General features: G+C 37.9%; 5 protein-coding genes across 14 annotated transcripts; 2 read left to right on the top strand and 3 right to left on the bottom strand.

Moving 5' to 3' along the window:
* Positions 1-531: 531 nt before the first annotated feature.
* On the bottom strand, positions 532-13,003 carry ahcyl2a (adenosylhomocysteinase like 2a). 2 transcript variants are annotated; one of them, XM_026946466.3, is made up of 17 exons: positions 12,643-13,002; positions 9,878-9,974; positions 9,563-9,691; positions 8,616-8,716; positions 8,205-8,307; positions 5,791-5,885; positions 5,189-5,295; positions 4,975-5,091; positions 4,648-4,711; positions 4,460-4,548; positions 3,610-3,680; positions 3,381-3,475; positions 1,543-1,641; positions 1,339-1,407; positions 1,150-1,228; positions 950-1,070; positions 532-805 (listed from the first exon to the last, which is right to left on the bottom strand). In XM_026946466.3, the coding sequence occupies exons 1-17, from the start codon at positions 12,916-12,918 to the stop codon at positions 799-801; spliced, it is 1,719 nt and encodes a 572-aa protein (XP_026802267.3). In that variant the 5' UTR covers positions 12,919-13,002; the 3' UTR covers positions 532-798. The 2 variants fall into 2 exon arrangements, with proteins under 2 accessions (XP_026802267.3, XP_026802268.3); XM_026946467.3 differs by lacking the exon at positions 532-805 and having other exon boundaries at positions 946-1,070; positions 12,643-13,003.
* A 2,973-nt stretch (positions 13,004-15,976) lies between these two features.
* znf277 (zinc finger protein 277) lies at positions 15,977-26,201 on the bottom strand. Of its 3 annotated transcripts, none has more exons than XM_053235422.1 (12): positions 26,091-26,201; positions 24,075-24,285; positions 23,118-23,206; positions 22,394-22,476; positions 21,340-21,431; positions 20,732-20,842; positions 20,011-20,143; positions 19,761-19,837; positions 19,540-19,636; positions 18,650-18,692; positions 18,388-18,562; positions 15,977-16,677 (listed from the first exon to the last, which is right to left on the bottom strand). In XM_053235422.1, the coding sequence occupies exons 1-12, from the start codon at positions 26,122-26,124 to the stop codon at positions 16,491-16,493; spliced, it is 1,332 nt and encodes a 443-aa protein (XP_053091397.1). In that variant the 5' UTR covers positions 26,125-26,201; the 3' UTR covers positions 15,977-16,490. The 3 variants fall into 3 exon arrangements, with proteins under 3 accessions (XP_053091397.1, XP_026802269.3, XP_053091398.1); XM_026946468.3 differs by having other exon boundaries at positions 19,761-19,828; XM_053235423.1 differs by having other exon boundaries at positions 24,075-24,343; positions 26,091-26,146.
* Positions 26,202-26,255: 54 nt separating this feature from the next.
* dock4 (dedicator of cytokinesis 4) lies at positions 26,256-112,515 on the top strand. 5 transcript variants are annotated; one of them, XM_053235421.1, is made up of 52 exons: positions 26,256-26,437; positions 49,176-49,259; positions 49,839-49,879; positions 51,053-51,108; positions 52,389-52,485; positions 53,116-53,264; positions 54,288-54,372; positions 57,367-57,518; positions 59,707-59,788; positions 61,771-61,831; positions 62,477-62,609; positions 63,884-63,972; positions 66,328-66,453; positions 68,297-68,412; positions 68,728-68,890; positions 69,349-69,455; positions 70,179-70,335; positions 71,657-71,754; positions 72,373-72,456; positions 73,758-73,858; positions 80,342-80,423; positions 81,997-82,167; positions 84,171-84,363; positions 84,499-84,629; positions 85,164-85,298; positions 85,926-86,024; positions 86,281-86,375; positions 87,667-87,742; positions 88,008-88,108; positions 88,235-88,293; positions 89,851-89,999; positions 91,686-91,771; positions 91,865-91,891; positions 92,065-92,160; positions 92,361-92,421; positions 92,749-92,842; positions 94,215-94,363; positions 95,239-95,325; positions 95,735-95,839; positions 96,124-96,265; positions 96,863-97,029; positions 98,026-98,112; positions 99,067-99,243; positions 102,372-102,455; positions 102,564-102,683; positions 102,772-102,899; positions 104,167-104,287; positions 105,257-105,338; positions 105,645-105,769; positions 105,848-105,917; positions 107,034-107,092; positions 107,601-112,514. In XM_053235421.1, the coding sequence occupies exons 1-52, from the start codon at positions 26,401-26,403 to the stop codon at positions 108,000-108,002; spliced, it is 5,778 nt and encodes a 1,925-aa protein (XP_053091396.1). In that variant the 5' UTR covers positions 26,256-26,400; the 3' UTR covers positions 108,003-112,514. The 5 variants fall into 5 exon arrangements, with proteins under 5 accessions (XP_053091396.1, XP_026802253.2, XP_026802252.2 ...); XM_026946452.3 differs by having other exon boundaries at positions 107,031-107,092; XM_026946451.3 differs by having other exon boundaries at positions 68,297-68,421.
* Positions 112,516-112,741: 226 nt separating this feature from the next.
* On the top strand, positions 112,742-222,945 carry immp2l (inner mitochondrial membrane peptidase subunit 2). 3 transcript variants are annotated; one of them, XM_026946473.3, is made up of 6 exons: positions 112,743-112,849; positions 121,474-121,611; positions 123,053-123,156; positions 210,680-210,745; positions 216,745-216,847; positions 222,530-222,945. In XM_026946473.3, the coding sequence occupies exons 2-6, from the start codon at positions 121,477-121,479 to the stop codon at positions 222,686-222,688; spliced, it is 567 nt and encodes a 188-aa protein (XP_026802274.1). In that variant the 5' UTR covers positions 112,743-112,849; positions 121,474-121,476; the 3' UTR covers positions 222,689-222,945. The 3 variants fall into 3 exon arrangements, with proteins under 3 accessions (XP_026802276.1, XP_026802274.1, XP_026802275.1); XM_026946474.3 differs by lacking the exon at positions 216,745-216,847; XM_026946475.3 differs by lacking the exons at positions 210,680-210,745; positions 216,745-216,847; positions 222,530-222,945 and adding an exon at positions 146,820-155,862 and having other exon boundaries at positions 112,742-112,849.
* Positions 193,270-208,794, bottom strand: lrrn3a (leucine rich repeat neuronal 3a). Its single transcript, XM_026946465.3, has 2 exons — positions 208,244-208,794; positions 193,270-200,748 (listed from the first exon to the last, which is right to left on the bottom strand). The coding sequence occupies exon 2, from the start codon at positions 200,409-200,411 to the stop codon at positions 198,336-198,338; it is 2,076 nt and encodes a 691-aa protein (XP_026802266.1). The 5' UTR covers positions 200,412-200,748; positions 208,244-208,794; the 3' UTR covers positions 193,270-198,335.
* Positions 222,946-227,151: the final 4,206 nt, after the last annotated feature.

The raw sequence follows: 227,151 nt of genomic DNA, 5'->3' as shown, positions 1-227,151 counted from the left end.
CGCTGCATGATGAATAACATGAATAACATAACTTGTCATGTTACCTCCTATTTCAAGTTTCATGATGGCAGGGAAAGGGTTATTATCATGAGGGGAGGAGACAAAATGGCTTACTGATATAAAACCAGACCTTTGTAAGAAAACCAGAGCATTGTAATTTGCTCACTTTTGTGGTGTGATTGTTTGCACTGTGAGCATTGTGAAAAATATACATTCTGTCCCAGCTTACATGGCTAAAAATATGAGAACAGTTCCTCGTTTGGAGATATTCCTGTACAATGATGTGTCATGCTACCAAAAAGTGCTGTTCTTCACCATTTTTGTACCAAAAAAAAAACAATAAAAGGATAAACCTAGTGCTGACCATTTTGCAAACCTATTTGTACAAAAGTGATGTATGGAATTGATATGCTGTACAGAAGGAATTCTTCTGCATGAAAGCAACCTGCATGAAAACGAGCCCAGAATCGTTCTTGGGTGTGGCCTCAAGCATTCGCGCCAAGTGTTAGAAAGAAAAACAGTACACATGTCCACACTATTGAATGAGGTTTTATCGGAGACCCAGTTACAATTGATAAACACACAAGTATTTTGAACATTGAAGTGAGTTGCACTTTGAAATATTCAACCTTAGGCAAAAGTGATACCATTTCAGGATATTTATGGAAGAATACGTAGATATAAATGTGTTCAGAATGTACATCAGTTCCAGTATGAAGGTGCTAACAAAATGAATTATCCCCTGAGGCTTGTCTCCATTTTGGATCACTCGTGGTGTGTGCTTACCGTCTCTACAGCTTAATACCTGCGAAAATATTTTGCATCAGAGAATGATAACAGAAATGCAAAATACATATAATGTGTGTGATGGGGATTGTGTTTATGTTGTAGGTATGGTATATGATCCAACACAGTGATGTCAATTATTTCAATGTTATTTTATTCTTACCTGTAATAGCTTGGCTTAAAGGGGCCGTTCTTGTTCACACCTATGTACTTGGCCTGCTCATCTGTGAGTTCGGTTAGGTGTGTATCAAAGTTCTGGAGGTGCAGAAGTGCTGCATACTCATCTGAAAGTGCAGAGCACATCACTAAGATCTTTTGCATGGTAAAACAAGGAAGGATGTGACTATTAATTGCCTGTCTTACCCATTTTCTTAGGAAATGAGTAAATGTCTTGTTTGTAATGTCCCTCAGGTGCATTAAACAGCTCAATCAATGCCAAAACCTAAAGAGACAGCAATGATTTTTTACTCATTTTCTCTCAAATCTTCCAAAATCCCCTCAACATAAGGAACAAGACATTTAGGGAACAATATTCTCAACCTGTGCACACACCTGAGTTGTTTCTGTAACAGACAACACAAAAACAGGCACAGCAGAGCAGCTCAGGTTAACCAGCCGACCCTTGAATCAGATATAACCATATAGTCACACCAACATTTTCAGCCAGTTGTAAGCATAGAAAGTCCTGTTCATTTCCTAGAAACATCAAGTATTATTAGTAGTCATTCTGTTTATTTGTTGACAGTGTACTCTCACCTCTGCCAGAAGCACTATGGTTTTGCCGTCTGGCCAGACGATGTGATCCACATGCATTCTTACATTCTGCCAAGTCAGCTCTGGTGTCGTCAGACTGGCCTGAGAACAGAGCTCATATTCAGGCAATCACGCAGCTCATCTGTGATCAGCTCCATAAGCAGCATAACCTAATTTGGCACTGATGTCGCTAAATGCAAGGCTCAAAACAACCAAAAATGAAGGGTTTTTGACCAAAATTGAGTTTTTCTGCCTAGAATATATGTTGATCTCTTAAAGTAAAGAAAACAAATAAAATTTACCAAAATTTCATGCAAATGATTTTTATTTACAGTGGATATAAAAGACTACACAGCCTTGTATAAAATGTTGTAAATGTCAGACCTTTTTCCACCTTTAATGTGATATAGCAACCAATAAAATTTAAGTGAAAAACAAGTAGAAATGTTTTAGGGGGAAAAAAAGCCGAAAAATTTACAATAACCTGGTTCAAAAGTGTGCACACCCCTTAACTAATCTTTTGTTAAAGCACATTTTGATTGTAATACATCACTCATTCTTTTTGGGTAAGAGTCTGCCAACTTAGCACATCTGGTTTTGGCAATTTTATAGAGGCCCAGTCCCAGTTAAAAAGAAGCAGCCCCATAGGATCATGCTGCCACCACCATGCTTCACTGTGGGTATGGTGTTCTTTGGGTGATAAGCTGTCAAGTTCTTTTGCCAAAAATATCTCTTAGAATCATGCCCAAAATGTTCGACCTTGGTCTCATCAGACAATAAAATATTTTGCCACATGGTTTGGGGTGATTTAGACGGACTTGAATGTTTTTTTTCCATGACAAAGGGCTTACCTCTAGCCACCCTACCCCGCAGCTCAGATATGTAAAGAATACAAGAGATTGTTGTCACATGCAGGGAATGACTAATACTTGCCAAATATTCCTGCAGCTCCTTTAATGTTAATTTAGGAAGGATGTCCTGTTTTTGGTACTCTCACTGTAGTGCCCCATTTTCTACAATTGTTGTTGATGGCCTTCACAGTGTCCCATGGTACATTTAATCTTTTGAAAATTATTTTGTACTCCTCTCCTAATCAATACCTTTCAACAAAGAGATCTCATCCATGCTTGTAAGCTTTTTACAGACCATGGATTCAGATAAACCAGAGAAGATATCATGAAAATCCTACAGAAACAGCTGATCTTTATTTAGGCTTAATAAGAATCACTTCATTGATGACAGCTGTATGATAATTACTTTTGAATATAAGTTTGAATGAGACTGGTTCATTCTGAGCACAGTCACATGCCCCATTATAAAAGGGTGTGTACACTTGTGCAACCAGGTTATTGTAAGTTTTTTCTTTTTCTTTTCCCCCCTAAATGTTTCTGTTTGTTTTTCACTTGAATGTTGCTAGTTGGTCTGTCACATTAAAGGTGGAAAAAGATCTGACATGATTTATCTTGGTTTAATTTTTTTTCCATCACAAAAACTTTTATATCCACTGTAGGATATAAAAATGATATTGTTTATGTCCACTGTATGATATAAAATATTTTTTTAACCTTGCCTGGGCATCTGCCTGCAAGTTGAGTGATGAGCTAGTTTAACAAATGCAGCAGTAAATTCAGTTCTTAAAGCTCTAAAACCTTTACGTATGTATCATTTCCTCACACAGAGTCAATGTCAAAATATGACCATGTGAATATTTCCCTGGCCGTCAAACATATATTAAGATCAGAAAAGGTCAAAACTGATGCTATGCCAGGACATGACAGAGTTTGTCATTGGAACAATTTCTCACTGAGCTCAAAGTGTGCAAGCTCCACCTCTGGTCTTACCACGTCAATCTCTGTATTGGAGTGGCCCATGTTGCACACAATACAGCCATTCTTCATCTGATCCATGTGCTCTCGTGTAACAACATTTTTATTTCCTGGCAACGCAAACATCACAATACAGCCTGTTCTCAGACAACATATTAGAAAAGGTACTACTGAATGAACCAGTGGATATTCACTATTTTAAAAAATACAGTCGTCAAAATGAATTCAAATTACAGAAAGTTACCGGTGCAGGTGATAACGATGTCCACCACTCTGATGACCTCGTTCAGTCTGACCAGCTGAAAACCATCCATGCTATTTAAGAAAAGCAGAGGTAGGATCAGTACAGACATGTACAATCAACTTGTTTGCACTCTTGACAAGAATGAGCTAAAGAAAATATTTAAACTAAATGCAAATAAACTGTAATCATTGAAAAATGTGTTTTTTTAAGTACTCGCAGTATCCAGAAATGATGTTGTTGAATAAATACGAAGTTGCACACATAAAATTCCTTAGTCATCCATCACCATGAGAAAAATCCTATTAAGAGACACTTTTAGAAATATGATTAAGTACAATCTGCATTTCAATAAATTTTTTTTAAAAAGTTTTTTAATCTTGTGCATCAGGTTTCATTTTCGGCATCACTACTTTTTTCTGTTGAAGTATTTCTGACCAATGAATGAAGAGGTTTTACGAGTAAGTTTGCAGTCCTACACACCCCTCAGCCAATAATTTTTTTTGCTTTGAGGTTTGTTTAATTATGCATAGTGTGAAACCAAATCAAACCAAATAGCAAATGAACCAAAAGTATCAACTTCAGACTCGGCAAACGGACTACTGGGTGTGAAATCAGCCTTAAAAACTGCAGTACTACGTAAAAAATGATGTTTAAAAAATGTGGTGTTAAATGAAAATCTATACAGCAACCTATATATACTTAAACTCATTGAGTATGTGATTCTATATATCAATTTCTCCTGTTTTTCATGAAGGGTGCCAAAAATTCTGGAGTTAAAGATAAGACATGACAGAGTGGCTACATATCAGTCCATCAGTCAATTCTGACATTATTAGTTGCTGTGTATTACCAGGCCTGTAGTGCACAAACAGGGTCGATCTCTGTCACATATACAACTGCTTTCATCCCTTTCAGAGCAGCACAGCAGCCTTTTCCCACCTACAAACACACACACACACATGGGGAATGAGTATCGAAGAAGAAATGCTCATCATTTTATTTAGGATGTGGAATGTAATGATGCTGTGGATACTTTACCTCTCCATATCCACAGATAACCACCTGCTTCCCACCAAAAGTAAGAGTAGTGGTCCTCTTCAAACTGAGAGACGTGCAGTGGAAAATATAATGTGATCAATTAAAATTAGATAATATTATGCATATGACGTGTGTGAAGTGAGAAGGCTCATGGACAACAGAATAAATAGAGGAAAATGGTTCTTGAAAATGGTTCCTGCATGCTCTGCATCCTTTCCAGTGTGAATTTCATGCTCTAGTCTCTCCAACAAGATTGAACTGAATACTAAGCCTTTCCACAGTGCAGGAGTTCACCAGGACTGCGAATGATTACCACTCGAATCTTACCCATGCAGTATCGACTCCTTGCAGCAATAAAAGTTGTCAAACTTTTGCTTTATCACTGACTCATTGGCGTTTATTGCCGGGCAACAAAGCTTCCCAGTCTTATACATTTTATATAATCTGAAAGAAAAAGAAAAGAAATTCTTGAGGCTGCATGAAAACTAAATCACAGCGAAGCTCTTCAGACCTTTGAAATGCAAATGTGTGTAGAAGATACCTGTGAACACCAGCGACACTTTCTTCAACAATCCCCTTGATGCTCTGGAAGAGCTGCGGGTATTTCTTATAGATCCAGTGCATCATGTCTCCTCCATCATCAAGAATCTGAAAGAGAATGAGAGCAACTTACAAAATCTTGAAAAAAAAAAAGGTTTAGCATTTAACTAGCTTTTATTATTTGCCTTATTTTTATTAGCACATTACTTTTACAATTCACATTATAATAATTTTAATTATTGTACAATTATATTATATAATTATTGTATAATTGTAATTATTTTATGTTATATAATATAATATAATATTTTATAGTATGTACTTATTTTATTTTTTTTCTGCCTTGAATTTATATCATTTGCCTATTTTAATATTTTAATTTATACTGTGTTTTTTCACACTGTAAAGCACTTCGAGCTGCTTATTAATTAATAATGATAATAAAATAATAATAATTACTTAATTATTTTTTAAATATTTTTTTGTCTGGTTTCTTTACAGTAACATTATATTATTAATATACAGTTTACTGGTTAAATGATTAATATAAGGAAATCAGTGAAACATCATCAAATTGGCATCAAATACAAATTAATTCTTTACCATGTTTGGCTCCCAGCCTTCCACATTAACACAACTGTCTATACACCAAAAGTAATCATCCTCAGACTCCCTTTTCCATGCGAACACAGGGATACCTGCCAAGCATGCACACACACACACACACACACACACACACACACACACATGCAAACATGGTACATGGTCTGGTATCTGGTAGAACAGTAAGGACGAGGGTGTTCTGTTAATGTCTGCATTATTAAAAGTAAATTTTTCAAAGCTTGTACCTAAATATAACCTCAAATTCTTATGGATCAAATAACAATTGAAGGTTGTGTAAAATTCTCAATGGATCAATAGAGAGCAACACAATGTTGCCCATATTTTCCCATATTTGTCATATTAGTGATGTGGGAAAAAGTCTTCTGTTAAAGTCAGGTTAGCACACAATACAACTGCCATTGGTACACCAGAACATGAATCATTTATGCACTGAAAGTACACGGTGTAAACATCCTACACACTGTATGTCTCTTACATATGGCTGAGTGTTCAGTTCCAGATCACCAGAGTCAGGAACAGTGTCTACCATTTCGCCACAAAGCTCCTGCTTCCTGTGTCTGAATTAAATATGTAACCAGTGTCATAGCACCACTAGTGCAAATGTTCTCTTTTTACTTAGTAATTTAACTGATACTAATATACTGATCTGTGAATTTCCACCAAATATATATTACTGTACTTTTCTCTCTTTGTTATGCTCAGATTCCTGGGATTGTAATATAATACTCTCAAAACTAAAGAATGTCTCACTGATCTTTGAGTAGGAGTGCATGTAAATGGAGTAAATGGAGTGCACCGCCTCCTGCTTCCTTTTAAAACCACTCCTCAATAGATTACTCCTCAGTAGTCTTTCCATAAACTTGCTGATTCCGAATACAAGCTTCAGAAATCATAATCTTGGCACTTTGTGGTTGGGTCTTGAACCTGGCCATCATCCCTACTGTATGGTGTGCTCATATATTTACCAAACTTCCCTCTTCATCCACTAACATTAGTCTGGGACACTGCATCATGCTGGCATGTGTTGCGGTGCCAAGAAAGTCCTGAGTGGCCTGGCCATTGGAATTTGTTGGAAATTGCCAAAGCTACTGAAGCCAAAGGCACAAGGACAGACATGAAGCAAGAACCTCAAAGTCCACAAGTAACCAAGATGTATTAGTAAAGGGACAGCATGGAGTGCAGTGTTCCACAATGGGGAGGATGACTAATCTATGAACATTGTCTAGCTTCTATAAATGACACCATTAATACAAATAGATCAAAGTGGATGATCTAGAAAAAATAATTAAAGGTATACTTCACTTTGTTCAATCTGATTTGCATTAATTAAACAATTTCATCTCATATCTTTAAATATGCTTTATTAATATCCTTATGTCTGCCTCTATACCTGTATATTTATATGTACTGTATGTCTGACGCACTATCTGGGTTCAGAGTCAACATTTTACTAACCTTTTCAGCTCAGCCTATGCAACATGAAGTATATACAGTATTTCTTAGTTTTTTAATCAGTTAGATGTTTCGATAAGTTACTGCACAGTCAGAACCTTTCTTTTACTAGTGTTCACTCAGCACCTGCTTGCTCTGTTTGCTGTTATTTCACTTCTATTTACAGTATTTATCTCTGTGTACATCTGACATCGGCAAGATTACAGCTTTTCCTTATATCCTGGGGCATGACTGATCATTCTGAAAAATGTATTTAACATTATTATTATTATTATTATTATTATTATTATTATTATTAAGGAGAGGTTTGTGCCACAGCTCATTATTCCTTTGTCTTTCATCAGGCAAAAATTTGTATAACGTTGCATCAGCCATTATGTAATGAATAAAACATGACCGTGTGTGCTGTTATAGGAAAATAATAAATGACAGGGTGGTGTGATGCCACCTCAAAGCTGCAATGGTGACATTTTTTTATTTATTAATGAATGACACATCATACATTTTACCCTTTTATAATTACATTTAATGTTGCAGAACATCTGTGGTGTAAGTTAGTTCATGTTATCACTTATGTTCTAATTTCTTTCTCTTGTTACTCTTTTTTCTCTTGTCATTTTCTTTCCACAAAAAAAGGCCCTGTGTAAGTTAGAAACGATGCAGTCGATAACATATTAGAACGAGTGATTAATATAAACCTTGCAGCTGGAACTACTCTCAGCGCTTTATTGATATAAAAAATTAACACCTTTTGACCAATCAGAATCAAGAATTCAACAAGTCCGTAAGAGAGTAAGAGAACTCCAGTTATTGATGTGGATATATGAATTTACATTCATGTCACTGTCTTGCTTGAGAACATTGAAAACTTTTAAAACTTAGCTGGTAACATATCTCATTTGAATTCGAAATCTAGTACAAATAAATGATTCGGTCCTTACCGGCTTCTGCAAGAGCTGCGGCTACTTGATTGTGGATAGAGTAGATATTACAAGAAGCCCATCGACACTCAGCACCCAGAGCACACAGCGTCTCTATCAGGACCTGGAGAATGACAGCATATTACCATTAAGAATATTTCTGTCTGAGAAAATCTATAATGGATTCAATTCATGAGTCTGAAATTATTTCCTAGTTGATATATCATGCATTTTAAGTGCAAGTTCCTAGCTTCATACTGTCTCTAGTGCAAAGTGTAGGGAGCAGGGAGTTGATTATGTATCAGTAATTTAATTCATGTTTCACAAACACTAAAGCAATCGACATTTTTGCGCTCTCTATCTGGGAAGTGAATCGGTGGTCATAATTGACGACTTGATAACTTTGGGATAAGTATGTGAATGAACACTCACAGCCATGTGCACTGTGATATGGACACAGCCCACTATTTTAGCTCCTGCTAGTGGCTTCTCTCCCTGGCCTGCCTTTCTCAGCATCATCAGCGCTGGCATGTCTACCAAAATAAAGCATAGGAATCAGCATTATTTATCAGCACATCCACATAGACATACACTCTCAAAATAGCTGGGCTAAAAATAACCCAATCTAGGTCAATTTGATAACCATGGAGATTAACCCAGCGTGGGTTGTTTTAACCCAGTGAGGCTGAGTTAGGATGCTGACGCGGGATGCTGTGAGTAAACTGGTGGGTAAAAATCTGTATATTGCTCAACCGTAGACACCCAAGTTGTTATAATTACAGTTTACATGTTATGTGAGGAACACAAAAAAGCTGCAAGTAGCACTTTTTCCTATTCAAAAAACACTGAGTGTTAAAACATAATAACTAAAACATAATAACTCCGTATCATTTCATATTCTGAAATCATGAGCAATGAAATTGAGTCTATAGTGCTAGCTGATAATCCAAGATAATCCAAGATTTTTTATCATTGGCTATAAAGCCATGTTTAAAAGGTTATTGCATAAATAATGTCTAGTTAATACAGAAATATAATGTCAAAAGGTGTAACAAAATTGTAAGTTATGTTAAATCTAAACCAAAGCTGATTTCTCTTATTTCAGACTTTTTCTGGTCGCCACTCTGTCTTGCCAGACGCAGTGGAAAATTCCAGAAAATGAATCTTGATGCAACGTGCCAAGGTCTGAATCCCAAACCCAGCATTTGCTCATTATAACCCCACTTTGGATCACGTCAACCCAACTACCTGACCCAACTATCTAAACCCAGCGACTCGAGCTGTAAAATCAACCCAGCATTTTTTAGAGTCTACAGCACGTGAGAATTTAGAGTGACTATGTAAAAAAAGTTATAGGTTTTTCTAGAACAACACAGTACCTTGCTCTGCTATTTCTATTTCTCTGCGACCATACGGAGCCTGATTGATGTCCTTAACACAGAAATCCTTACTTCCTTTAGAGTTCTTCTGCTCTTTGTCTCGAGGAGAAGTCTCATCTTCAGAGCTCGCTTGAGGTCAGATGGAATTGAAAGAGAATTAACAAGAGAATCTGAGGATTGATGATAATGAAATTTGGCTTATTGAATAAGCATGGACAAGAAGAGAACTGACCCTAGGTCCAACTAATCATGGTGTTCTAGCATGACTTGTGTGGAATGCGAATTTTTGATAATGTAACAGGTTTTGCTTGGTACCTGAGCTCCGGCCGTCAGCGGACATCAGTGAGTTGGATCCTGAGCAGCAGCTCATCTTAGTGAATCTCTTGCTGAACTGCTGAGGCTGCTCTGGGACCTGGATTGGTTAAGTGAGAAAACAGAGCTGTGTTGATTTAATGACACTTTATTATTCTATATTTGTTCTGATATGCTTAAAGAATTCAATTAAAAGTCATCTTGTATTTGTTTATAATAATAATAATAATAATAATAATAATAATAATAATAGGATGTCTCTTATATTTGTTATGATCTGACTGAGATAATTACATTAATTTAATAATTCCAGATTAATAATGGAAGTTTTTAGAATAGGATGTATCTTATATTTGTTCTAATATGCTTGAGATGATAAAATTAAGTGCCATTTTGGATTTTATTTTTATTTAATATTTTTTAAATAGGAAGTGTATTTTATGGTACTGAGCTGCAGGATAGGATTCATTAAACCTAATTTAGGTATTTTATTTAAGTGTAGTAAATGTCATGTATTTGTTCTGGTATACTTTAGAGGATTAAATTGAAGCTCAATTTTAAAATAAATAAATAAATAACTTTCCTTTTTTTGTAAAAAAAAAAATCTGTTTTTTTTAATAAAAGGAAATACTTTTTTATTCTTCAGAAGATGAAATGAAAAATATGTATATGGATTTTCCTATTTTAAAAAGATATTTTAAACAGATTTTTTTCTGATACATTTTTGATTTTTTTATTTTATAGTAGTATCTTAAGGAAGTATCTTGCAGTTGTTCTGATGTGCTTAAATTAGAGGTGATTTTTGAGTATTTATATATATATATATATATATATATATATATATATATATATATATATATATATATATATATATATATATGAATAATTTGTTGTTAAGCTAATATTTGTTTTGATATGTCTGAGGGTATTAAATTAACTTATTTTTAGAAATCAACTTTTCTTTCTTTTAATAATAGGAAGTATCATTTATATTCGAGCAACATATATATATATATATATATATATATGTATATATTTTTTTTTATGTGTTTTATATGTGGACATTATGAAGGTCCTATCCTCAGTACATTACACAATGTGTGTAGAGCTTCACTATTCACTAAAACGCTGCTCACTTATTTTTGTGTATACAGTAAAGATAACATTTCATGTGTGCCTCAGGAAATACCTGCATTTTTCATCCTGAATTAACTGGAATCTGTCGTGTATACACTTACAACAGTGTACTGTCTCCTGCAACATGTAACTGTGCAGCTCACAAACCAGTTTAACATGAAATATGATCCTGTTTTGAGTGAAATCCTTTTGAATCTACAATGCAGTTACACTTACAGTCACTTTCTCTGTATTTTTTATAGGATATGTTGCATTCAGAGACTTGAGGACATTTTCAAAATTAAACAATGCACCACTGTAGCAGCTCCTCATTCCTGATACATAATGAAAAAGATTACCATTTACAATGTTTTATTTTGTAAAAGATCATCTCAGTGACCTTGACGTCCTTGTTCTTCTTTGCAGGTCGGCCAGAATGTGGACGTAAATGAAATTTGGCTTATTGAAAGCACCACAGCAGTTTTTAACCTCCTACACTCAGAGGTCATGTTCAGATTTACGTTCCTCACTTTCATAACAAATAAAATATGTAAAATAAAAAAATGACAAACTTCAAATGTGACTATATTTAATCTTGTTACATGGTTACAAATTTATAATCTGTGCAGCGATCAGCCTCTGAAATATCTGTTCCTGCTCCTGCTCTCTGAGATCAATGGTACTTTTTTGTGGAGCACAAAAAAAAAATCATGTTTTTCGTTTAATTTAACAAACCTGTATTTACCTTTCTGAATTATACTGATAAAGAATACGGCTTTATGTCTTTTAGTATCTGGATTTTCATTCGATTTTTATTTCGATCTTGTATATGTCATTTGATCTGTTTTATTTAAGCGATAAATGTGGTACCTTTGCGAGATCAATGGTCCTTTTATGTCCAGTGCAGTAACTAGCACATAAAACCTGAGGTCCAAGGCATCTTATTTATGTCACTGGTCCACTAACTGGATGAACTAAACTCAGTTTAGGTAACGGACCACATTACACTTAGTCCAATGTTAAGTGGGTTGGACAAAAAAAGAAAAAAACCTTTGTTAATTCAGTTAACACTTAAATGTGGATATGTCCATTACCAAGAAAACATTATGGTTTTACAGTACAGTGCCTTGCATAAGTATTCACCCCCTTGAACTTTTCCACATTTTGTAGTGTTATAGCCTGAAACTGAAATGGACGTAATTAGGATTATATATGAAATGGATTTATTTGGAGTTATATATAAAAATGGATTAATTGGAATTATATGTCAATTTAGCTTGCTAATGAATAATTACATATCATGAGCACATTTTTATATATCATCACCACACTCAGTAGCTGAGTTTATTGCTCTGAGTGTATTCCTCTATCTCTGGGAAACTAGCTCTGTTCTTCCAATCTTTCAATTTAATTATGGTCCACAAGATGATTTTAATTTTGAGCATGGATTCTAAATTCAGTTGGTGTACCAGATTAGACCATTTATCAGTCTTTACACTGACCCATGGCCCATATGTTTGACACCCCTGAGCTACACATTGTAGGTGTTGAGAAATGTATCCTAAAATGAATTATTTTTGAAGTTAGACTACTTTCAGTCCAATCTCCAGTCTCCCTAAGTTTCTTTCCAGTCTAGCCCATCATCAACTCACTCTGTGTGTACTTGGATCCTCACTGACAGTCCTGTCACTCGATGGAGATGATTCTTCAGTGCTGTGCAAGTTTGCCGAGCGACGAGCCTTTGCTGCCTCCAGCATCCGTAACAACAAAGCAATGACGGAAGGTACAGAAGCTGAATCACCATTAGCAGTCCTCTGATTACTGACATCCCCACTGTCTATTTCATTATTGAGTGTGTTCGGTGGAGCTGATGGTCCAAGCTGTGAGCTGTTCTCAGGCATGTTGTCTGCTTTGCTGTCTTCAGACATGACTGTAAAGCACTTGCAGATGCTAACTGAACACTGGTGTACTGTCTTATTACTTTGTAGGACTATGGGATGTACATAAACGCTACCTTCATGGCAAATAAATGGAAAAACACAGGGCATGTGGGTAAGTAAAGGGTAAAGGGCAAATTTATCACTTACTCTGGTGGCTGTGTAGTGCATTGACAGTAAATAAAAGCAGTTCTGTTGTGTGTGTAAAGATAATGGAGATAATATTTTTTTTTAAACAGAGGTGAATGATGTGGTTAAAAATGTTGAAGCTAAAAATGTAATTAACTGGAGTTATTTGGAAGTTATTTGGTAGCATTAAATTGTCTTTATAGCAATATACTGAATTTACTTACTGACTTGTGATGAATCATAAAAGGTTTAGAGTAAAAATAGACATGGCTGTATGTGTCGATTCTTTCTTTAACATTATTCAAGCCAATTTTTGTGCATTAGGTAATATCTGGAATCTCTACAGGTTGTAGCCAAAATATTGACTATATTTAAAGGAAATATATTTAAAGCAAAATAGTACTAACCAGCATTGTGGAAACACTAAATGTGGTTTATGTAGCTCATTGCGTATACACTGAAGGGGAAACGTATACACATTTAAGGAAGTACTAAGAACTTACAACAATTTTGATTTCAATCCTGAGCTCAGTTCTGTGTGGAGTTTCATATGTTTTCCCAGAGACCATGTGGGTTTCTTCTGTGGGTTTTCCAGTTTCCTCCCACCTACCAAAAACATGCCAGTAGATGGTGTATGTACTGTAGTTGTAGACGTATGGTGCCCTATGATGGACTAGTGTTCCATTAAGTGTATATTCCCATCTCACTTCCAGCATTCCCAAGATTCACCATGACCTTGACCAGGATCAAGCACTGATGAACTAAATCCATTACTGAAGATGAAGTAAGTAAATCCATGTGTGATCTTTTGCCAAAGCTAAATCTGGCTTAAAAGGCCCCAAACCTTATATATATATATATATATATATATATATATATATATATATATATATATATATATATATATATATATATATATATATAAGAAGGTGTAAAAATAAAAAAAAACATAACCTCACATTCTGTTTGGGAGAGTTTGGTTTATACAAAAACGCTCCTGTGTTGTTGGCTATACAAACAAGACATCACTTGAGGTTAAGAGCAGTACTCATGCTTTTGTACATTTTTTGTCTCAAATATTGCTGATATAGTGTTGATATGTGAAATTGTTTAAGTTTTTATTTGTGTTATAGTCACAATTCTGGCCGCTCAATGTTGTCATTTGTGAAATATATAAGTAAAAATGTAAGTAAATCCCAGTTGTACTTGTGGTGCCTCCAAGTGCCTCCAGTTTAACATTAAATTATCTTGTATACTGAATTTACTTATTGACTTGTCACAAATCATAAAAGGTTTGGTGTAAAAATAGACGTGGTTCTATGTGTCGTTTCTTTCTTATAACATTATTCAAGCCAATTTTCGTGTGACTCAACTCACTACCTATTTTTTGTTTGCTTGTACACTAGATGTATAACACAATACCACTATCTGCATCTGTTGAGTGATCCAAATATCCATATCTGTGTTTGGATTTGAACTGGAGATGGGCGTGGCTTATCTGTCTAATTCTAGTTCTAATATAATGGAGCAAGAAAGCTAGCAACAATGTCTTTCCCAAATCAGGGAACTATTTATTACTTACTATTTATCCTAGTGAATCTTGACTTAGCTTGTATGATTAGCCATGTGTATGTAGAACTTATTTTTAATGATTACTGCACAACAAGCAGAAGAAAAGAAGTGTTTAACATTCTTTTATTAAAGGAATAGGTTTGATGATGCCTTGGTTGCAGCGAGCTTGAAGTAGACTCTGCTGAGGTTTTGCAGAATGCGTAGCAAAGTTGCAAGAGGAAACGTACTGTTATTCCTAATATGGAGTCTGTTACATTCGGTACTTTGCTCTTAATCCAGAGGCACATCCATTGATGAGTTCTTCCAGGACTTCTGAAAGCCTTGGGGAGAAGAGTCATAGTCCAGAGCCTGAGGAAGTATCTTCGATGCTCGAAAGTCCTTTCCTCTGTCTTCAGCAGCAGTAGAAGTATTTTCTTGCCTTTGGGATGGAGGCTTGGCTTTGCTCAACTTTTTGCACCGTGTTGAAGCCGCCCCTTTACAGATTGTGACTGAAGTTCTGGTCACAGGTGGTAAATGTGTGATGGAGGAGGTCCTGCTTGGGCCTTGATCAGTAACAGAGTGTCCACTGGTGCTGAGTGCAGGAAACCTGGTGTGTACAGATGCTCCTGAACAGTTCGGTTTCTTCCCATGCTCAGTTATTTTCTCCTCCAGTATTAGTGGTGGGAATGAGGTGGTGCCTCTCTGTTCATTAGAGCTCTGAAAGGTCCTTTTCCCATCACATGGCCTCAGTGTCTGGTTCACTGGAAGCAATGGAAGCTGCCAATCCTTCAGTTGTAGGGTGTTTTTTAGGTCGTGGTTATACCTCATGCTATAAATGTAAAGCTTTTCAGTAAAGAAAGATTTGTATAAAGCGAGAAAGTATTTAATGTAAAGCTTGTGTCATGGCTGAGTTTGGTGGTTCATCCTACTGTGAGGTATTCATTATGTCATAAAGGAACATGAACATGTCAAAAAACATGTCGCTAGGTGAACTGGCAAAACTAAATTACCCCTACGCGTGAATTAGTGTGTATATGTGTGAGTTCCATCCAGGATAAAGTGGTTTCTGAAGATGAATGAATGAATGAACGAATGAATGTTTTCTGGGTGGAAAAATAGGCACATAAAAGCTAGCTACTTGAGGATTAACTTGAGTGGAACATCCATTTTTCCTTGTTAAAACAACAACAAAAAGCAATAAACGAACTAAAATACAAACTACACCTCTTTAGGTCTTGCAAACAAAGCACGATTACTGAATGTTAAGTTTGGGATTTGCATTCAAGATATAAATATGTCAATATTTCTGCCCAAAGGTTACCTAATACAGCAATAATCGGTATGGCAAATGTAGAACACATACTTCAAATTCTGTTAAATTACCTTTATTTACACTTGCAACAAATATGAAATTAATTTCATTTTCAGTAGAAATGTAATAACTGAATACTGAGATCCAAACTTGAGGCAATGACTCAATCATGCGAAGGAAAATGCGCAGTATACTGTATAAAGTAATTTTCTTAGTGAAATTTATGCAACTCAGAGGCATTTTTAATCAAAGAGATGTAAAAATGAGTGTTTCTTTTGGAACCAGTCAAGTGTGTATGAGAAACTATATTAGCATGAATTTCTGCGATGCATTCTGATAACACAACAGTGCTCGTGTCCTTGAGGCATCCCTGCTAGAAGATTTTTTTGCTGTATGAAAAACCTGATAATTACATAAATATCGCTCTCTTATTCTCAGTTTACTGCAACAGAAACAGACCCTGCTATGTTTTTGTGCAGACGTTTGCTGCTGTGAAGGATGCACTGTACTCCTGACAGTGAGCATTTCCAGTGCAAAAGAACAGAAAAGTCTGTGTGTATTGGGGCGGATTTTAGTTGGCACTGCCTCCGTTCTTGAGGAGTTTGTTCAGCACACTGCTCTGCTTTAAGGCCTTCAGGTCGGAGATGTCCTCGGCGAACACAGGGACGTCTGAGCTCTGTTCTGCTCCTTCACACTCACTCTCGCTGTCGGACAGAGCCGTAAGGAGAGCGTCGTTTTCATATGTCGGGAAATAGTACCTACAGATAAAGGGAGGGACAGGAACTTAAATAAACTGTCAATCAAGAAAGCATGTTAATCTCAGAATCAGGCAAGTGTTAAATACATTGTTATATCATGACAATTGTCTAATCACAGTTTTCTATGTATCAAACTATTTGCAAACTATTTGTCCATTCAGGTTTGAGTGATGATGTGGTCTAGTTATCCAACTGTGTGTAGTTACTGTTGTGTGTATTTTTTATTGCACCTGATATTCTGAAATAATTGTAGTTTTGTACATTGCTCATCTTTCACCTGTCTCACTATTTTGCACTTTATGTATTTCTAGGCTTTGGTACCACTAACAACCAGCTGTTATTCGTTCACATCAGCAACAGACAAGCTGTTTGTGTCCCTTGTACTTTGTCTCTTGTGGGCATGTAGCAACTGCTACTGTTAACTGCTTCTGTTGTCGCTTGTGGGCGTGGAGCAATTTGGAGCAACTGTAGAGCAATTTGTTTTTTTCATTCTGACATGAAACGGTAGTAGCCAAAATATAACTCCTTCTAAAACTAACTATTTAAACACAATCTGAATAACGTTCTAATCAGGGTGAAAATCAGTTCATTTGATTTATATGTTATGTGTGAGACTAACTGCTAGCTTTGCTGGCAGATTAGCAAAGCAAGCTAACTGTACTCACTACATACACTCACCAGCGACACCAACAGTCTCTGCTACTTCCTTCCAAGCTTTATTTTTCTTCATAATGTCTCTATATTCATTTAATGAGAGGTCGTATGAAACCATGGTTATAAGTTTTTCTTCCATTTTTACATATAAACTGCTTGCAGGTACGAAGTAAAGTTGCAAGTTGGAAACTAAAGAAACATCAGACATCATGTCCATGCGAATCACTCGCTTGGATTTGCCACTTTACAGTGCCGTAAATAATTTGCATAGAATTGAGAAAATCTCAGTTGAAATGTTGGTTGCCATTATCTCCATTTTGAAATTGTGCCTCCATTTTGCAGATGGATATAGAAAATGAATAGATGATGTCACCTGTCACTCTGTCGCTTGTTAATGTGAACACAGGGTTGCCTTTCCTCTGCCCATTTTCACCTTAATAATGTAAATAATAAAGTTCTGGGACTCAGCTATCATCCGTGGTCAGTGTCGACATTAAGCCCTTGGATCATAACCAGGTAACAGTTTGTATGGTTGGAATGACTAAATAAATATCGTAAAACACGCAGCTTGTCATGTTACAGAGAAATCGGAGCAAGCATCCTCCTCTATCCTGAAGATTACAAAATCCTGACACTGGAGTCTCCTTCCATGAATGTTAAATAAACATCTCCTTAAAGGAAACTTCAACTTACATATGATTTTACGTTTTTAATCCTTTTATAATTAGTCTTAGATTGTGTAGAGGGTTGACTGTACAAGTCACTGTGAATGAGCTGTTGCTATAGAAACAATAAGGTATTAGAAAGAGTGCATTAATATGAACCTGTGATTTGAACTACTGTCAGAGCTGCTGTTATAGAAAATGAATCCACACCTTCTGATTGGAATCAGATTTGAAATTTCAACAGCTCTCTGGTATAATTCTGTACACCACACATAACCCTAGTGGTGAATGTCATGGTATGCTGAATAACTGATATTAAATACAATATATAAAATATAATACTGTATTAAATACAGTATAATAAGGTTTGTTCAGTGGATTCTTTACTCACTGTGGTTGGTCCCAGTGTGTGCTGTCTGGAAGCTGCATCACATGACTGGCCTCCTTCAGGTGCTGCAGCACTTCTTCTTTGGTTTCGAACTTCCTCTGGCAGCCATGACAGCGGAACTGGTGGAGCTCACGGCGGATGTAGTTCACGAGTTTGACTTGCTGGTAAAACTTCAAGTCTGGAAAGGAAACAGTATGAAATGAGGAGCTGCATTTCCTGTAGCAGCACTCCACTTTAAAGGTGGAAATGGCGAGACTGTACTTACTGAGATCTGTTTTTAATTTATGGAGGTCAAATTGATGAGTTTTCTGTAACAAGTAGAAAAAAAGTACATGCTGATATAAAATCATAATGAAACTCTAAATGTCACAAGAAATGTTAAAATCTTCATTTCTGAATGTTGAATGCATGTAGAGGCAAGAGTCCCATCAAAGCTTCACAACAAAAGATAGGTTTTTCTTTATATCACATTGTACCACAGCACAGTTGAGTTCTTGATTCTGATTGGTCAGAAGGTGTTGATTAATTTTCTATTACCAGCTGTGATGTTTAAATGATTGTGCTCATTCTAATACGTTATCATTTCAATAGTAACGAATTACACAGGAACATGTTGTTGGACGTGTAACCTTGAATATGGTAAAGCTTTCTGTGAGGAGATTTTTTTTTTTTTTATTTAAGAATTTATGTAAGGAGTCTTCAGGGTTAGCTCTTTGACACAGTCAAAGGAAAGCTGTAACATGTAAAAGTCTTTCATGATAAGCTGCATTTTTGCAAATTCAAGATGTAGATAAAGTTTAAAATAGAGCTGTCATATGTAAGTGAACAGGAATGAACTTCCACATCATGAAACATAACCATAAACAGGTTATTAAAAAAGTATTGCGAGTCATTCTTTAATTAATAAAAAAAAATGCAATTATTGGCAAATTGTTGTGGTATAGCAAGCATAAAACACTTCAGGGGCTGATGTTATAGAAAAAATCAACATCAGTGAGGTAATGGCCTGATGAGAACTGATTATTTACTTATATCAGTCACCCCTTTGTTTTATTTCTCACAAAGCATTCAGTATATTAACAGCACTTCATAAACATTCTCAAGCAATATCAAATTCATAATGCATGAACACTGAGTAGGAGTATTAATAATAACCTGCATGTGGGTGTAGATCTTGTCCATAGTCTCCTCCTGCTGCTCACAGAACAGACACACAGCACACACTGGGTGAGCCTGCCAATCGGACCAGTCACTGCACACAATACAACAACACAAATCTCACACATGTAGCAGCTGACCTTATGATGTACTGTATGTGCAGGGGATTCAAACATGGCCACGCCTTCTGTGGTAGAAAGTCTAAAAGAGGCTCTTACTCGTCTTCATCCTCCAGCAGCTCCCTGTCATCCTCAGACTGCACCTCCTCCCAGGTCTTCCCCAGCTCCTGCACACGTTACAAAAAACACGTCACTTTACACTTCAGCTTGCTCTCATAAAACTCTGTATCAGCAAAATCAGGTCTGGATGTACTTTAATATCTGTAGTTCAATATAAAAAAACAATTATTCTTCAAATGCATCCCCTAAGAGTGACTAGAATCTAAAATTCATGACCTGAAAAACATACCAAGTAATTGATGACATAGAAGCGATCATACTCGTGATTGCTGGCGTTGATGCGTCTGTGTTGCTTCTTTCTCATGTGATCTTTCAAGGTCGTCTTGTCTCGAAAGATTTTCTCACAGTACAGACACTGCATACTGTCAAAGCACAAAAAAAAAATATTAAAGATAAGAAATGTACTTTGTTTCATTATACAGGGTGTCCCAAAAGCCTCCATACATAGGGGACTGTGTATTCCAGCAGCATGCTGGTTGTGCCTTCGTCAGCGGATGTTCGTGGACGTCCACTTCTCGGTTATTCCGCAGCACTTCCAGTCTTTTTTAAATTTGTTAATAAATTTGGCAACAGTGTCGTATGTGATGTGCTCGCCATGTTTCCTGTTAAAGTCCATCGCAACCTTGAGACGGCTTCCTGATCCAGCCATGAGAATGACTTCAATACGTTCTTCTTTTCTCAAAGGCATTCCTAAAGGCTATCTGAAAAAAAATATATATATAATATAAACTAAGTATGAAAAATTTTGGAAGCCATTTTGCTAAAAAGTGGTCATTTCCCCTGTGTATGGCGAATTTTGGGACACCCTGAAGCTGCACTCTGAATGTGTTGCAACTCCATGCAGCCACCAAGAGAGGGCGCTCTACTCAAAGCTTCATGCTTTCTGTGGATAAGATCTCCTGTATCTTAGCAGTAATCTGTGGCTGTGTGTGCAGCAGCTGCAGGATTACTTGTCCAGTTTCCGCTCCAGCGTATCGAGGAACTGTGTGCAGTAGACGATGTTGTCGGGCAGGCCGATGCTGAACGAGTGCTCTCTGGCCATATGATTGAGCAGCACAGATCTAGGAAAAGATGAGGAGCACGATCAGAGCATGAGGAGAGGAGAAACCTACACCACGTCTATTAGTCAATGTTCAGTGATATATAAATTATTATGAAAAATTAACGATATGATAACACAATTATGGTTTTCAGAATATAATGATTTCCGCTTAAAATGTTTAATGAGGTGAATGTTAAATGATGTAATACTGCAGTGGGAGAGTAAATATTACATTCTAAATGATACGGTTAGAGAAACTAGATTTTTTTTTTTATATAACAAACTTATTTAGAGGATAGCTCTAGGCATCAGTCATTTATCAAAACTTTTTTTTTCTTAATTTTTTTACATGCTAGGTTTGTTCTTTAAAAAAAGTAGGCCAAATGCTTTTTAAAAACATAGCATATTGCTGATACACCTGGAAATGAGGACATTCTCAATGTGTTTGTTTGTCAGGAATAAGAAAACTGTGTGTGTGTGTGTGTGTGAGTGTGTGTGATTAGCAGCAGCTCTTACCGGTTTCTGGTAAATTCTTCATTACAGAACATGCAGCTCCGCTGAAAGCCGGTATCATCTCTTTCCTTCTGCTGCTGTTCGAGAACCTCCTCCTGCTCGACACACAGCAAAACTCCTCAATAATTAAAACACACTAACCCTTCACAAGCACACAATAGATTCAAAACGAAACAAGTTTTAATGCACTTTTTAAAGAAATAGTCGTTTCTTCATTTCTTTCATTTCTGAAATATAGATATATCATACAATATGTTCCATACAAAATCCAGTTCCATAAATCCATTCACACTGACCACCATTTTCGGCGTAATCAACACACGTCAGAATAAATCTGCATAATTAAGCACGAGTGTGTGAAGTTCTCTCTGTGTATTGCAGTGAACATCTGAGGAAGGTCGCAGCAGTTCGTTCAGTGGCGGCCTGCTACGATGCGGCACGGGCTGCGGTGGTGATGGCAATACAGGGTTGCCTAGCAACGGCGATCGCAGCTTTTTCCCAGAGATGTGTGTGCGAGATGATGATGTTGACTCATTATAACCCACAAAAACAATGCGGGTGGGAGCTCGGGCTTCTCACTATGCCTCTAATCACTTTCATATGATTTCCAAGAAATATCAGGTTTATGCAGTTCATAGGCACATAGCACACTGGAATTGTGTTTTCATCAGCTCAGTGTTTGCTTTTACTGGAATTGTTGTTATGTTGTACTAATTAATGCATAGAGACAAATATTTAGCTGTGTGTAGTTAAAATGCTTTTGAAGAACTATAGTAAGTGATCTATAATGTTTTATAGGAAAACCCCATTCACGCACGTTTGTACTCCGAGACAGTAATATCTCGCTTTGCCAATATGGCCTAAACATCACGTGAAAATAAACCCAAACCAGAATCCTTGAGCCCAAACCATAAATAAATGCCCCTACAAACAAAACAGAGACATGTTTGTTTTTTCCCCTTTCATCTGTATAATAAACTCTAGAGCAGTGAGATTTGTGAGCAGTGGTTTGTCTGATTTCTTAGGGCCACTGGGTGAAGGGTTAATAAATACACACCAGTCGTTTCTGCTGGAGCTCTTCTCGAAGGATGCGGTCCTCTGGCAGAACGTCGCACAGGAGGAAGTAGTACTCCTGCAGCTCTGAGAGACAAACAGTTACAGAACTGGTTATAAGTGTGCTGGTTAGAAACTTCCAACATGGATGTGCTAAGGTGGCTAAGGTGCTAAAATGATACATCTTATTTAACTTGCCTTCCAGAATTATCGGCACCTTTCATAACAAATGAGCAAAAATGACTGTGTTAAAAAAAAAACCACAATAATTTTCCACACTATAAAATATCTGGATAACATATTTGTCTTTGTTCTAACAACAAAAACCTCAATTTTTTTTAAATAATAGTGTTTTCTTACAAAAGTATATGTGCCAAAATTGGTGACACTCATTAGGAATATTTCAAATAAACACACTCCGTTTGTCATTCTTGGAAAACATAGATCATTTGCTCTCATTCTCCCTGAACTCAGTGACCTTTAACCATGTTCTTTTTCCCTGGGGTATAAATATGAGGTGGCACACATGAAAAATCCCTTTGTCTTCCACTATCATGGGAAAAACCAAGAAGATTCAACACAACAGAGATTAATGGAGGGGAGGGGGGGAGGAACTGCACAGTTTTTGAATCTCTGAGGTTGTCAAGTTTTTAAATCAACATTTAAATGCCACTTTCATAACACCAAGCTGTCTGGAATCTTTAAGAGAAAGAAGCCCTCTGGCTTACCGGCAGGTCCCTCAGAGTTGGTCTTGATGACGCTGCAAAAGTCTGTGATGGGCTGCTCTGTAAGCCTTTTCTTCCAGTAAAGCATGTACCTGCAAGAGAGCAGCAACATTTTTCATTATGGCTCTGAATCGAATGCTATATTTAGATTCTTAAACTCCCTGGAGCCATTTGTGGGCCCAGATTTACTTTATTCCTTACTCTCATATCTACATACATTTCCTACCAGCAATTATCAAATAACTCAAAATAGTTACTAAGAATACGAATGCTCTAATATGAAACTTATTCAAGTTAATGCGCAGCCTCAGCCACTAATAATACTATGAAGCTTAATGTACACTTCCACTGTCAAATGTTTGCACACACACCTGACTGAAGGCTTTTTTTCATGATCTAACTGTTAAGACTCCAGTCCTGGAGAGCTGCAGTACTACAGAGATTTGTGTTTTCCCTCTTCTAATGCATTTTTTTATTTTATTGGTATAGATCTGGATTAAAACCTGGCACGTTAATACAGAATTCAATCACAGATATGAATATATCAAGGATTTTACAATGGCTTCAAACATGGCTCAATAAAACTACAAAATGTGGAAAAGTTCAAGGGGGTGAATACTTATGCAAGACACTAAATATATGTAAGTAAGTTTTGGGTGATAAATCCATACGTGTCATTTCCTAGTTTTTTGATATGATTACCCTAAAATGTGAAAAAGATTAGTGTGTCCACACTTTTGAGTGGCACTGTAAAGCCTGTCATGTGATCACTGCCTTCATTATTCACTCACACACACTTACAAAATACACAGGTGTGAAAAGAAAGCTCCTCCTGGTCAACTTTCATAAAGCCAACTGAAATATTCATATCCATAACCTCGGACACTTTCGACTTTAATATTATGATTCATTTGGAAAACCTGACCAAAGACAGAATCACAGAATTGTTTATGGTCATACTTTGGGAAGTCAGCGATGAGTTTGATGTCAGCGATGACCAGCTTGTGCTCCAGCAGCAGGTGCTTCAGGAGCTGGTCTTTATCCGAGAGAGGAGCTGTGTGTGAGCACAAAACACAGCACACTGCGCAACTGTCGTCCGAGGAGGAGACGGTAATGCTAGCAGTCAGCTGCTCAGGAAAGCACAGCGGCTCCAGAATACAATCCTGCCCACCTGAAGAGAGGACACGGCAAGCCGGGTACATCAGCACAGGTTACACACTCTCGCAGTCCTTCAAATTTAAGAAGGTTTATTGTTAAATTCTGTACTGAAGAAAGAACGTGAATTTTAAAAAAATAGTCTTTTTTTTCCACCATTTTCTTCTCTAAAAATTGCCTCACAATTTGGACTGTGATAATTTTAGCCTCAAAACAATCATACAAATACAAATCACATACTATGACCTGCAGCCAATTTTATAATCATGTACACAGAAGACAAAATGAAAACTAAAGCCATGCATGGTGAGCGTGAGTCCGATGAAACAGATTAACGATATTCACTAATTGATCGAATTATTATAAAAAAACATTATTCAACCATATTTGAAAGGGCAAAGTTAAAGTTTAACAAGCATTTGTGAAAAAGGTTGTTATGTAGGCTAATTACAGAGTCTCATGCAGGAATCACTAGTTTGCTGTTGTTTTGTTATTTAAGCTGCATAATGATTCCACTAAACTTTCATCCTTGCTCTTAATGCCATGAAGTGTTCACTTGTAGGTCCGTAATCAAACTCATCTAGCTGAACTCTTGCTGAAGCAACTGTCATTAAATTCTGCATCTTTTTCTCAGTAAGACAACTTCTGAGCGGGGTTTTTGTGTTATTTTGTAGGCTATTTTGTGCAATGGGTCTAAAATCTGGGAAAGTTTCACTATGGACACTAATCAGGAGTCAACAAGAATCTTTGAGTCTTGGTTTTGCAGATTCCAAAAGCATGCTCTTTTGCACTAATGGCAAAACTGTGAAATTCAATAGACTATATAATTCTATGCAATTGTTCAATCATCAAATGATGGATATAATTAGACCACGAGAGAATGCTTACAACCCTATCAACCCATCAACATAACATATAGTGATTTACTGCAGAGCAACCTCTGCTGATGACGGATGTGTTATGGATGTGACAGCGAAGTGGGCTGACAAAAATGGAGTCTAAACAGAGGTCGAATCTGGGCACAACTGTCACACACAGGCTTCATGAATCTACAAACTGAGCTAGAAAGAATTCAGCCCCAGCCTTGTTTCCGCATACCATTCTGTGTATTTGTCTTATGAATATCAGTGGAGGCATTGCATGTGTTCCAGAAAAGTCCAAACTAATCCGCCTTGAGACATTTGTTGAGACATTTGTTAACAATAAATAATCCCAAAATTGATGTTTTTATCTTTGAAAGACAGGGGAGTTTAGCTGTACTGTCAGCGTACAGCTACATGTACAGCATGCAGTCTCCTGCATGCTACTCAACAATAAGAAGTCAAAATCAGTATCGCAACTAATGGTAAATACAGTATATATGAGTAGGAGCAAATATACATCTCTCTCTCTCTCTCTCTCTCTCCATACATACATACATACATATACATACATATACATACATATATATATATGTATATATGTGTGTGTATACACACACACACACACACACACACACACACACACACACACACAAACTACCTACCTACCTCTCTATCTATCTATCTATCTATCTATCTATCTATACAGTTTGTGAGTAGTAACTTATTGTCGTCCTATTTTAATACACAATTTAACACAGTAGTATGAAATTTGGGACATTAAGATGTAGGTAATATTAAGAACATATAAGTCATTTTCTTTACTCCTAAACAAAGCTAGACAATTAAACACAACCATTTCTACAAAACAATAGTCTAAAGAAGCGACAGAACATATATGAAGATACATTTTTTCACGACTGTCACTAATAAACACACAACACTAATAAACACTCTCTACCTGTTAGCTCAGCACTCGCCTTCACAGCCGCCATCTTTAAGCACCGCAGTCACGTGACGCACGCACGCGCTCCTTGACTCGTCAGGTTTATGGGACTTGTAGTCTTTTGTGTTCCTCTTGCGCTTCAGTGACTCAGTCTCCCATGATGCATTGCTGTCGGGAGACTGTGCTGTGGGAAGGATGCTGATCTGAGCGTCTGCCCTCGGAACAATACAGTGCCATCCAGCGTGCCAGCAATATGGACCGTATCGCTTTTAATTCCCCTGTTATATAGCTAACATGCGTTTTATGTGCTAGAGGAGAGAAAAAAATGTGGATACCGACCGAGCACGAAAAATATGGCGTGGGTAAGTTAGATTTTCATTGTTTGCTGCGTTTATAATTGAAATAATATCACTGGTGCATTAGTGCAGGTGGGAAAATACGATGGGCGCAGATCAGATCAGATCAGATTAGATCAGATCAGATCAGATGAAATCAGATGTGTGACAGCATGCACATGAAATAACAGCTTGTTTATTTATTTGTGTTTATCTGACATTGATGAGATCAGAATTTAAATATGTCAGGATATTTCAAGATTGATTTGATTGGAGTGTTAAATGCACTAGGAACTGCATGAGACATGTTTATTAGATTTCATTGAAACAGGATTTGCATCCTTCCCTCTTTGTTTTTGTCATCCCAGAGACAATGATGAGTTTGTTTGTTTGTTTGTTTAATAGCATTTTTTTTAAATAGCAGTTTACATTGGAGGAAATGCAAGATTTGTTGACTGAAAAATAGACATGTGACATTCAGACATTTGTGTTTTATATTTTTATTTATTTAAATCAGGAGTTTCAAATATATGGGATTAATAAAGATTCAAATGTGGCACAGGAAATGAATTTAGAATCCGTATTTGAAATTTAAATAGTCTTATGGACTGTGATTGAATTGAAAGATTGGGAAAAAAGAGCTACTCAGTTATTGCACTAGGCAGAAAAGCAGAACAATAAACTCATGGGCTGTAAACTCAACTACTGACTAAATGTGTTAATGATATATAAAATTCTTCATTAGCCAGGCAACTATCTGACAGATTTGGTATCACGTCTCTTTCCAGAAGAACCAGTTCAGGGGATTCACAGTGACGGGGGTGAATACTTATGCATCCACAACTTGTATGTTTTTTATTCAGATAAATACTGGAAAATGAACACATTAAAGGGAGTTGTTGATGTGTTATTGGTCACTAAGCTGATTTGTTTGGTCCAATCCACTTGACATTGGACGAAGTGTAATGTGGTCTGTTACCTCAAACGAGTTTCACACCCCTAAGATGCCTTTTTGATTACTGTAAGAAATGAACACACTGTGTGTTGACTAGCTGAATAAATGTCTGTTTACTGTAAGGTACAGAATACAGTCTCACCTTCATTATCTTTATGATGTTCTGTCTTTCGATATTCTCTGTATATCTTGTGTCCAGGGATAGTAAACTGTCTGGCACAATCTCACAAAATCAGCAGTCTAAAAACCACAGATAGGAACAGTTTTGTGTATGTGTCCAGTGTGCTTTTGTTGTAATGAAGCTGACAGGGTGAGGGATAAATCTTGTCAGATGGCTGTAGTAGGCCAGATCTGTCAAAATCTGGGCAGAATCTCCCAGAGGCTGGCGCCGAGTGGACAGCGTCGTCTCACTGCGTATAACAGGAAAAGACAGAGGACACAGCATCCGCTTAGCTAGAAGCTTGCCTGAACACCACATTAACACTGACATGCTCCTACTGCCCCATTTCCAGCCGTGTCATTCCTGAGAGACCTGTGAGCCTGTGAGGAATCATCTGCCCTCTTCCTCAATCTCTGAAGTCCTTTTCTTGAAGAATTAGGCATTGTAGGTCTTGGCTTTGTCTTTAGATAGTGTAGACAACATTCTGTATTGCATTTACAGTTTGTGATATTCCATTAGTGTGTGTTAAAAACAAAATGGTAAAGCTGAAGATTATCTTATATTATCAGGACCAAAGGCATTTACATTTACTCTGATTCATTTAAAGCCCCACAGCCGTCATGCAAAGGCCATATTACAATAATAATTAATAAAGAATATATTGTACAAGTCTACTAGAGACAGTAAACAATATCTCATTTCAGAAAGTGAAGAGAGAGAAAGAGGGGAATAAAACATTGTTGTCTTTCTCACGTGAGAAAGACAACAATGAGCAATAGAGACAGCCAGAAGACAGAATTCACTCGAAAAGAACTGTTTTTATATCCATTTCTACAATGAATTAAATATTTTACTTAGTAATAGTTAATAAAATGTCTTTTAAAATGGAAGACCAAATCATTTGGCATCATTTATCAATCTTTTGTTTGTAAAGTTATATGTAATTTTTTCATAGGCCAAACCAAATTAAAAATATCTGCCAGATTTACAGGTTCTCAGTAATGCTGATTCTTTTCATACTCAGCTGCGTATGTTGATAAATGCCAATCAACCGTAAATTACCATGTGTGTTCACAGCACAGCTGATTTACATTTAGTAACACCCATAAAACTCCTTAAAAGGCAAAGCTCACGGAGAGCTGAAAACAAGAAAATGATGACTAAGTGGTGAAAGAGCATTTCTTAAGTGCAGTGTGTGCTAAAAATCTTCCAGTAATGCAGTTCAGCCACTGCGGCGTGTCAGCTCCTATAAAACTCCTTGTATGGGGTGCCATTTCTTTTGTCCTAATTGAATGTCCAGTCCTATTTGCCTTAATTTTTTTATATTTGTTTTGGATTGCTTTGCAAGTCATTATTATGAAAGCACTGAATTCAACTACATTTTCATTACATCTGTTTATCAATTGAAATAAATAAGCAATTTCAACTTGCCAGAGGAATCTGTATATGAAGAGTTTTTGAGATGGGCACAGGAAGTGTGATAGAAGAACTGAGTATTTAGAAGACGTGACTTCCCTTGGCAGGGAGGGGCATCACTGTGACACAATCACACCCGAGTTCACTTGAAGCGAACCCCAGACTACTGTTTTCACGTAGAACAGAGATCACAGGACATCAAAAAACAGCTTCCACACATGACCACATGCACCAAACTCTCAGCACAGACAGCTTTGGAAGGAAAAGGAGAAGAGAATCAAGCAAGGCAAGAGAGACACAACAGCAACTAATACTGTCCTCTCTGTCTCTGCATAAAGCACGGAGTAAAACAGAAAAAAAAGAAAATACTTTCATGACAAGCTGGAGTAGGACTCCGAGCTCGTTCAAGTAGAACGTGGAGAAGTGCTTTTATATTAGTGCACACAGCTACTGAAACCTTTATCGTTCATGAAATATGGATGGAGTCCAGCAGGGATGTCTGCGCACACACACACACACACACACACACACACACACAGATACACACAGACACAAACACACACAAAAGCATGCATACTGTAATCTTGGCTGCTCCTTTCTCTTGGTTGATATAAGGATTGATGTGCCATCTGTGTTATACTGTAATCCTTCCATCACACAGGCCTCTACAGAGCGATGAGGACATTTCTCCACCAAGGGACATTTTCTCTTTCAGTCCAAAAAAGTTTTTGTTTGCAGCTGGTAGAGCCATATGTTGTAAAAGAAGTGCAGCGGGAGTGTTCTATTGATCAGCAGACAGCTCATTATTCTCATGATAAAAACTACTGAATTTAAGGGTGCGTTCACACCTATTAGTCCAAATCAGTGTGGTTTATTTGCTATTTGGTTTCTTTTAGTTTCACACTGCGAATAATTCAACAAAGCAAAAGCTAAAAAAAAGTGCTGACTGTTGGATGTGTAGGTCTGAAAACTCCTTCAGTCTTTGACCGGAAACAGCTTTACCAAGTATCGCATGCACTGTTAGTCTTCTCTTTTTGTCCATGACATTTCTGCAGTTCTACAGCTCTGTCCTTTGGTTCAGTTTTCACCTCACAGTTCAGCTGATCAGCTTTCTACAGAAAAATGCTGCAACACAAAACACACGGCATGTTGGGTTCACTTCCTGCACACGGCTCGAATCTGAGTCCGATCACTTTCTCACTGCAAACAAATCATGAGTTCAGTTGGAACTGGACCAAAACCACTTCACTCAGGGTACTTGCACAGAATCAGCGTTTAGTTCGTTTGAATCAAACCCAAACACTGGTGTGTTTCCCCCTTCAGTGCAGTGGGAACGCTGCAACCACACTCGGGTGTGGACCAAACCAACCTGTCAGAGCGTGTATGAGCGAGGAGGTCTTGGTCCATTTCCAAGTGAACTCGAGTGAGGTTTGATTGTAGCGAGGAGCAATAAGCCATAAGGTGCAAACTCAGCCAAAGGACAGAGCTGTAGCACTGCAGAAATGCCATGGGTATCTGGATATTTGTACAGCTGGACAAAAAGAGAACCAAAGAGCACCAGAGAGGCAAACACACCAGGGTTCAAATCAAACAGACTATATTCTGCATAGGTTAATGCACCCTAACGTTGTGTTGTTGTGTAATGTATGATTCAACACTCCATGTTTCCAGGCTCTGCAATCACACATCTTATGACATCTTCCCTCAAGGGAACTAGTTGAACGCGAACCGTTCACTCATGGCCCACTTCACTAGCCGTGTCCCTGAGGAGCATGTAGTCTACGTTTGCAGCTGAAGTGAGACCTATTGTAACATCCTGATCTCACACTCTTTGGCTTGTGAGAGTGTATTTATGACAGGAGTGTGTGTGGCATATAGATGAGCCTCTGCTCTTTGTCACATGCTGACTCTGCTTGGGTTCTGCCCTGGTTCATGGGCAGCCGGATAGGAGGAGGGAGCAAGGGACGTTAAAAGCGAGCGACACAAACACACACAGGCACTGTTAGAGCTCAGAATTGGGAAGTGTTAGTATACATCGGGGCTGGTGGGGCTAATGGCACTGTGTGAATACTAATTGAATTTTTGTATTATGTACATATTTTTTTAAATTAAAAACCCCATTTCAATGTTTAAGATCCCATTCCCTGAAACACATGTTTTCTAAAATATTTGGCTACATTACCCATGATGTCACTTGACGTAGGTAAAGAGCTCAGAATTAAAGCACATCATTATATCACACTTTATTTTCACTTAGTTTTCTAATTAACTATAAAAAACAAACAAGTCTATGTCCTAAAAGTGATATTACATGTATATTATGTATAGTTTATTACATATATTATACTATATATTATAGTATGTGTATTACATATAAGTAGTTAATGTCCAATAAGTGTTCTCGCTTTTTCTCAAATGTCGTTCTATTAATATTTAGTACACTTTGTACATTTACAGTGCCATTCATCTCTACCATATGTAGTGACCATATAGTGAATCAGAAATGATTTGGAATTAGACCTTATTGAGCAAAGCTGAAGATTTCCTGTAGACAGTATAGAATGTAAAATTAAGCTAGGTTTTAGTGAAAAAAAAGATTACTGTGAGTAAATAAATAAAAATGAATTTACAACTTTAAAGTCTGTGATCAAATTATGATATTTCCTCCTCATAATTTTCCTTAGAAAATGCATTTTTTATTTTTGTTTTAACTGTCACTCTATAATTATTGGTTAATTATTTTAAAATACATTTGAACATAAAATCTGGCATGATTCAAATTCAGATGACATTTTACAGATTTTTAAGGACAGCATTTGGTTTGTTCTGATAATTGCTTTGATTATATATTGTGAAATTCTGCATTCACATTATTATTATAGTTGATACTCCAGAATCGTCGCCCGTCACTGTCTTTGTATTCCACTTTTCTAAACTGAGACACAAGTCAGTGATTGTGATTGACACTACAGAAGTGCACTAATAATGACACTGAATCCTGAATGAAGTTAAAACACCACGCAGTGACAAGTACAGTTAAAAAATGAATTGTTTTTAAATGAAGTGTTGCGTCATAAGCTGAGAACAGGTTGAGCAATAGCCGAAGGCTTTTCAGTACTGCAATGCTGAAAACTTGCAGTCCAGAACATTTCAGCATCAGAGAGTTATGCGTGGTTAAGATCTGTGCATTGGCATGAAACAAGATGTTACTTTGCCAACTGCTCGTATCATGAGGAAAAGGTGTGAAAGTGCGTTCTGCAGGATATCAGTTAGTCTGTTAGTCTGATATATTATCTCTCACTATGCCTGCTTTGCTTCAGTGATACTCTTCCTGTTACAAAACAGCAGATAACACTGAGTTCTTAGTTACAAAAATAACTGTGTAGAGTACAAACAGGCCAGAATTGGAGTTTATTTGATGAAACTGATGCACTGGCTAAAGTTTGATTACATTCATTGAAAAAACTAACAAGAAATTAACAAGGAAATGTTGCTATGCCATTTTTGGTCAGAGTTTTATAGGCCTTTTCTTACCTCTTCCTCTCCGAGGAATGTCTTCAGAGTCTCAGCCTGTTGTTCATCAGCCTTTGGCTTGTAGCAGATGTGTGAACTTGCTCTGTTTCACTTCTGTATCTGTCTTCCTGGTCTTTCTCCTTTAGGCCAGTGAACATAATCTTCTCTTCCTCTGCCCACATTTTTACCCTCCCACTAGGGTATAAGAAGACAAGCTAATCATGGACTAACACAGAACAGGTGCACACATTCAGTGAACGAACCACAGGGCAGAGGTGGAGACAGGACCGAAACAGAAACAGAGGCACTTGGCACTGTTTGCTCTGAGATTTTTATGACAAATGCCTAGATCTTATCAAACTCAAACCTGGCCAATCACATAATAACGCATCTCTGCAGCCACTGTCTTTACGTGCATTGCTCATTTAATATTCAGGTTCTTACCCCAGATCCTTCCATGGATTGAAACTGATTATATTTGAATATTTGCATATATTCACAATATTTGAAAATGCCAGCTGCCCTTCATAGCAATGGTCCAATATTACTTGGACCAGAGTCTTGGGCTGTGAAATCTGTCACTTCTCTTACCTTCATGGATGATGCCCAGCTGACGAGTGCAGGAACCTTTTTTCTTAGCAAGTAATCACCATTTCACTTTGTTCCTATGAAGAGAAAAGAGAACCACCTACGGACCATCTGGACCAGAACTATCAGAATGTTGACAGTTACAGTCTCATCAGATAGCCACATCTCAGTGTGTACACACTCCTGTTTATGATTTATTAATCAGTTGGACGAGGAAATAAAATTGGTGGAAGTGGTGGCACAGTGGTTAAGGCTTTGAGATACTGATTTGAAGGTTATGAATTCCAATCCCAGAACCACCAAGCTTCCACGGGTGGGCCCTTGAGCAAGACTCTTAACTCTCACCTGCTTGGTTTTATCCTGTCCCAACTGTAAGTCACTTTGGATAAATGCAGCAGTCAAATGAGCAAATATCCACACAGATGTACATACCTATAAACACAGACTACAGGGAGCTTTTCAGAGCTGGATATATTTGCTAGATTGAAAAATGTTTGAGGTTTAGGTTATTCAGCAGTTTGAAGCAGTTGGTGCCAGTCAGTGTTTCAGGTTGTTGCACAGAACTGTATTGATTGTTTTCATAATCGCCTCCCCTTATACATCATGAAAAATGGTCTGAAACCGGGCTAGAGTTTATGTCTATCCATGTACATGACATGACATGAAAGTTATGTCTAGCCCCGTACATGACGTAACAGTTATGTCTAGCCCTGTATGTGATATGACAGCAGTTATGTCTAGCTCCCTACATGACATGACATAACAGTTATATCTAGCCCTGTGCATGACATGACATAACAGTTATGTTGAGGCCAGTACATGACATAACAGTTATATCTAGCCCCATACATGATATGACAACAGTTATGCTCTGTACATGACATGGCATAACAGTTATGTCTAGCTCTGTACATGACATGGCATAACAGTTATGTCTAGCTCTGTACATGACATGGCATAACAGTTATGTCTAGCTCCATACATGACATAACAGTTATATCTAGCCGCGTACATGATATGACAACAGTTATGTGCCATACATGACATGGCATAACAGTTATATCTAGCCCCGTACATGACATGGCATAACAGTTATATCTAGCCCCGTACATGATATGACAGCAGTTATGTCTAGCCCCGTACATGACATTACATAACAGTTTTGTCTAACTCCATACATGACATGACATAACAGTTATGTTGAGGCCAGTACATGACATAACAGTTATATCTATCCCCATACATGATATGACAACAATTATGCTCTGTACATGACATGACATAACAGTTATATCTAGCTCCATACATGACATAACAGTTATATCTAGCCCCGTACATGATATGACAACAGTTATGTGCCATACATGACATGGCGTAACAGTTATATCTAGCTCCGTGCATGGCATGACATAACAGTCATGTCTAGCTCCATACATGAGATGACAACAGTTATGTCTCACTCTGTACGTAACATGACATAACAGTTATGTCTGGCTCCATACATGACATGACATAACAGTTATATCTAGCCCCGTACATGACATGGCATAACAGTTATATCTAGCCCCGTACATGATATGACAGCAGTTATGTCTAGCTCCGTACATGACATTACATAACAGTTTTGTCTAACTCTGTACATGACATGACATAACAGTTATGTTGAGCCCTGTACATGACATGACATAACAGTTATGTCTATCCCCATGTGGGTTTCCTCTGGGCTCTCTGGTTTCCTCCCAGCTCCCATAGTCATGCTAGTCAGTACAGGGTATTCTAAATTGATCCTAGTCGTGAAACCGTGTGCATGGTGCCCTGTGATTGACTGACATCCCATCCATGGTGCGTTCCCGCCTCATGCCCAGTGTTCCACCATGACCTTGACCAGGATAAAGTGGTTACTGTATGGTGAAGAAAGTAATGAATGGTCGAAAAATCACTGTTTCACAACTCCTACAACATATGTCTCCTCTGAAGAGGAGAAAAACCTGTGCATTGTCATTAACTGTGCAATGATGCAGGACAGCCATTATTTTGCTGTCACTTTTTAAAGCAGTAAAAACACTGAATCAACAGTGGCACTCCTAAGTGACTCATAACCTTAACTTCCGCAGACAGAATGAGGAAAACACGGGCTTTGTGTAGTTATATTTTAAAGATATTGACCAGCCAGACAAAATTTATGACCGAAAGCCGGTTCCTGTTGAGAAGACGGCACTTTCTTTGTGTCTGGCTCAGCAGTCGAACTCAGCCTCCTCCACCTGCATATCCTCCTGGATCTATTCCTGCTCACACCTCTAAAAAGGAAAATGGGCTGTGACAGCCTGGTATTTGATTCACGTTGTGGGCCGTGTTGCCTGGCAGATATTGGTATGGGATATTGGTATGTCTCTGGAGAGCTCAAATTTCATCTCTATACAGAATCACCAGCAAAATTTTTCCCATAGGTTTCAATTAGAGTTCATTGTTTTGTTTTTTTGTCCAGAAGAGACAGCTGCATGCGGTTGGTTGGACTTTTATTGTGCAGAATCGTTTTCTGAACCATATGGCAGATTTTCTAACCTTTGTACCAATTTGAAGTTTAAATCTAGAAAATGGCACCAGCACAAAATTGACTAAAATAAAAAGGCGCTCAAATTCCATAGTGTTGTACAGTTTTGGTTTTTTTTTCATTTTTTATTTTTACCATATTTCAGCTTTTTAGCCTCTGTATTTCTCATGCCAGAAACTCCAGACTGAGGTTTGACCTTGTCTAGTCGTTTCCAACTTTTCCCAGCTGTCAGGTGTCATATAGAGTAATCATGTCAATGTGGAAGGCGTTTGAAAAGGGCTCCTGTTTGCTGGCTAAACAGCTCTGTTTTTGGCTTGTTGGCTGCTGTCAGGTCTTTTAGTCTGATGTTCACCATGAGTAATGCTGCTGGAGCTGACAGGTGAAGAGAATCACTTTTAACCATCACTTTATCAGTTCAATTTTATAAGAAAAACCTCTCCTTATAAGCTGGTATTACACTGACTTTTGAGTGGAAATGTTCCTTATGAAACTGGTAATGGGTTTATAACACTGTAATACAGATTTGCTTTAATTGTAACATGTACCATATACTACATAATACTAAAATTCACAGATTTGAGACAGTGCACCGACAAAAGTGTGGCCATTGTGCCTGTTACTCCCATTGAAGGAGGTGTGGCCTCTGTACCTATTAGTCCTAGTGAAGGAAGTGTGACCTCTGTGTCAGTCTCAGTGAAGGAGGTGTGGCCTCTGTGTCCGTCTCGTTGGAGGAGGTGTGGCCTCTGTGTCAGTCTCATTGAAGGAGGTGTGGCTTCTGTGTCAGTCTCAGTGAAGGAGGTGTGACCTCTGTGTCAGTCTCATTGAAGGAGGTGTGGCTTCTGTGTCAGTCTCAGTGAAGGAGGTGTGGCTTCTGTGTCAGTCTCAGTGAAGGAGGTGTTGTTGCTGTGCCTGTCAGTTCCAGTGAAGGAGGTGTGGCCTCTGTGTCAGTTCCAGTGAAGGAGGTGTGGCCTCTGTGTCAGTTCCAGTGAAGGAGATGTGGCCTCTGTGTCAGTCTCATTGAAGGAGGTGTGGACACTGTGCCTGTCAGTCTCAGTAATGGAGGTGTGGCCTCTGTACCTATTAGTCCTAGTAAAGGAGGTGTGACCTCTGTGTCAGTCTCATTGAAGGAGGTATGGTCACAGTGTCAGTCCCAGTGAAGGAGGTGTGGCCTCTGTGTCAGTCTCATTGAAGGAGGTATGGTCACAGTGTCAGTCCCAGTGAAGGAGGTGTAACCTCTGTGTCAGTCTCATTGAAGGAGGTATGGCCACAGTGTCAGTCCCAGTGAAGGAGGTGTGGCCTCTGTGCCTGTCAGTACTAGTAAAGTAGGCACAGTCCCTGTACATATCAGTCCTATGGAAGTTGACATGGCCTCCAGTGAAGGAGGTGCAGTCTCTGTATTTCTTAATTCCTCTTTATTTGTATTTTTTAAGGAAGCATGGTCTTTTTTCTGTTAGTCTCAGTAAAGTTGGTGTGGATTTCCACTTGTCAAAGCCTTTATTTAAAATCTAGATTAAAAACTAACTGTCTGCATTACACTGTATTGCATTATTAACAAAATATGCCCTAAATCATTTTCTATTGAATTGTTGACTTGCTACTTTAAATATCTCTTTCGTACATCAGATAATCACTTATCAAAATGCGCATTACATCGGCTCAGAAGGAGAGATGCAGGTGGGATGTGTTACTTCACTCTTATTGATTGATTTGGTCCTACTGACACTCAGTCAATAACAACTTAATCCAGCAAATGTTTTGCCAAAAAGTAATTGGAAACACTTAGCAAAAGCATTAGCAGTCCTGATTAATTAATGCAGTCGACTCATCTGCTGCTCACTGCTCTAATTTCTGTTCGCTGAACATGGAGAGATTGTTTCTCCTCTCAGAACGTGCATCATGTTGATAGATTTAGCAAATAACACACATAGCTGTTTTCAACACAGAGACAGACTCTTTAGGCTGGCAGGAGATGTTGTTTTCCCAGGCATCTGGCACAAAGCGTTCGAGAGAATGGCAGCAGATCCCGTAAGACAGAGTTCGGTACGTTCTCTCCTCCTCTCTCCTCCTGTCTTTCCCTCTGTCTGGATGTCTATCACGTACACACACACACACACACACACACAAACACAACGTGCCCGGTCACAGTTACACACCATTCTCTCCATCTTTTTCGTTCGTGTTGCCATGTTGCCTGGTGACACGCTCTTTATGCGCTTCTCCGTGGAGAATAACTACACGAGCTCACACACTCGTCAGTGTGAAAGAACGGAGCTCGACATTACTGACACACATACATCTGCACATCCATCAAATCCATGAAGCATAATTTATTGACACAGTCTGGAGTCTTATTACTTTTTTTTATGCAATAATTCCCTACTGTGAAATGCTACATGTCAGCAGTGACAGGTGTGGAGTATTGCTCCTGTTTGCATGTGTCTATGTTTGTGTGTGTGTGTGTGTGTGTGTGTGCGCGTATATGTCTTTCAAAGGCTCACTGCATAGCTGCAGTTAAGACACTGGTGACAAAAACTTTTTCCTCAATGTGATGGGTTTTAGGGAGTTGCAGCAATACTGTCTAGATCTAACTATTCTATTTAATCCACTTCGTAAGTTTTCAGAAGTCACATGTTTAATCGAAATATGATCAATTTGACCAGATTTGATTAAAGGTGGTATCAGTTATTTTTGACTCACAAAACGCATTTTCTTTCCTTCAGCAGCTGTCAGTAAAATATCTGCTGAGAGAATAAATATGTGAATTGTTGACAAAACAAAATATAGTGGACCACCGACATCCAATCAGTCAGGATTCTTGCCTGTCACTCATGTCACTCATGGACGGCCTGAAGATCATTGGGATTGCTGGTAATGGTGCTGCTTGGGGGCCGTGGAGATGGCTTGGGGATCTCATATGGGCAGTTGTTTTGTGATGGCTTGGGACTGCGATTGCTGTGGTGGCTTTGGGACTGCAGTTGCCATGAGCAGTTTTGCACTCAGGTCTCCATCAGTGGACAGTTGATAGGTTCAACAAACCAGACTTCATGTGAAAACTGTAATGAATTTACTGGTTGCACAATTGCACTATTTGTCCATGTAGTGCACAGTTACAAAAGGGATTTATTTATAATTGCACTATTGCACTGTGTCACCCAGTTGAGGATGGGTTCCCTTTTGAGTCTGGTTCCTCTCAAGGTTTCTTCCTCATGTTGTCTCAGGGAGTTTTTCCTTGTCACTGTTGCCTCTGGCTTGCTCATTAGGGATAAGTTCACACATTTATAATTTAATTTGATTTAATTTTGAATGTATTTATCTCTGTAAAGCTTTGTGAATTGAATTTTGTCTTGTCAATTCAGAAAGCTCCTTGTCTAGCATTCAGACATTCAAACCAAGGCAGCATGTCCACGATGTACAGCTGTGGCTTTGGAAGAACACAGAAGAAAAGGCTGTATTTGTTTAAATATTTTCAGTTTTAAATAAGTCTTCAGTGAATTTCTGGAGAAATCATGAGCTATACCTTTAAATATTCCTTCAAGTATACTTTAATACTGTAATAGTGTACAGTCCCTATGATTCTTGGATTAAAAAGCATAATGTACTGCTATTTTACATTTGCTTATTTGGCTGACAGGATTGAAGGTTATAGGTGAAGGTTATGGATCTTGCTCAGGGACCCAGATTGGCTTTTCTGGGATCTGAACTCCGATCAGTAGCCCAAAACCTTTAACCATTGAGCCGCCACTACTACTATTTTGTATTTTTCCAAATAAGCGCAATGTGAAATATGGGTGTATCCTGTAATTAGATAGTAATAACTAACCAATACAAGGTCAAAACCAATGGAAAAATAGTTTGGGAACCAAAGAGCACCAAACAAGTCGAATTTTACCTTTGAAGAAGGCAGTGTGTGAATACTGTTATTATTGGAGTTGCGAACATGTGGTGAATCTCGAATATAAAATCAGCTTTACTGCAGTTAATAATTATATAATAAGTCAGTGTTATAAGAAACGAATCATTTTTATATACTAAGGCATCATTTTGATAAACATTCTCATTATTAAGGCAGCTTTCTCATTTTTATGGCTACGTAAATCATTAACAGGCCGATAGAAGCCTATACCTTTTTAATACCTGCCGTTAGGTTGTAGTAATTTTGTGCATACAATTTCTGTTCTGTTCTGTGCAGTACATCACAGTATGGGTGCAAAATGAATAAATTTGCGTACACACCACCCTCTTTTTCGCACCTTTCGGTAGAAAAAGCCCAAGTTGCATATTCATTGAGGGAAACGTGCAAAACGGGCAAGACGTGCTGTTTCGCTCATGTCAAAGTCAACAAAGTCACCTGTAGACCCGTATTATCAAGTTTGCTTTTCTTCATTTTTGGGGTGTGCAAATTTTTGCACCCAACTATTTGTAACGTATTACAATCAACAGTCATAATTGCTGGTGGGCTAGCTTCTGCTACTTTCAGATTTATTCCATTATTTCTCCATAATTCCAGCTAACTAATACAAAGCAGTAAGGTGATAAAAATAATTCTTCTGAAACACTTGACTTGTTTAAGTCTTTTCCAACCTTTCAGAGAGGGAAATTATGCAACATTCTTAATCTATGAAAGAAGTTACACCAACGGATTTTAGCAACTGTAGCAGAAAACGTTATTATTTCTTATTACACGAGACTGTGACATGCATATTTTATTTTTTTGATTTATCACCTTCACAGCAAGCTTGTGGTTTTCAAATAATGGGTGTAATATAGAGCAATGATATTTTGCTTCGAAGACAAACACACAAGGACTGAGCCTTACAAATGAGCTCATTTATCCTGCTGTGCCTCTCGTTTATCTTCTCACTGTCAGTATTCATCACGGTTGCATTTTCGGGGCTTTACGGTGTGACCCATTTTAGCATGATACGTATGTGGGGTGCGTAGACCTCTCACCAGCTCATCCTCTCTTCTCTAGTGCTTTTTTACGAGCCTGCAATGAATAGGTCAGTGGAAACGCTGACCTATTTGCCTCAAAAAGCTTCAGTGATGCTTTCTCTGTCTTGGGTCATGGGTTGTGTTGTTGAGTTTTGCATTAAATGTTAAGTAAACCTTGCTCAGTGAGCTTGGTTTGCTCTTTCCGAGCTGGCACATTAGACGGAGAAATGAAAGTGAGAAGGCAAACATTTGCATTTGACAGTCCTAAGCTTGCAGTAAGCACATATTTAATGAACTGGGATCGTAGGAATGGTGTGAATTCTGCACGTGTGGCCTTGCACGTGGGAGTAGTGGAGGAGATGAGGTTTACGTAATGCATAGGTTAACGACCTACATGCCATGCTTTGAAATCAAGCGTTTCTCATATACTTAAATAACCATCAAGCTTTGACTAACACACTTAAGATCAGCCTGCTGGAGGAGGTTCTTTAATGACATGCATCAAAAAGCTTACTGGTTTCCTAGCCTGAAGCTCTGAGTTCTCAAGACTGCGAATGGACTTAATATAACTTGAAATGCAGCAGTAAGGAGATTGCTTTTGACATGTTCACACGTCAGTGAGATCTGATTGCTCTGGAATCTAGCCAAACACTGCTATCAGGATATTATCCTCTCTGGAAAAACTGTATTTATACTGAATTTTCAGAATGCAGAAGTTTTTCATGGGAAAATAATTATATGTGTCATACTTCACAAATTTCACTAGAAACACCTAAAAACTGTCAAATCTAGAAACAGCAATGTAGTAGGTAACATGGCCACCTCACAACTCTGCGATCTGGGATTCGATCCTGAGCTTGGAATACTGTCTTAATGGTTTTCTCCAGGTTCAATGAACATAATGGTGGGTGGATTGGCTACTCTAAATTGGTGTGAAAGAGTGTGAGTGTGCATGTGAGATGCCCTGCAAAAGGGAGGCATCCCATTCAGGGTGTATTTCTTGTGTCCAGTGTTCCTGGAATAATGAGTTTATTAGAGATGAGTGAGTGAATGAAAGAATGATAACACCCTATTACAGCTTGCTCGTTTCTAATCCGATATCTTTATACCTTCTAAGGAGTTTTCCTCTATGCTTTCTTCTCAACCAATTTTTTAGCATTTTGAGAATTATTTTGTACGACTGCTGTCATTTCATTCATTCATTCATTCATTCATTCATTCATTCGTTCTGTCAGTCAGTCAGTTAGCCATTAACGCACATTCACACACTCATTCACACCTACAGTCAGTTTAGCATAGCAAATCCACCTACTGGTATGTATTTGGGGAGGTGGAGTGAAACCAGAGAGCCCTGAGGAAACTCATATGGACATGCGGAGTGAGATGGCAATGCTACCTGCTTAAATTTAAATTTCACAATAGTAAGAAAACATGACAATTGTCCTGATGCCATAGATTGTTTTGACACCATTTGTTGGCTGGGTAGGGATTTAAGGCACAGGAGGCAGGCCTTTGAATTGCAGAGCTGTTCTGTCTTTTTATTTTTAAACTCAAAGGCTAAAAGGTGCTTTTCAGCACAATTCATGTAATAAAAAAATAAACAGTTTTGCTGCTTGGCTCGGTTCAGTATAGTTCAGCTCCGCATACTCAGCTTGTTGTTTATTTTGGCAAACCCAGTTATCATAATCAGTTATCAAGTCCATAGCCGGGTCAGAACACAGACAACTTCACACAAGGATAAACCATTTGAAAACAAAAACATGAGCATAGTCAAAAACGAAGAGACATGGAAACAAAGAATAAGGCTTGGACTTATGGACAAAAGGCAAGCTGAGACTTTGCAATGAAACAAAGTCACAAGAGAGTATAAATAGACAAACATAGATAAACACAAAACACCTGTGTTTAAAACACCTGACAGGGCAGGGGTGGAGACATGACTAGGATCAAAACGCACATTTCCAGACATAAGCGCATGAATTAAAACAAAACAAATCAGCTCTGGTGGTGCTGTAAAACGTGCCGCGCATTGAGAGGAAGAATTTGTGACATCTGCTGTAAACAATGCACAGGTGTAGACAATCACTCATTACCTGCTCGTTCTCGCTAAACCCTACCACTTTCCTCAGCCAATGTTTGATCAAACCTTCGCTGCAACAACTACTGTATATATGGAGGGATTTATTTATAATTGCACTATCCGTTGCGCCCAGATGAGGATGGGTTCAATTTTGAGCCTGGTTCCTCTCAAGGTTTCTTCCTCATATCATCTCAGGGAGATTTTCCTTGCCACCGTCGCCTTTGGCTTGCTCATCAGGGATAAATTCACATATTTACAATATATTTTTTGTGAATCCATTTCTGTAAAGCTGCTTTGTGACAATGTCCATTGTTAAAAGCACGATCCAAATAAAATTGAATTGAATTGAATATACCATATACAGTCTGTGACTGGCCTTTTTTTCAGGGTTTATTAGTTTAATGAAAATATCTTTTTAGTAATTTAAAGGAAGGGTTTTGTTATTTTTAAAGCCCTTTGCTGCATGCAGGGTAACTCTCAATAGCAATTAAAAGATTTTAAAAGATTGACAAGCCTTCCCCTTTCCATCAGCCAATGCCACACCCTCTGGTAAAACTAAAACATAAATTACCTTTTGAGGAAATGGGGCAGAGTTGATTTCAAGGGTGGAAAATGTAAACAGAAGGCAAATTTTTTAACAAACTGAACCCTTCAAATGTTAATATTGTAAATTACATTTTTAAGGAATCTTTGAAATTAAAGCTATGTTATTACTAATGATCTAAAAACAATTTTAAACTTTACAAACTGCATCTTTAACCCCTTTAACTGCCATCATCAGCTCTGAACCTGTATTCCTCACTCATGGGAGGTCCGTATCTGCATATAGTTTGTATTACTTTCATTGTAGTCACTGAATAAAATGCTTTATGATAAATAACTGAACAACAGTCTGGGACTTTAAGTTGGTTAAATATGCATTTGTGATCTACCGTTTCATAGTGTTTTATATATTGAACATACAGTACATTATTGGTCTGGATTCATAGAAGACATTTGTTTTCAACGAAGCAGTCGTTTCTTTATGTTTATTATAATCACCCTTTATTATTTGTGAATGCTGCATATGACTGTGTATGAGTTCCATCGTCATGCAGCAAAGTGCAGGGAAATAAGAAAGCCTTAGCAACAGGGAGGTGATGCAACTGCTGCTCAGGCTTTTCATACTCTGGGCTGTTTGCCATGCCAAATGGTAAATATTACACACACTCATCATACACACAGTCTCACAACAGGCCAATGCACGAGTTTTACTGATCCTAAGCTTTTGTGCTAAAAGTTTTATTGTGATGTTTTTAGAAATTCAGTCCAGAAAACCTTCAGGAATGAATTAATTGCATTATTCTGTTTGCTTAATAATATCAGCATGCAGAACTCATGACTGTGAAGGTTTTTGCACTTTGCTTACCTAATTAATGTCACCATAACCTTTCCAGGAGACTCTCGTATGTGAGATACTGTCAGCATTAGGAAATATTAGCTTTCCAAGTCAGACGGTGTGTCTGCTATGTGTCTGGGCTTACAGTAGTGTAATGTCGTCTCTGGAGCATTGAAGCGAGTGTTTTGAAGCTTAGCACCTGCTGGCATGTCTGAGATGAGCTGTGGGCCATCACACGTCTGTGCCAGGCAGTGGTGTGTGTCTGCAGTACAATCAGCAGGGCCGTGAAAAAGCGTTTCGCACTAATACACACCCCAGTGTGTCCATCACCACTCCATAGACCCTGTTTACAGGAATAGTTCTGAGAACTAAAATTAAATTTATACAATTACCCCAAATCATTCAGCCAAGACATGTTTGGGGTTGGATATTTGCTCCTTCTTTTGCACTGGAGCTATGAGTAATGTAGCTAGCTAATAAATAATGGAATTCTGTTTCACCCAAAAGTGGGACTTGCTGGTGTAGGACATAGTGTGGCTTGCTGTAATCTTCAGACATGATGAAAACTTCACCTTGTATGGAAGCAGCCATCTTGAACCATGAGAATCACTTTATTCTTCAGCGTGGTGCAATGACGGCTTTGTGATATTAAATGAAAGCTCTAAAATCTAATCTCAGCCTGAGTGAGTCTCAGTGTTTATGCTCTACTGCGTTCATGCCGTGTTTCCTCTGAATACTAGACATGCTATACAGAAAAGCTGTGATGTTTTCATTCAAAACAAAAAAACCCCACTAATCTGCTACTTCTGCTGTCTGTCCTATTGGGTAATTTGTACTTTGATTGGACTATATCTGCTTAGTCTATCTGCTTTTAGCTTCTCTTCTATAGGCGTTCTGGGAGGGCAAGGATGATGTAATAAATAATCCACCTTGTTCATGTTCATCACACCCCTGACTGCATTTCTCTTCTCAGTTCATGTTGATGATGTGTTATGGATATGTGAAAAATATAAGCTCAAAAGGAGCTCAGATCTAGGGGGCATTTCACTGTTCCTGAGACGTCACTGCATGAATCTACAGTCTGGGATAGAAAGAAATCAGACACAGCTTCACTTCTTCATACTACATGGTAAACCCTAATGTTGTCCTTACTTAAACAATCAAGTAATCATTGTACCCGTTAATTAAAAATCTAAGTTTGTTTGACTTATTTACGTATATAAACTTATAGTTAACTTAGTCTACTTACCTGTATAAACTTAAGATTTCAAGTGTTATGAACTCAAGATCATGATTCATGAAAATAGCTCACTCTGGTCTTTCTTTGATGTGATTGGCCGTGCAAGGAGTTCCGCCTAGCAACAAGGGAACTAATGCACTGATTGGTAGATAATTGCAAAAGACGGTCCTCTTCGTCTGGTCTGTAGCTGGTACCGGTGTAGTGAAGGTCTAGAGTTCATCATAAGTAGGAGAGGCGACTCTGTGTGTGTTTACAAAGGATTGGCATCATGTAGAGGATGTTTTGTAGATAAAGTTACATTTTGCTAAAAAGTGTAAATTTCCCCAATGTATGGAGACATTTGGGACACCCTGTATTTAAGTACACTTAAAATGAACACCAAGTTAAGTGAACATAAATATTTCCATACACTGGCTCTTTGGTGGACTGTGGCTAGCATGCAGTACTCTCACCGCCGTGGCCCGGGTTCGAATCACTGTCAGTAAACTATAAAGTACTCTATACGAACACCAAGTTAGGTGAACTTAATTATTTAAGTACAGTTTACATATACAGGTTTTGGGAGACCCCATTACATTACTATTAAATTGATGGAAAATGTTTACTCAATCAATTGAGTACAGTCAGCTTGTTAGGGTTTTCAGTGTATTCTGTGTATTTTTTGTTCAGTTATTGGTTTTTGCTGTAACGCTTGGCTCCAAATCATATCCAAAATAATCCGCTTTAAGACATTTGTTAACAGCAAACAATATGATGTGGATGCCAAAAATTAAACTTTAAATTGATGTATTTTTATCTTTGAAAGACGGGGGGCTTAGCCCTACTAATCCACAGGTCACACCTCCAAATGAGAAAATTGTACCCAAAGGCAGGATGTTTTGCATATTACAATATAATCTCACTTATTTAGGAACAAATTTATGAGATTTGACTTAGAGTATGGAAAAAATTTTGTTTGAGAGACATTATTTGTATATGCTATAATGCTGCATTCGACTAAAACTCTTAACTCGGCATGTCCGACCTCTGACTAGGAAAAAACAAAGAACTCCGAGTTCAGTAAGTGACATCGAATCAACATGGCTGCTCACAGCATCAATGGTAAATGAAGTAGCACTTCATACCATTAAATGAGTTCAACTATATGTACTAGTATTTGCTTTGGATCAATCAACATACAGACATATTCGCATGTTAAGTCTATAACACTGACTTTACAGTGTGCTGTTTCGAGGAGGAAATATACATCACTCATTGCAGTTAGATGGCTAGCTGGTTGCTAACAAAAGACGTACATGGAACCATGTTTTTTTTTTTTACCACACTTTGTAGCGTGGTGCGCAAACGCAGTACTTACCACTTCTGAGGTAAGTCGAATGAAGCATTAGCCTCGTGACTCCAGCTTATTTTGGGCACCAAACATTTCTTGGCAGACCAAACTACATTTAAATGGATAACTGCAAATGAATTTTTCTTTGTTAAACTGACACTAGGGGAAGTGTTTGGCTTTATGTATAATAGACTGAGCTGATGATGGCCACATAATTACATCGTTTCTTTGGTGAAGAAGTGTTCTAATGAAGTGGAAGGAAGTGCTTTTTGAGCAACTCTTAACAGCGACCGTCGAAAATTCGATGTAAATTTTTCATCCTGTAGCTTTACATATTTACAGACACAACTGAAGGCATGACACACTGTCTTTGGCGAGTAAACGGGCCTGTCTGTGCGTTACAGGCAGATCTAATACACCTCCTGTCTTGTGTGTGGTTTCTGTAGATGTAATGCTGCACATTTGTTCCTTTGCTTCAATATGTGAAAATGCTGACAGGCTGCGAGCACTGTGTAGCAGATTTGCGGGTTTTTTTTTTTTGTTTTTTAAATAAAAAAGCTGACGTTACTATATAATAGACGTTCTGCTTGCTGGCAGGTGGTGAATTTCTGCACCCTTTCCGGGGATGTTACATATGTATGGATTATGTTGTAGCTGCTCTTTAAAGCTGACCTTACCTGCTATGTGTGAAGAGAATGCATTGGATATGATTTTAAGATGATGATTATGTATGTAAGGAGGATTTTTCTGTATGTTTAAGCATTGCTGCCTCCACTGTCCTATACTGTGAGAAGCCTGCTTGTGAGTTACGTAAATCTGAGTGTGGGAAGGTGACTAAGTAAGGAGTTTTTTGACCACTCTAAAGTAGACACTTTTAGAGTGGTCAAAAAAATAAAAAAGGGTTTATGTTCTACTCTAATAGCTAGTTTACTACAGTGATATTAAACACTCGATGCTTAGTATATGCCCTGCATTAGGGCTGCACAATATATCGACATTGTTCAAATATCACAAATGTAGATATTGTGAAATGCATATTGCAAGGGCTTGTGATAACTGAATGATTTTAATACTTCAAAAAGTTATGACAAGTCAGCGTTTTACAGTGATGCAGATAGCAGAGAACATGAAGCATGTATGTTCCCCAAAAGAACATGAAACATGCATGTTGGTTATGTCATTTTGAGTTTTTAAATATCTATATACATATAATTTAAATTGAATTTATACACTTATAGAATTATCGTATCGCATTATTTAACAAGTTATCGCATATTGCATTTTTCTTCTATATTGTGCAGTCCTACCCTGCATAACTGCTTAGATTGCGTTCTAGCTCCTTAAGTTATGGTAACATTAGCATGCTGGCAATCATTAGCACCTAACAGCCAAACGCTGCATTCAACTTAACATGGAAGAGGGAAGTCGACAGATGATGTCATTTTCGACATCCATGTGTTCGAGCTACATACAGGGGAGAAAAAAACATGGACGCCTCCATGTTTGTCGTTTATTATCAACAAGCTAGCCAGATAACCGTGATGACTGACATGTATTTGCCTCCTCAAAAGTGTAAACTGTATAGTCACTGTTATTGATTTAACAAGCAAATATGTCTGTATGTTTATTAATCTAAAGCAAAATCTTGTATGTACAGCATAACCCATTAAAGGTTGTGCTAAGTGCTACTTTGTTTATTGTTGATGCTGAGTTGAGGGGACATTTGCTTTTTCCTGGTTGCACGTTGGAAATTATGAGTTACGACCTTTAGCTTAAAGCAGCAAAAGTTAGCTGCTTAATAGGAATTTAGCTATTTTAATAGAATATAAAAAACATTAGATGCATTTCTCTTTACTTGATTCGTGACAGAATACTGTGATTGGCAAATGATTAGTCCCACCACTCCGAAACACATAAAACCAGCCGCATCTTTTCGAACTGCTGCTCTTGCTGCATTACAGGGCAATGTAACATATGCACAGGAAAGTGCTGTCTGCCCTCTTCCACATACATGAGCTCACAGATGCCCATGATTGGCTAGTGTCACTGTGATTGACAATGAAGAGAGAGTATGAGGTCCCTCCCACCCAGAGAGCACGGCCAATTTTGTTCCCTTGGCTCTCCGTCACGAATGGGTGTGGCATTGTCGGGATTCGAATTTGTGATCTTCAGATGGTCCTAGAGCTGGGATTTGTATTTAGGGTCCTGATTTTTTTTTTTTTTTTTTTTTATCTCTAAACTATAACCTGTAACAAATCCTTACACCATTCAAGTTCGAAGGAAAAAAAAATACAGGGCAAAATATTAAATTATTAAATACATCACAGAAATAAAAATATTTTCTTTAATGTGACATATATACAGTAATTTCATATTTAAAAACATTTATCAGCTTTCAGGCTCCAGAAGTAAGGCCTCAAATCGAAACAAAACATTGGAAGAGAAACTCGAATACTGGTGGTGCATTCCATGTCATTTCAGGAGTTCAGGAACTGCAATGGTGAAATATACTTCTCGTTGCCTTGGAAGAGGTTTGGTCGAGTGTACTGTGCAACCTGTTTCCTTGCTGAAAAATCTCCGAAGACTGTGCGATTATTAATAAGCTCCCTGTTGCCATTTCAGTGCTGGCAAACTTTCGTGGAACGGTTCAGCATGGGCTGCCCCTGGAGATCGGAGACACGGTGCAGATTTTGGAGAAATGTGAAGGTAATTAGAAAATATTCTGTGAAAACCCAGGCAGTGCTTACTGAAGCAACATCCCACAGCTGTAATCTAACAAAGCTATGAGGTCACTAACAAGGCTCGGACTCTGGAGTGGATGAGTATAGTATGTTTAAATCATCTTTCATGACATTACTCATACTGATGATTACAGTAGCTCCTAGTTGGTCTATAAAATATAAATGCATATAGTTCTAATTATAATGAAGTATAATTGTCATTGTAATCAAATAAATCCATTATTAACAGTGTTTTTTTTTTTTTTTGGTCTGTAATTGCTGTTAAACTGAAGTACAACAGATTGGATTGGATGCCCACAGCCTTCTTATCAATAGCCAGTGCAATCCTTGTACAAATAATTTTTTCTTACTTCACAAGAACAGAACAGAACAGAACGTACTGCTTTCTTTGCTTTGCTGCTCTTGTGTTGCTCTTGTGCAGTAAAAAGCTTTTACCTTGAAAACCCCAATAACTAATGAACTGTTTTTAACTTCCCATAATGACTTCTGCCTTGTGATGAAACGGAGATGTGATTTTCTCAAATGTCACCATTTGTCCTTTTAGGATGGTACAGAGGATTCATTGTAAAGAATCCAAATGTCAAGGTAAGCTGCATCTGTTCTGAGAAACACGGCAGGTCACTGATTGATTGACTCAGAGTCTTCTCTCTGTATTGGTTATACATGCAAACTGTAATAGGAAGAATTCATTTGCAACAGACAATTCCATTACCTTTACTGTGGAAAAAGCTGTGAGCGATGTGGTGGTGGGATCCAGCCCAATGCCCGATATCACAGCAATTTTCCAGTTTTTATTTATTAAAGAGCATGTTGTACTGTTTATCAGTTTCTAGTTACGTTTAATATTGTGGAACGTCTGCGAAACAAGTTCGCTCCTGTTATCACTTATGTTCCTCTTCCCATAAATGTTAAATAAACGTCTCGTCAGAGAAAAAAGGTCACCATATCAACAATGTCCATGGTACAAGTCCCTATGAATGAGTCGTTACTATAGAAACGATAATGTTTCTATAGCAAATGAATGCATTAATATTAACATGTGATTTGCCTTGCAGCTGGTGCTACTATCAGAGCTGCTATTATAGAAAATTAATAGATTAATAGCTGCTATTATAGAAAATTAACACCTTCTGACCAATCAGAATTGATAATTCAACATTGCTGTAGTATAATTATTTTTAAATGGTTATTTAGGTATTTATAACGTTATTTGTTTCGTTTATCCTTATTTCCTTTTTGGTAAAATAACTGCACAACCATATGACATTTTGTGAATGGCTGTTTCACTCATCACATGACTTCTGTAACACTAAGGAAACAAATATTTTTTAAAAAATTATACTTTGTGTGTTCATTGTTATGTACAGCGTGTACCATGTTTTCTGTAGTTGTCTTAAGATTTACAGCCAATTCTGAAAACGTGTCACCCAGAAAAGCACTGTGTGTGTGATGTCACTGCCAGATATCTTACTTTTGAGCGTACTCTGTGTTCTCACTGAAAGGTCACTGATGCTAATCTGGTACAGGCGCTGAGACTGTTTGCAAGTCAATATGAGTTCAAATGTCACATCCATAATGCTGAAATTGTCCTCGTAAAAATGAACGATAGGGAAAGTAAAAATAAAATCTAAGAATGGTGACCACCAAAGAGCAATGTTCATCAACGTGTCAGGATTTTTATATCTTATGTATTATCTGTAGAATTAGATTTGTTCAGTTTACTCAGCTTTGTCTATGCTATGTATTTTTTTTTTTCAGGGAATATTCCCCAGCAGTTATATTCATCTGAAACATGCCCACATTAAGAACAAGGGGTAAGAGCATCTTCTCTTTCGCATAATGCTGAACACAGCAGGTGTGTTTATAGGAAGGCTTAAAATCCTACTGAATTAGGTCTTGCTGATTAGATCGTACTGAATCATATATCATCTCTCACACTACAAGATTTGATTCTCATGAACAAGCAAAGAGGCAATCTGTGACCGATTATGCATCTAAATTCATATTCTAAGCCTTATAGTTTAATCCAGATTTTTATGCGCAGGTTATTTTGCCTCAATGATTCATATTTTGCTTGTAACAGACGTGTACCTGCCATGAGATTAACACCCTGAAATGATTAATAACATCAGTTGCATTACTCCCATGTGGCAAAAACAGTAAAATTAATGATAAACTATCTAACAGTACATTTTTATAATGCATGTCAATGCTTTCATTATATGTATTTAAATCATGGTTTAGTTTTTTTTTTCATGAAAATGTTTAAATGATAGCCTTAATTAGAACTGTAACCAGGGACTATTTCCAGCTGTTCTCCATCCGATCACACTCGAGCGCCACGATATATTGTTGTTAGGAATTATTGCAGTAATGAAATGCCAGAAGCCTCCAAACTGCCAGTGAACCCTCTAACAAACAACATTGTTGTCTTATCGTGTGAGCATTTTGCCTATACTTAGAGCTTCCAGAAAGGTTTCCTCTATGTGTGTGTGTGTGTGTGTTTTAATAAATCATGGCATTAGCAAGATCCAATTAAAAAAAAAAGCATTATTTTCTTCAAATGAATACAGTCACATCTTTAACATTGACATCATGGGTTCCCCTATTTAACATATCACACTGTGTAGCGTTATAATCACAGTATGCTTTTTTGCCCACATTATGCAGCCCAAGTAGCCACTTTTTAGATACAGTTCTGATCTAGGATTACATATAACATTGGTTCCAATATGAGTTGAAATTATTGTCCTTTTGTGTAAAAAAAATCGAAACTATATCACATTTTGGCAATGGCTACAGAAAGCTTCTCCATATCAACAATTACAGATGTTATCATTTAATATTATTTTTTTATTTTTATTATTATTTTTTAATATTATTGTTTATTTTTTTAACGTTATTATTATTTATTTTTTTCACTATCTGCCATATAAGTCCGAACATCCACTAGAGCTGTGAAATAATAGCCTATAATAAGGCATATTTTCAGTGTAAACTGTGGCTTAGTAGAATCAATTGGTTGTGTGTGTATGTATGTGTGTGTGTGTGTGTGTGTGTGTGTGTGATATATTTTCGTGTGTGTCACCTACAGGCAGTTTGAGACTGTCATCCCGACAGAGGAATCGGTCATCACGGAGATGACGGTGACTTTGAGAGACTGGGGCACCATGTGGAAACAGCTCTATGTGGTAATGTAGAAGGCAGATTGAATAATGTCTACAAGCAGAATAGTCATATTCATGAAATATAGAAATTTTTTAATTAATTTAAATGAAAAATTTGCAGCTACAGAGTTCTGGGTGCTATTAGTGAATGCACTGAGCAATTAAGTTTGAATTAAATGAATTATGTTTGCTCGGGTGACATCTGAAATACACCATTGATGATTATTGTTTTTATTACTCCAAGTCTGGCTTTAAAGGAACAGTTCAGTGAAAAATCAATTTCTACCCGATTTTTTCCACATATGGAGCCAAGACATGTTTGCTGTCCAGCGTTTGCTTTTTACTTTTAATTAACAAGTAATAAAAGTCTGTCAATCAAAATTACTCCATGCCAAAATGATCTTTCTGGTGCTGTTCAAACTTTCGGAGGTGAAGCCAGGAGGATGGAGAGATACCAAACACACACTTTGTTGTAAAATATATTGGAAAATCTACATGATGCTACTAAACTGCATGTGGTTTGAGGCAGGAATATTTATGAAAAAGAAGATTTCCATTTGTTTTGTGTAAATTACATATCTAGCAGAACTATTCCTTTAACCCTTGCCTGGAAAATTAACTCATGCTGACTCTCTCTGTTCTTGTCACCCGCAGAAGAACGAGGCCGAGCTCTTTCACAGACTCTGGCATGTAATGACAGAGATCCTGGAGCTTAGACAGCAGGTCCTGCTCGGTCACCTGACCCACGAGCGCATGACTGACATCAAACAGCACATTGTAGCGAGGCTCGACTGGGGCAACGAGTGAGTGTCAAGAGATAAGCGCCTCAGAAAAAAAAGCGTACTGGTGTTACTTTAGTACTTTAGCAGTGATGATGATGACGATGAAGATGATGATGTAGTGAACTGCTATGTTTATGCGTTTGATATACTGTATACTGTGCTTTCCTGACAAACAAGGCTACAAATGCAGCAATACCTTTTTTTTTCAAGTACCAGTACATGATTTGTCAATACTGATAACGATATTGATACCAAAATGATTAACTTAGTTATAATGAAGCAATCAGGGATGTCCTGGCACATTTTATGTAGCTCTCTTTTTGTTCATGTTAAAACTAAGCACAAGGCTCAGGGAATTGCACCTTGACTCGCATGCAAAGCGTACACCCTGGTGATTGAGGGGAATCGAAGCGTGCATGTCTCAGTGCTCGGTGCTCTCGTGCCCGACAGTTTCTCTGCACGCACACTTCACAGGCACTTCCATGCTCATGAATACCTGTGTGTGTGTGTGATTCACAGCGCCTTGCATTCATCTTAACCACGCTCACTGATACTGCTCTATGCATTTAGTTCAGTCGCCCTCGTTGTCTCTATTAAAGACACTGTTTATGTGCCTGAAGGATGCTTTATCAGGTTACTTGTGTTATAGGAAGATGATGTTGTTTTAGTATTTTTCGCAAAGCACAGCTTTGCATTACTCACTAATCGTCAAGATTACTGGCGGTTTGTGTCGTCAGTTCATTAGCGCAACAAAGAACATTAAGCTTACATCACATGGTATCATGCAGTGTCAGATATCTGAGTGTTTTTTACGAATATGAGTAAATAAGCATGGTATCTGATGGATACCCTGGATACCGTTATCAGTACTGATGCATCCCTACACAAGGCATTTGTATATAGGGCATTATGCAGCTGTATGTTGTTGTTTTTAATTAGTTTAGACAGCTTTACTGTGTTATCATGCTGAACATTTCATTTATGTAAATTCATGCTATAAACTAGAATTCTGAGTGTGTGTGTGCGTGTGCGTGTGTTTTATAGGCAGCTGGGATTGGACCTGGTCCCCAGGCGGGACTTCAGTATGGTAGACCCAGATGAGATCAGCGTCACCGAGCTCTATCGCCTGGTTAGTTTTACACACACCCACACGCACATACACACACAATACTCATGAGTCACCCTTCCACTGTTGCCTGAGGTCTATGGTGCGTTACCACGGCAACTGCAACCTGGTCTGACGCCACAACCCCCAGTCCTGTTCCTCTACGTTCTTTGTTTAACACACACACACATGCACACACACACACACACAGAGCGAGTCATTCTTGCATAGGAAAATGATAGTAATTAAGTACATTAAGTGGCTGTTTGCAAACTTGCATTATTTCGGTCCTCCCATTGTGTTCATGTACAGAGCACACACTATACACACTCACAGTGTTGCTTTAGGCCTGTACAGGCTCATCAGAGTCAGACACAGAGACAGAAATGTGGAAAACCTACTGTATATCACTGTATAATACTGTACAAAGCGTAGGGTGCTTTCACACCTATTCGTCTATTTGCAGAATCAGAGTGAGATTGATACTATTGCTTTGTTTGTGGTTTAGTTTCGCACTGTGCATAATTAACCGAACCAAAAAGAAAAAACGCTGGATGAGGGGCATGTAGGGCTGAAAACATCTTCGTAAAACGAAATTTATTAGCCAGAAATAAGACAACTGATTTTATTATTTTTTTTAAATCTAAACAATTCTTTAAATATATATTTTTATGTATATAATTTTTACATCTTCTGCAATAACAAAAATTGGATTTTGTCAAAAAATCTTTTGATATTTTTATGATGGTAAAGATCGCTAAGATAAAATCATCATAAAGGCTGTCTGCAATAAAACTGTGACGAGTTCTCCAAAATGCAACCTACAAACCAATCTCCTATTAATCCTGCTCGATAGTGGAGCTATATATATAGTGGAGTGGAGCTATATATTGTCCGTTTCTTTTTTTTTTTTTTTTTTGCAATATTCTGAAAATGTCTCAGGTGTACTGGTAATTAATAATTATCAGTTTGGTCTGTATATGTTGCATTTTCATTTCAAAATGAGATTGGGAAAACAAACATGCACTAAAATAGGAAATAGATCTTTTCATGAAATTATTTTTCAAAACTAAAATATTTGACTCGTTTTTAATGGTTTTTATTTGCTTCTCCACACAAAGTCTATAAATCAAATATTCAAATATTCATGAATCCAAATATGGAAAAAAAAAAACCGCTCCTGCAGTACATTTCAGCGTAAGTAAGCTTGTATCTGTTCTCTGGTTACGATATTTACAATGTGTACACTGAGACATTGTTTTGTTTTCATAAAAGGTTATATTTTACTCACTCATAAATTTTAGCCCCAAAATGAATCTGAAATGATGAATGAAAAATATGAGAGCTTTTGTAGTAGTTTTTGTTTTAAAGCCAGAGACTGTTTTGAACTTCTCATTGGCTTAAATATTTTTTTTCCATTTTGAACAGAAAATGAATGAACGCATACACACACAGATCCAGTCCCTCCATTTCCTCAGAAGTATGACACCACAACCCATTCTCTTGCTTTCTTTTAGCTAACACTTTCATTGTTTAAATTAACCTAAATGAACTTTGAATGAAAGCGTCTTTTCCAAGTGAAGGGACTTTTTCACAAGACTCTTGTCACTATATTAACAACATTAGACCCATAATTATCACTGTGGCACTAATTCAAGACCTCAGATACAAACTACAGTCACATTCTTATAAGGATTCTTGGAGAATTAAAAACAAAAAACTTTTTAAAAATCTTGTCAGATTGATTCAAAGAATTGCTCCACCAAAGCTGTTTAATTTCACACTTCAGATTAGAAAAATGAGAATCATAAGGAAACATTATTAAAACTTCAGAGTCTCTTTTTCTCCTCTGAGAGACGTTAGGTGTCTGACCCTATCGCTCACCATGCAGTCAGTGGTAAACACCTCAGGCTGGTTTAATTTGCATCTCTAATGGAACAGGTTTGATGTAAAATTGTTGCCGTTCGGTTGGATAAAATGATGTGGCATGGTAAACCCTTGATCATTTTAAGAGCGTTCTCTGTTTAGGGGTGCCGAAGTCTTGCCATAATAATGACATTGCCATAAAAGACCTTTGTGACCGTTCCACTGAAAATGACTAAAATAAGATGCTAGTACTAGGAGGAAAAGGACATTTTATGTTATAAGAGCAGATCTACGCTTCTTTTTCTCCTCCTGTAGTACTTCATCAGCTGTTGCCGCGCTATCCCTGAGCTCAGAGTGTAGCTAACTGCCTAGTAGCTTTAAAACAGAAACAGAGAAAATGCTTGATCCTGATTGGTTCATCCTATTTGTCACCATAGCAGCTTGTAGCCAATAGAATTTGAGGGATGCTTTCATTCGACGTTTAGGATGGTTAAATATGGGATCATAATGCTAACTTTGTTATATATGACTTTGTGTAGCACAATTACTGCACAAAACAGGTATCAGACATGTATATAATCAGTGCACAGTATGTGCGTTATGCCAACCACCAATGAATAAGCATTTTGAGCTTTCATAAAATATTTAAGGTGGGGTTCAAACCCAAAATCCCCCCCAGCTACACATCTGTAATCATTGCTAATGACATAATGAAGAAGAAAAATGCAGAACTCACATTCTCACATTCTGTTTTTCTCATGCATCAGTCTGAACACAAAGAGAATCTGAGAATCAGGAAATCAAAGCTTCAGACTGTGAAAGTTTGCAAGGAGATTATTCATTCTTTTTCAAATCTAGCCACTGCTGGAACAGATCTGGGTCGCCTCTGCCAGCATCATAGTGACGTATTGTTATGCAACAGTTATTGAGCTATTGCGCACAACTCCTGCATAAATATCAAATATTTGTTTTTTAGTCAAACACTCTGCCAACTACTGTGTTGTTACTGTGTGTATTTTGTATATGTGTAATGTATTCAGTATGTATTACTGTGTGTGTGTGTGTGTGTGTGTGTGTGTGTTTCTTTAATCTAACTTTGTCATATAGTTTCCATGATATGTTTAGAAGCTAATAGTCATGTGTTTTGGTCAGATGGAGCGACGGCACCGTAAACGAGAGCTTCCGCTTCAGGCCAACATGCATCACCTGTTCCTGCAGACCAACAGCTTGCTGAACTGCAGCCTGGCCGAAGAGCTCGAGGTCTTCTTCTTCATCTACGACAGCAGGGAGATGCGACCAATCAGGTAGTGGCTGCGCAAAACTGACCAATCAGGACACAGTACTGCAGGGAAACTGAAAAACTTGAGCTCTTGTAGGTCACATGAAGAATTTTAGCTGCACAACCTTCCTGAAAATGGACTAACGGTAGCTCCACCATATTGAAGCGTTTTTTCGAAGGCTTTTTAGAGCACTTTTATTTTGCCTTTGTAGAGCTACTTTACATGAATATTTTATTAAAGATCATCAACTGCTGGTTAAAGGTCATCTTTATACATTCAATCTCAGCCACATCTCAGGAGAAATGCACATGTCTGGACAGAAAGTATAAATAATGAATGGAGTAGTTTTATGTCTGAGTCCCAGTTTTTCGTCTGAGTACAATGAACGATGGTTTGAAACCCTTTTTTGGGTTTGTGATTTCTAGATTTGGCCAGGGCTGCACATTATTTTAATCTTAATCATAATTTTTGGTTTTCTCAAACAGTTAAATATAATTGATTGCTAGTTTGGGTAAAGCTAGTGTATTTGCTGTCGTGGAGACATGTTGTTTGTTTATGTATTTAGTGCTTAATTGTGCAGCATTTCATTGCTGTGGCTGTGGAGCAGTTCTGTGCTAATTAAAGAATACATGAGGAATATGTAAGGAATCATGGGGCATGCAGGGAAAAATATTTAAAGAAACACGACTTTTTGTTTATTAAAGAAAATAATAAATATATTTTATCAGTATAAAATTATGAGGGTGAGTCAAGTGAATACCTTAAAAGTGTGATGTAAATTAGAAATGAATCAATTTTTTTTCTAGAGGAATTCAGGCACTTGTGCTGGAATGCTTCCAATGAACAAAATGGAGGTTATGTAGAAAGATGATACACTTTTGCGACACCTATTTGTAATAAACAATGCAAAATTTAAAAAAAAAAAAAAAAAAAAGGTTTTCATTTAACTCACCCTCATGCATTTGTATGTTGTGGAACATCTGCAAAACAAGTAGCTTAAAGTTACTTAAGACTTAAAGTTACGGCTTTAACTCTAATTGTTACAAAGTTCTGACACTGGAGACTCCTTCCAAAAATTTTTAACAAACATCACCTTGTAGAAAACTTCACCATATCAGTGATTACAAAAAAAGGACAAAAAATAAATAAAAAGACAAAAAATTCAGCTTGTGAAATTAGAGAAATCACAAAGCCTTCTGTCCTGAAAACATTCCCATATCAGAAAACCTAAAGTTACAGCTTTACCTCTGTCTGCTACAAAGCGCTAGCACTGGAGACTCCTTCCAAAAATGTTACATGAACGTCTCCTTGCAGAAAACATCGCCATATCAATGATTACAACCATTTTTAACATCAGCTCATGTGGAGTTTAAGTCCCTGTGTGAGTTGTTACTGCAGAAATACAGAAACGATAGCGTATTAGAAGGAGCGCATTAATCTAATTTAAACCTGTGATTTGAATTACAGCCTGCTCTACTGACACAGCTGCAGTTATAGAAAATTAATTAACACCTTCTGACCAATCAGAATCGAGAATTCAACAGCACTATTGTATAAAGGCATGTAACATACAAACCACTTCTGTGGTCATTTTTGATTAATTTGCTCCAAAATTGGCTGAATACTTGAATTGTAAACAATAATTCAATATGGAGAAACGTAATCTCATCAGTTTAGCCATGATTGTGATGCCGTTTTCAGCTGTGGGGTTGTTTTAAAGAAATGCAGCTGTTCATGTGTTCATGGTTTGATTGATTAATTCTCAATTGCAGTCTGTCTCTATCTGTCACTATCACACACACACACACACACACACACATTCTCACCCTGTATTGATGCCTGGATATGAGTGATACACAGCCGTACACTCCTCTTCATCTATTCTGGTGAATTATTCCATGTGAGTAAATGCCCAAGGGACTGCACAGATCTGCACAGAGACACATGGAGGTGGGAGAGGTGTGTGTGTGTGTGTGTGTGTGTTGGGAGGAGGATTTTGGACCATCAGGCCTCTCCTTGGAATTAACACACATCAGGCGTTCCAGGGGAAGCTGTTAATACATGCAGAGGCTAACACATTCGCCGTTCTCACACTGAGCCACTCTTCAGTGTGTCAAGCTCAACTGTAGCTCAAGGTGAATTTTTGAAAATCTGACTGTCTCTGTCCTTGTCTGTCTTTGTGGTTGTGCGTCTGTCTCTCTCTTTACTGCAGCGAGAGGTTTTTGGTGCGCCTCAATAAGCAAGGGGTTCCTAAGTCACCTGAGAAAACAGAAAGGCAGTGCACGCTCTTTGTTGTAAGTGCTCTGATGTTTTCTTTCCCCTTAGTGCTGTATCTCCTGTGCTCTGACTGCTTGACATTGAAAACATGTTTCCTCCTGTAGTCAAAAAGTGCTTAGAGAAAGCTCCTGCTTTGTACAATTCAAAGCCATGATTTAATTGATTTCGTTGAATGTAAGAGATGCAGCTTTGAGCGTAGGCCTGGTCTCTAAGGTCAGACCATATCTGTGGGATTTGATTTCATTTTCACTGTTTCTGAGCAGAACGAGATTCCCTGAAAGCAGAAGATTTTACAGGAAAAAATGGAGGACAAGACATTTTGGGGCTTTTTACCACTGCACAAAAATACCTGGAACTGAATCTGTTTTTAACATTGACCATCAATCCAGTACCATAGGTTCCAGGTGTATGAATTTTGGTACCTGCTCCAGAGGAGTTAGTGGTGTTTGGGGGGCGGAGCTAGCAGCACTGTTTGGCGCAGATTGGTTATGTATACCACATCGCACAAATTATGCAACACCATGCTCTGAAAAATAGATACTGAAACATTGTGCTGATTTACTGTGCAGCACGTTTCTGTGACACAAAACGCAGCATGAATGAATAGAAATACTTTTTGTTTTCTGATTATATGGTGTGCAAACATCAGTTTCATGATTTTATTGAAATTTGAATCATTTTCATTTCACCACAGAACAGATTTTTTCAGATATTGTCACTATGATAGATGGAATTGAAAAAAAAAGTAAACTATCTACAGCTTTTTTGTCATTAATTCTAAGATGGACCCAATCAATAAGAAATAACTGGGGGTATGCTGTTATAGGAAAATAATCAACTGTGAGGTGGTGATTATTTTTCCAATAGCAGCATGCTTTATTCCACTTATAACAGAGCGATTTGCCAGGATTACAATATTTTATTAATTAAAGAATGACACTTAGTTTTTATGTGTTTATAGTTACATTTAACACTATGGAACATTCTGGAAACAATTTAGTTCCTGTTATTACTTACATTATAATAGGAACTAACTTGTTTCCGGGACGTTCCACAATGTTAAATTATAGCTGTTATTACTTACATTATAACATTAACAGTTGTTCACTCACCTTCTATAGTTGTTACTATAGAAACGATAACGTATTAGAATATGCAAATTAATATTAACCTTGCAGCCAGAACTACTTGTAAAGCTGCTGATATGTAAAGAATAACGTACGACAGACCATGCGGTTATAAGAAAATAATGCCCAGCTGGGGTGTGACGAGGCATGACGCACAAGTGGATCATTTTTGTATAAGATCACAGTTATTCGGCTTATACCCCAGTGATTTGCCTACGATTGCAATGTTTAATTTAATAATGGATGAAACATTGCACATTTAAACGGCTAATAAATAGATCTAATGTTGTGGAACATCTGAGAGACAAGTTAGTTTCTGTTCTGACTTATGTTATAGTCAACAGTTATTCCCTCACCAGCCTCTTCTCTCTCTCTCTCTCTCTCTCTCTCTCTATGTCAGCTTGTCATTTTACCGAGAAACCAGGAAGCGTAATCTCCTCTGTCCCGAAGTCTTTCCTGAGCTGATAAACTTCGCAAAGCACCGTGACTGTTACAAAGCTAAAAACAATAGAATAGAAATTATGAGCATCTTCTGACCAATCAGATTCAAGAATTCAACCAAGCTGTGGTGTAAAGAAAATTAATCAACAGTTTCTGACCAAGCAAATTTGAGAATTCGGCAGTGCTGTGGTGAAAAACTGTAATGACCTTAAGACTGGCATGGTTGCGCACCATAATAATCACCTTTACTGTCATTAACGTTACATTTCAAATTGTCTCTTGGTGAAAAATAATGTGAAATGAAACACAGAGTTTTCGTGGTTCCTGGTTGGGCCGGTTCTTATTTTTCATTGTGCAGTGGAGAAAAAAACACAACAGACTTTGTGACATGTTTTGAACAGTGTTGAATAAAACATTTGTCTTTCTTTAAGGATTTGGGAAGTAGCGATCTCCGCAAAGATGTATATGTTGTAGCTCATATTTTTAGAATAGGTAAGAGCTGCTGTCTCCAACGAGTAATCTTTTCCTTAAAGTGACCTATCACAATGCCTTTTGAGTGACATGAAACCTCACATAATATGCTGTGACAGTCCAAACGAACATTTAAAAATCAGTATGATTCATTTGGACATGCATTCCAATGACTGTCAAGGTCTATAATGGCAGGTTTTATTAAGTGATACCATGTAGGCAAACTGATAAGCCACTTCAAGCTAAGTGTGACTGGTACACTGTCTTTTCTGTAAACGTTCCATCAGTGTGTGAGTAGCTAGCGTGTGATGACATGCATGACATGCATCGATTTGTAACCTCATATCACTCAGTGGTATTGGTGTCTATGTGGCGTCGCCGGTTTCCATTTGCATGTGTGTATCATTTCACTGTGGACTGGTAAGTGCTTGTGTGTATATGATACTGTTCATCTGGTAAATCTTCACACATTCAGTTCTGTCATGAATCAAGCAAACAGCTGACATGCGGTGTGATGTACCATGTCAGTCTGATGCTGAGATTTAGGACAGAACTATGACTACATCCCAGCATTTGTGATGCTTTTGTAGCCAGGTTCTGCTCTTCTGTGGTAGTTTGTTTTTTTGGTTGCGTTATTGTGATCCTGGCTGCTCGTGTGACCCTCAGGGCGAATGGTTGCTGGGGAGAAGAAGTCTGTGTGTAACACGCAGTACAGACGCCCGTTTGGCTGCGCTGTGATCAACGTGTGTGATCTGCTGACAGCCGACTGCAAGGACGAGCACCTGCTCAAAGTTTATTCGTGAGTCCAGCTTCTCTCTTTGGAATATAAGGACTATGATGTTTCCACGAACATATGAGTCTTTTAATGTAATTTACTTCAATTTGTATAGTGATTTTAACAATAGACGTTATCACAAAGCGGCTTTATAGAAATCTGGATGTCGATTTTGATCCATAATGAACAAGCTAGAGTTCACTGTGGCAAGGAAAAACTCCCTGAGACAACATGAGGGAGAAATCTTGAAGAAACCAGACTCAAAAAATCCTCTAATGGCTAACACTGGATGGTGGGATTATAAATCAGGTGTAGAAGGGTAAAGTCAATCATCACTAAATGTGTTCAAAGGATGTTCAATATGAGTAGATTGTGAATAAATGTCCTGGGATGAGCACAGATCAGTCTTTATGATTACAGCAGCAGTAACAGTATCAAGGTGAGATTATCCACTAAAGCCAGGGTAAGACTTGTCATAAACTGTTTCATCAGCGTAATGGATCAGCCAGTACATGCTTAGTGTCTGAAGTTTGCCTCTTTAGTTTTTCCATGGAGCTACAAGGCTGATGTAGCTAACAGGTAATGTACGTCTATCTCACCCATGATCAAATCTTGACGTTGCCAACCTATGTGATCTCATTTTTAAATAAACAATTTTGTAAGATTGTATCTAAATTTTAGTTCAGAGTGAAATTATATTGTCATCTTCATCACTTCCAGCTTTCTGGTACAATTCCACTTGTGAACTTTGGGACGTTGAGGATATGGAAGGTTAAAATACCAAATTGCGCTTAGAAAAAAAAAAAAAAGTTATTTTGAGTGTCCAGGATTGCTATCTCTAACGTTACAGCATTCAGTTACACTGTGAAGTTTTATATGTTTTTAAAATGACAGTTAATCATATCTCAAATGTTAAGCTTTGAAATAGAATTCCATTACGTACTGTATTATAAACCTTGTAACACCAGTGCCAAAAAAAAAACCCAAACAAGTGCAGCACAAAAAAAACATGTTAATGCCTAATCGACTATATTTGGGCTGCATTTGAATTTACGGTACGTGTGACTTTTCACTGAACCACTGGAACCACTTTAATTGCAATTGCTATTTTTTCTAGTTTGGGAAATGGAACCTGTTATTCCTTACATGAATGGGTAAATTTTCCAACTGTTAGTACATTCTCAGTACTTTTATTTGTTTGGTCAGTCAGAAGTATATCACCTAAGTTTGTGTTTCTGTGTGTGCATGTGAGTAATGACATTTTTATTAATATTAACATTAATATTACATTTTTGCAGATGCAATACTGAAAGCGAGTGGTATCAAATACATGACAACATTATTCGGAAAGTCAGCTCCCGATACAGCCAGGTCAGCTCCGGCACAGGTCAGTCCTGTCTACATCTTATTTCTATTACTGAATATGACACATTCTTATTTATACATTTATTTATTTTTTGCCAGTTTATGGTAAACCTATCAGAATTAAACCTAATGTGAAAGTTTGCACTTAACCAGCTGCAGAATGGAGCTGCTTCACTTGAACAAACATCCCCTGTAATGAGTAGGAATTCCAAGCAACACTTTGTTCTGTGTTTTCTCACTGTTTAGGCGCTTTACTGTACATTACTGTACTTTACATTAATGACTGTCACAATTTTAATGTAAACCAAGACCGACTTTTCAGCAGTGAGGAAATAAATGAGAAAAATAGGCGTATTGAACAAGGCTGCGTGGGAAGAGAGCTGTAATCCTTTCAGCTTATTCTGCCAGACTGGAGCTCAGTGACTCCACATCAGCTGATTAACGAGCAATTCATTCGCCCAAAAATTCAATTATGCTAAATGGAGCTTTTCTAACCGCCGTCCATTAAACGCCAATTATCGGTCCTGTGTATGTTAGCTATCAATAAACGCTAGAAGGGCCTATCGACCGGTGACAGTAAGCACATCAGTTGCTTAGGCTTTTCTTCTTTATCTTTCCTTTGGGGTAGCTTATCAAGAGAGGAACATCTGCTGTCATTTTGTTAATATTAGTACTGATCATTTTGACAACATTAAAAGTTCAATCTGATCGTAAGAACCCATTTTGTACAATATCCACGCCAAATGTTATTTGTCCTTTTGAGAATGTTTTTTGAGTGAATGTGTTGGCCTGCTCTCTTAAACAGGTTTAACATACTGTTTAGTACAATGGCTCTCGGATTGGCGTCTAGTCATGGGGTCCATGATTTTTTTTAAAAATTTGTTACAATCCACCTGTTCGAGGGGTTTAATCCAAACCTCACTAACTCAAAACCATGTGGCCTATAAATAATGTTAATGTTGGACTGAATTTTCAGGAATAAAAAGCTGTTTGGCCAAATTTTACTGTGCACGTTAGGAGCTTAATATTTAGACTGATGTATTCATTACAAAAATGTGTTAAGGGGTCAGTGGAGTTTATTTTACAATTAAAGAGTCCCTAGCCTCAAAATGTTTAAGTAACCCTGGTTTAGTTTATGGATTCAGCAAAATGATAGCTGAATTTTTCTATTTACTTCCATTCTTATACCCTCAGAAAAAAGTAAAACCTGAGATTTTACCTTATAAACAATACAAAACAAAACAATAACTAACAGCTAGTTAGCCAAATCAGAGCCTTGCGCTTGCACTATGCTTGGCTAAGCTACTTTTCTTATAGTTTGTCTGGATCACATTTTAACTAATAACAGCCGAGAAAAGTATGATGACACAGAAATCATCAAAACATCAACATTTTAATCAAAAATATATTAGAATTTATTTAACCCTTCTTAATTGCATCTCTTTTGTTGCTACGCTACTAGCTATCTTAGCAGAACTTGAATTAGCATCAAAGACATTATTTTCTATGGGAGCAGAAAACAACATGGTAATATATTTACCTGTGAATAATATAATTAGTCATTCAGTGAGTAAGATATAAGTGTGGTATCTTAGAAAGTCTGTTCAGAGGTTCATTGTAAGCCATATTGTCTGTGGTTGTGTTTTATGGAGGAGGCAGTGTAGTATCTTACATAAGAACATCTCACTGTACTGCTAATCTGACTAATATAATACATATGAATGGATTTGTGTTGCTGAGTGACCGTGTGTGGGAAGTGCTTTTGCAATGTTATGAAATAAAAGTGGCCGCAATCAGGCTTTGTGCTCGGAGGCGAAGATTTGTATCAGATAAACGTAGATAAGGTTTCTGCTCTATGTAATTTAGCAGTAGTTAGATGGGTGGCTATATCTTTATTGGAGAATGATGAAAGAGACAGAGACAGCAGCTAAATGGCTCCTATATAACTCATGCAAATAGGAAAAATGTTTAGCAGATAAAAGTCACACCAAATAGTAAAATGGCTGAAATAATTTTTTTGATGAAATTTTCATCTACATGAAATTGTTCTGTATTAAGCCTTACAATTTGATTAAAAACTACATTTTATTCATTGAGACTTCAGTGTCTAACTCTCATACATAAATGTCAAAATGATCATCATTCATAATGACTACAGACAAAAGATCATTCTGCTGCTGATTATTAATAATAGGAAATACTATATGTTTCTAGAAATTATTAGGCACTATGAAGATTAGCTGGTTCTTCCTGAACATGGTTTCCATTTGCTGTTTTAAACTGCCCGAGCTCCACACTCTGGTTTTGAGCATATCAGATTAGAGGTATTGCGTTTACAGTGATTATGTTATGCCTGTGGTTGTTCTTGTTCCTACAGGACTCGCTGTTTCACTGCAGTTGCTTCACGGAGACTTGGAGCAGATACAGAAGGAATACATGCGTCTCTTCACACGCAACGTCTCCATCACAAGGAGACTTGGCTTCTCCGATATCATCATGCCAGGTGAGATAAAAGCTTTTTGGAGGCATCATGTGAACAGCATTATGTTTTTTTTTTATTTTAATTTAACTTCATGTGTCGTTAAATATTATGCTGTAACTCAGTGCAGGGTCATATGCAGGACTCTGAGGTCTAATAAAATAAAAATAGGTTTACTCTGAGCAGATCCAGTATTTTAATGTTTTCCTTTGTGTCTGCTTCCATTCTGTTTTGTTTTTAATCAAGAAGTGGATTTATGAACAATTTGAAGGCACTAGACTGTAGTCAGGGAACAGTGACACTACGCTGTAACAGCAGGACAGCAGAGAATATGTGGTACACCAGTGCTAAATGAATTAGTTTTCCAAAAATTACATTTACAATTTTCCCTTTAATGTAGTTGATCTGCCAAGTTTGGTTTCAAGATTTAAGCTACAAGGCTCATATTGGTTATAAGTAATGAAAGCATAGTATGTCAGCTACATCATTTTGGTCTTGTGCAAAAAAAGGCACATAACAGACATGCCTTAACTAAGATTTAATTTTCATTTTAATGTAATTTCTTTAATGTAATATTCAGGTATTTTTGTAATTTGCTTTTGCAAATTCTTGTGCAAATGCAGACTTCTTATGAGGCTTCTCATGAGTCTCATGTATACAGTAGCAATGATAAAATACTATTGTCTATTGAATGTTGCCATTATATATATGCATTTTTAGAATTTTATTTTTTCATGTCTCATGAGATGTGTCTCTTAGCATGTCGTATATTCTGTCTATCCACACGTTTGTCCACAATTTACATGTCTTTATTGGTTTTCACACCCTCCGATGGCTCACACGGGACTTGCCTCAGCTTGTGTTGAGTGATTAGAGGTCATGCTCGGATTTGGTGTTAGACAGAGTGACTTTATTGGGGTGAAAGGTGCCAATAGTTATTATACATCATGAAAGACAGCTTTGAACTCACTTATAATCTGAGAGGAAAATAGTGAATTGTGATGTTTAAATGATATGAAACACTGTTGAATACAGCCTTGTGTATTTAATATGTTTAAATGAAGCATTGTGGAAAATGAGTGGCTTGTAATCTATTACAGATCAGGAATAGTATAATAAGCTTACTTAACGTACTTACACTTAGAGTGCAATATTTTAAATAATATATACAATATAATACAATTATTCTAGCTGTAATAATAAGTTACAGTGGTTATAGTTTGTAGTGTAATTTGCTTAACATTTATTTTATTGTTTCTATACTGCAAACGTAAATGCAAATGTTTCTAAGCAGATGAATAAAGCAATCTATTAAAGAGAAACGTAAAACAGTTTAGTTAACTTGGGCATTCAAAATGCATATAAGCATATTTACATCACTATAAACAAGCAAAATTCAGCTGGTATGAGAATGTTCAAGAGTGCCGTCGCTGTCCTGTTTTTCTTTGTAAAAAGGATTTAAGCTTTTACAGTAAGCTCTGGTATTAGCATTGTTATCATAATTATCATTTTAAGCCACATGATAGCTGCTTGAAATCCAAGTTATAACACTATAAACATTTTTAAAAAATTTTGTCTAATACTGATTAATGAGAATGGTCAAGGATGCCTTCGCTGTCCTGTTTGTCTTTGTAATGAAAATTGTATCGACTTGATATTGCAGTTTTGTACTGTATGATGGTACAGTACTTTACCAGCCGATATGCAGTTAGTTACTGTATAAAATATGCCATGATATCACAGTGTACTATTTTATTCTGCTTAATAAGTCACAGTTATAGATGTTAAGCTAGATTTATAAATGAATGAGGCAAATATAATCTCGTCTGAGCACTGTAAATATAAATGTTGTTGGTTTTGGCTGCAGGTGAGATCAGGAACGACCTCTACGTGACCCTGGAGAGAGGGGAGTTTGAGAAAGGAGGGAAGAGCGTGGCGAGGAACGTGGAGGTCACTGTGTATCTGCTGGGAGCTGATGGCCAGGTACTGAAGGTAAAACATACTACAGGAATATGCGCAGGAATCTGTCTATCTGAGAACACATTCAGGAAATTGACTAACATATTGATTGCTTCCTCTCACCCCTTCTTTCTGTTTCTGCATTTATTCACGTTTACATTTACAGCATTTAGCAGACGCCCTTATCCAGAGCAACTTACAGAAACGCTTTATAGTCTCTATCAAAAACACACCCTCATGCTACTTCACTAGGTCAGGGACTAAAAGTGCCATTAGTCTACAAACCCTGTTGGAGAGGTTAGTACAGTATATGTTTTGCTCTCTTTCTCTCTTTGGTAGGGTCTGGTGTTTTCAGGTTCAGGTGAGCCTGGGATGGATGAGTTCCACTCGTTTGTCCTGTATCACAGTAACAGTCCTCGCTGGTCAGAGCAGATCAAGCTGTGTGTTCCTCCAGAGCTGTTCAGACTCGCTCACCTGCGCTTCGAGTTCAGACACTGCTCCAGTAAGAGCTCACACTCCGTGACTTTACCAAAATTAATAATAAAGTCAGTGGATACAACATGAGGCAAACAAGAGTGAGAGTAAATAAAAACAGAATAATAAAATTTGATTTAAAAAACCAGAAGAATCACATAATCACATAATTTATCGATACACACAATTTATAGTTTGAAGAATTTATTGATTCATTACAGTACTACTGTTTCTAACTAGGAATTCTAGGTTTTAAAGTAATAGTAATCCTACTGAATGGTATGCATTAATCGCAGACTCAGTAACTATTCCCAATTTAGTATATACAAGGATGTATTTAATAGATACACCGATTCTTCAGTATGCTTGATTGAGTCTCTGCTTTACTTTGATATGCGCTGTTATGTTAGAAACTTTCATGTAATTACTGTTCTTAGTGTTCAGATAAAAAGGTGACACTAAAGGTCTTGCTTTCTGATCTTTCAGCGAAGGAGAAGGGAGAGAAGAAGCTGTTTGGTTTCTCATTTGTGCCGCTCATGCAGGAGGACGGAAGAACGCTGCCCGATGGCATGCATGAACTCATCGTTCACAAGGTATAGTGTGGATGTGGATGTGCATATTTGTATTAAAGGAATACTCCAGTCTTTTTCAAACTACTCTTTATCTACTGTAGTGTGTGTGTGATTAGTACAGACAAAAATTCTAACGTTTCCTTGCACTGGGAAAAGACTGAAAACACTGTTTACTGTGTATCATTTATAATGGAGGTCTAGGGGCAGTTGTTGGGATGCAAATAAATATTTGGGTATTATGTGTTTTTGTCAAGGATGCTTTCCTGAATTCCTAAGTCAAGGATATTTGTAAAAAATAATCTCAAAATCTGTATAAATCCCACTTTCAGAGATGGAACTACTGCTTCAGGAGGAAGAGTTTATGGTCGTATGTTTGCTTAATGTTACTTAATGTTAGTTCGATGTAGTTCAAAGTAAACAGGAAGTGCTTACTTTCCGGTTAGTCTGATGGTGGTGGAAACCTTCGTATGCAACTGGAATTATTTTTTACTTCAGTGCTGGAAAGTTGGATAAAACTCCTATTTCCGATAAGACTTTCTATTACACTTATCAACTGAGTTCAACAGGTGCCCTTAGACTTCTGTTATAAGTGAGTAAACAGTTTTTTTTTTTACTTTTCTCATTACAGGGAAATGATTAGAAATTCTTTATGGTGATTGCACATACAGTACAGATGTGGTGGATAGAAATTATGTTGAAAAACCTCTGGAGTATCCCTTTAATGCTCACCCTTTTTCCTGTTAGTGTGAAGAGACTGCAAACCTGCAGGACTTGTCTCGCTACCTCAAGCTGCCGTTCTCTAAAGCCAGTCTACAGCCTGGCACCAACCAGACCATGAAGAGCAGCAAAGAGTCCTTCTGGATCCTCTCGACACTTTGCTCCACCAAACTCACGCAGAACGGTACTGATCACGAACCTCCCTTTGGGTGGAATTAAGATCATTTGTTTGGACCAACAATGGCAGTAGCAGTGTTATCAATATCAGCAGAATAGATTATTGTTTATATAATTATATGTTTGAGTAAATTGCGTAGTATAGGCTTGTCTGAGAAAGGTGCAGAGTGCTTGAATTTGCTGTTCATAAGGTTTATGGAACATTACGTCATCTCTAATAAGCTTAACACCACTTCAATCTTGTGCAGTAATTGGACTCCATAATCACAAACCTTCTCTTGACCTTTAATTTCTGACCTTTGTGTTATTTATGGATCTGCTCTCTGTGTGAATGGTGCACATGAAAGAGTGTGTGTGATGGGGGGGTGGCTGCATGCTGATCGCACACCTGCATCTGTTGACCTTGGAGCTCAATCCAATAAGTCCAGCAGCTGGGCTCCGATCAGCACATAAACACTGCATACTGAAGCAAAAACACCCAGGCTTTGACAAAAACAGTGCAAAGCAGTGTGTGTGATGCAAAGAATAAAAAACAATGAGATGTGCTTTTATGGGAAAATAATCAATGATGTGGCCTGACACGATTATTTTCCTGTTACAGCACATCCTGCAGTGTTTTACTCCTCTTGTACGACAACAATTTACCAATGCTAACAATTACTCTTTAGTAAAGAATAGCATGCCATATTTTTTATCTGTTTATAGTTACATTTAATTTAAGATAATTATCTTATTACAGCTATAAACCGTCGTTCCTTCCGTTCCTCTCTTGAAGTTAATAAAACAAAAGCTAATCCATCCTGAAGAATTTCTTATGTCTGAAAAAATTTAAGAAACAAGTTTACCTCTGATTGTTACTAAGCACTGACACTGGAGACTCCTTACATAAATGCCAAATAAACATCTCACATTATACATCCACTATACAGTGTAAGTCCCTGCAAAGTCGTTGTTGGTACTATAGAATCAGTAACATATTAGGAGAAGTGCATTAATACATAAAACCTGTGATTTGCCTTGTAGTCGACAATACAGTCAGAGCTGCTGTTATAGAAAATTAATCAGCACCTTCTGACCAATCAGAATCGCTGTGACATAATGAATGATATTACAGTTCAGGGAATGTATGATCATGTGACATGGTTCAACGAGTGATCCATAGAAGTATTGTGGCAGATTTCAGTCCCGGAAGGCTGCAGCTGTGCAGGGTTTAGTGATTTCCCAGCTTTAAGCCTCCTGTGTGATATATGATCCATGGCTGAAGCTATGTTTTCATCACATTTATGGCATGATTTATATTTCAGATGTTGTTTTATATCAATCTGCAGGTGACATGTTGGATTTGCTGAAGTGGAGAACCCATCCGGACCGGATCATGGACGGCTTGACCAAACTGAAGGACATGGATGGCACAGAGATAGTTAAGGTAAAATGGTTTTTTATGACGTTGATCCTTCTGCAGATTCCTTCAAAACCTTCAAGATTTAATTGAACATGCAGTCAATCACAGTTTTACATCTATTATCAAATATTTATGTTGAATATGTTTGTTGGTACAACTTGAGTTGGCTCCATTGGGAAAACTGGCTCAGTGCTCTAGTGAAATTCGTCTGCTAGGATTTATAACATTAGCAGTCTAAGTGCCATTCATTAACCTTTTGTGCATCTTGTGGTCATTCAGCTGACAATTTCCTTATTATTAGCAGAGAGGACATCTGGAATTAGTAAAACTCAGAGCATCAGTAAGATCAGATGTTAACAGTTTACCAGCATTATTAGAAACGCTACATGTTGTATCTCTTTCTTTCCCTCTTGCTCTGTTTTTGCTCCAAAGGAAATATCAACTTTTTAGCCAAACACACGTTGACCGAAAACAGTATAAATCTCCAAAAGCGCAGAGTATTTGAATGGAATGCAGTCTGGTTCGCTTTTACGTTGCCTGTCATACAAACAAGCAAAGAAAAAAAAACCTCTTTACTTTCCATAAATTCTCCTTGTTGCGATGTTTATAAACCTCTTTTGTCTGTTTGTGTCTCTGTTTCAGTTTTTGCAGGACACCTTGGACACGCTGTTTGCCGTGTTAGACGAGAGCCCGCAGAGATACGGACTGAAAGTGTTTGACTGCCTGGTAAGACACATGTTTACAGCTACGCCGTCTCAGATCTCCTGTTTTCACAGGAATGTTTTGTGATTTGGATTTTAATGACCATTCTTTTTTTATTCTTCTCAACTGCTGTGTTGCTGTGGTTACCTGCTGAATACAAATGCCAACCAAATATATTTAATTGCATGGCACCATGGCAGGGGTTGCATTATAACTGTTTGAGCTTTGAAAGCTATTTCAGCTCACTCCTTGGTGTCATGATACACTGTACACTGTTTTTAGAGCCGCAGATGGAGCATTAGAGGCTAAGACTAAATGTAGGCTAATAGTCTAATTAACGCAACATATCGTAATTAAATATTAACGCACTCCCACAAGAGTAAAACTCCGATTAATTCTCGACATCTTTGACTGGTTAATGTGGGTTATCATGTTTGGAGAAAGAGTGTTCTTAGATCTTGTTATGACAGTGTATAGATCTCTTATAGATCTCAGAAGGATAAATTAAGGCACACTATATATATATATCCCTTAGTTACAGTTCATTATTTCTGTTGATACAACTGTTTCAAAAGAAATTTCATCTGTTATTTCACTACATTTAATTATACACACATCCCACATACATATGTAACAGACTATGCATTTACTCTTTGCATCAAAAAAATCTGAGATTTGGCTTATAAAATATTAATATATGTAAACTAATGTATGCAAACATCCAATCCACAACCCACGGAGTGTACTGAGTGGCTGAATTGTAAATAAATTTCGGAAATGTGGTGCGATGCACTTTTAACAATTCACTGGATGACTGGTAAAAAGTGTTCATTTCTACCCAAGTTGCCAGATTTGTACATTTTAATTCCACTGGTATGGAAACAAATATTGCTCTCAAATCTTCATTCATTTTCACTTGCTATAAAGGAGCAATTAAAGGAGTTAATGTGAGTTTTTTTTTTAAAACTAAATCTTTATATGCATCTGCAGCAAATCTTTTCAGTGAGTTTTTTTTTTTAAACTAAATCTTTATATGCATCTGCAGCAAATATGGAATCATCACATATTAAAAATATTGACATCTATTGAGAAAAGAGTGAAAATTTATATGAAATTTATGTAATACTCTCCTATAATGCCAGTCTAAGGGCAGTTGTTTGGTCATTTGTCCTTTCAGAGAAGGGGCTACGTTTTAAAGGGAGGACTATGTGGTTATACATTACTAAGAGAGTTGTGTGTGTCTGACGGAGCATCAGTGCTGGGGTACTCCTTTAAACACAGTGAACGTTTGGTGGAAAGCTGAACCATGTCGGTTTCCTCTGCAGGTGCACGTCATCAATTTGCTGCAGGACAGTAAATTCCAGCACTTCAAACCTGTCATGGACAACTACATTGAGAATCATTTTGCAGGCGCTTTGTCTTACAGGTGAGCACTTGGATGACTTGTGTTTTATTTATTTGGTTGAGGATAACTGGGGTTTATCTGAGAATTTCACAGGAAAGACCTATTTTTACATTTTGAAAAATATATTTTGTGTAATAGGTTCATATGTATGCCTTATTTAAAAATTATAACTAATCAGGTTGAATGGTGTTTATTTATTGATAACCAATTCTGGATCCTTTTGCTGCAGGCCAGCATTGTAAATTTAATAGCTATCTGTTTAAAGCTGTTTTTCTATGGAGGAATTCTGCCAAATATTGACATATATTGTGTTCCAGATTTTAAGAGCATAAAAAGGCAGCTTCCCCATTTTCCTTGCGTTTTACATTTTGGGAAGTGTTATTAGGCAGCACCTGATCTTAAGACTCTATTCAGAGCACTGTTATATATTCAGAGATGTAACCAGGTGATAAATCATTAAGGACTGAAATATCCAATAAAATAACTTTGAAATTAGTTAAAAATGAAATGGGCAACAAAGTGTAGTGATGTTTTGTTGGCTTGCTTTACTGGTGTGTAAAGTAAATGGCTGCAGCAATTTGAACAAGTTGTAGCCTGTCTACTCCAGTAAACAACGTGTTATGAAGTAAGATAGGATAACAGCAAAAAAAAAATAAAGTCATCAGACAACAGCGAAATAGAAATATCATTTTCACCCTCATCAAAAATAATCCGAAATCTATGAACATGCTCCCAACCCTTCACACCTCACCACCTTCTCAGTGTAAACTGCTATAGTGTGACCTACATTTGCATATTGAAACATGATTGACTCTTATATTTTATGACACAGTAACATGATTGATTTGATCCTGAGCTCAGGTTATTGTCTGTACTAAATCTTTTCTCCCTGGTTTCCTCCAGTTCTCCAGTTTCCTCCCACTTCCCATAAACTGTCCCAAATGCTCTTTACACACTTCTTTAAACTATTGATCTGATAATGGCATTATTATTATTGATTACTATTGCAATGTAGGTTACCCACAGCTACATGAGTGTGTGTGTGTGTGTGTGTGTGTGTTGTAGTCTTTCTGTCTATGTGTCTTTAGTATGTGTGTAAGCTGAGTGTGTTTGATTGCTTTTTGTCTCCTAATCTGTTTCAGTCTTCTCATAAGACATTATTTTTTAAAAGGAATACTCTGGTGTTTTTCAACCTAACCTCTATGTACAGAATCTGACGCATGTGTGTGAGGACTACAAACAGGATTTTCAACACGTTTCCTTGTAGCAAGAAAACAAAAACTTGAAATTCAGTTATAATGGATGGTCTGCTTAATTTTTCAAAATGTTTCCAATATGTGACTATATGCAAAACCACCCTAACAGTAAAGGTCTTACAATAGGAGACACATGAGAGAATGTCTTATCCAAGCTGTTCTTATGGAGCAATAGAGTCAAAAGTTATAGTACTAGTAGATTATTTATTTTTTTATTATTTATAGTCTAGTATTATAGTATAGTAGATTATTTATAGTACACTTTCCTGAAGCGTTCAAAACTAATTCTTACATCTTAGTCTGATTTCTGAGGGACAAATATTACGTGTGTAGAGCTTCATTTATAGCTTTGACTGAAGAAACCACGAATGTGCGCTAAAAAATATATATTTTTTTTTTATAAAACACATTGATGCACCAACAACTGCCCTTAGACTTCATTATAACTGAATCGTTGTCAGTTCTTTTCTCAATGCAGAGAAACGTCAGAATTCTTGTCTGTAGTAATCACACATACGCTACAGATGTGATAGATAGAAATGTGGTTGAAAAACGCTAGAGTATTGCTTTAATACTGCCTTATACTTGCCTTCTTCCTCCATTCTTTCCATTCTCTCTATCTTAATCATTCCATTCTGTAATAACTTTCATTCTTCATGTTCTTCTCTTTCTTCATTTCATCATTTTCATTCTTCACATGTTCCATGTTCCCTGTTCCCTGTTTCCGCACCTTCACCCTTCCAGCCGAGGCTTTATGTGCGTGTCAGCAGGGGAGCTTGTGGTGTGTGTTAGTGTGGGGGTGTGTGTTGGTGGTGTGTAGGATGAGACTTGGTAATGCAGTAGAAGCATCATGTTCTCACGTGTGTGTGTGTGTGTGTGTGTGTGTTTGTGTGTGGATGTGGGGGAGGTGTGATTTACTCCTTCATATGCTGCTACCTATCACCAGTCTGTCTTTCAACAGATAATTTTCTCACTCTCTCTTCCATCTCTCTTGAAATTCTCATCTCTGTTTCTCTCCTCTTTTTCACATTTGTTCTCCTCCTCTCTTTATCTTTTGCTCTCTTCTCTCTCTCTGCCTTATCAACACTAACTCTTTTCTTTCTCTGTTCCTCCCCGTCATTCCCTCCTTCTTGACTTCTCTATTTTCAATGTTTCTTTCTCCTCCCTTTCTCACTCTCCCTTTCCTTCCTTTTTTTAACCGTTCCTTTCTGTCTCTCTCCCTCTCTCTCTTTCTCCCACTCCTTCTCCATCACTCCAACTCTTTTCCTCTCATTCTACCTCCTTCCCTATTGCACACCTTCTCCCTCCTTCTTCCTCAATTTGGTCAATTTATCCCTTTTCTCTTGCTTATTAGATGCTCTCCTTCTTTCTCTCTTTTACTTTCCTTTTTTGTTCCTTTCTCTCTTTCTTGCTTGTTTCTTTCCTGCTCCCTTCTCTATCGCTCTACTCTGTTTTCACTCTTCTTGTCCTTCCTTCTCTCTCTTTCTCTAGCTAACTCAACTGCTCTCCTCGCTCTTTTTTCAATGCGCTGTTCCTCTCTTACCCTCTCTCTGTCTTTTTTTCCCCTTTTCTCTTTTTTCTCTCTCCTCAATCTTTCTTGCTCTCTCTCCTTGCCTATTGGTATATTTTCACTCTCCTTTCCTTCTCTAACTCTCAATTCCTCCTTTTCCCTTCTTTCTGTCTTACGTTTCTCTTTCTCTCTATTCTTGCTTTACTTTTGACTTTCCTCTTGTCTCTATTCTCCCCATACTTTCTGTCTCTTCTACCTTCCCAATTTCACTATCTCTCTATCTCTCTCTCCCCCCCCAGTCTTTTGAATTTCTTTTTTTTACTTGGTTGTTAGTTCAGACTGTAGCTGAGATAAACACAGGAATCATTTTCTTTAATCCTCTAATGAGGTAAAATAATGACTTTTAGTGGTACACTATGCTCCTTTCTTGCACTGGCCATACACACACACACACACACGCACACACACACACACTGTGAGCTCATGTATCTGGAAGAGGGTAGATATTGCCGTCCTCCGAGTGTGTTACGCTGCTCTGTGAGGTAGCATGAGCAGCAGTTTGAAAAGTTGCAGAAGTTGGCTTCACGTGTCTTGAAAGAAGAACGTGTTAGGTTCACCCTCCCTTCACCCATGTGGTAAGTTAGCTAGTGCATGGGAATTGGCAGGACCAAACTGGTTGAAAAAATGGAGAGAAAAAACAAAAACAATCTCAGTTTTCTAATTTATTTCTCATATTAATTTCTGCTTCCAATTTACTACATCAGCACACAAAAAATAAATTAAAGAATAACGATTATTATTGAATTATTTTTGTGACTGTTTCATTCACTTGTGTTTTTGCCCAGTAAAAAATATCATACTATTTCTAGTTCATCTTGCAAGAATACAGAGAACTTTCCCTGTGTAAATATAGACGCACCCTTTTAAATTAACTGTCTGATCCTGAATAACCCTGAACCCTTATAACCCCATTTTGAGAACCGTCATGGAAAAGTTCATTTAGAGAGTTTCTTTTTCCCAGACTGTAGGTGAGAGATTTCCATTATTACAGCTGAATTGCTGAAACAGTAGAAAACTTTGAAAATATGCAGTGACACACTTTCTCTAAGTGATCTGGTGCTTTGTGTTTAATTACAGACTAGTTTGAATTTGTATTTAATCAGAGGGGATAAAAAGTGGTGCTACCCCAGTCTTCAAATAAAAGCAAATCCCTCCTTTTTAGAAAAAGCCAGAATTCCCCGTAAGAAGAAAAGTGCTCTTCTGGGTCTCAGAATGAGCCTTCCTACTCACACAGACCCAGATTTTTATCTGATTACAAACTCCCAGATTCCCAAAAACAACACAGCGGTGGAATATTTCTTTTCTGTCAGATTATACCGTTATATTTTTAGCGCTCACCTTCTCTCAGGCACTCAGGCTGAAAATTGCACTCACTTTTTCTGACAAAGGCTCAAGCGGATAATTCCCCGGAGACACATTTGTATCGTCAAACAGTTCAAAGAGTTTGTCGGAGGGAGCGTTTCTGGGTGAATGACGCCATGCTGCAGAACAGTTTTGCTCACAGACTATTTCTGGGCTTCAACCTGGGATCCATGAGGCAGAAAGGAAATACGCATTGCTGCTGCTGCCACTAAAAATTACATCAACAGGGGCATGAGGTGTAATTTTTCCACTTTAAACTCCAAGCAGTTTTCTTCTTAATTCTGCACAAGTGCTGTATAATTTGGATATTATTCATAAATGCAGTCAAACTGTGCTCTAACATTTTGGATTCTGCTCAAGTTTTGCCTAAGCTTCACACGTTTCTGCTGTCGGTATGTAATATTAGACTCTTTCTAGTTTATCATGCAAAATGCTATATTAAGTGCTATTTCAAATGCTTGCAGGGAGTGGGTGGAACTCTTATAGTTGAATAGACAGAGTTAAGCACCTGCGTAAGTCAAGTCTGAGTACAGAGAACTTTTCTGTAGATGGTACAGAGAACTCTGAAGATGGTCCTTATAGCAAGAACATATGCACTATATTGTCAGTGGACACCTGACCAATCATCATATTATAGACATAGCCCCCCTTTGCTGTTATAATAACCTCCAATCCTCTAGGAAGGTTTTCCACTAGAATTTGGAGTGTGTCCATGGGGATTTGTGTTCATTCAGCCACAAGAGCATTAGTGAGGTCAGGCATTGATGTCGGGCGAGGATGTCTGGGGTGCAGTCAGTGTTCCAGTTCATCCCAAAGGTGTTCAGTGGGGTTGAAGTCAGGGCTCTGTGCAGAACACTTGAGTTCTTCCATGCCAACCTTAACACACCATGTCTTCATGGAGCTCGCTTTGTCCACAGAGACAGTATCATGCTGGAACATGTTTGTAATTCCAGTGAAGGGAAATCTTAATGCTACAGCATACAGAGACATTCTAATGTGCTTCAAACTTTGAGGCAACACCTTGGTTGAAGAACCACATATGAGTGTGATGGTCAGGTGTCCACATACTTTTGACCATATAGTGTATAAACTGCTTTACCTTCCAAACTTACCAGCATTTAATAAAGATTTTATGTAGGCCATGAGGATAAACATCTCGTTAGGATAATTGTGGAAAGGGGTGAAATATATGCAACACTTTGATGAACGATTGTTTAATATTTTTTTGTGTGTAGTTGCTATTTTGTCTCTTTTTGTTTTGTCTGTGGCGCTAATAGTCATCATATTATAGTACAACAGAACACAAACTTCAAATGTTCAAAAACTGTTTGTGTACTCAGATGAAATGTCACCGTGTTCTCTGTGGCACGTTCAGTGCTGTGATGCCGGATTTGTTTTGTGGACCGGAGATACTCCGGCACTGCCAGCAACACCTTAGCAAGCAAGTTTTGATATTTATAAAACACTGTAACTATCTTAAGACCTTTTTTATTTATCCAGCACTTTAGGAGGACTAGCCAGTTTCTTGAGCGGTCTTCTGCTCTTTTCCCTATGAAATTGCACAGCTTTGGCTTTCTCGTTACCTTCACGTCTGAGTCACTGCTGTAGTAAACAGTCTAAATCAGGTGTTCGCGAACCTTTTAAAGTCAGGAACCCCTTTAACTTAATAAAGGTTCCCGGCCCCCTCAGTACAAATTAGGCATTAATTAAATGTCTATAATGAAATGGAAAAGCTTTATTTTCTCTCATTTTTGGATTTTCCACCCACAGATCCCATTTTCATTAAATGTTAACTATTAGATTCTAGTTGACATTTTTATAGGCGTAATAATTTTCATAATGATGGGTTTCCACTAGTGTAACAAAATTAGAAAATCGCTTGGTAGACCCATGGGGGTTCTCTGGACCCCACTTTGAGAACCATGGATCTAAATAGTGTTTCTTTCTCTGATTTAATGGCAGTGAAACATGCAAAATCCCTGTTTTTGATGCAGCATCCATATTTCACATAGAACAAGTTGGTTATCAGTGTTATTATCTTATTGCATATTATGCGCAGTGCAACATTTCAGATTTTAATCAGATTTCAATCTGGCCAACCAGAAACGTGCTTAGCTACTAGTGTAAATGCATGTGGTTAATATCTTATCAGGATACAATGCAGATACAAGACGCCTGAAAAACAGGGTCAAGTGTAAATGGATTCAAAATTTGATGCTTTTTAAAATAAAATTCTGTTTAGAAATACACTGTTTATTATATGTGCTGTGCTACTCGTCATTTTCCAATGTTCTTATCTTGTCCTTATCTTTGTAGAGACCTGATCCGAGTTTTGAAGTGGCATGTGGACAGGATCATCGACGCTGAGCATCACGAGCAGATACAGCAGGTCCTGAAGGTAAAAGTAAAACATCCTTCACCTGCTCTGATGTGTATCACATGTCCTTCTGTATGTCAATTTAAAAAAAAATGAAAAATAATCTATGTAGAATAATTATTTATTTCATTTTTCATGCCTATGAAATGACTGAAAGTGGGTTGTGAATATCTGTAAACTTTGACTCTCATTAAATAATGCCAAGATCTTGGAATAAGCAATTTTGTAAACACCCCCACGTCATCCTGGGATTTCAGTATCTCAATTTGCAGCATTATGATATTCTCAGTGATTTATTTAACAGTTAGTCTCGACAAATTGTAATATGTTACCATAACAACCATAATTGTGTTCATCACATCAGGTTTCTACGTAATCCTTCAGTGAAAGATCACAAACTAAACTTGAAAACATTGCTTCCTAAAGTATATATTATATATACTTATCTATATATACATATAGATAGATAGATAGATAGATTTTTGAGAAACGCTGTTGTAAATTGAAAAACATAAAATTAGTAATTTGTTACCAAATTTTTACCCAAAATCCAGTCTAAACTGCGAGTCAAAAGTGTTTAAACACCTCATATTAACATGTTTTGGTTAAACTTCAAGAAATATACTGAAGTTAAGAATACTCTAGAATTAGAAAATCTGAGAAAGAAATATGTATGCGTTGTGAGAAATGTTTGGGACCTTATTTTATGTGCATTTTATTTTGTTCCTTATTTAATTGCCAATAGTGGGGAATCTGTTACACAACATAAAAAAAACTTTATGTATTCAAAACATTTTGATTGGCAGCATGTATAATCAGGATCAGAAATGTGAGATGAGTTCACCATTTAAAAGTTTCTGAGTTAAGACATGAATCTACGTATTGACACCATACAGCGTAAACTCCGCCCACTCAGTTGCCTTTGAATTAATTTAATATTCTTTCAGGCTCTGTCTCTGTTTCACACATTCATGTTCATACACATGCACAAACATACACAATTTTACATGTATTCACACACATGCAGTCATTCTCACCTCCTGCTGGGTGTGTGTCCTGTTTTTGTGGCTCCTGGCCACTTTTACTAGCCTCCAGTTGTAGCTTGTACCTGTTCCTGTCTACGTTAGTTCACACATCAAGCTCCAGGTTACACTTTTGTGTATTCAGTGAAACATTTATATTTATATTTACATTTGACATTTAATCCATAGTCATTTACAGTTGAGGTGCTCTTGTGGGTTTTGGATCATGCGTAAGGACCCAAGAGTGACAGCTTGGCAGTTTTGGGATTTGAACTCATATCCTTCTAATTAGTAACTGAGCCACTACTTCCAGCAAGTCTTATTTATTGGGCAAAATTACAAAAAAAAAAAATCATGATTTTAACCCTTTATCACGAATATAGTCAACCAACCAAGACATGTTTAATGTCAGACGCTAACGTTTTTTGTACTGGAGCTAAGAGGCTGATGTTGCTAAGAAGTAAAGGAAGATTATAGCTACCGGTTTAGCATTACATGTTTGCCTGAAAATGGGTTTTTCACAGTAATGCTATTTGTTTAAAGTGTGTGTGTGTGTATGTGTGTGTGTGTAGGCTGCGGAGTACCTGTTTAAATACATCGTGCAGTCTCGCAGGCTCTATGCGGCAGCGACTGCGGCACAGGGTGAGGACGAGTTCCGCTGCTCTGTCCACGAGCTCTTCAAATCCGTCCATCTGTTCCTTTCTCATGAGAGCAAAGGAATCAGCCCCGTCACACACACACAGGTAATACACACACACACACACACACCACAGGGTTGCTAGTTTGTCACACACACAGGCAACACACACACCACAGGGCCATCAGCCCTGTCTCTCACAAAAAAGACACACACACACACACACACACACACCAAAGGGGCTAATCACACATCATGGGGGCATTATCCCTGTCTCTCTCACACATACACACACACACCACAGGGGTCTCAGGCTAATCACAGCTCATGGGGGCATTAGCCCTGTCTTTCTCTCACACACATACAAACACACACACACACACACTGACAAACATGTATTACATGGACACAGAGCACAGGGGCATCAGGCCACACACACACACACATTCAGGTGAGCTATACATGCAATACATGCACATATGCTTTGTATACAGAAGGCTTGTTTACAGTTTTACACTCGCAGCACCCAAACTGCATACTATCACAGTAGTGGATATCAGAATGTTTTTGAGTGTGAGAGAGTGTGTGCCAGTGTGTGTGTTTGTGTGTTTGTTAGTGTGTGTGTGTGTGTTGTTTAGGTATGGCAGCTCTGCGTGCCATAGAAAACAATTCATTTCACACAGCCTGTGTATGTTAATAGCAGCAGAATGTGGCCATATCATCATACACACACACAAACACACACACACACGTTCATTGCTGTTGTAGCAGCGCAGCAGGAGAGCAGATTTCCATTAACACGCCTGAGTGAGTGAAGCATCGTTGGGAACGCAGAACGGATCAACAGCACATGGAGACCACAGGATCGGTGCCAACCCTGCCACCTCACACACTGTGTTTACACATAGGCTTTAGGCAGTATGTGTGCGTGTGCGTGTGTGTGCGTGTGTGTGTGTGTATGAGAAAGCATGCATGTGTTTACGTCTGTTGTTTGAATTTTCCTGCTGAGCACAGTGGGCTTTTTTGCGATTCAGCATCCTGTATGTGTCAGACCCTTGTACCTCCACCTGTAAAGAAATGAAGCGAATATGTTATAATCGAATATGTCTGTATGGTGATTGATCTAAAGCAAATACTTTTATACACAGTATAACTCGTTTAAAGATAAGAAGTGCTGCTTCATTTACTGTTCAGGATGTGAGCGGCCATGTTGATTCGACGTCACTTGCTGAACTCGGGGTTGAAGAGACCGTCCCAAATTCCAGAGTAGCAATTCTTTTTTTTTGTTTGTTTTGTTTTTTTTTTTTACTTTTGATCCACAGTGACACCACATCAACCTTTCTCGTACCTTTATTTTTGCATTTTTGCATTTTAGTATATTATTTTGACGTTATTGTCTCCCATTATTTCCGTATAACCACACGGTCTGGAGTGTCTTATTCCTTACATGTTATACTATCACCTACACAGGCTACCAGTTTCAGTCCTGGGATGCACACAGGACAGTCTTTATACTTACAGTCTTTAGACTTACTGTAACCCCTGACCTTATTTCCATCCACAAGTATAATTCATCCACTACAGTAGGCAGTTCATTTAGTGTCAGGGACTCTCCTTTTTCTCAACACTTTATTCTCCTACTTCATTATTCTTCCTATAATTCTTTTTTCTTTAAACATGCTGATATAATTATATCTTTTGTAATTAATATAGATATTACTGTGTAAGCCTATAATTACTATGTATAGTAAGTACAGGCTTATCAAATAAAAATGAGAGAACATAAGGGCGAGAATGTTAAATGCACAGTAATTATTTTCATTTATGATTTAGTGAAATATTGTTTTCAAAATAAATTGAAAATAATAAACATGCTGGGTTTTGAAAGAGCAAAGAAGCTCTGTTTTGTGTGTAATTATTATGACCTTTAATAAGTGCTTTATTACATCTGGATGCTGACCATACACACTCATCCTGTGAGAGGTATCGCCATAGTAACACATGTAGTGTACTCAGATACACATCTTATTGGTGTCTGATAAACAGTGCGCTTGACCTGTGGACGTGACCTGTGTGTGTGTGTGTGTGTGTGCGTGTATGTGTGTGTAGGCTGTGTTCCTGAGGTCGTTTCCCACTGTGTGCTGTGAGCTGCTGAAGGTCTTTGGTGTCCGTGAGGTGGCGAATCTGGCACGCGACACACTGAGCAGCCTGCCCGCTCTGACGCACACAGACTGCCCCCTGCAGGCCGTGAAGCTGCAGTGCGTGGCCAAGACAGTAGAGAGCCCACTTTATACCAACCCAGGTACACACACACTGATAAAGTGCTTAATATCAGGTTCCTGTGCACAGCAGCTCTGTGACTACTAAAGCACCAGATACAGTGTTCTGTGTTTATGTTTATGTGTGTGCGCGTGTGTGTGTGTGTGTGTCTTTGCAGAGTCGCGATGTGTTCTCCTACCCGTGGTCCTCCATCTCCTCCTCACTTACCTGAAGGAGCAGAAGGAGTTGGTTCTGTGTGCGAACATCCTCACCAGCATGCTGTCTCTCGTCCACAGAGACCCAAACACAGTACGTACAGCGACCAGCTTCACACACCACGTGTCCTCCTACCCAGAATGCACCTGTGTTAGGTGGAGAAGGACTGAGCTTCACCCATGAGCTTAATAGCAAAAAGGGCAAACATCAAAATCAATCGATGATAAATATCACTAAACATCTGTCTTGCTATAATAATAGTAATATATAGTAAATATTGCAATTATAATTATTTGTAATATTTATAATAATAAGAATGATAATCATTATTCATAAATGTATTCCATTAATATTCTCTTAATATTAAAATAAATAATAATATCTTAAACAACAATAACAATAGTAAGAATGACATTGTTTAAATTAATTATATTATTATTGATTAATAAATTATATTTTTTACTTTTATTATTAATGTTTTGCACTTATTATATTTTAATGATATTATTTATTGTTTGTCATGCATTCACTCAAATATTTATTAAGCTTGCTTAGAATTAACACTTTCTGGAAAGTATCAATTACCCAGATATACATTATCTTGTGTGTGTGTGTGTGTTTGTGTAGGAGTGTGTGGCACCTGAAGAGGTGAATGTAATAATGGACAGTCTGTCTGGAGTGTTATTGAGGACGATCCTGGAGGTAACTAACCGTCCCCAGCCAGCTGCCACCTCGATGCGTCTGCAATATCAGGACGTGACAGTGAGTGACACACACAAACACACACACAAACACACACAAACACATACACACCATAACTGTGTCTTACTATCCTTGTGAAGACCTTCCACTGACATAATTATTACTGTAGCTAATTGATTCTTTGCCTACACTTAAATCTCACCCTAACCTCGACCTCAGTAACCAAAAGGAAACCACTTGGTTCTTGCAGTTTTTATAAAAATGCAGTTTTACTCATGAGAACCAGCCAAATGTCCCCACAAGGTCAGTGCTGTCAGATATTTCTATCCGTGTGAGGACTTTTCATCACAAAGACACTCTAGTCACTGAAACACGTGGTGCCGCTTAAGCACATACCAAGACATGAGCAAAATCCAGCACAGAGAATTACTGCTTGTATAATCTGAGGTTAAGCATCGTGTCGGTTAGGCTTCAGCTGTGTCTGGGCATGTGAGGTGTAGCCCTTCACACTAAAAACAGATTCATTTGTCTTCCTTAATAACTCAGTGTGGAAAATATGTTCAGTAACTCACTGTTTCTGTTTCTCACTAAATATATGCTTTTATATCTAGATTAATAAGAAACTGTCAGTATTTTTACAGTAGGATTAGAGACTCTGTGTGTGTGTGTGTGTGTGTGTGTGTGTAGGGTGAGTTTGTGGCCTGTTTGCTGACTCTCCTAAGGCAGTTAAGTGATAAGGACTACCAGAAGCTCCTGAGCCGATTCCCTACAAAAGACGAGCTGGCGGTGAGTCGACTGACTCAATGAAATGATTATGAAAAATAATATATCAAATCATTTATTTTTATTCAGAATGATTATAGCACTGAACTGCTTAAAATGATGAGTAGAGGAAACTTTAATGTCCAATCAGCTTGCTGTCAGTCTGAATAAACTTTACCCACAATACTCTCTCGACTGAATTTTTTTACAATAATAAATTTGTCTTATTGTCATATATCACTCTCATGGGAAACTAAACCTTTTCTTCTTTTTTTTCCAGAATTTTCTTCTACAGCTGTTCACTGTCTTTAGAATACTGATTCGACCGGACATGTTTCCTAAAGACTGGACAGTCATGAGATTGGTCACCAACAAGTAAGCTCATAACACTTGTCTTGGATGGCTCATTCTGATTATATAGATTATATACAGTAGATAATAATATATATCTTGTGTGTGTGTGTGTATATATATATATACACACACACATATTTTGTTGCAGCACTGAATCTTTATGTTTAAAACAGATTTTTATCAGTACAATAATTAAAAAAAACAGATTCAGGGAACGTTATGTTGTGTATGAGCTGTGTTTTTGATGTCACTAGATAAACTTATCAGATATCTAAATGATTTGAGGACAGCATGGGAACATTCAGGTCCATAACCTCTAAGAATGTATTAATTCAGCTAATGTTAGGCAATGTGAACGCATCATGATTGTTATGGTATATTTTGACAGGTTTAGTGACTAATAATAAATTGCTGAGATTATGAAGATGTAATTCTCCACGCCAGTACTGAAATCTACATGAGCTGCCCAAACATGTGGACGTTTCTGCCCAAACATCTGCAATTTCAATACTCCACTTTAATACTATTTTAATTCCCTGATGTTGGTGAACAAATCAGTCACACGTACAGAGTCAGATTTCATCAATATATTTACTTTTCTATCTGAAACATTGGGAATTTAGATGAGGTTGATTCCAAATTGCATATTTATAGATTCTTGCATGTTATAAAGGCAGTTTTAGTGGTTTCCTAGCAATTAGTTTTTACCATTAATTTTAAATGGTTAAAAATTCATGTACTTCACAATCAACTTTAGGAAATTTTTTAATAGGAAAATAATCAACGATGGGCAGTAACCACCCTGAAGTTGTTTATTTTCCAATAACAGCATGTTCCAAAGTGTTTTATTCCTTTTATAACATAGCAATTTGGCATCTGTTACATTTTTTTATTAATCAAATACACGTCATAGTTTTTACCCGTTAATAGTTACATTTAATTTTGTGGAAAATCAATTATATTATATAGGCTATGTATATATACATTTATAATATGTTAAGTGAATAATAGTTAATAAAACAGAAAAAAGGCAGCTTCTTACTGAGAAAACACAAAGCCGTCCTTCTGGAAGACTTTCCCGTGTTGAAAAACTTAAAGCTACAGTTTTACCTCAGACTGTTACAAAGCGCTGATACTGGAGACTCCTTCCGTACATGCTAATTAACCATCTCCTGACAGAAAACTTCACCATATCAACAATTATTTGATTTTCTTTGTTTTGTAACGTCGTGTTTTTAAATGATTATGTCCACCTCTATTAAAATTTCAGAACATTATACACTTGCTGTTTTCTTTTTCATTTTGTTTCCAGTGTGATCATCACCACGGTCCTGTATCTCTCCGACACCCTCAGAAGCAACTTCCTTAATGAGAAATTTGACTTCAAGGTATGAGATAATTGGATTTGTGCGTGATGCATCTGTGCTTGTATGCCTTCGCAGCTTATTTGCAGCTCTTGCGTATTTATCACATCTTTCTTTTGAATGTTTCTTCCTTTCTTTTTTTCTTCCTTCTATTTCTGATGGCATCCGTCAGCGCTTTCTCTCAGACGAAGAGAAGTCACATGACCTTCAGTTACACTCTGAATATGTGTGTCTGCAATGTAATCAGTGATCAGCAGCTCTGTAAATAAGTCTGTCCTTTTTCCTTCAGGTATGGGAGTCCTATTTTTATCTCTCTATAATATTCGTCATCCAGCCGTGTCTTCAGCTCGAGACATTCCCTCCATCCAAAAGGAAGAAAGTTCTGGAAAAGTGAGCAGTTTGCTTTTTGTTGCTTCATCAGAAATACATTTTCATTCAATGATGTAATAATTTCTAAACAGGCACAGAATGTAACTCAGCTTCTTTCAGATCCTAACATTTCCCGTTGTTTTGAAGGTACGGAGACATGCGAGTGATGATCGGGTGTGAGATCTTCAGCATGTGGCAGAATCTGGGTGAGGAAAAAAAAAAACCGGCAGATTACCCACTAACACACCAAACCAGCTGTCAGCTGTAGTTTGTGTGACGCGTCCCATACCTTTGGTCCCAAATGGCCCTAGTTAGTGCCTGTCAGCATCCATTGCACTGACATGGCAGGCTGCAGAGAGAGTTCTCTGATTTGCTGATCAGCTGAGCGAATAAGTATAGCTGAAGAGAAACAGAACTAATGAATGATACACTTGAGGGTACATGTATGCTGTATCAGAATGTTCTTATTAACTTCTGATCATTTACCGTAACTATTTATATTTCTGCAAATGGCTGAGTAGAGCATTTAAACAGATCTGCAGTGCTGTGAAACTTGTTTCTAGGATTCAGGGGTGTCACCACGGCTGCCACTGTTGAAATAAAGCTTGCCAGTAGGGTTGTTACGGTGTCACAGTTTCACGGTTAGTCACGGTGCATGATTAGACTGTTACCTCACTGTTTTCAGACTTTTTCAAAATGCTGATTAAAATGCATTTCTATTTCCATTTCTCATGCCTTTGTGTCTGGCTGCAGCTCCCCAGAAAGTTTGCCCCCACACACACTCTGGACTCACCTTAATCGGACTACAGCAACTCCTAGCATGCTCGTAACATTATCATACACAGCAGCTATCAAAGAACGAAACAATCTCCCCACCAGCTTATAACAGCAACATGATAAATACTGAGAGATTTTATTGTAAAGTCTTTTTCAAAAATTAGAAAAGAGAGACACTTAGAGGATTGAAGCTTTTTGTTTCTTTTTGGGTTTTCGTTATATCTACAAGCATGTGCAAAGAGACTTTTGTACAAAGATTTTGTTATAAAGTTTTATACCGGCTCGTGTGTTTTTAAGGATTAACACCAAACCCTGATGTTTTAAGGCTAGGTTATCAAACAGTGAAAATTTAAAAATATAACACCGCTACTTACCACCCCTTACATAGGGAAACTCTGAAGGCCCTAAATGCAACCTTGTCCTGTACGTAAATAGGTGGTGCCACTGGCTAGCGTGCTTTTTCCTCATTGTCATGCCATGTCTAAAAACCAGGATACACCAAAGGGTTAATATTTTTTTTGGCTACCACTCAAAATGGCTACTACTGCACTTAATAATATGTCAAAATAGTACACCATTTACCAGTATCTATCCTGTTCTACTATTGTGCTATGCTATCTATTGTAGTAATACGTGATTTGGTACACTTATTGAGGGTATTCTACTAGGTTTTCTGTGTTTTTTCATTACAAATATGGACTACTGCTGCCTGATGGTATTGCAAAGTATTTTCCTAAATGCAGTCTGCAGAATGTACAGTATGTTGTAGTTGCTGTAGAGCGTTCACAGAAGACCTGAGGCAACAGGAAGGTGATTATTGGTTGGCATCAGTTGGCACTAGTACTTCCACATGGCCTGTCTTTAGTGTCTAATAGAGTGACACATGCAAACGGTATACTCTTTGTGTATACTGTATGCTGAAACTTCCTCATCTCTTCAGTACATGCAGAATAAAACCAAGGCTCTGTTCTCTTTTGGCTCTCTAGGAGACTATAAAGTGAATCTGATCCCTTCTCTGATTGGGCCGTTCCTGGAGGTGACCCTGGTGCCACAGCCTGACCTGAGAAACGTCCTCATCCCTGTCTTCCACGATATGATGGACAGCGAGGAACGCCGCAGTGGCAACTTCAAACAGGTGATGACCTCACTGTGACCTTGCACATGACATCACTGATCGAGCAAACGGACACGCTTCAGACTCATAAAACAGCCTTGCTAATGAAGAAATCATCTTTCCAAGTCAAGTAAATCGTTATATGAGCACGGGTTAGCCAGATATCACTTCAGACTAATCAAAATGCCAACAGTGGTGACTGTGTTTCAAAAATGAACGCAAACATTTGCTCAGTTTGTGGTTATTATTTAAGGATCCATTATTTAAAACTGACCCGAATCAAGTTTCTGAGCTATTTCAGAAAGCCTTGTCTGAAATTCTAATATGAATTTTCTGTTTACTCACCATTTGCTTCAGTTTTTAATTTTTAGTTATTTTGCAGTCACATATTTCGTTTAATTGGTAACATATATTTAAGAAAAATCTATTTCCTAATAACCACAGTCTAAACATTTTGAGTTGAGTTTAATACTGCAATGCTGCAACGCAGTAGAATTGTCCGGGTTCCTCTCTGCGCTGTCAATCAAAGCAATGCTAGGTGATTACAGATATCAATAATTAATAGCTCATCTATAATTGAGCACTCGGTTTCCTCCAAGCGACCTTGCATGAGCAGCGGTTTGAAAACATGCAGCTGATTTATGCACCTCTGAGGAAGCCGATGTTTTCCTTTTGGATTGGTATCTATCAAATTTGGTTAAAAAATTTAAAGCAGTTAATAAATCAATGCAATAAATGTTATTTCTTTCATCTGTTTAATTACTAATACCTCTTACTTAATCATAGCTAATATTTTACTTGTATTAACAAGGAAGGTTTTGTTCTAGTTGGCACAAAACCACGAGGCACGTTCAGTTGTGTAGCGCATTTCATACACAAAAGCCTTATTCAGATGGGATTAAATTGGCATGGTGTGTCATTCCACCATTTCCAGGCACTCGTTTGGGATTTTATTCCATCCGGATTGGCCATGCCAGCTTTTTTTCTCCCTCTGTCCTTGAGAAAATTACACACCAAATGAACTAGTGTTTTTATCTATCTCTGTGGCGGTCTCGTAACTGTAGTTCTCTGGCAAGCAGATACTGCCTCTTGCACTGGGAAAAAAGTTTTTTGTCTGGTGCTACTTCAAAATCTACTCCCAACAAAAACTTCCCACACTGAGAAATCAGAAGAGCATAATCTCTCAGGCTGATTAAAATGGCTATTACAATGATAAGTGAAGGTATAAAGCCAATTTATGTTCACATATTCCATAATATTATTAATTTTAGTGTAGTTAGTCAATCATTTTTTGTTTTCTAGACATAAATGAATGAGAGGTTTGTATTGCTGTCAGCTCCTGAAATTCTAACATTAGATGGTGTCAAATAAATAAATATAATCACAAATGAGCCAATCATTTTCTATTTTCAATCCATGAACGTACATAAAACAACATATGACCATATGTGATGCAGGTCACTCTTCTTGCGTTAGTTTATTCAAATGTGAGAGTTTTATTGTGTAAAAATATTAAATGTTGTGTAAGGATGTTTGACGTCACCCAGTGAAAGTAATCACATCCAAATAGGGCTAAAGCCAATTCAGTGTGACTTACACAGTCATTAATGCAAACATTCGTTACATAAAATATAAATAAAGAACAGAATATAGAAAGGTAAGAGTGCAATATATCTATTCATCGTAAACCCTTATCTCTGTCTGCAGGTGGAGGCGAAGCTGATAGACAAGTTGGAGAGTCTGATGTCAGAGGGTAAAGGAGACGAGACCTACAAGGAGCTCTTTAACAACATGTGAGAATCTGATTACTGCTGAAATTTCCTCACATACAGTCTTGTGAAAATCAATGCACTAAAACTAGTTTCCTGTTAATGTTTCTGGAGCAGAATACCGCTGTTTGGTCCGTATCCGAGGTAAGATACCCAACATACTGCCATATAGCATTTTAAACATAACGGATTACTGGTTACTTAAATAAATAATAACATATGATTCATTGCCGTATCATAGAACGTAAGTAATGGCCTGTTACTGTGAGATGCTTTAAATCGTGTCACACTGCTTTGTTTTGTGTTTTGTGCCGTAGCCTGCTGAAAAAGATCGAGAGAGAAACATGGAGAGAGAGCGGAGTGTCTCATATAGCCACAGTTACACGGCTTATGGAGAGATTACTCGATTACAGGCAATAACACATTGCTCACACACAGACACACACACGCATTTTAACACACAAGCTCATAAACCTAAAAAATGTTCTGTAAGAGCCTAATCTGTCACAGACTGTCAGAAAACTGGGTTTATGGAGCTGTTTTAGCAAATAACTCTTCCTCTCTCTCTCTCTCTCTCTCACACACACACACTCCCTCCATCTGTGTGTTTCAGGGACTGTATGAAGATCGGAGAGGTTGATGGGAAAAAGATTGGCTGTACTGTCAACCTGCTGGTAAATAAGACTGCTTTCCTGCTTATTAGTCTGTTTGCTCTGCCTGCTTCAGTGACATCACTGACACTTTTTTGGTTTCTTCAGTTTCATAAAACACTCATTAAGAGACTTAAACACACACATACAAACACACTATGTTACTATTTATTTTAAAAATGATGAATTATCCACATTTTATCAGCATACCAACTTCTGCAATATGCTGAAACTTGTTAAAAATATTAATTCTGGCAACGTTACATAAAATGATATGTTATGATTGAATGCTATTTTATGATTAATATTATTTCGTCATTTATTAAGAACTGGTTCCTTCTGCTCTATTAGAACTTCTACAAGACGGAGCTGAATAAAGAGGAGATGTACATCCGCTACATCCACAAGCTCTATGAGCTCCACCTTAAAGGCCAGAACTACACAGGTATCTCACGAAATTCACTGCCTGAGTGAAAAGGATTTGGGCTACTGGATCACTGGATACTGTTTTTTTTTTTACAGTTTTAATCAACTTATTATTTTTTATTGATAGGACAAATGTTAAAAAAGTATTAAAATAATGTTTAACATAAGCACACAGATCTGTGTGAAGTGTGTGGGGTTGGTTTCTTAATTTCTAGTTTATTAAGTCATTAAGCTTAACTTACTTTTTTAACGTTAATTTCACATGAAAACGGGGAGCAAAACCTCGCTATGAAAACTCATGTATTATGTTTATACAATACCTACATTATATTATATTTGTTATATGATATTGTTATATGATATATATATATTATGTTATATGATATTTCATGTTATGTTGTTATCTTATGTTACTTTATGTTGTTACATTATGTTATGTTATGTTGTTATCTTTTGTTATGTTGTTATGTCGTGTCATGTAAGGAATAACACAATACGGACCTGCTGTTATACAAAAATAATCATATAACATAAAGGTTTGAAGTGTGCAATACCGCTTATATCACAGCCAAAAGTTACAATCTTTAATTTATTAATGAACAATACGTCACTCTTTTTAACGGTTTATACTTAGATTTCATGTTCAGCAGGATGTTAGTTCCTGTTGTCACTTACAATAAATAAACAGTCATCCTCTCACCTAGATCATCTTCTCTCTCTCTCTCTCAGAAACATGTGTCTCTGTTTGTCATTTTATAGAAACCAGAAAGTCTTCCCTGTGCTGGGAAACTTTACAGAGCACTGTGACTGTTACATACACTGACACCCGAGATTCCTTCCATAAATGTTAAATAAATGTCTCCTAATAGAAACCATCACCACATCAACAATATACATTTTTCTTTGTAAACACATTTTTTTAAATGTGTTTATTATTAGTTTTAGATTATGTGCACTATCCACCATACATAAGCGCCTGTGAATGAGCTGTTACCATAGAAACAATAACATATTAGAACAAGCGTATTATTATAAAGCTTTCATTCATGCTAATGCCGGAACCACCATCCGAGCCGTGTCTAAAATAATGCGCACCTTCTGTGACCAATCAGATCACAGAACTACGCTGTGGTATAAAATTATAAATTATATATACTGTGTTCTGCTCTACTCTATTATATTCTGTTATATTATATTGTAGAATAGCATCTATTTCTGGATAGTGCGTCACACTTTTTTTCATTTTACCTTATTTGAGTGATTTTATTGTGCCTTTTATTCATACATCTGCTGTATTTTCCCCATAGTAAAGTTGCTTTGACAGAACTGTAATTGTAGAAAGGTTTAAATCTGTGTGTGTGTGTGTGTGTGTGTGCGTATGTGTGTTTCAGAGGCAGCCTACACTCTGCTGCTGTATGATGAGCTGTTGGAGTGGACAGAGAGGCCGCTGAGAGAGTTCCTCACCTACCCCATGCAGAGCGAGTGGCAGAGAAAAGAGTGTTTACATCTCACCATCATCCATAACTTCGACAGGGGGAAGGTCAGCCCTCTCTCTTGTCTCTGTCTCACTCTCTTTCATTCTTTGTCTCTCGCACTCTCAAAATTTGTTTTGGAAAACAGAACTTCCTCTGAGAAACATATAGCAAGCTGCCACATCTTTTCAAACTGCTGCTCATTCTTTGTCACAGGGTAGCGTAACACACTAGTAGGAAAGTGCTATCTTCTCTCTTCCTCATACATGAGCTTAGAGACACCCATGATAGGCTGGTGTTGCTGTGATTGACAGCAGAAAGCCATCCCTCCCACCCACAGAGCACTGCTAGTTTTGACTCCCAGCCATGGAGGGATGTGGCATCGTCAGGAATCAAACTCTGATCATAGGATGAACACCTTTCACTTGCATCAGTTTTAATTGACTCTTTGTCAGAGATCAGAGGAGGACACAAGTGCAGGTACTCAATGCTTTTAATAAACTTGACAAACAGAACAAAAATGTGATCCAAAAACAGTCAGAAAACAGGCAAGGGTCAGGCAATGAACAAACATCATCAACTAGGGCTGGCAAGATCAAAAATGTAAGTATCAGAACAAGGTCAAAACCAGAGAAAATGAATAATGTCACAAACAGCCTGACAACGACTGGCACTAAGAGACACAGAACGTATACTTTCGCAGTGAGTGTATGGTGTGAGAGATCTTTTAACTGTGAGTGTAGCTGTGATGGTAATTGAGTCCAGGTATGTGATCAGTAATCAGGTGAGAGAGTCTGGGTGTTGTAGTCCTCGGCGACCAGGATAAAGCGCTTACTGAATGAAAGAATGAATGTATAAAGTCATTATAAGTTAATATAATCATCTTATAATAATGCAGTATTGCCTTTATTACTCAACTAAACTGAGCTGTTATGACTTGCAGTGCTGGGAGAACTGTATCATCCTTTGCCGAGAGCTGGCCAATCAGTACGAAGCTTACTACGACTACAGGAACCTGAGCAAAATGAGGGTGAGTGAATCATTTTTCAGCTTTCCTGGAGTAGTGTGTCCTTTCCTTGAGGCAGATTTGTTCTCTTATATTTTTAACTGTACCTAATTGTGCAGTAGGGCTGCAATTTCAGAGTGATTCATTTTTTTAATGGAAATCACGCTTTCCTCATTATCCCTCTCTCCTTCTGCTAATTTGCATTATGAATTATTCCCCAAAAATTCTAACAAGACTGACCTGTTTCTGCAGACTCTAGGCTGTTTAATAATAAGGCACTATACTGAAAATCTAATTATTCAGGATTGATCAGTTTTTATGGTGTACTTATTAATTTCTTATTAATTAATTAAATCGTAATTCGTCATCTTTATGAGTTATTTATTTGTGCAGCTTTAAGTGTGAGTTTTTATTTGGGTGATTTTTTTTCCAGCTGATGGAGGCTTCTCTCTATGATAAGATAATGAATCAACAGAGGCTCGAACCGGAGTTCTTTAGAATTGGGTTCTATGGCAAGAAGTTCCCCTTCTTCTTACGGGTAAATATTACTAGATGATGTAAATATAGCTGTGTTATAAGTAGAAATGCTGGTTCGCCGTTTCATCCATGTGCATCTCTGCATGTGTGTATAACATGGTATAGTGGCCGTATACCGTTTTTGCAGTTTCACGTTTAACCCACTAGGTGGTGGGTTTCACCAAGCAGTGATCCTTGTGTCTTAACTTAGAGCTCGTGGAGAGGATGTATTAGTCATCGCTTCAGTGAGAACCTTAGTGACTCAGACCTCTCATTTTCACTTGTGTGTGTGTGTGTGTTGTGCAGAATAAGGAGTTTGTGTGTCGGGGGAACGATTACGAACGGTTGGAGGCGTTTCAGCAGAGGATGCTGAGTGAGTTTCCTCATGCCATCGCCATGCAGCACGCCAACCAGCCCGACCAGACCATACTGCAGGCCGAGGCGCAGTGTATCCTCTGCAAAATCGCACTCAAACGCTCACACGTACACATACAGTCAGCGGCCACTTTAATAGGAACACGTGTGCCCCTGCTCACTCATGCAATTATCCAATCAGCCAATCATGTGGCAGCAGCACAATGCATAAAATCATACAGAATTATGCGAGAAACTAGAAGCATCCCGTGAGCAGCAATCTGCAGGCAGAAATGGCTTAAATTAAGGGATAAATTCACATATTTACAATATATTTTTTGTGAATCCATTTATTTCTGTAAAGCTGCTTTGTGACAATGTCCATTGTTAAAAGCGCTATACAAATAAAATTGAATTGAATTGAATTGAAATGGCTTGTTAAACGAGAGAGGACAGAGGAGAATGGACAGACTGATTTGACCAAACTGACCAGTTGAAGATTGGAAAAAGGTCAGGTGATATTTTCCTAATCTTCAGCTGTCCACTTTTCCTGAGCCTGTGTCCACTGTAGCCTCAGCTTCCTGTTCTTGGCTGACAGGGGTGGAACCCGATGTGGTTCCAATCATGGCCTGAATGATTTTATTGATGGAGTGCGTGTGTGTATAATGTTCCTTAAGTGACTCTGGCTCAGACCTGCAGATCTACGCGGTCACTCCTGTCCCAGAGAATCAGGACGTGCTGCAGAGAGACGGAGTGCCCAGTAACATCAAGAGCTTCTACAAGGTCAACCATATCTGGAGGTTCCGCTATGACAGACCCTTCCACAAGGGTACTAAAGATAAAGAGAATGAGTTCAAGGTGGGGCACACACACATACACACACACGCACACAGGCACACACACACTCACATAAAAAACACATGCACATACACACACACACACACACACACAAGCACACACTCTCTCTTACACACGCACACAGACACAGTAACAAACAAACACACACACACACACACAAAAAACACGCATACACACATACGCGAATATGCAAACACAAGCACATACACACATACACACACACAAGCACACACTCTCACACACAAACACACAAACACACAGAAGCACAAACATGCATACAGACACATTCTCTTACTCTCTCTCTCTCACACACAAACACACACGCCACAGACATACATACACAAGCACAAACACGTACACAGACACAAGAAAACATGCATACACACAGGCACATGAATACACACACGCCCTTAACAAATAGTGTAGTTGTAAACACATACACACAACCACACACACACACACACAAACACATACACGTATACTCACACACACAAACGCACACACACTGTCTGTCTCATAAACACACACAGACACAGACACACAAACAAATATGCATATATACACACCTAGCCAAACTAACTGCAGTTGTAAACACTCACACAGACACACATTCATACACAGACAAACACACACAAACACACACACAACACACAGCGATGTAAGAATAAAGACTTGGTCTTCTTTGTTGTCTGGGTGTCACCTCAGATCTAGTGTCTACTTTCCTCTGCTTTTTTTGGGGTTTAATTAAACAGTGTGAGGTTTTTTGTCCAATCCATCACATCCACACACACACACACACACACACACACACTGCACTGGTCTCACGCTCAAACTCAAACACTCAGAGACATTTCCAGCACTTCCTGTTTCTAAGCACATGCTGGCCATCTTATGACACTGAAATATAGCACTGGAGTTAAAGGTCCTCCACTCTGTCTGCTCTATAAGTGATGACTGAGATTGTGTGTGTGTGTGTGTGTGTGTGTGTGTGTGCAGAGTCTATGGGTGGAGAGGACCACACTGAGTCTGGCACAGAGTCTCCCAGGCATATCTCGCTGGTTCGAGGTGGAGAAACGGGAGCTGGTGAGAGCCCAAAATCTCCTGAACTCTTCCTTTTTGCTTTTCATCTGCAAATCTGTGGAGAAATAAAAATACACAGACATTTTATGACATCATAAAGTCACATTTTTTTTGGGGCCACAGATTAAATAAAAACATTTTCGACATAATCTTTATCTGTTGCATCTGTAGCATACAAACACATTTCAGCATGTTTCCCTGAACTGGGAAAAAACAGAAATCCCACTCAGAATTCACTTTCAATGAAAATATAATAAGCATTTGTTGAATTCCATCAATAAATGTTTAAAATATGTATCTAAAAATCTACAGTGTCTTGCATAAGTATTCACACCCTAGAATGTTTACCCATTTTGAACTGGGACTGAAATGGATTTAATTGAGATTTTTACCATTTGATTCACACACTGTCTAAAATGTGTCAAACTTATTAATTAGACAGAAAAAAAGCAGACATTTGTAGGTTGCATAAGTATTCACCCCCTCTGTGTGTAGAGACATTCCAAAATAAATAAAGCTTGGAAAGAAGTAACAGAGATTGTTGTATAAAGCTAGTACAATGTATGTAGCTACTACAGATAGCTCGCATTGCTAATCTGCCAGTAAAACTAGTACGAAGCCTAGCATTTAAAAATAAAAACATCTTGTTACTTGCTAGTCGGAGTGTAGGGTCTGCCAATACAAGTTACAAGTAAACATGATTTCTGCTGTTTTCTCAGCACAGGCAAACATGTCAGTTCTTGTCATTGATATGCTACAGATATGTAGATAGAAATTAATTTGAAAAAAATGTATATATTATTTCTTCAGTTATTGCTGGAATATGGCCATCAAAGCAAAAGTCCAGTACCAGGCTCAGTCCATCATTAGCACAGTCACTCTGAACTCTCCTGAATGGATAATCATTAAAAATCCAGGATGTCCAAGGCCGGTGTGTGAGCTGTGTGTGCTCTGCAGGTGGAGATGAGTCCTCTGGAGAACGCCAGCGAGGTGATTGAGAATAAAACCCTGCAGCTGCGTACGCTGATCGCGCAGTGCCAGACGCGGCAGATGCAGAACATCAACCCGCTTACTATGTGTCTGAACGGGGTGATCGATGCCGCCGTGAACGGAGGACTCGCTCGCTACCAAGAGGTACCACCACCTCTCTCCATCTCACCCCACGCTTCCTGCATTCCTTTATTTATTTCTCCTTTATTCATCCGGTGAGTCCCGCTGAGACTCAGAATCTTTTCTGCACTAGAATCCTGGCCAAGCCTATTAATTAGCAACTGACTAAACACCAAAACACAATGAACACAGGCAGCGTTAAGATACTAATCAGAGCAACTGAACTTATAAACTTTGTATGATTCGAAGTTAATAAAATGCAGATGAAAAATTTTCTAAGCTTTTTAAAGAAAACCAGATAGAAAACATTTGATTTAAAATGCATGTGTAGAGCCATGGACAATAGTTTGGTTGACCATCAGATCTTCTTTGATGATAACTTTATTATAAACTTATATAGAGAATAAAACTTTTTGGCTGTTGGATTAGCAGCAGCTTTAAACATCAGGTCTTCACTTCGAGTACAGTTCTGCTTTTATTCATTCAGCACTCTGGTCTCTAGAGAGACTGTTAGTTTAAAGCAAATGAAGGCTTAACCTAGACTCTGAACCAGACAGGCTTCATATATATATATATAAAAAGATTAATAGACTGTTTGATTGAACTAAAAATTAAAATTTGGGATAATAATATGTGATTTCATTCAAGAGACCATCTTTATGGTTTTACAGAATAGCTGTATTCAGTGCTGTGTGACGTATTTACTGCTTTCTGATGTGCAGTGGTTACTCAGTGCTTGTGGCTCTGGGCTACTGATCAGAAGGTCATGAGTTCAAGCCCCAGCACCGCCAAGCTGCCACTGTTGGGCAATTGAGCAAGGCCGTTAACCCTCTCTGCTCCAGGGGCGCTGTATCATGGCTGACCCTGCGCTCTGACCCCAATTTCCTAACAAGAAAAGAATTTCACTATCGGGCAGTTGTGGCTGAGTGGTTAGGGCTCTGATTAGAAGGTCGTGAGTTCAAGCCCCAGCACCACCAAGCAGCCATTGCTGGGCCCTTAACTATTTCTGCTCCTGGGGCACCATATGGTCATGGCTGACCTTGCGCTTTGACTCCAACTTCCTGACAAGCTGGGATAAGTGAAGAAAAGAATGTCAGTGGAATGTATCTGTGACAAATGAAGGCTTTTTTCTTCTTCTTCTTTCATTCTTCCTCAGTCAGTTTCATTTCATTGTTTATCAAAAACGAATACTGTTCTGTTTCGACAACAGGATTGCATAATTATTCACTAATAAATGCAAATGAATCAAAGCATTAGTGATGCTAACGTATACACAGCGTGCGTAGTCAATATCATGTGTTTACATTGTGAATTTAACATTGTGTGATGAGTATATTATATTATATATGTTGCTCTTAAATCACCTAACTATATGCCATTACACTGATTTAAAAAAAAACTGCAGCAGATGGTGTATACATTCAAACATATTTTTTATTTCATACTGTAAAGGGCTAATTTGAGAAAATGTGTTCTTGAATAAGTATCAATTGAGTAAAATCTGCTGATGAAATAAGTACAGTTATTAATAAGGAGCTGAGCCTCTCATACTGAGGTTATATATACTCATTTGCACTTCAGCATATTTGACAAGAAGCCTTTGCAGGCCAAGTGAATGGAAGTGAAGATTGTGTTTGCTGCGTGTGGGTGAAACCTGTAAAAAGCCTGCCGTGGATATTTAATGACTATACTTTACCCTCTCACACTATAGAGTATTAGACAGTTGCCAGGCAACAGAGTGTTAGCCTATCATGTGCTTGCCTGGAGCAATTAAAAGGGAAGTGCTGTCGGAAGGACTCCCAGCATGCACCACAGAGGGTTGAGACATACAGATCTGCTGTATACACTGAGAGCGGATGCTTCTAGCTTTGCATCAGTGGCATTCTGGAGATCAGGCCTTAGAGGTGATAAAGCGTTAGCATTGTTGCACATGTTTATTACTGAACATAGTTATGAAACGTGGGTGTTTTAAGAGATGAGTTAAATGTGCACATTGGGGATTTAATAGTGAAATTGCACACATCAGATGTAACTACAGTCTTAAGTGCTATTCAGTTGACTAAAGCCCATTTTTCTTGCATGATATTGGATAGAGAAACTAAGTCCAGTGCCACTGTCTGAAAGTATGATGCAACCACAGTATGTCATATTGAAATTCATGTTTTGGGCTGTAAATGCACTGAAAATAGCTATGGAATGCCATTCAAGTCTGATAGTAAATACAAAAATATAGCACTGTTAATGAATTAATAGTATGATCCCTTTAAAATGAACAAATAATTTTCTTCCATGCACAAGAGACTAGAGGAGACAGCATCTTAACCTCTGACATTGCTTATTCCAATGATATTTTTTTTAGGGTTATGAATTAAATTAAAGTGAGCTGTAAGGGTAGCAGATGAGTGCTTGGTCAGCTTAAACTTCAAACCGTGGCCATGTTTTCTTTACAGGAGAGCTGGATTATCAGCAACATTGGCATTATTTTTATTAATTCAACAACTTAAAAGGGCTGCTGAACACAATATAAAATAATAAAATGTAAAACAATAGGATGTGCTGGATCAAGTGCTATTCTATTTTAATGTTAAATTAAACCAAATTTGCAGTGATTTATGTGATCATTTCAATTAAGACTATACAGGCAGCAATATATTTGTAATATACTAGAATCCTATTAGATTTACTTCAATGCTGGCCATCTTCTCATTCATATATATTTGCATTAGTCTTTTTATTTTTAAAATTGCTTCTATATCATATTATATTTCACATGCAAAGGAAAGAGCATTATTAACTTCTTCAGTTCACATTTTCTATCCCTGATCTTTTCAGCTGTAAAGGCAAGTTCTTACAGTTTTTAAAGGCTGTGGTGTAGATGTTATTGAAAAGCTCCGTCTCAGACACTCTGGCAACCTCAGAGGCATGAATTACACACAGGTGATTTGCATATGAATGGCACACTGAGAAAATTGACTCAAGCAGGTGCTTAGGCCATCACTGAATACGCGTAACTTTCCCCACGTAAATATTGACGTAACTTTTGGAGTCGCTGACTCTGCCCCACAGTGACTCTACTCTGGGTATTCGCTTTCCAGTCAAGGTTTTCTTTTCACTAAAGTGTATTTGCAGCATTTCACATATGTTGTTTTCAGGCGTTCTTTGCAAAAGATTACATTAACAATCACCCGGAGGATGGCGATAAGATCACCCGTCTCCGAGAGCTCATGTTTGAGCAGGTAATGTTAGCTACACAAAAGCAATTCCATGCACTTTGGTAGATAAAGTTGGTTAGCCGTGCATTTGATTTCATCTTGATTCTAACACATGTCTACTCCCTATCGCAGGCACATATTCTGGAGTATGGCTTGGCTGTACACGAGAAATTCGTTCCACAGGACATGCGTCCTCTGCACAAAAAACTCATCGACCAGTTCCATGTGATGCGATCCAGTCTGGGCATACAGGTCAGTCTGGACAGATATATAACGTCCACGTACAGTATATGCAAGAATTAGTGAAATAAGCAACATGGTTTCATTTTCCTCTCGGCAGCCGCAGGAGTTTCCTGCGTACGTGCGTGTCAGTCCTCTGCATTTTGCCAATGGCAGTCCTCGAAACTGCAGGACTCCTGTTCCTAATGCCATCAGTCCAGACGGAGGACGAATAGTGGCGCGGCGCAGGTGTGTGTTCATATCATGTCTGACAATGAAGCTCAAGCTTGACTAATATGTTAGCTTCATTAACAGCAGACATGTCTTGATCGAAAATATTATTCAGTCAACAGCAATTAAAAGGCAACTCAATTAAGACTAACAACACACACTTTTTTTTTTTTCAATTTTAAATGTAAAACAGTGCAGGCTAATGTACAGCCCGATTTCTTTACATTTCTTCGTTAACAAATCCTGTTTAACAAAACCATGAAACCATAACTAATGGTTCTTATAAAATCTTAGACTTTACCAGGCCATTAATGCAACAGAAAGAACAACAGAAAGATGGTGTCACACGGATTTGGTCTTTTTTTTCTAAAATATTACATTTTCTTGCCATTTTTAAAGCCTTAACAAACTAAATTCTTCAAATTCACCTGGAAGATTTTTTATTAATTTAATATTATTTTCTGTAATATATTTTTGGTCTGTAATAAAATATTTGAATATCATGACACATGATATTGATCGTTTTTTTTACCAATCACGTCACCTCCTGGTGCTGGCTGCATCCTAAACTGCCTACTAGTGCATTAAATAGTATATCAAACTGTTCTGCAGTTTGCAACATAGAATTTCCTAGAAAATAAATCTCTGCCATGTTACTGCTGGTTTGAGCAGGCAACGGACGGCTAAAATGGACACTGTAATGGGTAATTGCACTGCTTCTGAAATTTTCTCTAAAATATTGGTCATGCTCAAGCTCCAGAGTTTATGCCAATGAAATCTCATTCTGAAAATCATCTCTAAAACATAAATCTGGTTTTTAATCCTGATTTGTCTTGTTCATTATAAAATTCATGCAAGCTCAGAAAGTTTGAGGCTCAACTTTTATTAAAAAAAGTTATAATCTTAAAGTGAATCACGTCATAGAGATGGACAGATACACTCTGCGTAAACATGGTACTAAACTTCACCTTTACTTGTTGCTGGGGTGGTACCCTGAAGGGTAAATCTTTTGTTGCTTTAATATGTTTTTTTTAATCTGTAAATGTCTACTTTTAAAAATTATTTACTGTACATAAATAAACCATAATGAGTTTTTAGAGCAAAGCTTTAAAGGTAGACTACATGCACATTTCTAGGTAAAAGATAAATACTAAAGGTACAAAATATGCACCTTTAAGCGTACCACTCCAGCAACAAGGAATGGTACAGTTTAGTACCCTTTTTCTGAGAGTGTCCAGAAAAAAGGTCTATTAGCATTGGGTCTCATGTGTCTCTTCCGTTCCAGCCCCCTCAGTTACCCGGCTGTCAATCGCTACTCGTCATCCTCACTGTCATCACAGGCCTCCAACGACGTGAGCAACATCACAGGCCAGTCAGAGAGCTCGGATGAAGTCTTCAACATGCAGGTGTGTGTTGCAGGATTTCTGTCGTTATCAGGGATAAAAATTACTTGAGCTTCATTAGTCAGCAGTTAACTGGAGATGCTAAAAGGAAATCATAGAAAATGATATCAGTGTTTAATGGGAGCACGGTTTTATTGAATTGAAAAACTCCATAGGCTAACGTTAGACGATGTCATTAAAAAACTTCGAAACGCAAAATCAATTTGGTTTTATTTGTTCAACAGAGAACTGAAGAATATCAAAAATATTGATCTGTAAATACGGTTCTTGTGCAGTTAGAGGGGCATCACATTATCCTATGATATAAATTATGTAATATATTTATAATATATATAATATAAACTATAAGACCTACTACTAGGCATTTTTTTTCTTATAACCAGTGATGATAATAATAATAAAAAAAAAAATTAACATAAAGAAACAGTGGCTTACACATACTATTGCACCAGAATGTATACACCTGAAGTGTTCCTTACAACTATAATGAAAATGACATTAGACAGTTCAGATCTGAGTTGTTGTTTACTGGAAAGGCGTTCAGTCTATAGCAGCGATCAAACAATTAGCTTTCAACATCTTATGATAGTCTTAGTGATTTATAACATCCACAGTGGTTATGCCCAGTGTGTTCCCCTGGTAATCCCCTGGTTCCAGCCAGAGTATGCACCCCAAACCCCAATTAGTTACTGAGAACTGGGATAAGGACCAGTTCTCGGTGGAAGAGGACACCTAGTGTGACTTAAATCAGCTGCCTTGTTAGTGATCACATTGTGGTTTTCTTTTATTCAGCAAATCACCCAGAGAAGTTTCAGTATATAGCATGTGTGTATAGCATACCCACAGTCTTCTGCTGAATCTACCAGATCTTATAAAATAGTTGTGAAAACTAGAATTTGCTTTCAGAGACTTATGGATGAAGTTTCATAGTTGACATGTTGACCTGCTCGTTACCTGTTTTTCTTGCCACAGCCAAGTCCGTCTACCTCAAGCCTCAGCTCGAACCACTCCGGCTCTCATAATGTGAACAACTCAGCTCCCTCAAGCAATAGAGGTGAGTGTATGGATGCATGGAAACATCCCATACTGTGATTCATCAAGCTTCAGCATAGCAAACTATAGAGAAACTTCACTGTGCTAAATCTTTTATATGTCATCATCAGTTAGCATTCTGAGCTCCTAGAGTTAGCGTATTTTTACTGCATTTGTACTGCCCTCCTCTCTCTCAGACTACATTCCTCTTTGCGGTTGGCAGGTTTCTTTGTTTATCTTGTGTGATGAATGAACAGGATGCTGTTTTGTCACCTGGTCCTATTCTCCTGCCTTTTAAACACTCTTAGCACTCACCTCTTCTCTGTAGATTCTCTTCCATCAGCGTCTCCACTGCCGTTGGACAAACACAAGCATTCGAAAGAGAACGCATGTCTCTCACCCAGAGACCGACTGTGCAGTGGTGTTTTCTCCAACCCTCTGGACCCTACACAGGTGAGCCGAGTAGGAAAACTCTTTCAGGTAAGCAGCTGTGTGAGCTGTTTATGACCCGTTTCTGTGTCCCTCTTGCAGAGGATGATGCCATTCCAGATAGACGCAAGTCTGCCACGCTGTGAGGCCAGTTTCCCCACAGCAGAAACTGGTATGACTCCTGCTTTAACTCAGAACATATTAAATCCCATACACAGTACTGTGCAAAAGCCTTAGCCATGATAAAGCTTTTAGAAAATTTTTGCTTAGATGTTTATTTTAGGGCAGCACGGTGGCACAGCAGGTAGTGTTTCCACCTCACAGCTCCATCCAGGTTCTATCTTGAGCTCTGGTTACGTTCTGTGCAGAGTTTCTGTGCATGTTCTCCTCGTGTCCATGTGGATTTCCTCAGGGATCTCCAGGTTTCCTCCCAACTCCCAAAATGGCTTTGATAAATTGCCCCTAGGTGTGAATGAGTGTGTGAATCAAATTTTAGGTTTCCAAACACAGATTTTCTAGAAAAGTCCATTTTACAGAGAAAAATTTAACTTATTAAATAATAGAGCACTTTTAAAGCTAAAAAAAAATAATGGATGATTTGGAATGATCTGCAGAAACAAGAGAAGCGCTTGCAACAGCCAGAGTCTCTGGCCAGCCGATTTCTTTATAAAACTGCACAGCAGTGTATCTTAGAGAACTGATACAGGGGTAAAGGCAAAGACTGGTGATGCCTCATACTGATTTGATTTCATTTATTACTCTTTACTGCTATTTGCATTTTTATATTTAAAAACATTTTATATAATATTTTTGAATGCATATTTGGCAGCTGAAGCCCGTTGAAGCTGAACAACACCACTCCGTAGACTAGAGATTAGGATTAAATTATATATATTTTTATTTTCAAGAATTTTGAGAGGAAGAGAAGTGAGAGAAATGCAAAAAGAATGTATAATTAAAGCCAATATAGGAAAAAGACCTCAAGAAAAATGTCTTTTGGTGACCTATCTGTGGAGTTAAAGGAGAGAGAGACCGAGAAAAGTTTTCTGTAAAGTTAAGGGAGAGGGGGAGAGGGAGAGAGAGAGAGAGAGAGACAGGGAGAGAGAGAAAAGTTTAGCTGACTTCACTCTACCTCTGCACTGCTTTTTTTGAGCAGCCTCAACAGTTTGAGCCAGTTGTGTGTGATTATCCAAAAAAGACTTTACACAGTACTGTATATGCTATGAGCTGATGTGATGTGGGTGTTATATTGTTATATTGCTCTGTGTGTATTTTGTCTGAACAGCAGCTCAAGGCAAGAACATAAGGTCTCTGTCTCCTATGCCAACCTCAAAGTCTCCTCAAAAGGTAGGCATCATTCTGTGAGTTCTGATCCTCTGATAGTGACACATTATTTAACATATCGCCAATGGCTAATTGACCATAAAATCATGAAATAGTAAATAATTACTAATCAGAGATGGACAGGAAATGGAAAGCACACTAGGCAAGGACGGATTAACAAATCCTGGGCAGGAACCTATTCAGGGATCCCTGCCACCAAAGACATGCAAAGCAAAAACGCATACATTACATTATTACACATCCATTATAAGTGTTTGAGTGGTCTTTGTGATATGCAGAAGACAGCATATGGAGCAATTTTTAAAAAATGAAGCTGCAAGCTTGTAACATGTGTAATATACCAAAACAATAAAAAACATTATTATTCTGGTTTGTAGAATGATCATATAGTGAATTTTCCATCAAATATCAACATTATGAGTTAAATACGTATAACCATACAATAAAAACCTCAAATAATCCTTAACAGCATATTGCTCAGGGAGTCATGGCCATCTTGTCACTCTTACAGACCTCAGCTCCTCCCCTCACCCCCTCTCCTACTGACGGTTTGCCCACGGGCAGCTTAGCGTCTCACTCACCCGCCCGCTCGGGCAGCTACAGCAGTGGCATCTCCTCTCTCAGCCGCTGCAGTGTGTCAGAGACGTGTGGCATCGATGCAGCACCTGAGCCGTCCATGCCTGCGGTCCTGCCTGCCGACAACGCCATCCGCCGCGGCAGCAAGACGCCACCACCCTACAGCGTGTACGAGAGGAACAACCCGCGCCGCGCCACCCCACTGCCCCACAGCCTGTCAGTGCCACCTGCCACAGACAGCGCCAACCTGCCCGCCAAACCACCACTAAGCCGCACGCAGAGGATCAACTCGGAGCCACGGCACAGGATCACGCCACGGAAAGTCTCCCAGCTGTAGAGTTACAGATTTATCCATAGCACAGGAGTAGTACCTGGAACTGTCTATGCAGCTCATCCAGGTTATTGTAAAAGTCTAGTAGTAAGTACTAAGTCACAGTGACTGGACTTTGACGTGTAGTCTTGAAGATGTTTCATCATTGAAAACTAATACTCTTCACAATGATACCACAAATCCATTCACCTAGACTTCACCTACTAGACAAACCCAACTGATTATGTGAGGAATGCAGGAATATATTACAGATGCAGTTTTATTTTTTTGTATTAAGTAAAAGGAACATAATCGCTTGTTTTTTACTGCAGTAGCCCTCTTGCTTGCTTTAGCAGCGAATCCGATATTAGTGCGTTATTAATGGATAATCTGCGTAAGTGCAGTGTCCTGTGGGTTTTATGTTTATTTTTCGTGAATGATTTTTTTTTTTTTAAACTTTGATTCAATTCATACTCAGCATGGAGTTATTTCAGCTTCAAGTTATCATGACCAATTATTAAAGCTGAACTGGAATTGACTCAACATTATATATCGTACATATTTTCCATTAGTATACATTCATGGCTAGTGAGACTCGTGTACAAGTATAGCCGTTAAGAGATTAGAATTCTACTCTAAAAGGGCATATAGTTTACAGTTCAGTCTTTAGATCTGGCAGGTCCACATACCACTTTAGAGCAAAGGTCTGAAACATACCGGTATTTTTGATAGATGTACAAAAAGCTCATATCTGTACAGTATTCCGCTTATTCGACGGCATTGTTTTTAGGCCTTATACATGGACAAAGATGTGCAGCTAGTCCTGCATCTTGTTTTAACCGCTTTGTCCTTTCTGGAATGGCTGAAAGGTGCTACATATTTCTTAGTGTTTCTTTCTGACGTAGCCTTGTAGCTGCCGAACCTGCCTGACCGTTAATTGTGCAATGTAATGAAATCGTGTGGTCTCCAAGTATTGTGCCAAAGAAACAAAACAGTATTAACATTTCTGTCGGTGAGAGTAGCTAGGGCAGCTTAGAGCTCACATAGCCGCGTGAATGCTTGTGCTTGACAATGTGCTTTTTATGCAGTGCGCTGAGGCCTAGAGTACGATAGCATGAGGCATGTACAGCAACAAGCAATATAACCAGTGTAGTTTCCTCCAAAGTGTGACATTCAAAGCACAGAAAGCCCAGATTGGTTTTCAGCGATTTCAGAAAGTTTGCCAAGATGTTATCAGAATTTGGTAAACAAAATATTCTATGATCAAAATGGCTTTTTAAAGTGCCATTTTTTGGAGTGTAGGGGAGCTAAGAGGATCTTGATTTGTATTTTAGGTGGTCATGCACAAAAGTTCAACCAGTTTTTGACTGCCAAAAGCACAGCAAACATGGAATTAAAGGAACACTGTACTGATTTTTTTTATTAGATTTTTGTCCTTGTTTCAGCTTTCTTAAAAAATATAAAAATATTTTACATTATTAAGGATTTTTTTTTTAGTTTTTTTACATTAAATTTTTTTTATATCAGTCATAAATAGATTTTCATTTTAACGATTATGCAGGACAAATTCATACCACATTTAAGACTCCCCTTTCAAATTTTACTGAAGTTATGTTAACATTTATTGACTTTAAAATGTATTGAAGTGTTTTCAAGTGAATTTGAACAATTAACTAGGCATGTGCTGATAATCGGTTATAAAACAGATTGCAGTACTTAACAATCAGTATTATTATTGTGGACACTGTGTCTGTCCCATGTGGACAGCTGTCTCATAATGTTCCTTCATTTGGACAGAGTAGAAGGTCATGTGCGTCCTATTCAGAGAATGTATTTTTAAAAAGCTTAATGGTGATAATATTGTAAACTGGGATAATAGGTTAGGCAATCACCGTGATATGAAAATTTAATATCTGTACATGTGTACTGATGCCTGAAAAGTAACCTTTTCTGTAAAATATATTACCTTCTGTGTGCCACCGCAAATGCTACAACAAATGCAAAAAATCTTTAGTAAAAAAGCAACAAGAATGACAGAACATCTAATAGCTGTTCACTGCCGATCTGCAAACCTAAATCATTTCATGGGTTTAAATGTAATGATTAATATTGTTAGAGACCCCAACACGACCTTTTGACATTTTAATGCTTGTTTAATTTGTTTATAGTTGCTAATACTGCGACTCTATGTTTGTCAGCATATTGTTACTGTAATGTTTACATCTGTTAAGTAAAAAAAAAAAAAACTTTTCTGGAAAAAATGCCCTTTACATTGTCTGAATTTTATAATTACATATGCATAATGGAAGACAGAGTAATAATCATCCAGCTCAATTTCTTACAGGGTAATTTGAGTAATTCCAGCACTATAAAAAAGATTTCAAATCATTTTTCCACACTGAAACAGATAAATTATTAATCTGTGCCAAAAAATGATGAATTTGCAACTGAGCTATTACATCACTGACACTAATACTAACTACTAAATACTAATAATATGATTGAAGCTGCACAGCTTGAGCATTTGTTTGTTTGAACATCACTGTAATTTTACTGATCTTGTAAAGAAGCACAGTTTTAAGTCTTATATCGGTCATTGGTTTCTTAAGCAAACCCGAGTATTAGCAGCTAACGTGGATTCAGGCTTGGAAACGCATGACTCTGTAAATGGTGGCCATTAGTACATTGCTTGTGTGAATGACTTGATAACCAGTGTTGCAGTTGTGTTCACATATGCCTATGCTACTAAAGTTGCTCATTCTAGGCAATTTTGTAATTTTTAATGGATTGCCTAGTGACCACTTTTAGAAAAATGAACTAGTATTCTTGTATTATCTCTCTTTTTCTCTCACTTTGTCTCACCTTTTGTATGGATTAGGTTTTATCTTTTTTTGTTCAATTTTTTGAACCTGTAAAGTTGTACTTTATATCATATAATGGGATGAAAGTATTCCATATAGCCCGTGTTACAGATTTTGTACAAACTGTGTTTATATGAAAATGTAACCAGTTCATAGGCTTTGAATGTTGCAATGAAAATTTTTATTTGTAAATGTTGACTATTAGACATTAATGAATAAAGGTTGATTGATGTACAAATGGTTAAAAGAATAAAACCATATTAACATTCCACTATTAAAACGCTTATAACACATATTAGGTAATAGTGTGAATAATTAATTGTGTTATTTAATAATTTCGTGACATTGACATGAACATATGAACAGAATCTGGGAGCTGAACTGTAAAATAGTGCAATATAACAAAATAAGTGAACATATAAAGGAGGGTCCCGATTAGATCAGTACCCAGAACTGTTTTCATCATTAATCAACTAATATTATTCAGTTTATACATGAAGAATTGTGTAATGCCTTTAATGCATTTAAAACCGAGACCTGAATTCTGCTCATATCCTGAATATATTTCATTCCAATCGTAACACAAATCTATCGCCAGCAAACTTTGTTAATTGTTATCCTTTTACTTGAGATTGATTCAGTTTTAGTAGTTTTTTTTTTCTTTTAAAAAAATAAGGGTTGGTTTTTTCATATCATAGCACATAACACTAATATGACCATATAAATAAAAACCTTTTGGACATACATTAATTAAATATGATCACTGTTGCCATAGAAATAACTATAAATAAGTTTGGTGTCATCAAAGTTTGCGCCGTTTGTTCTAGAGAAACATGCATTAGCCAAAGTACCCTAAAAATGTTTTTTTTTTGTTTTGTTTTTTTGCTATTATTGAAGCCAAATAACACAAATTACTTTGACTGTGATTTCAAATCTGTGTTTGAAACGTCATATTATCTGGGTCGTGGGTCTCACCCCATTCGAGTAGATAGGAGTCTGGACTGACTGGAAATAATTGCCTGGGGGCTTTGCTAAAATAGCTGAAAAATGGACTGAGTTTACCATTAAGGATTTACCCTTGACATAAAAACCCTGGTGCAAGTTCACCATTATTTAACATTAGCCAGCTAACATTAACTAATGTTACTACATAAACATCTATACTTAGAATGGGGTTTGTCTTGGGCCAAAGTTTTTTTTCTGTAGATGACTCAATAAAATGGTCTTCCATAATATTCGCTCATAAAAATTGATGCCCAGGTATCAAACTTTAATCCCAGGTGTCAGACTTTCATCCACTTTTAACTCCACCTTGCCAACATTGGGCCAATTTGGGCCAATTTTTACAAAACATCGCTTTTCTTAGCAACCCTGACTAAGTTGACCCAGTTCTGGCAAACTTTCCTTTTAGCAGACGGTAGCTAATGCATGCTCAGAAAGTCTCTAAAAGGACCCAGATAACGTTCCATTCCACTGGGTGCCAACGTTGTCCATTGGACCAGTGGGCTACCAACAGACTTCACCCACATATAAATTTACTGAAATTAAGTTATGAAAAATGCTTCTCTGCCACCATTGTGCCAGTGTTGGTTCAAATTTGAAAGGGTTACTAGGAAATGTGCTGCTTTGCCAACACTGGCCAAACATTGTATACTGAGGCCCAACACAGCCTCCCAAACCTGACAGTTTACATACCATGAAGTAAAGCTATCTCACAATACCATGGTGTTGGAGGGTTATTCAAAATTCTAAATGTGTATTTAATTACCAAGACGTATAAATATTAATATATAAATATCATGATTAATATCTTTAATATTAATATTTCATTTCGTTTCCCTCACACATGACTTTTGGTCCCTACTGTACAGTATGTATGTGATGTGATTAGCCTTCAATGCTAATGTACGGCTTTGTGTATGGGATTAAACTTGTCGTACATTAGGACCGCGCGGACAAGTACGTCGAGGGGCCGTGACGTAGCACCGGAGCTGCACGCGGATCACAGTGTAGGTGAGTGAAAAGGGAGAGAAGCCGGACAGAGCTGAGCTTCCCTTCACACCTCACACCGACTTGTTCCACACTACACACTTTATCTTTTTTTCTCTGCAGTGAACCGTTTTTTAAACACAGCTATGTGAAGGTGTCCACGAATGAAGTACAGTAGTTAAATATAATGACACTTAGCTTAACATTAGCAAGGCACACTAGCATGGCTAGCTACCTTATACAGAGCGTAGGACGCTGGACTTTCGCACGTGCCATGAAAGACGAGGTTATACTCGCGCGCTTGAAAAGGATCATGTATGCATCATGCACAACTCTCTTAGCGATAGATGCATACATGCAGGAGTGATTTCTCACGTGATGTGTCTCTGTGCACCTGAGCACTGTTTTGACGTGCATATTAATACTACTACTATAATAATAATAATAATAATAATAATAATGCTGTTAATTCAATTCAGTGTGTGCTTTATTGGCATGACCAAATATTTTGGATTGCCCACGCAACATACAATAACAGAGCAAGACAAGTAGTGATTGAACAAAACACAAAGTGAAAAATAGTAATAGAAATATCAAAAATAATCAGATGCCAGATAAATATGTAGCAAAATTAATAACTATATGCAATCTCATATACATTAATGGTAGCACAGGAACACAGGAAGTGCTGAAGTAAGGTGTTGAAGTGTGGTTAGAGTGGGGGGTGTTTATGATTGTAGGCAGGGTTAGAGTGGATGGGTGTTTATGATTGTAGGCAGGGTTAGAGTGGATGGGTGTTTATGGTAGGTGGGGTTAGAGTGGATGGGTGTTTATGGTAGGCGGGGTTAGAGTGGATGGGTGTTTATGGTAGGTGGGGTTAGAGTGGATGAGTGTTTATGATTGTAGGCAGGGTTAGAGTGGATGGGTGTTTATGATGGTAGGCAGGGTTAGAGTGGATGGGTGTTTATGGTAGGCGGGGTTAGAGTGGATGGGTGTTTATGATGGTAAGCAGGGTTAGAGTGGATGGGTGTTTATGGTAGGCGGGGTTAGAGTGGATGGGTGTTTATGGTAGGTGGGGTTAGAGTGGATGGGTGTTTATGGTAGGTGGGGTTAGAGTGGATGAGTGTTTATGATTGTAGGCAGGGTTAGAGTGGATGGGTGTTTATGATGGTAGGCAGGGTTAGAGTGGATGGGTGTTTATGGTAGGCGGGGTTAGAGTGGATGGGTGTTTATGATGGTAAGCAGGGTTAGAGTGGATGGGTGTTTATGGTAGGCGGGGTTAGAGTGGATGGGTGTTTATGGTAGGTGGGGTTAGAGTGGATGAGTGTTTATGATGGTAGGCAGGGTTAGAGTGGATGGGTGTTTATGGTAGGTGGGGTTAGAGTGGATGGGTGTTTATGATGGTAGGCAGGGTTAGAGTGGATGGGTGTTTATGGTAGGTGGGGTTAGAGTGGGAGGGTGTAATGCTGTTATCTCCTAGTAGACACAAGTCCATCCTCCTTCAGCTTGTTGCAATGAAATAAGCATGACTATGCCACAGGTTCCAACCCTGTCCATTGGGTACCACCCTGTCCTGCACAGTTTAGTGTTTTCCCTGTTACTTAGCTTTTTAGTTTAATTAAAATAATTCATTTGTGTCAAAGCAGGGAAAACTCTAAAATGTGCAGGACAGGGTATTCCAGGACCAGGGTTCAGAAGCTGTGGACTAAGCAATTCCAGCATATTTTTAGATTTGAAGTTGAAGAAGAATGAATGAGTTTAGGGATTCTTCACTGAAGTGGGAAATATGGTTGACTTAACTGCCAATAGTTGTGATTATTAAGCAAAGCTACAGGCTGCAAGTGTTGGCTGGAAGAATCAGTTTGTAGGGGAGAGCTGGTGCAATTGAACTTTTTTAGTTAAATCACTCAACGTTGATTTAAATTACATACTTCCCAAGTAACATTATGTATACAGTGTTACAACATAGTAATATCGTGTGGATGAGATCTAACACCACATAAAAATGCTGTAAACTTACATCTACACCAGGAACAACAAAATTAAACCATCATACGTTCATTGGCTTGGAAAAAATTAAGTAATTACAATAGATTGTTGTGTTTATTTTTTTGTTATAGCATAGTAACCATGATTACTATGGTATGGCATATGGTTACTATGGTTTAACCATATTTCTATGATTATTTATTTATTTATTTATTTATTTATTATAAGTATAACATCTGTATAAGTGGCATTTTGATGGGTTGGGACCCCGTCCAGGATGTCCCCCGCCTTGTGCCCCGAGTCCAATGGAATAGGACCCAGGTTACCCCGCAAACCTGTGTAGGATACAAAGCATGGATGGGTGGATGGATGGATGGATCTGTAAAAGCTCTGCATCAACTGCAATTTATCCTTACAAGCATGGAAATTAGTACATCTTTTCTGTCTCTGTGCTGCTACGCTTTGCTGCTCTTAACAGTCTGGTACACTCTGAAACAAGAATCTGTACAATTATTACAGGTGTTACAATTGTGCCACAAGTTGCACCATGATTTCTCACAATCTTGCAAACAGAATTAGCATGAACAACCCCACAAAAATATACTAGCAGTTAGTGCAGAGGTAAGTGTACACGACTGCACAGTTTTCAGTTTGTGGACATGTAAAGAAATAGTAGAAAAACGTTTCTAATTTTTTTGTTTTTTTACTTACCTGGTGCAAAATGGATACCTTCAGCAAGAGTGGATGAACCTTACTGAACCCTACTGGCTTTTTCAAAAGGACATGGAGAAATTATATACATACATATATACTGTGTGTATATATGGACATAATGAAGTCATAGCTACATGCAGCTACTTCGAGAAAACAAACATATTACATATTGTGCTGGCTCTCCCCTAAGCTTATTTATTGGTAACGTACATTTTAAAAATGAAGCAAAATGCTGTACATTGTCAAAACAGTCAAGTGACAGTGAACAGACAAACAGTACCAATAGTCGTCGTTAAAGATGTAGTGCATAGTTAAATAATAGTGTGGGTCGACAAGCAAAACTAGTACACAGTAAGATTCATAGTTGAGGATTTTTTTATTAAAATCGCCGTTAATAAGGTGAATGAAGCTACGATGCTTGTCTAAAAGCCACCAATAGAATAGGATTACGTGAAACTCCCAGGACAGCAGTAGTGGTGTTGTTGAAAAGTAAACAAAACATGCTGAACAAAACACGGACAGAAAAAAATACCCTCAAGCTCACTACGAAGGATGTTTATATTTATGCAACTCCATTTTCAGCACAAACTCAATTGATGACGTAAAGCAGAATGTAGTCATTTCCTTTAATCACAGATCTAGCATTAGAGGATCTTCATCAGATAATCTTATCGCACAGTCTGTTCTAGTGTTTGGCCAAGATTTTATAATTTTAAGATCTCATGCAGTGTGCATACTTAAATAGTTATCTATCCAACATTGTAATTACAAATAAAACCATAGGGCTCTTAAAGTCTGGAAAATAAATGCGTAGTTGATTTCAGTGTTTAAACAGCATCTTGTTGCACCCTCTGCTGGGATGTCTCTAAGGTGAGAACGATGATTTTCAGAGGAATCCATGTGGCATGAGCCGAATTTATTGCAGATCAAATTATGTCACAGTGATGCTTCAATCTCAAGCTGGAATTCATGAAATTGCTTTTAATCAATGGTTGAGGAGCAGAAAATTGGAAGGATAAGGATAAACATGCATGTTTCTGCTGTATGTAATATCACTATGCACCATTTCATTTAATGTGATGTCATTGCAGATGTGTGCAGTGACGTGTTAGGTTTCAATCTGTCAGGCTCTCACTGATGTGTGCTGCTTGTGGCTTTAAGAAAATTGAGTTCTGTAGAATTTAATAAGTATTTCTGTGCATATATACAGTCAGGGATAGACAAATCAATTAATTAATCAAATAAACAAATCAATCAATTAATCAAATAAATTTATTAACTAGACCACCAGTGTTTGGTTGCCTGTAAACCTCCATGCTAAAAAATGTTAGCTAACATAATGCGTTAATGTATGGTGAGCTAGTTAGCAAGGTAAGTGCATTAATCCAGACTAAGACTTGATTATTATCCTCTTCTAACAATGTTTCTAATGTTACACATCATGGTTGCGCCCTCGACAACAAGTTAGCAAGTTGTTGGCCAAGGCTTTGGTTGTATGCTGTGCGTTGTACATAAAAAAATATTATTTGTTGTGCTAGAAGGAGTTATATGACAGCCTTGGTCTTGATTTTATTCTGCGCAGTTTTTGTCCATGTTTCCACATACCTGCGTAGTCCGATTCTAAAAAGATTGACTATCTTGATGCTAATAATTACACCTTGTAAAAACCGCTCTTCCATTGGTTAGATCACATTTCGGCAGATGTGTGTAGTGCAGCAGGTCGTGGGATTTGGAAGCATGCATTATAGTTACAGCACTGAGGTTTGTCTTATCAATGTGAAGCACATTACGTTTAAACATAGCTACATATCAAATGAAAAACATTTGTTTTTTGCATCAGGAGTAGTTTTGTTTCTTTTTTTGGTGGTTTATCCTACTTGTCTGCTGGGAAGCTACGAATAAAAACAAATGATCTGCTTTTTGGAAGCCAGAGCTACTGATTGGTCCTCCCTTGTCAGTACACCAACATTGTATCTATGCTCATTGGGCATTTTATCTTGTACACTTTGCATATAGATTGCTTTATAGGTATACGGTTACCAACTGTAGCAACAGATGGAGCGAGATACAAGACTAATGACAAACAAACTCCCAACTCAGTGTATACACCCTTAAATAACTACGAAATCTAACACTAATTATCAGTACTAAGTTAATATTTTTACAAGCTATGAATATAATGCTGGTCTGCAGTACTCAGTCCAGTCCACCTCTCAGCGTGTGGTCTCGTGGTGAGATTGCGGGTTGTCTGGTTACGGAGAGATTAACTAAAATAGCATCCTGGGAGATGGGAAAAAAAATGACTGTCATGTGTTGCTGTGAGGAAAGCAGAAATATTTCGCACCAGGCTCTGGAAAGCGATTACTGTTAGAATGGCTTGACAGATGGTACTTGGTAGGGTTCTCCATATATCAGCGCAGATAATTTAGCACTGCTTATTGCTAGTTCTTTCCCCTTCGCCTGGTTTTCACTCTTCTGCGATGAAAACTTCACAGTGAGTTGTTTATTAAAGAGAAATACAATTTCAGTTATCACCATAGAACTGTGTGAAGGGGAGAAAAAAGATAGTGTTTGTATTTTCCATGCCAAAGTTTGCCAGAGCCAAAGCACAGCCATGGTGGCGGCCCTTCTGTTGAGCTACTCGGTTCAGATTTTCCCAGCAGGACACTCTCAGATCTCAGAGATCTCCATCCTGGCAGTTGTTATTATCCTCTCAGCTCCTGCAGCCCTTCTGAAGCTGGTATCCTCAGACCCATCAGGCGGCTTAACACGAGCCTGCATGTGGGCTTTGCTGGAAAAAATTGGATTATTACCTTCATACAGTATTTATCTCGAAACAACCTTGATTAACGGATTTCACTGGAAAGTGGGTTTAAATTGCCAGCATGCACCTGACATCACAGATTTTTGTGCTTGAATGGGCTTACTGTGCTGCTTTGTTGTCCCAGGGTTTAGAGTGTGTCAGATCCTCTTCAAGATTAGAGTTTTGAATGACACCATCACAGCTCTCGAGGCTACATTCAGTTTTAATATTTACTAAGAGTCCGCTATTTACACAGTTAAGTTGAACATCTCCAAATCTGTTTCCTGGATGATCTACAACATTAAATGTAACTATAATCTGATAAAAAAAATTCATTCCTTAATTAATAAAAATGTAAGCATTGACAAATTGTTGTTGTATAAGAACAACAGTACACTTTGGGATGTGCTGTTATAAGAAGATAATCCACTTCAGGGTGGTAACAGTAACTCCGCTGCATGTTGGGCCGGATAACATCACCCCATCCTTGATTATTTTTCAATACTGCACACATCCAAGTGTATTTAAAATGTCTATATACGGTATTATCTAATGTCCAGTTGTGCCTTCATTATATTCAGATGTTCCCCATGACATGGTGTTGAGCCACAGTGATTTGACACGAAATGACCCTTTCCGAAAAGCCTCCGCTGTACCAGTACTGTCATTAAAATGAAGTAAACAGACATTTGTTGTTCCTTACTTAGCATTTAATTAGTTTATTTGAGCTGGCAGAACAGAGGACAGTTGTAATTGGCAAGTCTCTTCTACACCACAGTAAGTTACACAGCAATCACTATGTCCAGCTTGCAAACTAATTTTTTTAATGAATGTTAAAGGTCTGTTTGGGGATTTCATAATTACTATGTCCTCTGTTTAAGCAAAAGAATTCATAATTAGGCAAAAGCAGTGCGCTCTGAGAATACATGAAAGGCTGCAGTTCGCTTCCCTTTCAGGAATCATTAGTATTGTAATGAGGATTCAAACAACAAAGCCATAAGGCCACATTAAATCTTCTCTTACCTACTAATAATTCATCTCTCTATATGGCATGTTTATATCACAGTAATAACCTTTTATCATGGTTTATGATATTGTCACAGTGCTGGGTTTAAGTAGATTAAAGTGTAGAGATGAGCAAAATATACTCCTCTGAACTGATCATAATTTTTTTTAAAACACTCCAAAATGAACACATTAAAAAAAATAAATAAGTCAATGTAGTGCAAGTAGCTTCAATTCATTGAATAATTTTTTTTTTTTTGGAAAAAAGTACAAGCTGTTTGGCTGCGATATTATGGATGAAACTGTCGTATAACACTGAAATGAGCAGTGATGTGTGCCTCACTGATGAAAAACCTTATGAAACCATAGCCCGCCTAGCAGTCCCTTATTTACATATTGTTTATGTGAAAGACCTAATTTATGCAGGAATGGGGATACAGAGCCAATAGAACGACAGCGTTCAGTAGGCTACACTTATTCTGTTTTTATTATTAATATTATTGATGATACTGATAATGAGGAGCATGATTTTTCACAAATTATGGTCACTGGTCAGATTTAAATGTAACTGTATGGATACAGTGTAGATGAATTTGATGCTTTTGTTGACTGAAGCCAGCAGTCAAATTTGCATACAGCCATTTTATCTGCATGTTCAAGAAGGTTGAAGAATAAGAGTTGCTTTATCACAGAATTGAGAAAAATCTACAAATTAGTACACAACTATAGATACACAAACAGTATACAAATAAAAAGACTAATAAGGCTAATAATAAGACTCATCAGTATTTTTAAGTGTCCAAATAATATAATATTTAGTTTATTGTAGAATATCACAATATATCACATGACTAATATTCGTGTATAGACATGCCCTGCCATTTACAACTAAAGTAATAAAATGTTAAATTAGGAATAAAACATGACAGGATGTGGAGTTCTAGGAGGAAAAAAATCAATGAATAATCACAGGAAGTTGACTGTTTTCCTACAACTGAACAACCTGAAATAATTTATTCCTCTTATACGACTGCGTTTTGCCAACAATTAAAATTTTGCATTTCGTAATCAATGACGTGTAATACTTTTTATCCGTTTATAGTTGCATTTATTGTTTTGGAACATCTGCAAGACAAGTTAGTTCCTGTTATCACTTACACTATAGTAGCTATAATATATGTAGTATATATAGTAGCTGTTTCTCTCACCAGACTCTGTTTTTTTCTCTGTCCTGAATTTAGTAAGACAAAGTAAGACAAAAAATTTAGCTTGTTATGTTACAGAGAAATTAGAAAGCACAGAATCCTCACCTGTGGAAAATATACTGACGTTACGATGCACGGACACTGGAGACTCCTTTCATAAATAGAAACTGAACATCGCCTTACAGAAAACTTGAACCACTTAGCAACCCCTTAGCGACAGCGGGGATTTGCTAAAGCTGCACAATCTTTCTGCATGTTTTCCAGGAAATGCACTTTTCTAATTAATACTTTTGCTTTTTGGAATCGTTGCTTTTGGAAAATAACCAAATGACTAATTATAACTATTATTTTTGTCAAAAGACTGACACTAAAATTAATACTGTTATATAAATGAATGATTATCATCTATGCTGACTGGCCACTTTAATAGGAACATCTGTACCGCTGCTCATTCATGCAGTTAGGTGACAGTCTTCACCTGTCCAGTTTTGATGATTTTCTTCTCAACAGTAAGGTGTTTCCACCCACAGAACTCCTGTTCACTGGATGTTTTTTGTTTTTCGCACCATTCTGTGTAAACTCTAGTGTGTGAAAATTCCAGGAGGTCAGCAATTCCTGAACTACTCAAACCACACCATCTGGCACCAACCGAGATCACACTTTTCCTCATTCTGATGTTTGATATGAACATTAAATGAAGCTCTTGATGTGTATCTGTATGATTTTATGCACTGCGCTGCTGCCACAAGGTTGTCTTTGGCTGACAAAGGTGTAAAGGTATTCCTTTTAAAGTAGCTGGTGAGAGTATAATTATTTCAGTCAAAATTTTGTCATCACTGTAGGTATAATTTATTTATTAAAACTGCAGATGCTTTTATAGTGTAGGAACGTTATGTTGTGAGCAGCTGCAGTAAATGTCTCGGTCTTTGCAGGACATGGCTCAGACGGCGGGACTTGGACGGAAATATTTGAAAGCATTTGTGAGCGGATTCTTTGTAGCCGTTCCTGTCACAGTGACGGTGTTGGACCGGCTCGCTTACGTGGCGCGGGTGGAAGGTGCATCCATGCAGGTGAGCTGTCGAGCTACCTTCTCTACAGGAAGATTAATCCTCCACAATATTTTTCAGCAACAGGCATTAGAATTGTTTTTATTAATGAATTGACATATTAAAGCTGGAGCAGTACATACTTATTAACACAGTATCAAATTATCAATGACTGGTATATATTGATTCAGTCCATATAGATTAAAGCAAATAATTGGTCAGTAAGTAGACTTTAATTTGGTTGTTTGTTGAACAGATGAGCAATATGGCAAATGCTTTGCCCTCCACCTGTTTAATTCCCCGCTGCTTTTTCATCCGTGGCGTCACACGTCCATTTCTAACATTTTATTTATGAATGGCTCTTCCCTGCCTGTTCAGCCAGTAAGTAATTAAAAAAGTGAACTCTTTGGACGTTGCTGAAAGCTGACACTGGTTCAGAATAAGAGAGGATGTCTGAATAAAAATGATAGAGCAACCATCTGTGACAGAGATAAATTCCCCAGCCGCGAGCTCTCGTCAGGTTATTTATTTTGGAAAAAAAGAGCAGATAAGAGATATTCTGTCAATTACCCCGGCAAGCGTGAAATGACTCGCAGAGATCTGGCTTAATGATGCACCGGATGCCTGTGTGTCATATCAGTGCGCTCTCATGCTCAAGAGTCTGTCGTCACACCCAAGTTGTTTCATAAACTGTCACAAAGAGGAAAGCAAACTATTCTTCTTTAAGGGTTTCATTAGTATGCACCATGTGTGGGTTTGGACTGAGGTAAAACATCAAAGATTTAACACCACGGGAAGTTCCAGTTTTCAACTGGCACTCCTGGTTTTTTAAGTGCGAAAGCTTTCAAAGAACTGTGTAGCTATTTTTGCGCACCATTTATCGATAGTGTGGCTATACTTTGGCTTTAAAGCTGCAGTTAGTAATTTTAAAAGTTTGCCTCTAACGATATAATTTCAAAGATATGATAAACTGTGATTCACAATGTTTCCATGCCCTGGATCTACCTAGTTTTTTTTTTTTTTTTTTTTATTTCAGTCTACTTTTAAAATTTTTTCTGGCCCAGAAATTAGCTCCACCCCTATCCCAAATACAGCTGCTCAATTCTGCCACTGTTTCTTAAAATCCAGCTTATAAATGAGATATGGTTTGTAGAGAAGAGGCAGAAGATGGAAAGGAAATTATGGCAGCAAAGGAATTATGAAATTCTAAAATAATTATAAAATAATTACAAACTGTTTCTTTAAGTTTTGAAAATAAGTCATGCAGAATTTATTTAAAAAAAAAAAAAAGATCCAAACAGATGAGAGCTAAAAGTTTTCTGTAACCCTGTGTATGTGTTTGTATGCGTGTGTGTGTGTGAGAGAGAGAGAGAGAGAGAGAAAGAGAGAGAGTTCTGGGTCATGTCACTGCTGAAACGATGTGGCAATTGTGTGCTAAAAGCCGTGTTTTTAATCTTCCCATCAGCCCTCGCTGAACCCTGAGGGAGCCTTGTCGTCTGACGTCGTGCTTCTGAACCGCTGGAGTGTGAGGAACTATGAGGTGCGGCGTGGGGATATCGTATCAGTCGTGTGAGTAACTGGGATTTAATTGACTCAGAGGAAGTGTGGGAAGCAACCGAGTTACACCAAATGCACTTAATCTGAGAGACATTCCACAGATTTTTTTTTGCTTCATTTCTGATAATTAGTTCAATGTCAGGTGATCCAGACCAAAAAAAATCAGTTTCTCAGAATTACACATCAACTGCTCTTTTTATATTCATCATTTATCAACATTTAGCTTGAGCTATTTCCCCATTTTGAACTTTTCTACATTATGACAGGGATTATATTTCATGACTTTACACAAAACAGCCCATAATACTGAGGTGAGAGGAATCAATCTAGTTTGCAAAAAAAAGTCAAAGTTGTAATGGCGTAAGTATTCACCCCCGATGTTATGAAACCATTAAATTATGAAAACTTATGAAAAGATTCAAGGTTAACACATCAAATGTTTAGCTTGCTAATGAAGAATTCTGTATCGTTAGCACATTTTGTTTACGCCGTGAGCTTATTGCTCTCCAGTTTGCCCCCTAGTGGAGGAACAGAGAATAGCTCTCTTTATGCCTCCGCCACTCCGTGGTTGAGTCGTGGTTTCAGGTTATCCATCCATGCATCCATCTGAGATTCTCATTAGCATGGTATCTCAAAAATGAGTGGGTGAATGTTTGTAGGATTTATTTATTTGTTTGTTGGAATTATCACTGTAACCAGCAGATCAACTGATTAGATTTTGGAATTGATCCAAACAGGGTCAAGGTCACAGCAAGGTCGAATGTCTGAAATAGTTTTTCTTCAATAGCTTCCTTTCTGTTTGTCATACAGAGATGTTACTTACACCTTCATGTTCCAGACCTCAAGGCCCATTTTCTAGCTACAGTTTCTTTAATAGCTTCCTTCCTGTTTAAGGAATATTTGAAGGGTATTTGAGGCATACAAATTAGTAACAAGAAGGACTAGACTTGTTGCTGGTGGAGGCATCCATGTCGAAACCATTGGCTTCGAGTTCTAATTGTTGCAAATCTTTCAGTTCAATTACGGTCCAGAAAATGATTTTTAGTTTCAGATTCAGATTCTGAATTTATCTGGCGTGCCAGTTTAAAACCTTTAACAGGTTGGTTCCTGGCCTGTGGGACGTATGTTAGCCACCCCTCTTTTTCATTAACTGAGTTAAGAGTGAAATTAGAATGTCTCAGAGTGAAATAAATTCAGCAGACATACAGTAATTATTCACTGTAATTTTAAAAAGTGTCAAAATGAATCATATTACATTCCAGATTGTGATTTTAAATGTCAGATAATAGATGAGAACAAATGCAGTAGTTCGAGTTGTCTGTGCTGAGTAAGCCATTTCGCTCAGCTTCGTTTCTATTCTTGTGTGTGTGTGTGTGTGTGTGTGTATGAGAGAGAGAGAGAGAGAGAGGGCGATGCCAGCCATGCCAGTAGATGGTCCAAATTAGTGTCTCACATCCTACCCAATTTCCTGTTTTCTGCCTTAATTGTGAGGTGAGAACCGAGAATTCTGGCTGCAGGAGGATCCTTCAGAGACACTTTCACACCGAGTGGTCACCTCTGCGTGCAGGTTACACACACCTCTCGGAGCTGGGAGACAAGCTGCTCTGTGCTCTCCCTCATTTGCCTGTTCACATCCAACAGCCTGTCGACATAACTCTGCTGTGAGTCAGGCACTGCAGGCTATTAGCTCCACTCCAATTAGCCAAGTACGCTCTCGTCTAAACCACTGAGGGAGGCCACAAGTATTAGCTTTAAAAGTTCTCATTGATCAAGTACATGCCCAACTGTGCCCTGTTGTTTTCTGGCTTTTTGCTCTCGTTCATATGGCAGCACACAGCTAAAAGCACCTTCTGATGGATCTTGTTTGTTGTGAACACAGCGCTTTGCCCAAGTATGTGTGTATTAGTAGCATTGTCAGCATTGTATATTTTTAATTTATATGAACGCTTTTAAAATTAAATCTTGTAAGTGATTACAATATAAATTTAATATTTTAATTCAGTTGAATATTATACTATATTATACACCATTATAATACTATAGTGTTATAGTGTGACAGTAATAATAATAATAATAATAATAATAAGTATGCAAATATAGAATTAAATGAAATATAAAATACCTAGAATGCAATATAAAATATTACAAAGAATTTGAGTTATTTGAATAATAGAAAGAAAAAGAAACAAAAAGTAGAGCTACACAACGCATTCATATTGCACAAACCAGAAAAGGACACTGTTTACTCAAAGATGAGGCATAAGATTTATTGGCTAAAAATAACCCCAAAACAAAACAAAAACATTATGTCTGAGTCAGGGAATTAAAAAAAAAATCTTTCATGTAGTGTTTCTGAGCTGTTGTGTGTCACCCTGGCAATCCTGTAACACTAACTCACAGTTCGAGCCTTCACGAATAGCAGATTGAAATTTTAGCTGAAAGACAGCTCAGAGACCTCAAGACAGATCGCAAAACAAAATACCCAGATGAGTCGGAGAAATAGCACAGCTCAGGTAATAAATATACACACAGCAAAAGCATCCAGGTGTGGCATTTTTGTTGTCTGTATCGTTCTTTTAGCTAGACAGCTTAAGTTAAACAGCTAGATCACTAATAGATCAGCCTCAGAGCTGCATCGAACACCATCAGGAGAGTAAACTCACACCACAGCACTGAGATTATAACACTTCTGTACTACTGAGGAGACAACAATAACAGCAGATAATTGCGTCCTCAGAGTCTTTAATACTTGGGCTGGGTCTCAAACAACGTATTACTGACATGCTAATTAGTACACAAATGATTTCATTATTATATTGAAGTATTACTTAGTATGTAGCATGTTTTAGGACAATAATAATAATCATCATCATCATCATCATCGTCATGCTCCCCACTATATGCTCACTATTTAACATAACATGACATAATGCTGTTTTTATATTAGTTAGGTGAAGCAGAACATTTAATTTTCATATATTCTAATGTGTGTTATTTTTTTTCTTCTGAATATGTACGCATTATTAAACAGTGGGCTTGTGTGATATAACAGTGTAATCATCACTACATGATAGAACACTACCACAATATCCATCTGATTTTTTACTCTGATTATATTATATTACCAGACCTGCCAATCTTTGCACATTTGTGTAGGAGCTCCACTTCGGAGTAAGTTTGTATGATTTATCACTCATAAATATGCCGAAAGTGCAGGCCTTTTCTAACCAATAAAAAACAGGCGATTAACCAAACAACATATTAATCTGGAATAATTTGCTCAGGTGTTTTGAACTCTTCGATATTAACTGACACCACCTAGAAGCCCCGCCCCCTTCCTCCAATCTTCTGTCTGTCAAGGTAAATGGAGAATGTTTTGAGTTCATTAATGTGAATTAAAATCCATTTAGTGTATGTTTGACTTAGATGATGTCATACAGTATATGATTAACATCAGTGAACTATATTTATTAGGGATGGCACTGAAAAAGTTTGGCTGAAAATGGTTAAAAAAAATGGCGCTTTTGGTTTTCAGCCGAAAGAGACAAAAAGTATGAAGTTTGGCATAAGAAGAATAAATAGGCCTACAACGAAGTGTCAAATCTAACATTTAACAAGTAATATTAATGATGCACACATTCCTTTTCTTGCACCAGTCAGTGCTAGGGATACATTCAAACACTTTAATCAGCAGGAGAATAAAAATGTCAGAAAATGTCAGCCATGTGGACATTAGACAACCGATTTGGAAAAGAAATGATTATTTAGAAAACGTACTACCTTTTTTTTTTTTTAAATATATACTGTGCTCTGCTCATTACTGCAGAATCGCCTAAGAATCCACCATCCAGCTGATTGCCACTGCCAGGAAGCAGCTCCCGACTGCACAGCTGATAATATTATTACTCTCTCCTGCTCTCTTTAAACCTGAAATGGTGGAAATGCTCATCTTTTTTTAGGTTGTCAGTTCTAGATTATTGCAGTTTTTGTAAATGGCAAATTGTGAGCAGGGAAAAATTAATATTGCACAAGCCTATTAAACAATGAACTTCTTACAACATATTATTAAACACTGACAGCTCTAATTTTTAAGCTTTACCAGTCTGATCCAAAATTAGTTGCATAATCATGTGTCATTCGCTTACTCACTGAAGCTTGGAGACTGGAAGAGTGACCATCAGATAATCACTCCCAGTAGTGGTTTCCAAATATTTTCGTTCTGACTGATTCACATATTTTGGATTTGTATGTGAAGTGCTAGTCAGAAGGAGACTCCTTATCGTGTCTTGACCCAAAGATGGCAGTCTTCCCTTACAGGGAATTAGATGGAGCTATTTTTAGAAAGCTTGGGTGTAAATGGTAACGGACCTGGACAAGCATTTTCTTGTGAAGTGTTGGATGTAATAGGATCTGTCTAAAGCTGAGATTATTTTATTTTTTGCTTTGTTTCATGAAATGTAATATAGCTTAGTCTATAAATATTTGCACAGTGACGGTTGCTGTTGTTTTGTCTTTGTAGTCCACTGAATTTGAAAAGAAACCATGACATGAAGTTAAAGTGTAATATGTCAGATTTAATATGAGGCTATTTGGATGTATATTGGGGAACTATATAGGAATAACAGCTCCTTATGTATTTAAACAAAATAACATCATCTGAAATGGCATTAAATTAAATAATAAAGGAAAACAATCAAAAATATGTCAACTGTCTTGTTTAGTTTCATGTAAGAGATGAAAAATGTAAAATTGGTGACTTGTAAGTAATCACACAATCTTTGCAGAATGATTTAGATTTATTTAACAGCTTTTTTTAACAGCTTTTTAGATTTATTTAACAGTGACCAGGAAATGAATCCAATCTAAGCGTATAGCTGAGTAAATGAGGTTTAAGTGGCTCTCTGGAATTCCTGGGATCTGACCTCACAACCTCCCAATCATTATCTTGGAAGCACTTAGAACCATACCTACTGAGCTCTCACCACCTCAAGAGCATCAGGAATTTTTTTTAACACTTTATTTGCTGAATCCACATAAAGGAAAAAGAGAAGCTGTTGCTGTATGGAGAGCTCCTCATGTTGAATTTCTCATTTCCTCTAACTGTGATGACACCCGATCCATGTTCTCATAACTTCATTATCTCCGTATTAGCTCAGTTATCTCAGCTATTATCTTAGTATAAATTATAAGAAATAATTATAAGAAATACATATTATCTGATTAGGTGAAATTGTGAGTTAGCCTTATCAATGAAAAATACACACCACCACCTTGAGCAAAACTGGGGAATTTATACACAGTTAGTCTGCATCCATACAAATCCACTCTGGCACTGCTTTTACAATAACCGAGTCATAAGCCCATGAAAGTTTACATACACAGGTTTATCCTTGCTCAATCAGTCCTGTGATGACACTAAAACAAAAAGTCCTTTCGTCTTAGGTCATGTCTTCAATATCTTCAAGTGAAATACAGCTCGATGTGGTTCAGGTCTGTTGATTGATTCGACCAGTCAGGAACCTTTCGCTTCCTCTCCCTGAAAACCTTTATAGTTGTTTTGGCAATATGTCCAGCTGAAAGATGAATTGCTGTCCAGTGAATTTTGAGGCGTCTGAATGGATCTTAGTGGTTAAAATCCTTCTGTACACTTCAAAAATTCATCCTGCAGCTGTCATCCTCAGTCAACATCAATAAAGAGTCGAGCCTAACATGTGAACTACCATGTTTCCAAGATGAAATGGGGGAAATGGGATGTTTTGGATGTTTTGCACATTAACACTGTTGGAGAATTATGGGATTTAATTCTCATGTAATTCTCGTGTGTAATCTGTAACGCTTAAAACTTAAAGAATTCCATTTCTAGGAAGCTAGAACTGTTATCTACCATCTAACAAACCCTTGAGGATCCTGTAAAGCCAGGCACACAATATATAATTTAAGTCCATTTCCAAACACGATTTGGGTGTCGCCAATCAGTTCTCGCAATTAGGTGAATTTCAGCAGCGGCATTGGCAGGGGGTGGGAGTGGGAAGCTGAGTTTAGATTGGAGATGGGCTCGGTGTTGGTTAGCGATGTCTGATTAACTGTCCAAACATCTCCAAATGGAAAATCAAATGAATTTCTGACATGCCAGGAATTTAATTGCCTGGCGTGCAGTGTGAGGGTTTTTTTTTTTCCACAAACAGATTTGTGATCAGACTTGGCCCTCTGGTTTGACAACAATAATAACAGCATCAAAAGAATAGTGCAAATAAGAGCACATCATTTGGACAAAATGGTAAAGTTGTGGCAACAACCTGCTTCCCTGAGTGATCCCTCTTCATCGAGTTTTAGTAGGTGTTCTCACTCTGACACGTTCACCAAGGCTTTCCTGACTATTAACTATTGTTCATTTTCAATAGACGGAACTGTCTGTAGGCGTCATGTTTTACATTCAGCGTGAACATATAAATTGTAGACCTTGGCGAAGCAGTGTGTGTCAAAGAATAAGATGTACAGTGTCTTCCTGGCTTATTCTGGCCTTTATGTTCTTAATAAATGGCATACCAGCATCTTGTGGTAAACACTGTGAAGCCAAATGTGACACATTTACTCTTGCATAAAAGTGTTCTTATTCTTCGAAATCCTTGTTCATCCACTGCTAATACTTTATATATGACTTGATTACTCCTTGAATCCATCTCCCATCCATGCAAATGTACTCAAAACCCTACCTCCCAGAATCTACAGTATTTTATCCACGTTAGCACAGTAGTTATCTCGATAACTTGCCGTCATCTTATTTTACATGGCCATCTAGCTATAAACATGTGAAATACAGGCATGCCAGGTACTGTAACTCACTGAGGTGTTCCTGCAGTTGTTGGTACAAGCAATTTAGCAGGTAAAAATATTATTTTAATGATAATATTACTTGTCCAGGAGAAATGTTAATTTTGTGTCTAACTTCACCCTTCCCAAGGCTTGTCCATCTTGAAAAGGCAGTTCCCAGAGTTATTCTTGTTTAATTTGTTTCAGTGTAACTACCCTTTTTTATAGCACATTATTCAACATTATTATCTGGACATTTAACACTGAATTCCAGCATTTCTGACCAGTAAAAATAGAGGCGTGTGTCTAACATGGCTGACAGGCAGGATTAATAACTATAAGTCTTGCAGGATCAGACATGATGTCTAACAAGAATACACTTGTAAGAAAGAGTGAGTGGGAACATAGGGCACAACAAACATTTCTATGCCAATCCAATGCCTTGTGAAAGCAGACCTTAGAGTATGGCCAGCGAACGACAACAAGCACACGGTGCCATAGATGTAAGCCAAGATACCAAATAAGACTCCACTACTTTTGCCAGCTGTGACTTCTGTGAACCGGTTGGCACAACAGTCACTCCACTTTTTCTCTCCCAGCATTCCCCTCCATGGAAAGTTGAACATCAGGCCTTGTGGTTTCTTCTGATTTTCAAATCGCACCCTTCTTTACCTGTGTTTTGCCAGTTTTAGCCCGTCACGAACATGTCTGCCCAATGCCAAAAAAAAAAAGTCTGTTAGACAATTAGTCGAGACACTGTTGGGTTTCTGTACGTAGAGTATCGTGACTCTGTTTAGCTGCTTGGGAGCAGCATGATGGGAAAGTGGAGGGGTGTGAGTCCCCTGCTGGCCAAACAATTCACAACTCTCCACAGTAACATTGGTACAGAGATAAGACGGACAGCACAACTAAAGCTTTTTGATAGTAAAACACTGTATACAACTGCCACAATAAAATTATAACATTTACCTAATATGGTAGGGGAAAAAAAAGAATTATTTATGAAAAACTGAAAATTCTTAAAGCCCTGAGTGTCTGCTATCATATGAGCCATTAACCACTACTGTGGAGTGTGACATCACAAATAAAATCAGTGCCAAACATGGACACCATCATAATAAACGGAAATTCCATTTTTTGGCCTCCAGTTAAAAGAGTTGAACATCTTCCAAATAACAAGAATAAAAAACTTGTTGAAATAAAAGAAACTAGAGACAACTTGTTTAAACAACTTGTCTGAGATGAGAATAAATAGATTGTTTTAAAAAAAAACATATCTATGACTAAACAACCTGTTTAAACAGCTTCTCTAACATGAGACTAAAAACATATTTAAACCACTTTTCTAAAATTAGACTAAACAACTTGTCTAAGACGAGTCTAATTAAACTGTTTAAACAACATGTCTAAGATGAGACTAAACAACTTGTTTAAGATGATACAGCTTTTTAAACAATATTTCTAAGATGAGACTAAACAACTTGTTTAAGATGATACAGCTTTTTAAACAATATTTCTAAGATGAGACTAAACAACTTGTTTAGACAACAAGCACAATTGTTTCATCATGTTCTCTAGATATATCCACATTATTTGTAATCATGAGAATAATAAAAATGTTGATCTGTGTACCTTTACCAATAGACCAGTCGTTATGAGCATTGCGGGTTCTTCTGATTCTTCAGCCTCGTGCTGACCTGCTTTACCGCTTTGGCTCTTGTTTGTCCTCATGAGAAGAGGTGACAGTAACAGATTCTAAACGCAAGTGCCGTATCTGGATCTAAATCTTGCTACGTCTTTCATTAGCTCCCTTGTGCATGAATTAATGATGCAATAACAAACAGCTGGTGAAGAAACAACTGAGCAGCCAAATGCCCAATTAGTTCTAGTCATGAAAACTGGAAGCAATGTGTATGTTACTGCCAAAGGTTAGCCGTTTGCTGTTAATACACCACTGCACAAACAAGCAGAAGCCGTTCCTGAGTGTTTACAAAGCTGAATCAGTTCTCAGCATAATTAAAAAAAAAAAAAAAAAAAAAAAACATTCTCTTGTTTGCAACCAGAGGAATCCATGTACTCAAAATGAATTTTGTTGTCAGATATTAATGTTTTTCTTCATACTTAAGAATATAGACTAATATATTATAGGCATTCGTTTTAAATGCAGATCCTTCAGTCCACAGGGTAATCTTTTACTAGTTCATTAAACCCCACAGGGTCTGCGTGTTTTAGAGAATCTTATCCTCTCTGCTTTTGTTCATGTTTTCTTGCTTATGGCAAACAGAAAAACAAATTCAACACCACGCTGAGTTCTTTCCAAAGCACACACTTTGTGTCCTTGTCATCACAGATGTTGCAACACCAAGATTCTTTTTTCCCCCCCTCTCCCTGTAGTCACTCACGTTTTGTCAACATTTTATGCTTAACGAGATGTCACAGAGAAGAAACTTCAAGAACAAGCACTGTTCTGACTGTTAAAATGTCCCATCCTGTGGAGGAAAGCTGAATATTCATAAAAATCACAGTGCCAGTCTTTCTTCTTTCTTGCTTTTCAGCTGTGTTTGATGTGTACAGACCAGAATCTCATTTAGAGCTGGATCGAGTTGTGTGTGATTAGCCATCAGCCGCAGCTCACACTCCTTTTGAGAAGCTTTGTGGGACCAGATGAGGTCTTGCCAGAACCCAAGACTTCTGGGCTCCATATTGGGCTGTAATGAAGCGCTGAGCTTCTGAGGTGCTTTGAGGAATCTCACTTGAGTGTCTTATATTCACGGTGTGTGGTATTCGAGCTCTTTGTGGTATTTTATATTATACTTTGTGGTATTATTATATATATTATGTTGCTGATCTACAGTAAAGATGTAACTGAAGATGAATACATTATCCAGGTATAAAGATGAATAGGAGGTGCACTGTTCATTTATTTAGAAGGCTAGAAGTGTGCAACTAAAAAGACGTGCGAGCAGGAAGTATTTACCAAAGAAGTCCAATGTGAAGCTCACAGGACAAACAAAGAACAAACAAAGACCGCTTCATAGCGGTAGGGTTCATTTTAAATAAATAAAATACATTTAGGCCACGCCCACTTCCAGTTTAAATCTGGATACAGATACAGATATTTGAAGCACTAAGCAGATACAGATACAGATAGTAGCATTGTTTTGTTGTGTTGTGGGTGGTCTTATGATTTGTCAGTTTTGTTGTAATTTTTTTTTATCTTCCTTCAAGAGGAATGAAAAAAAACCCAAAATGATCTGTAATCTATCTATCCAGAATTGTATAGAAACCACCAGAAATGGAGCGATCATGGCAAAAGATATAAACAACTGCTTTTTTTTTGTGTTTGCCAGAATTTCACTCTCCAGTTGTATTCCACAACATGATCGCTTGTTTTGGGAATGACAAATTGCTCCATTTTATCTCGTCACTGTCTTTGATGCTTTGACTCCTCAGCCTGTGTAATCGTGCCATTAGTCGTTCTTTGTACACATGCAGCAGGATTTAATGGCTGCCAAATAGCGTTGAATGGTCCGTTTAAAACGCTCTGTTTCTCTGATGCTGCTTCATTGTGCCACTGGTGCCATCATTTGTTTCACTGAACAATTTTTAAGTTAAAATGAAGAAGATTTGTTTTTAGTCGAATTTAAAAGTAGGCTAATCAAAATAACACCAACACTGGCATTGTTCAGATGTGGCAGAAACTCTTTTTTTTTTTTTTTTTTTTTTAAACCTCTTTTGAAAGTTTGTTCCAATTAACAGAACAATAAATTTAATCATCCTTTTTTGTCAACAAAAAGATTTTCCTCCTCATTTCCATATTTGTAAAGCTTTATATAAATGCACATTTTTCCCCCCACATTTTTTTGTCTCAGGGTTGCACTGATTAAATTAGCTTGCAGAAGTCGTCCTTCTATTAGTTCTAAAAAAGAAAAAAACATCCATTCAGTGTCATATTTTTGCATGTCATATATTGGAATTATAATTACTACGCTTAACACCTATGAGGAGATTTTGAACCATTGTTTTATCAGTATTATGCTTTGTGTGGTTCATATTACAATAACGTGTCAAATGATTTGGGCTTAAATTAAATACTTAAATATCCAGGAAGTTACAAAAGGAAGCTTTCAGATTTTTTTATAGCACATAGGATGCTGTGATAGCTTTTCTTCCTTTCCAGAAACAGCAGAGAGAAATTCTTGAGGCGACGTGCGGGAGCGTATTTTTAGCAAGGAGTGCTGCCAACTAAAAGAGGACACATGCATGCACATGCAGGCGAGCGAGAAAAAAAAAACTTGAGAAAAATAAGGCCTTCACCAGCACACACTAAACCCATTTCCTGTCAGTAACCTAAAGCCTCTACAACACCATGAATTACGATTAGCTCTGAAATATCTGCAGGAGAGCTGAAATCCCCACACAATAGAAGAGGCTCTGTGCATGAGCTGAACGTTCTGACAGGACGGTCAGTGTTACACGTACATGCACACACACACAATACTTCTCTAAACTGCTCCAAATAAAAAACTTTTACATTATTCCCATGTTTTCATTTAAACTAGATTTAAACTAGATTTAAAGGCTGAATAAAAATGCATATACTTCGTATTAGTTCTTTTTTATGCTGTGTAGTGCGTGGGAATGTGTCCATCCATCTCACTCATAATTAACATGACAAGTTGTTAAATCTGTCTTATTTAAACGCTGTGCAGAATGTGCAGAAATGACTTTTTTTATGCGCATGTATTTCCTTCACATTCTGACCTGATCATATTTATTAAGCTACTTCACAGTGAGCAGAAATCTGAGTGTTAAAGCAAAACAGATACGTTCACATAACCTGCTGAAACACAGCAGCTGTGTACAAGTAATCATATTAATAACTGTTAAAGCAAAATATCCTCACAGCCGTTAGCTATTAATAACTAGTTATTAGCTCATTAACAGATTCACCGAGAAACCACAGTGATGTAGAAACACCAGAGCTATTCAACAATAGATCTTTTCTTTTCTTTCCTTTTCTTTTTCTTTATTTCCTTCCTTTGTTCATTCCTTCCTTCCTTCCTTCCCTTCTTCTGTCCTTCCTACTTTATTTCCTATTTTACTTCTTTTCTTGCATCTTTCCTTACTTTCTCACACCGTTCCTTCCTTCTCTTCTTACGTCCTTCCTTCTATCTTCCTCCCTTCTTTTCTTTTCCTTCCTTACACCATTCCTTCCTTCCTTCCTTCCTTCTTTCCTTCCTTCTGTCTTTATTTTCTTTCTTTCTTTGATCCTTCCTTCCTTCCTTCCTTATACCCTTTTTTATTCTTTCTTTCCTTCTACTTTTCTTTTCTTTCATTCCTTACTTTCTTCCCTTCTTCCTTCAGTCCTCTGTTCCTTCTTTCGTTCATTCATTCCTTTCTTTTTACAAGGCATTGTATACTACTACACACAGACTTAACACTATTTGAATTTGACAAAATAAATAAATATTTATCAGTCTATTATGGCTGTAATCGGCAGCTTTCTTTATAAGCCCTTTTTATTTTAAGACAGATGTAGCTTAGCGTAGCTAGCAATTTAAAGTAACAAGCTGTTCACTGTATTAATAACTCTGTCAGCCAAGTAAACATCCTCACAGGTAAGCCATGAATTACGTATGGTGATATCCCACATATGAACTACACGAATTATCATGAATATAAGTACAGTTCTTACATTAATTGGCGGCAGTGTGGCAGGATGACTTTAGCCCGCAGGCCATGTTGTATAGACCGGATTTACACAATCAATTAAATGCTCTCAGCCTTGGTCATTTTTGAAGGTGTGTGAATTTGAAACTTGGTTTTTGTGACAGAAGGTGAAGAAAACTGGGCGCTCACCCAGCGAACTGCATCAGTTCTACTCGTGGGAAATTCACTTTCATTTATACACAATGCATCATTCATGCTGGTGTATCATTCAAACCAACACAACACAAGGGTACAGATATCATGATGGCATTGTAGGACTCAGATCAGTACATTTCCATAAGCCTGTAAACTCCTGTTTTTTTTCAGCTATTATTCACGGTTTGCCTCATGAGACCTAGTGCTTGAGACACAAGTCACTCGGCCTTCCACAGAATGCACATCACATTTACATGCGTCTTTAGATTAACGCAGTGTGAGACGGGGATCAGAGGAGGCTGCTGCCGACTGCAGCATACAGACCCAGCAGTAAACACCAGGATTACGCTAGAGCCCGAGGCAATGACGAGGCCGCCCCCCCAGGTAGCTTTAGCCTATTTCTAAATGGAGCTGAGAAAAATGAGCTGCGAGGGTTTTATTTCCCTCAGATTCTGCAGAGGCATTAACTATCACGCTCGTTGTTTTCCAGTAACTTCAAGAAACAATAGATTACCAGTGATTACATAGGAAACTGTAGATCATGTTTGTATTAGTCATGTGATAGTATATTTTGCCAAGGAAGAACAAGAAAATCTGAAGTAAGAAAAAAACACAAGGGGCGTACTGTTATAGAAAAACAAACAATGACATGGTGGTGTGAATTCAATTATTTTGCAATAAAACCATGCCCTGTTATATTTTATTCCTTATAGGTATGATAAACTGTTGTTCCCTCACCAGCTTCCCCCCCCCCCCCCCCCCTTCTGTCTTGAAGGTAATAAAAAAAAGCATTGAAACTGGAGACTCCTTTCATAAACGTTAAATAAACGTCTCTTTACAGAACGCGTCAACATATCAACGATTATACGTTATTCTTTGTTAAAATCAGCACGTTTTTAATCCATGTATTAACCTCAGATTACGCAGATCTTGAATACCAGATATAAGCAAATATTTCATATACTCTTTAAGGCTATGGGGCTGTTTTAATAAATATTTTACTTAACAAAATAATTTATTACTTGAAATGTAATGTGGTTTAATGCTGCCCTGTTCATAATTATGATAAAAAAGTGACATTGTCGTACAGCACAGGGGTGTGGCCCGCATATCGCATATTGGTTTGTGAGAGCACAGAATATTTCATGCAGTTCCATTCATAATCTCAAGGCATATAGGGAGCGTAAAAGAATATAGTATAATACATTATTTTGTGGATCTGTGTGGCAGAGTGGAAGTTCACTGGAATGAACATATCAGGCAAATTGAAATCTCCTCGATGTGTAGTGCCTCTAATAAGTGGTGTGTGTGCTAAAGCTGTCTAACAGTGTTCCAGGCTCATAGCCTGCATTTGGTCATCACGCTGTTGCTAAGGTAACCTGTTGAGGCGAAGCGAGAACGTCCACCTCTTTACTGCAGGACTTCTGCAGCTTATTTACTTCATTCCTATTCTCTCTCTCTTCTCTCTCTCTCTCTATTTCTCTTTACTGATTTCTCTATCTGGTCACACTGGACACAGTTAATGCTATCTCTGTAAACTTGATTTCTCAATGCAGAATGAGCCTCTCTGATCAGCAGCAGTCATTCAGAGCAGCTCTTTCCGAAATGGAACATGAATATTACTCACACTAACAGCCAGTTTGGAAAATGCCGCATAATCTCTTAAGGACATGGAGGTGCACTTAATTACATTTTAGCTGAAATTGGGGTTAATTAGTGCCTCAGGTTTCTTTTTTTAACTGCATAAAGATAACACATGCATGCACTTTCTCTAAGCTCCATTATCTCACTTTTTCCCTTTTTATAATGGAACTGTTGCTAGTAGGAGCACGAAGCCAGAAAATTTTGTCTGCCAAGTAATCAGTGAGTCTTAATTCTGCATTCAAATGTTAGTCAGTGGCAGTGTCCAATCTGCACGTCCCTGCAGGATGATCTGGGGTTTTGCTAAATCACAAGTCAGCTTGTATAACATTGTTACTGTTAAATGCTACACTGTACAGCTTCACACACACCTGATGAAGCACTAGTGTATGAAACGTCTACTGTGTATTGCGTAGGTGTGTGATGATAATGGGTTACAGTGGATATAAAAAGTCTACACACCCTTGTTAAAATTGCAGGTTTTTGTGATCTCAAATAATGAAACCACGATAAGTCATGTCAGAAAGAAAAAGAGAAAAAAGCACGCAATAACCTAGTTGCATAACTGCGCACACCCCTTAACTAATGCTTTGTTAAAGAACCTTTTGCTTGCAATATAGCACTCGGTCTTTTTTTGGTAAGAGTCTACCGACTTAGCACATCTGGATTTGGCAATTTTATTCCACTCTTCCTTGCAAAAATGCTTCAGATCTGTCAGATTGCAAGAGGATCCCCTGTGCACAGCCCTCTTCAAGTTATTTCACAGGTTTACAATAGTATTTAGATCTGGGCTCTGACTGGGCCATTCCAAAATGTTGATCTTCTTCTGAAGCTATTCCTTTGTTGACTTGGATTTGTGCTTTGGGTCTTTATTGTGCTGGTAGGTGAAATCTTCAGCTGCCTAATAGAAGCCTGCAGGTTTTGTCCCAAAATAGATTGCTATTTGGAGCTACAGTGAATATAAAAAGACTACACACTCCTGTTAAAATGGCAGGTTTTTGCGATGTAAAAAAATGAAACCAAGACAAATCATGTCAGAACTTTTTCCACTCTCAATGTGAAATTATAGCATAAAAAAGTTGAGTGAAAAACAATCAGAAACACTTTAGGGAAAGATAGGAAAAATAAACAACCTGGTTGCATAAGTGTGCACACCTTTTTATAATGGGAGATGTGGCTGTATCCATGATACCCACTGTGTCCATGATAGCCCCGGTCTAGAGCCCCAGTCCCAGCTGAAAAGACGCAGCCCCATAGCATCATGCTGCCACCACCATGCTTCACTGTGGGTATGGTGTTCTTTGGGTGGTTTGGGTGCTGTCTTGTTTTTACACCAGATATATCTTTTAGAATTATGCCCAAAAAGTTTTACCTTGGCCTCATCAGACCACATGGTTTGGGGTGATTTAGTTGTTTTGTTTTTTTTTTTCTTTTCATGAGAAAGGGCTTACCTTTATCCACCCTACCCGTAGCCCAGACATGTGAAGAATACGAGAGATTGTTGTCACATGCAGGGAGTGACCAGTACTTGCCAGTAGATTTGATGATGATTAATCCTGGTTTCATTTTTTTTTCCACATAAAAAATATGCACTTTTAACATGAGTGTGTAGACTTTTTATGTCTGTTTATATGATTATATTGTAATATTTAACACATTTACATTGTGGACATGCATTTTGAAGTCTAGCCTTTTAATATTATGTTAAGAACAGGGGTTGTGCAAAGTACTGAGAATTTATAGTTATGTATAGATAATTGATCAAAATCTTACTCAATTAAAAGTGGAATTATCCAGCCAAAAAATGTACTCAAGTGATAGTAAAATGGTTGCTACTTTTGAATGTACTCAAATATTAAACAGTAAAAATTATATAATAATAATAATGTAAATTTTTTTTCTTGTGAAAAGTAACTTTTATTACTTCTAAATGTAAAACTGTTAGAAGACACGTTTTGTTTTTAAATCATCTACACTGTTTTGCATGAAAACATCATTCAGTCTCTGTAAGTTAGTAATATTTACCATTAGCTAGAGTTTTGACTTGCTGCCTAGCCAGATGTTAGGTACTCGAATCGAACTTTGTTAAATATAGCCATTTAATGTAAGCAAATTAGCTATACTTACTTCAACAGACTTTTTTAAATTAGATGGCATTCACGAGTTCTAGGCAGGTTAAAAGAGACACCTCATTTTATACAAGTCTTTGTTTACTCCAGCATTATGAAACCGAGCCAGGGCCAGGGGTGCTCATCCTCAAGATCCATACTCAGCACTCAGGTCTGGTGGCTGGTGGATATTCAGATGCACACTGATAGCTGTAGCATTAACTACATTGTGTAGCATGAGAAGGTCACTGCAGATGACGAACTCTTAATAGTGGTGAACTTGATTGGATGCTAAACTGAAATTATTACATACTAAACGGAGCCCATTCGATTCATTGATATATAGCATACAGTCGTTGGCTGAATGAGAGAAGAACAGACCTTTGAGATTTATAATGAATACTTTAAAGGTCTAAATAAAAAATGTAAGGAGTAAAACTTTTTTTTCTTGGAATTGCAGCCTAATTAAGAAAGAGTACAATTATATAATTTCAATAATACTCAAATAAAGTATAAATACACCAAAATAATACTTAAGTATGTTAATGAAGTACAATTACTCAAGTATTTTCCACTTCTGTTTAAGAGCATCAGTTGCTTATCGTTTTGGTCTTTCTTTCCAGTTGATTGCTGATATTCTTACAAGTATTTTCTGTATTGTTTTTTTTTTTTTTTGGAAGCAATACATTTATTAATGCAAATGGAGCTTCTTTGTATTATATGCATACTCGCATTATTAATCAAACCAAAAATCAATCTAGTCTTTGAATGATGTCAGAATTAACCTATTTATTTTTACTGTAAAGGCTTTTACAGATCAGTTTATGTATGAATATATATTTTATTGCTTAATCAAAAAAAATTCTGCATCACACTTTTTTCTCACTTGAAGTTAATAAGATTTAAAAAAAAAATGTTTAATGCAGCTTGTCAGTTACCGAGAAACAGCAAAGCCCTGTATGATGAAGACTTTATTTTGTCGGAAAACGTAGCTTTGCCGTTGATACTGGAGACTCCTTCCAAAATGCTAAACAAACGTTACCATATCACCAAGTAAGTTGTAAATTGTTACTGTAGGAACAGTAATGTATTAGAAGGAGTGCATTAGACAGAACTTCTGTCAGAGCTGCTGTTAGAGAAAATTCATAGCAAATTACATTAACATGACCGGAGATTTAACGTGTTTTAGGTTTCCTCCCCTATAACCTGTATTTATTCCGCGTGAAGCCGTCTGTTGCCTTCTGCCATGAAAATGAGGTGTTTATCTGGTTTCAGCTCAGGCTGTGCAATCCACACTGAATGGTAGAGTGTGTTCAGTCAGGACGCATGTCCACAGTTAATTATATGTTATTCCAAGCACAAGGTTTTATCTGTGTAATTTTTACTAAAATATCTAGGTAGAAACAGAAACATTTTTCAGTGATGAATATTATTTAGTGTTCGACTTGTTCTAAGATGTTCACACAGTGAAACACATTAATTACTGCTCCTGAAACATTAATTACTGTTACAGCAGATAATATTGCAAACATTATTCAAAATAATCACGGTTTACTCTTTTGGTCATTAACACAGAATCACAGGGAAGCCTCAGGGAGATTAAATGCTTGCGTGCACATTTTTTAAAAGTTGCAGGAATTCTCAGTGACTTGAAAGTAGAACTGACTACAGAGAGCGAAAGAAAAATCCGTGCAAACTTTTTTTTTTTTTTTTCGAGTTTTATCGCAGTTTATCGTGAATGTGAATACAACTCCAGTTTGGTACGCTGCACACCGCAACTATTTGTTCTCATGACTGATCCAGTTGTCACAGAGCAATTTGCAATGTGCTGGCTTTGCCCTTCTCAAAGCAAAACCGTTAGAAGCCGACAAATTAGCCTGTGTGCCTTCGATTGACGGCGTAAATGAAGATGGCTAGGGGAGCTCGAGTGACTCTGTGGATTTGTGCACGTCAGTTCTGCAATTTCAGCTGATTAGCAAACTGAAACCCTTACAAACTGTTGATCCTCTGTCAAGCCGACTGTTGTGAGAATGAGAGTGTACCAGAAGCGTCGATACAGCGTGCTAAGTGCTGATGGACAACACAAGACTATTGATACCAGCCTGTTTTATAGCCACTGAGCATTATTGGCTAAAGACCTTTAATGCATTTTGGTGTAATTAGAAATTGCAGTTTTTCTCAGAAATCAATATGAAGCACAGCTATTGAGAGGGACACAATCTGTCAAGGCATCCACACAAATTATTAGCTTCAAACTGAGGAAATTATGCAGCTCCGGGTGGGGAGCATGAACTCAATGCCCTAAAACACATCAAAATAAGTGCTTTTCTATAGCTGTATAGTGGCTAATGTTTTAATTAGCATGTTCTACAGAGTGTTAGTGATCATCTGGTGCTGAATGGTGTTTACTGGACTGGTATGTTTTTAGCTAGCTATGAAATTTGCAAATTAACTGCTTGAAAAGCTTGTTCCAGCAGTCATAAGTCAGTTCGGGGTATATGATTTACTTGCTTTCTTTCCTGTTTATGAGTGTGCCACAATCTGCAGTGTTATTTTCGTCTGTACTGAATCAAGTGCGGGTTAGTGGGTAGTTCAAGTTAAAGTTTTGCGCTAGTGACCGAAAAATGTTTGAATCGCCACATTGCTACAATAAGAGCAAGACCTTTAACCATCAAATGCATTATTCTTTGGAATTGCTTTGGAGAAAAGTGCCTGTAAATATGTAAGAGATAAAGCCCAAGAAGGCATTCTGATTCTGAACAATAACAGATGAGGTGGAGGCAGAGAACACACAACGTTTAACGTTTATTTTCCTGATATTAGTATACTTATATAGGTGATTTTTTTTCATATACCATGGCTACTTTCACTTGCAATGAAAACACTTACAAGCCTTTGCAACATTTGACCCCAGCCCCTCCTTTAAAACTACACACTCCTCATGAGCTACATTTTGAGAAAAAGCAGCTGCTGAGATGCTCCGTTGTGGCTGGGGCGGAGCTTATTTCTGGGCCAGAAAAATGCAATCCAAAGTCTAAAATGAAGATACCGGATTCCAGTACTGGTATCGATGCATCGCTAAACGGATCCCATAGTGACTCACATTAAGGTCTACTACAGATCCAACAGCACCACAACCTGATAATCACATCATTTTATAAACCACAGCAGTGAAACAATTGCTGTTGTCCTTCCTCATCTCTGTGTTTATATAATGAAAACTCATAAGCCCACACTGACTCCGTGTCAGTAATCATGAAGCATCAGAGCAGCACTAGAAGGTTATCACTCCATTAAAAACAAGCGTCATGCGTCTCCGACTCCACCAGCTGCTCATTCCAAATTTTGATAAATGGCATTCAAAGTGCACTTCATTGAGACAGAAAGGTTCTATGCAAGCGATTATACTTCCTCGCTCCAGCACACTGACTCCTGTTTAAGCACGTATCAAAGCGCTTTATTTTATAGGAACTTAATTTGTTGCACCACTGAGAACTCATCTGGGCCGAGCAGCAGGAGGCGTTGGGCAAAACTGTGCCAGATAGACTTGCGCAAGATTGCAGCTCTGACGTCTCTGCTGGATGCTGGATGTCACGTATGTTTTGGACGAAGTGATGGCGTCAATTTTTAGCCGCATTCGCACTCCTGCTGCTCCAGAAAGTAAAGACCACTTTGTAAGACACGCTACTTTTCATTTCTGTCACACATGTAAGAATTCCTAAAGAACATTTGTCAGCTGAATTCTTTTTTAAAGCAACTCTTCTGATCTGGCTTGTAAAAGTGTGTCTGTGTGTGTGTAGTGTAGTGTGTGTATATGTATGTATGTATGTGTATATATATATATATATATATATATATATATATATATACATACACACATATATATATATAAAATGCAAGGCGCTACATGATGCTACATTATAGAAGCAAAAGTTTGTAACTTTGGAGCTGCTGCTTGTGAGGTGAATCCCAGCTGTAGCAGAAGCATTGACACACCTTCGTCTTTCCCTTTCCTTAATGAAACCACCATCTTCCTTCCTTCCTTCCTTTCTTTCTTCATTCATTCATTCATTCATTTTCAGTGACTATTTTATGAGTGCTCAGAGTGGCGGTGGATCCACAGCCAATCCCAGAAACACTGGGCATGAGTTAGGAATACACCATGGGCGGGATGCCCAGGGGACCATGCATACCCATTGACACACTCATTCACATCTAGCGGCAATTTAATATATATATATATATATATATATATATATATATATATATATATATATATATATATATATATATATATATACAGTACTAGCATGTTCTTGGGATGGGAATGGAAACTGGAGAAACCTGAGGAAACTGGGGAACCTGGAGCTGTGAGGCAGCAATGCTACCCACTGCACCATCATACTGTCCAACCCCCTATCTACTGAAATGAAACCTGCCATGTAAATTATTTTATTAATTTAGGTCTAAAAATACTTTTAAACTGCACCTTCACTGTTTCCTGCCTATTCCTGGATTTACAAACAGTGGGGGCTGGAAGCAAAGGACGATATTCATAGCACTTTTGTCATGTTTTTGTGGTAATTAATTGCTTGTACCATCTGTTAGTGACTCATATTTCTCAGATCTTTGTTGTAATGTTTAGTTGATTTGTCTGGAGCAGGTATCTTGTGGTGAATAACTAGACATGACAGCAAACCGAAAAGCCTGCTCACGTGCATGTAGTCTTTTTTTTTTTTTTTGTCTGACTTTCTTCTGCAATTTCTTTTGCTTAATATGATTGGAATTCCCAGGCCACCATCAAAGGCAAGTCTGAAAGTGTTAAGTCTGAAAGTCTGTTAATACAATATAAATTGCAATTCTCAGATTTTCCAGTTATGTGGCTCATTGCAAAAACTCAGTCACATTTTTTTTTTAATTATTTGTTTTTATATTCTCTAAACATAGTGTTCTTTGTGCTATTTCATTTGAAGTACTCGTCTAGAGCTCATTTGACAGTGCTCTTTACCATCTCCAGAACATCAGGAAGTGCTAACGTACAAAAGACAACCATCTGTTCCAGTCAGCATGATGAAGCTCATGAGCACAGGCATCTCTCCCCCCGATAAGACAGCAGATGCTCGCTCTCCTCAGGAAAAAGTTTTCATCCAGCTAATGTTTCCATCACAGATCTGTGTTTTCCTGCTTAGTGCCGGATCTTTCCGTTCCTTCTGTGCATGCATCACTGGGCGGGTATTGCTCATCTGGCTGGTTTGATCACATCCGCTGCAAATCAGCGCTGAGAATGACATTAATTAAAATCAGGATTATATGCTATGTGCATCTCCAGCATTGATACAAATAACTCCATGAAACACACCATGTAAGTTTGTTACACTCACGCTCAGGTTTTTACTTCCTTTCTTTTACTTATGCTAATTGCTAGCATATTACTTCCAGAGAAATATGTTACTGCCTCTTCTATCACTGAGTTTTGTTTTTGCTTTGAGGAGTGGGAGGCCACACTTCATTCACTGGTACATGACTGGAGCAGTAGTGGGAAACATGAAGGGAAAAACAATGTGGGGCATGAGGGGGGTGTTGGGGGGTTGGTTTGACTTGGTGGGTCTGGGGTTGCTGATGCCCTTATGACAATAATGATGGACTCTCCTGCGAGCCCTGTAAATGAGTAATCTAAAAAAAGAGCCTAAATGCTTTTTGCAATTTCACAGCATTGTGTAACATAAAAATATAATAATATGTTTTACGTAGGGGCATCAGTGTGAGAAACCCCCAAACTATGTCAATTTGAGAAACCAAAAAGCTACAACATTTTAAGAAATGGCAGTCTGAGAACCCTATTCTGTGACAGTCTGAGAATCCTATGCTGTGAAAGTCTAAGAACCCTATGCTGTGACAGTCTGAGAACCCTACTTTGTGACAGTCTGAGAACCCTATTCTGTGACAGTCTGAGAACTCTATGCTGTGAAAGTCTGAGAAGCCTACTCTGTGACAGTCTGAGAACCGTACTCTGACAGTCTGAGAACCCTACTCTGACAGTCTGAGAACCCTACTCTGTGACAGTCTGAGAACCCTACTCTGTGGCAGTCTGAGAACCCTACTCTGACAGTCTGAGAACCCTACTCTGTGACAGTCTGAGAAGCCTACTCTGTGGCAGTCTGAGAACCCTACTCTGTGACAGTCTGAGAACCCTACTCTGTGACAGTCTGAGAACCCTACGCTGTGGCAGTCTGAGAACCCTACTCTGTGACAGTCTGAGAACCCTACTCTGTGACAGTCTGAGAACCCTACTCTGTGACAGTCTGAGAACCCTACGCTGTGGCAGCTGTGACAGTCTGAGAACCCTACTCTGTGACAGTCTGAGAACCCTACGCTGTGGCAGCTGTGACAGTCTGAGAAGCCTACTCTGTGGCAGGCTGCGAACCCTACGCTGTGACAGTCTAAGAACCCTACTCTGACAGTCTGAGAACCCTATGCTCTGAAGTGTGAGAACCCTACTCTTTGAAACTCTGAGAACCCTATGCTATGACAGTCTGAGAACTCTACACTGTGGCAGTCTGAGAACCCAATGATGTGACAGTCTGAGAAACCAAAAAGCTTCAGCAGACAGAAACTTCCCAGAGAAAATACCCAGAGTGTACAACAGTAAGAAACCCAAAAGCTATGAACATATGTACTTCAAATCATTTCAATTTAACATTTGCAGCATATGTAAGTGGGCAGCATTAATCTGTGAACTAGCTGAATCTGTGTGACCTCTGACAGTCTGACAAACCCAGAAGTCTGAAAGTCTGAAAAACCCAAAAGCTGCAACAGTCAAAACAATCCAGTTAAATAGCTTTCTTTCTGACTTGTTTTCCCTTTTTTTTTTTTTTTTTTTTTTTTTTTTTTGGTTCAGTGAAGCAAAGTATGGATTAAATGTTTTTTCTGACAAATCCTCAGGATCCAACTTGCCCGTCTGAGCTAGGATGGTCTAGAAGAACACACAATGTAGAAAAAATCTGATAATGTTTCTATATAATAGTGCACTTGTAATGAAACAAAAACTTGGTGAGTGGTGTGAGGCTTTACCGAAACAGAGAAGGCCATATTGTTTAAGTCATGACTGTGTTCCAACTTTTACCCAAATCACTCTACTTTTCTGTGTATAAATGATACCGGTTCACCAATTCAAATCTTCACTCTGAATCCTTCTTTTCCATTATCTCTCTCTCTCTCTCTCTCTCTCTCTCTCTCTCTCTCTCTCAGCCCTCTCTTTAGAACTTCGTCTGATCCTATCAGACATATCTCATCCCTCTGCTCTTCCAAGTGTGTCTTTAAGCCCCAAGATCGTGATGAACAGTGCAGGCAGTCCGAGCACCAGACGGAGTCAGAAGAAAGGCTTTGGTGGAATCAGAGTGCAGCTGCTTGATTGAAGACCTGCTTCCTTCCTACTTTTCTCAGAACAGCTTGTTGAATACATCCCTCAATCATGCTAGCATGGATAGCAAGTAGGAGTGTAACGATAGACTCCGGACATTATTCGATTCGATTCAATTCCCAGAATATTTTGAACAAAATTTGAATGAAGAGAAATTACTGACTGAAAAGACTGAATCATAAACAATCCAAAACAATGTGCAATTTTGTCTGTATAAAACTAAACAAATCTATAAATAAATACATAAGAATAAATACATCTATAAATTCTCGCAAAAATTTATATTCAATAAACAAACTGTCTGAACTGGGCAGTTTGTGACCTGAAAATGATTGACTGAAACATAATGAGCTTTGCAGAAGAAAAAAAGCTCTAAAGTCGGCTAAAACTGCCAGATTTCCACAGCCTCTGGTGTTGTTAAAAAGCTAATAAAGAGCTCTTTTTAACCTTTATAACATGGTTGCATAACCATATAAAGTATAATGTGTGTTGGTCATTGCAATCCGGAGCTATCGGGCTATCAGACTTCACAAGTGCAGATATCACAAAGCTCCCCACGAAAGAACATGATCATGTGACCAGTGTGTGCTCTCTATATTTTAACTCTATGGGTTGTGCAGATTGGGACCACTGCATGTTTGCCTTGCACTTCCAGGGTTGGGGGTTCGATTCCTGCCTCCGCACTGTGTGCATGGAGTTTGCATGTTCTCCCCATACTTCGGGGGTTTCCTCCAGGTACTCTAGTTTCCTCCCTCAGTCCAGAGACATGTATTGAAGGCCAATTGGCATTTCCAAATTGTCCGTAGGGTGTGTGAATGTGTGTGTGATTGTGCCCTGTGATGGGTTTGCACCCTGTACATGGTGTCCCCTGCCCTGTGCCCCGAGTTCCCTGGGATAGGCTCCAGGCTCCCCTGTGACCCTGTGTAGGATAAGCGGTACAGAAAATGGATGGATGGATGGTTTCTAGATGTGAATCGCACATTTCCATGAGGCACATGTCAATATGTATCGTTACACCCCTACTAGCAAGTAAAAGTAATGCGGTGTGATTAGCTCACTTATGCCACTATTTGGCTTTTGCAGGTTTTGGGAATTGTCTGTCTCTGGCCAAGAACCACCTACTTTCACAGGAAGAGTCATTTGACTGACATTATGAACAACCATTTACTTAACAGTCTTTTCAAGCTAGTGACTGTCTCTTCTACTGAAATATTTATAATTGTAATTGTTTCACAAATGCCTGTCTGTGTGTGTGTGTGTGTGTGTGTGTGTGTGTGTGTAATACTTTGCTCCACTTCATTCTTATTATGCTATCAGTGAGACCTCCTGGTATAAAGAATTCCTCAACTCTAAAATTTCATCTTCACACTATTGGTAGACATTAGATTTTAGCCTCCCATCTAATATCATGACCAGCCTTCCCTGGAAGTGAAGGGTTAATATACAGCATTGGATAATGGTTTATTATTATCCTATTCCAGCCGGGGCCAGGTGGGTGCTGCCTCATTTTTCAGAAGCATGCACTGCAAACTGCTTACTGGCACTTCCTTATTAGCGACATTAGCATTTCAGACTGCTGCATTCCTTTAAGGCTACATGTACAAGGAACTGTTCTTAGATCAGCGGCTAATGCAACTGACAGCAGAGAAATTGGATAGGGATCCATCGTTGCCTGGTTAAATCCCCGTTTATTAAACAGTGCTATGTGAGGCCCACGGGTCCCAGCCCGAGACGAGGCATGGAGGCAGGCAGATAACAAACAGCGCTGCTCTGCTGCCTTTACCCTCTACATTACTCCCACTCCATTGCTCTCTCGCTCCGAGGCAAACGCAGGAATGGAGGTGCGCACCAGAATACAGCGGGGGAGTCAAGGGATCTCGCACCCCATTTTTTAAATGTTCTAAACAGTGTCTTGAAATAACGGTTGGTTTGTGTAGGGGGATTATAGCTGTGCTTTTTTTTAAGGCCTTGTATGGCCTTGCGCTAATTAGCTGAGCTGTTCCAGCTTTACACCACTGCGTATACACACACACACACACACACACACACTCTTTGGCGCGCTGTTACTGCTTTCCTTAGGGGAAGGTCTTTCAGAGTCATGCCACAACTCTCAATCCTGCAGCCGCTTTCTCTGAACGTTCTTTTGGCTCTTATAGTGCCCCATTTCACTCACCACATCATCTTGTGACCTGTATTTTATTTGTTCTGGCTTGCTTCATAAAATAAAATATAAATTATTTTTTGTCTAGTCTTGATTTACATCTGCAGTCCTCCTGATCTAATTTAGTTTCTCAGTTGGTAGTGACTCAGTTGTAGAGAACATGGTTGAGTACAGCGCTGCCATATTCATGTCCTTTCATTTGTTGTTCACTTATTTGTCACACGCAGTTGTCTAAAAAGCTTTCCACTAGCGTCCAAATACGGCTTCTTATCTCATTCATTAACGTCATGCAGGGACGGTAAATGTCTAAATCAAGCAGAAAGCATTTCCTCCCCGTTTTGTAGACTTCTTGCCCTTCGGAACCGCTTTATTATGCCGTGCTGAATTATTTATGGACAAGAAAGACACCCAACCGACCAACTGACTGAGGTGATGATGATCCAATCATCCAAGTGTCTGCTATTAATGTGTTCTTTTCAGCTTTTCACTCAGGCTTTATTGTTCTTTTTTTCAGTTGCAGTAAAAGCACTGGGCTTTGGGGAGATGGGGGTCAATTTTCTCTCTGCATTTCCCCTGTATGGGTTGCACTTAAGAGGACTGATTAAATGGATTATAAGAAATGGATCATGAAGTGTTGCAGTAATGGGAGGTTCACATTCAGCAGTACAGTACAGATCAGCATGAAGAGTTCTCAGTGCAAGGCTGTTTCACTTCTAATTTATTTCCTGGTACATTTGAGAGTGTTGCTGTCAATGAGCTGAAACACACTGTGTATCTCTCAGTCTTCTCTTTGGTGGTTACACACCTACCTTGTTTGCTGTGGACTAGTCAAACTTTTTCTTTAGTAAGGTTTATTTTGCCAGATTGAAACACTCTGTGTGTACATGCTTGCTCATCACACTGAACCATGGTCCACCAAAAATCAGGGGTCTCGCTCCTCATCCAAGTGAACCATCCTGGTTGGAACTTCCACAGCTCCCGGGTTCCCGGTTCGATCCTGCACTCCTGAGGAGTTGCCCATCTTTTCTCCAGTTTCCTCCCAACAACCAAAAACACTGACCATGCAGGGGTTAAGTAGTTCCAAAAATGAATAAATTTTCAGTAGCTGCTTTATCCTGGTCAGAGTCGCAGTGGATCCAGAGCGCGAGGTGGGAATACACCCAGAAACCGCTGTACCCCAATCTAGTGTTTCACCAGAGAATGATGCACAACAACTGTTCTGCAGTCTTGGTGTAATCCATTGTGCCAATACCAAGAAATAAAGACCACCTCTCCCTGTGGAACAAAATGTATTGATGTCTAGAGCGCATGTAGATCAATGCTTTAAAAGGCTTAAATGCATTTTGAAGAAATATTCAATAACTTAAATGAGCAAGTGGTTATATAAGTGCTTATAATACAGTATGCTTACAATATATACAAAGTGCATGTATAGTACTGTGCAGAAGTCTTAGGCACATGCAAAGAAATGCTGTAGAGCCTTCAAAAATAATGAAATTAAATGTTTCTACATTTAAAAAAATACTATAAAGAGCAGTAAATAGTAAAAATTGAAACAAAATCAATATTTGATGTGACGACCTTTTGCCTTAAAAAAAGTAGTCTCAGGTACAATTAGTGCAGTTTTATAAGGAAATGAGCTGTAAGTGTTACTGAGCATCTTGCAGAAGCAGCCACAGTTCTTCTGGAGACTTCGACTGTCACACTCGCTCCTTATTTTTGCAGCAAAACCCAGCAGCCTTCATTATGTTTTTGTCTAAAAAAGTGGTCTCTTATGTAATGTGCCGCTTTCTTTACTGACATATAAATGTTCTTTTGTGTAACATTTAATTTTGTGCTGGAAAACTAATGTTTGGAAATCTAAAATGTTTTTGTAGTGACTAGATAATGTAAAAGTCATAAAATAAAAATCTATAACAAACTTTGTACTAAAAAAAAATAATAATAATAGGGTGCCTAAGACATTTGCACAGTACTTTACATGTGTGTGTGTGTGTGTGTGTGTGTGTGTGTGCATCAGAGAAATTGGTTTGTTGATTGAAGTGTAATTTTGGCACATGAGAGCTGGTAGGTGACAACTGTAAATAATTTTTTTATTCTCTAATAAAATGCACTTGCATGTGCTGTAGAGATAAAACAACTTTGAACACCAGAAAGCGGTGTCTCTTAGAAAAAACTTCATGACTTGTCAAAGAACACCCACACATGCAAATAATTCGCTGCACTTTAAACTCATTGCAGTGTGAAACCAGCCGAACCAAATGAAAGAAAAACAATGTCACAACCAGTCAAACTGTGGTGCGGGCTTTACCAAAAGCACTTGTGCAAACAGCTTGCACTGGAACTAATAATCAGGACTAAAAGGAACTGAACTTGTTGTTCAGGTTGTAATTAATATTGCGATATTCTGATCCTTGACATTTTCACCATAGTAGATATGTATCATGATATTTAGTTTTGGCTGAGGTTTGGACGAGAAGACTGAACAAGAAAGCCACATTATTAAAAACTAGATAACTCAAATGAGTTATTTAATTTATTGTTTATGCCATATGAATTTCTTTATTAAAAACAAGGAACAGATTACAAATATTACATTAACTAACTATTAACTACTTGTTTCTGTGCATAATTTTGGAAAATGTCAGTGTCATCAAAGTACTTACTGTATAATGCTAACAATACTCTCTGGAAAGATCATCACTGAATAATTTATTGCAGTATCCATGTATCCTATATGGCCAAAAGTAAGTGGAGTCCTGACCATCACACCTGTATGTGCTTGCTGAGCAACCCCTTGCTTTCTTTGGCTGTTATAACAGCATCCACTCCTCTGGGAAGGCTTCTCACTAGATTTTGGAGTGTGTCTGTGGGGATTAGTGTTCATTCAGCTACAAGAGCATTAGTGAGGTCAGGTACTGATGTCAGGTGAGGTGGCCTCGGGCGCAGGCAGTGTTCCAGTTCATCCCAAAGGTGTTCAGAGGGGTTGAGGTCAGGGCTCTGTGCAACACGCTTGAGTTCTTCCACTCCAACCGTGTCTTCATGGACCTCACTTTGTGCATTGGGGCATTGTCATGCTGGAACATGTGTGGGCCTCTTAGTTCCAGTGAAGGAAAATCCATAATTGTTAAAAAAAAAAAAAAAAAAAAAAAAAAAAAAAAAAAAAGAAAGTTTAAGGAGGCCCACATATGGAGGACATGGTCAGGTGTCCACATGCTGGTAGTTGTATTGTGTATCATTATATTATCTACCTATAATGTAATGTCAGACAAACGTTAGAAATTTTTACTAATAATAAGGTCTAGATGCCATAATCTTCATTTACTCAGCATGAGATGGTTACTAGAATGTTCTATAAGATGTATAAGAGCTCCCAGAAAAAAAATGAGTCACATCCAGCAAAAGAACTGCCTTATTGTGCAATTTCAATAGTTTGCACACCTGGACAAATGTTCACAACTTGGCAGTTTTTGGCCAGAAACTGAGGTTGCCTTTGTGCTGCAGTGTCAGAGTTGTCTCCAAGCAGAACACAGTAGACTCCAGGATGACACTGATGTCAACACTGATGTTCCAGGATGACAACTATAGGGTGCACAGGGCCACATATGTGTGTGACTTGTCTGACGAGCATGATGAAATAAGGAGACACTTTGACTGGCCTGCAAAATCGCCAGACCGCAGTCTGTTAGAAAACTTATTTGGAAGAGCAGGTGGAACACCAAAATAGTCCCACCAGACTGAATCTGAAAGACACCCAGGTGGTGGAAGAGTGGACTAAACTTGACAGGAAGACATTTTCAATGCACTGGTGGAATCCTAACCTGTCATGATTGGTGCTGTCATATTTTTTTTCAAAAAGCGTGTGACTAATGTATTGTCCAAAATTTTTTGCCTCTATTGTGTTTGACCCATTCCTCTTGTGTAGTTCAGAAGCAGAGGCGGTGATGTGGAAGGAACACTGCAGCTGAAATTCACAGCAGGATACTGAGCATCTCCATACCCGCTGCATTGCTTCGCTCTAAAAACCACACACACACACGCATACACACACCAGTTATGTTCCGTTTCTATATGGAATGGACTCCATGTGCCTTGCAGCAGTGTGTGCCATGCTGGGAAACTAGTGTACCACTCAAATGCTATTAGTGTGTTCAATCAAAGCAAATGTGCCTCTTAATCCACCACCATGTGATGCTGTTAGTCATGAGAGCAGCTTCAGCATCTTTCACATAGGTCCCCATTCCAAAAGCTTTGAAACTGAGCTTCATAATGTCTGCATGATAATACCAAGATCATAATGGAGGGTTTCTGCATTTGCCAAGAAACACTACAAAATGACAACAGAAAAGAAAATTATCACATCCCAAATCTGACAACACAAAATAGAGGGAAATTTTCTCACTGCAAAAACATTTTTGCTGTTTTCTCACAACACAAAAGTTTTCTCCTAACAAATGTTTTCTCACAACACAAAAGTTTTCTCCTAACAAATGTTTTCTCACAACACAAATGTTTTCTCTCAGTGGAAACGTTTTCTCTGGAAAATAGGAATTATAAAAAAAAATGGAACTGTTTTCTCACAAAAGAAATGTGAAAGTGTTTTCTAACAGCACAATTGTTTTCTCACAGAGGTAATGTTTTCTCACAAAACAAAAATATCATACATTTACTCAGAATTTCAAAAAGTTTTCTCACAACGAAACCGTTTTCTCACAACGAAACCGTTTTCTCACAACAAAATGAAAGCCTTTATTATCAATGTATATCTCTGTATACAACAAAATTAGGAACACAAACAAAACACCAAACAGAACAGCAAAGAGCCGCTGCGTCCATGCGCGCCGCCATCTTGCCATCAGACCGTTTTCTCACAACGAAACCGTTTTCTCACGATGGAAACTTTTTCTCACAACAAAACCGTTTTCTCACAATGGAAACTTTTTTTCACAATAGATCCATGTTCTCACAATGGAAATGGTTTCTTACAGTGAAAACATTTTTTTTTTCACAACGGAAAGTTTTCTCACAATGGAATTGCCTTCTCACAACACCTTGTCTCCCAAGGCAAATATTTTTAAATATAAAACAGAAGTGTTTTCTCACAGCATTTATAGAAGGTGGCCATCCTGTTTCTACTGCTGTAGAGCACAACTCCAAAGGCAACTGATGTATTTCTCTTAAAAACATAAACAAAGCAGCAAATCCAGATGTGAGATTAACAGGCAGTCAAGAGCTTTTTTTTTTTTTTTAATTCATACTGCATCAGAGAAGCACAGAGCCTAAATGATGAGCTTTATTCAGTAAACATATTGTGCAAATGTCCATATTGAGCCGCCAGGATATTGATAACATGCATTACCTTTGTACAAGATTAAATAAAGTTTGTGTAAGCTTATTGTGCGTGTGATCGCTTTCCGCGTGGATAGTTTGAAAGGCACCTTGATTAACAGCAGTGATGCATTAACAGCAAAACGCCCTGCATTTAAACACATTTAAAATAAATGATGACATTTCTAAAGCTCTAACTTATTTTTATGAATAATTAATGAACAAATTTTAATTAATCTTAAATGAACAATTTAAACAGAATAAAACATGAGTATTAAAACGTAGCTGTACACACACAAACCAAAGCCAATACAAATATACAAACTCACTCAGTAGAACAAGGTTGGAGGTGATGAGGTGAGATGATACAAGTCAGCTTCTTAGGTTTAAATAGTGACACAAACAGCACCGTATAGCGTAGAGTATAGAGCAGTGTATGGTGTATAGAGCAGCACCGAGAGAATAGCCTAGAGTATAGTGTATAGCACAGCACATAGAGAATAGCGTAGAGTATAGAGCAGTGTATGGTGTATAGAGCAGCACCGAGAGAATAGCGTAGAGTATAGTGTATAGCGCAGCACATAGAGAATAGCGTAGAGTATAGAGCAGTGTATGGTGTATAGAGCAGCACCGAGAGAATAGCCTAGAGTATAGAGCAGTATATGGTATATAGAGCAGCACCGAGAGAATAACGTAGAGTATAGTGTATAGCGCAGCACATAGAGAATAGCGTAGAGTAAAGAGCAGTGTATGGTATATAGAGCAGCACCGAGAGAATAGCGTAGAGAATAGCGTAGAGTATAGAGCAGTGTATGGTGTATAGAGCAGCACCGAGAGAATAGCGTAGAGTATAGAGCAGTGTATGGTATATAGAGCAGCACCGAGAGAATAGCGTAGAGTATAGTGTATAGCACAGCACATAGAGAATAGCGTAGAGTATAGAGCAGTGTATGGTGTATAGAGCAGCAGCGAGAGAATAGCGTAGAGTATAGTGTATAGCGCAGCACATAGAGAAAAGCGTAGAGTATAGAGCAGTGTATGGTGTATAGAGCAGCACCGAGAGAATAGCGTAGAGTATAGAGCAGTGTATGGTATATAGAGCAGCACCGAGAGAATAGCGTAGAGTATAGTGTATAGCGCAGCACATAGAGAATAGCGTAGAGTATAGAGCAGTGTATGGTGTATAGAGCAGCACCGAGAGAATAGCGTAGAGAATAGAGCAGTGTATGGTATATAGAGCCGCACCGAGAGAATAGCGTAGATTATAGTGTATAGCGCAGCACATAGAGAATAGCGTAGAGTATAGAGCAGTGTATGGTGTATAGAGCAGCACCGAGAGAATAGCGTAGAGTATAGAGCAGTGTATGGTATATAGAGCCGCACCGAGAGAATAGCGTAGATTATAGTGTATAGCGCAGCACATAGAGAATAGCGTAGAGTATAGAGCAGTGTATGGTGTATAGAGCAGCACCGAGAGAATAGCGTAGAGTATAGAGCAGTGTATGGTATATAGAGCCGCACCGAGAGAATAGCGTAGAGTATAGTGTATAGCACAGCACATAGAGAACAGCGTAGAGTATAGAGCAGTGTATGGTGTATAGAGCAGCACCGAGAGAATAGCGTAGAGTATAGAGCAGTGTATGGTATATAGAGCAGCACCGAGAGAATAGCGTATAGTGTATAGCGCAGCACATAGAGAATAGCGTAGAGTATAGAGCAGTGTATGGTGTATAGAGCAGCACCGAGAGAATAGCGTAGAATATAGAGCAGAGTACAGAGCAGCACAAAGAGAATAGCACACAGTATAGAACAGAGTATAGTGTATAGAGCAGCACAAAGAATAAAGCAGAGTATATAGAGCAGAGTATAGTATAAGTATAGTGTGAGACACTGAAAAGTAGCAGTTGAACAGTTCTGTCTACAGCAAGTCTTTCTTTTCTTTCTTTTTTTTGCAGCGTTACCATTTAGCACAGCTACTCCCTGATAAGGGAGCTGGGTAAGGGGCATGGCATTTTATTTCTGTTTCCTTTACTTGTTCCTTTTAACAGCTAACATCAGGACTTTGCTTTTATCATCAGCTCCATTATAGCCAAACTCCTGTGAGAAGGTTTTTGTCCAAAAGCAGAAAAAAAAGTGTTGTCTACAGTTTCTGCTCTGAAAGCGATCACACTTTCATGCTCAGCGTTTGAACCTCGTGTCCTTCACTGTAGAGTTTTTTTTTTTCTTTGCTTTCACTCTACCTGTGAAAACGCCATGGCTCAGTGTTGCAAGTCACAGAATAATGTGAGAAGCTCTACACACTGATGCTCTGTACTTTTATAAGTTTTCACACTTTGGAAATCTCCATAGAATTGGAATGACAGATCATATCTTTCTCTGTCTATTTTTTAACCACTGAATATTGTGCACCTAGATATTTTAATAGACAACATGCAGTCGTCAAGTAGCATCCCGTCCACTTTGTTCTGAAGATTAGCTTTCATAGGTTTGAAGCAAAGACATAATTATGCAAAGTGTTTTTCCATTTCTCTGCAAAATGCACTCACTTGGAAGAAAACATCACAAAAAATAGAACAAGTGAAGAAAAACAAGATGATTGATGTGTTGATGTGTCACCTGCTGTAAATAGCAGAATGGAGCGGCAAGTTTTATATGAATGTTGTTGGATTTGATGCTTCGGTCATACTGACGCTCAGCAGTGAATTCAAATAATCCTGCATTCGCATCAAGCATGCCTCGCTGTTGTCATTACCTTAACTTCCAGCAGCTGTTGAAATTTTGAACCAAAGAATAAGTGATGGAGAAAAATCTGAAAGATGATGTTATATTAAAAAAAAAATCAAATATAGAGGTTGAAGACAATTTCTTCACAGAATTTTCTTAAACACAGAAACTGGTGATTGACATCAGAACCTAAAACCTAAAACCTAAAACGAGCCTGAAATGATTGAAAGTGTGTAATTTTATTATTTTAGTACTGTTAATCCATTTCACAGATTTAAATAGATTTCCTATGAAGTTGTATCAGATAAATTTGATTTTTTTTAAATCACCTTGAGAATTATTGGCACTCTTTGGGAGAATAGATGTAGTTATGTAAAACAGGAAATATTACATACAACAATTATTCAAATAATTTCCATGCTGACATTTGGAGAACCTGGCATTCATTCAATGGGTTTTTTTTTTTTAAATCAGAATTTTTTTTTTTTTTTTTTTCAAATAACAGTATTTTCCTTCAAATAACGAATTCTTTTAAATTGACACCCTGAAGAACATTTAACTGCAAATAAATGGTCACCTTTGGGGGGGAAATATTATTTTTTAAAATTTCTTTCTCTCCAGAAACACTTTTGTTACCTTGTAGATATATAGTAGATACATAAAAGAATAAATAAGCAGATAGAAATGCCATTAAGCACAATCGGTGCCATGCTAAGGAAGTTTGGAAAAGGGGTGGCAATAATTTTGAAACTAAGAAAAAATCGATCATGGCATGGTGGCGCTGCATGATTGGTTGAATATTACGGGTCCGCCTTATTTGTTTTCTCTGTTTACAAAGTTTTTTTTCTCTCTGAGTAGATATTTTTAGTGAAGCTGCCAGATTGTATGAAGATCAAATATTACAAAAATTGTTTTGACTGACAAATCAAGCACCTGAAACCATGTTACACCCAAACCATTCTTGTGAAGTGAGTTTAAACACTTCTACTGAGCTAAAATAGATGGTTTCACTTCCACTGCTCACTTTTTAACTTGTTCTTCTTGCAGAGTTCAGCAGCACCGGCGTAGTGTGCGTCTCTCTTTGGGAGATATTATCCATCACGGTAATTTGTCTTGGTTTGAGGCAGTAGTGCTTGTTAATTAGCCCAGATCTCCCTTTAGCCTTTTAGCTGTCATACCATCATAGTTGTTGGCTTCTAGCTTTGTCCCAGAAATAGCATCTTCAGCATGGAGATTTCTTTAATTACAACACTTTAACCCCATATGTCACTCTGCAAGCACCTTCACTGGTGCTATCTAATTAATATCTGATGCATGTTATTGTGAAGGCTGTTTCTAGATGAGATAAACTGATTGGCAAACAATAAATATTTCTGGACAAATATGTAGAGGAAATAATCCTAATTGCTCTAATAATTTTGTGTCATGAATTAATTAGCATGTTTGTTTTGCAAATATTAGTGCTTTGAGTGTTGAAGAGATGCTCCAGCTGTAGCATCTGTGCCTGTCAGACTCAGGGAAGGAGGTATGGCCTTTCTGCTTTTGACTTTTAGTAAAGGAGGCGTATCCTCTGCCTTTCTGCACCTCTCAGTGCCAGTGAAGAAGGCGTAGCCTCTGTGCCTGTCAGTTTCAATGAAGAAAATGTAGCTGTTGTGCTTTTAGTTCATTTTAGTCAAGGATGTGTGGCTTCTGTGCCCACCAGTCACAGTGATGGAGGTGTGGTCTCTGTGCCTGTCAGTCCAACTAAGGAAGGCATGGCCTCTCTAGCTGTCAGTCCACAAGAAGGTGGTGGGGAATTTGTGCCTGTTGGTTCTATTGAAAAAGGTCTGGCCTTTGTGCATGTCAGTCTCAGTGAAGGAGGTGTGGTCTCTGTGCCTGTCAGTCTCAGTGAAGGAGGAGTGGCCTCTGTGCCTGTCAGTCTCAGTGAAGGAGGAGTAGTCTCTATGCCTGTCAGTCTCAGTGAAGGAGGAGTGGCCTTTGTGCCTGTCAGTCTCAGTGAAGGAGGAGTGGCCTTTGTGCCTGTCAGTCTCAGTGAAGGAGGAGTGGCCTTTGTGCCTGTCAGTCTCAGTGAAGGAGGAGTGGCCTTTGTGCCTGTCAGTCTCAGTGAAGGAGGAGTAGTCTCTATGCCTGTCAGTCTCAGTGAAGGAGGAGTGGCCTTTGTGCCTGTCAGTCTCAGTGAAGGAGGAGTGGCCTTTGTGCCTGTCAGTCTCAGTGAAGGAGGAGTGGCCTCTATGCCTGTCAGTCTCAGTGAAGGAGGAGTGGCCTTTGTGCCTGTCAGTCTCAGTGAAGGAGGAGTGGCCTCTGTGCCTGTCAGTCTCAGTGAAGGAGGAGTGGCCTCTATGCCTGTCAGTCTCAGTGAAGGAGGAGTGGCCTTTGTGCCTGTCAGTCTCAGTGAAGGAGGAGTGGCTTCTATGCCTGTCAGTCTCAGTGAAGGAGGAGTGGCCTCTGTGCCTGTCAGTCTCAGTGAAGGAGGAGTGGCCTCTGTGCCTGTCAGTCTCAGTGAAGGAGGAGTGGCCTCTGTGCCTGTCAGTCTCAGTAAATGAGGAGTGGCCTCTAAAACTTTAAAGTAAAAAACTTACTTTAAAACTTGAACTGTGAATTATTTTTTTGCTTTTTTGCTAAAATTTAATGAGCTATATAAATTATGGACTAGACATTGTTTTGTGTATAATTAATACATAAACCGACTTGTATTCATCAGTGCGTTTTTGTGTTTCTATTCCTGCAGTCATTGATTCTTCAGAGAAACTGTTGGCCTGCAATAAATGAGTGGATGTGGTGCACCACAGTGCTGCATACACATTGCATCTCATAAATTGTAATTTCATCACATTTGCTGAAATGTCAGATGGTAGAGAAGGCGTTCAGAAAGCTGCAGTATGTCAGAAAGAGCATGATTTCATAAGGCTGCACAAAAGCCTCAGCAGTCTACATGCACTTAGAGCCGGTGCAAGCTGTTAGCGAGCTGTGTGGTATCCTGACGTTCATAAAATATTAAATTAATTCACTTTATGATCACGCAAACTGCTCACATGTCAGCAGGAACAGGTAATGTTCAAGCAGTTTAGAGTCTGCACACACAGAGAGTGCGCTCTTGGGAAGCGACACTGCATAGTGAGGTAATAACATATGATATATGTGCTTTAATTAAGTTTTTATTTACCTTTCTGAATGGTTGTTTAATCTTCACTGTAATGGAAATCAGTTTGCTTCACACATAATATCTCTTATAAATTGCTCCCTAGGGAATATTCAGATAAAAGATAAAATTAGACTTTGGGTTTTTTTTAAGCTGTGTAAATCATTTTCATTGCTAATTTATTATTTAGCATTTTATTTTTTATTTTATTAGTATTTTATTGAATATGGTAAATGCGCACATATCTAATAACAGCCTTATCATTACCAACACACAGGTTGTTGATTTTAGCACAGAATAGCTCTCCTTCGACATTTAAAAAGCCTCAAAGGACGGCCTTCCCCTCAGCTCTTCACGCCGCATAAAGCTTACACACAAGCACACACACACACACACACACACACACACACACACACACACACTCTGGGCTCTGATTCAGGCCCTGCCTTTTCTATAGGCTCTCCACAGGTGTGCAGTTGCCAAGGAGACTTGTGTTCGAGGCTCGTCCTCCCACATGCGTACGCTCCTCGCACCATTATGAAACCCTCTTTCAGCTGTTTTGCTTTTAAACGCCAGAAAGGAAACCTCACTTTTTTTTCCAGTTGAGTGAACTGGCCTGGAATATTAGAATTTCACTTCATTATGTACAAGATTTTAATGCACCATGTGTTACATGTCAAATTTCAGACCAGAATTTTTAATGTTTGCCACATATTTTTTTCAAAAAGTATATTTAGTATATTTTTTCATTATACCAAAGCACTGATGAATACTCAGCAGTTGATTCAGAACATGTTGATTCATTTTCTATAACAGCAGCTGTGACAATATTTTAGCTGTAATGTTTATATTAATGTGCTCGTTCTAATATGTTATCATTTCTAAAATAACAACCTATGCATAATGCCTCATGTAAATGGATTAAAAATCATGCCTAATCATTAATATGGTGAATTTTTTTTGTAATGAGACGTTTATTTAGCATTTTTTGGAAGGAGTCTCCAGTGTCAGTCCTTTGTAACTATTAAAGGTATAGTTTTCTGGCATGTGAAGTAAAGCTGGACAATATGGCGATATAATATCAATATTGTGATAAATTATGTCACAGTACACTTTTCTGAGATTTGGTGGACATTGTGATATCTTTCTATGAATTTTTAAAAAATAATTGCAAACCTACTAGAAGTAGCAGTTTTGTTGTTACAATTTTATACTTCAATCTTTAAAATAGTAAAAAAAAATAGATATAAAAATGTTTTCTTCTTTTATTGTTATATATTTTTAAATTATTTTTAATCAATTAAATTTTTAGTTTATTTTTAAATATCAAAAATGAAAATAAATGTATTTTTGTAGAGGTAAAATAATGTATCAAATCTACGTATATCGTGATACATATCATGTGTCTCGATATAAGAAAAGTCTTCGAGATTCATGATATGATATTTTTGTCTTATTGCACACCCCTATGAGTTTGTGCTTTGTGGATTCTCAGAAACATCCCACGCTACATTTTTGTCTCACTGAGGGAGTGACTGGTTATAGCTGTTGTAACATAAGTGCAACAGGAGTTGTTCCACAACATTGAACATAACTGTAAATGGATAAAAAGTATGACCTGTCATTGTTTAATTAATAAAAATGTAATCATTGGTAAATCACTGTGATATAAGTAGAATGAGATACACATTGTTATTGGAAATTAATCAACTTCGGGTTGGTAATGGTAACTCTACTTTGCGTCTTGCCACATCACACAGCCCCTTCATTAATTATTTTCCTATAGCAGCACACCTCATTGTGTTCATTCCTTACATAACACAGTGTATCCAAAAGCAGTCTGTTTCCCCTGAAAGTTATTGTGTTAAAATTTGTCAAAAAAAAAAAAAAATCTAATTTACCTTATGTTTATGTTTAAACTGACACCAAGTGTAGTGAATCAGCCAAAATCTACAATGCTAATATTCTTCATGTTTGCGCACATCTTCATATACTTGCTTTAGACAATATCTCCAAGCTCTGTAATCTTATTTTTAAATAACAGTCTTATAAAATAACATGTATGGTGTGTTTTTACCAAAATAAAAGTGCAGAAATCAAAGTGCAACTATATTATCATCTGCTGTCTTCCATCTTTTGCTTATTGTTCCAGCAGGGCCTAGAGAGCAGAATAAAAATACAATGTGCTATTAAAAAAATGATTTTTGGTTTTCCAGATGCATCTTACACTGCAAGGTTTTGTTGATTTTTAGGAATTGCAGTAAATCATGTTGTGGCCAGATAAATAAGTGCATAAATGTTATGAAGGGTATACAGTGAATAGGCAAAACTTTTTGATCACTCACAAATGAAGCAAATAACTTTGATTATTTCATAGCAACTGTACATGTCGTGGTCTAGGATTTATTATATGGTAAGCAAACAGTCGGTTCTCGTAGTTGCCTTGTTCTTTTCGCAGCAGGGCTTGTGGGTTGCTTGCGGTCAGCAGTTGTGAGTACCCCCTGGCAGTGGTCCGAGGAGGGACAAACCACTAACCAGTGACAGGGTGTTGGGTGCCCAAGGCTCATTTATGCGTGAGGCCAACAAAGGTTATCCCGTCTGGTCCGAACTGATTACTGTGTTACTGTGGCACAAGTCACATAAAATTTTAATGATGGTTAGAGGAGGAATGTGTCACAAAACACAGTGCATCGCAGCTTGCTGTGTATGGGGCTGTGTAGCAGCCAACTGGACAGAGCGCCCATGCTAACCTCGGATCAACGTCGAAAACATCTACAATGGGCACACAAGCATCATGACTGGACCTTGAGCAATAGAAGAATGTTGCCTGGTCCCATTTTCATTTCATGTGCACCATTTACCTGGGGAAGTGATGACACCAAGATGCACCGTGGGAAGAAGACAAGATGGTGGAGGGAGTGTAAATTGGCGAGTGGTAAGTTTTCTGCTGGGAAACCCTGGGTCTGGGTGTTCATGTGGATGTCAATTTGACACGTGCCACCTACCTAAACATCATTGCTGACCAGGAACACCTCTTCATGGAACTGGTAGTCCCCAACGGTGGTGACCTCTTTCGGCAGGATAGTGTGCCATGCCACAGTGCACATGTTGTTTGGGAATGGTTTGAGGAACATGAGGGAGAGTTCAAGGTGTGACCCTGGCCTCCAAATTCCCCAGAAAGCAGTCTAATCAAGCTTCTCTGGGATGTGATGGAACAACAGTGGTTCCACCTTGCACCTTACAAGACTTAAAGGATATGCTGCTAATATTTTTTTGTTGCCAGATACCACAGGGCACCTTCAGAGGTCTTATGCATAATATGGCCAAAAGTATGGACACCTGACCATCACAGACATATGTGGTTCTTCCCCAAATTTTGCCACAAAGTTGGAAGCACACACTTGTCTAGGAATGTCTTTGTATGCTGTACCATTAAGATTTCCCTTCAATGGAACAAAGGGGCCCAAACCTGTTCCAGCATGACAATGGTCCTGTGCACAAAGCGAGGTCCATAAAGGCATGATAGGCCAAGGTTGATGTGAAAGAAATCGAGTGGCCTGCACAGAGCCCTGACCTCAACCCCGCTGAACACCTTTGGGATGAACTGGAACGCCGATTGCTCACCAGGTTTTCTTGTCCATCATCAGTGCCCAACCTCACTAATGCTCTTGTGGCTGAATGGGCAAATCCACACAGCCATGTTCCAAACTCTAGTGGAAAGACTTCCCAAAGGAGTGGAGCTGCAAAAGGGGGGCCAACTCCATATTAATGCCCATGGTTTGGAAAGGGATGTTCAGCATGCACATCTGGTTGTGATGGTCAGGTGTCCACATAATTTTGTCCATATAGTGTAATAATAGCACAAAAGGTTTGGGTGAGATAGGCCGCCATTATTTTTTAGCTGCATTAGCGTGTCCATTAGCTTCAACTAAAATTCAGACACCAGACATTTTGGAAATGGAAAATTTGCAAACAATACAATGAATCCCAGAGTGTTGAACAGATGACTTAAGTGGCAGTGACTCCATTCAGTGCAGAGACAGCCAGCCTGTCACACCGCCATCATCCTGTGCAGTTCACACGCAATTACACACTGTCACACTCCTGTCACTGTCGATGTGGTTTTATCCCAGAGTAAGACATCCTGGAGTGAGACACCTTTAGAGTAATGGTGATCTTGTTGTTTTACACCATCCTTATGTAATGTCACTGATCAGATAATTACATTGGCATGTCAGAAACACATTTGTATGTGTTGGGGTGGCATGGTGGGGGTACCAGGGCTTCTCTCTACTGAGGTTTCTCAGGTTCATTCGATTGAATTTGGACTGTGGAATAAATGAAATGCCTCAAGGACAGCTCACCATGGAATCGGCTTAAAATCACGGTCGCACTTTTAAATGCATAAAAAGTGCTGCTGCGTACACACACACTGAGGAGAGAGAGAGAGGGCGAAAGACAGAGTGAGATCCTCAGTGATGTTCCGACATCTAAGAAATGCTAAAGGAAATGTCACAGCTTTGGTATCAGAGTCATGAAATAAAATGAATTGCTATCCAGCTCATTTCATTACCGAAGAAGAAAGGACTGTGTGTGAGTGTGTAAAATGTACATGCTCCATATTTCATTTCAGATGGACTCCAGAGCCAAAAACCTATTTACTGTTCAATTATTTACAGACTGTACTGTAATTCAGTTTCTTATAGCATGCTAAAAAAGAAGCTTGTGTTCATATTCATCTCTGTTTAGCAGTGACATATTTATAAGTTCAGTGTGTGTGTGTTGAGTTTGTGAGGACCTGCTTTACACCTCAGATGATGTATTTACTTCAAGCCTGGACAGATTAGCTGGAGTCTATCAGACCTAAAGCTGTAATTAAACCCTGTGAGAAATCAGGGCAGACACTGCTGTTGCTGCCTCTGCTTCACGCAGCCAGGACGAAGCTACCGAGCAACATCAGGGCATGCAAGTTGCTCTGAGACACTATTAATCTCTACACAGCACACAGCCCAAAGTGTGTCCATGCTGCGCTTACTTTTGAAGTGTAAGGTGTGTTAAATGAGCAGTACACTTTTTTCCCCCAAAATGACCTACAAATGAGGTAGAGTACAGTCAGCGCACAAAGCACAACAGAACAAATAAAGAGCAGCTCTGGGAAAGTCCTGGGATTTGAGCTTGCAACTTTTTTGTCTGTAGGACAGAACCATCAACTACTGAGGCACCGACATTCTTTTTTTTAAAATTTGTTTTGCATTTATTATGTCTAAAAACATTTAGACATTTAGAGCCGTATACAGAAATGGCAACTGAAGTTCTAAAGTTATGTCAACATTTATGTGGGGAAAGTTCCTGGTATTCAGAGTCTGGTTACACACCTGCTTAAATTCTGGAGTTTCCCATTCAAATTATACAAATCATCTGTGTGTAGTTTGAGAGGTTTCCAGATTTATCTTGAGTAGAAATGCCAGAGATGATGTCTCCTCCAAAGATTCAGTTTCCTTCAATGTCCACTGCGGGAAAAAAACCAACAACTTTTTTCGTGATCTTTAAAGGGACAATGCTATTAAGTAATTAAAAGATCCTGATGCTCAAACTAAAGATCCTTTCAACACACTCAGTACTGTATGACTTCATAGCATACAGTTGTGGAAGAGTAATGACTCATAATCGCCCTATCCGATGTCGCCCAGAAAAGGGTGGGTTCCATTCTGAGTCTTAAGGTTTCTTCCTCATGTTATCTCAGTGAGGTTTTCTTTGCAACTGTCACTTCTGGCTTGCTCTGTAAATCTGCTTTGTGACAGTGTGCATTATTAAAAGCACTATATATGTTTGAATTGAAGCAATCACCATAGGACAGCAAAGCAGTATGACTTGTTTGGTCCCAACTCTATTTGGATGCATACTTTTTGCTAGATATAGCAAAAAATGGTCTCACTTTGTATTCTGTATTTTATACCCTGTTTTGTGTAGTCCATCAGAATGTAGTGTACCTTGCCTACAATGGTGCAGCTGTTCATACAAACATTTAATGCTTAATCCATTATACCTCCTTCTTAATCCATTGTACCTCCTTCTTAATCCATTGTACCTCCAGCCTCTCCTTCATACTGTTCAATTTAGTTGTTTCATTTCCAGTGGTCAGCATCTGGAATCTGTATTAACACATTTTTCATTCGATTTTAGCCTGTCAAATTTTAATGCATGTAAAGTGTATAATATTGTTTGAACACATAAGAAATGGCAATAGTAGAATAATATATATGGAAATGTTACTGAATAATTTCTCATAAACAGCATTTCAGTGGTATTGCGGTTAGCATGACAGCTCTGATAAGTGTATTGCACAAATGTTCAAATGAGTAAAGCATGCATTATGCTTTGATAGAAGATATAAGTTATTCCAGTCTCACTTGTCAGTGAACCACTTGAAATGGGCTGCCATTAGGCTGCACATCCTGTAGTTAAAAATACCTAGCCATTTGATATTTAAATTGTCTCAATTGTGTAGATTGACGAGATTCACTTTGCAAGTCTGAGGAGCTGAGGAGAAGTAAAGATCTGGAGTCACTCCTTCCTTTTAAGTGGCTGAGTGGAAAACAGACCACTTCCTCCTGCAGTGTGGTGCCAAGCCAAATGGCTGCCATGTGTCCAACAAGAAGCCAATAATATGTGACTGACAAATACTACAGTTACTCATTGTACCAATGCAGGATTATCATTTATTATTTATGATTATTGTCCTTCTTGTGCCAGTGATAGTTAACTGACAAATGCTACAGCTACAGTGAGCATAAACAGTTTAAAGCTGTTCTGCATCATCCATGGTGTTGCAGGATGGGTTTATAAAGTTGATCCTCTCTGTGCTGTAATCCTTCATACCACAGTGCTGTTGAATGCTCAATTCTGATTGGTCAGAAGGTGTTGATTAGTTTTCTATAACAAAACGACTCAGATAGTAGTTCCAGCTGCCAGGTTTACATGAATGTGCTTGTTCTAATACATTATCATTTCTCTATGTTACCCATGGACTTGTATGGATATCGTTAAATTTTCTGTGAGGAGACATTTATTTTCTAAGGAGTCTCCAGTGTCGGTGCTTTGTAACAGTCAGAGTTAAAGCTGTAACTAAGTTTTCCTGCCACAAGAAATGTTCAGGGCAGATGGCTTTGTGGTTACTCTGTAACATGACAAGCTGCAAATGTTGTTTTAATAACTTCAACAAAGAGAAAAAAGCGAGACTAGTGAGGGAATGATTGTTTGTAGCTGATATAACGTAACTGATAACAGGAACTACCTTGTTCCACAGATGTTCTTACCTATAACGGATAAAAAGTGTTATTATTTGCCATTTTTCATGTTAGTTAAATAGAGTGTTTGCATTGAAAAATTGTTGTAGTATAAGAGAAATTAAACACTTTGTGACCTGATGTTGTAGGAAAATAATCAACTTTGGGCTGGTTGCAATAGCTCTGCTTTGTGTCTGGCCACATCACATGACCCCATCGTTAATTATTTTCCTATGACAGCATAAACCATTGTGTTTTGTTCCTTACATAAGACATTGTTTTACATTTCGGGGAACAGTATTCCCCTTCATTGTCTTTGGCTTTTTCTCAAAACCGGCCCCGGTGGAGGTTTGATGCTGGCACAAGAGAGAACTATAATTATTATATTAATGCCTCCGGTTCATCTTGTAAATAAACAAAAGCAGCAAGATACCTACAGTTTACATTTGTCTAGTGGACGCAACATTACTTTCCAAATCTGAGATTCGCTGTACTTTTTACACTACAGGTGTAGTATATATTGTAGATATAGTGGTGCTCATATTACATGATCTTTAACCTGGAGAGATCCTTGACTGCTGTCTGGAGAAAATAAACACAAGGACTATATACTGTATGTAAGAGTCCAACTTGCCTTAGTTGAAGACATGAAGGAGAATGGAGGAAGGAGAGATTCTTTAGGGAGATGCAGGCAGCAAAGAGAGTTGCTTCTCCAATATAACCATTTCATAAGAGTTTGTGGTTTAGTACTGTGTATTAGCAGGAAGCGTATATTTGTTTTTATTTGTGAGAATTTTCTGATTCAGTCTCAAAAAGGCTTTCATGCCTCTGCCAACGTCAATTAGCTTCCCCTACATCTTCACACAGCCATTTCATGTCTAAAGAGAGTAGCCATTACCACGACTACTGTTGTCTTTCTTCTTGCACTCTCACTGGCTGTTGCTTACATCTGCTCAAGTTGTGATAGGTTCACACAATTTAGTCGTTCATCTGAGGATCAATTTTTCTAGGACAGAAAAATTGGGGCTAAAATCCTGTAGTGTATTCTCAACATTAAGGATGCATCAGTACAATTTTTTCAGACTGTGTACATGTTTTAGTACTTTGTCGATACCAATACTGAAATAGTCAAGTAACCTAGTTACTATTAAGCAATCAGGGGCATCATGGAACATTTTATTTAGCTCTGTTTATGTTGGTTGCTGCCGTGTGCTGAGTTGTTAAAAATGAGTGCAAGGTGCCATGAATTGCACCTTGATGCACAAATGCAAAAGTATAGACCAGGGATTCCTAAACTAGGGGTTGCGACCCCACATGGAGTCACTTGATTTACAAATGGGGTCACGAGAGAAACTCACAATCTCCTCTTTTCTTATTAATTTTATTTATTTTTCTAATTAATATTAGAAATATCAAAGATAGATTTTGTGTGCTTATATTTTGAAATGTGACTGGCAGTCACATTCAGAAAAGCCACATTTAAATTCATAGGGTACATGCTATTTTAGTCTTTTCCATTTGACATGCTGCAGTCGCATTCAACAATAAAAATGGACAAATTTCCCCATTCATCTACCTCCTCAAAAACTAGTGTTGTGTCTCAAATTGCATACTTATTGTACCAAATCAGTAATGAGTATTAACACTAACTGGTTTTCCTATTGCGGTTAGTGTTTGAATTTAAGAACTTCTCATATAGCCTTCAAACCTACCAAAAGGTCTGTTTTGCATAACAGTCTTCTGGGTTTTCTAGATTAGTAAATACTTTTGAATGTAAGGTCAGAGTTTTCAACCATGATAAAAGTCACGACCATGGTGGAAAGTTTTAAAGAGAAAGTGTGTTTAACGTTGCTGTGAATAAAATCACTAAACATTTTTAACAGTTCTATTTGGAAACGTGATAGTCAGGGATGTTTTGCTCTGACATGCCGTCTAGTGGATGTCACTTTTAAATCTTCCAGATGTACATAAGATACTCAGTGAGGGTGTGAACAATGCTGCTTGGCTTCTGCTTCTGTATGTGCCAAGTATAAAACAGAACCGTCTAATTTCACAGCAAGAGGCAATTTGACTGACATTGCAAATGACCAATCACATCCCTTTCTTGCATCCTGTTGGCAAATTTGCATCCTGTCAAACTCGCACCCTGTCAAACAAACCTCTGGAATCGTTTTTAAAGATGGGATGCCAGCTTCAAAAGTTTGTTTTTCCATCAGAATCCAATGCACAAAGGTGAGAAGAGACAATCATATTCTAACCCTGAAGCTTGTGGCAAGAAATGTGTATTACATAGATCAGAAGCGCTGAGGGCGGAGCATCCGAGCCAGGCAACGAAATGGCATATAACCCTCATAATGGAAGTATTCAATTATTTGGTTTGGGAGACTGTTTTTGTAGAACTAAATTGTGAGGAGAATCAAGTCTACCCTCAGGATGTTGTCAGTTTTATATTTTACATTTCCGTATTGCAGAATTTTATGTCTGTGTTATGGACAGACCAACCAGTCACCCAAAGCCTCTCTGATCCTCTCTGTGGATTTTATCTGATTAAACATTCAGATTTAAAAAAAAAAAAAATGTTTGTAGAATAATGATAATCATGGCCAGGGAAAAGGCACTGTGTAAGTTTGGATCTGACATTTTAAAAAAAAAAATTTAATTTAAAAAAATTTTATAATCTCACAGCTCCTAAAGAGTTCTTGACAATTTTTCAAAACATTTTAAAAATAAAAACCTTGGAAACTTGCTTGCTATAGTTATTGAAGTTTGGAACTTTGTGTATTTTTGCTGCATTAGGGTATGTTTTGTTAATCCGCATAACTCTGAGGCTGCTGAGATATCTGCTATGATATTGACCCTAATTAGGTTGCTGCTTCAGGTAGTTAAAAATAGTCTCTTATCATATTCTCATCTGGAGCAGTGCAGGACATCAATGTGGGCCCAAAAGGCATAGCAGACTTTTTTGTGTGTCTAATTAAGAGCCGAGCAGTTGACGTGCGTCTGCTGTCCTTCTCCAGATGCCTGAGTTCATAATGAACAGGTTTTATGATGAATGTGTGTTCAGTGCCTGTGTGTCTCTGATCTGCCAGCACTAAACTTAATGAAACTGTCTTAGTGTAGTCCAGTTTTCTTGGGGCAAATCACCTAGATGTGTGTGCGTGCGTGTGTGTGTGTGTGTGAGAGAGAGAGAGAGCGGAAGAGAGAGAAATGGGTGCCTTTATCCATTCTAATTAACAATTATAAATCACAAATAGTTAGCGGCAGTCACAGACTGTAGAAAGACACCTGGCAGGATGAGAGGTTTTATCAGTAAATCAGTACATCATGGTATGAAAATCTAAAAATGTTATAGGACTCATTTATTAATCTTTTAGTACAGATTTTGTAATGTGTAATGTATTCATATTCCAAACTGAACAAAAAATTCTTTCCAGATTTACAAAGGTTTAGCGAGCTGATTACCTTTGTACTCACATACATAAGTTGACAAATGCTAATCTCCTGTAAATTGCAAAGCGCATTCATGGCACAGCTGATTTACATTTAGTGATGACCACAAACTCCATAAAGCTCATATAGCTGAAATGACAAAATGATGATTAAACGGTGAAAGAGCTCCTCCTAAGCATGATGTCTGCTAGTAATGCAATCTTCCAGTAATGCAGCTCAGCCACTGCAGTGTGTCAGCTACCATAAACATTATTCCTCCTCCAGTTATAGGGTGCCATTTCTTTTGTTCTAATTGACTAGCTTGTCTTATTTCTTTTAAATTATGGATTTCTTTTGGATTGCTCCAAATTTCCAAGTCTTTTATATGAAACGATTGAGTTTCACAAAATATTCGCTAAATCTGTGTGCGCAATTGAAATAAATTAGGTCATCAACTCATCGCCATATGATTATATGATTTGTTGTATGATTTGAAGCAATAGAGGTTCACATTAGTGAGTAAATTTACACAGACACAGAAGTTCTTGTAGGAAAAGTTTGTTCTCATGAACTAACTGCATTTTCATGAACAACACATTTCTTGTGTCAATGCTCCTGACAACAATTTATGAATTAATTATTTTATTTGTATAAACCAAAGCCTTGAATGAAGAAACTAGCAAGATCCATTGCTTAGCATTCTTGGAAACAGTTCTTCAAAGGTATCAGGTTACAGGTTTAGAAACATTTTAAACATTATGAGCTGCACCTTTAATATGTAAAGTTGATTTTGGAAAACAGAATAAAATTGAAATTCTCTATCTCCTTTTAAATGAAAGATGAGATAATGCAATGATGCAAGTTCAGTCATGAAAATCTAAAGTATTGTTCTTACAGTTCTTCATTTGTTCTTTGAGATAGAAATAAAATAATCACTGTATTCTCTCCGAGATATTGAAGGCATAGACAATCCCTAAAGTGCAATTTTAATAACAGAGTAAATCTGCTTTATAAAGTCATGGTCTTCAAAGTGGGGTCTGTGAAGCATAGCCCTACGCAGTTTTCAAATATTGTTACAGTTGTGCAAAACACAATCCACCATTACTGAAGCTATTATGCCTGTAAATAATGTTAACGGGAATCTAATGAGAATTTTACTAAAAATGGGTTCCATGGGATGAAAGTCCAGAAATAATAAAAAAAAAACCTCTGGCTCCAATAAAAATCCAAAATATTTTTGTACACATTTAAATAATGTTTCTAATTTTATGGGTAGTTTGTTTGTAAAATAAATCTGTCTGTGATTTTTATTTTTTTTTTCAGTTAAAGGGTTCCTGACTGTAAAAAGTTTCATTCCAAGTGAAAATCGCAGAAAACTTTTTTTCATGACCTGCTCAAGGTTAAAGGTTATCCTCAAAACAAGAAAATAAACAATAAATGTAAAATATTCCTGCTGTTTCCCAGACTAAATAATTGAATATTTGCTCTGCCTGTGCAGTGTTGTATGTTAGTTAAGGTCATGTTCTTTAATACAGTGAGGGGAAATAAGCATTCAGACACTTTAGTTATAGTTATTTAATAGACACTCACTGTCCACTGCACAGTTATCTAATCAGCCAATCATGTGGCAGCAGCACAAATCAAAAAATCGTGTAGGTACAGGTCAAGATAATGTTCACATCCAACATCAGAATGAAGAAAAAGTGTGATCTTTGTGATTTTGATGTGGCATGATTGTTGGTACCAGGTGGGCTGGATTGAGTATTTCATAAACTGCTGATATCCAGGAATTTTCACACATAACAGTCTTTAGAGTTTAAAGAGAATGGTGTGAAAAACAAAAAACTTGTGGAAATGCCTTGTTGATAAGAGAGGTCAGAGGAAAATGGCAGATTGGTTTGAGCTGCCAGGAAGGATATACAGTAACTCATATAATCACTCTTTACAACAGTGGTGAGCAGAAAAGCATCCCAGCATGCACAAAACCTCAAAACTTGAGGTGGGTGGACTACAACCAAAAAATAAAAAATCTGCAGCTGCCCAGTTTTGGTGAATCTGTGCCCATGATAGCCTCACATTCTTGTTCTTGGCTGACAGGAGTGGAATCCAGTGTGGATTTCTGCTGTCGTAGCCCATCCACCTCAAGGTTTGATATGTTGTGCTTTCTGAGATGCTTTTCTGCTTACCATGTTTGTAAAGAGTGATTGTATGAATACTCATATGTATGTGTTTGTAAACATAAACAAAAATATGTTTAAAAAACGAAACCGATAGAAGAAAAAAGTATCCAGATACCACAAATTAACATCATTTGTACTTTGTTGCAAAGCTGTTGTTGTCAGCTACAACTTCAAGATACTTCAAAGTGTCTACAGTAAGAAGTAATTAGCTTTTTACAGCACTGTGGTTTAATTTTGGCCCATTGCTCTTGGCAAATCCTCTTCAATTCCCCAAGGTTACAAAGGTCCCTCTGATGGACTTGCTATTTCTAAATCCTCCATAAATCTTCAGTGGGAATCAAGTCAGGAGATGAGCTAGGTCATGCAAAGCCTTCTTGAGTGATTTTGGCTGTGTATTTGAGGTCGTTGTCTTGTTGAAACATCCATCTACTCCCGAGATTCAGTTTCTTGGCCGATGAGAGTAAATTCTCCTCTAATATGTCCTGGAACAACTCTCCATTCATGTTTCCATCAGTTTGCAGAGGAGCAGCTCCATGTCTTGATGCTCCCACCTCAGTACTTCACAGGGGGTATGGTGTTCTTGGGATTATACATGCAACCCTTCTTTCTCCAAACATGAAAAAATGAATTATTGCTGTTCTTATTCTATTCTTTTTTAGTCTGTCCAGAGTATATTGTTCCAGAAGACTTCTGATTTCTCTAAATGCTTTTAGACATGCATCTCTGCGCTTCTTTTTTAGCAGAGGAGTTTAGTGTGAGGTGTAGGAATAGAGATGAATGTGGTACAGTTCATTGCTTATTGTTCTCTATGTAACTGTTGTTCCTGCTGCTTTCAGGTTGTCCTGCAACTCTCTTCGAGTGACTGCTGGCTTCTTCTTACCTTTCTTATCATTAGTCTAAGAGTGTTTTGTGAAATCCTGCATGGTGCACGTGTCCAGGGACGATAAGTTATTGTCTATGAACTTTTCCATGAACCAGTTTTACTGACAGGGACGTTGAAGGCCTTGTTATAAATCTGTAGCCTTTTCCGTTTGAGTGTTGTTTAATATTACTGAGAACTTTAATAAGCTCCTTCACCTTTGCCATGATTGCTACTTGTTGTGTGAAATTTTCCCAGCCAACATCTTTTATGACCCCAGGTGCAGTTTGCATTTTGTGCAGTTTGTGAGCATTTTTTGTATCATTTATATCTAGAACTTGATTTATTTTATGTAACTTACATATACACTCACAGAACACTTTATTAGGAACACTGTACTAATACTGGGTAAGGCCTCCTTTTGCTCTCAACTTCTCAGCTTCACTTCTTTATGGCATGGATTCCACAAGATGTTAAAAACATTCCTTTGAGATTCTTGTCCATGTTGCATCACGCAATTCCTGCAGCTTTTTCAGGTGAGCTTTCATACTGCGAATCTCGCTTTTTACCACATCCCAAAGGTGTTCTATTGGATTCCGGTGACTGGGAGGGCCGCTGAAGAACTCTGAACTCATTGTCATGTTCATGAAACCAGCTTGAGATGACTTTTGCTTTGTGACATGGTGCATTATCATGCTGGAAGTAGCCATTAGAAGATGGGTAAATTGTGGCCATGAAGGGATGCACATGGTCAGCAACACTCAAATAGGCTGTGACATTCAAGCGATGATTGATTGGTATTAACAGGCCCAAAGTGTTCCAAGAAAACATTCTCCACACCATAACACCACCTCCACCAGCCTGGACTGTTGACACAAGGCAGGTTGAGTCCATGGATTCATGCTGTTGCCGCCAAATTCTGTCCCCACCATCTGTGTGCCTCAGCAGAAATCAAGATTCATCAGACCAGACTATGTTTTTCCAGTCTTCAGCTGTTCAGTTTTGGTAAGCCTGTGCCCACTGCAGCCTCAGCTTTCTCTTTTCTGGCCTGACAGAAGTGCAACCTGACATGGTCTTCTGCTGATGCAGTTCATCCGCCTCAATGTTTGACACGTAGTGCATTCTGAGTTGCTTTTCTACTCACCACAATTGTACAGAGTTACTGTAGCCTTTCTGTCAGATCAAACCAGTCTGGCCATTCTCCTTTGGCCCCTCTCAGCAAGGTGTTTCCGTCCGCAGAGCTGCCATTCGCTGGATGTTCTTTAATGCACCATTCTGAGTACACTCTAGACACTGTTGTGTGTGAAAATCCCAAAGATCAGCAGTTATAGAAATACTCAAACCAGCCTGTCTGGCACCAACAATCATGCCACAGTCAAAATCACTGAGATCACTGTGAGTTCCCCATTCTGATGGTTGATGTGAACATTACCCGAAGCTGCTGGCCCATATTTGCATGATTTTATGCTTTGCACTGCTGCCACACGATTGGCTGTTTATATAATTTCATGAATGCGTAGGTGTACATGTGTTCCTAATAAAGTGCTCAGTGAGTGTATATTTTTAATATAGTGCTTGAATCCATTTTCCTCCTCACTGTACATCCAGAGAGGGTGATATTGGGTTGCGTCTTTATGATGCTGTGAGATCTTCCTTATTGTTCCACCCCTATTCATCCTGAAGCCTTGAGTTTATTCCATTGTGCTAGTTGAGCTGCTCAGTGGGGTAAAGCCGCCACACCACGTTACAGGTTCTACACCTTCTAAATCCCTCGCTGTTGGACACTTAACCCTGCATTTCAGGTTCCCTGCACCCGAAAAGAGCCCCTCTGGAGCAGCGTGCTCAGCAATCCTGGCAGGATTAAATAAAGGTTATGAAAAGCATGCCGGCCAGAGGCTATTGATTGATGGAGATAATGCTTATCTGATGTCTTGATGGCCCACCTTTCAGGCCTTTAAATGTCCTTGGAGATAAAAGCAAAACTAACGATCGCTGTCTGCCTGCTCCATTCCTGTGGAGCACGTAGGAAATGCTCTCTCACTGAATAACAGGAATCCATATGCTTCATCTCTAGAGATTGAGAGAACTTATTGAATTGGACACAAACGCTTATGGCTGTATGACTGAAAATTGCAGCTGTGTAAGGCTGTGTAAAGACAACTATTGGGTGTAAACTATCTTATTGGCTCTGGTGAAGAGTTTAAAGAGTATGTGATATGTGACATGATAAAACGTGATTGTACACAAATAGTGTAATCTATAACCAGAGCAAAATGTCAATACTGTCAAATTTCAGCATCTTGCAACTCAAAAATGGTAAAGGAATTTTATACTGTATAATAAACTACTGTATGTCTTAAGATCATTGGCATTCCTTGTATGAACCTTAAAAATCTTGGTTTTATGCAACATCTGGAACTCATTGCCAAAAAACATTCATCAGGCTATATATATATATATATGTGTGTATATATATATATATATTGGGCAACTTTTTTCATTTAGCAGCTAACTAGCTTTTATTATTTCCTCTATTTTACTGGCACATTACTTTTATATTACTTTAATTATTGCCATTATAACCATTTTTAACTACATAGAGCTAAAGAGCTAAAGATCCACCATAAAGGCTATAATTAAAGTAGAAAATGATTAATCAGTTGTGGCAAAAACACAAAAGGGTTAAGAAATCATGGACCGATGAGAAAAAAAAAAAGTTTTTTTCTGTGGCATTTGTCTATAGCGAGGATTCTCAAACAGGGACTTCTTTACCTGTAAAATGAATTCTGTGGACTCCTTCAGTAGAGGTTTATTTCTGGAACTATTTATTTCTGGAATTATTTAAATGTGTGCAGTAATATTCTGGCTTTTCAGAGCTTTTTCATTCTTGAACTTTTCACAGACAGAATACATTAGGTCCAAGTTGACGTTACAGGCTACTCCTTTTTGAGGTATGGATTAAAACTATTTAATTCACGGGACCAGTCAAACAGACTAATAACTATAAGGACTCAATAATAAATATGATAACTTATATACTTATATGGTAATGGTGGGTCGTATTTCCAGTACTTTAACTAAATTTAAAAATTATAGACTTCCAGACTTCCTGGGGTCTACAGAACCAGCTGTGGCTCATGACTGTAGGTTTTGGTGGGGCATTAATATGACATTAATAATGACATAGCCTTAATCAAAATGAAGTTGAGAGGCTATTACATTTGACTTCTGCATGTTCAGCAATAGGCAGTTGAGAGTTGACAACATACTGTCATCAACTGTGTTTGCGGTAATATCATTAACCAAGGGTGACGGGTTTCAGCAAAATTTCCAGCACAACTCCATCTCAAAAACCACACATAAGACCTAAAACTAGCCCAAAAAGTGTAGAATTGGAAAATGATATTTTTCTTCTTTTTCTAAGCCTTTGCGTGGGCAGGCATTTCACACATACTTCTGATGTACGGACATTATCTGCTCTTGACCAATCTTTGCTATATATATATATCTTACAATAGAAATGTTTCTGTGTAGCATAGAACACTATGCATTTACAGTATGGTTTTTGTAAAATGTATTTGATTTAATTCTGAAGATTTGCCGTAAAACCACATCTTGGTGGCCGCTGACTATTTTTAACCTAGCCCAATCTGCAACCTTGTCATTAACAGACTGTCCACTGGTCCTTCCCCAGTGAAATTGTTCATAGAGCATGGGGCAGCACGATTACCTCTGTGATCCTCTGTTAGTGCTTGTTGAAGTTCCCATATTTAACCACAAGGTACAACAATAACTCTGTGGAAGCCAAGTGCAACAATTGTGCAACGATTGAACACCATCTAGACAGCAAGCAAATTAATGGAATATCAGCTTATATCTGTCAAATAGCAAGACTTTTTTAAATTGCTCGTCACATGAGAGAGGTAACTAGTATTTCAATGTCATTTAAAATGTAAGGAGTCGTAAATGAGAGACATTGAGAAGGATCTTTAGGGAACAAAATAATGTTTCTTTTATGCCACAGATGTAAAGAACGAATTCTATCACTTGTATTTTTAAGATTAAATTTAAATAACAGAAAACTGATGTATTATAAGCTCGTAAATCCTCAGCAGTTACATTATAATTGTTTTGCCTCTATAGTTTATGCATAACTAGAAGATATTAGAGACACTTCATATTAAGTGTGATTGGATTGTTATGTGAAAGCTTTCATTTCATTGCTTTCTTGCAGGATCTTTAGAAATGTTGTTTTTAAACGATATTCAGTGTCCATGTCATCTATGTGAATGCACTGGAGTGTTTTCTCAGCACTGCAAAGCTATTATTTATGCCATATCTTTGTCAATATGCCACCCAATTGTTTTGGATTTCATGATAACGGCCAGTACACTTCAGAGATCCAGAGATGTAGGCGCCGTGCAAATGTTTAATGTGTGGTTTCTTTCTTGTCTTTTTTTTAAAAAAAAAAAGGACAGCTTGTATGGGCTGAAAAACAACAGAAGGACTCGAGCACAATTAACAATATCTGTTTGCATGGGGTTCTGCTGTGATGAGCCAAGGTATTTTTTATTTATTTATTTTTTCACCACTATCCAAAATTAAGTTTCTATTCTCTTTTGTTTTGGTTCTGTATGCTAAACGCATTATTATATCATTGTTGTTGGAGATAATTTGGGCAAATGAGTGATGTTTCCGTATATTACCGTTGTTATGTAACGTGAAAGACCCCAAGCTGAGTTTGTCATCGTTCCATTAATAGCGTTTATTTTCAGGCGACAGTATTTGCCACTCAGCTGGCATTAGTCCTTCATTTATGAATCAGAGGTGTTGCTCAAGTGGAGTGAATCACTACTAGACAAATTAAAATGACATGACTAGACAATGGCTGTACAAAATAAAATGATTAAACAAAGATTCTCTGATGTCCAATTTTCCACAAGGCGCTGAAAGGATATAGCTTTGCTTAGGCAAACACTTTTGCGCTACAGCGCAGCTAATTAGAGAGAAGGTTTGATGGACAAATATGCTGTAGTTTAAGCACTGGCTGTGAAACTTTTAAAGTTATAGTGCACCAGTACTCTTTTTTTTTTTTTTTGGCTTTTTTGTTCCTCAGCACCCAATCCAGGCATCTTTACAGAGCTTGCATCTCCACAACTGGAATCTAGACCAGAATTTGAGTGACTCATTCGGTTACTCATCCACAGATTTTTTTTTTTTTTTCCCTGTTGGCTTCTGCTGTTCTGACATAATATTTTTCAGCATAAAGAAAATGCCGCAATCCGGATATGTGGGCAGGGAGAAAGGCCTTTTCAGAATAGCGTGGAGGAAGTGTGTTTTCTGTTCGTTCCTTTCTAAAAGACCATGAAAAAAGCAGAGGAAAGCAGCTGTGCATTTGGCAAAGGCCTTTTACCATCTTCTCTCTCCCTCTTCCTCTCCTCCTCTTCACTCCTTTCACACATCATCTGAGTCAAATATTTAGTGTAGGTGCAGTCCTGCTGGCCCATAATCTTTTTATCATCACGCTCCGCACAATGAATCACCAACAGCAGCAACAGCAGGCCTCACACACAATCGTAAAGTTTTCCATAAATTCAAATAAGAACTGGGTCTCCACAAATAGCAGAGAGGGCTGAGTGATGCTCAAAGGCTGTGAAATGATTTGGAGAGCCTCCATTGTAGCTCAGAATGTGAGCTCTAGGATTACTGGAGATCCAGTGATGGTTGAGTTTGCACTCCGATGCTGTCGTCAACTAGGGTGGAGTCAAGATTTTCAAATATTCAGTTATTCAAGAAAGTCTTAAAAAATCAAGTATTACATTAGGAGCTTTGGTGTAATAGTTAGTAGGAAATAAATTAGCTATGTCAAGCTTTGTCAAATTGCAGATACTGACATCTTTCTTATTAACAGAATCTATGTCATGTGTTCATGTGCATGATTATTGTGACTTTAAAGACAACTCTCAGTGGCTCAACTTACTTCTCTCTTATCTTCCCCCTTCCTTCTCTGCTTCTTCTCTCTGCTCCACATAAGCAAGGCCTTTCCAGTGTGTATATTGGACTTGTGTAAACTGTATTGAAGTTATATTTGTGTTGGTGAGAAATCTGATCTGATGATACTTCAAGCAATCAGATGAACTTTGAGAATCTGAAGATCAAACCAGACTCATCTTTCCCGATTTTCCAACAACTTGGTGCCATGACCCAGGTGACACACTAATGCCTCTCTAGTGAGTTATGCCATTATTTGTCAACCAAGAAAAAGACTTTCCTTGTAAGATAGGAGAGTCAGTATTCTCTCAGGGATTGAGAGAAGACTGGAGGTTTTGCATTTCACAGAAATTTCCACAGAAATGCATCCAATCCTGACCTAAACCAATCCAGTGTTTCAGCCCTGATACTGATACTTTACGAGCAGTCAAACTGAACTGTGTATCCTTATATAAGATGTGAACAGAGATTCCCCCAAGGGCAAATAACGAGGACAAGTCAACAATGGCGCAGTAAAAACACTATTGGAGTGTTAGGTGTGTTTGCAGTTTGTTTAATATGGTTGTAGATAGAATGGCAATAAGGGAAGCTGACATGATGCCCTGATGGTTCATTTGAGAGTTCATCCCTTCTCTCTTAATGCACTTTTCTCCAGTCTCTAATATAAGCTTTGGCTCTGCTGGCATCACTCGTTTGTTTATCCATTCACCACTTAATAGCTCACTGCTCCATTGTTGGCCACTCGCATTCACAAATGGCAGGGATGAGATGTGTTTTCAGGACTGTGCTCACTCAAATCAGGGAAGGCAATTGATCCCAGATTGTCTATCCTTTTGTGTCTACTGACTCTGGCCCAATTTAGTAGAGGAGGGGCCGAATGGAGAGTGCGAAGCATTGAAGACAGACAGCTGAAAGGAATTCAACACAAAACATTATTGAGTAGACAGAAATAACTGTCAGCCTTGTCGAGTATTGAAAAGATGTGCTTTCATTTTGCCACGAGATCTTTACAAATTACGATTGCTTTTTTTTTTTTTTTAACCTACTGGTTGCTCGGACTGTGTTACAATAAATGTCTTCATCTTTTCTGAGATGACATACACAAGCTGGGATGATTGTGGTCTGTGAGTAATCATGCCGCATGGCTCCTTACGTCAGTGTAAATTCATCCTGAGCAACCTGAGGGAGCTACTCCAACTGGTATGAGAATTTTTTAGCTAAATCATTAACACTGAAATCCTGAGAAGTTCACTTAATAGACACATGCAGTATGATTTCCGTCAGTGGAACACAATAGATACTGTATTTAACATGGGCTCTTTTACCATTTGGAAATTACTCATGCCAGGTGAGATCACTGTGGCACTCTCAGCTTTAAAAAGGCAAGTGAGAGGTGTTGGTGATGGGTGCAGTGCTAAAACATAGCTGTGAGCTGATGTTTATCTCAGCAGAGGCCGGTTCAAGGACATGTTTGATTGAGTGTGCATTCCTCATACATTTTTTTTATGTTTTATCAATTTCTCCTTTGCAAGTTCTTTAATAATTACATTATTTGTTATGTGCATCTAAATTGTAGGATAATTGCAAATTGATTCAGTAGGTAATTGTGAATTATTTAAGAGAATTCATCGGACATGTGGATCCAAAATAGTGGGAAAAATGAGGCTCAGTTTGTTCCTAATGAAGCAGAAATTGGCAGATTTTTGTCTGTTGCTTAATTCTAATGCATTAGAAGTACAGTTTGAAAATACAGCTCTCTATCTCTAACTTTCGATCTCTCTCTCTCTCTCTCTCTCTCCTCTCTTTCTCTGTGTTTCTCTCTGGTTCTCTTTGTGTATGTGTGCATCTCTCAGTTTCTCTCTTTCTCTCTGTATCTGTCTCACTCTCATTATCCATCTCTCTCTTTCTCTATTTCTCGCTATCACTCTCTGTCTCTCTTTTTTTCTGTCTTTAACTCTTTCTCTCTCTCTTTCACTTTCTCTTTCTTGCTCCCTCTTTATCTATCTCTTTCTCTCTTGCGCTGTCTTGCTTTCTCTCTGTCTCTCTCTGTCTCTCTATCTCACTCTCTTTCTCTATCTCCCTCTGTCTTTCTCTCTCTGTCTCTTGCTCGTTCTGTCTCACTCTCCCTCTTTCTCTCCATCTTTCTTTCTCTGTCTCTCTCTTTCACTGTCCCTGTCTGTCTGTCTCTCGCTTTATCTCTCTGTCATTGCATCTCTTTCTCTCTGTTTCTCTCTCTGTCTCACTCTCCTTCTTTATCTCTCTCTGGCTCTCTCTCTCTCATTATGTCTGCCTTTCTCTCCTTTTTCTCGCTTTACACCTTTGTCTTTATCTCTGTCTTGCTCTTTCTTTTTCATGCCCATCATCTCTATGCTCTTAGATATACGAGAAGTACCCGCACTTGTCAGCTATGTGCGTGAGTGTGTGTGTGTGTGTGTGTGTGTGTGTGTGTGTGGCGTGCATGTGCTCGCGGGAGCATGGCTTCACGGCCGAGCGAGGTCGGGCTCTGTGCCATGCTCCGCAGTGCAGGGAGCAACCCGTCTGCCAAGATGGAGGAAGCGTGAGTAGATGGATGAAGGAGTAGAGCGAAGATGACTGATCACGGCAGGGGAAAGATAAGTATCAGACGGAAGACTCTAAGGGAGTGTGGAAAGAGAGAGCGGAGACAAAGTGATGAAAGTGGAAAGGAAAGAGAGATAGAAAAGCAGGTGAAATATCCTTCATTAGTCTGAATGAATAATCTTGACTATATTGTCTGTTACTTTCCCTGAAAGTGCAGGGAAAATAAACACATGAGTAGAAAAGTCAGAAGCAACTACACGCTGTGTAGATCTGAATAGTCCCAGTGTCATTTCCATAGTAAATGTAAATAGTCATTTCCAGTTTATTTCACAGCATTGTACATAGCATTGCACGTCAATGCCAGATTAGTTGTCAGGATGCTATTAGCATATAGACATATTAACTAGCATAAAGTGTCTTATGCATCACTCAGCATACACACTGACAAATATTTGGGATGTACAGTCCGATCTACAAACCACAGTCCTTAAAACATCCTAATTCATTCAAAATTATATTGTACTAATCAAACACGTTAAGAAGGATACATTTTTTCTAAATTCGAATCAGAATGATCCAGCATTTAAGGATTTTTAGGCTTTTCTTTATCGTGTGTCCTCCTGGGTTTTTTAAATGCAGTTGTATCTGTTTGGATTGGAAAGCATTCGACATTACATTATGCACACGGAATGAAACAGCATTATTTGCACCAGGTGTGTGTGTGTGTGTGTGTGTGTGTGTGTCTGATGTTAGCTACTTGAGATAAACTAAGGCTGATGTTAGCTACTTTCTTCTGCTTATACACAGAGACACACTGACATGGGAAATGTAAATTCAGGCAAACGCAGATGAAGGTCTTGTGGTTTTTGTCTTTTTCTCATTATAGAATAGATTATTTTGGTCATGCATGAGTTATTTTGTAGTGCCTTTACATTTGGTATATAATCAGGGCAAATTTGGAAGGAAGGAAAAAAAAGGAAGGACATTTGTTTGCATGTTGTTTTAAACATTTACAAGGAGTAGCAGTAAATCAGGAAAATTACCTTGTTCAGGAGGTTCATTATATTGACTGCAAAGGAAATTAAAGACTTTAGAGTGGTATTTTTTGCAATAGGTGCTTCTACACAGCTTTGTGTGATTAGGACGTTGACCGGAGTTGTGCTTCAGCTGGCAGCTTCTGATGAGCTTGTGCAGGATGTTTGCTATTTGTGTTTCTTTGAAAAGTCTTAACTCGTCTAAAAAGACATGACAAAAATTCTGAATTAAAGGAAAACAAATCAAATGTCTCTTGCAAACTTCTAACAGCCGAAATTGGATTTTTCTGTCTATAACATCTCTCCATTACAAAGGAGTCAGTGGGTAAGGAGCCAGTGTAACAGACACAGTGGTAAAAACACGCAGTTTGTCTAAGGATTCAGACTAATAGCTAAAGCCCTATCCGGACGGGATTAAATTTGGGGTCCTGAGGTAATTTCAAATTTTACAGGTGCTCCTCTGTGACTTTATTACCGTCCAGATCAGCCATCGGTGTTTTTCTCAGACCTTCTCTGAGAAAGTCACAGTCTGAATTACTTAGTGTTCTTTTTTCCACCAAACTCAGCAGTAGTCTGATAATTTAGTCCTGTCCAGATGCACATGTCCATGATTTTCTATGCAGATGCTGCCTCATGTTTGAAAAAAGATGTTTGACTGCTGCTGCTTGTCATCTTTAGTCTCGTGGTGCATGGATCAGTGACCCTTCTCCAGATATTAAACACTTCCCGAATCAGGCATCTTGTATACTTTGTGATTATTGTTTTATTGTATTTTCAAATTGTTGCTGGAACTTTGGTTCGGCCCAAACTGAAATAAGAGTCAGCGTCTCTTCTCTAATCCAGTGCCTCTTCGACTGCTTGGACGCCATGTTGTGAAAGGTGCATGATCATATGATCACGTGGCGCAAACATCTGGGTCCGTAGAAAATCGAACATGCTAGAATCTCACACCTCCTGTGGTCATTTTATTGCTGTCCGTATGCAAGAGTTTCATCACTGCAGAGACGTGTAAAAATGTATTACTGATGCCCCCTGATAAACTAATCCAATCCGAACAGGGCTTAAGAGTGATTTCCTCACACCATGAATGTTATACTTTGATCAAGTTGTTGGAAAGCTATGTGACGTAATGAAATAGACATAAGACTAATGAACTGATGTAGCAAAAGTGATGTAGCTGAGGTTGAGGAACTGTCGGATCCAGAATTTCACACACCATACTGACAGCTCTGGCACGTCTGTGTCTGTCTTTTCCATTGTTTTCCAGTGTTTCTGGCGACATAGTAATAGGGTTTATATTTAATCAAAAATTAAAAACTTATAGGTTTTAGGCCACACCCACTTCTGGTTTACAATACAAATACAAATGCAGATACAGATATTTGGAGCACTAAATAGATACAGATCCGGATAATGGCATTGTGTTACATCCCTAAGGCAGGGGTATGTGTTTAATTAAGGCTATTGTCTGATACCTGCTGTTGAGCTAGCATACATAGAAACACATAGATTTCTGTGTTTACAGTGTTTACAGCAAATACACTGTCTGGTTTATACCTGTGTCCACCAGTGACACACTTTGATGGGGTGACCTCTGTAGATTGTTTTGTTCTGTACTCTTCCTTGCTGTAGAAGAAATGTAAATAGATAATGTTTCTTGCAAGTGTTTGTATATTTGTTGTATCACTACTGCAAAATTGCATTTTAAGCGGTTTGACAAATCTTAAAAAGTATTACATTACAACTCTAGAATACCTGCAGACACCCTGTTGTGGTTTTAAATGAGCCCAAGAACACAATTTATGCTGAGCTGCTAGAGATCTCCAGGAAGTGTGTGTCACACCATGCTTTTGCACTAGTCAGCATCCCAGAAGTCTCCTCCTGTGCATTTCTGTGCATTTATTTGCAGGTTCCTTATGCATTATTTTGCTCAGAGCAGCTGTTTATCTGCGCAGTACATCTGTTTTCTGATCAGCTCATGTGACAGGTGAAGCTTCCCATGGTGTCACTCGGTGGTTAGGTGCTCACCAGGCTGAGAGCTGCAAAGCGTCAGTCCAAATTAGCTTTACTGCCGTTTCACCAATCTAGCCTTTAACATTGGAGACATATTCCACATTAATTGAGCACTTAAGAAGGCATAGAGCACGTTATTTGTCAACTGACAGACGAGTTCTCGCAGTGCAAATACTCACAGGAATATATCTAACCATCAGCAAGCCAGTTATTCATCTGCAGTATCTGGGTTTATTTGTGTACTCCGTTTAACTCACAGAGCTCTCTGCAAGAAAATTCCTATTCATCAGCTTGTGCTAGCCTGCAGCCTGTGTTTTTCCCTCTGAGATATTGGCACGTTTGTGGGTTTTATGTGATGCTCTGTTTCAGTTTTTGCTAAATGTGTCTAGATGAATTGTTCTGATGTTTAGATGCTGAATTAATAAGCAGATATAAGACTGTATGTAATGAGCGAAAATATCGTGTGTATATTTCAGCTGTAATTAAACACACATCAGGAAACTTAATCAGAAGTGACACCAATTAGGCAGGACAAAAGAATTCATAATTATTCATATTCAGAGTGTCAGTATTCAGTATGTCTATGTTTTGATTTGCACGAGTGGGAATAACAAAGCCTTAGTGACTACTAGGGCTTTGCAATATGATGATATAATCATAACAATCAATATTTGATAAATTATAAAAATCTCAACTGATTCTGAATGATATTGTACCAAGTAAAATCTACATTAGCCCAGATTTAAGGATGTTAAGCTGTTATTCTGGTGTCCTTCTGTTTTTTGTTTTTTTATTATTATTTGCAGTTGAGTCTGATTGGAAAGCATTTGACAACACTGTACACACACTGAATAATACAGGATTATTTGCACCAGACGTGTGTGTGTGTGTGTGTGTGTGTGTGTGTGTGTGTTAAACTAAGGCTGATATTAGCCAGCTTCTGTTGAGTTATGTATACAGAGACACATTTGTATGGGTAAATGTAAATTCAGGGAAAGGTGGATGATAATGTTGTAGTTTCTGTCTTTTTCTTGCTGTAGGATTAACATAAATGGAACATTTTCCTCATGAAGGGTGTTTTCACATTTAGAATACTGTATAATCAGCCCACACATGGCCTTAAATTACATTCTGATTCAGAAAACTTTATTGTCCATCACTAAAGGAAGGAAATTTGTTTGAATATTGGTTTAAACATTTACAAGCAGTAAATCAGGAAAATTACCTTGTTCAGTAGTTCATTATATTGACTGCAAAGAGAACGAAAGACTTTAAAATGTTTTTTAATACGTGCTGTTTCTCCTTGGCTTTATGTGATTAGGATGTAGACCTGAGTCACGCTTCAACTGGCAGCTTCTGACGAGCTTATGCAGAGTGTTTGCGTTTTCATAAAAAGTCTTAATTTGTCTAAAAAGAGATTACTGAAAGTACAAATTAAAGGCCTTAACAAATGTATGGTGGTCTGGGAAAACCCGTCAGATGTCACTGTGGATGAATTCTGGCAAATAACATAGAAAAAAAAGAAAACCTGGTTTTGGCACTTTATATACTTAGTATTTCATAACACTTTATACCCATATTTTTTTTTATTACAAATTCTGGTTGGAAGCAGCTGATTCACTTTTAAAGTATTACACCAAATCTTTGTAATTGTAAAATGTATGAAAAATTATTTTAAATTCTCTGTGCTTTTCAGCAATGTATGTAAACATTAAATAAAAATGTAAATGAACTCAGTTTATCACAGCTTAAAAGAAATGCAACACTGCTATTTTTTGGCAGTTTTGCTAGCAAATGTGTATAATGTGATACATATTATGTATCACAGAAATGTCCTCAGATGTCATTATATGATATTTTTGTCACATTTGGCCACCACTATTTACTACGTATCTTTAACAGTAAATAAGCAATATACATTTTGCCCTATTTAAAGAGAATGTATCTACAAACCGTGTAAAACTGCTGTCTGAAAATACATGCAGCTTTACTCAGTAACTAAAGCCGATCAATGTGAAGCCAAAGCACTTCATTAGTTTGCTGTGATATATGAACTCTGCTTTCCTTACTTGGCTTGAGGCAGCTGTTAGCCTGGGGCCAATTTATTAAACAAGACTCTCTCCTGATTATTTTAATAGGTGACTACAGCATCCACAGTCTTGTTAGTTCAACATGGAGCATGTTTCTGGTTTTTTCCCCACAAAATAACACAAAACTTGTTGCTGGGAAACACCATTACTTAAGGAGAAAGAAGTAAAGGAAGGTTGCCATCTATTTTAAATGATACCATGAGGATAGGTTGGTACTGTTACCTAGGAAAAGACATTTGCATTGGCAAAGTTTGCAAATGTGTCACTCTGGATATATAAATTCTTTTATTCAGCAATAAAAGCAATAAAATTAGTTTTGTCACATTTTTGTGTTTTGAATCAGAAATGACCCAACATTGAACTTTTGTACATGTCTACAGCATATAATAGTAACAAAATGATCGAAACACAAATGAAGCACTAATGCAGAGGTGAAATATTCACATTTAGTAATTTGATTCTTCTCCATGCTCGAATGTTGTGGTTAGTGATGACTTTTTCAGGTTCATTGCTTTTTCCATTCAGTTGAACTACAGCATGTGTTGATATAAATGTTGAAATGGTATTGCGTGGTGCTATTATGATATTACAACATGCCAAATTGTTATCAACTCTTGTAGAGGTGTTGTTCAGCATAGGATGATTTTAGTGGCTAGCGTTTTTGTAGAAAGACATAAGCCCAACACGTTATAAGAGCTGGATTTTGCTACTTCACACTTCCAAACAGAACCGTCTGGAGAATTTTGTTGGAGAAAAACTTCAATCCACTGCCATTATCTGAGCCGTTTTTGGGCAGGTGATGCTCTGTCAATATCACCACTCCAAAACTTGGTACAAGGAAATCCTGTTCTTGGAAACATATGCATTTGATGTGTGAAATAATTGTAGGAAGTACACAGCAAGAGACTCTGACAGCAGGAAAGTTAAAAGCTCTGGCTGAAATTGTACATTCACTACTTCACTATTTACTCTATCGGCTGTTCGGTACTGGGCAGCGGCACAGGAGACCAATTTTTGACAGCACTTGCTGGAAAGACATCCAGACCTGCAGAAGCATAAATATAGGAAACATCAGCAAAAAGGCTGGCAATGTCATCTTAAGACAGTTATCGATGTCTGCAAATATGGTGAAATAGTAGATAATTCTACTGCTAAAGTTTAACGTTAAAGGAGATTTTCTGTATTAAAAACCTGACTAACAACTGCTGGTTGAGTTTAAACCGTGTCCTCCACCATCCTGCCAATTAAAATTCAAGCTAAAAGAAATAGCTATGCATTTCTTTGTGGTGCATTTGTGCTGAAGTAGTGTTTACACTGGATTTACAATGCACTGTGGGTAATAATATAATGAACTACCTGAGGAATACGATAGTCCACCGAGCATTCGATCAGCATTACAAAATGGCTGACACCCAAATAGTGCATTATGTGATAAATAGGGAATGAATTCAAGCTCTGAATGTAGTGCCAGTTTTTCATTGGTGTAATCCAGCTCAAATACAAATAGCTCAAATATAAGTATTGAGATACATTTTTTTATTTATGTGTGAGAGAAAGTAAAAAGACGCCGTTGCGGGGGTTGATCCTAACAGCTCTGATTGTTGTAACTAAGGGTTTGCCAACACATGTACAGATATTTTTGATAACAGTGTTTTTCCTCTGTGTTTTGGCTCGCTCGTCAACGTCTCACTGAAAACGAAGTTTTTAGAAAATGCCACTGAATGTGGAGAAATTTTGAAACAGTATTCGTTGTTTTTGTGTGGACAAGGAAAGCAAGTGTTTTTGAAAACACTGATGTCACAGCGTGACCCTGCACATGGACATTGCAGTTTTGCATGTGTTATTAACCTGGTGACCAGGATATAACTTTGATTAATGGTCTTAATGTTTGCAATTTATTTTTCGCTTCTTGTGTAGAGGCACCAGAATATGCTACGTGCTGTTCTGCTCCAGAATCACAGACTGTTATCTCAATACACATACAATAGCAATGATATTAAGCTGTCAAGCAAATATATTAATTAAGATTCATAGTTTTAAGGCAGATACAGTCAGATAAATATTTGGATATTGACAAAGCTTTCTACCACAGTATATTGGAGTGTGAATTAATTAATGAATATGAACTCAAACACAAAATAATCTAACAGTATGATGTTACTAAGCTGTCTTTGTGCTTATGAGAGACAACAACCATTTCTTAACCTAAAACCTATCCTGGAATTCAGAAACCAGGCAATTGGATAAGAAAACACACTAAAATTTGAACGCTGAATAAAATATGATTTGTGAGGTTTGAGAGGAGAATTCTGTTAAGATCATGTGCGTTTCGATTTACTCAGTAGTGGCAGATGCTTTTATCCAAAGTACAAAGCTGAACATTTGAGGGTTAGGGGTCTTGTTCAGTTAAGGGTTAAGACTTCCTGGCAATCTGGATATTCCTTGTGGTCACAGAAGCTTAACTACAAAGCTATGAACTTTCACACTTTTACTAATGTGTGCACTTGTGAACATCAGATTTTTGTCTTTTTTTTTTTCTTTGCAAAGATGCCTTTCTTTGTAGCAGTGCACATATAAACATTAAAGTCCCTATAGAGAAATGGATATTACAAAATTATTATTATTATTATTATTATTATTATTATTATTATTATGTACTTTAATTATAGGGCACTTTTCCTACATGGGGTAGCTCATAGTTCTGTACAATCAAGTTAATTAAATTTAAAAAGTAAAAGAAAAGATAAAAAGTAATGGATATACAGGATATAATAGAATATACAGGATAAAATAAAAGATGAAATGAAAATAGAAATACGAAAATAAGTGATAATCATGTGATATTCTTCAAGACAAGACTACGTATCACAGTGGAAACTAAGCAGTACTTAGCCAGGCTTCTGTGCATGTGAATGCATATTTAAGACTTTTGTAACATATAATGTCATATCCAAGATGCTTTCAGCTACAGGCTGGTAGGTTTAGTTGCAAAATTTCATGTGGTCCACCTACACTGATGTTATCCATCGTATCTAATTCAGAGATGCCCTTGTCTTAGTAGCAAATGCTAATGGACAAATGTCAGTTTGTAATGCCAGTGGCACACTCATTCTGTGGATCTATATATGCTAATTTACCTGCTGGTGTGCTCTCAAGGTCTCTATGCTAAAGCCTAGTAGTATGTCCTGCTCACCTTAGCAGCTTTACTGCATATCCAGACCTTATTGATTTCAAATAAATTGTTGGTTCTTGTGGTGCGCAAAATGGGCATCTTGAGCCATTCTGTAATTCAGTGTAAATATTGTTTGCTATTTAATCAATAATTCATTTGGTGAAATAGTGCTGTAAGACTCATGTTATATTTGGGTGGTGTTGATGAGGAACTCTTCTTGAAATATGCTCAGAGGAATACATTGATGGGTGGATGGATGGATGGATGGATACACAGGCATATAGATAAATGTGTATCTATAATAAATTATTATATTATATTATATTATTATAATATATATATATATATTAATATGTGAATGGATATTCACATAAATGGATAAATCAAAAGAGGAATATATGGATGGGTGGATAAACAAGGAGAATTGATGGAGGGATGTATGGATAGATATGTAGATAGATGGATAAATATGTGTGGATGAATAAATAGGTGAATGATGGATAGATAGGTTAGTGGATGGAGGAATAAATGGGTATCTGGATGGGTGGATGGATGGATAAGAAGTTAGATAAAAGGATGGATGGATGGATGGATGGATAGATAGATAGATAGATGTATAGTTGGATGGTTATGTCGGGATGGACAGATAGTTGGATGGATAGACAGATATAGTTTAAGAAGGTGATAATTGAGTGTATTGAAAGAAGCTCCTCCGACTGGTGACAGACGCTGAAGCAGAAGGTCAGTGTTTATTCAGGGAATGGATGGGGAAGGCACGCTGCTGTGAGTGTGCTTGTGGCTGCTTCACTGAAGATGTATCCGGTGTCAGTGAGATGAAGATCAGCGTGGGCCTGTGGGCTGCTATACACTCAGGGCCATCTGTACACAGACTCTGCCAGACGTCAAACTCTGGAGTAGCACTTCATAGCTCAGCCAGTCTGCTCCCCCCGGCTATAGCTGACCTCCTGCCTTCCTGCTCGTCACACAGACTCTGGGCGTATGTTTGATGTGTCTGCACTGATAGGTGAGGTGGGTTTGCTAGATTCGGACATTTTAACTATCAACTGATGAATGTTTTTGAATCTTCATCAAAAATAGCCGAAAATGTGGAGCATATGTATAATCAGGTAAAAAAAAAAAAAAAAAGCCTAGTGAAGTTAAAAGCAACCTAAGCAAGCTTTCATAGTTCAGAATCAAACTGACATCTGAGAGTGTACCAAAAAACATAATGAATTTAATTTAACTCTTAAACAATCCTGATGTTCCTGGCGCAGTGCTGGAGAGGAATCGGGCATAGGTGGTGGGGAAGAGTGAAGCAGATTATTACTAGGAAATGAATTGGAGTGATGTGTTTTTTGAAGAAGGATAAAACAGGAGTGTTTGTCTGTTATAAAAAGCGATTAAGACATTGGACTTCTGATCGGAAGGTGGTGAGTTCAAATCCCAGCATCACCAAGCTGCCACTGTTGGGCCCTTGAGCAAGGTCCTTAAGCCTCAACCGCTCAGTTGTATAAATACAGATACATATATACAGAGATAAATGTAAGTCGCTCTGGATTAGGGGATCTGCCAAATGCCCTATGAAAAAATGAATGGAAAAAAATTAAATAAATCGATTCATATTTTCCTTGAAACATGGAAGAGTTTGAATATCACTGTTCATTTTTACTTTTTTATACTGTTACACCACTAATATAGATCAATCCATCCAATAGTTATTAATAGATGCACCTTATAGAGTGTAACCATGACAACAAACATAAATAACGGTTTAGGCAAGGCCTATATTTGTGCTCAGTTATTGCCTTCACTATCATGCCACTAAATGTGAGTTAAAGGAAATAATGTGACAGAGTTAGGCAGAAAGGAATTGTTTATAGAGTACAATGCAGGGAAATGTTTCAACTAAAAGAGACAAGAAAAGAGCAAGATGTAACCATAGCAACAACCGCATAATGGAAGCCTACTGATATGTTGTCTGGGCTAGAAAGTTAGCTAAATGAATTGACAGTTTGTAATTTTTGTATCACTGAGTCATAAGTACACAAGATGTAAAACTTTTGTGTTTTTTTCTTTCTTATATTTTTTTAAATAAAGCACTGAAAACTTGAATTGTATGAATGAAGGTGAAGCCCTCCGAAGTGTCTCAATATCAAAAAGTCAAACAAAAGACACTGAGGCCAAGAACACCACGTCACAAAGCACTTGCGTTTGCCAGCATTCCTTAGTTGGTCATTGTGTCTTAGATATAAGACTGCCAGTTTTGTTAATATGATTAAAAGAATAAACAGTACATCTTAGGACAATCATAAATGTTGAGAAACATTTATAGTAAGTTTTAATTTATCTTACAGAAAAATCACATACATTTCACGTGACCATACATTTTTCTCACGTGTGATTATGTGAAGCGAATGTGACTACATGTGAACGTGCATTTCAGTGTTATGCCCTGAAATTGCACATACATCAACGTACAGTAAGTAAACGTGACATCATATGAACAATTATGCGATCACAAGTGGAAAAGAATTATTCATGTGAGAAAATCAGGTGTGAAAAATAAACATGTGAAATTAAATTAACGTTGTGCAATAATCACGTGAATAATAAAAACACATGCATTACATGTGAAAAATGTGTGCAACATAGCATGTGACATGTCTAAAAACCACATTTGTAAGTTTCACATCATGAATCATGTGACTTTTCTTATGTGAAGTTCATGTGACTTTTCTGTACCTTGATTGAAGCCATAAAGTCATAGGCTGTGCTGCACAGCTCATGTAAAATGGCACAAGGAATGAAATCAGGCATGATGTTGATCCAAAAACATTTGGGAGCTTTGAGGATAGACAAAAAGCTAGTGAGTTTCAAATGAAAGTTTCTGTTCCAGTGCAGTTAAGATGATTGTTTCTCATGCTAGTTTGTTTCTAGGAAAATTCAGTTTTTTGTTTTTATTCCTTGATCCATTTCACAGCACTTCTATTTTGTGAATTACACTGACTTAACCGAATTAAATCATTTTTCTTCAAGTGGACATTTACTGTATTTGTAGTGTTTTATAAGCTGATTTAGTGCAGTATTTATCCATGTGCCCCCCATTGGTTCTACAAAGAGAGTAAGCATTTTTTGTCTACTTTATTGCTCATATATTTATATGGTCATCATTAATCAAACCTTAATGCTGGCTGAGTCGTCGACTGGCTGATTAAGTAGCTAGAGCATAAGGGCAGATATTTCATACAGATATTAATAGTGTTTAGGTTGTCAGTTTACACAAATAGACAAATTGGCCCATGTTTTGTGCCAGGCACATAAAACCCAAATTCCAGTACAAATCACTGGTCATGGTAAATTAACCTTAAGTTCTTTTACTGTGGAACAATCTAAAGCTGTTCTCCAGAGGCATCATTTCATGGTAATACCTGAATAGTTCAGTCTCTCCTGCCAGGCAGCTTCCAGTAACCGTTGTCTGAACTGCACTAATTTCCTCTAATCTAGCTTTCTCACCTTGGCTCCTGACTCTAATCACCTCGCTCAGAGCGAAAGGCAGCGCTTAAACGAACCGTCTCGCAGGGTCATTAGGAAAAGGTAAATTATTCATTACAAAATGTGCAATCCCAGTGGAGCGTTAAGCACTGGGCTTCTGATGCTGCTGCGAAAAGGGCAGTGCAGGAATTTCTCATCCTTTCTTTCAAAAGATTAACTGCAGCTCGATGGATCTCGTGAAGGGCATGTAATATCAAGCCTTGTGTTTGCTCTTGCCTTTTTTATCCCCTCCTCCCTCTCACTGATGCATCTCTTGCATGTTAGGTATGTGCTAATGAATACAGCATTTAGGATATTAGGATATAAGGTTATTTCCTGCTGTATCTACGGGCTGTTGGCAAGGAAACCACGGTGCTAGTCAAGAAATGAAAATGGATGTCGTTATTAATGAGATATTTTGTCCTTGTCTTGTTTAGCACTGACTCCTCCCAAGATACTGGTGCAGCCAGAGCATCTCGGTTCATGAGATCACTCTGCGTTAGTGCTGTCACCTCCATGTCGTGTTTTAACAGAAGACATTTAAAGCAGCCAAGGCAGGGGAGGTAAAATGGTGTTCCCTGCTATTTCAGTCTGATATGTCCTATGTAATGTGTAATCCTTTACATTTATATGAGCAGTATGAACAGGGAAATGAGAGATGATTGTATGACAATGTTCTGCTATGGGATTACTGAGCCATTTCAGCATTTTTATTTTTAAATTTTGCAGCCAATTTGGTCCACTAAAAAAAAAAAAACTCATGACTGGAATATACAGAGTTCATGCGAAATCTTGCGCTTAGGTTGCATGTGGGTTATTTCAGATTTTCCTGTAAGACATTTTTAAAGGTGTCACCTTTCTATCACTACAGCTAACCATATAGTACATTTCCTTAAAAAAAAACAAGAATTCTATATGTTTATTGAGCCAAGGTTTACAGCAGAATTGCTGAATTTGTGATCTACATACACACTGAAGATATAACGAACATAATTACATAATACTTTAATACTCCCATGTGAGAAGCAAATAAATCAAAGTGAATGGTTGTCAAATCATTAAAGGGTGTGTCCATTTACTTATTATCAGCTGCTAATTAAATCTCATTATTTAAGTGGTAGTGTATCTTCATATACACACAATGTGTCATATTAATGATTACAACATATGGTTATAAAATTAAGTAGATTAATAGACTCAAGATGGACCAGTGTTGAGTATATGTTGGATTGAAGATCAGAGCTTTATTTCTGTGTATTGCAGTGTGTGGTTCATTTCCAAGAATCTGATGGTACTGTTATCACTTTTTAAATAATAGATTTTGGCATTGCTAAAGTTGAAGGTAGTGAGTTTCAAATGAAAATTTCTGTTCCAATGCAGTTAAGATGATTGTTTTTAAGCTATTTTCTTTCTAGCAATATTCTTTTTTTTTTTTCCTTTATCCATTTCAGAGCACATCTATTTTGCAAGCTACACTGACTTAAACGTTGGAATAAAATCATTAGGTGTACAAGAATGGATAATCTGATGGTGGTGTTATTACGTTTTAAATAATAGATTTTGATGTTACTAAAGTTGAAGCTTTATATATACACAAATAAACCAAATAATGGACCTCACTGCTGTTTATACTTCATTTTATTTAAATGCTATATTATAATCTTTTTCAACACTGCTTTTATGGTGTGATATCCAAGTCCTTTAAAGTTACACACACTAGTCATCTACTAGTAGCCAGCTAATACATTAACTAGTTGTGAGGATGTTAACTAGTCAGAGCAGTGGAAAAAACAGCAAGGCAGACGGTAAAAATAGCAGGCTAAGTGTACTTTTTTAGTCTAAAAATATTTCAGACTAGATGAAGTCAAGTCTACAGTCAACTACACAAGACTACACTGGGAAAAGTCTTTTTTTTTTTTATTTTCTTTTGCTGTAATGGCACACTAACACTTCGATATCACTTTGATGTAGTAGAGAGGTGTGCGCAAGACTGTTTTTCAATCCCACTCCTGCCTGATCCCAAAGGAATTCCTTCTGTAGTTATTTTTTCATCCTTTAAAGCTAAATAATATCATTACGCTGGGCTAAGGTGATTTTCATCATGCCCAGCGCTGTGTGAAAGAGTGCTTTGAGAGCTGCAGGTTGCACATCACTATCCAATCCCACTCAGTTGGTTTAGAGTCAGATCAGCGGTGCACTACAGAGGCCAGAGCTGAACATGGTTCAGACAACTTTCCAGACACTGCTGTAGACATTGCATACTTCATAAATCTTTAACCTATAAGGAGCTTCCACACTGTGCACTGAGTTTCAGAAACAACTATTTCAGCTGAGCTAGCAGGTCATAGTATGATAAACAGATTTATTCATTTGCACAGTTATTCAATTATTTGATTTATTTACTTTTGTAGCCTAAAAAAAAAAACATTGAAGCTGGAAATTTTATTTGTAGCCTGTGTATGGCTGTCAATTGAAGAGTGGTTTGATGTGACCTTTGCTTGCAGGTTAATTATTTAATGTAACATAATAATGTCCTGAAATAGATTTTGCATTAACTATGGAGTTTACTTAAGACTACTAGTCATCTAGTCAAAGAGGTTTTTTTTTTTAATATTTTTTTTCTTTACCGCACAGCCATTTTGCCTCGTTACCTGTCTTGCCCATGCTCGGTATGAGTCCTGACAAATGAGCGTCCTGCTTGCTGAGCTATGTCCATAAGGGTGATCAGCCTCAGCAGGGTCACAGTAGGAAGTCGAGTCCAGCTGCATCGTGTTCCTGCTGACCTATCCACTACATCCTGCTCTGATGATTCATGCTTTAGCTTCTGAGTCTATGACAAATAGCCAAGCTCTAAAAGCCCTGTCCGTGGTGCTGAAACCCCTCTGGTGATATATAGCCATGCCTGCCTGATAAATCCCCCACATCATTCGCATTGTGACGGTGATTCATCACCTGTGGGTGTTTGGCGATTGGGAATTCATATTGGATTTTTAATGAAAAAGAATATAATGCAATTTGACGTCAATAAGTTTTGTGATAGCCCCTATTTCCTTTCTACCTCCTCCACTTTTATACATCTCCAGTCGTCAGCCGTGCATGTGAAGCCATCAATAACCCCACAACCACAAGATGGGAGCTAAAGCCATTTTCTTCAAAGACATTTGATGTGTGTTTGTGCTGTGTGATGTTAAGATCGCATACTCTATATATTGAGTTTTTAAGCAAGCATCTAATTTGTACTATATGTTTAAAAAGGCAACAAATCTGGCTTATATTGTTTAAAAAAAAAAAAAAAAAAAAAAAAAAAGGGTGATCGTGTTTTTTTAACTGGTTAAATGGTTAGATGAGTCTTGTTTAAAAAACAGAAAAAAAAGTCTAATTCACAGTTTTTTGTATAAATGTATTTTTTTTCACAAAGTGTTGTACATTGTGTTGTGATCTACTCTATGAACATAGTGGATCGTAAAGTTTACTTTCGCACTGAGACAGAGCAAAGAGTATTGCTACAAGCCCACAATAGAAACAAAAGCCACTGTGGAGTTGCATTATACATGAACAGTCAGGCATCTGGACACAACCTTTCATGTTCTGTGCCTTGAACCTGCCTGAAGGAACAGTGCTCTCCAGGCAGCCCAATCTGGAGGATATTGATTCCCACATGTGACATTTACACTAAAGGAGGTGTTGAGTTGAGACAATGTCACAAAACGCTCTGGGAGGGACGATGACTCCTGATCTGCCTCTGATTTCCTCCTGCAGTGTTCCAGCAGAAACTCAGAAAGTGGGATAGTGAGTCACACAGGCTTGTGTCCATTGTATCCCACCTTGGTTCTTTCTAAAAGAGTTTCTTAAATAGTGTTGTTTAAGTCCAAAACAGAGGCATCCACTTCAGACCTTGCTAGCTGCATGAGGTTGGAAGAGGGGCAGGGACTGGGATCCTGTGGTGTCACTGTTTGTTGATTACTTAACCGTCTGTAAAGATGATTACTCTTCAGAGACTTGTAGATGAGTGAACATGTTACAGCAGATGCTATCAAAAGCAGACCAATGGCATTGATCATCACCACTTTGCTCTTGTCAGATTTGCTCACTGGAGCAGCTTGCTCAGGTGTACTGACATTAATACAATTTCTTAAATGCCCCCTTTGCAGGTCTATAATTTCTACACATACCTCATACTGTGTCAATGGCTGCAAGTTTGTCAGATTAAACATTTTTACGTCAGATGGTACACGAGCTGTGAAGCGCAAAGACGTGGTGGACCATTTGATATTTGACACAAAGCTGCTCTTAGGTGGTACCCAAGATATTTTTACAAAATGTGGTTGTATCAAATTGATTTGTACATGCAAAGATCCATTTAAATGTTCTGGATAGTACCCATTCACTACCATTACAACAGACTTCATATCTGCCCCCATGACATTGTGGGCTACGCAGGTGTATTGACCTGCTTCACTCTCAGAAATGTTAAATATGTCCAGTGTTCCCTCAGGATGCACCAAATACTTGCTTGAAGCCATTCTTGGTAGGACCTTTTCTCCTGAAGGGGTGATCCAGTAGATCTCCGGATTTGGTTCTGCAAAAGACCTACAGTGCAATGACACCGAGCGACCACCATCCACACTGATACGTTCTGGAAGGCTTTCCGGAGCGATAACTGGGAGGCAGGTGTCCATCATTTCACGGAAGTGTACGCGTCTGACATGGTGGCCTTCAAACTCTGGAGGTCCTGTGCACAAGAGTGTGTCAGCCTCCATGAAGCGGATCTTAGTCTTGTTCATATTGATCCAGCGGACAACACAGTCACAGTAAATCGGATTGGAGTGTAAGCTTACTTCCTGTAGGCTGGGCAAGGACTCTACTGTAACACGGTGAAGTGCACTGAGGGCATTATCATTTAGCATCAGTGTCTCAAGCCTGGGCAGGTTATAAAACGCATTGGGATGGATATAGGACAGTCGGGGGTTGTTAGTGGCCTCAATCTTTGTAAGCTCGGGCAAGTTGGAAACAGCAAAGCTATCAATTGAAACCAGATCTGGCATGCTGTTGATACCCAGTTCTTTCATATGGATCATATCCACAAAGTCTCCTCGATTAATTTTCTCAATAGGATTCTTATTGAGATCTAGAAACTTGAGACTTTGGACTTTTCTGAGTGCAACCTGGGGCACCTTTGCAAACTTATTTTCATAGAACGAGATGCTCTCCAATTTATGGAGACCAACCAGAGCACTATCAGGTATTTCACTGAGGTTCATCCTTGCCAGTACAAGACTGCGGAGATTACTCAGGGGCTGGAAATTCATATCTTGTATTTGGGAAATGGGATTTTCTCCTATCATCAATATCTCCAGTTGGTTGAGTCCGTGAAACCACTCTGGTCTGATTACCCTCAGACAGTTTGAGTTGAGATGGAGACGCAAAAGATTGTTGAGACCTTGAAAAGCCCCAGGACTGATCAGCGAGAGTAGGTTGTGGTTGACATAAAGCTCTTGAAGGTTCGGTAGGTGCGCAAGGCAGTTGTCGTGAAGGCTGGTTATTCGGTTCTCTTCCAAGTGCAAGGACAAAAGCTGAGGAAGGTGACCTAGAAAGATGTCACTAAGAGAAGATATATTGTTCTGAGATAGATTCACTTCTGTTAAGTTAACTATATAATTCAAAGGTTTTTCAATATTGACGATGTTGTTGCTCCGTGCCAGTAGCACCTGTGTATCTGAGGGAAGTTTTTCTGGAAGAGATAAAATTCCCAGATCATCACAGTCCACAGTTAAAGCCTCCATATAAAGGGACAAAGGAGAAAACCAGGGTCGGATTCCACATCTGCACAGATTCTGACATGCCCCGGTCCACTCAGACACATGAACAGAGTCAGTCAGAGCAAGTCCCGCTAAGAGAGAAACTACAAAGAGCAGTTCTTTCATCCTGGCCCTTTTCTCCTCAGCAAATTAGTCCGTTTGGAGTGTAGGGTTACTGCTGTTAACTTCACAAATACACTGTCATTTGTTGCCACAACAATGGGCTGTTTTTCTGCTGACACCAAGTCTCTCCAATGCACCGGTTTCTTTGTGTTGTCCTTGGCAACGAGGAACAACCTTTCAGTTTACCAGGTGCAAGCTTGTCAGGCTGGCAGCAAATGTGAAGGTCACTGTATCCTTCGAGGAATGAAAATGGAGAAAACGGGGAGCTCAGGTTGCTGTAGGAGATGTATCACTCTGCCTTCATTATTATCCTCAATCAGTCACACACATCAATTTCCATCTGCAGAAAACAGGAGATGGGAGAAATATAATGAATACCATGTCACATTACGGCTGAGAAAGAGTGGTATTGGCATTTAAGAATATTGAAAAATATTGACGTTAACCGGGAGATTTTTATTGCTATTTCAGTTGCACTGGGAAAAAAGGTGAATTATGACTGCTTTGCCTGGTGCTCTCATATATCATTTCACACAGAACATGAACAAGCAGACCTTTTTTTGGTTGTGTATTGAAATAAACAGGATTGTTGGGTTATATGTTATGATTAGCTCTTTGAAGCTCAACACAGGAAGGTATGTGTGGAGAAATAAACACTTCCATCATGCCCAGTGTATTTTGCAATCTATATTTATTCATTTGGCAGATGCTTTTATCCAAAGAGACTTACAATTTATTTGAGCAAATAAAGACTATGGTCAAGGCTCAAGGGATTTGAACCGAGAACTTTCCAATCAGTACTATACTATTCCAATCTGTACTAACTGCTGAGCCACCACTGTACACTGAAGTAGTTCTTAACAGATCCAGTATTGGATAACTTATCATTCAGACTTCTATCTTTTACTCTGCCTGACTGTTAAATGCTTGTGTCATGAGTATATAGCCTACTATGTCTAATGAGTCAAACAACATCATAGTTCATTTAATAATTGTAAGCAGTTATGGTCCAATGAGTGGCAGAATTGCTTATATTGCTGCATATAGTCATCAAAGGCAAGCGAATGAGCCAAGCAATTATTTCACATCACTGGTCCCAGTAATAACCACTGTGTGTACTCTGTGACAACTGCCATTATTATGTTGTCTTGTTGGAGAACATATCTAGAGCATCGAAGCATTGCGCAACGCTTTCTGAAAGTACAAATGTACTGTGTACACTTCTCCAAAAGGAGACCCATAGGTTGTTTCACAGCAGAAGCTATTTATTAAGGAGGTCCCTGGTGCTTGCTTCAGTTGCATTATGTATAAGGAGCCGATTGATAGTTGTTCCAGTTGAGAGTACACTCTGGCTTAACCTGTGTTGACGCCATGTATTGATGTTTTGATTAATTTGTAACCTTGAGAGCAGAAGCCATGGCACTCCAGGGCAATGTTAGATGAAGCTGTCAGTATTGCTACAGAAGCAGCTTTGCCAAGGACCCCCCTCCCTATATGACAGTATGCATGCATTAGTCTGTCTATGGCAACGAGTCAACATGGGCAGGTGGGAACAAGCATTCTTTCCTCTTTTTTTCCCGCTAAAGCCATCTGTTTAAAGCAAAGACCTGGTTTGTTTCACACAGCTTTTAGGCAAGTAACTCACAGTACTGAATGGCTTATGTTCCTCGTCCTTGCCTTTCTAGGTTGCGATTATGTAATCAAAAATACAATTAGTCATATAACTGAATAATAGTGATTTTAGTATTATTAAGTACTGTATATTACTGACATTTAAGAAAGGCTGTATAATATAATATGAAATGTTTACTTATGCTAGAAAAATTCATTAGTGTTGCAGTTCCATAGTGTCACTGTTGAATAGGGCATCGGCAATATGGCAGGAATAAAATGTGATAGGATGTGTTGAGATGTGTATTGGAAAATAATCAACAATCACCCCAAAGTTACTTTCATGTATCATCATGTCCCAAAGTGGTTTAATCCTCTTATACCACAGCAATTCACTACTGAGTTTTATTAAATAAAGAACAGCACACAATACTTACTATTCGTTTAATAGTTAAGTTTAACGTTGTGGAACATCTGTGGAAGTTAGTTCCTGTTCTCATGTTTCCCCTCATCGGCCTGCCTTATTTTCTACCTCTTAAAGTTAATAAGCCAAAAAAAAGCAGCTTGCCATGTTCCCGAGAAACCACAAAGTTCTCTGTCTTGAAGATGTCCCGATGTCAGAAAATGTTTACCTCTGACTGTTACAATGCACTGACACTGGAGACTCCTTCCAGAAAAAATAAATGTCCCCTTAGAGAAAACTCCACCATATCAAAAGTTATGTGGCACGTCCACCATACAAGTAAGTAGTTACTATAGAAATGACGATACGTTATAACAAACACTTTAATATAAACCTTGATGATATAGAAGACGAATCAACAGCTTCTTCCCAATCAGAATCAAGCAATAGCGGTGCTGTGGTATAAAACAAAGATATCATATAACTATATTTGAAGACATTACCATGATACACAATGTATATCACAATGTATAGGACTGCTAATAAAAATTAAAAACTGAGTCTGATGATATTTTAATGGCTACAGAATTTAACTGCTAAAAAACTGAAAATGAGAAAAAATAATAAATTCTACAACTTACAATTAAGTACAAATTTTAAACATTCAATCTGAGTTTATAATTATTTTCATTTTTAATAAATTTTAGAAAAAGGTATCATGTTACCCGCGATACCTCAGGAAAGTGTACTGTGACACAGTTTATCACATTATCATTATTATATCATCATTTTGCCCAGCCCTAGTGGTAAAAAGTGTCTACAGTCAAATATTCAAATAGTAGATAGAATGTCAGAAGTTACTGCAAACCATTTAGCATTTTTTTCACCAATACAACTGTTAGTGTGCATTTTCAATAAGATCTACTTAATTAACTCCAGTCAATATAGCTCATGGCCACATCTATGATCAGCCACGACTGACTGTTTGCCACACATCTTTGCATTTGCGATGTTTTTCTGTCTTTCTCTATATCCACATATACCATATGCAGTAGAAAGTCACATTGTGAGTCAGATCTCTTTGTTGTGAAGGCACACGTACAGATTAATGCGCTTTAAAGTGAACAAAGCATTGAGATATGCACAGTCACACAGCATGAGTGCATTTTTTTCCACCCTTCTCTGCTGTTAAGCCTTTGCTTCACTCACACACACTAATTAAATTAGTTCCTCTTTGTTTCCTGCCGGTGAATGTTCACTTCTAAGAGCTTTCCCTAACTGCTGTGCATTGTTGCACATTAGCTGAGATGGAGATCTGAGTGGGGGGAATTTTTTTCTAAAATGGTAGTAACTGCTTTATATTGAGGTTTCTGAGTTATTGCTTTGCATTTTATTATTAAAACTAGTGTCTGGATAAAAATCAGAGATGTGCTTTTTTCATTTTGGGGTTTTTCTGCTTAATTTTGGCTGCATTATTATCAAGATGCCATGATTTCTGTCTACTAAGAACAGTAAAATAGTAAATATGTTGCACTTATGATTTATGTATACCTCAGGTATTCAAGTGTTAGTTTGAGAGCTATTTTATCAGCATTTTTGCTATAGACAGGTCATTTCTACATGTATCCTAATGATCACATTTTCTTACAAAGGAACTAGTGTGTCTCTTAATCATTTATAATCCATAATATAGGGAATAAAATACAACAACCAAGTGTTTTATTCCTATTATACCACAGTGATTTGACAATGATTACAATTTTTACAATTACAGCACTATTGTTGGTGCTTCTCTTATAGAAAATGAATCCTACTGACCAATCAGATTTGAGAATTCATCAGCGATGTGGTAAAAAGCAGTTTATCATTCTTCTGAAATGCCACATGCTAATTCCACAGAAAGTAAGTGGCCCACTTTGGGTAGAATTTCACTATCAGACTCTTTTGCCATGTGGATCAACAAATAAACCAATTTGTTGAGGAGTATGGAGGAGTATGGAGCTTTGAAGTTGGAGATAACTTTTGTTTATATTACAACTAACATTATTGCTCCTTTCTATATTTATTGACATGAGTAAATCATGGAGGCTTAAATAAATAGATATCATGATTTATAACGGTGGTGAATGCACAGAAATACCAGTTGCATTGGTGAAGGAGATGACTGGCAACAGTATTCTGTCCCTTAAAAGAACGTTTCAGAGGTTTCTATATGGAAAGACAAAAAAACTGCAAATGCAATTTGAGTAACAATCAGTCTCTGGTAATCATGGGGGAAATGGCCATAATCTCAAGTACATTTGCCATACAGTTCTTCATATTTCTCCTGCTTGCAAAGATGATTTAAATTTTATTTAGTTTCTTGGTAATAATCTAATTTAGGAGGAACTACCAGTGTAGCATGTGTAAGATTTTATTTGACCCTAAATGAAAACAATTTTTCACCACTGATTTACTTTTCTAGCATGAGTAACCTTTGCATATTAGCCTTTCTTACATTCAGTAATATTCAGTAAATAGCTGCAGTGTAGGGCTGCATAATTCATTGGTTTTTTCATTTAATGAACTATAATCGACTAAAGCAGCTAATGGGTCTAACTGTTTACATTTTAAAGATTTAAAAAAATCTTTTTCAATTATAATGTGAATCAATGTGGTATATTTGATACAGTTAATATGATACATTTCAATAAAACTATTTTGCTCCTAAACTGCCTGAATAATTGTGATAAATAATCCTGATATTATTATAGAGTGAAATAATCATGTTGTATTTTCTTGTAGTGTTTATTACAGTCTCACAGACAAAGCACAATTTTCCCTTCACCATTCTGTATTAACTTAGCATTTATTTCATTATTATATACAAAGAGCCCCATTTATGGAGTTATCTGATGAGTGTGCATGTATACAGCTTAGATTTAGCAGTAACCTAGAATCAGCAGGAACCCAGTGATGATAGAGAGAACAGGAAGGCAGGTATAAAAGGCAGGTATAAATATAAAAGTCCCTCCGCTCTCACCTGCTTGGCTCAGCTAGCGAATATTCGGCACAGATGCAATTAATTACACTTCACCACCACTGACAGAATCCCCACGGATGTTTCAACTATTTCAGCCAGCAATTATTCACCTCTGTTTTAGTCTTGCACATCATCTGCAGTTCTTTCTATTGTGTTTCTGTCTTTCTCTCCTCCTTTATCATGGCACAAAACCTTTTCTGTTCCTTTTTTTTGTATATGAATATGAAAAGTGTGTTCTATGGGGAGAAAGTAGTATGCACTCAGTGCTGGGAATGTGCTGATATTACATTTCATATCACTTTTATCATGGTTTGTGATATTATCGCAATATTTTATTATTAAAAAACACTGCATATAATAACTGTACAATTCTTCCAGTCACGTTTCTTAAAATGTTATATATGGGCTTGCCTACTGCGATAAGAACACTTCTGCCAAAATAAGGAACTGTAGAAGACAAGTGGCTTCCATATGGTACACTTTATCTCAATTCAAAACTGCCCAAAATGGTGCGCACCCAGCTGGGGAACCTCCACTCAAATAGAAAACATGGTATTTTGAACTGTCCAGGAGAATGTTAACTGTGTTAAACAATATCGCTTACACCACAGAGATATTGAATTCTCGATTCTGATTGGCCAGAAGGTGCAGCTCTGACAGTAGTTCCTGCTACAAGAAAAATCCCAAGTTTATATTAATGAGCTTGTTCTAATACATTATCATTTCTATAATAGTAACTTACACAGGGAATTGTATGGCAGACGCTCCACATAAACAGGTTCAAAAATGTGTAGCTGTTTTTAAATATAGTGATGTTTTGGGGATGTTTATTTAACCATTTTGGAAGGAGTCTCCAGTGTCAGCGCTTTAAATTTAACTATTTTCACCATGGAAGAGACATCATGACAGAGTGCTTCACGCATTAAGGTTTTTTAGTAACATGAAAAGTGTGTATTTGTTTTGTCAATAGAAAGGAGAAAAGAGAGGATGGTGAGGGAAAGGCTGTTTAAAGCTGCTGTAATGTAAGTGATATGATAATTAACATGTTTCACAGACACTCCACAACATTAAATGTAACTATAAATGCATAAAAATATGATGTGTTGTTTTTTAATTAATAAATAAAACATTTTAGTTGCTGGCAAATTGCGGAGGTACAATGGAAATAAAACACTACAAGATGTGCTGTTATAGGAAAATAACCATCATACCATCATACATTATTTTCCTATATTTTACTACACTATACTACACTATACTATACTACACTATACTGTATGCATGAATATACCATGGATCAGAGTTTTTTGTTGTTGTTCCTAGGGTTGATTACACAATCTACAAATTTATTATGCTGTCATTAGAGTATCATGTCTTTGGAATGTTATACCATAATAACCCAATGCAGCCTTAATGGAATCTTTTACTGAAGGTTGTTAATGAAGGACTCAAATGCTACGTGATGCACCTTTAAAACAGACATTATGTGATTAAAACACAGAATACATCTAAAGCTTTGCACCGTAAAACCTCAGCATGAGGCGGTTTAGCTTTATGCAAATGTGTCTGATTGGTTCTGCCACCCAGGAGAAGGATGGAGCCAGAGTTGGGAGCAGGATGGTTAGGTGTGGGTTTGTCAAGTGTGAGGTGTTGGGTTTGTCAGAATGGTGCATACTGAGCATGGTTGCCATAGGCAGCATGAGAGTGTGTGCAGAGAGCAGGCTGTGCTGCTAACGTACGTGTGTGTGTGTGTGTGTGTGTGTGTGTGTGTGCGTGTGCAAGAAAGATTTACCCAAAGAGCAGCAAAACATTTAGTAGCTGAGCACAAAGACTTATAGTGACCAGATCTCATTATATACTATATATAATGTGTATACTGTTAATGAGAAAGATACAAATATCCTTCAAGATACCTTAAAGGAATATTCCAGCTGTTTTTAAACCTAATCACATCTGTAACATAGCAACGAGACATTTTACATGTTTCCTTGTACTGAGAAATGACCCAGAACCCTGTTTACATGGTACTCACGTATAATGGAGGTCTAAGGGTAGGCATTTGGAGAAGTCCACAACTGCCCCAACAACTTTCTGTTCTTTTCTCATAACAGGAGAACATGTTGAGGAACTTATTGTACATTACAGATGTGTGGATTGACATTAGGTTGGAAAAAAAATCTGACTTCAATAATCCTTTAAGTAAGATTAAGATTGTGAGTAATAGCTCAAATTCTTCGCTGTATTCATGGATTTGCATATTATTTACTTCCTTTCCCATTAATTTGATTTCATGTATATTAACTTCACATCCATTGGCCTTTTCTAATCTAAACCTATCAAAATCTAAATCCAAACTTCATTTGATGGAGGCAGACTTGCAATATCATCCTCACTGATTTGAAGTCCTGAAGATGAAATCTCTTTCCTCAGATCAGCATTGCATTATTCACACTTTCATGTTTCTGCTTGATACCTGTGGAGTGTGAGCATCTTAGTGTGTGTGTGTGTGTTTGTGTGTGTTTGTGTGTGTGTGTGTATGTGTGTGTGTGTGTGTGCGTGCTAGTCTCTGTATAAACCACTAAAACCACCTACGCAGGTCGAGATAAGAAGCTCGCCACCGAGACCAAAAAAAAAAAAAAAAAAACCCCAGAAACGAGGGTGTTCTTATGAATCGGAAAACGATGCCGTCAGAACCGTTAGCGAGGCGCCTCTGCATTGACACACTGCTCTAACACGCTGATGACATACGAAAGCCGTGAGTCATCTGAGGAGAGGAGAGAAGAGACAAGAAGAGCTTACCGTAAGGGTAGAAGATCCTCCTGGTCTGAGTAACATATTATTCCAGTCAGGAATGAAACTCAACTCTGCGGCGTGTGATCAACAGCGAGAGGAATAAAGGGAGAGATCTGGTTGAGGGAGGGAGATGTGAGTGTGCCGATTCTCTCTCTCTCTCTCTCTCTCTCTCTCTCGCTCGCTCTCACACTAGGAGCACACAGAGTGTGTATTCGCTCCTCAAACACCACTGCCTGTGCTGTGCTCCTGATACACACATGCACAACCCAGCCTCCCCAAGGACAGACAAATCACCACCCATCATTCAAGCAGTGGCTGCGAGCTGGTTGGATGAACAAGGCTGTCAATCACAGCAGAGCTCACACAGACGAAGAAAGCACGCAGAGTATCTCGTCTCCTTTTCTCACACACACACACTCTCTCTTGATCTCCTCTCGTTCTTATTTTTGTTATTTCTGCTATCCCTGTCTTCCTTGTTTCCTCACTTGCTTGCTGAAACTGCAGTGAGCTAGTGACCCAGTTAAAGATGGAGTGTGTGTGTGCGCGTGTGTGTGTGTAAGATGCCATATTGCCTGAGGCAGCTCCTGGACTGAATGCTGACTAGTGGCTTTTCTCTGTCCTGACTTTATTTATGATACTGTTTCTGGGTCCTCTTGGCTGTCTGATAAAACAATCGTTGTTAACATTTTCATCCCAGAAAATTGTATATCCTCTACTGTGATGGAAAAGATCAAGTGTGTTTTTATTGTCATTCCCCTGTATAACTTGTATGCATTGAAGCAAAATGTCATTTCTTCAAGACCATGGTATAACAATGCAATAGAGTAGCACAGCACACAGGACTACATAAAGTGCAAACACACAACAGTGTGAGATGAGTCCTAAAACACAGGACAATAAATACACAGGACAATAAATACACAGGACAGTGGGTTAGTATTGGATGGAAGAAACCATTGCAAACTATTGTTCGTAAGCTGCATGTTCAACTCCATGCAGCTGAGTAGAAAAAAAATTGAGAAATAAGTATAAAAAGATTCGATCTTCCAAGCTTTTTTCTCATCTTTTTTTTACACAGTTTACAGAATTCTGCTGGATAAATTCCAGTGTTCTCCATTTGTAACAATTGCAATAAGCACTTCCAACATCGAGGCCTGTAAAACTAATGAAGAGCACAAATCACGCTCTCCACCAAGAAGAAGGAGGAGGAGACACAGGAGGTGATGGAGAGGTGCATGCTGGCGCTCACTTAAATTCTGAGTCCTCTATAGAGTCTGAAATGGTGCCAGAAGATCATTGTAACAGATAAGAAGTCAAAAGAGAATCTACAATCGAGAAATGAAGAGAGGTTTCAGCCCAGCAGAATCAGGGATCAAGGAAGTCTTTTCCAACTTGCTTTTCAAGGATGGAAGGTCATAACAGTTGAGAATTAAAGATGTCATTAGGGATTAGGGATCAGAACACTCAATATTTGGCTCGACACATTCTGGTAGTGTTAATAAAATGTGCTCAAAGGAGAAACTCTGGTCCATGTGAAGCCAGGACTCTGTAAATAGATGAAAAAACAAATAACGTGGACCACCAACAGTCAACCATCAGGACAAGGAGAAACGTCTGCTTGCCTGGCAGTTCAGAAACTCCTCCTCTTACACTAGCATTCAAGCTTTCTAGCTTTCTAATGGTTTAGGCTCGTGTCATTTGTATTTTGTGTTCCAAAACAGATAGGTTCAGCTAACTCTATGAAAATTCACTGACTTTAATGGTCTCTGAAATCACTAGCTGTACCTGTTTTTAGATTTTGTTTGACTTCAGTGAGGGGGCGGTTCTTTCTCCTAGTCTCTTTGAGGTAAAGTGACCTTGAAAATCACTGTATAAACTAAACATTCCCAAACATTTTCCTCAAATGAGCCCAAATGGACATGGACATTAGACCTCAAAACTTGACCACCCTACATTTTATTCCAGATTTATAATTTAGGATAATTTATAAGTTAGGATTTGTATATCTATGGCATATTTTTGTGAAGGTTTTCTTGACGTCTGTCGTTCCACTGAATCAGAGTCACATTTTGAGGAACTAATGGAATAGATGGAGGAATAGATGAAGAGAAATAAAAATAGAATGTACAGTACTAATTTAAATGTGGCTTGTTTGACTGTGACTCCCACTAACATTTCCAACTAATAGTTCGAGCGATATTCGTAGTACTATACTGTAAAATAAATGAATAAAATTTTTGTAAATGAAAAGACACCACATGAGGTCACGACCCCTATATAACTGAAACCTCTTCTTCTTCTTCCTATTATTATTATTATTATTATTATATTCCCGTTGTTGTTATATCACTTCTTTTTAATTTTAGCCTTTTAATCATTGAGATTTTAGTCATTTTAATCTTGATAGTAAACAAGAGTTTTATTTCTCAATTTTTTTTTCAGGTCTCCCAAGAACCCAAAACAGAAGATCATCAAGCGAGTCATTGCTCTCGAGGGAGACTTCATCAAGTCAGTTTACTCTTTTTTTGTTATATCATTGTTATTCTGTAATGTAATGTCTTACATCAGACTGTTAGGGACGTCTGTACAGTCGGCTGTCTAGTAATATAATGTAATTTATTCAGTTAAAGCCTCACCATGGATTGATGAATGACTATTAAAGCCATTGCATTATGTCTTTGTAGCCACTTAGGAGAGGAAAAAAACACATAAAATCTATGATCACGCATAATAACCCGGTCTGAATTGCTCAGGCTGTGAATGCACACTGAAGCTCGCAGCGCTCATTAAATCGCCCAGGCTCGTCAGTGTCACATCCCAAGGTGATCTTTGGATCGGCAGCTGAAAAGGCAGCGCTGATGGCTCTGTGAAACTGATTACCTTTCTGATGGTTCAGAGATACGTGGGGGAGTTTGGCGGAAATGGATGCTATTTTTTTCTCCCTGCGATGGCTGAAAGGAGCGATTTAATGACTCCTCAGACCCCTGCAATTGACAGCAGTGCCATTTACTAAAGGTTCCATCTGTGCGCCTTTTCCACTATGATGTCCACAGAACGTTGCATAACACTTTATTTTAGGTGCTTGCAATTACACACAGAGCTCTGAAAAGTCAATAAGAGTGAGCTGAGCGTGGCATAGTGCCCTGGTGAATGGGGTTTCACTGATTTTCTTTAAACATTTCTGTTTAATTTCCTTGTTGAGACGTAAACCAAGTTATGAGGGTGTTTTAAAGAGTTCATTTTAGAGAACTTTTTAACTCTGATTTTTTTTTTTTTTTTTTTTTTAAGAAAGTTTGTGATAGGAACCAGGGGTCATGGCGTCTGCATTGCAAGCTAACAGTGAATGTATACATGACGTCTGAAGAACTTTGCAGAGTGATCTGTAAAAATCTGATATCTTTAGGTATATATAAGTATCAGTGCAATACAAAAACCAGTTGTGCTTTAATGGCTGAACTTGAATCTAAGTGAAAAAAGTGCAAGCAACAAAATCAGAGGATGTTAGTTATCAAAACCTTATTACAATACTACTGTATTAGTAGCATTAAGCAGTAGGGGTGTAAACCTCGGGATTCCAATTCAATTTCAATTTTAATTCTTAAGGCAATCGTTCATTATATGCTGAAACCAATGAATCTGCTACGATGTGATGTAATACAGCACAATTCAGTAGCTTCTGATTGATATGTGTGACCAGCTTTCTTCAGAATCTGGGGTAGGACTACCATAATTTCAAATGATTATTATAGTATTAGAGTTCCGGGCAAATCACCTTGCTTTACACATCAGTTTAAAAATATGAATTCTTTTTTTACATGGTAGTTGTCATTTTTCTATAGTAATCTGTTTATAATCAATTATAATCAATAATAATTTATTTATAATTAACAGTGTTTGATCATCGCTTTTTGATTGCCGGCTCTATTCATTTCGGTTGTTGTTTTTTAATTCAAAGCATCAACCAGAATTACCTGACTATTACACACCTATTAGGCAACTTCATACTTTATTTATAACAAATGTGTGGATTAACTGCTTTTAGAGGCTTTGCAACGCAAGTTCTTAGCACTACCTTTGCATGCAATTCTAACTCTGTAAATTTCTCTTAGATGGTGCATTTTTTTTTTTTTTCATTAAAACGATCCCTCTTTACATGTTCAACTGGTCAAGCAGAATTGTTTCGTTATAGAGTTGCCAGATCTGCTTGACAAAATCATCCCAGTGGCCAATAAAACCAGTGCAATTCCAAAACTTAATTTAACCCTTCCAAAACCTGTGCTAAACTCCAAGTACATGATTATAATTATCATTACATTATAATTAGATTACAAGCTACTTACAAAGCTTGTTATAGCAAGTTTCTTATGTTGTCTTATTCTGCGTTTGACTCAGAAACATGAAGTATGAACTTGGAATTCTGTAATTTTCGAGCTTGGCATGTTGGAGCTGCAAAGTGGGGAAAAAAAAACATGGACACATCTATGAAAGTGTGTTTTGTTAGCAGCAACCTAGATATTGTCATAATTAATGTAAAGTATATGCAAAAAAATCTGTCCTTACATCACTGTCAAATATGATTCAGAATAATATTTACTTGTACCACACTTAAGTTGATTATTTTCCTATAACATTACATCCCATAGTGTTTCATTCTTCTTACAACCCATGATTGCAATTACCTTTAATTACTTGAAAAATATCATTTTTATCCATCTTTAGTTATATTTAATATTGTGTGAAACTACTGTGAAACAAGTCATTTCTGCAAAACGAGCAAATAAACGTTCTCTCATCAGCCTCTCTTTTCTTCTCTTTCGCGAGATTAATAAGACAAAGCAAATGCAGAAAGTCCTCCATCCTGAACACTTAGTTACAGTTCAGTTACTAACTGTTACAAAGTGTTGACACTAGAGACTCCTTCCTGTTAAATAAATGACTCCTCAGAAAAAAAGTTAACAATTACACATATTTTTAATACATTTACATGGAGCATCCTCCTGTGCAAGTTCCTGTGCAAGTTGTTACTATAGATACAATAAAGAGTGCCTTTATATACTTGTGATTGCCTTGCAGTCGGTGCTACTGTCAGATCTGCTGTTATAGAAAATTAATCAACACCTTCTGACCAATCAGAATTGAGAATTTAGCAGTGCTGTGGTATAAATAGCATTAAAAAGTCTAAAAAGTCATTTTAACCTGACTAAATCTAACCAAAGTATTTGTTTAAATTTGGACACAGTCTGTCTGTATAATGGCATTGTTTTGTGGAGCTTTATAAATCTCAGCGAGCAATATGACAGAAGTGCCGTGATGCTGGATATCTGCCTGGCTGTGATTACCTTTCAGCTCCGCCAACACAAATAGGTCGGTTATGATTCCATTAGTTAACAAAAGTGTTGCCAAGCAACACATCAACTGTTTCCCGGCTGCAGACTTGCTTATATCAGTATTCCTGATTTACACAGATGAAGTCGGCCCCCTTTCTTCTTTCATCTCCCTCGTTCTTATCTGACCGCTATTCATAATTTCAATCTAATGCTATTTTCATAACCGCATCCATATTTGTGAAATGTTGTGTAATCAGTGATCGAATCAGCACACCTGAAAGCTCTATGATATACAGAACAATCTCGCAGTGCTCTTATATGCATGATATCAATGCCTCTCCTCCAATCAAATCACTGGATCAGAACCATTGTATAATGTTTCTTCAGGCTTCTTGTGCTCGCTTGAGTTCCAAGTGAGATGAGAGACACTTTTTTTTTTTTTAGCTGAAAGCAAATATACAGCTGTAAGATGGCTAAATTACAAGCTTTAGCTAAAAATAATACTGCACCTATGAGAGTACGAGTTTCTGCAAGACAGGGGGGATGCAAAGTTTTCAGATAAATAGCTTTTCAGATGTGGTTGATAAAAATGCCCGGAAAGCTTATTGTGCAGTCTGTGAGAAATCATTTAAGCTATGCACAATGAGTGCTAATGCAGTATAGTCCCACATGCAGTCAGCCAGCCACAAAACAGAAAGCCTATACGGAAAAAAAAAAAAAGCCTGCTCTCTGGCTGCGTTTGAATGTTAAACACAAATCTGAATGCTCTTCATTACTTTTTGAAAAGACCTTGATTCAGGCTCTTACAGGCATTTCCCCGTCTGCCTTTATGCTATGCTTTTCCATTCATATTTACGCTAACGATCCTATTGGATCAGTGATTTTATTTTATTCTACTTTGTTGTGCTTTTGTCCGCACTCTTTCAAGGTAATTTTTTAAGAGACCCATCCCTAATCCAGTTCCACATAGTACACATTTATTACACACTTACAACAATAAAAACATTGTAACAAAGACAAAAGCTATCAGTTAACTTCAAGATTAATAGTTTAGGATGTCCAAAATGTATTATACAGTTAAAGCATTATTTTATTTTATATAAACATATGCATATATGTTTTATTTACCTTACATATATATATATATATATATATATATATATATATATATATATATATATATATATATATATAAACTTACAAACTAAGCCCTCAAAATATTTTATAAGGGACAAATATTACTTGTTTTTTGAGACCCTTAGGCTAAATTGAATCGTTTTACTTCTCTGATACATCTACTATGTGTAACAGTACTTTGACTGTTTTTTTTTTTGTTTTTTTTTTAAACTAAATAGAACATTTCATTCACTGGCATTAACCAGCTCTGATTAGTTTTCCTTCTAATATAAAGCTTGATGTCTAGCTTTTTTGTAACCAAGCATCTTGGATAATATTTAATTTCGGTCACCGATAACACTATATCTCAGGATTTCTACACAACCTGAATTTCAGATGTTGAGCTCTAATTAGCTAACAGTGCCTTCTTAGTCAGGGGCTGAGTATTGACTATTAGGCAAAATGCTTCTGGCTGTATTTAAACACACAGCAAGAAAATGTTCTCTGCTTATATCAGTTGTTTTCTTGTTTACAACAAAATGATTAGCCCACAGGTGTCAATCTTAAGGCCTGCAGGCAAAATACAGCTCTCTGCCTCATTTCATTCAGCCCACATGAACTTAAAAAAAAAGAGATAGGAGACTAAGGACATGTATGTCCTTTGCAGAAATAATGCTCTGAGTTCTTAAATGTCTTTCTAACCCCTGATATATCGTCTGGTCTGTTTCCAATCTTCAACTGCCCAGTTTCTATGAGTCTGTGCCCACTGTAGCCTCAGATTCCTGTTCTTGACTGATACGAGTCGAACGCGATATGGTCTTCTGCTAGTGTAGCCCATCTACATCAAGATTTGACTTGTTGTGTGTTCTGCAATGCTTTTCTATTCACCATGGTTGTAAAGAGTGGTTATTTGAGTTACCATAGCCTTCCTGTCAGCTCGAACCAGTCTGGGCATTCTGTTCTGACCTCTCTCATCAACAAGGCATTTCTTCCCACAGAACCACCTCTCATGTCATGTTTTTTTTTTTTTCCCTTTTCTGCACCATTTTGTGCAAACTCTAGAGGTTGTCATGCGTAAAAATCTCAGGAGATCAGCAGTTTCTGAAATACTCAAAGCAGCCCGTCTGGCACCAACAACTATGCCACAGTCAGAGTCACTGAGGTCACATTTTTCCCCATTAACTGAAGCTCTTGACCTGTATCTGTATGATTTTCAAAATGTATTGGACTAGTCAACCTTTCTGTAGCTAAAATCTGATTAATGTAGTTTATTTCATACAAAGTGATATCAAAGATTATCAATGATTCACCTAGTGAGGCATACAATTGAATAGTTTCTGTTAACCCTTCTCTCCTAGAATTCTCCTGTTCTATGTCTAGAGACTGGTTATTGGTGTTGATCAATAGAATAGATAATAAAATATTTTAAAATTAATAGCCTTATTTTATGGCCTTTCAAACTCTCACAAAATACTGATTTGGCCTGGACAGTTTGACACTCTTCAATTAGTTACAATGTAGTTATTCAGCAGTTGTTTAAATCCCCCCCCCCCCCCTTTTTCTGCTTATAACAGTTTGTTGCAGACTCTGAAATGATGTCTCCAAATAATGAGATATAATGTTTCTGCAGCCCAACACTAATATGAGGACAGCAAATCAGTGGCACAGATATCCCAGTTTATTGTAAATTCAGCTGTAATTGTGGATGGTGTATTTCATGTTGCCCGAGCTGAAAGTCTTCCCTCCTCTTCCTCCTGCTCATATCGGCAGCCTCTTGGCCCCTGTCCAATTAGACCAAGGTCCTCCCAAAGCACCACTACAGATATGAGACAGCGGCACATCTCAGACTCATCCGGAAAAACAAAGATTGTTCTTGGTTTATTGCTGTTGATTATTGATCCAAAATTAAAGCTGATGGCAAACGGGATATTGCATTTCATATCGTACTCCACATCGGTCCTGTAAGGAGGATTAGAAATCACATAGGCATGAGTTGTTTCTAGAAAGACTTACTGTTTAAATGCTACAGGGATGTTTATGTCCAGCTTGTTTGACTGTTTGCAGGACCCTGGGTTATAAAAACCGCTACGTCAGAGTTCCAGATGGACACCTGTGGCTCGAGGGCGATCATCATGGCCACAGCTTTGACAGCAACACCTTTGGACCGGTGAATCTATTATTTATTTGTCACATAACGTAGATAATTTATCAAAGAAATAATTGATTTATTCATAATCTTGTGATGTGGTGTGGTTTTTGTTTGCGATAGTGAGGAATTATTCCACATAAAAAAATTAGAATTGGCAGAGGTGCCAACATGTACGGGTTAGTAGGGTAATCAGACCAAACACAAATAAAATTTGCCCAGCCTATTCGCTGAAAGGGAAACATGTGCATTTGCTTCTGGTAGCACTTACTTTCAGTTCCAGTTTTGCCTCCTTTTTAGGTAAAAGTATCTAATGTATTGTCAATACGTTGTTAGAAGGATCCTGATGATGTCATAAACTAATTTGCGTATTCAGTCAATTGTTATGATCATTTGCATATCAAACCATGTTATGTGAAAAAGGGGTGAGTTTTGTGGGTGGGACAAACAATGGTTGTGAACAATGGTGATCAGTGATTGGATGTTGGGAACAATGGTGAATAATGATGGGCCTTTCAAAACAGTGGTGATCAGTGATTGGACTTTGGGGACAATGGTGATCAGTGATTGGACTTTGGGGACAATGGTGATCAGTGATTGCTTGATGAGAACAACGATGATCAGTGATTGTTCGATGTGAACAATGGTGATTGGTGATTGGACTTTGGGAACAAAGGTGATCAGTGATTGGATGTTGGGAACAGTGGTGATCAATGACCAGCAGCTGTGATATGAGCTGAAGAGCCATATCGAGTGCAGGACAGTTGCTAACATCTGTTTAAAAAGGCAATATATTTGTGGCCAGGCTCTTTTGTGAAATAACGTCTCCAAAGGTGTCTGAAAAGTCACCAGATCTAGCAACAAAGTCCTAACTTGGCAACACTGTTTGTGAACCAATAGAAAACAAGTACATGGGATTGTGCGAGACTTTGGCATGTTAAGAAATGGAGGAGCTACTTATTATTCTGTAGCAGTCACACAGAACTTTTGTCTCGCTGTTTTCTTACATACATAGCGCACATCTGAAAAAAAATTATCTGTCTCGTCCAACGACATACACTATAGCATTTTTTTTATTATTTTTTTTTTGGTAAAACTCTATTTTACCTCTCTGCCTAGAATTTTCTTGTTAGCAGTGTTTGCACCTGGTCAAACACAAACACTTCATTAACATATGCCACCTCTATAGATGGCTCCAAAAGAAGTGTATGAAAAACGTAGGGAACACAGAGATAGCTGCATCCTGAGGCCATTGTTTACAGCCGTGCACTGCTCTGCCACCTCGCCCACGCTGTTCGCTATACTGACACTACACACAAACACACACACACGGCCTTTAAATGTATTATTGAATAGAACAGTGTTTTTCTGTCACTTTGCCCTCTTCTTTTTTCCTCCCTGCTAAAACAGTTACTGTATCAGCTGAAAGATTTTTTTTTTCCAGAAAGATTTTAGATGTTGTGCTGCTTGTGTTAAGGAAAGTGTTTCTGGTCAGAGGCTGTTTTTACAGAGACAAGAGTTTGTGTCTGAATTTCAAATGTCCTTTTCTGTAGCCTGAAGCCCTTAGCAACATCGGTGTGTTTTTGTCCTCTGGCACATTTTTAAATGATGGTTCTTGCCTGGAAGTAAATGAACAAGCTTCTTATGGTGTCTCTTTTATTACCGGTGCATGTCTATTCCTCAGAATGCTTGCTGCACTTGCTCTCCTGCACACAGACCGCACTGTACAGCGGTAAGACGTATTTGCCAAAACATTGTCAGGTCGTATATCACCGGAGAAATATACCTGCTGGATGTTTCGGGCAGTTTGTTTTTGCCGTTTTACTGTGGACTGCAGTTTCACCTTGACTTGATGCATTACGGGGTGAGATGGGGGTTGTGGTTGGGGGTAGGGGCTGCGGCTGTGGGATGAGAGGCTTCATTTTTAACCTCACAATGAAGGATTTAAATCTCGGCTTTAAAACACTGCCTTGTGTTTTTTACCGTTTGTAAAAAGTGTGTAATTAAGACTAGCACGGGGTGCCTCTAGTTCTTAAAGGTCACAGCAATGTAGAGATGTTATTTTATTTAACACACCTTATAGCACAGCTATTTGTTGAATTCTCTATTTTAATTGGTTAGATGGTGTTGATTCATTTTCTGTAACAGCAGCTTTGACAGTTGTGCCATCTGGAAGGCGACTTACAGGTTTATATTAAGTCATTCTAGTCATTCATAGTCATTCGAATATGTTTTCATTCCTATGGTAACAAATTACACATTAATTTGTGTGTTGGATATGGACTTAATAACGTGACACATTCTGTGTCTCCACCTACAGACAGAAGTAAGATTCACTGTAACAGTCAGAGTTAAGGTTGTTCCTTTACGTTTTCAGACACAAGAAAGTCTTCAGGGTTTATGTGGTTTCTCAGCCGCAGTTTCTCGACAACCTATATTTTTTTTGTCTTATTAACTTCAAGAGAAAGACAAAGGAGAGGCTGGTGAGGACGTAAGTGATAGCTTACTTGCTTTTTTTTTCTTTTTTTTTTTTTTGCAGACATTAGACTGGACTAAGTGTGATTATAAATGGATGAAAAGGATGATTCTGTAATAGAGTAAAAATTGTAATTATTGTCAAATCTCTGAGGTAAACAAGGAACAAAACACTTCACGATGTGCTGTTATAGGAAATGAATCCAATTTAGAGTTGTAAAAGTAACTCCGCTTCACATCTAGATGCACTGCACCAACCAGTCACTGATTATTTTCCTATAACAGGACATCCTGGAGTGTTTTATTCCTTGCATATCCAACTCATCAGCCTAATATCATGGCCTAAATGGAGTGAATAAGGTGTGTTAGAAGAGCGAAAGTACATATCTCATTAGAGCCGTGTGTGACATGTGTGAATACTGAGACACTAATGTCATGTCTTCTGTGTTGCTACAGGTTTTGCGGTTGCACTGTTTAAATATCTCACTAAGCCACTGATACTGACATCTCACTCACTAAATTTAGATGAAGCTCAATCATGGTTTAATGTGTTATATCACATAGTGTTCAGGAGGTATATGCTTTGGGTTTAGCTGTGATACCGTACCATAGCACTAAGACTGTTTAACCCAGAGACCTGAACGTCCCTTAACCCCCTGTTCAGCTAATCCTTTCCAGCCCTTCTAGGTATTTGCAAAAAAATCCTCCAAACAGAACTATTCTGAGAGCAGTAAGCACTTGAAGCTTTGTCTGGCTTCCTCAGCTGCCCAAAACACTAGGCTCTTGCTCCCCGTCTGTGGCCAGATTGATTACTTCATATTGAATTGGCTCTCGTTGATCCTTAAAGCTAAAGAAAGGTAAAGAGCATGTGCTATCACTTTATAAGATATAGAACTTGGGCTCCTGAGTGGGGCAGATGTCTATTATGAGAGCTTGTTTTCTCTTTGATTTAAAATTTTTAAAAATAGATAAAGTGCAATATTTTATACCTAAATTGGCTGAATAATTGTAGCAAATAATTTTTATTTTGCTATCAAGCAAAATAATTGTGATTATAATTTTTACCATTATCTAATCATTATAACTATTGTCCCTAATTTCTCAAAGCTGGACCTCAGAAGGAGTATCTGAAATCTGAAAGTATAAATCATTTTTGAACTTCTAGTTCATGAAACTTTGCAATTCCTGAAGAGTTGGAATTTTTTGAATCTCTGGCCGGAGTTCATGAAAGTATAATTGCTCTGTGGTCTGGGTGATTAGCTTAGCCAATCACAAGCATCTGCGAGCTGTGTTTAAATTAAGGCAGTTAGCTCTCTCTCCTCCAGGCACAGCTGCCCCATGTGACACTGTGTGAGTGATAGGATGCTCTCAAGAACCCAGTTCTGTGCGGAAACCCGTTTTAAATTAGTAAAACCAAGGTCAGATATGAATTCTCTGCTTTGGTGTTTGAGGTTTTTGGAATTTATGGGTAGGCTATACAGGCTAATGGCGCATCTCTTTCTCTCACTTGCCTGCACACAATGAATAGCAAGAGAACAAAGAGACTGCAAGTGGAGAACACTGGTTGTAAATAGCACAATAAAACCTTTGTTGTCATGTGTTTTGCTAAGCTGCTCATATCACCTCCCTTATAAGCAAAGAACTGTGTAAGTCTTCTGAAATGTGGAGTGTTTGAACGCTGTTCTTCTCTCACAGCTTCATCTACCTCATGTGCCTTAACAGACCCTTAACAGTCTTCAAGGCCAGTAATATTATTATACATTTGCCAATAAATAAAAGCTAATCACTTCGTTTTGCTATACATAATTTGAAGATCTGGCAACTTTATAAAAAACCTGATAAGCAGCACCAGTAACAGCAAATTTTAGGCACGTCATGATAATGAAAGTTTAATTGATTTTTCTGTTGACCTTATGCCACTTTAAGAACAGAAGTTTAACAGTAGAGTTATAATGCACATAGAGCAATTTATTAACATTGAAAATACAATAAATAAAATCTGTGTTCGCCTTTTTGTCCAAAAATGCAAAGGGAAGAAAACAGCACAAATCATGAGACAAATATGCAAGATATTAATGAATATAATTTTATTATTGAAATACACAAATAGTTTACTGGTTAATAAGTGATGCACAGCAAAAAGTATGTAAATAAATAATGCACTATTCTATACTAATGTACTAAATCTCGTCATTTACAATGTTCTAGTGAGAGTGGCCAAATTTCAGCTAAATTACTGAATTCCCAAAAAAGAGAATAATTAAATAAGTAGTTCATAGATTAAAGAATAATTATAGAAATATATCCATAAATAAACTCAGAACAGCCTGTTTACAGATTACAGATATGTATAGGAAATCATCTGATCTGATTGTTGAATATAACAATTAATTATGTAGGAGGATAATTGTAACAGGCCTAAACATTAGGGACCTATCATCATTAAGTAACAGTTTGCAGACATACAGTGGAGCAGTGAAGCAAAATGCAGAGAAACTGTCACAAGCGAGAGAGACCATTTCAGTTGTGCGAGCACTGAGCACTAAAGCATGCACTCTTCCTTTCACCAGCGATTACACAGTGCTTGTGACTCAAAGTGCCTTTCACGGCACCTTGCACTCATTTTTAATGACTGATACCGCTCAGCACGCTCAGGTCGGCTGCCCTCGCACACTATTAAAGATTAAAGACATTAAAGATTAAAGACAAAAAAACCCATAAAAGTCAGTATGAGGAGTTCATTGCTAGCAACACACTGCAGCAACCAACATAAATAGAGCTGAATAAAATGTTCCATGATGCCCCTGATTGCCTATTACTGAAGTAGGTTACTCATTTCAATATCAGTATTGGAACTGGTATCAGCAGTTATCAAAAACATGTACACATACTCATGTCTGGTCTGAAAATACTGGTTTTATTACCTATTTATTTATTTATTTATTTGTTCCCTAGTAAAAATATTTCTTAAAGATGCTCACTGAATCTGATAACTGATGTCACAACCCTCAGTCCCCCTTTCACATTGGGATTGGTAAATATTATATGATAGAGACAGACTTGGACAATGATATCAAAAAGATGATAAGACCAGGAGGTCATACCTTTATCATCTGTCTCACATTATTCTTACAGACTGTTCAGTTCTCTTGCTCTTTTGAGTTGAGTTTTTTATTGAAGTGTGAATGTTTTTTTATAAGGTCAGTAAACAGGATTGCCTTTCTGCAGGTTTCACTCGGACTCCTCCACGGCAGAGCATCTCACATCATATGGCCTCCAAACCGGTGGCAGCGGATCAGACCGTGTGTTCCACCTGACCGCAGACCTCTGCTCAACTGGGGAGGATCTACAGAGGACGACGGTGATGATGACGACAATAAAAAATGACCTTTTGGGCAGTTACACAATAACACTGACTCTTATGTCCAGGACAGATTGTCTGATTGTGATGGCTGAAAATGTTTGAGTTGCAGATGCACGGTGTATTTTTTTAGAGGCGGGATGAGGGGGAAAACATAAAAGCCTTTGAATTGATGTGTAAAGCAGGATTTTTCTGACCCTTTAAGCCAAGTCTTTCTTAATTTGAACAAATAAATTTGATGGATACAGTCATTTTTCCTGATGACTTGTCACTTTTAAACCAGCTTATTTTGTTGTTGTTGTTTTTTTTGCATCACTGGTCAGTGACTGGTTCCATCGTGTTATTGACAAGCTAATTTATCCATATATGCATAATTCCATGGATCCATATTATTCATAAAGTCTGAGCTCGAGTACCTCATGACTTTTAGGCCACTGTGTATTTGAGGAAAAGGTTGTCGTATGCATAAAAGCTCTAGACGCATGACAGAGGCAGCGGTCAGTTTTCTATTGATCGTGTGCTGCCTATGACAGATCCATCCGTAAAAGGCACAGCAATGAATTTAGCTTGCACTAAAGCTTGGCTCTTTAGGGAGCTCAATCACCATAGCTCTAAACTCAATAGGTTTTAATGCGAGTGGCCACAGGTCAATACACGTCTGCACGCTGGCCTGTGATTAGTTCAGCGGATGGCAAACATAAATCGGCACTGATATACTCAGGCTATGTCAGAACAAAAAAATAAACAGGATCTTATGCTCCTGAAGGAGATGAACCCTACAGTTTGTTTCATACGATGACAGAAGCAGAGGCTTTTTTTTTTTTTTTGTGCCTTGGACAGATAAAGCATGATTTTAATATTTTTTTTCTACGCAGAGGACGACCCTATCAAAGCAGCTTATTAGTATACCAAAGCAGCTCTTCACAGGGGAAACAATCTCTTATTGAACATGACAAGCACATTACCTCCAGTGCAGGAGAAATTGAATCCCAAATTGAATTTACCTAAAAGCCAGTGGTGGAGGTGCATGCATGTGGGTGTGTGTCAGTGTCTCTTTCATGGAGCTGTTTGTCCACAGGGACAGACATTCAGCAGCTCGGATATGAAGTACAGCGTGTCTGAGCCAAGGTGATTTCAGGATGATTAAGATGGTCACACAGGATTTCAACAAGACCAAGCAGGCAGACGACGAGACGCCTGTTTCTTGATTTCTATTATTCCTTGTACACAGCATACAGTATGTTTTGAGTAAATGGATTGTATTCACGTGCTGTTTTATAAGCATCCCCTAATCATATTTTTGGTTTATTTCAGCCATTAGACTGTAACAGCAACAGCAAACAAAGCACTGAGCAAAAGTGTGACAAAGTGAAAGAATAAACTAACAGAGTTATCTAGATTAAAGAAACAATTATTGTTGAATAAAAAAAGAAAGAAAAGAAAAGCCCACATTTGAGGGGCTGACCTAGAGGCCATTTTTACTGACTGAATCACTGGCAAACACAATACCTAACTGACTAGCTCAATCACTAACTCGTACATTGACTGACTGTGACTGATTCACTCACATATTGTCTCACTGTGACTGATTCACTGACTGACTCAGTGTGGGTGACTTATTTACTGACTAATTCTCATATTGACTCACTGTAACTGATTCACTCACTGACTCACACATTGACTCACTGATTCACCATGACTGATTTACTGACTGGCAAGTTCACTTTTTCCCTTCGTCTGCTCCCATTAGGGGTCACCAGATCATTTATCTGCATATTTCCTGCCAGATGCCCTTCCTGACGCAACCATCCCCAATTTTATCTGGGCTTGTGACCGGCAGTGGAGCGCACTGTTTTGTGCAACTCCAGTGGCTGGGGTTGGAGCACCAAGGCCTAACCACTAGTCCTCTAGGGACCTGACTGGCAAGTTCACTGACTCACTGTAATTGATTCACTGACTGACACACTGACTCAAACATTAACTCACTGATTCACTAAGACTGACTGACTTACACACTGACCCACTATGACCACCTAATTTACTCACTAGCTAACTCACTGACTTAACACACTGACTCACTGTAACTGATTCACTGACTAAGTCACTGATTCCCCATGACTGATTTACTGACCAACTCACATATTGACTCACTGTTACCGATTTACTGACAGACTCACATACAGACTCGCTCATTCACCGAGACAGACTCACTGTGACTGACTAACACACTGATTCACTGACTATCTCACTGACTCATGGCTCATCCTTGAATATAATGTGTAAGTCAAACCGGTCTGTGTTGTGAAACAGCACCCCTCTTGGTGATGAGTTTTTGTCCAGACTCTTATATTCATATCCCTTCGTATAATTTGTCCTGTGATTAATCATACACAGACATACTTTTTGGGTTGCTGTTAGCCGTTAATACTGACTGTAGTGAGCAACTGAATAATACTGTGTGCTATCTGGGCTGTGGCATCAAACTTGAGAAGAAGGGAGGGAAAAAAAAAACCTGCTGTTGTTCACACCTAAATGATTTGACCTAAAAAGTCATTAGCATTTATTAGCCCAATAAAACTTAATTTGATTAACCCAAAAAACAAATGAGTAAAATTTACATAAACCTCATTAAGCCCAATTTCCTTCCTTTTTATCTATATTAATGTCATTACCTTGGCACAAGCACACACTATCAGTAACCTAATTAATGCTAATTAATGCTTTCATTCATTCATCTACAGTAACTGCATTGTCCAGAGCCTATCCAGGAAACGCTGGGTGTGAGGCAGGAATACACCCTGGATGGGACACCAGTCCAAAGCAGCATACACTTTCACACTGAGGAAATTTAGAGTAGCCAGCCCAGCTACTAGCATGTTTTGGGAAGTGAGAGGAAACCAGAGAACCAGGAGGAAACCAACACAGACACAGGGAGAGCATGCGAAGCTCCACACAGACAAAAACCCAAGCTGAGGGTCAACCCAGGAACCCTGAAACGGCTATATGTATAGCTATGGTAGGCAGAACTGTAGTAAGTAAGTCAAAATGTCATGTTTGATGTATCAAATGCAAATTTAATTTTTGATCTGTTTGTGTGTGTCAGAGTGTTGTCTCGTCAAGTGGCTGCTGAATGATTTCTAACCTTATAGTTTGTCTTTGGTCACGTAGCAAGTTAAACACAGTCATCCTGTTTGTCCTCAGCACTCAGCTCCATCCAGCCTGTGCTGAAGTGTGTGGTATTGCAGGAAGAACCAATTAAAACCCAATTTCAGAGCTCAAACTCCAGGGGCAGACGGAGGCAGTTGTGAGCTTTCACTTGATAAGGTGTGTGTAGAAAAGTTGCTTGTTTGCTATTGCTACCTGCCTTTTGTACAGTGATCGCCTCAAGCCCTTAATAACACAGGAGATACAACTGGATATTTGCAAAGGATAATAAGCCAGTTCAGCAAATCACTATAGTGTGTGTGTATGTGTGGGCATGTTTTTATACCTTGGTGGGGACAAAATAGCCTGAGAAGGATAGAAATATCTTTCTGTTTTTACCATGTTCTACCTTTGTCTAGTTCCCATGAGGAAAACTGTTTTTCTTTAAAAACAAAACAAAAAAAAATGCAGTGCAAAAATGTTTCTTTTTAGTTTGTGAGGTTAGGGCTAGGGTTGGATTTAGATGTAGCATAGCATTAATTAGCAGCATTAATATTTATAGTCAGTGGAAGGTCCTCACAAGGAGAGTAAAACCAATGTGTGTGTGCTGTCATCTCTTCGTCCATGAGGGCTTTGGAGAAAATGAGTTGTTGTAGATCATATATTGTGAAAATATATATAGTGGATTAGATTAGTATCTCATAAGAGGCATGATGAAAGTTGTGTTACTGCTGAAGTCTTGTTTTATAGTTTGATTCAGTGATGTCTGTGATATGATGCAAAAATAATGTATGTCGTAATCAGTTTTTATCCGTGAAAAAGATTATAATGATTGTATAGTTATTAATACTAATTATTAAACGACCACAGGTCAAAGTGCAGCTCATTATCAGTGAATCTGTGTGCAAAGTTTGAAAAGCAACATTAAAACTGTACAGTTAATTCATGATTATAAAGGAGCAGACCTTTCGTCGAACCTTAATATGAGTCAGAAGAAGTATTTTATAAACATTTGTGTGCTGGGGACTTTGAGATTCTCACAGCAGCCTCATGTTCCAAAGCGTACTAATGAAAAACACTTAAATGGACTTTCTAAAGTTCACTACTGAAGGAAGTGAGGGACACTTTGCATTTTTAAAAGCTAAATAGATAAATGGTGGCTGCAACAACTATTTAATATGAGTACTATGTACAGTGATTAAAATGCTACATGTAAACTGTTGAAGGAATTTCTTACCTTTCATCTAAAAAAAATAATTTTCATAAGAACTTTTTTAAACAGTATTTTCGGTTAAAAAAATTATTGACTCAAGAAAACTTAAAGTTATTGCAATTTTTTTTATTT

The sequence above is a fragment of the Pangasianodon hypophthalmus genome, chromosome 7, assembly GCF_027358585.1.
Source record: "Pangasianodon hypophthalmus isolate fPanHyp1 chromosome 7, fPanHyp1.pri, whole genome shotgun sequence".
Taxonomy (NCBI): domain Eukaryota; kingdom Metazoa; phylum Chordata; class Actinopteri; order Siluriformes; family Pangasiidae; genus Pangasianodon; species Pangasianodon hypophthalmus.
The sequence above is the reverse complement of the archived record's forward strand: the minus strand, read 5'-3'. Positions and strand labels throughout refer to the sequence as shown.

Coding starts and splice junctions, on each gene's coding strand:
- ahcyl2a (XM_026946466.3), bottom strand. CDS start 12,918: ATGTCTGAAGACAGCAAAGCAGACAACATGCCTGAGAACAGCTCACAG. Junction 8,308..8,615: donor ATATCACAGTGCACATGGCT/GTGAGTGTTCAT, acceptor GTCATTCTCCAG/GTCCTGATAGAGACGCTGTG. Junction 1,229..1,338: donor CTGTTACAGAAACAACTCAG/GTGTGTGCACAG, acceptor CTGTCTCTTTAG/GTTTTGGCATTGATTGAGCT.
- dock4 (XM_026946450.3), top strand. CDS start 26,401: ATGTGGATACCGACCGAGCACGAAAAATATGGCGTGG. Junction 68,422..68,727: donor CTGATGGCCAGGTACTGAAG/GTAAAACATACT, acceptor TCTCTTTGGTAG/GGTCTGGTGTTTTCAGGTTC. Junction 91,892..92,064: donor CTGTTTGGTCCGTATCCGAG/GTAAGATACCCA, acceptor TTTGTGCCGTAG/CCTGCTGAAAAAGATCGAGA.
- immp2l (XM_026946473.3), top strand. CDS start 121,477: ATGGCTCAGACGGCGGGACTTGGACGGAAATATTTGAAAGCATTTGTG. Junction 121,612..123,052: donor TGGAAGGTGCATCCATGCAG/GTGAGCTGTCGA, acceptor TCTTCCCATCAG/CCCTCGCTGAACCCTGAGGG. Junction 123,157..210,679: donor GGGGATATCGTATCAGTCGT/GTGAGTAACTGG, acceptor TTTTTTTTTCAG/GTCTCCCAAGAACCCAAAAC.
- lrrn3a (XM_026946465.3), bottom strand. CDS start 200,411: ATGAAAGAACTGCTCTTTGTAGTTTCTCTCTTAGCGGGACTTGCTCTG.
- znf277 (XM_053235422.1), bottom strand. CDS start 26,124: ATGGCGGCTGTGAAGGCGAGTGCTGAGCTAACAG. Junction 24,286..26,090: donor GGCGAGTGCTGAGCTAACAG/GTAGAGAGTGTT, acceptor TCCTCTCTTCAG/GTGGGCAGGATTGTATTCTG. Junction 20,843..21,339: donor GAAGAATTTACCAGAAACCG/GTAAGAGCTGCT, acceptor ATCTTTTCCTAG/ATCTGTGCTGCTCAATCATA.